This window comes from Mobula hypostoma, chromosome 22 (assembly GCF_963921235.1).
Source record: "Mobula hypostoma chromosome 22, sMobHyp1.1, whole genome shotgun sequence".
Lineage (NCBI taxonomy): Eukaryota > Metazoa > Chordata > Chondrichthyes > Myliobatiformes > Myliobatidae > Mobula > Mobula hypostoma.
The window spans coordinates 39781171-40017245 of record NC_086118.1 but is presented as its reverse complement, the minus strand read 5'-3'; the positions used below and the strand labels follow the sequence as shown (position 1 = coordinate 40017245).

The following is a 236075-nucleotide window of genomic DNA, read 5'->3' as shown; positions in this document are numbered from 1 at the left end:
TACTGATCAGTGACATGATAGCAGAACAAAAAGCTGGAAGACCAAGATTGTGGGTGGAAAAATAGTGATGGTGATTAAGAGGGAGGGGTGGAAATAGGATGAATCAGTTTAATATCAGTTAAAGTTGTTTGCAATCTTAAGGAAGGAAGTTAAAATTTTGTCCAAGAAATAATTCAAGTAGAGCTTGACCCAATCTGTAAATGGTATTATTATTGATTTTGATTGATATATACTCTTTAGGTATCTAAAGTTGGTGCATTTCAAGTTGAATTCCAATAACCGGAAGTACCCTCTTTTGCGAAGAACAAATTCAAAGTATTTTGGAACAAAGCCAAGAATGCCAAAAGACCTGCAGTATGTATGTTTATGATTTAGATCAGTAGATAAAATATTAATATGTACTATACTCGGATGTTAAACACAAGAGATTTTGCAAATGCTGGAAATCCAGAGTAACACACCCAAAATTCTGTTGAGATGAAGGGCCTTGGCTTAAAAATGTTGGCTCTTTATTCATCTCCATAGATGCTGCCTGAACTGCTAAGATCCTCCCGCATTTTGTGTGTGTTATTCCTCCAGAATTGTGTGCCGCAGGTCTGATTGGAGATGAGAGGGAAATTCTCTGTGTTCCGCCCATCATATTTCCCTCAACTATCACCTAATACAGATGACAGTGAGTTCTAAAAATCTAAAATAAAAAAAGTAAAGGTTGGAAATATTTAACAGGTCAGGGAGAGAATCAGGATGAACATTTCAGATCACCGACTCAGAATCTCTACACATAATCTGTTTATTAATTTGGTTACTATTTGTGCGATTGTGCCATTGACTGCATATTTTTATATTACAATAGTGACTATAAGGCTCCTGAGTGATTGTAGAATTCTTTGAAATGTTCCAAATTTGTGAAGAGTATTTTCTCAAATAGTTGAACATTGGGTCATGGCTTTGCAAAACGTCTTTGCTCAGTGTACACTTGCCAATCAGGGACTAGTGGTCACAGCCTTAGAATAGAAGAGTGTCCCTTAATAGAGACAAAGAGGCATTTTTTTAGCCAGAGAGTGGTGAATCTGTGGAATTCATAGCTACAGAGGGCTGTGAGGGCCAGATTATTGGGTAAATTTAAAGTGGAGGTTGATATGTTCTTGATTAGTAAGGGCATCAAATGTTATGGGGCGAAGGCAGGAGAATGGGATTGAGAGGGAAAATAAATCCACCATGATGGAATGGTGGAGCAGATTCAATGGGCTGAATGGCCTTACTTCTATTTATAATGGTCTTATGATCCAGAGCCTCAGCTGCCTGTCACTCAAATTCTTTTTCTCACTCTCAATCCTTGTAGTGTTCCAATGAAATTCGTTGTCCCTCATCTTTCTCTCAGGCACATTACAAATGCCTTTAATTAACAATGATTGAGATTTATTTTCATACTTGAGTTTTCCCCTTTACTCACTCTTTTACAATCTTCCTTTAGCCTCATTCTTTTTGACATTTAATCACTCCTGCCTTACAATCTGCCTTTTCATTCTCTCCTCATCACCTCCCTTTTTCCTGTATGTTATTATTGGTTTTATCTCTGCTTAGAGAATGTAAGGGAATGCGATCAAAAGCACAGACAGTTTATGAGAGAGAAGTGCGGAAATCTGATGAAAGAATTCAAAACCTAATTGTCTGGGCAATTGAAAATATGCAGGAGCAATGAAAATGAAGATTGTGAGATTTTCAAGTTTCAGGGAGACCAGCAGGGTAAAAATGAATGTAATGTAAGAAAGTGCTACAATATCCTTTTTGATAAAAAGAATGGAGAAGCCAGCTAGTGAGATGTTTTCTCAATGGAGTTCTTTGACTTCAGATTGACTTGTTTTAATGCTGCCATGATGTCAAAGACAGCATGATATCAAAGACACTCTGTTTTCTTGTGGAAATCTGCACTTTGTAGCCAGATTGGATTTATCCTGATTTTTATGAACAGAATACCTGGTTATTCCATTATTGCCATTTCAGGATTTCACTTTGCACCCGTTTCAGACTGCCAGTGCAACCTTTGCATCATCCTATCGTTTTGAACTCATTATTTTATTTGTTGTTGTATTTATTATTACATTGCTACTGTTTACTCTGTGAGCTTTATGCAAAGGATTTCATTTCGCCTTGGTGTATGCGACAATAGACTAAGCTAAACAAAACTAAATATCTGAGCAATTTTCCATTAGATATTCAGTCTCTTCCTTTTGTTGAACAACTTTTCATATTTTATGTGAATAATTTGAACCTCCATTTGTAAAGGACATAGTTATAAAAAAAGTTACTTTGAGATTGTTTCTCATTGTAGCTGTGTTCACAAGGATTCAACCAAATTAATGCATTTGAAGTATCAGATGTTATGTAGCAGCAGTGTTGAGTTTGTGACCCATTTCTGATTTAGTTACGTCGATCAGTATTTTCTCACTGAAAAATGCAACCAGGTATCAGGGGATAATAAATTATAACGTTTCTGGAAAGAACAGCTTGTCGAGAATTCAAAGGTAAATATATTCCCTGGATTGCTTTCAATTAAGTCAGAAGTGATTTAGATCATGCAATTCACTTTAGTTACTACAATCTGTAGATAACAATTGCTCCACAGATACTAAGGCAGAAAACTGCCTGGAGAACTGTGAACAGAGAGGATCAATGGCCAACATAACAGGCATGCTGAGGTAAACAATAAACCCAAAGCTCTAAGAAAAATAATATCCTTTTCCAGCTAGAAAATCAATGATTTTGCAAACAGGCTGCACAGCAAAATTGATGGACCTGAAAGCACCTCAGTGAGAAAAAGTAAGACTGATTCTTAGATAAATGGTTCAGCAATTTCCCCCCTCTCATTAAGTTTCCTTTTAGCACAAAGCAACTGGGAATGAAAGAATTTATGTGTAGTAGACAAGAAAAAAAAACAATTTTCTAATCAATTTCATCCTAATTACAATGATGTTCATCTTTTTGTTGCATTTCAAATTGAGCTTTGAACAGTTTTATCTTGAACCAGTTTCTTAAAGAGGTGATTGTTATTAAGATGTACTTTTCAGTGTAACAAGGAGTGACTTTTCATGCAAGAAAATCAATAACAAACAAATCAATAACAGAGGAAAACTGAAGCACTGGAAAGGAGACACAAGAAAGGACACTGAGGAAAGCAAGAGTGATATTTCTGGCAAACTGGTGAAAGATATATTTCATTCTTTTCACTCAGGACACAAGGGATTGAAAGAGTAACCATCTAGATTTAAAGTTAATCAATTGGTTTTAAGGTATATTGGAATATCTTGGTGACACAAAATGCATTACATGAATAAAATTGGTGTGCTCACCCCTTGTGAACAGCTGCTCTTGAATAAAAACAGGCATCCACCTCAGGTTCTTCTGGTCATAACTTCTCAGTGTTTTTCTACAAAACTTCCATCTGTCATTAATTTGGAATATCATATTTGGGGAAACTTGTCATTAGCGTGGAAAAATGGGTCTCACAGATGTGTTCTTTATAAACAGGTGAACATTGACGAAGGCTGTAAATGTTGTCTATGTGGACTTGAGCAAAGCCTTTGACAACTTCCCGGAGTGTAGACAGGTCAAAAGGTGAGATTCCATGGGGTTCAGGCTGAGCTGGCCAATTACAAATAAAATTGACTTGGTGGAAAGAGTCAGCAGATGGTAGTGGAGGGTGTTCTCAGACTGGAAACCTGCAACCAGTGTTGTGCCACAGGGATTCATGCTGGATCCCCTGTTGTTACTGACAAATTTTAATGATTTGGGTAAGAATATAGGCGCGATTAGTAAGCTTGCAATCAACATCAGAATTAATGGTATGGTGGACAATTCACCAGGATATAGATCACCTGGGAAAGTGGAAAAAGTAGCAGATGGAATTTAGCTCAGAGTGATGTGTATTGGGAAGTTAGGCAGGGTGAAGCATGCATTGTGGCCCTTGGGAGTGTTGTGGATCAGGGAGCCCCTGTAGTACAAGTACATTGTTCCCTGGAAGTGGCGACACAGGTAGACAAGGTGCACGGCATGCTTGCTTTCAGTGAGCAGGGCACTGAGTACAAGAGCTGGGATGCTATATTACAAGAGTGGGAATAAAGGGGGCCTCTTGGGCTGCCAGTTACGAGTGGTGTTCCTCAGAATGGTGTATGGGGACCACTACTTTTCACATTGCTTGTCAACGATTTAGACAGTGGAATTGATGGCTTTGGGGCAAAGTTTGTGGACAATACAAAGATAGGTGGAGGGGTAGGTACTGTTGAGGAAGCAATTCGATTGCAGCCGGACTTAGACAAATTGGAAGAATAGGAAAAAAAAGTGGTAGATGGAATACAGTGTTGGGAAATGCTTTTAGGTGAAAGGAACAGTAATGCAGACTATTATCTAAATGGGGAGAAAATTCAAACATCAGAGGTGCAAAGGGACTTAGGACAAAACTCCCAGAAGGGTAACTTATAGATTGAGTCTGTGTGGTAAAGAAGGCATATGCAACGTTGGCATTGATTTCAAGGGGAACAGACTATAAAAGCGAGGAGATAATGCTGAGCCTTTATAGGACACTAGTCAGGCCACACTTGGAGTATTACCAACAGTTTTGGGCCCCATATCTCCGAAAGGAGAGAGTCCAGAGGAGGTTCATGAGAACGTTTTGGGAATGAAGGGGTTAACATATGAGGAGCATTGGCAGCTCTGGGTCTGTACTCACTGGAATTTAGAAGAATGTGGGTGGTCTCATTGAAACGACTAGATAAGATGGATGTGGAGAGGATGTTTCCTCTGATGAGGGTATCCACAACTAGAGGGCACAGCCTCGAAACTGAGGGGTGACCAGTTATATCAGAGGTAAGGAGGATTTTTTTTAAGGCAGAGAATGGTGAATCTGTGGAATGCTCTGCCACAGACTGTGTTGGAGGCCAAGTCCATGGGTATATTTAAAGCAGAAGTTTATAGTTTCCTGATTAGTCAGGGTATCAAAGAATGAAAAGACAGGTGTATAGGGTTGAGTGGGATCTGCGATCAGCCATGATGGCAGATCAGACTCGATGGGCTGAATGGCCTAATTCTGCTTCTATGCCTTATGGTCTTAAGATGTTGGTGAGACCACATCTGGAATATTGTGCCACGTTCTGTATATTGCCATACTATTTGAAGGATGTGATTAAGCTAACGGGGGAGCAGATAAGAGCTCCTTCTCCTTCACTATTAGATTTCTAAATGATCCATGATCACTATTTCATTATTCTTTTCTTGTGCTCTATAATTATTTTATACTTTATAGTAATTTTATGTCTTTACACTTACTGTTTCTACAAACCAACTTTCACGGCATATACTGTAAGACAGTGATAATAACATGACTCCAATTCTGAAATGTGTTTTGGTATCAGCTTTAACTCTATGCCTTAAAGTTGATGGGGGGAAATTTTACACAAATAAAGGAACAGCGTGTTCTTTCACCAGACCCAAAATGCATTTTTTGCTGAAGCTGTTAAATAACTGAACAAAGTTCATTGTGTAGCTGACAATGTTATTATCAAACCTAACCCTTGGAAAAGTTCTTCCAAGCTCACCAACATCTTCAGTGATTAAAATGACCACACTCTCTCAGACTCATCTCCCTTTTCTCAACATCTCCCTCTCACTCTCTCTGGAAATAGTATCCAATCAAAGCACACACAACTCAGTAGGTCAGGCTAATCAATCTGTTATTGCAACCAGAGCAGTACAGTTAATGAAAGTCACGTCTACATTGTCAATAATTAGTACTTCACTTCCAATGCTTTAGGGCAACATGAAGACAGGACTTGTGTGATGCAAGTGAAACTTGTATTTGGGTCAGTATTAGTGAGATTCTTTCTCACATTGCAATATATTTCACTGGAAGACACTCATTGGTAGAGGAAGGCACAGTGTACAATAATGAAAGAACAGAAAAAATGGAATTAAAACAATTCCAGGCAAGATAATCAAATCAAATTAATATTGGCTAAATCAGAACCTGAAAAGTAACTTACAAAATCACCACTCTGGCACATTTCATTTAAAACATATGGCAATTTTGCTCAGTAGTTAACAATCTCATTGCTTTTTTTTTTCTGTTCATGATAATATTTGCCTTTATTGATATAAGGATAATTCGTCTCCGAATTGCTTTCACTGAAATGCTTTGCAGTAATGTTGTCATTGGCGTCGTTAATGCTCAGATTCGAAAAACCTTCCACTGCCAGTCCAAATTTGCCATTTCCCGCACCTGGGTCCTTATGGCTTCTCTCAATGAGATAGATAATAGAAATTGAAATATCTTAGCAGTAATGTTGATAACATTCAATCATTTTACACAGAAGCTTTACTGCTACAGCTGCTAGTATTTCTTTACATATATTAATGAAAAAGAGATTTGAACCTAGTCAAAGTGGTTGAGCCCAATTTATTAAGCTGGAACATCTCAGATTTATCAATAATCATATTTATGTATGCTACTTATGAACTGGAATTGTGTACAGAAATGAAGGTATTACATTGAAGTTTTTCCTAAGACAATGTGAAATGGAGACAGTAGATAATCATAGACTTACTATCCATATGATAACAATAGTTAAACATTCTTAAAATTTGTTGTTGTTGCTTTCCACACCTTGTGGTATACAGTATTGTGTGGCAACCTTCCCATTTCTTTAGCAGTTTTGTCTGTTTTTTTTTACGAGGTCAAGTTGCTAGCTCGATACTCAACCCAGCATGGATGGAAAGAGTGCAAGGAGCCGGCCGGATTCGAACCGGGGACCACTCGCCTGGAAGTCTGGTGCAGATGCCACTACGTCTTATTCTTAAAAATACTTGGGCCAAAAGATTGCAAGCTAATTGAAGAATTCACAAGTATTAATAGTATGAGCTTAAGGTGGAGCAAGTCACATGGTCTTTCATTGTTTTTGAGGGTGTAACTTTACGAATACTCGTGTATCATTATTTTCGCAGATGTCGTCACTTCAAATTCTGCCGTTGCGTTCAGTCATTTATTTCTGAACATTACTACCCATTAGAGATATTTTACAAAAGCGAGGCACATTCCTTGTACCTCTGTGAAGCTGAAAGCCAAAATAAAAACCTACAAGAGGCTGCAATAAGAAAAGAAAATGTGAAAAAGCTTTGCAGGGTCAAGAAACATTTGTAGGAAGAGACTTGTCAGGTTGATGACCATGCACCAGAAGTATACATAAGAAATGACAGATAAACAGGCTAAAAAGCAGAAAAGTTGGAGAGAAGTGGGGGGGGGGGGGACTCAAGGAGATACCGCTGATAGGATGGAAGGCAGAAGAATTACACTCAAGGGTCACTTTATCAGGTACATCTTCTCATTAATGCAAATATCTAATCTGCTAATCATTTGGCAGCAAGTCAAAGCTTAAAATCATGCAGACACGATTTGGTTCCGTTGTTGTTCAGACCAAACATCAGAAAGAGGAAGAAATGTGAGCTAAGCGATTTTGACTGTGGGAAGATTGTTGGTGCCAGATGGGGTGGTTTGAGTAAACTGCTGGTCCCCTGGGATTTTCACACACAACAGTCTCTCAAGTATCCAGAGAATGGCCCGAAATACAAAAAAAACCATCCGGCAAGCTGTGGGCTATAATGCCTTGTTAATGAGAGAGGTCCGAGGAGAATGGCCAGACTGGTTCAAGCTGACAGGAAGGTGACAGCAACTCAAATAACCATGTGTTACATGTGCAAAAGAGCATCTCTGAATGCACAACATGTTGAATCTTGAAGTGGATGGGCTACAGTAACAGAAGACCAGAAATATACACTCAGTGGCCATTTTATTAGATACAAGAGGAACCTCATAAAATGGCCTCTTAGTGAAATGGCAAAATGGATGTGAATAAAAGTCAAAGAGGGTGACAAAGGGATTACTAAAATCTTGACTTGGAGAAAATACAAATGAGGGAGGCAGACTAATTATCTGTTCCATTTCCACTATGAAAAACATACTACATATCTGTTGGCCTTTAATGTATGCAAGTATTTCTGTAACATTTTGAAGATTCTATTGACTGGAACATTGACTTGTTAGCACTGCCTAAATTTTTAACCATGGCTCTGTGATAGCAACAGTAGCATCTCATTTTAAGTTAATTACCCACCCTTGGTTTGGCAGCCTTATTTTTCTTACACATTCAAACAGATGCAATCTGCCCCTTCACCCCTCACATGCTGCCTGAGTTCATAGTCATAGTCATACCTTATTGATCCCGAGGGAAATTGATTTTCGTTACAGTTGCACCAATCAAGAATAGAGTATAAATATAGCAATATAAAACCATAAATAATTAAATAGTAATATGTAAATTATGCCAGGAAATAAGTCCAGGACCAGCCTATTGGCTCAGGGTGTCTGACCCTCCAAGGGAGGAGTTGTAAAGTTTGATGGCCACAGGCAGGAATGACTTCCTATGATGCTCAGTTTTGCAGCTCGGTGGAATGAGTCTCTGGCTGAATGTACTCCTGTGCCCAACCAATACATTATGTAGTGGATGGGAGACATTGTCCAAGATGGCATGCAACTTGGACAGCATCCTCTTTTCAGACACCACCGTCAGAGAGTCCAGTTCCATCCCCACAACATCACTGGCCTTACGAATGAGCTTGTTGATTCTGTTGGTGTCTGCTACCCTCAGCCTGCTGCCCCAGCACACAACAACAAACATGATAGCACTGGCCACCACGGACTCGTAGAACATCCTCAGCCTCGTCCGACAGATGTTAAAGGTCTCCTCAGGAAATAGAGATGGCTTTGACCCTTCTTGTAGACAGCCTCAGTGTTCTTTGACCAGTCCAGTTTATTGTCAATTCGTATCCCCAGGTATTTGTAATCCTCCACCATGTCCACATTGACCCCCTGAATGGAAACAGGGGTCACCGGTTGATAACCATTTTCAGATTTTACTGGTTTTATTCCATGAGCAAGCTAACTTGGATATTTCTGAGGATTTTGTTGGAAACTAGCATCACAAAGACAAGAAAATGACCACCATCTCTTTTAACACGCTGACAAATTCAAATCAACTGGTGTTTGCACATTAGTATTCAAATATGCAAATCCAGACATTGTTAGTTTCACTTTGGTCCTCTGTGGCGAGTGCTAGCTTTTTATCGCCAATTGCAAAGTCTGTTTTATTACTAATTAGTCCCTTTAAAAGTGATTTGAATAAAAAAACTCAGTAGTTTTTAAGATGCTCAAGGGTGACATGGTAGTGTAGTGGTTAGTGTATCCCTTTACAATGCCAGCGACCCAGGTTCAATTCCTGCAACTGTCTATAAGGAGTTTGTACGTGCTCCTGAGACCATGTGGGTTTCCGCCAGCTTCTCCAATTTCCTCTCACATTCCAAAGATATACGGGTTGGTAGGCTAATTGTACTGTGCAGGCTCATTGAGCCTGAAGGGCCATTTACCATCCTGTATCTCTAAGTAATAAAAATAAATAATGTTTAATCTGATTCATACATTTGGTGAATAAGGAATTTTGGCTGCAAAAGTCAAGAACTTCCTTCAAATAAGTAAACGTAATGCACTCCTTACTTCCTTTGACAGACTTGTGAACACTGTAGCTGTGAAGGGCTTCTCAAGAACATGCCATTTGTAATGAGGCATTCTCCCACATTTTCTGAGCGTTCAAAAAGTATCATTCTAAGAATGACTGCACTGTAATCAATATCTAAAATAAATACAACGGGTTGATGTATTTTTAAACTCAAGATAAAACAAAACTGTATCTTTAAGGATTTAAAGAGGAAATGTTTGAATAAAACTAATCAAGTCTGGAGAAACCTTACTTACAGCAGAGAATGGCATAGAAAAAGATGGCTGTATACCGTGCTGAAATGTTCTATTGCTATGGTTACGGGTTGATTAGGTTGCTAGGAAACATGGTTGATACTCTCCCATTTTAAACATCCCAAGGCAGGACTGCGGGATATTCAGACAAATAAAAGATTTAATTTTCAACAATAATTACTATACGGGTGTCAAAATATTACACAATATGATTTGGGGAAATATAGAAATTATGCAGAATGAAAAGGAACAGTTGAATTCAAGTACAGATTAAGAATACTTGGGCTGCAACAGTTAAGGTTTAAGTTAATTACGTAGAAAAATATATCCAGCTCTAATGTATTTTTAAATCTCTGTGCTTAGGCATAAAACATACACAATTATTTTCGACTATTACAATGTCAGTCATAAAATACTCATTGTATCTTCAAAACCCTCAGAAATGGAGGAGCAGCCTTCTGTAGGTTACAATGGCAAACTGGATGCCCTTTGTCAGGCTGCTAAAGACCAAAAAAAAGTATTTTATGTCTCAGTGAAACAATACATCAAATCTTTTTAAATATATTCACAAAAATTATGCACAATGAATATATTCAAGCAAATGACTGATGCAAATTATTCACTGTAGAAAGTCTGAATACTATTCCACACAAGAGTACCTTGGAGCCCAGCGCAGCTCAAATTCTTACAAAGTGTGGGTACTAATTGCAACAGAATTCATTCTATCAATATTAATTTATTGCTGATTTGGTTGCAAATACGATGGAATATCCAGGCTTATGAATATACAGCAGAGTATTATTTTTCCATAGGAGATGTAATTGATAATAAAGTTGAAGTCAGAAGTTTACATACACCTTAGCCAAATACATTTGAACTCAGTTTTTCACAATTCCTGACAGTTAATCTTAGAAAACATTCCCTGTTTTAGGTCAGTTAGGATCACTACCTTTATTTTAAGAATGTGAAATGTCAGAATAATAGTAGAAAGAATGATTTATTTCAGCTTTTATTTCTTTCATCACTTTCCCAGTGGGTCAGAAGTTTACATCCACTTTGTTATTATTTGATAGCATTGTCTTTAAATTGTTTAACTTGGGACAAACGTTTTGGGTTGCCTTCCACAAGCTTCTCACAGTAAGTTGCTGGAACTTTGTTCCATTTCTCCAGACAGAACTGATGTAATTGTGTCAGGTTTGTAGGCCTCCTTGCTTGCATACACTTTTTCAGTTCTGCCCACAAATTTCCTATCAGATTGAGGTCAGGGCTTTGTGATGGCCACTCCAATACCTTGACTTTGTTATTCTTAAGCGATTTTGCCACAACTTTGGAGGTATGCTTGGGGTTATTGCCCATTTGGAAGACCTATTTGCGACCGAGCTTTAACTTCCTGGCTGATGTCTTGAGATATTGCTTCAATATATCCACATAATTTTCCTTCCTCATGATGCCATCTAATTTGTGAAGTGCATCAGTCCCACCTGCAGCAAAGTACCCCCACAACATGATGTTTCACGGTCGGGATGGTGTTCTTCAGCTTGCAAGCCTCACCCTTTTTCCTCCAAACATATCGATGGTCATTATGGCCAAACAGTTCAATTTTTGTTTCATCAGACCAGAGGACATTTCTCCAAAAAGTAAGGTCTTTGTCCCCATGTGCACTTGCAAACTGTAGTCCGGCTTTTTTATGGCGGTTTTGGAGCAGTGGCTTCTTCCTTGCTGAGCAGCCTTTCAGGTTATGTCGATATAGTTCTCGTTTTACTGTGGATATAGATACTTGTCTACCGGTTCCCTCCAGCATCTTCACAAGGTCCTTTGCTGTTGTTCTGGGATTGATTTGCACTTTTTGCACCGAAGTACATTCATCTCTGGGAGACAGAACGCGTCTCCTTCCTGAGCGGTATGACGACTGCGTGGTTCCATGGTATTGCATGCTATTGTTCGTACAGATGAACGTGGTACCTTCAGGCGTTTGGAAATTGGTCCCAAGGATGAGCCAGACTTGACATCATTTTCTGACCTCAATCTGATAGAAAATTTGTGGGCAGAACTGAAAAAGTGTGTGCGAGCAAGGAGGCCTGCAAACCTGACTCAGTTACACCAGTTCTGTCTGGAGGAATGGAACAAAATTCCAGCAACTTACTGTGAGAAGCTTGTGGAAGGCAACCCAAAACATTTGACCCAAGTTAAACAAATTAAAGGCAATGCTACCAAATAATAACAAAGTGGATGTGAACTTCTGACCAACTGGGAAAGTGATGAAAGAAATAAAAGCTGAAATAAATCATTCTCTCTACTATTATTCTGACATTTCACATTCTTAAAATAAAGGTAGTGATCCTAACTGACCTAAGACAGGGAATGTTTTCTAGGAATAAATGTCAGGAATTGTGAAAAACTGAGTTTAAATTTATTTTGCTGAGGTGTATGTAAACTTCTGACTTCAACTGTATATATCTTCCGTACTCTGTTATGCTTTTGTTCTACAGTCATCTCACCTTGCTCTTGAAAATGTGCTAGTGAACATTTCTCACCACTGCTGTCCTTCTGGAGCAAACACTTCCCCAGCTGTGTTGGATGGGGGTTTCCTGCATTTAGAACCCAATGAGAGTGAAGGAATGGTAATAAGAGAAAGAAGTGATGGATGGCTGTTTGTCTTTCCTCCTAACCAACCTGCCAGCCTCCATCTCTCTCTCTTTGCCCTCCCTCATGCTTGCCATCTGGCCTATCCCTCACACTCCTCCCACTGGTTCCCCTCCCTACTTTCACCCCCTTATTCTATGCTCCATCTTCTTCTCCTATCAAATTCGATCTTCAGCCCTTTGTCACTTTCACCTAGATTCTGACATCATCCCCACTCTTCTTCTCCCTCATTTGCCTATGATTCTGTATCACCCGCCTGTCCTTGCTCCACCTCTTCCCTCCACCTTTTTATTTACACTGGTTCCTTCCCCTCTTTCTTTCAGTCAAGATGAATAGCCTCAACCCGAAACATTCACTGTCCATTCTCCTCCACAGATGATGCCTGACTCAGTGTGTCCTTCAGCAGGGCCTATAGGACACCCTGTACCTAATCCTCTTGTGCTCAAATGTCCTTTTTTTTTGCACAAACCTTGCTACAAAGGACAAGGTAGTTCATCAAGCTTCAAATGAATGGAACATTACTGGCACAAAGGCCAAGGACAGGTAGAATTTCAGAACAAAGTAACACTTGGTGGTTGTGTAAATTAGTTCTACACATACCGTCGTGCAGTCACTCACAAGAATGAGTATTGAATATGCTTCTTCCAATTCTCTGACAATTTGTGCATCCAGTCAGATGCGCTCCGTGTAGATGAACTGGAAGATGACTGGAACGACTGCCACAATACAGAGGGGTAAGGGCCACACTCTGCCATATGCAGCAACACCGAGATTACCAGCCTCTTGACTGCCCACTGAGAGCGAGTGCTGATCTCACTGTTTTCAGTTTTAGTTGGACCACACCTACCTACTCCAGCCTGCACTTGCTGTATGCCTGCCTTCTCCAAATCAGATCATCGGGTAGTAAAACTTGGTGAAAGGTAAGGAGGATGGTTGGGTCAAAGACTGTGTCCACATTCTTCCACTGGTAGTCTGTGGACCCCAATGGCAATGCACAATGGTTGCTGATGATAAATGATCTGAGAGACAACTATGGATCAAGCATTGACATCATCTATATACAGGGAAGCCTTGATCCAAGGCTCCCGATGACTGGTATGGGCAATACATACAAACAAGACGGGAGTGGGCAACTTTGCCTAACTCTAAACTTCATGGGGAAGCATTCTGTTTGTCACCACTTAATGTGTGCTACACAGCCGACATTGGTGTAGAGCAGTTGGATTCAGTTCCTAATTCTCTCCACAATACAGACATCCCACCCTGCAAAAACTCATTTCAGTGCTTCTGGGAGAGGTGGGATGTCTGCAATAGAGTAGCTCCCTAGCAGCTAGCCAGCTAGTTTAAATAACGTTAGCTATGCTAATGAACGAATGACACCTGTTAAACTCACCTCAACATGTCTTTTACAGTCTTAACCTACCATGGGCAATAGAAAAGTCACTGTTGCAAACAGTGCAGTGAGCAACACTGTCATTACTTTTGACCCCTATTAGTCAGGGATACACTTTAGTGTAGTCTGGGGTGACGTATGTTTTATATTTTCTTTTTTTGGAACACTCTGCCATGGCTCTCTTGCGCGCTCTCTCTCTCTCGCACGCTCTCAAGAAAATCAATTCCCGGGATATTGTGTATAATTTCTGGGCATCAGGGAGCCGCTACCAATATGCGAGAGACTCCCGGAACTTCCGGGAGAGGTGGGATGTCTGACAATATCCATTTTGGAGAGAATGAGAATCATATATAGAATCAGAAGCACGTTTTTATTACTGACATATGCCATGAAATTTGTTATGAGGCAGCAATACAATGTAAGACATAAAAATTACTATGAGTTACAAAAATAAATAAATCGAGCAAAAGAGTTTCATGGATTGTTCAGAAATCTGAATATTGATTAAGGTAGAGCAGAGGATGTGGTATACATGGATTTTAGTAATGTGTTTGAGAAGGTTCCCATTGGTAGGCTCACTCAGAAAGTCAGGTGGGATTCAGACAAACTTGGTTGTGTAGATACAGAATTGGCTTGCCCAGATGGAGCATTTTCTGCCTGGAGGTCAAGTACCGTCGGTGTTCTGGGATCCCTGTACTTTGCAAATTTTATAAATGATTTGGATGAGAAAGTATAAGGGTGGGTTAGTAAGTTTGCAGATGACATGAAGATTGTTGGAGTTGTGGAGAATGTGGAGGATTGATGTAGGTTCCAATGGGTCATTGACAGGATCTAGAGCTGGGCTGAGAAGTGGTACCTGGAAAATGTGAAGTGATTCATTCTGGAAGGTCAAATTTGAAGACAGAATACAGAGTCAATAGCAGGTCCCTTTGCAGAGTGTAAGAACAGAGAGATTTTGGTGTTCGCATCCATAGATCACTCAAAGTTGCTGCACAAGTTGATAGGGCTTTTAAGAAGGCTTATAGTGTGTTGGCCTTTATTAGTTAGGGGATTGAGTTCTAGAGCCACGAGGTAACGTTGCAGCTCTATAAAACCTTGGTTAGACCACATTTGAAATATTGTGTTCAGTTCTGGTCACTTCATTATAGGAAAGATGTGGAAGGAGCAGAGGAGATTTACCAGGATGCTGTCTGGATTAGAGGGCATGGCTTATGAAGATAGGTTGAGCAGACTAGGGCTTTTCTCTTTGAAGGATGAGATGTGACTTGATAGAGGTATACAGGATGCTAAGAGGCATAGATTAAGTGGATAGTCATAGAGTGTTTTTCTCCCAGGGAGAAAATGGCTTATACAAGGGAGTATAGTTTTATGGTAATTGAGGAAAGTACTGGGGGGATGCTAGAGGTAAATTCTTTACACAGAGAGTGTTGGATGCGTAGAACACCTGCTTGGGGTAGTGGTAGAGACAGATACATTGGGGCACTTAAAACTCTTAGATAGGAATGGATGATAGAAAAGAAGATGGTTATGTAGGAGGAAAGGGTTAGATTAGTCTTAGAATAGGTTAAAAGGTCACCACAACATAGTGGACTGAAATGTCTGTATTGTGCTGTAACGTTCTATGTTCTAAAACTGGGATATTGACCTGAGAAATTCCTGCAGCAACATACTGATAGATGATTGACATCCAACCACCTTCTTCTGCGCAAAGTGCTAATCTAACTATTGGAAAGATTTCCCCCTTTATTTGTTCTTAATGTGAAGCAATTGCAATTAAATAAATTTATCTTTATCTCTTTTTATATTTTGTACTAAATCTAAACCTAAATTGATTTAATGGTCAATGCCTCACTGATCCGACAGAAAAAAACTACCATTACTTATTCAGTACATTTACACTGTTTGTTAATTGAAGACTTAGGAAATCCTATTGAAGCCCTTGTAGAAATGGAAATAATGATGATATTTAAAACAACTGCTTGTTCCTTACTTCTCACCAATCAGCCAATATATCTGTTGCTTTAGATTTGTCCCATAATGCCACTAAAACAAAATCACTTCCATCTTCTGCTGCAAAGTGTGAGAATTTCAGATAACTTACACAAAGAATAGTCTGCAAATACTTGGTGTTTTCATCAACTCATGGATATCCGGAGACCTTGCTGGAGAAGGCAACAAGACAGCAGACCTTCAGGGGATGCGCAGTATCATCAATGCCAACTTCCGAATTCCACATGCAATTGCTGATGTTGTTGTAAGCAAGTATAATGATGATAAATGGCTTAAGAACAAAATCTAGGCAACATATTAAAAACACCGTTCATCAGCTTGAATATACCAAATTCTGCATCAGAAATTCTAATGACGAAAAATTTGCAAACAAGAGAATTAAAAAATCTTCCCACAATATCACAAGAGGGTGCATACGAAATTTACCAGAATGCTGCCTGGACGAGAGAACATGTCTTATGACAGTAGGTTGAGCAAGCTAGGGTAGGCACATGGCCAAGTGGTTAAGGCATTCGACTAGCGATCTGAAGGTCCTGAGTTCAAGCCCCAGCCGAGGCAGTGTGTTGTGTCTTTGAGCAAGGCATTTAATCACACATTGCTCTGCGATGACACGGGTGCCAAGCTGTATGGGTCCTAATGCCCTTCCCTTGGACAACATCGGTGGCGTGGAGAGGGGAGACTTGCAGCATGGGCAACTGCTGGTCTTCCATACAACCTTGCCCAGGCCTGCGCCCTGGAGAGTGAAGACTTTCCAGGTGCAGATTCATGGTCTTGCAAGACTAACGGATGAACGAGCTAGGACTTTTCACTTGGACCGAAGGAGGATGAGAGGTGACTTGATGGAGATGATAAGAGGCATAGATAGAGTGGATAGCCAGAGATTTTCTTCCCAGCGTGGAAATAGTTAAACCGAAAGCATAATTTTAAGGACATTGGAGGAAAGTATGGGGGGAGGATGGCAGAATATGTTTTTTTACACAGAGATTAGTGGGTGCCAGGGGTGATGGTAGAGACAGACACATTAGGAACTCCTAGATAGGCACTTGGATGATAGAAAAATGGAGGGAAGGGTTAGATTGGTCAAGGGTAAAAGGTTGGCACAACATTGTGGGCTGAAGGACTACAATGTGCTGTAATGTTCTAATAATCGACAATAGGTTATTAACAATAGGTTATTAAGAAAGAAGGTCAGGTAAATTTAAGATTAGACAATCCAGTCACACCGGAAGCCATACAATATCAGACATTAATTGACTATCGAGCATTGCTCAATGTAAGAACAGAGCTGGTATCATGTTTTTATTTTATTTAAAAATTACAAAGGTTTTTGTTCAAACCGGTTTATGCAGTCACACAGTACTAAATTACATATTTTTCATACTACCATAGTCAGGTTTCACCAAGGCAATCTCCCAAAGATCACATTATTTATGGAAAGCTTTTTATTGTTTAATTAATTACTTTTTTTTGCCTTCCCAACTGTCTTTTCTTCCAGTTCGGACTCACAATGGGATCGCTTTCTATGAATATGAACTCAGGGGGACCTCTGCAGGGTAAATTAAGATCACTATCTATTTTACTTCTACTAGTTGATGAAAATTTAATAGAACTGCTATACCGCTGTCTCCTTTTCCAGTAATATAAGGGGAGATGTTTTTTTCTGTTCCTCAAGGGCCTTCATTAAAGCAGCTAATGGTAATGAGATGCACATATCATCTTGACTTTACCAAAACACTGAAACGAGCTTAACTCTCCAACAACCCTAAATGACGAGCAGTTTCCAAGTATTCAGAAACCTAACAATCCCAAAAATGTCAGTGTAGTGTTTTGTACTGCGTTAATAATTAACTGCATTCTGCTTTCACATAACATTTAATTATAAACACGAGAAATCCTGCGATGCTGGAAATCCAAAGCCACAGATATAATTGCAGAAGGAACGCAACAGGTCAGGCAGCGCCAATGCAAATGAATAAACAGTCGACATTTTGAGCCGAAACCCTTCTTCAGGACTGAAAAGGAAGGGGGAAGATGCCAATATAAAAAGTTGGGGGAAGGGGAGGAGGACAACTTAGAAGGTGAATAGAAAAGGTAAAGGGCTGGAGAGCAAATAATCTGGTAGGAGAGGAGAGAGGACCAAAGGAGAAAGGGAAGAACGAGGGGACCCAGGGGGAGACAATAGACAGGTATGAAGAGGTGAGAAGTCAGAGTGGGAAGCAGAAGAAGAGGGGAGGGGAGGAAATATATTTTTACTGGAAAAAGAAATTGATATTCATGCCACACACATCAAAGTTGCTGGTGAACGCAGCAGGCCAAGCAGCATCTATAGGAAGAGGCGCAGTCGACGTTTCAGGCCGAGACCCTTCGTCAGGACTTTTTTTGATATTCATGCCATCAGGTTGGAGGCTACCAGATGGAATATAAGGTGTTGCTCCTCCACCTTGAGGGTGGTCTCATTGTGACACAGAAGGCCATGGGCCAACATGTTGGAACGGGAATGGGAATGGGGATTAAAATATTTGTCCACCATTTTTGGCAGATGGAGTGTTTGTGCTTGATGAAGCAAGTCCCCCCATTTATGCCTGGTTTCACCAACATAGAGGAGGCCACATTGGGAGCACTGGACACAATAGACAACCCGGGCAGATTCACGTGCAAAGGGTTGCCTCACCTGGAAGGGAGGAGGTGAATGGGCAGATGTAGCACTTTGGCTGCTTGCAGAGAGAAGTGCCAGGAGGGAGATTAGTGGGGAGGTACGAATGAACAAGGGAATCACGGGCGGAGCAATCCCTGTGGAAAGCCGGGCGGGGTGGGGAAGGGTGGAGAGGTAAAGATATGTTTAGCGGTAGGATCCCTTTGGAGATGGTGGAAGTTGTGGAGAATGGTGTGTTACATGTGGAGGCTCATGGGTGGTCGTTAAGGACAAGAGCAACTCCATACTTGGGAAGATGGGGGGGACCGTGGATGTTCAGGAAATGCAGGAGATGCGGGTGAGGGCAGCATCAATGATGGAGGGAGGGAAACCCCGTTCTGTGAAGGAAGAGGAACACGTCTGATGTTCTGGAAAGGCAACCCGCGTCCTGGGAACAGATGCAGCAGAGACAAAGGAACTGAGAATAGGGAATAGCATTTTATACAGGAGACAGAGTGGGAAAAGTTTCAATCAAGATAATTTTGTGAATCAGTAGGTTTATAAAAGATGTCGGTCAACAGTTTGTAACATTAATTAACTGGACTCATAATGCTATTGCATAATAGTTGCAAACTTTTTCTTCATTCCACACCGAAATGAATTGCGGCACACACATCAAAATATTCAGTTGATTTTACAGATCTCCCCAAGTATCAGCAGGGTTCTTCCAATCCTGTTAGCAGTTTGCTCTGTGGAAGTGCAGCTTCCAAATTCCCACACAGTAGAAGTTTCCTGCAGCCTTGCACTAGCTGGCAAATCTATCCCACCAGTCTCCCAAAAACCGTGTCGTATGTACCAGCTATACACGAGTTGGGCATTCTTGGGGAGAACCAATACTGCTGGGAGGACAAATAAGCATTGGAGAAGACCAAATCTGCAAATATTGAGACGATCTTGCAGCAGAATCTGCACATGTATTGTCAAATCTGGACCCTCCTGACAGAAACAACAGGAATTCTGCAGATGCTGGAAATTCAAGCAACACACATCAAAGTTGCTGGTGAACGCAGCAGGCCAGGCAGCATCTGTAGGAAGAGGTGCAGTCAACGTTTCAGGCCGTCGACTGCACCTCTTCCTACAGATGCTGCCTGGCCTGCTGCGTTCACCAGCAACTTTGATGTGTGTCCCTCCTGACAGTTTCAGGTTGAATTTTGGATTACACAGGGAAAATGACACCTCAACTCTGTTTCGGATCTGAGCTGGCACAGGACTTAAGATCCCATTTATTTCACTGGGGATTGGAGGCTAAGGGATATGGAAGCAAAGAGGAAGTTACTTAATATTATTTTTTTTTAAAGATAAGCATGACAGTATTGAAGAGGGTGGGGAGAAAAATGTAGAGGATAAATTGAGCAAATCCAGCGGGCAGCGCAGAGGCTGATGAGGGAGCATGGGAGGGCTGGCGGGCTCTGACCAACTCAACTGTGCTGGAATTATATTATTGCCATCATGGAAACATGATTGAGGGAAGGGCAGGACTGGCAGCTTAAAGTTCTGGGATGTATGTTTCAGATAAAACAAAGAGGAATGCAAAAGAGGGGAGGTTTCACCACTGACGGAGTACATAGAGAGTAACTCCTAGAGGGACCAGATGAGGCCATATCAATAGAACTTGGTAATAAGAGGGGTGATCACTTTGCTGGGGCTATACTACAGGTCTCCCAGTAGTCAGTGGGAAATAGAGGAACAGGTAAGCATACAAGCAATAGCGTTATAGAAATGAAAGATTTCAACTACTCAAATATTGAAGGGATCGCCTGAATGATAGTTTAGAGGGGGCAGAATTTGTTGTACATTGAAGTATTTTTTTTGAAACAACATATAGATAGTCGTACTAGAGACAAGGCAATAATTGTAGACATAGTAAACAAAACTTGGCAACTGGCAGAAGTGTGGATGGGGGAAGCACTTTGGGATACTGATCATTATTCTGTAAATTTCAAGGCAGTTATCAACAACTGAGAAGTGGGAGTCTTTTAAATTAGAGTGAGTAAGAGTTCAGGGCCAGCATGATTCAGTAAGGGTGAAAGGTCAAGATGACAAGATTATAGAACCTTGGATGACAAAAGGATATTAAAAATCTGCTCGAGAGAAAAGGAGGCAGCAAATGGCAAGTACTGAGGAATTATAGCATATATAGGAGAGAACATAGTAAAAAAAAAACTAGGAGGACATAAAGATGCCTTGGCAAGTAAGATTAAAGCCAATCACAAGGCATTCTGAAGAGTGAGTTCCATTTGGATCAAAGAGGTAATATTGCATGGAGCTAGGTAATGTGGGCAAGATCCCAAATGTATCTGGATGCATCAAGGAGAAGGATGTGGAAGATTAAGTGATCAGGGAGGAGTATGTGGATACTCTGGAACCAGTCAGTATTAAAGAGGATGGGGTGATGAGACGTCAAGGGATGCATAATGGCTGATAATTTACCAGGTTGCTCTGGAAATAAGGGAGAAGATAGCTGGGGTTCTGATGGAGACTTTTGCATTATAAAACTGGGGGATAGCTATGTTGTTCTGTTCTAGAGGATGTTGCTGCTAATCAACTTACAGCTCCATTGTCCTTATGTATAAATGCAAGTAAACTAAAATTGTGTTTTCACCTTTATTTTGCACAACATTTGAAATAAAATTCACTGTTTGAGTTTAGTCTTTAAGCTCTCACTGGACACTCAGATGTTAGGCCTCCAATCTCGAGACCTTGGCCTGGACACACCGATATTAGACTCTATCCTCCAGACAAACCAACCGAGGCACCTCAATCTTCGTGCCTCGACCTGTCACCTCCCTGACTTCAGTCTTTGTGCTTGGGACCTCTATCCCCGGACTCATGCAGCTCTGGACTTTAACCTTCAGCTGTGCCCTCCAGATTTCACCAACGCCTAGATATTGACCCCATGTTTCTCCGATTCCAGGTTTGACTTTGGGGTCAATTAGAAGAACAGAGGTCTGGGCTGATGGTATTTAATCCAGAATATTGTGAAATAGTAAACATTGGGAAGTCAAGTTCTGGTAGGACATATACAGTAACTGGTAGTGACCTTTGGAGCATTGATATACAGATAGACTTGAGAGTGCAAGTTCATAGCTTGTTGAAAGTGGTGACATTGGTTGATAGGCTGCTGATTGTGGCATTTGGCATGGCTGCTTTCATAGGCCAGTGTATGGATATAAGTAGTGTGGTGGTAATAGAAACACTACAGAAGAGACTCACTAGAAAGCTGCCTTTAATGGAGGTCTATAGTTATCAGGAAACATTGGATAGGCTGGGTTTATTCTCACTTGAATGCAAGTAGCCAAGAGATGAACTCTCAAAGGTCTATAAAATTACAAGGGGCATAAATAGGAAAGATGAAGTCTTCTTCCCAGAGCAGGGAAGTCTAAAACTAGATGGCGTAGGTTTAATTTGAGAAAGGAGAAATTGAAAAGACATCCGAGGGCTAGCTTCCCCCTCTCCCCCACACAAGGAGGGTGGTGGTTATCTTGAGTGAGTAGCCCGTGGAGGTGACACAGCTGGACGTAATCACCATGTTTAGAAGGCATTTGGACAGGTACTTTGATAAGAAAGGGGTTTAATGCACACAAATTGGATTAGCGCAGGCAGGCGTCACAGTTGGCATGGAGAAGATGGGTTGGGAAGGCTGGTTTCTGTATTGCATAATTGTATGAATTTAATGCAACTCTTAGGGAGAAAATTCCAGGATTTAGGGCTTTGAACTGAAGACATGAGAACCAAAAACAAAATTCCTTTGACATTTCCTCAGTGACAAAATTACTTAACTGGATAAGGTCAAGCATAATTAATATGTATCACTCTCATCAATTGTTTAAAATGGCAGAGACTTATAATTGTTGAACTAATAATCAGAATCCAATAGTAAATATGAGTGTTGTAAGTTTTCTGGATACTCAAATCAGTATTTACTAACACTCTCTCCGGGTTCTTTCTGTAACTTAGTTCAACCATGGTGTACCTCTTCCCTTTACAACTTCGCACATGACATTTGCTATCTAACCCAGTAATGAACTGGGATCCCACTGTATTCTTACCATTTTAAATTATTGCCTTGTGCTTCCACACCCTGATGTTAAGTGCCCGGGTAAACAATATTTCTTTCAATCTCTGTCTGCAGTACAGCTGACAGGTTCATACAGTTACCTTTGTTTCAGCAGCCGTGTGTTATAAATATGATAGCTGGTTTTAGTGAAAGGGAAAGGCTCCTTACTTATGACAAGATAGTATTACAGAATACATTTACAGGCTGGTACAGTATAACATCGCTGGTTTCTGGACTATACTGATTTCTCTGTTCCTTATGACAATGGCATAATGGCATAAAGTTATTCTTAGATTCAACTTCATTGTCATTCTGCCAAGCACAGATACAAAGCCAATGAAATGCACTTAGCATCTGACCAGAAATGCAAAGAATAGTGCTATTTACAAAATAACTGCGAATAAAAAAAGTGCTACAGCACACAAATATAAAAGTACTGAGACAGTACAATACGGATGCAATACTGCTTAGCACTGTGATGAGAGGTTCAGCAGTGTTACAACCTCAGGGAAGAAGCTCTTCCTGTGCCTGCTGGTGTGGGAGCGGAGGCTCCTGTAGCGCCTACCGGATGGGAGGAGAGTAAAAAGTCCATGGTTAGGGTGAGATGCATCCTTGATAATGCTTTTCCCCAGGCAGCGTTTATGGTAGATGTTCTCAATGGTGGGCAACTGAGTGCCGATAATCCGCTGGGCAGTTTTCACCACCCGCTGGAGTGCTTTGCGGTCTGATATGGGACAATTGCCATGCCACACTGAGATGCAGTTGGTGAGTATGTTCTCAATGGTACAGTGGTAAAAGTATGCCCAACAATACTGCCTTAAAGCTACATGTATGAAGAGATGGCATTTCAAACAGATCTAATTGCAAATGTAAGGAAAGTTGGAGGCTGCGTGTGTATTTATTATCTGGTATTGAGGAAGGAATACCCATGCACAGCAAAACTAATTAAAATCAATTGTAAAAATAATATATAGTCATGTTGCTTTTATTTTGTTCTAGTTCAAGTTTGCAGTTAAGTAACTTTGGCAGTTTCAATCAAAAATACTTTGCTTTATGTATATGCATTGTAAAAATTGAACTATTAAATTAATCATGCAAAATTTAAAACATTAGTTTTCATTTGGAGGGCATGGACTACACTCCCTCTATTGATTGCAAGTCAGTGGAAAATATCGCTTCTTTTAACAAAAAACATAAAATGCAGCAAGTGCTTTGCAGGTCAGGCAGCATCTTTGGAACAAGAAACTAATAAAACATTTCATTAAGAGGCACCTCCTCTGACATTTCTACCTGAAACACTAACTCAGGTTCTTTTCCCAGTGATCCCGTCTGACATGCTGCATGTTTACTGTATTCTCTGATTTTCTTTCAGATTTCCAGCATCAGCAGTATTTTGTTTTCTAATTATCATTTTCTTTTAGCCCTTTCGGATTTTGTTGCAGTAGCCTCCTTCTTTTCACAAGCAACTCCACTTGTTTACAGCCAAGAAATTGTGAACTCCTCTTCCATGAAGACAGAGAGATTTTGCAAAGTCAGCACCTATAAAGAAAATCCGAGTGCATGATGTGAACATAACGGACACAAATACTGTATTGATTTTATTCAAAATGTAAAAGGCAAAATTATTTAACAAAAAGCTGAGATTATGAATTATAAAATGTAATTAAACTCCATGCAGGAGCTCATTAGCCTGACCAGGTGAATCTTGGAGGTAATGCAGATCTACTTGCCTATCTCCCAAACTAGTACACTCGTATGCACTGAACAGCTGCGTTTACCAAGTTCAGAGAAAATGCTCTCTGGAATTTTCCCTGTGAGATCAAGGTCGAATTTAGTATCACCCTTAAGATTAAAGTCACGAGCCTTGTGGCCCATCAGGCCGGTGCTTATGCCGGTTTCCATGGCGTGAAGTGACTGAGCGTACGAGACTCCCCCCCCCCACCCCCCAGATAGGACGCCAGTCTATCGCAAGGTTAACCCCCAGCATTTTTTTTTTGCCAGTACCCAATCTCAGCTGGGTAGACTGGAGCATTGTGTGGTTAAGTGTCTTGCTCAAGGATACACACGCTGCCCCGGCCGAGGCTCGAACCCACGACCTTCAGATCGCTAGTCCAATGCCCTAACCACCTGGCCACACGCCACAGTATCACCCTTACTAAAGACAAACAACCTGGCAAATTCTGCTGAAAGCAGTCAATTTGTGCGGTAATGCAAGTAGTACCCGGATTCTTTGGAACTGCATGTAGGAAGATGTCAATAGTATCAACTGAAAGCAAATTAATAGAATGTGAAAAAGAAATACTTCCCAAATTTAACTCCATTTCCTTTCTGTTCTACAAACTGATAAAAGGCTATCCAGACCGAGTTTCCTCCAAAAGGAACACAACCTTGTCATGGTTTGGAGGCTTGCGTGCCTGAATGACTCGGAGAACGATGTTGGCTGGAGTCAGGGCTTTATGCTTTGGCTCTTGGTAGGGTCACCCATGCCAAACAGGTCAAAGGGTAGAGTCCAGACTATGAGTGGCCCACTGGTCCTCCAGGTTCGAGGGTTCAGCTCAGGGCTAACAACCCTGACTGGTAAAACAGAACTGTTACGGAAACAGCAATAAAGAATCCCTCTATATCTGAGTGCGAGAGTATTCCTGAGTCTCTACCCGGGACTTGCCTGACTGACAGTAATGAAAACTGAGAAGAAACTACTGACATGATGAAGGCAGCTCTGAGCATCGCCAGAGCTGCCCTAGATGCCAGTGACATAACAAGTAAGTAAAGCAAGTAAGACCAAGTTTAGGTCCTCACCTTTGTGTCCAACCTGTAGGAGAAGTCTGAGATTGAGACCCCATTAATAACAACAAACTGTGGGGGATTAGAAACTCCAAAAATAGTAACTCCATGTAAACGTAGGTCATCGACCTGGCTGTTCAAATGGACTATCTCACTGAGCAGCATATTCTGGAGGTGAAAATAAAAAAAAACTTAAAATAAGTTAGTATACCAATCAAGTGTCCACACAACATACGTCAGTTTCTCAAAGATGTTGGTTTATAAAATGGTAAGCAGTTCAATTCAATAAAACTAAGAAAAAAAATCATAATTTGTCAACAAATAACAAAATGCAGCTTTAAAGATTATACGAAGTTGCAATGCTGTACTGAAATGCAAATTAAACAAAATTTTAAAAGTACATATAAAGAAAATAAATCTTTCATTTACAGCTTAAGATCTGCAAAGCCTATAACTTGGGTTGTTTAGAGCTCAAATTGCTATTTATGATTCCCAAAGAATTTTCCAATTTCCAGTAATCAACGTTTGTCCTTTGTTCACTCGCCTTGCAATGTCCTGCGGGTTTTTCTATCTGCAGCTGACGGTGCTCAATTGATCACACATCATGAGGTGCAGATTGAGTTTGGCCCATTTTTATAATAGTTGCCACATTATGGGAGACTTACACACGCAATTTAATCACACTCCTTTGTGCGCTTAACAGCATAGAAATTTGATTGCGTGGCACCATTTATTTCAGCACTATATGAATGAAATTGGTCTTCACTCAGTGATCCCATATTGTGCTATAACAACCATTGCTAGGTTGTTTCCTGTCACTCCAGAATTCAACCTAACGTGTCTCGACATGAGCCATGCTTGTGCTTCTAATGCCATTTCTGCTTTTGACACACACTAAATGACTTCATTCGCAAAGCATTGCTGGAGAAATTAGTTGTTATTGATCACTCCAGGAACAATTGTGCTCTCATTGTGCTACATGGGACTGCAATCCTGCTTAGCTAAATTGGATTACTTACCTAAGGCTCCTCTCTGACAAGAGTTACTACTACAACCATCTCTCCTTCTACTAACTTTGCCCTGGCTCTCCAGCTGGCACAACCCCTAAATGTCTAGAGCACCATATCCATTCCCAAGCTCTTCCATTTTCTCAAACTCTTGATTGCTCACTCCCCGAACCCTCTGATCCACATGTTTGTTGACACCTTAATGGAGATTTTTATTGTTGATTAGCCCCCTGTGCACTCAAAGTGCCGACCTCAAACCAGCCAAGTTTCATCTTCTATCACAGGCCCTGAGATTATCCCACTGCCTAGTTCCCAGCTAGTCCAGGATCCTGCATTTCTTTCATGCAGGAAAAACTTGCAATATATATGCACTAGTACCTAGAGTTGAGTCTTCAGTGCGACTGAAGCTTGCAATGGCCGGTCCACAGGTGTAACAGATGCAGAGGTAGTGCATAAAAACCATACTAGTACACCATTCTTGGTGCTCCCAAGATGAATGTTCTTTGTGTAAGTAAAGCAGTAGAAGTGTCTCGTTCAGAGAAATGTCGGCACTTAAACAGTCATTGTAATTTATCCGGGGGAGGATATGGATATGATTCAACTCTAAAGGCATGATTAATGGGTATCTGAAATCAGCTATACATACGTTTTTAGCGAGGAAGATAATTTTAGTATAGTCTCCTCTCTCATAGGTCAGTAGACTGTCACCATCATCCCAGAAGAGTTCTCCTCTTGCATCTACTTGATCAGACAGTGCCACGATCAGATGAAATGGGTTTGTACGAGAGACAGCAGTTGTTCTACTGGGCTCCTTAACAAAAGACACAATAATATCAACTGTTATTCTTATGTTCTGGAGTCAAATCAGCACTACTAAAAGTATTTATAATGCACAATTGATACATGAAAGGGCTATTCATTCAGCTGTTCTCAGGGAAAAAAAAAGTCAGTCCTGTACAACAAATTATGAGGTTGGCAGAGCAGATGGCAAGAGATCCTCTATTGGCTATACTTCTCGCTGCCTCACTAAAGCAGTCAGCATAATTAAAGACTCCACCCACTCCATATATTCTCTCTTCTCCTCTTTCCCATCGAGCAGAAAAAACAACAGCCTGAAAGCACATATTATGAGGCACAAGGACAGCTTCTATCCCACTGTTATCATACTCTTGAACAGACCTCTTGCGTGATAAGATGGACTTTTGGCCTCAATCTTCCTCATGATGATCTTGCACTTTATCATTTACCTGCACTGCACTTATTTTTAGTAACTTTTACACTTTATTCTACATTATTATTGTTCTACCTCATTCTGGCTCAATGCACTGCGTGATGATTTCCGATGTATAAACGCTATGCAAGTCAAGCTTTTCACATGTGACAATAATAAACCAATTTTCATCTCATACTGAAGATGTATGAATTGAGATGAAGAGGGCTTAAAAATAAGATTGAGGAAGGGAAATTTTCCACACAGACAGTGGTTGGAATTTGGAGCATGTTGCTTGAGGAGATGCTGCAGGCAGATACTTTCACGACATTTAAGCAGCACCTGGACAAGCACTTGAATAGCTGAAGCATAGAAGGCTACGGATGAAATGTAAATTATTGGGATTAGTACGGGTGCAGAAAGTTGTGGATTCTGCCCGCTCCTTCATGGGCACTAGCCTTAGCAGCATCCAGGACACCTTCAAAAGACGATGCCTCAAAAAGGCAACATCCATTATTAAGAACCCCCATCACACAGTTTACATGCCCTCTTCTCATTTCCACCAACAAGGAGGTGGTACAGGAAGACACATACTCAAAGTTCCAGGACAGCTTCTTACCACCCGCCATCAGATTTCTGAATGGACAATGAATCCATAAGGACCATCTTTCCCTCTCTTTTTGCACTATTTATATAATTTAATTTTCTTTTTATGTGTACTTATTGTAATTTATAGCTTTTATTGTGCATTGCTCCTGCAAAACAACTAACTTCATGAGATATGCCAGTGATATTAAACATGATTCTGATTCCAGATGAGTATAATGGCGGATGCAGACATGGTAGACTGAAAAACCTGCTTCTGTGTTGATAGATTCCACGACTCCATCGCAGGAATCCACAATACAAACAGAAATATAGGTTTCTAATTCTGTAAATTAGGTTACAAAACGTCAAAATGTGTTAAAAACCCAAGTTGCCTGTGCCTTGTAGCAGAAATAATCTGAAAGAATTCAAGTGCAGATACGTTAAAGATAAAATTCACCCTTGACAGAGGTGCAATAAAGTTAATCTGGTGAGATGCCCAAAATGGCACTGACATACTTTCACCTGTTTTGCATCCCTGCTGTACTTAAACCTTGCTTCAGTTGAAGTTACGTGCATACACTTACCTGTAGTGGCAAAATGCAGCCTTCGCGCACATGGACATTGATAGTATCCAAGGGTGCCTCTAGTAGAATGTACTGGCCTTTGCTATGAATAGCAGAACCCTAAACATTGAAATATACAAGATGAGAGATGGAGAAAGATATCAAAATGAGACAAATTTCTAGCAGTTCACACAGAAATAAGAATACTAGGGGTACACTGAGGCAAACCTATTTAACCACATATCATCCACTACATAACTTCTGGATTGTAGAGATCGGTTTCGAATGGAGTTGAACACTCCCACATCTGGATATTGCAGTGCAAATATTTTACACTTCCTTGGAATGAAACTTTTTAAAAACTGAACACCGCTCCTCCCATCCCGTTAACTATAACAAAAAAAATCTGTGTAATAGTTAGCTTGGCAAGTCGCATCGATGAGCACACAAACTTGAGGAAAGGCAAGAAATGGACGACTGCACAAATCAACAAACTTATTCAAATGACATCCCAGATCAAGGTGTGACACAAACATAAGCACAGTAAACAGGGGACATCTGATGTAGTTCGCTAACCATGATCATATATTAATAACAGCCTTATTTATACAGCACCTTTCATACATTAAGATGCAGGCTCAAAGTGTTTTACATAGATTGCAAAGATAAATCAATATCATAAAAATATGAGACAAAAATTAAAATTCATAAGCATTATATAGAATGAACTGTAAACAAATATACCAAATTATATAAATGCAATCAACATCAAAAGGCATCAAGTAATCCTAAAAGTAAGCCAAATTTTAAAAATAGGTATTTATAAGTATTTTTAGAAGTACTGAAGAATGAGAAATATACGACTCACATTGTACAGATTATACCATGTAGTAGAGGGAAAATAAGCAGACACTTCCACTGTTTCAGGCTCTAATACTGGACTGATGAGAAGGGCCTCCCCCAACATAAACTGACGATCAATGCTCCAGGTATTTGGATCTTCAGAGAATCTAAATTCAAGAAAGAGAATGCTAATTTATCCATACAAGACCAACACAATTGAAGTATATTCCTTTTCAAATAAAGACATAAAATGTACACTAAATTGATATCTTAATATTTTCCATAAAAATAATTGATGGTATAGACACACATGTACTTAGAAAGAGTGGGGCTTCAAATATTTCTTGATCACATAGTTGTATTTCTAAACTCAGGTATGCTGCTTAACTAGGAAGTGGAGCAGGAGTCCACTATTCAAAAATTTGAACGTAATGTACTATTCAATAAGACAATAGCTGGTCCTTTGCTCCAAATCCACTTTAATATCTGGTCTCCAAAATATTCTGCTTCCCAAAAATCGATTCATCTCCAGTTTAAATCAATTTAATGATTGAACATCAGGAGGCTTCTTCTGCAGTGAATTCCAAATATTCACAAAACAAAAAAAAAAATCTTTATTTCACTCCTTATTCCTAATTCTAGCTCAATAGAAAAAGAACCTTTTACTATTTACCTTGTCAATTCTTCTCAGATTTTTGTTTGGTTTAAAAAGTTAATCTAATATTCTTTTAAATTTATGATATTGCAGGTCCAAACCTTATCAATTTTTCACCACAGGACAGTCTTCTCATCCCATCTTCTTTTAACCACTCCCAATTGCATCACCTTGAATGCAACTATATCTTTGTTAGCAAAGAAACTCAAAGCTCCACTCTAGCTGCCTCTCACCAAAACCCTGAATAGTTGCTACAGGATTTCCTTATACTTGTTCACCAATCTCAATAGTTTTGTTTTTGTAACTGCCTAACGATACACTCCCAGAGAGATACAACATGAAAACGGACCTTTCAACTCACCAACTCTATACTGACCATCACCCATTTCAAGCAATCCATCGTCAATCCCTTTCGAGTCCTCACCAATCCTCATTAGTCCTCTCCAGTTCTACCACTCAGGTACACACTAGGTGTTATGTACAGTGGCCAATTAACCCACCAACCTGCATGATTTGAGATGTGGATCACCTGAAGAAAACCCACATGGTAACAGGGAGAATGTGCAAACTCCACACAGACAGCATGAAAAGTTAGGATTATGTCTGGGTATCCGGCACAGTGAGGCAGTAATTCTGCCCCACTCTATTTGTTTCTACCCTAGTTAAGTCTTCCTTCAGCCTTCTTTGTTCCAAAAGAAACAAACAGCCTAGCTAATCTTTCCACACCCCAGAGGCATTCAAATCTCTCCGCATTTCATAAACTGCTCAGCATTCAACAAGTATTCTAGTCTAATCTTCCAAACTTTTTCTCATAATAATCAACCTTTAACTGCCATACATGCTTGCAACTCAACATGCTCGAAATAGCTTCCATTTCCAACAAGGTTCTTTTCATTAACAAATTTACAAATGGTCAAAATTGGCCCCAAGGCCAATGGAGCTCTCTACACAAGAAGAAAATTACTTCTTCCAATTGGGCAATATTACCAGTCGGGGACAAGGAAGTCATTTTTAAGAAGATCCAAAAAATCTGCAGATGCTGTAAATCTAAAAATCATAAAATGCTGGAAGCAGGAAATTTCAAATACATATCTTCCTGCATTTTCAGTTTTATTTTGTTTTTAAGAGGGACTGTACTTCATGTGCAAGCGAAAATATGGGGAAAAGGCAGGTTGGTGGAGCTGAGTCCCTGACCAGATAAGACACCATCTTATTGAATAGGGGTGCAGGCACGACAGGCCAGATAGCCTACTCCTGCTCCTATTTCCTATACTTTATGTAAAATATAAATACATCGGGGTTTCTAGTGACCCACATTTTAATTTTGAATGAACTCATAGAGAAACTTTTATTTAAAATTTAAACATGTTTGGATAATCTAGAATATCTGCGGCATGGCATATTGTACTGCAGGTACTGAAAATGCCTCACAGTTCCAGGAATGCAGCTTTAATTTTGACATCCTGCGTTGTATGTGGAGTTTACACATTTTTCCTGTAACTGTGGGTTTCCCCAGAGCCCTCTGTATTCTCCTATATTCTCAAGGCACGCTGGTTGTTAGGTTAATTTACTAAAATAAATTAACCTTACCAGAAGGTGATTGGTAGGAGAATAAGTGTGGTGTGAGTGAGTGAGCATGTGAGACAGAAGCTATCAAGACAATAATTGGGGGATTTGGTTTGAAATCTACAAGAAACTCTATGGGCCAAATCGCCATTTCCTAACTTTACAAACAAGAGAAAATCTGCAGATGCTGGAAATCCGAGCAACACACACAAAATGCTGGAAGAACTCTGCAGGCCAGGCAGCATCTACGGAAAAAAAAAGTACAGTTGACGTTTCGAGCCGAAATCCTTCGGCAGGACTTTATTAGGGTACAAATACATTACTAAAAAGGCAACATACTCAAATGACAGTGGCCGAACAACCATCTCTCCAGCAGTGTGTGCCTTGTGGAAAAGTGTGTAAAGGAAAGGGAGCAGCATGTATCTGGTGAAGAGAGCTTTCCGCATTGCTGATTGAGCTGATTCACTGAAGACGTATGGTTCCTGGGACTGAAAAACAAAAACAGTGCATTATTACTTTTTAAATCTGCTGTTCCTGTCAAGGGGCAAATATTAAGTCACACTTTAGTCCTCAATATCATCAAGTTGATCAGTTGATAAAGTTGGACTTCACCTGAACGCTAAAAAGACAGAGTACATGGCGTTTCACTGCGACGACGGTACTCTCAAGACCGTAAAGAATGATACCATTAAGAAAGTCTTTGACTACAAGTACCTCCGGTCAAGGATGACGAGTTCGGAGAAGGACATAAAGATACGGAAGGAGCTGGCGTGGAGGGCTATGAACAACATGAGGGAAGTCTGGAAGTCGAACCTGATCAGAGGGCTTAAAAAGAGGGTTTTCACGGTAGTCATAGAGTCCATTCTCACATACGGATGTGAGACATGGACACTCACCAAGACTATGCGAAAGTCTCTAGATGGTTGCTATACACGAATGCTCCGGATGGCTCTTGATGCGAGTTGGCAACAGCACATGACGAATGTCGAGCTCTATAACGACCTACCAATGCTCACCACTAAAATCGAGGCGAGAAGACTGCAACTCGCGGGGCACTGTCTACGCCACCCTGAACTATCCGCCAGCCTAGTCATCATATGGGAGCCCAGGCATGGTAGGATGAACCCTGGGCGCCCTCCCAAGACTATGGTCAACACGTTTCTAGAAGACAGCAGCACGGCTGATGTAGATGAACTGAACACACTGATGAGGGAGAGGGAGAAGTGGAGAGTCCGTCATCATGCCCGACGCCGGCCTCCTAGGCCTGAGTCGACGTAGTAGTGGAAGATCAGCTGATAAACCCAATAGCTATTCACAGGGAGCTTGTCAGAGAAGGAGCCTCAAATGCTCAGGCAGATTTTTAAAGGTATTTCCTAATAAGGAGACAAGGAGAGGGGATGGTAAAGAGGGAGGAAGTAAGGGTGATTGGGGGAGGTTAAGGGTGCTGATTAAAATTAATTCAGTCTGTGAGATTCATATCAAAAGATCCATTGCATTTAAGTGCTATGTATTAAGTGGGAGCTCTTCTATATCCATTTATGAAGATGCAAACTGGTGAACACGATCAGTTTTAGTCAGCTATGCATAGCAGAAACGTGTTACACTAAGTGTGCTTCTGTGAATGAAGGCTTTAATGCAACTTTTGACCAGACTCCAGCATATTCTTCTTCACCACATGCTGAAGAGCTTGCGAGGGGTCCTTTTGAGATGCCAGGAACATATGCTCCCTATAGTAGCTTGGCAGGAAGCATAAGTACGATGTTTTTCTCCCAACATTCCTCTGCAAATAGTAGAGCATGACAAGGAGACCACCAAATCTTGAAATGATTCCACTCACATTTGTCATTCTCCTTTAACAAAATTAAATCCTTCAGTTGAAAATAGAGAAAACTTTATAAGCAGAACACATATCCAAAAGCTCACTCTAAACATTAAGTCTTGTGCATGCCAAATATTGCTACTGAACATCTTTATTTCAAATATTCAAATACCAGTGTTCATAGAAGGATCAGAAGTGGAAAGAGTGAGCAATTTCACATTTCTGGGTGTCAACGTCTCTGAGAATCTATCCTGGGCCAAACGTATCGATGCAGCTACAAAGAAGGCATGATAGTAGCTATATTTCATCAGGAGTTTGAGGAGATTTAGTACGTCACCAAAGACACTCGCGAATTTCTACAGATACACTGCAGAGAGCATTCTAACTGGCTGCACCACCAAGGGGCACAGGGGCCCACTTCACAGATTCGATATAAGCTGCAGGAAGTTGTAAACTCACTCAGCTCCATCACGGGCACTAGCCTCCGTAGTACCCAGGACATCTTCAAGGCGATGCCTCAAAAAGGCGGCATCCATCATTAAGAACCCCCAGCGCCCAGTCCATGCCCCGTTCTCTTTGCTACAATTAGGAAGGAGGTACAGGAGCCTGAAGGCACACATTCAATGATTCAGGAACAGCTGCTTCCCCCTCTGCCATCATATTTCTGAATGGACACTGAACCCATGAACACTACCTCAATATATTTTCAAAATTTTTATATTTGCACTATTTAATTTAACTATTGAATATACATACACTCATTTACTGTAATTCATAGTTTTTTCTCTATTATTATGTATTGCATTGTACTAAAACCGAAAAGACAACAAATTTCACGACAGACTTGTGTGATATTAAACCTGATTCTGATTGTTTCCCGCAACACACATCAAAGTTGCTGGTGAACGCAGCAGGCCAGGCAGCATCTCTAGGAAGAGGTACAGTCGACGTTTCGGGCCGAGACCCTTCGTCAGGACTCTTCCTCTTCCTAGAGATGCTGCCTGGCCTGCTGCGTTCACCAGCAACTTTGATGTGTGTTGCTTGAATTTCCAGCATCTGCAGAATTCCTGTTGTTTCTGATTGTTTCCCCTTGCTTTTTGAAAGCATTGCCTCCAGTCATGAAACTGTTATTGACAAATGAGGAAATGTTTGTAATCTGGAAAACGAGGGATCACAGTGGAGAAAGCTGCATATAGAGCGATAATGGGATTTGTGAGTGAACCTCTCACACTCAAATTGCACAGCTGAATCATACCCATCAAAAATAAAAGAAGTTAATTCTTTGGTTTATTACAATGTCATTTCATGGAAATGATAAGTGCCAAGGCAAATACATTACAAGTTAAAACAGACAGCAAGCATCTACTTTACGGGTCGCCCTACTCCATAAACACAGGTGCGGATCACATCCTTTAGTAATAATAAACAACGAACCAATTCCTGCATCTCACAGTGTTAAATATTCAGTACTTTAAAACAATACGTACCGGCTCTTTCCAGGCATTGTGATTCCGCATAAATGGGTAGAATGATCCAAGTTGTGTCCAGCGCACACAGAGTTCTTCAGTGGTGGCTCCACCGAAACCACAGACATCCGCTCCCACAAGAGGAATTCCATACATATTAAACAGCATTACAGCTGTAATGACAGCACAAAAAAAAATCATCTTGCACATTCCACATATGATAATTAAACTGTACACTATTTAAAAAGCACTGTATGACTATGCTACTTTAAATAAAACAAAAGTCAGAGCCTATAAATAAAAAGGATTTATTCTTCGGTGGAATAATATGTGCTGCATCTTCAGTTTTGACAGAATACAGAAACACTAAGGCAGCAGAAATTTAAAACAAGGAGAATTGTCATTTACAGACAGTGGTTAGTACATAATAGTAAGGGCAAAGGCTGAGAGCAGTTGTTTGCTCCATTATCTGCTAGTGAAGTTGCTTGATTCATCTATTCAACATTAAACAAATTAGAAAGTCTAAATTGTTTAAGAGATTAAATACACAGATGCTATACTTTATGAACAACCTTTCACCTTGTACATGTCTAGCAAGATATGTAGTATAAACAATTCTTGTACCTCTCCATTATTTATATCTATGTAGTTTGCAACACCATTCTACCCTCAATAGCTGGAACCAACACTAGAAAGTCATAATTACATCTTAATATTAAATGCTACACAAAATCAACTTCTCAACTTCTAATATAAACCAATTATAATTTAAATGCTTTCTTTCCAAACACTTCATAGTTTTACATTTCTGATAGAAAATATTAAAAGTTAGATGATTAAAACCATAATAATGTAAATCTAAAACTATATTCTATAGCTCATAGCTTTTGAAAAGGAGACATAACTCTATAAATAAAATTGAAAAGTGCTTAAATCAGGGGTTTCCAACCTGGGGTCCACACACCCCTTGGTTAATGGTAGGGGTCCATGCATTAAAACAAAGGTTGGGAGCCCCTTCCTTAAATGCTTAGTAGATAGACAATGTCCTTATAGAAAGGAAATTAACTTATCAGGTGATTTCCAAAACTCTAAGCCAAAACACCTGGGATGGTGTAATACATGTCACTCCAGTTGCTTCTGATATCCCCAGTCCAGTGTCCAGCATAATGACCATGACTGGGAAAAGTGGACCTTGAAATCACAAAAGGACGCTTTCCAATCACCTTGATCAACGCACTAAATGAAAGAAAGAAGATAATGTGTAACATATACAGACCTGATGAAGGGTCTTAGCCAGAAACATTTATTCCTCTTCATAGATGCTGCCTGACCTGCTGAGTTCTAGCATCTGCAGAATCGCTTGTGTAACACATGGTGGTTTAAATTTTGCATCAGCTGACTCTTGACAAATTATCTCACTTTAATTCAGAACTATAGAAGTTACTTTCAGTGATGAACCAACAGAAGCTACAGTTAGTAATGGATTTTTAAGATTAATACTAATTCCCAGGGCCATTTATTGCTGTCGCACTACCATACTTACTTAATTGAAAAGATTAGAATTTAGTCACTGGGTTCTATAGGTAGCTGCACTTTTACACCTCATGCCTCCTTATATATCCTATTAACTGCCTCATATTGCTTATACTTTCTAACCTCATTTATAGAGGTTAGAATGCACAGATTACAATGCAATGCACAGTAATCATTACAATGCACAGATGAAATCAGATTTAGCACCCTCCACTACCACGTTATTTAGCATTGGTACTGATGTTGCTAAAACTTGGAGAAAGCAGAAGCATACAGAAATACTGCATACTCCCAAGTTACAGTCCACACCTCAGTCTGATCAGATCATTCACTGGACAGTAAGCAATGAGAATAGTGATACAAGCTGTGATTCATAACGGGCTTTGGGGGAATGCAATAACACTGACTCTTACGCAGTTGACAGTAGAATCTAGTCAAAGTCAAAGCAGAAAGCATTGACATATACACAAACTATACTTATGCACACTTACAATGAGAAACATTTGCAGCAACATCACATGCACAAAACATAGGATATCCAACATTCACATGAAAACTGAAACATAAATTATACATAAATTTTTACACAACCAGAACCCAAAAAAAAACATGTTGATTAAAGACCAAGAATCCTCAAATAATTCAGAGAATGTATCTGATCACTAGCTGAAACATTCAGACTAAGAACATAGTGAATTTGATAATGCGTCAATGTCAAAAGTGGATTTTGTTTATTAGGTTGTCTGATCTTAACTAACTGATAAACAAGATCCTCTTTTGACAACGACACATTATGTTTAGAAGAACTATAGATGCTAATCATATTGCAGGTACTTACTTGTGTGCACTTAGTGAGCCCTTTGCATCACATTAAATTGAACACCCTATCTGCCCATTTGTCAAAGATTGCACTTGAAGAATACAAATATGCTCAAAAAAAACAGCAACTCAGAACAAAATTTGTGCTGCAACACCTTTAAAACATTCTCTATAATAAACGTCTGTCTCATTACACTCATTACTGCACCCATGCCCATTAAAATTAATGCACAATTATAATAATTGTCACCCACTTATGAGTAGCAATGGCTTCAGTTAATCCATACAAGTTGTGCAGGTTATAATGTGATGACAGATACTGTTTCCCAGTCATACACACTGTGCGGGACCTCAGATATCTGCCAGTTACACCTGCAACAGACAAACAGACAGCAGTTATTTTTGTAACAATCTGATTAAATGCTTACATGTATAAAATGTTGCAAAACACCAAACAGATAAGTTAACAGGTTAAAAAAAATGCAGAAAATTCCTCAACAATTTCTGCAAAGAAATGGTACAGGCATTTCCGACAGGAAAGTGTTTAAAGACATATCCTGTCTCTCATAATGAATTCACTTCTACCTGGTACATAAGGAGGGTTTTCTAAATTGTTGTCTGGACAGCCATTCATTGCTCCAGTAACAAAATTGGACGGCTCATTCATATCCTGTGAGACAAAGAATTCATTTCAGTTTTGCAAGAAATGTAGCCCTAAAGAAAAGTGCAGCACACTGTCAGCCTGGATGTTATCTTCTTTAAGATCTTTTAACCGACATGTAGTACACTCTCTTTTAGCATCCTTTTCGTGCTTCATTCTCCACCAATAAGGTGAACTTCAAATCTACTGGATCCTGAAAACCAAGTTCGTGTTACCTGGGTATATACAATTTTCAGGAATAAAGGCAAACTTCTCAATGGAAAACAATTATCTTCCAACTTATAATCTTAATTGCATTGCATGCACCTCACAAAATCATGGTGCTGGGATGTATTAAAGTTTTGATTCACGTTTATGAGCATTCGTAATTTTTTTTCATCTTGAATGAATGAAATAATTGTACGTGTACAATTCTCTGTCTTAGTCTAGAACATAGAACAGTACAAGACACGTGGAGACCCTTAGGACTCTAGAACATATTCTAGATACAGAATAGTACAATACAGCCCATAATATGGCGCCAACCAATTAAATGGCTAACTAATCTCTTCTGCCTACACAATGTCCATATCCTTCCATTTTTCTCACATTCATGTGCCTGTCCAAACGTCTCTTAAAAGTCCCTAATGTTTCTGCCTCTACTACTGCCCTAGGCAGAGCATCCCTGGCACTCGCCAGTCTATGCAAAAACTTGCTTCTCACATCTCCTTTGGAGTTACCCCTTCTCACCTTAAAAATAATTTTCACACTGCAGCAAAGACTGTGCATTAATGAAGTAACAGAAAATGATGCCAGCTTAAATGCACAAGCTTTACCAATGTCCTCACATAAAAATTTATTCAACATTTTAGTATTGAAGTACGAGTATTGTAGACAGTCATACAGACCTGGAGACAGAAACTGGCTGACTGAAAATTAACAAAATTAGTTCTATTCATGCCCATGCACTACTCAGTTTATAATCAGCCTTACTTAATAAATGCACATTATTTTGTATGTTAATTTTATGTTCAAAAATGTTTGAATAAAGAAATGTAAATAATGTTTTTATTATAAAACTTAAATTATAGGTATATTGAATATGTTATAAAGTAACAACGGCTTTAGCAATTGTCTCATAGAACAAAAAAAAATGTAAACTTAGTTTACATACTTACAATCCATAATCCATCAAAAGCCACCCGATCATGAAACTCCTTTATGTTCTCATACCACCAGGCCCAAGTCTCTGGATTTGTAAAGTCTGGGAAGGCACAGGGACCAGGCCAAACCTGAGCAAAATAATCACAGCACAATTCTAAAAGACTTACAGAGGTTGGATGCAGAGTCAAATTCAAATCCATACTACATTGATATGATGAGAAGCTGTGATCTGGTTGCAATACAGAATGAGTGGGGACAGAATCAAGTTCAGTTTTATGTGGAAATGGGTTCCAAAGCAGCACATTTAGAGTTCAAAGGATGGCATGAAAAATGATTCTTGAAAATCATACCACATTAAGAAGGCTCATTTGAAATTGCAACCATGATAGACTAACTTAATCAAACCTTCATATAATAAGAAATGCACAATGATAATCTGAGGCCCCCAAAAATAAGTTGTTCTGTAGTCATTTTATTACAAATGAAATTAAACTCAGACTTCCTGTTGTGTCCCAAATCCTCAATAAAGGGGCACAGAACTTTTATTAAGTAAGGCTCTCTGTGGTTTTCATGCAACCCAACTGAGCTTTATTAAACAAAAATATAAAATTTTTCAGATGTGTATATTCAAGTTAAGAGAAGCTTCATGCAAAGCTGTTTATTGAACATCATAAGCCTTAGTGATTACTTTAATGGGACACATACATGAAGTAAGTAGAATTGCACAGTAATAAATAACAAAAATAAAAGTCAATGGAATGACAGATGTATTTGGACACTGGGACTGAATTCATAATGATACCAATTAGTAGACTTTTAAAAGGGATGGCATAATTTTGGATCAAGATGTTATTCAGAGAGGCATTTAACACCTTATTTGTAAGCCTACAACTGATATTTTGAGAACAGTTTGTGATATTTCTCAGATTTTTCATTTCTTTGTGTGAAAGACAGTTGGGTTCAGTAATGCTGTCAATGTTACTGAACACTCCGTGAAATACAAATGGAAAAGCGTAATTAAAAAGACCAGGCAAACTTCTTAATGCGGCACTGACCTCGCCTATTAATAGTTCATCAGTTTCATTTTTTATAAAGACACCTCTCTTTATGCCATCATCAAATGGCTTGTATTCCCCAGCTCCCTGTGAACTGCTGATTCCTGGATCCTATAGCAGAAAGAAAATAAACACAGTTTAAAGAACTTCAGGAAAAAGGAATATGAGAATTACTGCAAATACATAGGTAATCACGATAAGGTAGAAAAACAAGGTACATTTTTGGCATATGAAGAAGTCAAATGAGATTATGAGACAAAGGCAACACAGTCTGTAATTTGGCTAAAAATAGTTCTATCTTGGACTGTCTTGGTTCACTGTAATGTATGGAGAAACATCTGGTATCCCCATATCATACTCTACCAAGAGATATCATCTTCAGGTGGACTTTCCAAGAGGAAAAAAGTATTTCATCACAACCACATAATGTATTGGGTTCTGAAAAGTCAGACATTTCTGCAATTTTAAAGAGATCTGCAACTGGCACTTTTTTTAAAATCACGAGTTTGATTTTTAACATTTACCTGAAACAGCTCAAAAATTACCCGAGAAATGAGAAGCTTAAAATTGTCCTCCTCTCTTTTAAATTGCAGGAAGAATGAACCACATATTTCATTGTGACGTTTATGAATGGTGTTATCAACAGAAAAACATTTCAATATTGCAAAAACATTAGAGTCACGCTAAGGGAATTTTCTGAACAGTCTATGTTGCAACCAACTGTGGCAGACTGGCCACAGCCATGATGCAGTTAAAGTTTTTTTTTAGATGATACAAATCGAAACTGCAGGTGCTGGAATCTGGAGCAACATTCTGCTGGAGGAACTCAGTATATGTGGGAGGGAAAGGAATTGTCTCTATTTCGGATTGAAACTCAACATCCCGATGACTCAAGATGTCGACAACTCCTTCCTCGTCAAGTTGCTGCTCGACCTGCTGACTTCCTCCAGAAGATTGCTTTCTGTGCTAGGTGACTTGAATGCTGTAGTGGCACTTACCAGTCACTTGATGGCATGAATGAGCTACATCCTCTTGAAAGCATTAATGAAGTTTTGGACACGTAATAATGAATCACATACTGTATTAACAAAAATCCATTTTCTCCTCATTAATTTTATTCACCAAGGATGATAAATTGTCTTTTCCCCCACCCTCCAAACTCAAAAGAAAGCTGAGATTTCGTATTGGGAGGTTTCATTTCAGAACCACCTACAATGGAAAAACTGCTCTGAATGAATATCTCACTGAACATCAACCAACACCTCATCCCAACATCTGCTTTCTCCCAGCATCCACCATCTTGCAAAATGGAGACAGTCAGAATACAAGGCCTGTTAGCACAGGAAATGACAAGAAATAAACATACATACTATAGCCCAGGGAGATAATGTATATGGCTGCTTTACCTTTTAAACATTTGAGAATCAAATCAATGGTATTTTTAATTAGTGGATAATTTGTGCATTTTTCTTCTTACCAAAATCATGACATATTTTAAGCCTTTTTTGTGAAATTCATCCACCATCTCCGGATAGTCACCATAGTATTCTAAGTTATAAGTGAAGTCTTTCCTCCAATCCATGTAGTCTATATCATTCCACTGTACATCCTGAATGAAAAAATCAAGAAGAAAGGAATAGTTTTGTCTCCTGTTAATAATCAATAATATAGAGGTGAGAGATATTCTTATCCTTTGAGCTCATTTCCCTGCTTGTAGGGTTACACCACGCATTCTCGCAATCCAGAATAAAGACACATAATTGAATACAATTTCAAAAGCGTACCTCTAAGAAGAACAATCTTTGCAAACTGTTGCCCACAATTTATATGCATGGCAAACTGAAAGCAATTTTGTACTGTTAATTCTGCCGATTTAACTTTTTTGCTGCTACTCAAAAAAAAAACTAATGAATACTGTATATCAACCCACCATCTGTTCAAAAACACCTTTAAGCATCTTCCCTTTGTCTGCCGCAAAAAAGCAAAATCTCCCGGTGGCTGCACATTTCAATTTGACTTCCCATTCCCATTCTGACACATCTGTCCACAGCCTCCTCCACTGCCATGATATGGTCAAATCAAGTTGGAGGAGCAATGCCTCATCTGGGTAGCCTCCAACTTGATGGTATGAACATTGATTTCTCTAACTTCTGGTAATATCTCCGCGCCCCCCCCCCTTTCTTTTTCCATTCTCCATTCTGGTTACCCTTTCTCTTCTATTTACCTGCCCATCATCTGCCTCTGGTTTCCCTTCTTGTATCCCATTCTTCCACAGTCCATTGCCCTTTCCTATTAGATTCCTTCTTCTTCAACCCTTTATCTCTTCCACCCCTCCCTTCCCAGCTTCTTGCGCACCTTCCCCCTTACCTGGCCTTACTTATCACCCGTCAGCTTGTCCTCACCCCCCCCCCCACTTTTGCATTCTGGTTTCTACCCCCTTCCTTTCCAGTCCTGATGAAGAGTCCTGGCCTAAAACTTCGACTGTTCATCCTCTCCATAGATGTTGTCTGACCTGCGAATTCCTCCAGCAGTTGGTATATGCTGCTTAAAAGTTACCAACTTGAGTTACTAAGAAGTCCAAACAGGCTGAAAATATCCCACATAAAAAGAGCATTTATTCTGATACGTTCTTTGATTAACCGATTCTATAGCAATGCAACCCTGTTGACAAGAATGAAAGCACAGGGAACCAACAAGGTTTGACCAACCAGGAATTTCCTTAGTTTGCAAATATAAACATTTGGGGCAGGGTGAGAAAACTTGAAGTGACTGCTCATCCACCAGGGTGAACGTAGGAGGGAATCAAATTGTGTAGCACTGTGGCGTTCCTTTGACCCAGTGTTTCTAATGCTGACCATTTCTCTCATCCATTCTGATCCTACTTGCCTTCATGAGTCTGTAATCTTCTATCCCTGGCCATTGTACCTAATTCTCCCACTTCTTCCGGTTCCAGGTATCAAAGTCTAGGTCTAAAATAACTTCCCATACAAAACCCCTTTAAAGTTCCTTGCTCTCACTTTATGCCTTTGTGTTTTTGTTACCCATACCATGGGAAAAATAAAATTCTGACTTCCGACCCTATCAATGGGTCTTATAATGTTATAGATCATTATTAGGCTTTTCCTCAGCCTTTGTAACTCCAGGATGAACAAGTCCAGCTATCACATCTCTCCCCATAACTCAAGTCCCCCAATCCAGTGCACATCCAATTAGCCATAGTCAGGTGTATTATCTTGAAGCATGCATAACCTCAAAGACCTCCAACTATTCTCCTACAAGGAAAATAGTTGCTCTTTCATCATTGAAAACTCTTACTTAATGAGCTGCAAATAGCGAGAAGATCTCACACAGTAAATATAATACTCTACAAAAGTGGATTACCACCAAGTTCTTAATGCAGCGTATCCCAATAAATGGTGTTGGTACTTACGGGGAGTAATGCCTCATCTGCTCCAACTTTTTAAATTGTCCCACGTAGATGTAAGCTCAGTTGTTGGAATAGTTCTACATATTCAAACAGGTGGCTGCACACTACATTTTTATGACTGTGTTTTCGGATTTTGAAAACTAGGTACAATTTATCAAATGCATTCTTTTTAAAAGTGCAAGTTACTATTCTTCACCTCGGCAATAAATCAAACAGAAATGCAAGCTACATTTAAAAATTGTTCCAACTTTTAAAACAATCTTCCAGTTACCTGAAAGCAATACTGACTTTATTCTGCTGCAGATTCCCATTTTCAATGTCCTGTGAATCACCAAATTTATAAGGCATGTCAGGATAATGAAGACACGCAAGCTATTTGCCTGAATGACTGCAGCTCCAATTACTTCCAGGACAAAGCCGCTCAGTTAATTGGTAACCTGTCCACCACCCTGAGCATTCACTCCCTCCACATCCTTGGTTTCACATCGTGATACAAGGATGAAATATTCATTTATTCAAATCTTTTACAATAAAATAAAGAACAAACTTGTTTGGATTGCGCAGCAGTTATATGGTTTAAGAGAATGCTTTACTTTGAAAAGTTACACAAAAATCACCTGAGGCATGTTGGCTCTGGTCATATTCTCCACAACCTGTCGAGTGACATTCGTGCTCTCATAACCAAACCGACACAGATGGAATCCCAGACTCCAGTATGGAGGCATTATTGGGTAACCTATGCAGTTACATATATAAAATTATAGGAAAACATAAGATAATATTTTGATAAAAAGAAAATGATTTTAATTTGTATAGCACCTCTCATAATGTCTTCATAGCTAATGAGTGTTTTCCTTGAAGTGTAGTCACTGATGTAATGTTGGAAAAGTTCCACATAAGATATGGGCAAAATGATGTTTCATTGAATCATAAACATGGAAGTAGATCCCTTAGGCATTCGTCTCCATGGGGGCTTTATTCAGTATTCAGATTTATAGTCTGAAGTACATCAAGTTCTCATCCAGGTATACGACAAAGGGGATGAGAATCTCCAGCTTAGCCAGTCTCAGCAATTGAAACGAATCTGCTGGCTGATAAACACCTTTTTATACTTTCATTATTCCCTTAATTCTATTCAATCAGATGAAGAATCACCTTATCGAGATCTCTCATAATAACGCAGATGTTCAGTAAAGTTTGAAAAGTGTCAAAGTGACAATTCGTAGTGCACTGGCACGTGTAATGGGCAAAGAGGAAGTTGTTCCATTGGGGCTGGGCTTCACTTTAAATGGGCCGAGACCAGAATCCTTGCGAACTGAGTAACTAGAATTATTATTGAGGCTTTAAACTAAGTAGTGCAAAAGAGGGTAGTGGCAAAGTAAAACTTATAAAGTTTAAGAGAAAAGGCACAATCATCATTTAGGGAGGCAAAATGGGGAATGATTATCAGAGTATGTCAGGAGAGAATAACTTATATAAAAATAAGAGAATCATTGAAATAGAATCAAGACAGGGAAATGGTGCAAAGACAAAATAGAATTCATATATCAGCAGCAACAAAAGTGAATTTAATGTCATGAATATAAATGAATGGATATGTTTTAATGATTGTGGGCTTCAGGAAAGGGATGTCGAGGGAACACACACCAGTCCTCATCAAGGCATCAGAAGTAAAAAGGGTGAGCAGTTTCAAATTTCTGGTTATCAATATCTCTGAGGATCTATCCTGGGTCCAACATATTGATGCAATTACAAAGAAGGTACAGCAGTGGCTATACTTTATTTAGAGTCTGAGGAGATTCGGTATGTCACCAAATACACTCACATATTTCTATAGATAGACAATGAAGAGCATTCCAACTGGTTGCATCACCATCTAGTGTGGAGGGGCCAATGCACATGATTGGAAAGAGCTGCAGAAAGTTTTACAGCTTCATCATGGGCACCGGGCACCAGCCACCAGCATCCAAGATACCTCCAAAAGGCGAAACCTCAAAAAGGTGGCATTCATCATTAAGGACCCCCATCACCCATGACATGCCCTCGTCTTGTGGCTGCCAACAAGAGGAGGTACAAAGGCCTGAAAACACACACTGAAAGTTTCAGGAACAGCTTCTTCCCTTAGCCGTCAGATTTCTGAATGGAAAATGAACTCATAACACTACCTCAGTATTTTATTTCCTTCTCTTTTTGCACTACTTAATTAATTTAAAAAAAATATACTTATTGTAATTTATGGTTTTTATTATTACGTATTGCAATAGACCGCTGTCACAAAACAAATTTCCCAACATATGCCAGTAATCATAAAGACCATAAGATACAGGAGCAGAATTAGACCATTTGGTCCATCGAGTCTGCTCCGCCCTTTCATCATGGGTGATCCAGTTCCCTCTCAATCCCATTATCCTGCCTTCTCCCAATAATCTTTCACACCCTGACTAATCAAGAACCTATCAACCTCCAAGTTAAATACACCCAATGACCTGGTCTCCATAGCTGCCTGTGGCAACAAATTCCGCAGATTCACCACCTTCTTGCTACAGAAATTGCTCCTCATCCCTGTTCTAAATGGACGTCCCTCTGTTCTGAGGCTGTTCTCTCCGGTCCTAGACTCCTCCACCGCAGGAAACATCTTCTCCACATCCACTCTATCTCGGCTTTTCAATGTTTGATAGGCTTCACTGAGATTCCCTTGAGCGTATTTGGTAAGTAGGAGGCCTTCAAAAGTGACATTTTGAGTGTACAAAGCTTCTATGTGTCTGTAACAGGTGTAGGGAACCTTGGTTTTCAAGAGATATTAAGGTCCTCATTAAGAAAAAAGTGGAGGTGTATAGCAGGTATAGACAGGTAGGAACAAATGAGGTGCTTATGGAGTATACAAGATGCAAAAGAACACTTAAGTAATCAGGAAGGTTCAAGGAAGGCAGGAGATTGCCCTAGCAGACAAGGTGAAGGAGAATCCTAAGGGATTCTACAGATGTGTTAAGAGCAAAAGGATTGCAAGGGACAAAATTGGTCCTCTGGAAGATCAGAATGATAATCCATGTGTGGAGCCAAAAGAGATGGGGCCGATCTTAAATAAATGTTTTGCATCTGTATTTACTCAGGAGACAGACAGAGTCAATAGAATTGAGGCAAAGTAGCATCAACTTCATGGCTCCTATACAGATTACTGAGGAGGTGGTATTTACAATGAACGGTGGGGCACTGAGGAGTATGGTAGAACAAAGGGATCTGGGAATGCAGGTCCATAATTCATTGAAAGTGGCAGCAAAGGTAGATAGGGTTGTAAAGAAAGCTTTTGGCACACTGGCCTTTAAAAATCAAAGTACTGAATAGAGCAGTTGAGATGTTATGTTGGAGTTGTATATGACATTGGTGAGGCCTAATTTGGAATATTGTGTGCAGTTTTGGTCACCTACCTACAAGAAAGATGCAAATAAGATTGAAAGAGTACAGACAAAATTTACAAGGATGTTGCCAGGTCTGGATGACCCGAGTTGTAAGGAAAGATTGAATAGGATAGGAATTTATTCCTTGGAACGTAGAAAACTGAAAGGAGATTTGATGGAGCTATACAAAATTATGAGGGGTATAGATAGGGTAAGTGCAAGCAGGCTTATTTTACTGAGGACGGGTGGGACTACAACCAGAGGTCACAGGTCAAGGGAGAAAGGTGAGAAGTTAAGGGGAACCATGAGGGGAAACTTCTTCGGTCAGAAGGTCATGAGAATGAGCTGCCAGCACAAATGGTGCATGGGGGCTCAATTTCAACGTTTTAAGAGAAGTTTGGAAGGGTACATGGATGGTAAGGGTATGGAGGGCTATGGTCTCAGTGTAGCTTGATGGGAGTTGGCATATCAAATGGTTCAACATAGACTGGATGTGTCAAAGGGCCTGTTTCTGTGCTGTACATTTCTATAACTCTATTCTTTCTTATATAAGAGGCCCAGAACTGCTCACAAAACTCTGTGAGGCCTCAGCATTACATCTTTGCTTTTATATTCTAGTCCTCTCCAAATGAATGCTAACATTGCATTTGCGTTCCTCCCCTCCGACTCATCCTGCAAATTTACCTTTAGGGAATCCTGCACAAGGACTTCCAAGTCCCTTTGTTGCACCTTGGATTTTTAATTTCTGTCTCCATTTAGAAAATAGTCTATGCTTTTATTCCTTTGACCTAAGTGCATGACCATACACCTCCCGACAGGCATTCCACTTGCCACTTACTTGTCCATTCTCCTGATCTGTCCAAATCCTTCTGCAGCCTCCCTGCTTCATCAACACCACCTGGCCTTCCACCTATCTTCATATCGTCCGCAATCTTGGCCACAAAGTGATGAACTCCATCAATGACATACAATGTAAAAAGCAGTCCCAACATTGACCCCTGCGGAACGCCACTAGAAACTGGCAGCCACTCTTTCCCACCTGCCAGTGCTCTATCCATGCTAGTATCTTTCCTGTAATACTCTTTTCTTGTTCAGCAGCCTTATGTATGGCACAGTGCCAAAGGCTTTCTGAAAATCCAAATACATAACACGCTCTGATTCTCCTTTGTCTATCCTGCTTAATATTTCTTCAAGGAATTCCAACAGATTTGTTTGGCAAGATGTTCCTTTAAGGAAACCATGCTGACTACAGCCTATTTTATCATGTGCCTCCATGTACCCAGAAATAACATCCTTAACAATTGACTCCAACAGCTTCCCAACCACTGAGTTCAGGTTAACTGGCCTATAGTTTTCTTTCTTCTGCCTCCCTCCCTTCCTGAAGAATGGAGAGACATTTACGATTTTCTGGTCCATAAGACCGTAAGACAAAGGAGCAGAAGTCCACCATTCAGCCCATCGAGTCTGCTCCGCCATTTTATCATGAGCTTATCCATTCTCCCATTTAGTCCCACTCCCCCGCCTTCTCACCATAACCTTTGATACCCTGGCTACTCAGATACCCATCAATCTCTGCCTTAAATACACCCAATGACTTGACCTCCACTGCAGCCCGTGGCAACAAATTCCATAGATTCACCACCCTCTGGCTAAAAAAATTTCTTCACATCTCTGTTCTGAATGGACGCCCTTCAATCCTTAAGTCATGCCCTCTCGTACTAGACTCCCCCATCATGGGAAACAACTTTGCCACATCCACTCTGTCCATGCCTTTCAATATTCGAAATGTTTCTATGAGGTCTCCCCTCATTCTTCTAAACTCCAAGGAATACAGTCCAAGAGCGGACAAACGTTCCTCGTATGTTAGCTCTTTCATTCCCGGAATCATTCTAGTGAATCTTCTCTGTACCCTCTCCAACATCAGCACATCCTTTCTTAAGTAAGGAGACCAAAACAGCCCACAGTACTCCAAGCTGAGGTCTCACCAGCGCCTTATAGAGCCTCAACATCACGTCCCTGCTCCTATACTCTATTCCTCTAGAAAAGAATGCCAACATTGCATTTGCCTTCTTCACCACCGACTCAACCTGGAGGTTAACCTTAAGGGTATCTTGTATGAGGACTCCCAAGTCCCATTGCATCTCAGAACTTTGAATTCTCTCCCTATTTAAATAATAGTCTGCCCATTTATTTCTTCTGCCAAAGTGCATAACCATACACTTTCCAACATTGTATTTCATTTGCCACTTCTTTGCCCATTCTTCCAATCTATCCAAGTCTCTCTGCAGACTCTCCGTTTCCTCAGCACTACCGGCCCCTCCACCTATCTTCTTATCATCAGCAAACTTAGCCACAAAGCCATCTATTCCATAATCCAAATCGTTGATGTACAATGTAAAAAGAAGCAGCCCCAACACGGACCCCTGTGGAACACCACTGGTAACTGGCAGCCAACCAGAATAGGATCCCTTTATTCCCACTCTGTTTCCTACCAATCAGCCAACGCTCTATCCACGTATGTAACTTTCCCTTAATTCCATGGGCTCTTATCTTGTTAAGTAGCCTCATGTGTGGCACCCTGTCAAAGGCCTTCTGAAAATCCAAATATACAACATCCACTGCATCTCCCTTGTCTAGCCTACTTGTAATTTCCTCAAAAAATTGTAATAGGTTTGTCAGGCAGGATTTTCCTTTAAGAAATCTATGCTCAGTTCTGCCTATCTTGTCATATGCCTCCAGGTACTCTGTAACCTCATCCTTGACAATCAACTCCAACAACTTCCCAACCACCGATTTCAAGCTACCAGGTCTATAATTTCCTTTTTGCTTCCTTGCCCCCTTCTTAAATAGCGGAGTGACATTTGCAATCTTCCAGTCCTCCGGAACCATGCCAGAACCCATCGACTTTTGAAAGATCATCGCTAATGCCTCCACAATCTCCACAGCTACTTCCTTCAGAACACGAGGGTGCACTCCATCTGGTCCAGTAGGTTTATCTACCTTTAGACTATTCAGCTTCCTGAGTACTTTCTCTGTCGTAATTGTGACTGTGCACACTTCTCTTCCCTGCCACCCTTCAGTGTCCGGTATACTGCTGATGTCTTCTTCAGTGAAGACTGATGCAAAATACTCGTTCAGTTCCTCCGCTATCTCCTTATCTCCCATTACACTTTCTCCAGCATCATTTTCTATCGGTCCTATATCTACTCTCACCTGTCTTTTATTCTTTATATACTTGAAAAAGCTTTTAGTATCCTCTTTGACATTATTTGCTAGCTTCCTTTCATAGTTAATCTTTTCCCTCTTAATGACCTTCTTAGCTTCCTTTTGTAAGCTTTTAAAAACTTCCCAATCCTCTGTCTTCCCACTAATTTTTGCTTCCTTGTATGCCCTCTCCTTTGCTTTAACTTTGGCTTTGACTTCTCTTGTCAACCATGGTTGCATCCTTTTTCCATTTGAAAATTTCTTCTTTTTTGGAATATACCTGTCTTGCACCTTCCTCACTTCTCGCATAAACTCCAGCCACTGCTGCTCTGCCGTCTTTCCCGCCAGTGTCCCTTTCCAGTCAACTTTGGCCAGTTCCTCTCTCATGCCACTGTAATTTCTTTTACTCCACTGAAATACCGACACATCAGATTTTGGCTTCTCTTTTTCAAATTTCACAGTGAACTCAATCGTGTTATGATCACTGCCTCCTAAGGGTTCCTTCACCTCAATCTCTCTAATCACCTCCGGTTCATTACACAATACCCAATCCAGTACAGCCGATCCCCTAGTGGGCTCAACAACAAGCTGTTCTAAAAAGCCATCTCGCAGACATTCTACAAATTCTCTCTCTTGAGATCCAGTGCCGACCTGATTTTCCCAATCCACTCGCATGTTAAAATCCCCCACAATTATCATAACACTGCCCTTCTGACAAGCCTTTTCTATTTCCTGTTGTAATTTGTAGACAACATCACTGCAGCTGTTTGGAGGCCTATAAATAACTGCCATCAGGGTCCTTTTACCCCTGCGATTTCTTAGCTCAACCCATAAAGATTCTGCACCTTCCGATCCTATATCACCTCTTTCTAATGATTTAATATCATTTCTTACCAATAAAGCCACGCCTCCCCCTCTGCCTACCTTCCTATCCTTCCGACACACCGTGTATCCTTGGATGTTCAGTTCCCAGAGACATGCATCCTTTAGCCACGTCTCAGTGATGGCCACAATATCATACTTGCCAATCTGTAGCTGTACGACAAGATCATCCACCTTATTCCTTATGCTGCGTGCATTTAAGTATAACACCTTAAGACCAGTATTTGGTACTTTTCGCTTTGGTTTCGCTGCAACTTTATTGCACTGCAACTCATCCCAATGGTTACAAATTTGCCCCATCACCTGCCTGTCTTTCCTGACATCTTTACTGCTCATAATTTTAGATTTATTTCTCTTTTCCCCTTCCTCCGCTCTATCATTCCGGTTCCCATCCCCCTGCCAAATTAGTTTAAACCCTCCTTAACAGCTCTATTAAACTTCCCCTCCAGGATATTGGTCCCCTTCGGGTCCTCTGAAACCATTCTAGAATCTAGTGATTCTTGAAAGATCATTACTAACGCCTCCACAATCTCTTCAGCTACCTCTTTCAGAACCCTGGGGTGTAGTCCACTTGGTCCACGTGACTTACCTACCTCCAGACCTTTCAGCTTCCCAAGCAGCTTTTCCCCTAGTAATAGGAACTACACTCACTTCTTCCCCCCGACACTCTCAAACTTCCAGCATACTGCCAGTGTCTTCTACAGTGAAGACTGATGCAAAATTATTATTCCATTTGTCTGCAAGTTCCTTGTCCTTCATTACTACCTCTCCAGCGTCATTTTCCAGCAGCCTAATAACTACTGTTGCCTCTCTTTTATTCTTTATATATCTCAAAAAAAAACTTCTGGTATCTTCTTTGATATTGTTGTCTAGCTTACCTTCATATTTCATCTTTTTTTCCCCTCTTGCTTTTTATTGCCTTCTGTTGGTTTTTAAAAGTTTCCCCAATACTCTAAATGCTCACTTATTTTTGCTCTATTATAAGCCCTCTCTTTTGCATTTATGTTGGCTTTGACTTCTCTTGTCAGCTATGCTTGCATCATGCTGCCTTTAGAATACTATTTCTTCCTTGGAATGTATCTATCCTGTACCTTTGAAATTGCTCCCAGAAACTCCAGCCATTGCTGTTCTGCTGTCATCCCTGCTAGTGTCCCCTTCCAATCAACTTTGACCAGCTCCTCTTTCATGCCTCTGTAATTCCCTTTACTCCACTGAAATACTGATACATCTGACTTTAGCTTCTACCTCACAAACTGCAGGGTGAATTGATCACTGCTTCCTAAGGGTTCCTTTACCTTAAGCTCCCTAATTAAATTTGGTACATAACACAAGCCCAATCCAGAATTGCTGATCCCCTTGTGGGCTCAACCACAAGCTGCTCTAAAAAGCCACCTTGAAAGCACTCGACAAATTCTCTCTTGGGATCCAGTACTAACCTGATTTTCCTAATTTACCCATATATTGAAATCCCCCATGTCTATCATAACATTGTCCTTTTGACATGCTTTTTCTATAACCCATTGTAATTTGTAGCCCACATCCTGGCTACAGCTTGGAGGCTTGTCCCATAATGGGTCTTTTTATCCTTGCATTTTCTTAGCTGTACCCACAAGGATTCTACATCTTCCTATCCTATATCACCTCTTTCGAAGGATTTGATGTAATTTTTTTAGCAACAGAGCCACACTACCCCACTGCTGTCTTTTTGATACAGTGGGTATCCTTGGATGTTAAGCTCCCAACTGTAATCTTTCAGCCATGACTAGAGTGATGCCAACAATGTCATACCTACCAATCTCTAACTGTGCTAAAAGATCAGCTACTTTATTCCATATACCATGTGCCTTCAAATATAACACCTTCTGTCCTGTTTCTGTCACCCTTTTCAATTTTGTCCCTTTTACACTGCATCTCATCCCACTGACTGCAATTTTGCCCTACCATCTGCCTGTCCTTCCTGATAGTCCCCTGCCTGCCTCTGATTGTAACCCAATAGCCCTATCACTTCGGTTCCACTCCCCTGCTAAACCCACCCCAATAGCTCTGCCCACTAAGACATCGGTGCCCCTTTGGGTTCAGGTACAACCTGTCCCTTTTGTGCAGGTCATACCTTCCCAAGAAGAGATTGCAATGATCTAGAAATCTGAAACCCTGCCCCAGTTTCCCAGCCATGTATTTATCTCGCAAATAATCCTATTCTTACCCTTACTGCCACATAGCACGGGCATCAATCCAGAGATTGCTCACCTGGAGTTCCTGCTTTTCAGCCTTTTACCTAGCTCCCCAAGTTCTCTCTTCAGGACCTCCTCACTTTTTCTCCCATGTTTGGTACCAATATGTACCAAGACTTCTGGCTGCTCACCCTCCCCACTTTAGAATATCGTGGACCTAATCCAAGACATCCCTGACCCTGACACCCGGGAGGCAACATTCCATGTAGGTGTCTCTATCACATCCACAGAATCTCGTGTCTACTCCTCAGACTATGGAATCCCATATCACTACTGCAGTCCCCTTCTCCCTCCTTTCCTGGTCGCTGCGACTCCCCCCAATATTAAACCTGATTCTGATTTTGATTCGCAAACACAAGGAAATCTGCAGAAGCTGGAATTTCAAGCAACACACATAAAAGTTGCTGGTGAACGCAGCAGGCCAGGCAGCATCTCTAGGAAGAGGTAAAGTAAAATATTGCTACTGCCCAGGTTGGGACCCGGCTGGGTTTGAACTCAGGATCATCTGCCTTGAAGTCCAGTGCTGATCCTAGAGATGCTGCCTGGCCTGCTGCGTTCACCAGCAACTTTTATGTGTGTTCTGTGGTTTTGATTAGTGGCTATTACAGAAAAGCTGTTGCAAAATAACTAAGGTTGAGAATTAAATATTCCAGGTTATTTAATTTTTGCACTTGATAGGGGTGGCATCATAGTGTAGTGGTTAGAGTAACACTTTTAAAGGCCCAGCTGTAAGATTGGAGTTCAATTCCTGCTGCTCTTTGTAAGGAGTTCGTACACTTTACCCTTGACTGCGTGGGTCTCCACTGAGTGCTCCAGTTTCCTGCCACATTCCAAAGATATACCGGTTAAGGTTAGGAAGTCATGATCATGATAGGCTGGTATTGAAAACATGGCAACACTTGCAGGTTGCCCCCTAGCAATTCTTTGTCAATGCAAGCAACACCTTTCACTGTGTACTTTGATGCTTCATTGTAAACGTGACAAATAAAGCCAATCTTATCTTAATATTAAGAAAATGGAAAATGAATTGTGAGGGGAGTTTAAAGAGGCGCAACCAGAAGCATTCTGTTCGGGGTGAAACACCAGCCTGATTCCCCACAGGAGGTACAGTGGCCTTAAGATTAAGCAAGACTAGATATCTGCAACACAGTGCACAGTCTTTGCTCTTCCACCTCGAGAAGAAAATACTTGTGATACAGTGTATATAGTGAATGCCTGCCATACTGATAGCTGGGTTAGCAGGATTATTGTACGTGGAGGCATTAAGCAGGCTAAGCCTGTGTTCTCATGAACTTGGAAAATGACAATTGATCTCACGGAAATGAACAGCATTCTGAAAGGATTCAAGAGAGTTAATCGTTCCTATGGCCAGCTGTTAACCGGAGGTCACATTTGCTAAACAAGGGATTGGCTGCACAGGACTAAGATGGGAAGGTTTCTTCACCCAAACAGGTGATTAATTTTTCAAATTCAGTTCCCAAGAGAGCTGCAGAGGTTCAGTCACTGAGTACATTAAAAACAGATTGATAGATTTTATTTTAAGATGCAGTGAGAATCAAGGGATATCAAGTTAGTCTAGGAAAGTGGTGCTGAGGTAAAAGATCATATTCCGATTGGCAGAGCAGACATGAGAAGCCAAATGGCCGACTCCTGCTTCTATTTCTATGTTCACACTACTAAGACTGAGATACCTTATTGAAAGTGCAGGTAGGACGTATATTGAGCTGTTCTTGCCTGTCTGAATCTAGCTCCATATAGACATAATGCATCTAGAAGTCAGAGAAGAAATTTCACATATAGTACTAAATGGGGGGGGGGTGCGGAATCCACTGCAACATGGATTTTATTAATTTGAATTGTTCAGCTGGAGGCCCGCATGATAAAGAGGAAGATGTTGGTTGGGGAAAAAAAAATTCTGGTCTTTGTGAATTGCTAAGTAAACCATTTGGAATCATCAATATTTCTTTTGTAACTTAATAAATTCTTTCCTTCAAAAATCCTAATTTTGTCTTCTTGAATTGAATCAAATAAAATAGAAGGGAGCAATATACACAATCACAGGTCATTGTCCATCTTTCTATTTTAATTTTAAATAATATTAATATTAATGCATAACAATCAGAAGATTAAAGATTACTCATCTGTGAATTTATTTTAAATATTCTGCATACATTATGGCATTCACTTAATAACTCTTACCTATAACATCCATATATTGCCTGATCACTGTTTTTGGATTTGGACCCAAGAACACATAAAAATCAAAGATTCCTCCAATGGTTCTCCAGGTTAGAGCAGGAGATGGCTGAAGTAAAACATCTGAATAAAATAAAATTGTGCAATTCTCAGGTATAGCATTCACTTAATAATTATGACAAGGGGAAACTTCAATAGAATTATTTGTAATTAGTGATGCATGGAAAAATAAACTTCACAAGGACTTGTAAAGGATAACAAGAGATTTATGAAAGTATTCCCATAAATGAAAGTTTTCAGCTATATTGAGAAAGCCACCAAGACTGTGGTTGGTTTCCTTGGAGAGAAAAGATCAGCTAAGATTTGAATCAGATATTCAAAGTCCTCAAATACATGGTAGAATACGGAACAAATTTTCCAGGTAAGATGGGATAATAAGTTATACAGTAGAAACAGAATCAGTAGGAACTTTCTAAAAGGAATTAGACAAATAAATTAGAATAAATAACATATAAACAGCTGTGGTAGCATTCATTAGGATGTTCTTTCAGAGCATTAGCAGAATGATAATGGGCCGAATAGTCTTATATTGTACCGTTGGATTCTATGAACATAAACCTTCAAGAATGCTGATATCAGCTGTCCAAAGAAGAGGCAATGCAAAACTTTACTATGCCAAAGAAGAAAAAAAAATCAGGAAGAGAGTCAGCTTTGAATATGTTGTAATAGTTCACATTTCTACTTTACAAAATTCATATTCAGTTTGCATATACAGCATTATTGCAAAATAAATTGTCCACAAGGAAGAGTGAAAGATAAAAAACAAAATACTAGCAAGACAAAAGTGTTACTGCATTGCTGTTCAGCTATAACGATGGTTTCATATTAAATAAGGCTATCTGATTATAAAAGGAACAAACTGCTGAAGGAACTCAGCAGGTCAAGTAGCATCTACAAAGAAATGGTTGATATTTCACATCAGGTCCAGATATTTGCTCCAGATTCCAACATTTGCAGTCTTTTGTGTCTCTATCAGACCTAAAAATGAACTTCAATTTATATATTCAAGCAAGTAAATTTCTTACCTTGGGCATTACTGTTTAAAAGGAAAACTCCATGAGCTGACCCATCCTCTTCCATTACCAAATAAAAAGGGTGCGAGCCATACAAGTTGGCATTAGGCTGCAAAAACATGACAGTGTTGGTGACAGCTCACAGAAAAAGTTCTCATCTAAATTCATAATACATCTTCTGAGAATGCGCAGATTTATCATGAAATGAACTTTGAAAGTTCCTGTTTGCAAATTTTTCTCCTCATGCCTTCTAACTGCATGAAAATAGGCTGTTCCGTGGGCACCAGGATCTGTTTGCAAGCTTGCAAGTTAGTCTAGAAGACACATTTTATTTGTTAGATGCTCCTTTCATCACCTGACATTCACACATGTACTGTACATTCCGGCAGGATGACTAGCAATCCGAAGTGAGAACATTTATACGACTTCACTTTGATTAGTTCCTTTGGGAATAAAATCAGCAAGAATCCCGCTCAATGCAGACCAAGGCAATAATTCCTTGGCTGGATCTTAGATAAAATATTGTACTGAGGCATTTTTAAAAGCCTCTTTCCGGGCATCAATTATTTGGGGAAAATGGAAGCTAACGGAGGCCAGAAAGAACAGGATGAAGAGTGTGAGTTCTAGAAAATAGCAAAAAAGCAATGAAAATGATTCATACCATCAGCAAACAGTACAGTACTGTAACAGGTTCTTTTGGCCTACTTGTCCATGACAACTGTGATGCCTGTCTATGCTCATCTATTTGCCTGCATTAAGCCTGTATCCCTTTTTTTCACATGTACCTGTTCAAATGCCCGTTAACAGCGCTGATTGTATCTATCTCTGCCACCTCAAAACTCTATCTACTCTCTGCCCCTCATACTTTTATAAATCAGGTGGAGTTTTATTATTGTGCAGCTATAAAGTTTAAGTATCTATCCGGAAGAGGTAAAATCAAGGTGAACTTCATCACATGAGATATTAACACCCTTTATTACGATAGGGGACTGAAACTCAATTCAAGGCCAAACATGATCAGTTTTCACAGCAATTCAGCTTTAGGGAGCAGAAAAAAAACACTTTAAATCTAGGTTTACACAGCAAGAACACAATTGAGAGCCTTGCACCAAACATGTGCATGCACAATCCATAGAACCATAGAACCATACAAACTACAGCACAGAAACAGGCCTTTTGGCCCTTCTTGGCTGTGCCGAACCATTTTCTGCCTAGTCCCACTGACCTGCACACGGACCATATCCCTCCATACACCTCCCATCCATGTATCTGCCCAATTTATTCTTAAATGTTGAAAAAGAACCCGCATTTACCACCTCGACTGGCAGCTCATTCCATACTCCCACCACTCTCTATGTGAAGAAGCCCCCCCTAATGTTCCCTTTAAACTTTTCCCCCCTCACCCTTAACCCATGTCCTCTGGTTTTTTTCTCCCCTTGCCTCAGTGGAAAAAGCCTGCTTGCATTCACTCTATCAATACCCATCATAATTTTATATGCCTCTATCAAATCTCCCCTCATTCTTCTACGCTCCAGGGAATAAAGTCCTAACCTATTCAACCTTACTCTGTAACTGAGTTTCTCAAGTCCTGGCAACATCCTTGTAAACCTTCTCTGCACTCTTTCAACCTTATTAATATCCTTCCTGTAATTTGGTGACCAAAATTGAACACAATACTCCAGATTCGGCCTCACCAATGCCTTATACAACCTCATCATAACATTCCAGCTCTTATACTCAATACTTTGATTAATAAAGGTCAATGTACCAAAAGCTCTCTTTACGACCCTATCTACTTGTGACACCACTTTTAGGGAATTTTGTATCTGTATTCCCAGATCCCCCTGTTCCACTGCACTCCTCAGTGCCTTACCATTAACCCTGTATGTTCTACCTTGGTTTGTCCTTCCAACATGCAATACCTCACACTTGTCTGTATTAAACTCCATCTGCCATTTTTCAGCCCATTTTTCCAGCTGGTCCAAGTCCCTCTGCAGGCTCTGAAAACCTTCCTCACTGTCTACTACACCTCCAATCTTTGTATCATCAGCAAATTTGCTGATCCAATTTACCACATTATCATCCAGATCATTGATATAGATGACAAATAACAATGGACCCAGCACTGATCCCTGTGGCACACCACTCGTCACAGGCCTCCACTCGGAGAAGCAATGCTCTACTACTACTCTTTGGCTTCTTCCATTGAGCCAATGTCTAATCCAATTTACCACCTCTCCACGTATACCTAGCGACTGAATTTTCCTAACTAACCTCCCATGCGGGACCTTGTCAAAGGCCTTACTGAAGTCCATGTAGACAATATCCACTGCCTTCCCTTCATCCACTTTCCTGGTAACCTCCTCGAAAAACTCCAATAGATTGGTCAAACATGACCTACCACGCACAAAGCCATGTTGACTCTCCCTAATAAGTCCCTGTCTATCCAAATGCTTGTAGATTCTGTCTCTTAGTACTCCCTCCAATAACTTACCTACTACCGACATTAAACTTACTGGCCTATAATTTCCCGGATTACTTTTCGATCCTTTTTTAAACAATGGAACAGCATGAGCCACTCTCCAATCCTCCAGCACCTCACCTGTAGACAGCGACATTTTAAATATTTCTGCCAGAGCCCCTGCAATTTCAACACTAGTCTCCTTCAAGGTCCGAGGGAACACCCTGTCAGGTCCCGGGGATTTATCCACTTTAATTTTCCTCAAGACAGCAAGCACCTCCTCCTTTTCGATCTGTACAGTTTCCATGATCTCGCTACTTGTTTCCCTTAATTCCATATCTTCATGCCAGTTTCCTTAGTAAATACAGACGCAAAAAACCTATTTAAGATCTCCCCCATTTCCTTTTCCCAATAGCTTCTGGATCTTCAGCATTTACTCTTCAATTTCTTTACTGAAAAAACTGGAACTTACCTTCTGATGCTTTGTCACAGTGAGAACTGGCTATCTCTGGCTATTATTCTCCTTAACCAGAAGCAAAAAGTACTTACATGAGGTATTTGATCCCAATTCCAGAGAGTTAATTGATTCCAATCGACATTCAGGATTAGATTTGTCACGTGCTCACCCAGCCCTGAAATATGTCGTGAGGCCAGGGAGGTAGAGATCTGCAGAAATTGGTCAGCAAAAATTAATGGCCCCACTGTCGTATTCAGCCTAGAGAGAGAAAAAAAAAAATAGGATATAGTACATTATACCACTAAAAATTATTGGAAGAGCCATTAAAAGTACAAGATCCTGTGTTTAAGTAAAGGAGGAAATAGTTCAAATGCAGGCAAATGAGATTGGTGTAGATGGGATTAAGGGTCCATTTCTGTGGTTGTTTAATAGATTTGTTATTGCTTCAGGCCTTTTTGTTCATTGTTCCATGCAATTATGAAGCTCTATATCAGGAGCAGACTTATCTTCCTTCCTAGTCTTTTTAAAATTCATTTGATGTGATGAAGGCATCACTGGCAAACCCATCATGTATTGCCCATTCTAAATGTAAAGCTAGCAATGAGCTGCCTTCTAAAACAGCTGCAGTTCTACATGACCGTACACTTTCTGACACTGTTTTCCAGCTGCCATTTCTTTGGCCATTCTGGAAAATTGGAAATATCACTCCACTCTTCAAGAAAGGAGAGAGGTAGAAGAAAGGAAACTATAGGCCAGCTAGTCTGACAGTGGTTAGGAAGATGTTGAAATTGATTATTAAGAGTAATTGGAGGTACATGATAAATAGGCCATAGCCAACATGGTTTCCTCAAAGGAAAATCTTGCCTGACAAATCTGTTGGAATTCTATGAAGAAGTAACAAGCAGAATAGATAAAGGAGAATTGGTTGATGTTGTGTAATAGGATTTTCAGAAGGATGAGCCCATGGTATTACAGGATAGATTCGAGCATGGATAAAGCAGGGGCTGATTGGCAGGAGGCAAAGAGTGGAAATAAAGGGAGCCTTTTCTGATTGGCTGCTGGTGACTAGTGGTGTTCCACAGGTGTCTGTATTGGGACAGATTCTTTTTACGTTCTATGTCAATGATTTGGATGATTGAATAGATGGCTTTGTTGCAAAGTTTGCAGGTGATATGAAGATAGGTGGAAGAGCAGTTAGTTTTGAGGAAGTAGAGAGGCTACAGAAGGACTAAGACAAATTAGATTGGGTAAAGAAATGGAAGATGAATTACAGTGTCAGGAAGTGTATGGTCATGCACCTTGGTAGAAGAAATGAAAGTGTTGACCATTTTCTAATGAGAGAAAATACAAAAAACTGCGACACAAAACAACTTTGGAGCCCTTGTGCAGGATTCCCTAAAGGTTAATTTGCAGGTTGAGTCTGCGGTGAGGAAAGCAAATGTTAGCATTCATTTCAAGAGGACTAGAATATAAAAGCACGGATACAATGTTGAAACTTTATAAAGCACTGGTGAGGCCTCATTTGGAGTATTGTGAGCAGGTTTGGGCCCCTTATCTTAGAAAGGATGTGCTGAAACTGGAAAGGGTTCAAAGGAGGTTCACAAAAATGACTCCAGGATTGAATGGCTTGTCATATGAAGAGCGTTGGATGACTCTGGACCTGTATTCACTAGAATTCAGAAGAATGAATGGTGAACGGCTTGATAGAGTGGATGTATCTTATGGTCTTATCAAACAGTTGAATACACAAGGCAGATCAATGCAGTCATCAGCATAACAAAACAAAGAGTGAGAAGTAGGCCCCGAGAGGACTGAAACGAAGATTGTTCCACAAAAAAGGGACAGGCATGCCTTGGACCACAGTCCATAGCTACAGCTTTGCTCTGGAAAAACTGAGTGGAGCTGAAGGAGAAGTTGTTCAATCTGAGAACAAACTTAGGCAGGTGAATGGGTGTGTCCTGGAGAAGAACTGGTTAGGCCTCTGCTCAAGGAGAAGAGGACAGCCCTCAGATCATCTTGATGCAGGATGGAAGTGTAAAGGGATTACATATTCACAATGAAGATGAGTCTGTTGGGACCAAAGAATTGGAAATAGTCAGAATTGCAGATGACCTCAGAGGTAATACAGATATAAGTGGGAAGAGACTGAACGAGAAGTGAAAGAATAGTCAAGTAGGGAGAAAGAAGTTCAGATAGACAAGATCAGACCTGCTTGGGGCTTTTTGTCAGGAGATCCAGGCTGCCCAGGCAGTCTGTGTGGGAATGAACAGTATAGTACAGAGGCCCTGTCCTCAGAAATCCCAACAAAGTTGACACTAATTTTGTTTTAACTGACTCTGGCAAAAACATTAAAACTGAAGCTAATAATTAAAAATAAACTGGCTTGTTTAGCTTGTAGTCCAACTCTACATTTTACAACTTCCACATTCTTTTGTCAAGGTTCTCCCTCTCTGCTCCCATTCAATTACCAAATAACCTTGTTTACAACTTATTGTCCCAGTCACCCTGATGTTACTCTATCACACACGTTCCCCTCATTCACCCACTCTGCAGGTTAACAAGCTTCCATTTCCACCACCACTTCAGTTCTGACCTTTTCTGAGTCCCCAGCCTGAAACATTATGTTTCTCATTCCACAGATGTGACCTGACCTACTGAGTACTTCCAGAATTTCTGTTCTTGTTTTACTTTATTTAACTTTCCCTAGCAAAGTTACTTCCTTCAATGAGATTGTTTCTCATTTTCTGACCCCTCAGAAATACCCAGAGGACAACCTCTTGGTTTCGATTTGTCCGCTGAATCTCCTGTCACCTCTCTGAGCCAAGTGTACCAGTCCTTCTAGAAGGACCAAGACAGATCAGAGGGCCAGTGCCTCCATATAAAATTGTTAATTGTGAACCTTTGTTGCTTTCTTAGGCACGTGTACCCTTCTTTCAGAGAGGAGAAAAATAAAACACTTTATTTCAGGAGAAGCATCACCAAGATGCTCTGTAAATTTGTGAGGTCTCGTTATAGGAGGTTGCACTTGCCTTTGAAAAAGCCCGTCTTTAAAAAGTATTCCATTTTAAAACCTTATTTTTAATGCAATGTTTTCATTTTAATATTGTTAATGTTGTCTAATTATTGCAGAATAGGGAAGTTAACTTGCAATGCACAGCATAAACCAAGCTTCTTTACAATTAATATGAATCCTAGCCAATGTGCCAGACTCCCCGTTAAATTTAGTTTTATACTTTTGAGGACCAAATATATTATTATAAGAGGACCACAATGTCCTACAGGATATCTATCTGGATGCTCATACCTACATTATTTTTGAATGAGCACACTCTTAATTCTCATAGCTGTTGACATGACTCTGCTCTCAGACTGTTATTGCTATTATTCCACTTCAGATGCAGCTGCACGCAGTGCCTTTGCTATCAGGAGTCAGGCAGCAAAGAGGTACTGTTTATAGAGATGCTGCCTCTCTCAGGTTCGAATCTGAACTCGGGTTTAATCAGTGGGAGTCTGTGCACTCTCCTTATTTCCTCCAGGTACTCCAGTTTCCTCCACATTCCAAAGATGTGTGGATTGGTAAGTTAATCAGCCTCTGTGAATTTACTCTAGAATGTACAGCAGGCATGTAGGTGAGTGGCAGAATCTAGTAGTTGGAAGCTGGGAGTGCTGTGAATAAAAATGGAATTAGCGTAGGATTAGTATAAATAGGTCTTAAAGGTCAGTATGGACGGTGAGTCAAAGAGCTGTTTCCAAGCTGTATGAATCTATGAGATTCCTTTCTTTGATACTGTAGATTTCAAAGTTCCAAGTAAATTTATTATCAAAGTATGTATATGTCACCATATTCTATCCCGGGATTCATTTTCTTGCAGGTATTCATCATAGAACAAAGAAATACAAGAGAATCAATGAAAGATTACACACAAAGACTGACAAGCAAACAATGTGCGAAGGAAGACAAACTGTGCAAATACAAAAATTACCAAGTTAAATAAACACTGAGAACATTTGTAGCGTCCTTGAAAGATCTGCCTATAAAACCAAACACTTGTCACATCCCACCAAAGCAACTTTTGAAATTTCAACTCAGCTCCTCCCAATTTTGTTTTTTAAAAGTTAAAAGACATGGAACTTTGGAATTGTCATAAAAACGAATATAGAAAGATAGTTCACCTCTTACTTCTGCCCTCTGAAGATGCTGAGCAACAGTCTCGTGACATGAATTATTGCCAGTGATATGAAGAAACAGCTAGATACGGAGCACACATCAACACTCCACAACTACATCCCGCTGGCAATGCCAAAGTTCACTCACAGTGCTAGCCAAACTATTCATGAGCTGACAGTAGGGAAAACTCTCACATATTAGCTCACTTACAATCATTAATGTGACGGAAGGACTCAAAGCTACAATGCAGGACTTAATTATTGTGAACAGTTTTACCAATGCTTTTAGCTACAAACTTTAACGTAGGGTAACAGCACTTGCCCAGGAGAGTGATTACTGTATAGGCCTTTGTTTTCACATGTGCTAACATACAGTACTTCTGAAGTATAAATTCTGCAAGTTAAGAAGATCGTAGAAGGATATATTGTCTAATTACTTACAGCACACGGCCATTTGATTTCCGCTGTACAATAATGCCAAAAGGTCTGGAGGAAAACTTAACAGTATAGAGCTGAGTTGAAGCTTTTTCAGTAACAACAGGTACATCAATGGGAACTTCATACCTCTTTTTCTCAAGGTCCTTAAGCTAAAAAAAATCAAAAAGCAAGAAAAAAAATCACTTCTACATATAATTTATAAACAATAAAGTTAAATATTCAGTTTTGTTGGTAATTTTATTGACAGCCATATCTTTACCTGATTTGTTGAACTTCAAATATATAAATTAATATACAAATATTAATTCAGATTTAGAAACAGCAATGTATATGATCACAGAAATTCAATTTTGTTGTTACGGTTAATCTGGCATGCTCTGGATTTTTTGTGCTGCTACTGGATGTTTCCAAATTAATATACCAAAACTCTTAATTCACTTTTTTATTTTGATGTTATACAGTACACAAGTAAAATAAATTTTCCAGTGAACTCAGTGGGTTTAGAGGAAGGGCGGAAATCCGAGCCTGGTGTATTAGAGAAAATAAGTGAATCAGCACCTGAACCAGATGCTGAACCATCAGCGTTTATCAACATACCAAATAGCTTTAGCTAATATCAGAATTTAAAGAAATGCTTTCTAAACTAAGGCGGGGGACCAAGAAATGTGCAGATATTTAAAGGAAGAGGAGATTAACACTCAAGAGTAATCCCAGGCATTCCCATACACCCAAAGTTGTAGGAACCTGTCCACTCATCACCATCAACTGAGGCTAGATGGGACTTCCTTATATATCACAGCTTGGTGATCCACAATTATGAGAAACTTGCACCAATCAGCCATTGGCTTGCATAATTGTGTCTCAGTGTTAACCCTCGCATGCTCAGCTTTGGAATATGCTGCTTATTTTCAAACATTTCTCCTTGAATGGCATCGCAGTGCCGGAGAAAAGATGGGTAAGAATTGCGCACTGATGTCCTGCTGATTGTTCTGAAAGAAATCAAACTAGTCAAAATGACCTACATAAAACAAGTCTCACCATGCTTTTAATCACAAATATGGTCATAAATTTCTAATCAGAACACAAGTACTTAAAAGATAATAATAACCAACATTATTTTCCTTCTAATCATTTATATTCCTGTAAAAGGATGGAAAATGCCTGCAGAAAGCACCAGGATCAATATATTTTGTTACAAAGAAGAAAAACAATACAGCATGGTGACATTATTTTGGAATGAGATTTTTAAAAATTGTAAATGGTCTTTAGTGGTTTTCGTTAACCCTTTATGAAAAAAAAGCTGCCGATTATTCAAACCATTTTACTCTCTGATTTCATGCAAGGTTTATGTGCATCGTAGATATAAAATGCCTGTAAAAGTATTCACCCCCCCCCCCTTTGGAAGTTTTCATGTTTTATTGCTTCACAACATTGAATCACAGTGGATTTAATCTGGATTTTTTTGAAACTGACTAACAAAAAAAAACTCACATGAAATCTTGGCTGGAATTTGCCAGAGGCATATGGGAGACACTGAAGTCAGCTGGAAGAAGGTTCTATGGTTTGATAAAACCAAAACTGAGCTTTTTGGCCATCAGACTAAACACTATGTTTGGCATAAGCCAACCAGCCAAACACCGCACATCAAAAACACCATCATCCCTAGTATGGTGGTGGCTGCATTATGCTGTGGGGATGTTTCACTGCAGCAGACCCTGGAAGGCTTGTGAATGTAGAGGGTAAAATGAATGCAGCAAAATACAAGGAAATCTGGAGGAAAACCTGATGCAATCCACAAGAAAACTGCAACTTTGCAGAAGATTTGTTTTCCAGAGAGACATGGCCCCAAGTATAAAGCCAAAGCTACACAGGAATGGCTTAAAAACAACGAAGTTAATGTCTTGGAGTGGCAAGTTGGAGTGCAGACCTCAATCCAATTGAGAATTTGTGGCTGGACTTGAAAAGGCCTGTTCACTTACAATCCCCATGCAATCTGACAAAGCCTGAGTAGTTCTAGAAAGAAAAATGGGGAAAAATTGCTGTGTCCAAATGTGCAAAGCTGATGGAGCCCTATACACAAAGATTCAAGGCTGTAAATGCTGCCAAAGGTACATCTGTTAAATACTGACTTGAAGGGGATGAACACTTATGCAATCACTTATATTGGGTTTTATATTTGTAATTAATTTAGATCAGTTTGTAGAGATTGTTTTCACTTTGACAGAGACTTTTTCTGTTGATCAGTGTCATAAAAAGCCAAATTAAATCAACTGTGATTCAACGTTGTAAAACAATTACACATAAAAAACTTCTGGGGGGGGGGTGAATACTTGAATACTTTTTGTAGCACTGTATACATGCTATAATTCCTAATTATGGTCTAACTGAAGTAACTGCACTCAAGGTTAATTACAGACTGGGTTCAATTTAAAATAAACCCAATCAACATTAGAATTGAAAAGTATCCCAGTGTGCATCACATACAAGACGTGAACAAAACTAATACAGTTTTAATGGAAAGGAGCATAACAAGAGGAAGATTATAAAATTATAGCAATTTCCAAATGAGAAATCAGCCATTACAGCTCCAGCAAAACCATTCTGTACTTTTGTTCTGAACTTTAGTCAGTTGAACCTGTAGCGAGTTAGACTTTGTCAGGGATCAATAATTCATTACATTGCCATGCAGAGAAATAGCTGTGATAGTAACATAAAAAAATTTATCTTACTTCAGGTGTATTTAATTGCTAGACATTCACAAATATACAAGCTACCCGACAGCTAATTGAGAAAGAAGAAATTAAAGAAGAAAGAATAATAAAATGGCAGGGAATTTTAGCCCACTCCTGCTACCGACTGTGAACTAGTTTCAGACTTTCCAAAAAAGGTAACATCATTTCCCATCAAATGCAAAAGAAGGCTATGAGGGAGAATCAATAAATGTGTGGAGCTCCCGCTGCCAGTCAATGAACCAGAGCCCTACGTCTTACAGCTAGGCAGCATCCTTCTGACCCCAACCTCTTCATACTCCATCAGGGACAATTCATTGTTGTGGGAGCACCAGTGGAGGGCAGTGATCTATAGTAGTTCCTGGCAGGGCAGGGCACTGCACATAAACAGTGGGGGCAGGGATTCATACCAGTTTCCTGGCATGGCTGCACACAGCAGCAAGAAGGACCGATTTGAAACATGGTTTGAATCCTCTTTTGTGGGAGCCGTCGTACACGCTAAAGAACAAAATAAAAAAGTAACTATCAAAATTAAATTACTGACATCATTGCAGCCACCTATTGACGTCATTTTAAAATCTAATAACAGAATTTTATGATAAAGGCAGAAAATTCAGTATCGAGGGACATGCATATGACACCATAATGAATGAAAACTACAACAAATCAAAGGGTTAATACAATAATAAAATTAAATAATTTCAGATATGTTGAAGAACTTATTCAAGTTTATTTCTTTACCATTGTGCTTAAATACCAGTTTCTGAGTTTTAATGGAATGTAACTGAGATAACTGAAATAACACAGAAGCACAAAATGAGGAAAGATAACAAAAAATCTCTAGTAAAACCTTAAACACAACATCGCTTGTGGGAGCTTCTGATAAACCAAGAGGTTCAGACTCTGTATCCTTCAGTCACAATGTTTCTGAGATACATAATTAACATCATTCCGTGGTAAAATAAATAACACTGTTGATGATTGAACAAAGTAAGGAGCCAAAAGTTCGTTACATACTACTAGTCTGGTTTAATATTGTGGAAACAGAAATAACTGTATTGTAATGATAAAATTTAAACAAAAATATCTGCTTACTCCATTTTTCATCTATCCTATTGAATAACAAACTGCCTATCATTTGTCTCACAAATCTGTGAACATAAATGGGCAAGACATTTCAGAAGTAACACATAGGGTACTATTGGGTACATAATATTGGGAATTTTTCCACTCCAAGGTTGCGTTTAAGTACATCTAGTAAAAGAAAGCAATATACTGGAAACATGGATGAAACACTAGTTCCAAAAAACCGTGGAAACAAAGTGCTAAATTTTGAGAAGACATTTGATCGACATTAAAAAAAATTACTCTGGCTTTAAAATCCAAATCAAATCAGAACACATTTTATTTATAATAATTAGTGTATCAAAACTATCTCTAACAATGGGCAATATACAGAGATATATTTTATTTATAATAATTAGTGTAACAAAACTATCTCCAACAATGGGCAATATACAGAGATATATTTTATTTATAATAATTAGTGTAACAAAGCTATCTCCAACAATGGACAATGTAAGGAGATATATTTTATTTATAATAATTAGTGTAACAAAACTATCTCCAACAATGGGCTATATACGGAGATACATAATGCATCATTGAGGCACAGAGTAATGGAGCATGGAAACAGGCCTATTGGCCCAACTCAATCATACTGACGAAGATGCTCATCCAACCTTGGTCCCACATGTTTAGGTTGAGCCCATATCCTTTGAACCCTTTCCCATCTATTTAACCATTCAAGTGCCTTTTAAATTTATTGTACCTGTCTTTACCACTTTATCTGGAAGCTATGCCCATTATATATGCCCTTCCTGATTTCACACACATGTATAAGACCATCCCTCAATCTCCCACATGCCATGAAATCCTAGCCTTCTCTACTTCTCCCTATAATTCAGGGCCTGGAGTCCTGGTAGCATTCTCATAAATCTTTTTTGAATTCTTTCCAGCCCATGACATCTTTCCTATGACAGGGTAATCAAAGGCATGCACAATACTCCACTGTGCAGTCTCACCATTATTTAGTACAATCACAACATTCTCTGAAAGTTGTCCAACTGTGTACATCATTTCTGTTAATATATTGACAGGTTATATCCACCTTCCTTAAGTTAATAAAATTATCTTTACTAATTGAGATTACTTACTGTAAAATGAAGTCTGCCTGATGTCTCATACATAACATTCAACTGAAGCGTCCTTATGTCATTTGGGAACAATGATCTCTCAGTGCGGCTGAGAATACCTGAATAGCCAGTCTTGGTTGGAGAAAGAAAGTCCATATTGTATGAAGGATAATTTAACGGCAAGAAACAGTAAGGGGCAGACACATTGACCACTGAATTCCAGCAGCAGCCACGGGCCTGACATGTTGTCATGTCCATCAGTTCATTAAAGGCACAATCCAACCTACTATTAGGATGAATATCACACTGTGAGGCACTGTGATTCCCTTCACTGAATGAGGTTTTGGTGTCATTTTTAGAATTTGGAGATTGCCACAAAAGGTCTCGCTTAATTTTGCCCACATTGATTGCTCCAGAGGCTTTCAGAGACTCCAAATGGAAATGATTGTGGCAAGTTAAGATACCAATCAGAATGACAATAAGGAAAACGCCTCCAAATTTAAGAACAGTATCAGTTGGCATTCTTTATTTATCCTGAGATGAAAGTCAAGTTTAACTCCAGAATCAAGACCCACACTTGTGACTCAAAGACTGGTAGAAACCTGGAGGAGGCAGACGTTTCTGAATTTAGTGCCACCGCCTAAACGAAACAGAGAAGAAAAAAAACATTGAAAAAAATTTCCACAATGATCAACTTTTGCTGATAAATCAGTTTGCTAACAAAAAAATGCCGAAGTTACAAAATGCCATTTAAGAATCACTGATGTAGCAGTTACTTGACAACAAAACATCAAACTAAAACCACTCAGAGATTAATCACAGGGGTGGGGGAGGGGGTTGTGGGTTTATGCTGCATCATATGCTATTCCTTCAATAACAAAGTTGAAGAATACATTTGGTCCTTTATTAAGACACTGGCAAAATGAACAATCTTAAAATGATAAAACTGACGAAACTAAAACTACAGCAAAAAAGTCTCAGCACATTAAAAGTACCTAGGACAAGCACTCTTAAATGTACAAGATTATTCCAGCATATTTTTAAAAATTCAAGCCTATTTCAGCAAATTTAAGCAGTTAACAAAAAAAATATCTCCCTTCCCCAGCCCACTCTCCAGCTCTGCCCAAACTGGACTGACCCAAAATCAAAACATGAATATGCAACTACTCTTCACTTCTACCACACCCCAACCCACATGACTAATTACCCATAATAAACGCACAGCACAAAGTACAATACAGACAGAAAACAGATGCATGACTCCGAAATCCCAGCCCCTGAAATATTATATAGGTGTCCCCCGCTTTTCAAACGTTCGCCTTACGAAACCTCACTGTTACAAAAGTACCACATTAGTACCGTTTTCGCTTTCAGAAGGTGTTTTCACTGTTACGAAAAAAAACAGCGCGCGATAAAAAATCAGCGCATGATAAAAGACAGCGCGCGCCCCAAGCAGCCGCTCTGCCCCAGATTTGGAACTGCATTCTCACCGGCATTGCTTTAACACGTGCCTGTGAGCAGCCGTTTGCAAGATGAGTTCTAAGGTATCGGAAAAGCTTGAAAGAGTTCGTAAGGGTGTTACACGTAGCGTAAAACTAGACATAATTAAGCGTTTTGATCGTGGTGAACGAAGTAAGGACAAGCAACATACATCAAAGTTGCTGGTGAACGCAGCAGGCCAAGCAGCATCTATAGGAAGAGGCGCAGTCGACGTTTCAGGCCGAGACCCTTCGTCAGGACTAACTGAAGGAAGAGTGAGTAAGGGATTTGAAAGCTGGAGGGGGAGGGGGAGATGCAAAATGATAGGAGAAGACAGGAGGGGGAGGGATAGAGCCGAGAGTAAGGACAACGTGAGTTTGGCTTGTGGAAGCTGACGAACATGATGTTGAAGAGGTTTTGGCATCCCATGACCAAGAACTGACAGATGAAGAGCTGATGCAATTGGAAGAAAAAAGGATAACAATCGAAACCGAATGAGTAATGATAAAGTACGACTTTAATTTTGAAAGGTTACGTTGGTTTAGGGGATATTTGCAGGATGGTTTGAGTTCTTACAAAGAACTGTGTGAGAGAAAAATGCGCGAGGCTCAGCAGTCAAGCAAGCCTTCCACATCAGCCACAGCAGACAACGAACCTCAACCTTCGACATCGAGGTGGGCAGTCATAGGAGAAGATGAGCTGCCTGCTCTAATAGAAACAGACGATGACGAGATGACACCCCAGTGTCCCACCACCCCAACCCCCGGGCCCCGGACAGATACTGTACCGATTTGCGGAGAATGCAACGGTAGCTGGGAGGCACACAGCACATCTTTAAGAGAAAAGCCGAAATAAACATTCTAATTAATTAGGTGCCGCCGACATGTAATTGTCGGCCCAGATTAGAGACGACGTAATCGGAAATCGGCACTGATCTGGGTCGACCTTTACGTGTGGGGCGGCACCTAATTAATTAACATGTTTATTTCAGCTTTTTGCTTAAAGATGTGCTGTGTGCCTCCCGGCTACCGCTGGACCCCTGCGTGCTTCGCGGCAATGTATCGCTTGGCAGCCTGGAGGGTGGGGGCCACTACACCACCCCAACTCCGACTCAGCCTAACACACCATCATCAGTGTGCTCGGTGCTGTCTCAATTCCGGTAAGTGATACTACACTGTACATACATTATTTCTACTTTATATAGGCTGTGTATTTTTACGTGTTATTTGGTATGATTTGGCAGCTTCATAGCTTAAAGGTTACTGGAGAGCGCTTGCGCCGTGTTTTTGCCAACAGCGCTTGCGTGAGATTTTTTGCCGAAGGCGCTTGTGTGAGATTTTCGCTACGGAGAACAGTTCAGTAATGATTGTGGAAAAGTATTTCTACTTTATATAGGCTGTGTATTTATCATATCATTCCTGCTTTTACTATATGTTACTGTTATTTTAGGTTTTATGTGTTAGTTGGCATGATTTGGTAGGTTATTTTTGGGTCTGCGAACACTCACAAAATTTTCCCATATAAATAAATGGTAATTGCTTTTTCGCTTTACGACATTTCAGCTTACGAACCGTTTCATAGGAACGCTCTACCTTTGGATGGTGGGGGAAACCTGTATTATAATTATAACTACACACTACTAAGAGACAGGAGACATGAAATCTTAACATTCATACAAATGTCCTCTTTCATCTTTCTTCTTCCAGACAAGTCGTGCAACAGTCATCTAGACCAGAGGTTGCCAGCACTTAGCCCAGTACAGAGTGATCTTAACCATCACTCTCTGTTAAGTCAAAATCATGAAGCTTCTAGAGATGTAGCTCCTCAAATGTCTGACTCCTCTAGAAGACAGATTTTGGTTACAGGCCGATCCAGATAGCTAGTCTTAGTCTTGATGTGCACCTGCTGCACAAATACTCTTCTATCTGGAAAAACTTGTTCAAGGAAATAGAGGTGGTCACCATAATTGTCTGTCTTGCCTTGAACACTCATCTTAAAAGTCCTCGTGAATGCATGATACTGCAGTGGGCCACCATCAAAGACTTGAATCTCTCGTTTTGGCAAAGATGCAACGTATTATTGTTGTACCAATAAGGTTGTGACTTCATTTTGTGTCCTGATGGCCTCCACAGTACTATTCAGACCTCTATCATCGAAAACACGAGGGTTTCCATATTGCAAGTTGATGTCCCCAAAAACACCTTGAGCAGTTTGATATGACATGGGTTAGGATTGCCTCCTTAGTGCAGGCTGAGAGTGAACACCCTGAACTACCTCTTGGGGTCCTAACTCTTGTTTCATAGATACTTGAGGAACAAGTGTATCCACATTAAGACTGTTGGGTTTTTTCTGTGCCTTATTAACAGAGGAAGTCACACCACAAAACTGTCCTGTTGTTCACTTTTGAGAAATAATGATGTTAACCTGCCTAGTGAACTAATGTTGGGGTAGTGGAGGTATAATTTGTCCATCAGTGCTAATCACCCCATCCTTGACCATGCTGTTCCACCGTGAACACGGTCTGTTATGAGTCAACATGATGCTTTCAGATCAGGTCATGCATAGCACATACCTCCGCTGCACTGCTCTGGGGTACAGGGGCTAGCGACCCTTGTGCCTGTTCTATGTACTTGCTACGAGTGGGTTCTATCGCTGAGCAGCAGTGAACCATCTGATTGGCCTATCAGAGATCTCTTTGAGAACTAGTTGACTTGATCAGCATTTCTGATCTGGCTATTGTTCACGATTGCACTCAATAATTAAAAAAAATCTGGTAGTGACCATCCATCAGTTTTGCAGAATTTGTCACCAGCTTCACAAACTTGTAATCTTCTCTCGAGAAACCAGGCTGTTCATCCTGACTGCATTCAGGGAAGTCTGCCTTGAACTACTGCTGCCAAAGCTCATCCACGTTGAAAACTGAAATCCTGTTAAGTGTCAGCAACAGCTGGGCACAGTCTCTTCCATCATCATGGTCTCCTTTTGGTGGTCCATTGACAGTCCAACGCAACACATTTCTGACTGCAAAGGGTCCATTATTGATATTGCAAATCACTTGTGACAGCTAACACATCTGTCCCTAGCAGCATCATGACATCTGAATCAACCTCTGGCAAATGGACATGTCTCAGGTGAGACCAGGAATATTCCCTTTGTGGAGAGGCATACCTTCCCATGTACAGATCTGGACAGTTTACAATAGTTGTTACTATCTAAGCAAGGCACTTAAAATCCTGAAACATGTGGCTACTCAGAACCTTCTCTTGACCCATGGTGCGTAAGAGATGACATGTTCTTTTCCCTGTTAGTTTGAGCTTCTTCGTGAGGCTCACTGTGCAGATCACTGCTGTACTTCCTTGATCTAGGAAAGCATACAGTGGTGCTAGGAAGTTGTGAACCCTACAGGATTCTCTTGATTTCTGCATAAATATGACCTAAAATGTGATCAGATCTTCACATTTAAGTCCTAGAACTAGATTAAAAAGAACCCAATTAAATAAATAACGCAAAAAATGTTTGTTCATTTATTTATTGAGGAATAATGAACCAATATTACATGTATTTGTACGTGAACCTTTGCTGTCAGTAACTGGTGTGACCCCCTTGCATGGCAATAACTTCAACCAAATGTTTCCGGTAACTGTTGATCAGTCCTGCACATCGGCTTAGAGGAACTTTAGGCCATTCCTCCTTACAAAACTGCTTCAGCTCTGGGATGTTGGTGGGTTCCCCTGCTTGAACTGCTTGTTTCAGGTCCTTCCACAACATTTCTATAGGATTAAGGTCAGGACTTTGACTAGGCCTTTCCAAATCACAAATTTTCTTCTTTTTCCATGATGCTCCTTCCGCCATGCTTCACAGGTGGGATGAGGTTTTGGTGTTGGTGTGCAATTAATTTTTCCTCCAAACAGAGCAATGTGCACTTCTGCCAAAAAGTTCAACTTTTGTCTCATCTGGCCACAGAGCATTGTAGAACATCCAGGTGGTCTTTTGCAAACTTGAGTGCAGCAATGATTTTTTGGACAGCAGTGGTTTCCTTCCATGAAGACCATTCTTGTTCAGTGTTTCTCTTATACACATGAACAGAGACTTTAGCAAGTTCTAGAGATTTCTGCAGGTCTTTTGCTGTTGCCCTTGGGTTCTTTTTCCACTTCCTTCAGCATTGCACGTTGTGCTCTTGATGTGATCTTTGCAAGATGTCCACTCCTAGAGACACTAGCAACAGCCCTGGGCTTCCTCTATTCGCAGACAATATCTCATACTGTGGATTGATAAACACTCAGGTCTTTAGAAATGCTTTTGTAGCCTTTTCCAGCTACATGCATCTTTACAATTCTTCTTCAAAGATCCTCTGAAAGTTGCTTTGATTGAGGCATGGTACATGTAAACAGATCTTTCTTGAGAAGAGCAGGTTCTGGCAGTAACCTAAATTTATGTGTCTTTTAATAGGACAGGGCACCTCTACAATTCACACCTCTAATTTCATCTCATTGATTGGAACATCTGACTCCAAATAGCTTTTTTAGAAGGCATTACCCCAGAGGTTCACACACTTTTCCCAACAAATACATGTAATATTGGATCATTTTTTTCCAACAAGTAAATGAACAAGAATAATATTTTTGTGTTACTTACTTAATTGGGTTCTCTTTATCTAGTCTTAAGACTTGTGTGGAAAGCTGATCACATTTTTGGTCATATTTATGCAGAAATACAGAAAATTCTACAGGGTTCACAAACTTTCTAGCACCACTGTAAGTAACTAAGTCTTGTTACTCTTCGTAGACTTCATCTATACCAGAATTATAGGAAGTTTACCACATGATCACCAGGTCTCATACTCACTGCTTTACTCACTACTGTGATTCTTTCACAGTCTGTTTCGAATCTGCACCCTTTTCATTACAATTGCTCGGATGTCTGCCATTGCATACCCTGCGTGAAAGATGCTTCCTGCCATCTTTGCTGATGTGTCCCATACACAGATAACCAAAGCAGACACCATTTTCTTTTAGGAAGGCAATCTGCTGACTCTGAGCCTTTCCTCCAGTTGAGGGTATGTTCACCCTCACAGAACAGGCAAACCCTTTTGGCTGACGAGACATTTCCCTTTCATTAGCTCCACCTTTACTTCTCATAGTGGCCATGGTAGTGGCAAAGCTGCTTCCTTTAGCCTTAGAACAAATTTTTGACATAGTTTTGTTCACACCTTTGATTATTGCAGGTGATGTAGTATCCTGTAGATTCCCATACACAGGGTGTGTAAAAATCCTTACTTGTTTTTCTATAAGTTCTACAAGGTCGGCAAAAGTAGCCTCAGAGTTACACTCATCTGGTAGTTCACAGGCTACCCTTCTCCATAGATCCTAAGCAAATGAGGCAACTTCTTCACTACAGTCAACATATTGGCAGGCATGCCCAGCTCTCCCATGTACCGAATTTCTCTCATTGCATTACAACAGCCTCCAAGAAAAATGACCCTAATCTTGAAGATGTTATAGGTGGCCATGAAAGAGCCTTTCACATGTAGGCCGATGCAATTTTCTGTACATTACCAAAATGATCTTGAAGTAAAGCCTTGGCCGTTAGTTATCCTTCCTCTGGGTTGACATGCTGGCAAATTCTATCAGGCTCCCAAGGGCAACCTCCAGTGTACTGTTCAAGGAAATAGAGGTGGTCACCATAATTGTCCGTCTTGCTTTGAACACTAATCTTAAAAGCCCTCGTGAATGCATGATACTGCAGTGGGCCACCATCAAAGATTTGAATCTCTCGTTTTGGCAAAGATGCAATGTATTATTGTTGTACCAATAAGGCTGGGATTTCATTTTGTGTCCTGATGGCCTCCACAGTACTATTCAGACCTCTATCATCAAAAACACAAGGCTTTCCATATTGCAAGTTAATGTCCCCAAAAACACCTTGAGCAGTTCGATATGACATGGGTTAGGATTGCCTCCTTAGTGCAGGCTGAGAGTGAACACCCTGAACTACCTCTTGGGGTCCTGACTCTTGTTTCATAGATACTTGCGGAACAAGTGCATCCACATTAAGACTGTCGGGTTTTTTCCTGTGCCTTATTAACATAGGAAGTCACACCACAGAACTGACCTGTTGTTCCCCTAAATATGCAGGTTCCTATTTATGGATGTTTACCATTTAAATTGATTACTGACTCTTTTACATATTTAGGGGTTAAAATCACGAAAAAGCATAAAGATTTATTCAAGGCTAATTTTTTACCTTTAATTGATTAGATTAAACTTTTGTTTACTAAATGTTCACCGATGTCTCTGTCATTGATCGTTCAGATCAATGCTATCAAGATGATTATTTTGCCTAAATTTTTATATGTATTTCAAGTGGTGCCAATTTTCATTCCAAAATCCTTTTCTGATAATGTTGATTCCAAAATTTCCTCATATATATGGCAGAACAAAAATCCTAGGTTAGGTAAAAGATATTTACAGAAATCTAAAAAGGAGGGGGGTTTAGCTTTGCCAAATTTTAGATTTTATTACTGGGCAATTAACATTCAATATTTAAAATTTTGGTTATGGGACTTGGACGTAACTTCAAGTCCACATTGGGTAAATCTTGAGCGTAATTCTTTCGAAGGGTTTTCATTGGGTTCTATTTTAGGGACATTGCTTCCCTTTACTCTTTCTAAGTTGTATAAACAAATGGATAACCCAATAGTTAAACTTACTTTACGTATATGGTTTCAATTTTGAAATTTTTTTGGGTTGAATCAATTTATTTTAGCAAGTCCTATCATATCTAATTTCTTTTTTTAACCCTCTACTATGGATCAAGCACATCTGGCTTGGAAAATTAAAGGTATAGTACGATTTTGTGATCTATTTTTGGATAATTGTTTCATGTCCTTTGAACAATTATCTAATAAATATAATTTGCCTAGATCTCACTTTTTTAGATATTTACAGGTTAGAAATTTTTAAAATACTGTTTTTCCTACCTTCCGGAATTTATATTCAATGGATATTTTGGAAAAAGATTTTGATTTAAATCCTTTTCAGAAACAATTATTTATAATACAATTATGAAAATATGTCCAAATGTATCTAATAAAGACTGATTGGGAAAGGGAACTTAAGATTATTGTACCGATTGAAAAATGGGGAAAATTCTTCAGTTAGTTAATTCATCCTCTATATGTGCTAAACATGCATTGATACAGTTTAAAGCAGTGCATAGGGCTCATATGTCCAAGGATAAACTATCTCATTATTATTCTCATTTAAATCCTATATGCCTTAGATGTCACTCCGAGATAGCTTCTCTAACTCATATGTTTTGGTCATGTCCTTTGCTGAAAAAATATTGGACAGATATTTTTGATACTATCTCAACTGTTTTGAATATTGATTTACAACCTCACCGTATTACTGCCATTTTTAGGTTACCAATGATAGAATCAAGTCATTTAACATCTTCAGCTCATCGGATGATTGCATTTCTTACATTAATGGCTAGAAGATCCATTTTGCTGAATTGGAAGGAGATTAATCCTCCCACCACATTTCATTGGTTCTCTCAAACTATGTTGTCTCTAAACTTGGAAAAAATTAGAAGTGTTGTTTATGATCCCTCTATTAAATTCGAAAACACTTTGAGGCCATTTATTCAACATTTTCATATGATGTAATTTGACCTTTTCCAAACTTATTCTATTTCTTTGTAACATATGTTGAGAGGAACGGAGTTGACAACACTAATGGTTCCTTTTTTTTATGATGTTACATAACAGTCCATGTCTTTTTTTTCTTAGTTTAGTTGATTAACACTGTTTAGGTTAGTTTTTTGGGGGGATATACTATTTTTATTTTTTTTTCCTTTTTCATGATTTAAAAAATTTTTTTTTTGTCTGATATTGTTCATCTGTATCCTGTATGATTGGGAGATTTAACACTCATGTGTCAACTGGGTTTATATTTAACTATGTTAATTACAACAATGTACTCCCAATAACTTTGTATCAATATTATGGTATGTTTATTATTATGAAACTAATAAAAAGATTGAAAAAGAAGAAGAACTGTCCTGTTGGAGTACTTTTAGCACCCACCATACTTGAAGCCTTTAGCCCCTCAGCTTTGTCAATCTGTGCTGCAATTTCCTCCTGCAACTTAAGCTGCTCCATCCTTCGCCATATCCACTCTCTCCAAAGCTGTTCTTCCATCTGCTCCTTTTACTCTTCCAACTCATGTTCGTTCTTCAGCATTTGTTGGAAAAGTAGTGAGATAGTGTAGATGGGTTCAATGCTCATTCAGAAATCTGATGGCAGAGGGGAAGAAGCTGTTCTTGAATCATTGACTGTGTGCCTTCAAGCTTCTATACCTCCTCTCTGATGGTAGCAGTGAGAAGAGGGCATGTCCTAGGTGATGAGGGTCCTTAATGATGGATGCCACCTTTTTGAGGCATCACTCCTTGCAGATGTCTTGGACGCTGGGGAGCCTCATGCCAATGATGGTGCTGAATGAGTTTACAACTTTCTGCAGTTTATATTGATCCGATGCAGTACCTGCCCCCCCATTACAGACTGTCATGCAGACAGCCAGAATGCTCTCCACAGTACATCAGCAGTGTCTTTAGTGACATAACAAGCCTGATGAAGCTCCTAATGAAATATAGCCGCTGTTGTGAAATTGTAAGATCTGATGCAAGGAAACGCAGTCTGGTGCCTTAACAGTTCAGCAACAAGAGTTCCCTTCAAAAGCAGCCATGCTGTCTTTAAACAGAGTGAACCCTCGCAAGGCCGAAGGTCCCGATGGAGTACCTGCTAAGGCTCTGAAAACCTGTGCCAACCAACTAGCGGGAGCATTCAAGGACATTTTCAAACCCTCACTGCCTCGGGCAGAAGTTCCCATTTGCTTCAAAAAGGCAACAATTATACCAGTGCCTAAGAAGAAGTGTGGCCAAATGGTTAAGGCGTTCGTCTAGTGATTTGAAGGTCGCTAGTTCGAGCCTTGGCTGAGGCAGCATGCGTGTCCTTGAGCAAGGCACTTAACCACACATTGCTCTGCGACGACACCAGTGTCAAGCTGTATGGGTCCTAATGCCCTTCCCTTGAATAACACCGGTGGCGTGGAGAGGAGAGACTTGCAGCATGGGCAACAGCTGGTCTTCCATACAACCTTGCCCAGGCCTGTGCCCTGGAAACCTTCTAAGGCGCAAATCCATAGTCTCCTGAGAATAACGGATGCCTATATTGTTAAGAAAAATAATGTGGACTGCCGTAATGACTATTGCCCAGTAGCACGCACATCAATAGTGATGAAATGCTTTGAGAGGTTGGTCATGACTAGACTGAACTCCTGCCTCAGCAAGGACCTGGACCCATTACAATTTGCCTATCGCCACAATAGGTCAACTAAAGACGCAATCTCAATGGCTCTCCACGTGGCTTTAGACCATCTGGACAACACAAACACCTATGTCAGGATGCTGTTCGTCGACTACAGCTCAGCACTTAATACCACCATTTCCACAATCCTGATTGAGAAATTGCAGAACCTGGGCCTCTGTACCTCCCTCTGCAATTAGATCCTCAACTTCCTAACCAGAAGCCCACAGTCTTTGTGGATTGGTGATAACATATCCTCCTCGCTGACAATCATCATTGGTGTACCTCAGGGGTGTGTGCTTAGCCCACTGCTCTACTCTCTATATACCCATGACTGTGTGGCTAGGCATAGCTCAAACACCATCGATAAATTTGCTGATGATACAATCATTGTTGGTACAACCTCAGGTGGTGACAAGGAGTGAGATTTGCCAACTATTGGAGTGGTGTCACAGCAACAACCTGGCACTCAACGTCAGTAAGACGAAAGAGCTGACTGTGAACTTTAGGAAGGGTAATACAAAGGAACACATATCAATCCTTATAGAGGAATCAGAAGTGGAGAGAGTGAGCAGCTTCAAGTTCCTGGGTGTCAAGATCTCTGAGGATCTAACCTGGTCCCAACATATCGATGTAGTTATAAAGAAGGCAAGATGGCGATGATACTTTATTAGGAGTTTGAAGAGATTTGGCACGTCAACAAATACACTCAAAAACTTCTATAGTTGTACCGTGGAGAGCATTCTGACAGGCTGCATCACTTTTCTGGTATGGCGGGGCTACTGCACAGGACCGAAAGAAGCTGCAGAAGGTTGTAAATCCAGTCAGCTCCATCTTGAGCATTAGCCTACAAAGTACCCAGGACATCTTTAGGGAGCAGTGTCTCAGAAAAGCAATATCCATTATTAAGGACCTCCAGCACCCAGGACATGCCCTTTTCTCACTGTTACCATCAAGTAGGAGGTACAGAGCCTGAAGGCACACACTCAGCAATTCAGGAACAGCTATATAGGACGCTGGTCAGGCCCCACTTGGAGTACTGTGCTCAGTTCTGGTCACCTCACTATAGGAAGGACGTAGAAGCCATAGAAAGGGTACAGAGGAGATTTGCGAGGATGTTGCCTGGATTGGGGAGCATGCCTTATGATAACAGGTTGACTGAACTCGGCCTTTTCTTCTTGAAGTGACGGAGGATAAGAGGTGACCTGATACAGGTGTATAAGATAATGAGAAGCATTGATCATGTGGATAGTCAGAGGCTTTTTCCCAGGGCTGAAATGGCTAGCATGAGAGGGCATAGTTTTAAGTGCTTGGAAGTAGGTACAGAGGAGATATCAGGGGTAAGATTTTTTTATGCAGAGAGTGGTGAGTGCGTGGAATGGGCTGCCAGCGGCAATGGAGGCGGAAATGATGGGGTCTTTTAAGGGACTCCTGGAAGGACACATGGAGCTTAGACAAATAGAGGGTTTTGGGTAACCCTAGGTAATTTCTCAGGTGAAGACATGTTCAGCACAGTTTTGTGGGCTGAAGGGCCTGTACTGTGCTGCAGGTTTTCTATGTTTCTTCTCCTCTGCCATCCAATTCCTAAATGGACATTGAAACTTTGAACACCACCTCACTTTTTTTAAACATACAGCATTTCTGTTTTTGCACGTTTTAAAAATCTATTCAATATACGTAATTGATTTACTTGCTTATTATTATGTTTTATTTTATTTACTATTTTTTCTCTCTGTGCTATATTATGTATTGCATTGAACTGCTGCTGCTAAGTTAACAAATTTCACGTCACATTGCCGGTGATAAGAAGTCTGATTCTGATGCACAGAAAACAGTAGCACTTACCCTTTCAATAATTGAAGAATGAGACAAATTGATGATTAAGGCCAACAAAGGTAAGTTTGCAACGCTGGGTACAGACCCGACTTAATGAACCGAATAGCCGTCTGTTGTCCCCACAGGAAGCCTCTGTAAAGCTGCCCCGGCCATCGGAGTCTAAACACTATGTGAAGGAAACCTTGGCCTATCAAGTGCTGCCTGACTTCTGATAGAGAGTATTGAAACTTGCAGAGGTTACAGGACTCCGGTCACAAGACGCCAGAAGGTTCACAACTCCGAAGCCACCAATTCTTTGCGTCGCCAGACCCGGGGGCAAGGGGCGGGGGGTGTCGGGTGACGTACAACCTCCCGGAACTCGAACCCCAAAGCAAACGAGGACGATTAACCCCCCTCCTTGGTCGCGAATCGTGGTACAGTCCCTCACGTGATTTCCGCAGTGGCCGCGGGTTGTTGTCGCTGTCTCTTAGCGACGGAGACCATGGCGGAAGAGGAGAGGGGCTGTGCTCGGATTTAGGGACCTGACTCCCTGACAACATCACTCCCTGTCCGGTTTCTGATGGGTACAGCTGCACCAACACCCCGGACCCTTTCCTGAAGTTGTTCGATTGATAATGGAAGGAAATCATGGCCCTTGAGAGGAAAGTAATCGACTGCCTTCCTGAAATGCTGCTGTCCTAGTGATGGATTTTAAGGAAGGAAACACGTCACCTTTGCTCCATCTGGCCTTTATGTGACTCCGGTCCCATAGCAACTTCTTTGACGTTTCACACCTGTCCAAACTCTCCAGTAACACAATTAGTTCAGAGGCATTCCACTCCTGGTCCTGCTTGTGCCACTTTTTTGAACCTCGAGTTAATTAAAAAATTGCATGAAGGACAAACAGCCCACTTGACTGGCACTTTAACCACCACCTTCAAGCTTCTGTCCTTTCACCATCCAATGCAATACAAATTGCACCATGGTAACTAACAAAGGTTTCTTAAAAACATTTCCCAAACTTGGACCATCAGAGCAGCAGGCGCCTGGGAAATCTACCTGCAACGATAATCATCAGATATGTTTGCATTTTCAGATAATAACATTGTCAGTTAATGAAAGGATTACTTCAGCTGTATAACAGAACATAGATAGCCTACAGCACAATACAGGCCCTTCGGCCCACAAAACTGTGCCGAACATGACCTTACTTTAGAAATTACTGCTGGTTACCCATAGCCCTCAGCCCTCTATTTTTCTAAGCTCCATGTACCTATCCAGGAGCCTCTTAAAAGACCCTATCGCATCCGCCTCCACCACCATTGCCGGGAGCCCATTCCACACACACACCACTCTCGGCGTAAAAAATGTATCTCTGACATCTCAGCACCTACCTGTTTCAAAGGGACAGATATCATACCAGTGCCCAAGAAGAGCAGAATGAGCTACTTAATGACATTTGTCTAGTAGCACTCACATCTACGGTGATGAAGTGCTTTGAGAGGTTGGTTACGGCTAGAATAACTCATATTAGCAAGGACCTGGACTCTCTGCAATTTACCTATCGCCAGAATAGGTCTACAGCAGATGCTATCTCACTAGCTCTTTATGGGGCCTTAGATCATCCAGACAGTATTAATGCTTACGTCAGACTGCTGTTTATTCACTACGGTTCAGTGTTTAATACAATCATTCCTACTGGTCTGTTTAAAAAGCTCCAAAACCTTGGCCTCTTTATCTCCCTCTGCAACTAGATCCTCAACTTCCTCTCCGAAAGACCACAGACTGTGCAGATGGAAAATAACATCTCCGCCTCGCTAATAATCAACACCGTCATACCTCAAGGATGTGTGTTTTGCTCACTGCTCTACTCCCTCTACACTCATGACAGTGTGACTTCGGCACAGCTCAGATGCTATATATAAATTTGCTGACGACAAAACTATTGTTGGCAGCATTTCAGATGATGACAAGAAGGCATACAGGAGCAAGATAGAGTGGTGTTACAGCAACAACCTTGCACTCAGTGTCAGTAAGTCCAAAGTATTGATTGTGAACTTCAGAAAAGGTAAGCTGAGGGAACATACACCAATCATCTTTAAGGGATCAGAAGTGGAAAAAGTAGCAATTTCAGGTTTCTGGGTGTCAACACCTCGAAGATCAACATATTGATGTAGTTACAAAAAAGGCATGATAATGGCTATATTTCATTAGGTGTTTGAGGAGAATTGGTATGTCACCAAGGACACTCCCAAATTTCTACAGATGTGTTATGGAGAGCATTCTATCTGGCTGCATCATTGGCGGGGGGGCGGGGGGGGGCACTGCACAGGATCGAAATAAACTGCAGAAAGTTGTAAACTCTGTCAGATCCATCATGGGCACAAGCCTCCCCAGCATCCAGGACATCTTCAAGGAGCGATGCCTCAGAAAGGCAGCGTCCATCATTAAGGGCCCCCATCACACAGGACATGCCCTCTTCTCATCGCTACCATCGGGGAGGAGGAACAGGGGTCTAAGCACTTCTTACGGTAATTCACAGTTTTAATTAATATGTTTTGCAAAATATTGCTGCTGCATAACAACAAATTTCATGACATTTGCCATTCATATTAAACCAGATTCTGAAGATTCAGGCTATTTGGCCCATTGAGTCTGCTCTGCTATTCAAACATGTCTGATTTATTTTCCCATTTTCCTGCCTTCTTCCCATAGCCTTTGACATCCTTAATAATCAAGAACCTATCAAGCTCCACTTTAAATATGCACAATCTCTTGGCCTCTAAAGCTGTCTGTGGCAATGAATTCCACAGATTCACCAACTTCTGGCTAAAGAAAGTGAATTGAATTGAATTAACATTATTTCTTCCATCCTTCACATATATGAGGAGTAAAAACCTTTACGTTATGTCTCCATCTAAATGTGCAATGTAATTTATGATAAATAGAACAATCAATGTAATATCGAGTACACTCGTATCAGCGTGAGTTCATCGGTCTGATGGCCTGGTGGAAGAAGCTGTCCTGGAGCCTGTTGGTCCTGGCTTTTATGCTGTGGTACCGCTTCCCGGATGGTAGCAGCTGGAATAGACTGTGGTTGAGGTGACTCGGGTCCCCAGTGATCCTACGGGCCATTTTTACACACCTGTCCTTGTAAATGTCCTGAATCATGGGAAATTCACATCTACAGATGCGCTGGGCTGTCCGCACCACTCTTTGCAGAGTCCTGTGATTAAGGGAGGTACAGTTTCCACACCAGGCAGTGATGCAGCCAGTCAGGATGCTCTCAACTGTGCCCCTGTCGAAAGTTCTTCTGATTTGGGGGCCCATACCAAACTTCCTCAACCATCTGAGGTGAAAGAGGTGCTGTTGTGTCTTTTTCACCACACAGCTGGTGTGCACAGATCACGTGAGGTCCTCAGTGATGTGGGTGCTGAGGAACTTGAAGCTGTTGACCTTCTCAACCCCAGATCCATTGAGGTCAATGGGGGTTAGCCCGTCTCCATTCCTCCTGTAATCCACAACCAGCTCCTTTGTTTTTGCGACAGTGAGGGAGAGGTTGTTTTCTTGACACCACTGTGTCAAAGAGATGACTTCTTCCCTGTAGGCCACCTTGTTATTGTTTGAGATAAGGCCAATCAATGTAGTGTCATCGGCAAATTTAATTAGCAGATTGGAGCTGGGGGAGGCGATACAGTCATGGGTGTACAGGGAGAACAGGGGGACACAGTATGCAGCCCTGAGGGGCTCCTGTATTGAGAGTCAGAGGGTTGGAGGTGAGGGAGCCTATTCTTACAACCTGCTGGCGATCTGACAGTAAGTCCAGGATCCAGCTGCGCCAGGCAGGGTCAAGGCCAAGGTCTCTGAGCTTCTTATCGAGCCTGGATGGAACTATAGTGTCGAATGCTGAACTGTAGTCCAAGAACAGCATTCTCACAAAAGCACCCTTCTTCTCCAGATGTGCAAGGACGGTATGTAGAGCAGTGGCTATTGTGTCAACTGTCGATCAGTTGTGTCTGTAGGCAAAGTGTAGTGGGTCCAGTTTGGGTGGCAGCAAGCTGCAGATGTAATCCTTGACCAGCCTCTCAAAGTATTTGTTTATTATTGAGGTGAGTGCGACAGGACGCCAGTCGTTCAGGCATGTTACCCTGGTCTTTTTGGTGCAGGGACAATGGTGGATAATTTGAAGCAGGAGGGCACTCTACACTGGGAGAGGGAGAGAACAGAAATGTCTGTAAACACACCTGCCAGTTGTGCTGTGCACATCCTGAGTACTCGCCCTGGGATGACATCTCGTCCCGCAGCCTTGCGACTGTCCACTCGTTGGAAACATCTGCATACCTCAGCCTCAGAGATGACCAGGTTGCAGGTTGTAGCAGTGGCTTTCCTCGGAGGCTCAGAGTTAGCGACATCGAACGTAGCATAAAAGCAATTGAGCTCATTTGGGAGAGAGGTCGCGATGTGGGCGGCACCACAATGTTTGGCTTTGAAGTCTGTGTTGGTATGCAGCCCTCACCACAAGTCACGTGTGCTATTCATTGTGAATCTTGACTCAATCCTTTCCCTACGTTGTTGTTTCGCAGCCTTGATAGCTTCCTTCCTCATCTCTGTTCTAAAGGGATGTCCTTCTGTTCTGAGGCTGTGCCCTCTGGTCCTAGACTCTCTCACTGTTGGAAATATTCTCTCCACATCCACTCTATCTAGGCCTTTCAATATTTGGTAAATAAAATTTGGTATATCAAAGCAATATTTTCATAGAACTATGGAAAGCTAGTGAAGATCTAGATGTGGTAGGTCACCAGTGAAAGAAACTATAATTGTGTGGAATAATCATGCCTACTTGGAATTAAATAGAAAATTATACTGGGCCAACAACAAATGAATAGATATGACTGGACGATGAAAGGAGGATCTGATTAGTATAAAGGTGAATGAGAAGTTGTGCATGCATTTTGAGTAATTCGAGAGGAATCTTGATAGCTATAGGTTTGATAGTTGGCAATATTGTTACTCTATAATATTCCTGTAAGATGGCAGCAGCCTCAGCGGGTATATCCAATGGTGTAATTAGAACATATTTCAGTACAGCACAGGAGCCATAATGTTATGCTAAACCAAATAAATTAGTAATCAAATGGTCAACTATGCTTACCCAATGTCCATATCCTTCCATTTTCTTCACATTCAAGTGCGTACCTAAATGTCTCTTAAAAGTCCCTGATGTATCTGCCTCCACCACCACCCCAGGATGCACATTCCTGGCACCCAGCACTGTGTAAATATAAAACTTGCCCTCATATCTCCTTTGAAAATACCTATTCTCAACTTAAATGCATGCCCTCTGGTATGAAACATTGCAACCTGTTGAAATAAGATAAGATACTGCCCGTTTACTGTATCTATGTCTCTCATAATCTGATAAACCTCTGTCAGATGTCCCTCAGCCTTTGCAACTCCAGAGAAAACAACCCAAGTTTGTCCACCTCTTGTTATAGCACGTGCTCTCTAATCCAGGCAGCATCCTGGTAAACCTCTTCTGCACCCTCTCCAAAGCCTTGACATCCTTCCTATAATGGGGTGACCAGAACTGTGTAGAATATTCCAGATGTTGTCTAACTACAGTTTTAAGAAGCTGTATCATAAATCTCCTGACTTTTAAACTCAGTGCCTCAACTAATAAAGGCAAACATATCATATCCTTTCTTAACTACCCCTTCAACCTGTGTAGCCACTTTCACTGACCCCAAGACCCCTCTGATCATCAACAGTGTTAAGGGTCTTGCCTTTAATAGTGCACTACCTCTAAAGGTGCAACATTTCACATTTGGTCAGATTAAACTCCATCTGCCATTTGTCCACCCATATCTGCAACTGATCTATATCTGCTGTATTCTTTGCCAGTCATTTACACTTTTTACGGCACCATCACTCTTCATATCACTTGCAAACTTACTAACCAACCCATCTACATTTCCATCTGGGTCATTTATATCTATCACAAACAGCAGAGGTCCCAGTCCAGATTCCTTTGGAACACCACCAATGACAGACCCCCAGCTAGAATAAGTCCCTTAGACCACCATGCTCTGTTTTCTATGGGCAAGCCTGTTCTGAATCCAAATACCCAATTCACTATGGATCCCATGCATCTTAATCTTCTGGATGAACTTCCCATGAGGTATCTTGTCAAACGCCTTACGAGAATCTGTGTATACAACATCCACAGCTCTACCTTCGTCAATCACCCTCATCACCTCATCAAAAAACTCAGTTAAGTTCCAAAGACATGACTTGCCCCACACAAAGCCCTGTTGGCTCTAGCTAATTAGGGCAGGATTTCAAATGTTCATAAAATCTATCCCCAAGAATTCTCTCCAGTAACTCCCCTACCACTGAAGTGAGATTCACCAGTCTATAATTTCCAGGATTGTCTCTTGTTCCCTTCTTGAATAATGGAGCAAAATTAGCTGTCGGCCAGCCCTCTAGGACCTTGCTTGTGGCTAGAGAGGCAAAAAAATATTGGTCAAGGCCCCGGAATCTCTTCACTTGTCTCTCTCAATAATGTGGAGTATCTTCCATCAGGCCCTGGGATGTATCCACCTTGATGCTCTTTAAGAGATCCAACACTATCTCCTCCTTTATTTTGCAATGCCCCAGCATTTCTAGAAAGTATTAATATTCTCAGCACTAATCTCCCTATCCACCACCTCCTTCTCTTTGGTAAATATTGATGTAAAGTACTCATTAAAGACCTCACCCATATCCTTTGCATCATTATCTTTCTTTCTTTTTAAATCTTTTTATTGAATAAGTATACAAAAAGGTAAGCCATATAGACACTAATACACTGTTAGAATATAATAAAATTACAGAAGATATTAATACAAAAAAAAATACTACAATGTAATTTAAACATAACATACCAAGGTAACATGATAGTATACTAATTTTTATATATATATCAATAGAGAAAAGGAAAAAAAAACCCCCCAAAAAAACCCACCGTGCAACTAACTAAAAGCAAAGCAAAGCAATGGGCTAACTTGAAACCAAACAGAGTTAAAAAACTTAAAATCACGTCCTCAATCCCGACCTCCATTAAAAACAGTAAAAAAAACAAGAAGGGTATATATTACATTAAATGAAAATATTGAATAAAAGATCTCCAAGTCTGTTCAAATTTAAATGAGGAGTCATAAAGATTGCTTCTAATTTTCTCCAAATTCAAGCATAATATCGTCTGAGAAAACCAAAAAAAGGTAGTTGGAGCATTAAGCTCTTTCCAATGTTGTAAGATACATCTTTTCGCCATTAAAGTAAGAAATGCAATCATTCTACGGGCTGAAGGGGAAAGGTTACTGGAAATTTTAGGTAGTCCAAAGATAGCAGTAATAGGGTGAGGAGAGATATCTATATTCAATACCTTGGAGATAATATTAAAAATGTCTCTCCAAAAAGTTTCCAGAGTAGGGCAAGACCAAAACATATGAGTTAAAGAGGCTATCTGCCCTGGACATCTATCACAAAAAGGATTAATATGAGAATAAAAGCGCGCTAACTTATCTTTGGACATATGTGCTCTATGAACAACTTTAAATTGAATTAGGGAATGTTTAGCACAGGTAGAGGAAGTATTGACTAATTGTAAAATCTGCCCCCAGTCATCCACAGAAATGATAAACCCCAATTCCTGTTCCCAATCTACCCTAATCTTATCAAATGGAGCTTTCCTGAGTTTCATAATAATATTATAAATCATAGCCGATGCACCTTTCTGACATGGATTAAGGTTAATTATAGTATCTAAAATGTATGTAGGAGGAAGCATTGGAAAGGAAGAAAGTATAGTACTTAGGAAATTTCTAACTTGTAGATATCTAAAAAAATGTATTCTTGATAAGTTAGATTTATTAGATAATTGTTCAAAAGACATAAGGGAACCATCTAAAAATAAATCCAAAAACCGTGAAATACCCTTAGTCTTCCAAATTTGAAAAGCACGATCCGTAAAAGAGGGAGGAAAAAATATGTTACCTAAAATAGGAATCGCTAACCCAAATTGATTAAGATCAAAAAATTTTCTGAATTGAAACCAAATACGTAAGGTATATTTAACTATCGGGTTAGACACCTGTTTAAGGCGTTTCAAATCAAAAGGAAGAGAGGAACCTAAAATAGAGCCAAGTGTAAAACCCTGAACAGATTGTAATTCCAATGCTACCCATTTAGGAATGGATAGTATATCCTGGTCAAGTAACCAGAATTTCATATGTCGAATATTAATTGCCCAATAATAAAATCTAAAATTAGGTAATGCTAAGCCTCCATCTCTCTTAGCTTTCTGCAAATGTATTTTACCCAGTCTCGGGTTTTTATTCTGCCAAATAAATGAAGAAATTTTAGAGTCGACTTTGTCAAAAAAAGATTTTGGAACAAAGATTGGTAATGCCTGAAATATATATAAAAATTTTGGCAAAAAAAACATTTTAACTGCATTAATACGACCAATCAAAGTTAAATATAAAGGAAACCATTTAGATGAAAGTTGAATAATATGGTCTATTAATGGTAAAAAGTTAGTCTTAAATAAATCTTTGTATTTACAAGTAATTTTAATCCCAAGATATGAAAAATAATTATTAATCAATTTAAATGGAAATTTATAATATAAGGGAAGTTGTTTATTAATCGGAAAGAGTTCACTCTTACTAAGATTTAATTTATAACCTGAAGAAAGACCAAATTGTGCTAATAGCTCTAAAACAGCCGGGATGGATTTTTGGGGATTAGAAATATATAAAAGTAAATCATCAGCATAGAGTGATATTTTATGGGACTTTAAGCCCCGAGTTATCCCAGTAATATTTGGAGATTCTCGAATGGCAATTGCAAGAGGTTCTAATGCAATATCAAATAATAAGGGACTAAGAGGACAACCTTGTCGAGTACCTCGAAAAAGAGGGAAAAAAGGTGAACTTAAAGAGTTAGTATGGACCGAGGCCACAGGAGAATGATATAACAGTTTAATCCTGTGAGGCTAAGCACAACTCCAATGCCATATTTAAGTTTGCAGTGATACCACCGTCTTTGGCCAAATCAAAGGTCGTGAGTTCATGATGTTTCCTCCATGTTCTGACAGTCGAAGCGAACATAGAAGGCATTGACCTCATCTGGAAGCTAAGCCCTATTGACACCTGTGTCATTCGATTTCTATTGTGCTTTGTTATATTTATTGAGAATGTCTGCAAGAAAATGAATCTTAGGATTGTATATAGTGATGTATCATGATATATAGTGAAATATTTACTTTGAACTGTTTAGAGCAAGCATATTCCAATTACAATTACGATTCGAAGAGAGAAGTAACGTTACCACATGTTTAGGATATTGAAAATAGTCAAATTGTAGGCTTATGAGTTAATTTCATAACTAATACATTAACTGTAAAGTAATATGCATATGTAAGATCCACAAAATAAACTTCTAAACTATATTAGTACTAATGACCTTAATATATTTTGATAACACAATACTTTGAAAAACCAGAATTAAGGTATATAAGATTTTAACACTTTCACTAGCAGATATTACAACAAAAACTACATGCAAAATGGTGAGAAAAGTATTGAAATCATATAATTTGATTTCATAACACAAATAAGGTTGTGATATTCACTACAGATGAAGTTGGAGTTTGGCAACTTGCCCAGAGGCAAATTTGGTAGAAACGTGTCAGAACACCATGTGTATTAGTTGGACAAATCAATTACGATTTGTTAGGAAATAATTTTTCAGGAACCATCTTTATCTTTAATGCAATAGATCAATAATCTGCACACAACACTTATTTTTTTTTTAGGAATTGTTCCTCCACCTGGTTTCAGTCTTATGAATCTTGACCATCTGTAATGATATTTCACCCATATTGATAGTCTTTATGGTCTCCTCAAAATGAATCAGAGCACATCATTGTGAAAAACACTGCATTGTGATCAATATATTAATTAAATAGAATGCATTTGTAATGTTATACACAAATCTTACTTTGCCTAAATGTTTTAAGAACTTAAGGGCATATGTTTGAACACAATTAACAGATTAGAGTTGTATACATGTAAAACTAATGGAAGCAAACTGAGAAACCTGTATAGAGGTAGATTTGGCTGTATTTTCCACTGAAATGTTCTATTGCTATGGTTACAGATTGATTTGGTTGCTAGGAAACAATGTTGAAGCTCACCCATTTTAAACTTTCTAAGGGAGCTGTGCAGAATATTCGTGCAAGTGAAAGGTTTAATTTTGAATCGTAGCTAGTTTAAAGCTTTGAAAATATAACATAATAATAATATGCAGAAATATAAAATGATGCACTGAATTCCAAAAGACACAGAATATACTTGTTTCACAAATATTGTAGAAATGATACAACATGAGTTTATATGTGGAGTACTTTCAGGATTCAAAAAATTGCACTTGGTAGACAGTTGGTTAGTTATCAAAAAAAAATTGAACACCACTTTGCCTAAATGTACAAAAAATTAGAGCATGTTCTAACTAAGCTCTATTACCTAAGGTCATCATGTTTGTTTCCATCTCTTTCAGCCTCCTGTTACAAATCTCAAGATGCCTACAGGATTGCTCTCAGTAGTGGAATCAATACTATTGTATTTCTTAGCCAAGCTCATTTGTGAAAGTGAAATACAGTATGTGTATGGCTCTGTCCTAACTTGCTTCAGGATGAATCACATCCAATTACTTCTACCCTTTTACTCTGTTGCAGATAAATCCATCAAGGCATTTTCAAGGTTTGCCCAAAAGGGCACAGTAACTGGTGAGACCTTCAGAGGACAACAGTGGCACATCTGTGTGTCCAACTACAAAAGAAAAATACTTCAGATGCTGGAAATAGGAAATAGAGCAGAAATTGCTGTAAATACTCAGGAGCTCAGCCAGCATTTGTGAACAAAATAAATTAAGGTACAAGTGGGAGGGCACTGATACTGTGACCAGTTGAATCTTTCCAGCACCTTCTGTTTATATTTTGCAGTAGTAATCTTTATAATTATTATTCAATCATTATAATTATTATTATTCAACACACATTGTACATAAACACTTAAATCAAGCCACTATTATTTTTATCATCATATAAGAATAGATGGTTCTTATCTACTGGTGGAAAGGCTTTTTAATATTTTAGATATAGCTTCACATGGTCAATGACCATCAGATATGCAAAATATCTGTGGAAAAATTACAATATTTGAATGTCTTGAGATAGAACATATGACAGTTCCATTCACAATTCCTCAGACAATGAAGCAAAACCTCAAAGCTTTGGGTACCAAGTAGCAAATTACATTTGTAGTCCCCCATTGCAAAATATTATTTCCTGGGCTTGACCTGTGGTGCATTTCAATGTGAAATATTAAAACGTATTTAATGAAGGAGTTCTTCATGGCACTGTCCTCAGCATTAAAACAATTGATCACATTATAAACCTGAACGTTAATTACCACTTTACAAGAAATTTAGTGACTTCCATGAGCTGAGATTCAATACCATTCATAGATTTCTAATTTGATTAGCTATTTTAATTTGATTTTCTTACACTCAAAGTTCTTTAATGATGATTGAGTATAACCTTACTCTCCTTCAAAGCATTTTCTGCCACAGGACCTTCAGCCGCTCAACATTGAAATGAAGAGTATTGAAAATATTAAGTCTGTCATTACATACATATGTTCATCTACATTTTCGTCAACACCACAACTTTAATTTAATGAAAAACTGGAACTCTCTAAGTGCTGTTTTTAATTTTCACAGTGAGATGTGCCTCAAGCTCATGAAATAATTGTTCAGGTTTTATTAATTTACTTAAGTTAGATAGCTCTTGAGCAATGATAGTCTGTTACAAATCAATATAATTTATTGGAAAATGTGTGGAGTTGAGTTCAATGAATACAGGATGCATAATATGCAAAATGTAGCTCTTTCTGAAGCAATTTCCAGAAAACTAAGAAACACAGTCATTCTATTGAACGAAGTAAAACTTCTCAGCATCAGAGCAATTTCCTTTTTCACTTTAACATAGAATATCTTAAAGTTTTAATTTGAATTCAGATTATTAATGAGTAAATAACAAAGACTGCTCTGAGAACTCTAAGTGTTATGAATACATTAAGTTCCAGATACCTATATATTTGTATCCAAGGTACATCCAGTTGAGAGTAATCAAACTGTAGTGATAGTAAGAGACTTTCCAAAATTTGAGAATCAGTGAATGACAAGCATGGCTCTTGGGGTAAGCATGACTGAGGAGAAGGCAGAAAAAGGGTCCTGTTAACAATGCTTTGAAAAAACAAATGCATTGTACTTACTATCTGTGATAGCAAGGGGGAAAAGCTGTAATGAAGACAATGCAACTGAGACATTAACACTCAGTTGTGATAGTGATTGGCAAGTCTATAATTAGAAGGATAGATGACACCCTCCATATCCTTGAACAAGGTCATAAGAGTGCTTTGCCAATGTTAGGGTAATGGATTTCTCAAGGCTGCTGCTGGGGAGGAAGAGACAATACAGTTAAAATGAGGCTAAAGGACTTGTGTGCAAATGAGTTCCTTTCAAGGGACACTGCACTGGCTGGTATTGGGACAGAAAGTTATTACACTGATGGAGTGGACTCTATCTGGATCAACGTGACACCATGTGTAGGGAGTTGAGAAAGGAGTAAAAATAAGTAAAATGTTCACTTGATGCTCAGAAGTGCTGCTTTGTTGCTACTTTTATGTTCACGAAGCAGGAAAGACCGTAAGACCAGAATTAGGCCTTTTGGCCTATCACTTCTATTCCATCATATTGATTTATTATCCCCCTCAACTCCATTCTCCTGCCTTCTCCCCATCACCTTTGACACCCTTACTAATCAAGAACCTATCAACCTCCTCTTTAAATATATCCAGTGGCTTGGACTCCACAGCAGTCTGCAGCAATGAATTCCACAGATTCTGGCTAAATAAGTTCTAAAGGGATGTTCTGAAGCTTTGCGTTCTGGTCCTAGACACTGAAAAGGAGACAATGGAAAGTATAAAACAGAAAGAGGACAATTTTATTGCATTAATTCATAGAATATAGATATGCCAGTATTTATCTGGGAATCTAATTTGAAATCGTATTTCTGACTAATGCAGAGACTGAAGGTTTAAGCTTTCAAAAGCAACAGGATTATTCTGTATGTGTTTCTTTGCCAGCTCCAGTCAGGTTATCCACTTAAAAACAGAGAGTATGTAATTCTTTTATAATATCTCAATTCAAATGATTCAAAGGATTCAAAGGTTCATTTATTATCAAAGTATATAACTCTGAGATTCTTCTTCTCCAGATAGCCACAAAAACAATTTTAAAAAGAACAGCAACATGATCATCAACTCCCAAAACCCCTTCCCTTGCACAAAAAGCAATAAGAACATAATACCCCTCTCCCCACACAAAATAACGAATAACACAACAGGAACATTGACACTCCCCCCAAATCCCCTCCTCTGGCATGAAACACAAAAAGAACATCGGCTTCCAAATACCCCTCTTCCTGCACAAAGAAACTAACAAAAAAAAAGCAACACTGATGCCAGACACCCTGCCTCCCCACACAGAACACCACAAGAATATCGACCCCCAAATCCTCCTCCTCCACCCAAAACCAAATGAGAAAGAATGGGTGGAAAAAAACAGAATTTAAAAAAAACTTTAAGACTGAAAATAGTCCATGGTTCATTGTCCAACACCATATCAATGTTCAAAGTGCAGAAAACCTCAGTAAAATAGACATATCATAAATGACATTGTATACTGTAGAGACATTATTATTCATATGAAAAATGAGACTGAATGCTCATATCATAGTCTTTTGCAGACAACTTACATGTGATTGATTCAAAAAATAATTATTTCTCAGCACTATTAATTATTACTACATAATAGTTTAAATCTAATTAAGTTGGTGTTAATACCATTTATTTCTCTTTTGTTAGAATAAGGAAAAACAACATTAATTTCTCGTCTCATTGTGTTAGATGGTACAATGAATTGTGAGGGGGATGCAGAGGCACTTCAGGGAGCCTAAACAAACCAAACCAAAATGGGGAGATAGCAAATTGAAAATAATATGGAAAATGTTTGGTGGAATAAATAGAATGCAGGTTGAAATGAAATGGTTAAAGATGAAAATAAGTTGGCATTTAGAAAGTTATGGTTGTCTTGCAAACAAGCTACTAAAATTTAATGTTGAAGAGAAACAAACAATTAGGAAAGTAAATAATATACTGGCCTGTACGCAGTGGATCTCTAAATCGTCCAGATGAGGGGTTTTGAACCAAAATGTCAACAAACCCTTACCTCACAACAGATGCTGCTCGACCAGCTGAGTTTCTTCAGGTTATTTGTTATGTAAGTAAAGATGTCTTGCTGAAATTACATAGGGGCTGGTGAGGTTGCCCATCAATATTGCATACAACTCTGGTGTCCCTACCCAAGCAAGGATATTCTTATGATAGAGGGAGCTCTAATAGAGTAGATACAGGGACAATATTTTCCTTGGCTGGGATAGCTGTAATCAGGGGCCATGGTCTCAAAGTTAGGGAATTAACTATTCTGAACAGAGTGGGAAAACACTGCATTACCCAGAAGTGCCTTTCCATAATAAAACCCTCTTTTTCAATAAGGGTTTAATATGAGCATTTCTCCAGTTTTCTGGATTCACCCACATATTTAATGCAATTTGGAAGATTAGACCAACACAATTTTCATCTTCCCCCACAAACCTAAAACACATCTTCACTGGAATTGGTGAGTTACCTGGTTTAAATTCTGACGGTTTTCCCTAATAGTTCCATGTTCTCAAGGATATGCAGTTTTAGTGTGACTGCAGACTTACCTTCTTTGTTCACAACCCTGAAGATCCAAATGAGTAACAGAGTCTCACTTGTTCAATGCTCCAAAAGCTAGCACATGCATCAAAGAAAGGGTGAATAACTTCACTCTCCACCCGCATGGCTGGGGTTACTAATGCATGACTGATTATTAACATCAAGCATTTCATAAATTACTAGTAGTATCATCTGTTGAAAGCAAACTCTGATTACCACAAGTGTTTGGCTGATATAGGAGTGTTAAGTTACAAATGATGTGCTGACCTGGCAGCTGGAATTCTGAATGTGCATTTTTTATAAAGCTGCGTACTTAATACTTATTAATTTAACCATGAGTATATATTTGTTCAAGTCTGTTATGTAACCATCTACACAGTTTTGTAATATGATTTGTAATTAATAAAGTGTTTTCCTTGATGATATGGCATGACAAGAGTATTTCATTCATGATCTTAAAAACAACCTAATTAAAGTGTTGCAAGTTCAAAGTTTAAATGAAATCTATTATCAAAGTATGTATATGTCACTACATAGATTCTTTTTTTGCAGGTATTCATGATAGCACATAGAAATATAATAGTCAATGAAAAACCACACACAAGACTGACAACCAACCAATATTCAGGGAAGACAAACTGCGTAAATAAAAAAAAATCCCACACAAATAATAATAAACAAATAAACGTAAATCAATCATTCTGAGAACACGAGTTGTGGAGTTCTTGAAAGTGAGTCCATAGATTGTGTAGTCAGTTCAATGTTGAGGTGAGTGAAGTTATCCACACTGGCTCAGGAGCCTGATGGTTGGAGTTCCTGAACCTGGTGGTGTGGAACCTACGGCTCCTGTACCTCCTTCCTGATGGCAGCAGCAAGAAGAGAATATGGCCTTGATGATGGATGAATCTATTTTGAATAAAAGTTGTTGATAGGGCATTCTATTAATATAAATAGTTGCAAAATTCCTGAGGCCATTGAGCAATTTGACCATGACCAAAATAAAGAGCCAAATCAAAAGATTAAAGATAACACATTCAAGTTTACCACTAAGAAAACAACTTAGCCCTCATTCTAATTAAATTTATCCTATGAGAGAAACAGGTTTCATTTGAATTGAAATATCAAGCACAATCTCATTAAATGGAGATAGCCATCATTCACATATGTTCTGGGTTGGATCAAATAAATCAGTTTATTGTAACATGTACCAAGGCGTAGTAAAAAAAAACTTGTTTTGCGTGGCATTCATGCAGATCATATCATGACAACGGTGCACTGAGGTGGCAGAACATGAAGCAGTTCAGAGTGCAGAATAATGTGTTACACAATAACATGCAAGGCCACAACAAGGTAGCTAGGTTAAGAGTCCAATTTATTGTACTAAGAATCAAATATTCTTACAATAGTCAGACAGCAACTGTCCTTGAGCCTGGTAGTAGGTTCATTCAGACTTCTGTATTTTCAGTGTGACCTAAAACACTCGAAAATTTCTAGATGTACTGTGGAGAGCATTCTGTTTGGCTGCATCAGCACCTGGTATGGGGGGTGGTGGTGAAGGGGTGGCTACCGCACAGGATTGAAGCTGCAGAGAGTTGTAAAATTAGCTCCATCATGAGTACCAGCCTCCGCAGTATCCAAGACATCTTTAAGGAGTGGTGCCTCAAAGAAGTGTTTTCTTTTCATTGTTACCATCAGGAAGGAGTACAGAAGTCTGAAGGCACACACGCAGCAATTCAGGAACAGCTTCTTCCCCTCTGCCATCTGATTTCTGAATGAACATTGAATCCGTGAACATTACCTCACTACTTTTTTTATTTCTGTTTTTGCACTACTTATTTAACAATTTAATATACATATATTATGTATATTACATAATTCAGTTTTTTCTCTATATTTTTCATGTATTGCATAGTACTGCTGCTGCAAAGTTAAACTTCACAAGGTATGCCCGCGATAACAACCTGATTCTGATGGGAAGGGACAGAAGAGACAATGTGCAGGGTGGATAGGTCTTTGATCATACTGACTGCTTTACCAAGGTGTTGAGAGGTGTAGGCCATGGAAGGCAGGCAGGTTTCCATGATATGCATTAAGCGAAGATGTCACATATAAATTAAACTTAAGATAACCACTGCTTGGTGGTTGAGGAGAACAGGGCCCTGCACTTTTGCATAGAATCTGGTATGTATTCAGGGAGTTCTGAAATACAAGAAACTAATCTTCAATTAAAGACTTACAACTTTATACAGAAATAAAATATTATCTTTTTTATTGGATTCTAACAAATAAAAAGATGAAAAGAAAGCACAACTGCAAATTGCAGAATAAAAGGCTTCTCACATTTCAAAATCACTTAAAATCCAAGAGCTGAGTTCTCTGTATACTGTGTCAAAGAATAAAAATAGATCAATTAAACGCTAAATGAGATAATTCACCTAAACAGCTACTATAACAGCAACTGCCTCTGTTTCATTTACAAATGTTGAAAAGAACACAGATAGCATTGTATTTCAGATTTATTTAGAAAGCAACTCTTAACTTCATACTACATTTCTATTTTCAGTCATATTTCACCATTAAATGTCTCTCAAAAATCATTGCACTTACATAGTTCTTGCTATAAATCAATTATTTTAGTAAAGAAAGCACATTCTGCTCTTTTTTTTGTCTATTAAATTTCAGGCTGATACTACATCAGGTTCCATTAAAAAACATAGTGAAATTCGCCAAATTATGAACATTCTGAACTGCCCACTATGTGGTTCTTGAAAAGGTTACACTTAATTTAGAATACTTATTGGTACTGTTCACTGATGACAGGTATAGCCTTTTAAGGCATGTTCCCCTTGGAAGCCAGACTGCGGTGGAGGAAATGGGAGCAGCAGGGGAGATGTTCTACATTTTACAGACCAGAATGACTAAGTCCCAGAGCAGGAGAAAAGCAACAAGCAAGGAGAGGTGTCTTCTGAGCCAAGATAGCAGGTAGAAGATCAGCTAAGCTACCATTAACAGGGGACAGTTTTAGTCAGGAATGAGGATCCGTAAATCATAGAGTAATGCTGGGAGAAAATTCATGGACTGACCAGATATTTCAAGATGAGTTCTTTTCTTGGCTCCCTCTCACAAACAGAAACATGATTTACCTCACCCTCTCCATACTACTGATATTCTATCTCTTCTGCTCCTCAAATTAAAGGTCAAGCCTCCAAGGGAATAAGGTACTTCGATGATATTCTTCATTTCTATTTAGGAAAATCTGGCAAGGAAACAGGCCATTAACACATGAAATAACTGTTAACCATCTTCTCAATCAGAGGTTCTCAACCTGAGGCCCATGGACCCCTTGCTTAAAGGCATTGGTCCACAGCATAAAAAAAAGTGGGGTTCCCTGCTCTAGATAGAGGGGTCACCAAATTCCAAATCACTTAAAGCATTTACACAATATAAGCTGACCCCTATAAATCTTCCACTGTGATTACTTTATACCATTTGATTTGTTTCAGTATGACCATAAAGGTGTTCCTGCCAGACTGTAGCAACTACTGAGCATACAATATGTTGGAGAAACTCAGCAGGCCAGGAGGCATCTATGGAGAGGAATAAACAGTTGACGTTTTGGGCAGAGACCCTAATGCATCAGTTTTTATGAAGGGTCTCAGCGTGTAACATCAAATGTTTATTCCTCTCCATAGATGCTGCCTGACCTACTGAGTTTCTCCAGCATTTTCTGTGTATTATTCTGGATCTCCAGCACCAGCAGAATCTCTTGTAATTACAACTGCACTCCATTTTGTTTTTGCTGTTTATCTCCTCCTCAGAAAAATCAGGGAGAACAGGAGAAAACACTGGAGGGAAAAGAGGTCAAAGAGGCTGAGAATGTCCTTGAAGAGCTCAGTGGCCCTGAGACACCAAGATATACCTCGGACTGGAAGAAGGTGCACTATGGGGTGCCAAGTGCAATGGATAAGAGACTAAGTTATGGGATGTGTCACTAGGCGATGCAACAATCATGCATGGGTTGCAATGTGGCACCAAGTGAGGAAACATCCAGCATGAGAGTTTAGTCATAAGATTTCAGCAAAGCAATCTTGATTCTGCAACCACACTGTCACAGAGAACTCAGGTAAGGACCACAAATGGGAAGTTTTTATGACAAGGATGCCAAGAAAATTATTAATGAACTGCTAGGTCTTCCTCACTGAATGCACATAATGGCATGGAGTGTAGAGGAGTTCTGGCTCTTGCAGCAGAAAAAATGACTTCCACTTACTTCTGTTGAGATTTGATTACCAATCAGAGAGTCATAGAGGACTACAGCAAATAAAAAGGACATTTGGCCCATCTAGTCCATGCCAACCTGTTTTTCTGCCTAGTCCCATCTACCCACACCAGGATGATACCACTGTATACCCACCTCATCCACATACTTATAAAAAACTTATCTTAAAAGTTACAACTGAACTTGCATCTACCACTTCCACTGGCGGCTCACACTACCCTCTGAGTGAATGAGTTCCCCCTCAGGTTCCCCTCAAGTTTTCCATTTGTCAGTCTTCACCCATGTCCTCTAGTTCTAGTTTCACTCAACCTCAGAGGAAAAAGCCTAAATGTTATCTTATCTATATCCCTCATAATTTTGTATACCTCTCTAAGATCTCCACTCATTTTCCCATACTTCGGGGGGGGGGTGGGGGGGATAAAGTTCTAATCCATTCAAGCTTTCCTGGTAAATAAGGTCCTAAAGTCCCAGCAACATCCTTGTAACACAGTCCACCACACCGTGTTCCTGATTCCACGACAATTGTGAAACAGCAGACAAAGCCTCACTGCTCCTACACAAGTGTAATCTACAGATCTCTTTGCACATGGAACCTGGGTGAAGCTGGAAAAGAACAGGAATACATCACCAGTGAACTGCTCTCTGCCCTTCATGAGCAGTGAGATGTTACCTGCAAGCAAATTGCTCTTCCAAAGGAGCAGAAATACAGCATATGGGAACACTTCCCTCTTCTGCAGAAGAGACTTACCCCTTGGCTTACACAGAGACCTGATCAGATTTCTGGAGAGCTGAATCCAAGGAAAAGAATTAAGAGAACAAGCAGAAAACATCTGTAATTCATTTACCAGTAGTTTTCAGTTGGTTCAGCACCAAGTCTGGAACTTAAAACAATAGTGTCATTCACCACGGTCTACCCGGTCCTGAGAAATTGCTTGGTGTGCAGGTTCAGAATGGCATATCCTCCTCCATGTTGCCCTTAATCATTGTTTCTCAGAACTGACCCTAGGTAGTTGACTGAGAACAAAGACATCTGTAAAGACTTAGTGCAAAATGGCGTGGGCTTCCAGCAGCCAGACTACAGCTCGAGGGAAATCAACCATGTAGAAAAGCTGAAGTGAGACCTTGAATTTCATTGAATGGCATGACAAGCATGAGGGGCTGAATAGCCTACTTCTCTTATGTCTTGGTTTTACTGAACCATTAGTTTAAATATTTACGACCTATGTTTTATTTTTCGAACAAGATTTATATGGCACTTCATTTGGACGACCTTGGATGGTCCCAAGGCCGGCTGCGAAAGAAGAGGGTTTGGACATGGGGCTAGCAAAACCCATCATAAAAACCTTGTGCTACAGAAATACCAACAGCAGCTCCAAAGTCCTCATCCCTCGGACAGAATGCTACTGGTGGTGGCCTATGACCCAGTAGGAGTGATGGAATTAAGTAAATAAGGGAGTCATTCTGACTCCCAAAAATATCTTAAGTTTATCACACAGACTAGACAATGAGGCGACCTTTGAGAGGAGGGTAGTGCAGTCTGATATGACCAGAATTACATAAATTACTTTGAAGAGCACTTCATTGGTACACAATCAAAAACAATTCCCCAGATTTAATAAAATTCTAAAAAACTCAATTGTTGAAAAGGAACTAATTTTTAAAAAATTGCCAAAAACACTTATTCTGTGCTGTTATAAAATGAAGTAACATGATTTGCTACATAGTAACAGTCTCTGCCCTCAACAAAATAGGGCCAATTAAATGGAGCAATAGTGTAGAATATGGATGATGTATCCAGTAACATTTTGAGGTATAGAAATACAGATCAATATTTGGTAGTAATTGGTTAGATCATAATCTTGCTAAGTACAAAATAAATCACAGGACAACTCTATTGATAATTTCATCTTTAATTTAAAAACTCTTCACTGAGTGGGTTAAATCACATTATGTAATAGGCAAAAGTGAAAATATTTGCAGCAGTAATTCAGATGAAACAGTGAGATTCTTGAATTTCGACCATGGATCTCACACAGTCAATACCCTCTCAACTCCTTCCCAAAAAATGCTTACATAATAGATTCAATCAAAACTTGTTCAAGTATAAAATATAAATTTCTCATTAATTCTTTTAAAATTGATGTGCAACAATTCATATCAGACTATTAATCAGAATCCAATCATAAACATCTCTAACTTTCCTCTGTACTTTTCAGCCAACAATTTACAACCATCTATTTCGTTGCAGAAATTTTTTTTGGTCTGTTTGCTTTTCTTTTTCAGAACCATTTAATTGTAAACTGCTTTCCTAATGGAATAGTAAGACTCTGCAGAATCAGCACCTGTAAGAAAATTAAAGCAGATGGATGAAATAAATGAGAAACAAAGCAATCTTGGAAGAAAAATCTATGAAAATTCTTGATACCATTCATTCTAAAACTGACTTCAAATCCCAATGGTAGTTCAATTAAATGAATTACACGTGCAATGCCTTTCTCAGCTTGCTTCCCCATTTTACCTTCCTCTGCCTTTGAATAAAGATTTCAAGTCCAATGGAACCTCCTCCGAATTTTGGGATTTTTGAAAAAAAACTAACTTATCAATTATCTCATTAGCTATTTCTTTTATGACCTCAAGATGAACTCCATCTGGACTAAGAAACTTGACAGCCCATAACTCTAACAATTTGCACATTTCCCTGGTGATCCTAATATTTCTTTTCAATTCTTAATTTATAGTCATTCCTGGGAATGTTGCTTATATACTGTAGAAGGACAAAGTGCACAAAAGAAATGTTGAATTCATCTGCCATCTTCTTATTTTCCATTACTGATTCCTCTGACTAAATTTCCACAAGACCAATGCTGCTTATTATCATGTTCCTTTTTGAAATACTTGTAGAAATTTTATCACCTGCTTGTACATTTCTAGAGAGCTTTAGTCTCATTCTCTATTAATCTTCCAGTCACTCTTTGCTGCTTTACATATCTTGTTCAGTCTTCTGACCTGCCACCCACTATTGTTGCAGTTACATGATTTGTACTTTGGTTTGAAACCAACTTTTGTTAACCACTGATGGTAGAGAGTCATTTTGTAAGTTTTCTTTTGCATCTATTCTGGTAACTTGAAAAGATCCCCTTAAGTGATTCTTCAAACAGTAGCATGGTACAGTACAGGGCATGGTAGCGCAGTAGTTAGTAGGTTCTCTTTATAGTGGCAGCAACCATTGATCAGGGTTTAGTTCCTGCTGCTGCCTTTATGGAGTTTGTACATGCTCCCAGGATTGTGTAGGTTTCCTCCCACATTACAAAGTTGAAAGCTTAGGATTAGTACATTGTGGATATGTAATGGAACAACACTTGCAGGCTACCCCAGCACAGTACTCGCTGATTTGACACAAGTGACACATTTCACTGTATGTTTCGATGAACATGTGTCAAATAAAGCTAATCTTATCTTTGCTTTAATCTAATTTTACAGTTTACTTCAGCTGACCCAGCTTTCATGGTCTCATAACCGGCCTTATTAAAATTGAAACCACTAAATTTGGACCATTGCTTCTCTCTGCTAAACTTCAATTATATGATCACTGCTACTGAGGGTTGTCTTCATTTTGAGGTCATTAATTAATCCTATTTCAATGCATAATACCAGCTTACTCTCTGGTTAGCTCTAGAATGTGCTGCTCTATGAAGCTACCCCAGAAGCACAGTAAATTCCTCATCAGTTGGGTTAAATTAGCCTTGATTTCCCCTGTCTATGTAGATTAAAATCCCTCAGTAGTGATGCCCCATTAGCAAGATGCCCATCAATAATTCACCATTTTTTGACAAGTGTGAACAGGGGCATTACACCACAAGATCGACAGTATCATGCCTCAGCAAGAAGAAAGCAGTTTTAGTAGAATCAAAAATACCCAGTTTTCAAGTATCAAAGTTAATTGCATTTCTGTTCAAGATGATTATTTAAATGCTATCTAGACAAATTCCTTGGTCTCACCTTTGGGTCTTTTCTGTAGTAGAAGTCTGAGATCCAGAGTCCATTCACTGAAACTTTCTTTGGGGCAAATGGAACTCCAAGCACAATGATATTGCTTATTATCAGATCATTAATCTGATTGCTCAAATGGATTATCTCACTGAACAGCACATTCTGGGGGGGTAGAAACAGAGATAATGAAAACATCATGAACAATTAAATGTGTTCCTGGCATGTGTCCAACTCACAACCTAATTGGGAATCATGTAATCTAGAAGAAATAGGTAAATCACATAATATGTTATCTACGAAACAACACTAAATACAAAATTCTGTCACTATAGTAAGTCCCAACATGATCTCTCAAAGCTCTCCATTAAAATATCCAGAAGGAATTGATTTTCTAAAATGATATAGTCAGAAGACACTCAGAGTAAAACAAGACTGCAGATGCTGGAAACCTGAAATAAAAACAGAAAATGCTGGGAGATACTCAAAGGCCCCTATGAAGAGGGGAAAAAAGTTAACGTCTTAAGGTATGTTGACTTTGAAATTTTCTTCTGTGAAGCTCTTTCTCGCTGCTCTTCCTCCTTTATAACAACTATCTTCTTTCTCCTCTCTCAGCCCTAATGGAGGATCACAACACAAAACGTCAACAATTTCTTTCTCCTCAGGAATGCCATTGAGTCCCTCCAACAGTTTGTTGTTTTTGCTCCGTTTTCCTGCAAATTAATTTCCTTGCATTTCCAGCTTAAAGTATTTATTTGATTCCAAATTAGGATCATCCCACCTTGTAAAATTTAATGTCAAATTTGAAAAAACTGATCTACATCCATCTCCTATTTATTTTGTTTGGCCTTTAGAAATTAAAAATCAACAGCTCGTTGGAACAAGTCAAGGACAGTGGATGAATAGGCACAATAAATGTGAAGTCATTATGTAGACACAACAAATGTGAACTGAAGGCTCTCATTTTGCAAGACTATTCTTGTGACTAAAACTTTGTGACCTGGTTTTCAGAATTAAAAACTTTTTTGATTGAAGTAATTGAAAGAGGACAGAACAAACTATCTACCAATAATCAGCTAAATCAGAGATAATTTCCAACTAAGAAACTATAAATGTGATGCTCTTTGATAAAGTCGAAGAATCAAAGCAAATTTATAAGCAGGTCTGTATGCGTGAACTGAAAAAAGGCCAGTGTCTTACCTGGACTGGACATAATTGGTTTGAGATAGCCTGATTAAGAGAGGAAAAAAGAAACAAAGGAACGAAATCAGAGGCATTTCCTTATTTGGGAAAAGAGCAGTGAGGTAATGCAACCTGTTGTTTTGGGCAAGAGTCAATGAAAAGTGGGCACAGGTTAGCCCAATAAATTAGAACCAATAGAGTCAAAGGATAACAGTGCAGAAATGATAAGGAATAATAATAATGAATAGTTTTAGTGGTAGAGCCTTGAGAACTCTGGAAACCAACTGCTGCAAGGAAGTCTCCCATGCCTGGGTAAGGGAGTTGAAAGATAAACTATCTGACCAACTGGAGATCCCATATTTTGTTGTTGTAAGTGGAAGTAGTTTGGGTGAATATGGTATAAATGGGAATACCAAAAAGGCTTTATAAGAATGTACCAGACATCCTGTGGTTTCACTGGAGGTCGATGAGGGTAATGTGGCAGAAGCAAATAATACCCAAAGCGTGCTGAAGGGCTGGTGGTGTCCTGGTTCCAATAGGATGCAGAAAATGACAGTCAGTTTCGACCAATCTGCCTTCTGAACGTCGAGGGGAAAATCTTCTTCACTATAATAGCACGGAGGCTGGCCAGCTACCCGGAAAGAAACAAGTACATTGATACATCTGTACAGAAAGCAGGAATTGCAGGGTTCTCCAGGTGTTTGGAACGTACAAGCATGATGTGGCATCAGATCCGGGCAGCTAGGAAGGACAAAATAAATATCTCCTTGATCTTCCTGGACCTCGCCAATGCATCCAGCTCAATTCTCCATACACTCCGCTGGGAAGCATTTGACTTCTTCCCGATACCAGAGCCCATCACAGTGTAGGGGAAGTTGTACTTTCAAGACCTGCAATTGTGCTTTACAACAGCAGATTTTAATCACAACATGGCAGAGACTGGAAGCAGGCATTATGGCAGGTGGCATTATATCATCCCTGGCCTTCACAATGGCTATGGAGGTCATTATCACGGCTTCAAGATGGGTGGCAGGTGGTGAAAGAACAGGTGCTGGACTTTGTCTTCCCCCTATTCGGGCATACATGGACGATATAACAACACTGACCACTACTGCAATGTGCACCAAGTGACTACTTGGAAAATGCAGGAAAACATCTAAGCAGATCAGAATGAAAATCAAACCCAGCAAGTCAGAAATTATCTCCATAGTCAAGGGAATGCTGAAAAACATAAAGTTCTTCATTGGTGATGACCCAATTCCAACAGTGTCTGAACAATCTGTCAAAAGCCTGGGTAGATGGTACAACACCAGCCTCATGGACAAAGAGAAGATGCAACACATTGCCAGCGGCCTGGATAACACTGAGAAGACCACGTGCCTGGAAAACTGAAGTTTTGGTGCTTATAGTTTGGACTCCTACCCCGGGTGACATGGCCAGTCACTGTCTATGAGATCCTACTAACAACCGTGAAGAAGTGCAAGGTGTCATCGGTAACATCAGTCTCTATGGTAAAGGAGTCCTTGAACTACCATTTACAGAAGACACTTAGAGACTCTCATAACAAGACCATCAGTAATGCTACATGGACCTTATCAACTGGGTGGAAATGGAACCCCGCTCATGCCTTTAGGCACGGAGACATTGTGGGGCAAGTCCAACAGGGGAGGGCGGCTTTGGTCTGGCAGCAAGTGGATCCAACTGGCACAAGGCCACAATTCCAGGTTGAAGGAAGATGGCTGTTGAGGAGATGGCGGTGAAAAGAAGAGTCAGACAGAACTGCAAAGGCCGTCTCCCTGGCTAAGCAGGAGCAATGGATGCGGTGGGAATGCATTGAGATGAGGAAAGTCAGTTGGAAGGACATATGGGAGATGGAAGCTAACAGACTTGGTTTTCTCATTAGAGCTACATATGACGTGGTTCCCACAAAAAAAATTTCCACCAGTTGTTCAGTGAGGGCTCAGCTTGTGCCCTGTGCCTGATTCTGGCAACCCTCAAGCATACCCTGGCAAGCTGCAAAACCAGCCTCACACAAGGCAGGTACATGCTTCACAACCAGGTCTTGGAGAGTCTGGCAGTGGCAATCAAGACCAAGAGGATAGCAACCAACTCCTTTCCCCCTAGAATGACTAATGGTCTGACACCAGCAGTTTTCATTCATTTGGGAGGGAAAGGACCAACTAATCTGCCTCCTAAGCCAGAAACAGGACAGATGAACATAGTCGGTGACTGGAAAATGCTGGTGGATGTCAATAAACCACTCGCCTTTCCATCGGAAATTGCTATCACCAACCACAGGCCAGGCTTGGTTCTCTGGTGCAACGCATTACAGACCACCTACATCATGGAACTCACAGTGCCGTGGGAGGATTCAGTGGCTGAGCATAAGAGGCTACGCTATGTAGATCTGGCTGCTGAAACTCAGCGACAGGGCTGGAAAACCAAAGTTCGTCCTGTGGAAGTGGGCTGTGGGGGATTTATAGCCACATCCACCATCAAATTGCTGAAGGAGCTGGGGATCCGTAGTCAGACTCTATGGCAAACCATCAGCGCTACATCAGAGGCTGCGGAAGAAAGCCGTCGCTGGCTTTGGATCAAGTGAAAAGATCTCTCCTGGGCTCCGAGATAGCATCAAGTGGGAAGACACAATGAGGGTGGGATGACTCTGGGATGCCAGAAGTCATTGTCGAGCCCTCCGGAGATATAGTGGGCTAATCGGTGAAATATTGAGGAAGGAGGGTGCCCACTTGAAAACCCCTGTGTGTCAACCCGTTGTCACTCCCAACATCAAGGCAGTCTTAAGCAAGTGCTCATGACTCATCGGCAAGAGGAATATTAACATCTTATCCTGTGTTTTTTGTTTATTTTCCTAAAGGAACAATAGTATTCAGGAACTGTTGGCCCAGGGTCAACACAATTTATGCGAATATTTACATTGATACAACAAAGTTGTAAGTGATCTGAATTAATTAGAAATTAGCTATTAACCTAACTTAGTTGACGAAGACAAGGATCAACAGTTTAGCAAAATAACAGCTACTCAGCCAAATTCCCCTTCAAGCACTTCATCTTTAACTCTGGGTATTGTAGCTCTTCTAGTGCTCATCCAAGTACTCTTTAAATGTCAACTACCTTTTAAGAATCTAACACAGTACAGGCCCTTTGGCCTACGATGTTGTGCTGACCTTTTAACCTACTCCAAGATAATCTAATCCCTCCCTTCCACGTGGCCCTCCAATTTTTCTTTCATTCATGTGCCTATTTAAGACTCCCTTAAGAGTCCCATTGAGATATGTAGAACCTTCTCGAATGCCTTACTCAATCCACATTCACCACTCGAGATTCACTATTTGTTTTGTCAAATTCATGAAGGTACTGCAGTGGATGTGGCGTTATAGATTTCTCGTAGGAAGTTACAGACTTCCAGCGTTGTTTGGATAAATTATTTTTCATGTTACCCATGTAGTTGCTCTTCCACCCATGACTTAATTTATGCCTGATGTCCATTCTTTCATCATTGCTAAAGTTTTTCCATTTGTGGCATCATCTCTTCACACCTCTCTCCCTATAATTCCTGACGAGCTGGTTGTGGGTTTCCCTGACCGTTGCTGACGTTGCTTTATGATGAAACACTGGTGGCTACGGGCTATTGGGTAGGTTCAATCAATGTCTTTATGGGTTAATAGTTACAACTCAGTTTTGCTTTTCTTCTGAGGTGTATCTGAATGAAACAAGCGGCAACTTTTTGATACCTGAAGATTACAGTTAAAAATCAGGAAAGAATGTCCTTTACAATCTACATGAATATTGGGAAATTTATCATTCTTACCTTTGTTGCTAGGAAAATAATTTCGGAGTAGTCACCATTTTCATAGGTCAGTAGACTGTCACCATCATCCCAGAAGAGTTCTCCTCTTGCAATTCCTTGATCAGACAGTGCTACAATCAGACCAAATGGGTTCTCACGAGAGGCAGCAGTTGTGGTGTTAGGTTCCTGAATAAAGTTATTTAAATGCAGTTATTACTTGGAAAGAACTACAACTAAGTTCATTAATTTCTGAAGTTCTTTTACCAACATTATTATTTTGATGACAAGAATACAGAATCCATATACATAAAACCAGGATCATGAAACTTTCTGTTAAATGTGGAAAATACAGATTATTTTGCTTTAATATTTTCAAGTGAGAAACTGTAGTGTGGAAAGCAATTATCTTTCTGCTGATTTTTCTAAATTGGCCAATTGTAATGTGCAAGTTACCAAGAAGAAAAAAAATTCAAAAAGAATGGTCTAATTGCTCAAGGTGCTTTCCTAACAACTAATGCACAATGCAGAATTACACAGTACACTGACATTAATGCACTTCAGGCATGTGGCTGCTGAATCCTTGCCAGAAGAACTGAATTCAACAAATAACGTTCTCATATCTGATTTGACTTGGGGTCCTGATCTGCACAGAATATTTTAAAAATCAGGAAAGTTCTTTACAATCTACATGAATATTGGGAAATCTATCATTCTTACCTTTGCTGCTAGGAAAATAATTTCAGTGAACAAGTTGGGGAGATAGAATCCAGAGAATTGCGAGGTAAAGTACTTTGGAAAGTCACAATTTTTTAGGGCATATAGACCTTAGGAGCACTGGTGTGGAAAGGCTAGTGGCACATGTCCACTGATCCCTGAAGATGGTGACATGGGTGGATAGGGAAGCGAAACAAGCATTTGGCATGCTTGCCTTCATGGACCAGGTCACTGAGAATTAAGAGTTGGGACATCATGCTGCAGCTGTACAAAATATTGGTTAATCACACTTGGAGTACTGTGTACAGTTCTGGTTGCCACACCAAGAGGAGGATGTGGTAGCTACACAGAAAGTGCAGAAAGGATTCACCAGGATGTTGTGTGGAACACAGTGGCCATGGTTATGGGATGGATAAGCGAGGTTTACTCTCACTGAAATTTAGGAAGAGCTTGGGAATTTTTAATAGTGATGAGGGGTATGGTTGTAATGGAGGCAGGTCAAGGGAGTCTAGAACCTGAGAGAACAGGTATAAGGTGCGAGGAGAGATATATAAAGGAGATTGGAGGGGCAAGCTTTTCCATATAGAAGGTGGTGGTTATCTTGAACATGTTGCTATAGTGTTAGTAATTCCATTTAAAAGGCACTTGGACAGGTACTTGGATAGGCGTACAGCAGAGGATACCAACCTTTCCTTGTGTCATGGACCTTATTAACCAAGGGGTCCATGGACTTCAGGTTGGGAACATGGCGCAGAAGGATACAAACCAAATGAAGTTACCATTGATAGGCATCACTGCATGCATTAATGAGCTGGCCTAAAAATGCTTTAGAATGCCTCTACTTCACTTGAAATAAGTTTCTATTACCTATCATCAAGTGGAATAAATATATTAAAGCCATATGTAAGCCACTGTTGATCTTGTTCAAATCAACTCTGTCTTTTCTGCTCCTTATTAGAAAAGAATTAGAATGTAAAAAAAATTAAATTTTACTTGAGGTATATTTGAGTCTTGGTAACATCAGACCTCGCATATTGAGTTTAGCTTGTTTAACCAAATAAGGGTATATTAAGGGAGCACAAGGAAGGCTCAACAAACAAGTTTCTGAATTACTTGCATTGCCCTCCAAGAGATTTATGCTAGCCCTGTGCTGTCACAATAACATAGTAGCAGTGGTACAATTGAAGCATACACTTTTCAAGCTGTTTGACATCTAGTAGATGTTTCCTCTTGGCTGAGGAAGTCCAGAACATGGGGCTACTATCTCAGAATAATGGGTCTGACATTTAAAGACTGAGATGAGAAATCTCTTCATTCGGGTGAATGCAAATCTTGGGAATTTTCTCGCACAAAGGTCTGTGGAGGCGTAGTCATTGAGTACATTCAAAGTAAAGATAAATTGATTTTTGGATTGATACCAAGCCAATGAAGAGATTTGGGAATATTTAAGGTGTAATAAGCAAAACTACACAATAAGGAACAACTGGCCTACTCCTGCTTAGATTTCTCAAGCTCCTTAAATCTATGCTGACTTTTTTTTAACTAATCTATGTTTGCTCCCCATTAAAGCCTATATATCCACTTACCTGTACAGGCAGAATGCAGCCTCCTCGCAGATGAACATTTATTGTATCCAAAGGTGCCTGAAGTAAAACATACTGTCCCTTACTATGAATTGCAGCACCCTAAAAAGCAAGAGATACTGAAATGATGACAAATTCAGAGCTGCATGCACATACACTCAGTGGCCACATTATTAGGTACACCTGCACACCTGCTCGTTAATGCAAACATCTAATCAGCCAATAATGAGGTAGTAACTCAGTGCATAAAATCATGCAGACATGGTCAGGAGGTTCAGTTGCTGTTCAGACCAAACATCAGAATGGGGAAGAAATGGAAGAGGAGAAGATGGCGGAGCGACACAGCGCGCAGCGGCCACTCCGGTGAATGATATCTGTTATCTGTCAAGTAGGGTGCCGTGCACAATCCTGATTTGATGGAGACAGATGTGAGAGAACGGAGGAAAATCTGGAGAAACTTCTGAAATGCCTTTTTCGCTGCCGCTGCTACTGTGTGATCCTGAATCTCCGGAGGGGAAGGCCCCGAGTCCTCGGCTTTGCTTGTTGTTCGGTGGTCGGGGCGGGGTCGAAGCGCTTGGCAGAGATGGTGCTCGGTGTCAGAGACACGAAATTTTCGGACGGACTCAGAGTTGGCTGTGGTCGGGTGCTTCCAATGCATCGGCAGTTGTCGGCACCTAGAGGTTTATGGCAGGGAGAGTTTCTCCCTTTTGCCGCCTGCTATCGGGACTATCGGGAGTCGATCGGAACTTTGAGACTTTTTTTTTACCGTGCCCATGGTCTGCTGTTTATCAAATTATGGTATTGCTTTGCACTGCTGTAACTATATGTTATAATTATGTGGTCTTGTCAGTGTTAGTCTTTGGTTTGTCCTTTTTTTTTGTGATATCACTCTGGAGGAACATTGTATCATTTCTTAATGCATGCATTTCTAAATGACAATAAACGAGGACTGAGTGTCCTCATAATCTAATCTAATCTAATAATCTAAATATGATCTAACTGACTTTGACCATGGAATGATTGTTGGTACTAATGGAGAAGTTTGAATATTTTCTGAACTGCTGATTCTCTGGGATTTTCATGCACAAGCCTCTAGAGTTTACAGAGAATGGTGTGAAAACCAGTGAGCGGGCAGTTCTGTGGATAAAAACGCCTTGTTAATGAGAGAGAGGAGAATGGACAGACTGATTCAAACTGACAGGAAAATGACAGTTAATCAAATAAACACGCATTATAACAGTGGTATGCCGAAGGGCATCTCTGAACGCACAACACGTCAAACTTGAAGTGGATGGGCTGCAGAGGTTCCACTCCTGTATTTAATAAAGTGGCCACTGACTTTAAATATAGTGAAATAACAAAAATTAAATTACAAACCTCGATGTAAACCTGTAAGAAATTGTCAAAAAATTAACATTTTCTGCACATAACTGTCAATAATAATGGGGTTTGCTTGCATGCAAGTGCAAAATTTCTGAAGCTGAGATTAGCTGTTGATTGTTATTTCAATACTCTAATGTTGGAGAACAGAAAAGTGCAGTAATTCTCAATGACCTTTGGCGTAGAACATACATGAATGTGCACCAAGATGCAGATCGCTGAAGGGTCGTGTCTTCATTTGTTCTATTGGAGGGAAACAGCTGTGAGAATTCTTGAAAATACTAGATTTTTTTTTGAAACATTTCAGGATTTTGGGTCTTTTTATTTTTGGAAGTTTGAAACATTTAGAAACATTTCATGCTTTAAGTACATGACAGCTTTGATGTCTTGCTATGAGAGATGCTGCTAGATTTCCTCTGCAAGATGGACTTGTAAGATGTTGCAAGTGTATTTAGATCGAGAAAGAGGAGCAAGTATTGTCAGGGTAATCATACTTCAGGTGATCTGTCTCATGATTTCCAAATGGCAGTGCATACTTGTTTGTTGCTTGGGCAGAGTGAAAAACTCCCAGAACAAGATACTACACCTGCACTGTATTTTTTTGCCTCAAAGTCAAAAATAAAGCCTTTTTTTCCCCACAGACTTTCTGAGAATTCAACATATCAGTCTAAAGAAAAACTTGCTGAACACACAGCCTCAAATGAACAGTGTTACTAATATAGAAGCAGTGAATATGAGAAAATGCAATTTTCTTTCTAAGATCATATTAGAAAGGGACAACCATACAATACTTACGTCGTTTATATTGTACCATGTGGTTGGGGGAAAATAACCAGACACCTCAAATGTCATGGGTGTCAGTACTGGAGTGATAAGAAGTGCATCTCCCCACATGAACTGCTGATCAATACTTAACGTGTTCGGATCTTGAGGGAATCTAAAACCAAGACAAAGCAGAGTTTATGCATCTAAGATAAAGTAGTTTTTTTTCAAATTTACTCAGATGGATTTTTAAAAATCTTTCAGCTATGAATTTGAAGTCAAATGTGGCATGTTAATAAGCAAATGCCAAGTGCACTCTACTTAGTGGATAACCAATAAAGGTACAGTGGATTATGACCAAGTTAGAGAATTAAATATTTGAAGTTATTTGGAAGAAATTAGTGGAATGAAAAAGGGAGACGTGATAGCATTGATATTGAAAAATGATACAAAGCCAGTGGAAAGGAAGGAACTCACATCAGAAAAAAACAAAAAGCATGATTGGTTTGGGTGGAATTAAGATACGACAGGGGCAAAGAAAAAAAACATTCATGAAAATACCTATAGGCACCCAAGGGGTAATGATAAAGAGGGGCACATTGAAAAGAAGGATATTAAGAGGAACATGCAACGAAGGTGACATAATAATCACTGGAGGGTTTAATCTATATATAGACTAGGCAAACCAAATCAGCAGTGACTTCCACAAGTTTCCACAACCTTCCTGTAGTGAAGTGACCTGAACTGAGCACAGTACTCCAAGTGGGATCTGACCAGGGTCCTATATAGCTGTAACATTACCTCTCGGCTCTTGAACTCAATCCCACAGTTGATGAAAGCCAGTACACCGTATGCCTTCTTAACCACACAGTCAACCTGTGCAGCAGCTCTGAGTGTCCTATGGACTCAGACCCCAAGATCCCTCTGATCCTCCACACTGCCAAGAGTCTTACCATTAATACTATATTCTGCCATCATATTTGACCTACCAAAATGAACCACCTCACACTTATCTGGGTTGAACTCCATCTGCCACTTCTCAGCCCAGTTTTGCATCCTATTGATGTCCCGCTGTAATCTCCGACGGCCCGCCACACTATCCACAACACCCCCAACCTTTGTCATCAGCAAATTTAATAACCCACCCCTCCACTTCCTCATCCAGGTCATTTATAAAAATCACGAAGAGAAGGGATCCCAGAACAGAACCCTGAGGCACACCACTAGTCACCGACCTCCATGCAGAATATGATCCATCTACAACCACTCTTTACCTTCTGTGGGCAGGCCAGTTCTGGATCCACAAAACAAGGTCCCCTTGGATCCCACAACTCCTTACTTTCTCAATACGCCTTGCATGGGGTACCTTATCAAATGTTTTGCTGAAATCCATATATACGACATCTACTGCTCTACCTTCAGCAATGCATTTAGTCACATCCTCAAAAAAAAATCAATCAGGCTCGTAAGGCACGACCTGCCTTTGACAAAGCCATGCTGACTATTCCTAATCATATTATGCCTCTCCAAATGTTCATAAATCCTGCCTCTCAGGATCTTCTAGATCAACTTACCAATCATTGAAGTAAGACTCATTGGTCTATAATTTCCTGGGCTATCTCTACTCTCTTGCAAGAGGCTTAACAATCTCCTCCCTTGCCTCCCACAGTAGCCTGGGGTATATGTCGTCCGGTCTCGGTGACTTATCCAACTTGATGCTTTCCAAAAGCTCCAGCACATCCTCTTTCTTAATATCTACGTGCTCAAGCTTTTCAGTTCGCTGTAAGTCATCCCTACAATCGCCAAGGTAATTTTCCATAGTGAATACTAAAGCAACGTATTCGTTACGTACCTCTGCTATCTCCTCCGTACACACATTTCCACTGCCACACTTGATTGGACCTATTCTTTCACATCTTATCCTCTTGCTCTTCACATAATTGTAGAATGCTTTGGGGTTTTCCTTAATCCTGCTCGTCAAGGCCTTCTCATGGCCCCTTCTGGCTCTCCTAATTTCATTCTTAAGCTCCTTCCTGCTGGCCTTTTAATTTCCATCTTTATCCTTACCTAGTTTTTTGAACCTTTCGTAAGCTTTTCTTTCCTTCTTGACTAGATTTTCAACAGCCTTTGTACACCATGGTTCCTGTACCCTACCATCCTTTCCGTCTCATTAGAATGTACCTTTGCAGAACGCCACACAAATATTCCCTGAACACTTGCCATATTTCTGCCGTACATTTCCCGGAGAACATCTGCTCTCAATTTATCATCTGCTCTCCCAAGTTCCTGCTGACAGCTTCATATTTCCCCTTACTCCAATTAAATGTTTTCCTAACTTGTCTGCTCTTATCCCTCCCTAATGCTATGGTAAAAGAGATAGAATTGTGATCACTTTCTCCAAAATGCACTCCCACTGAGAGACCTGACACGTGACCAGGTTCATTTTCCAAAACCAGATCAAGTACAGCCTCTCCTTATGTAGGCTTATCTACATATCGTGTCAGGAAACCTTTCTGAACTCGCCTAACAAACTCCACCCCACCTAAACCCCTTGCTCTATGGAGATGCCAATCAATATTGGGGAGATTAAAATCTCCCTTCATGACAACCCTGTTATTATTATATAGGTTTTCGTGCAATCACGAAAAAAGCACGGCACTGCCCCTACTTCCTTCGGAGTTTGCGAAGATTTGGCATGACATCTAAAACTTCAACAAACTTCTATAGGTGTGTGGTGGAGAGTATATTGACTGGTTACATCACAGCTTGATATGGAAATACTAACACCCTTGAATGGGAAATCCTACAAAATGTAGTGGACATGGCTCGGCCCATTACTGGTCAAGCCCTCACCTCTACTGAGCAAATCTACATGGAACAATGTCGCAGGAAAGCAGCATCCACCATCAGGGATCCCCACCACTCAGGTCATGCTCTCTTCTTGGTCCTGCCATCAGGATGAGGATACAGGGACTTCAGGACTCACTCCAAACAGGTTCAGGAAGTTATTATCCCTCAACCATCAGGCTCATGAACCAAAAGGGCAAACTTAACTCAAATTTACTCGCCCTATCACTGAATTGTTCCCACAAGCTATGGACTCACTCTTCTCATGTTCTTGATATTTGTTTGTTTATTTATTATTATTATTTATTCTTTTTGTATTTGCACAGTTTGATGTCTTCTGCACCCTGGTTGAATGCCCCAGTTGGGCAGTCTTTCACTGAACCTGTTATAGTTATTATTCTGGAGGACCCAAAGGGCTTCGGCCCAAAACCTAGACTATACTTTTTGTAGATGCTGCCTGGCCTGCCAAGTTCCTCCAGCATTTTGTGTGTGTTGTTAAAATTACGACTGGTGGTAGCTAACTTATAAATACATAGCTTACAAGTAATATACAGTACATATATTCTTTAAAGGCAGAATCTCTCCATGGGATCTAGCCATGATTATCAAGAGGAGTGAAATTATTACAACAAATTAAAAGGTTTAAAGTATTTCCAAAGAAGCCTGAAAATTGTGAGGATTCAGCTCATTTACGGCCACAAGCCATTTGGGAAATATCAATGCCTCTTTACACATACATTCCCACTTAGCCTTTCTTGACGCCCCCACATTCAGCTGTAAGAATTTTGTCTTAGAGATGCAAATGAAACATTTTAGAGAAAAAAAGAGGTACTTGTTGGACTTGATAGCAGGTAATTAGAGCACTTTATAGCAAGGGCAATGACTATGTACTTCCGGTCCCAGCATTATCATAGGGATGCTGCTTCCCCTTTACTGAATTCAAAGCTTAAGACAACTAGAACCACAACTTCCTCTGTTACATTACACTGTAACTTCTGGTTTTCTGATTCAGACAGAAAGCTATGCAGTTTAATAACAGTGATTCAGGGTAGATAATAAAACCAAACAATTCTGAAATATACATCAAAAAAAACTTTTAACTAAGCTTTTTAAATACTTTACAGAAAACAAAATAAAGCTTGGAATGTGCAATAATATTAAAATGGCAGCTGAAATTTTAAAAGAAACTTGTATTTAACATTTGGTGTAGAACTATCGCACAGCTAGTTGAGTTGCAGTTTTGACTCGTGATCTGGGTTCAATTCTGACTCCTGTTCTGTCTGTGGGGTATGCACTTGCTCTCTGTGATTAAGAGCATTTTCTCTGGGTGCTCCTGTTTCCTCTGACAAACCAAAGACTTGCAAAAGTCCACTGCAAATTGCCCCTAATGAATGGTCGAATCTGGAGGGAGCTGATAGAAGCGTGGATTGAATAGAGTGGGGTTAATGTAGTTTTATGCAGGTGTGTGCTTGATAGTTGGCATAGATTCTGCACCAAACAATTTGCTTCCATCCTGCATGACAGTATAATATAATTTTCAATTAAATATTATTAATGAGTTTGAGTAAATGCACAATGTTCAACTTTTCATAGGTAATTATGACTTAGTATGACATTTAAAACTCAGCCAGTCATTCAACATAGTGCAGGAAAAGTGTGAAATTATTGTCAGTGATTTCCGCAAATTTTGCACAGTGCAACCCAACTTGGAACATGTATAAAGTTGTGTCAGATTTTCAGCAAATGCTGGTAGTTTCAATGTTATTAAAATCAATTATATTTTTTTTAAAACTTTGTATACTAAGAGGACCAAGCTTCAGATGATTATGATTAAATGAGAACATATTGGGTTCCTGATGGTCCAATTTTGGCTTTGGAGTTAACCCATGGAAAAGTTCACGTTTGGATTAAAACGTGATTGGATCATTTAAAACATACCCGTAGGCAAAATACCATTAGATTTAGTTTCAACCCATTTTCCAACTTCATTGTGTTAAAATATTATACACGCATTAAAAAAAAACGTACTCAAATGACAGTGGCCGAACAACCATCTCTCCAGCAGTGTGTGCCTTGTGGAATAGTGTGTAAAGAAAAGGGAGCAGCATGTATCTGGTGAAGAGAGCTTTCCGCATTGCTGATTGAGCTGATTCACTGAAGACGTATGGTTCCTGGGACTGAAAAACAATATACACAATCCTTTTTTTAAAAAAAAAATCAGCTGCTCCAAAAATATCAATTCATACCAAAAATGGGCACACAGATATTTTGAAAGAACATGTCTAATCATGAGTCTTGAGTCTCAAGCCTCACTATCAAACCAAATCATAAACATTTGATCCCAACAGACCCATTCATAGTCATAGAGTCCTGATGAAGGGTCTTGGCCCAAAGCATTGGCTGTTTATTCTGCTCCATAGATGCTACCTGTCCTACTGAGTGTCCCCAACATTTTGTGGGTGTTGCTCTGGATTTCCAGCATCTATAGAATCTCTTGTATTTATAACAGTCATAAAATTATACAGTACAGAAATGGGTCTTTTGGCTTAGTACATCCATACCAACCTTTTGCCTACTGACAAAAATCCCACTTTCCCACTCTTCTGTGGCATAAAGACACTATTAACAGCTTAGAAGATGACAGTGACCCGGATACTGTTGGCTGTCAATAATAAAAACTGCTTAAAGGTGCCAGTCATTAAAGAGAAATTTTTAAATTTCAATTAGCAAGTTAATTGACTTACATATCAAACAAAAATATTCTTTGTTACAATATTTTTATTTCATTGAAAAACAGCACAAAGAGATTCTGCAGATGCTGGAAATCCTGAGCAACACACATAAAATGCTGCAGGAACTGAGCAAGTTAGGCAGCACCTCTGGAGGTTTCAGGCTGAGACCCTTTATCCTGAATGGAAAGGAAGGAGCAAGAGCCAGAAATTATTGTACCAAATTTGCTACAAAATGAAAGAAAACATGTGATAATCATCGACTTCACATGTAATAGAAATGCGTTTTATCGGGTGAAAGTAACTCTCAGATTCTGCAACTGTCAGACAGGTTGACTGATGTCCATCAATTTAATCCTCAACATTTAAAAGTAAATAAAAACAAAATTGGATTCTTTATATCTACTTGAAATTTACTCTTCTCAAAGACTAACCGGCTGTTTCCAGTCATTATGATTCCGCATGAAAGGGTAGAAGGATCCAAGTTGTGTCCAGCGTATACAGAGTTCTTCAGTGGTGCCCCAGCGAAAACCACAGACATCTGCTCCCACCAGTGGCACTCCATACATGTTAAACAGCATTATTGCTAAAAAAAATACACAGGTTTTTAAAAAACTTTTCATGTTTCACGTTCCATTTTTCATTTTTAAACTGTGTTGTTGTAAAACAGGTAACAAAAATAGTTTGACTATCCCAAACAACTTATGAACAATTACTGGTTGTATCAAATGAATTGACTTCGCGGTGGTATGATATATACTGGTAGTGTACTTGTAATGTATTCAACGGGATTTGTATTACAGAAGTAGATGGGGAGAATTACCCACTCTCCTTTAATGCACATGTCAAGTTGCCAGCTTATAACAGCTGAGGCAGAGCCTGGGTACAAATGCCCACAGCCAGTAAAGGTGCTGGAATGATGGAATTTCAGTTCAAAGTGAATACAGTACTGTGCAAAAGTCTTAGGCGCATACATAGAGCTAGGGTGTCTAAGACTTTTGCTCAGTACTGAAGTAATTTTATGTATTGCACTGTACAGCTGCAGCAAAAAAAAATCTTAAATTTCATGATACATGTGAGTGATGATCAACCTGATTCTAATGGGAGTCTCTTTTGTGGACAGAGTGTGGAGGGGCCAGGGAGAGGGGAATCATGGCTGGGAAAAAGGGAAGGGAGAGGGGAGGGAACAGGGCAAGCATGACAGCAATATTCTGTAATGATCAATAAATCAATTGTTTGGAATCAAATGACTGTGCCTGGTGTCTCAAGGCTGGGTGTGTCTACACCCGTGACCCTGGCACTCCTTCTCTGCCACGTCCCACATTCCTCATGTGGTGGCTCCACCTATGCTGGGGTGAGGGAAGTTATCCTCTCTGGTTCAGAAGCCTGATGATTGAGGGATAACAACTGCTCCTGAACCAAGTGATACAGGACCTAAGGCTCCTGTAAGTCCTTCCTGATGGTAAGCAGCAAGAAGAGAGCATTGCCTGGATAAGTTGTCGTTAATGATCAATGCTGTTTTCCTGCGACAGTGCTCCTTATAGACGTGCTCAATGGAGAAAGCAAAGTGAGAAAAATCTAAGTTAACAAAAATGAATGTGAGCAGAATAAGGAAAGGTACATCGCATCCGAAGTTTCTCCGGTTAGCTGACGATTTCCCTCCATGCCTCTCTGACGTAGTGGGGAACCGCTTAGAAGGCAAGTTACAGCAGTGGTTTACCATTGGCTTCTGCCGGGTGAGTTTCCAAAGAGATCACCAGCTCGTAACCCAGCACGGATGGAAAGCGTGCAGGGGAGCTGGCTGGATTCGAACTCGGGACCTTTCGTCCCGAAGTCCGCCACTGATGCCACTACGTCACCAGCCAGGTCTGTTAGCAGAGTATCATGTTTAAAAATCAACTTTCAATCTCAGATACAAGCCAGCCAGATATTCCAATATTTATGTACATAAAATTCTATAAATGAAAGTGAAATGGATGAGGCAATCTCTTTGAAGGAAAAAAAAGGCTCACCTTCCAGGTCAATTAACAAACTCCACATTAATTTATGTACCTGGGATAGTGTAGTACATGTCATTCCAGTTACTTGAGATATCCCCAGTCCAGTGTCCAGCATAGTGACCATGACCGGGGAATGTGGACCGTGAAATAATGAAAGGCCGCTTTCCTCTCACTTTGATCAATGCACTAAATGCAAGAGAGAACACATTAATAGCTTAATGTTTGCAAAAATTGACTACTGCTAATGAAGAACATTATTTTTTCCTCACTTCAACACTATTCAAGTTACTTGGGGAATGTGCTATTAAGAGTCATTGGCAATATCTGATATTCCTTTTTGCTGTTGGCATCCTTCTGCCAAAGTTGCTGCAAAAGATCCATTCACTGAGATGGAATGCAGTTTGAGCTTTTATACTCCCTGGATGCAAACCCTATCCAGTAACTCAGTTTAGAGTATTATGAGCATTTAAGAACAATTAGGTATGACATCATACACTGCTAAATCTGTGTTGGTACTTATGGTATTCTCTAATCTGGAGAAAGCTGAAGGAACCAAAAAAGTGTTCCAGAATTACTACAGGCTCAAACAATTTTCTACTACAAGTCTGAAAAGGGTGACAGTTTATGTCCTGTCTAACTCCAAGGAGTGATAAGGACTGTGGTTCAAAATGAAATCTGTGGAAAAATATTGGCTCTGGCTTTTGGATGATGATCAGCTGACTGTTAATCCAAATGTCTATATAAATGATAAATTCATTCAGATTAGGAAGGTCACATTGTGGCTACTGGTCTCTTCTGAGCTAAAACAGAAGTATATGTGGTACAATTGAGGTACCTTGGACTGGGAAATACAAAAATAGCAGTTAAGATTTCTGCTTTTGGTTGCCATTTTCAGGTTACGCTTGAACTCTGCCTTTGCACACTCAGGGATCAGGATCAGGATCAGGCCCTAGGCTTTAATGCAACATTTATTTGTAAGTTAATACATGAAGAATAGCACTCAAAGTATGCTGAAGCAATTAAAAAGGGCAGAACAAGTTCAAAGTATTTTCTTTTGCCTTCTGCGGTGTTCAAAAACCCTTGACTACTTTATATTACTGAAACTATATTCAGTACAATTAATTAATTTATGATTCAATTGTTACTCACTCATGGGAAGCAATAGCCTCAGTTAACCCATATAGGTTGTGCAGGTTATAATGCGATGAGAGATACTGTTTACCCGACATACACAGTGTACGATATGCTAGATATCCTCCACTCACACCTGCAGCAGACAAATCCAAACCCAATAAATTATTTTACACATAAGTCATACATACAATGAAAAGTAAAAATCAAAGCATTAAACCATAAAGCGCGCAACACCTCAAACAAATTTCATTGCAAAGAAGGATGCAGAATGGCTTTAAAAGTGAAAGTTTAAAATATTGACTTTTACCTGGTACATATGGAGGGTTTTCCAAATTGTTATCTGGGCAACCATTTACTGCTCCACTAATGAAGTTGGAAGGCTCATTCATGTCCTGCAAAACAGTTTATTTAACTTTTTTCCCCCAAAAATGTTAAAACAGTCGATCTCATAGACATAACTCCTCCACATCCTTAAAACCACCTTCACTGGGGCAGCAAGTTTCTGCCTCTGCATCCAGATCAAATAATTACAGACATAGATGGACTTCAGGCGAAGAGAAATGGGCCCATGGCATAGCACCAACATTATAACAGCACCATGTAACAGCAAAAAATGACATTTCTGCATATGGAATTTAGCAGACTTAGAAACAATGTGACTGTACATTATCAGTTACATAGCACTGTTTCTGTGCTTGTATTATACAGTTTTAGGCAATGTAAATATTTTGAATAATGGAATTTTGAACAACACAAAGAATGAAAGCATTTAAAATGCCTATTTTACATCACTTTATTCACTTTGCAAATTGTTTAAACTTTATATTTTGAGCTTTCTTCATATACTTACAATCCACATCCCATCAAATGGCACTTGATCATGAAACTCTTTAATGTTTTCATACCACCAGGCCAGGGTTTCTGGGTTTGTAAAATCTGGGAAGGCTGTTGGACCAGGCCAAACCTAAATAAAACAGATCAGAAGAACTTGAATGTTTCTGGAGACCAAGTGAGTGTTGTGAATTCAAATCGAGTCTAGATAGCAGAGACGGCAAGAGAAGCCAGGAAGGTAACAGGCATGTATTTCTAGATTTCAATTTTAGCAACAAGTAGTCCCCATTACATCTGCCTCTTCCAGTCCATCGCCTACACTTCATTACTATTTATATTGATGAATAAAAACACACAGTTGCACATTACAGTAACAGCAAATAAGGCCAAACAGTTTTGTTGGATCCAATGAGCAATACACAGTGTCTGCAGAATCTCCTGTGTTTATGGTCATCTGATTCACAAGCAGATGAACTCAATGCCTTCTCTGAAACAAAGAACATAACTGCAGCTGTGAAGATCCCTGTTGCACCCAGTGACCTTGTGATCTCTGTCTTGGAGGTCGATGTTAAGCTGTCTTTAAAGAGGATAAACCTTCGCAACATACATCAAAGTTGCTTGAATTTCCAGCATCTGCAGAATTCCTGTTGTAAACCTTCGCAAGGTGGAGTACCTGGTAAGGCTTAAAAACTTGTGCCAACCAACCGGTGGGAGTATTCAAGGACATTTTCAACATCTCACTGCTACAGGCGGAAGTTCCCACTTGCTTCAAAAAAGCAACAATTATACCAGTGCCTAAGTATTACGTGAGCTGCCTTAATGACTATTGCCTGGTAGCAATCCCACCTATAGTGATGAAATGCTTTGAGATGTTGGTCATGACTAGACTGACTCCTGCCTCAGCAAGGACCTGGACCCATTGCAATTTGCCTATTGCCACAATAGGTCAACAGCAGATGCAATCTCAATAGGTCTTCACACGGCCTTAGACCACCTGGACAACACAAACACCCATATCAGGGTGCTGTTCATCGACTATGGCTCAGCATTTAACACCATAATTCCCACAATCCTGATTGATAAGTTACAGAACCTAGCCCTCTGTACCGCCCTTTGCAATTGGATCCCCGACTTCCTAACTGGAAGACCACAATCTGTGCAGATTGGCGATAACATCTCGTCCTCGCTGACCATCAACACTGGTGCACCTCAGGGGTGTGTGCTTAGCCCACTGCTCTACTCTCTCTATACCCATGACTGTGTGACTAGGCATAGCTCAAATACCACATATAAATTTGTTGATGATACAATCATTGTTGGCAGAATCTCAGATGGAGATGAGAGGGCGTACAGGAGTGAGATATACTAGCTACTGGAGCGGTGTTGCAGCAAAAACCTGGCACTCAACGTCAGTAAGATGTAAGACCTGATTGTGGACTTCAGGAAGGGTAAGATGAAGGAGAACACACCAATCTTCATAGAGAGTTCAGAAGTGGAGAGAGTGAGCAGCTTCAAGTTCCTGGGTGTCAAGATCTGTGAGGACCTAATCTGGTCCCAACATATCACGCAGCTATAAAGATGGCAAGGCAGTGACTACACTTCATTAGGAGTTTGAAGAGATTTGGTTTGTCAACAAAAACACTCAACAACTTCTAAACATGTACTGTGGAGAGCATTCTGACAGGATGTATCACTGTCTGGTATGGGGTGGGGGGATCTACTGCACAAGACCGAAAGAAACTGCAAAGGATCGTAAATTTAGTTGGCTCCATCTTGGGTACTAGCCTACAAAGTAACCAGGACGTCTTCAAGGAACGGTGTCTCAGAAATGCAGCGTCCATTATTAAGGACCCCCAGCACTTAGAGCATGCCCTTTTCTCACTGTTTCAATCAGGTAGGAGGTACAGAAGCCTGAAGGCACACACTCAGTGATTCAGGAACAGCTTCTTCCCCTTTGCCATTTGATTCCCAAATGGACAATGAACCCACGAACATGACCTCACTTTTTTAAAATATGTAATATTTCTGCTTTTGCATGATTTTTAATCTATTCAATATACATATACTGTAACTGATTTATTTATTTATTTATTTATTTATTTTTTCTCTCTCTCTTCTATATTATGTATTGCATTGAACTGCTGATGATAGGTTAACAAATTTCATGACAGATGCTGGTGATAATAAACCTGATTCTGATTGGATTTAATGTTCTTTTTAAGTAAAAATAAACTAGAGTTTTAACCTGATCCCCAACTAAATCATGTACTATATACTTTAGAACATAGTTGGGAACTCCTGAGATTTGAATTAGAAAATTACCAGAGCTTCGGTGGAAGTTCAGATCCTTTCAGACTGTCCTACACAACAGAGATAAGCTTTATTTGTAACATGTATACTGAAACAAGCAGTGAAATCCTTTGTTTGCATCAACTTAAATCAAGAATTGTTCTAGGCAGTCCGCAAGTGTTATCATGGTTTCGGCACCAACGTTGCATGCCCACAGCTCACTAACCCTAACAGTAAATTTTTAGTAAGTGGAAGGAAAGCAGAGCACTCCTAAGGGACCTCAAGCAGCCAAGGGAAGAATGTACCAACCCCTTACAGGTAGTGGTGTGAATTGAACCCAATCAGTCATCGCTGGCGCTGTAAAGCCATGTGCTAACTGCTACATTACTATGCTGCCCCAACAATGTGAAATTAATAATATTTTCTAACAGATGTATCAAATTTTGAAATGAACTGTATTCTAAGAGGCATCATTCAAGACATTTAATAGTACTTTAAGTTAACCAACGTCTTTCCAAAACACTATTTCATTTCTCCATATAAAGAAAATTTGGCAGAATAGTTTTGCTTGCTATTAATAATAAACAAATGCAAAATCCAGATTTAAGCTTCTCTTTGCTGTACTGACCTGCCCTATTGATGGTAGACCTGTTTCATTCTTGATAAAGACACCTCTCTTGACACCATCATCAAATGGTTTGTATTTCCCTGGTGCCTCTGAACTGCTGATGCCAGGATCCTATAACAAAAAGAAAAAAACTGTAAGGACATGGAACAAAATTGTCGGATATCAGACGTTAAAATTAAGCTTCAAAAAGGTTGCTTGCTATTGGCTTTGTTAGCAGAGAGAAATTTCAGGGCTGGGGAGAGTCAAGAAGCATCTAGGAAGAGGTAACAAGAGGGCCTCTAGGGTCTGAAAAATTTGCTGAAAGAGGGAACAGCCACAGACAGTCCTGAGGCCTATCCCTTCCTTCCAAACAGGTTGTAGTCGAGAACCCCACATCTCAGCACTGCAAGCCAGCTTTCCTAAATCTGTCTCAAAGAAGCTACACACATTCACATAAAGACAAGCCATGCTGCTAAAAGATCACCTTAAATATTTCATTGCTGTAGGACGGCCAGTCCATGGCTTAGCCCACAGACAAATTCTTGGTGCAGCTAAGGGCAGCATTGGGGAAGACTGTAGATCAAATCAGAATCCTTGAGTAGAAATGCTGTCAGTAATCACTCTCTCTCACTATCTCTATACACACACACATACAGTGCCTATAAAAAGTATTCGCGTTCTCCCCCCACCCCCGAAGTTTTCATGTTTATTGGTTTACAACAATGAATCACAGTGGATTTAACTTGGCTTTTTTTGACAGCAATCAACAGAAAATGATTCTTCCATGTCAAAGTGAAAACAGATCTCAACAAAATGATCTAAATTAATTACAGATAAAAAACACAAAATAATTGATTGCATAAGTATTCACCCCCGCCACCTTACCTTGACACACCAAATCATCACTGGTGCAGCCAACTGGTTTTAGAAGTACATCATTAGTTAAATGGAGATCTGTTTTTGGAGACTTGTGTGCAATCAAGATGTTTTAATTAATTATAGTAAAATATACCTGATCTGGAAGTTCCAACTGCTAGTGAGTCAGTACACTGGCAAAAACTACACAATGAAGACAAAAGAACACTCCAAGCAACTCCGTAAAAAGGTTATTGAAAAGCTCAAGCCAGGAAATGGATACAATAAAATTTCTAAGCCACTGTATATTCTCTGGAGTACAGTTTTGTCAATTATCAAGAATATGGCACAGCTGTGAATCTACCTAGAGCATGCTGTCTTCAAAAACTTAGTGACCATGCAAGAAGGGGACTAGTGAGGGAAGCCACCAAAAGACCTATGACAACTCTGGAGGAGTTACAAGCTTCAGTGGCTGAGATCGGACAGACGGCGCATACAACAACTGTTGCTGTGGTGCTTCACCAGTTGCAGCTTCATGGGATAGCAGCAAAGAGAAAGCCACTGTTGAAAAAAAACTTGCATGAAATTTCAGCTACAGTTTGCCAGAAGGCCTGTGGGAGACTCTGAATTCAGCTGGAAGAAGGTTCTAGTCTGATGAAACAAAAATTGTTATTTTTGGCCATCAGTCAAACACTGCACATCATCAAAAACACACCTTCCCTAATGCGAAACATGGTGCTGGCTGCATTATGCCGTGGGGCTGCTTCATTGCAGCAGGCCCTGGAAGACTTGTGAATGTGGAGGGTAAAATGAATGCAGCAAAATACAAGGAAATCCTGGAGGAAAACCTGATGCACTCTGCCAGAGAACGACAACTTGGGAAAAGATTTGTTTTCCAGCAAGACAATGACCCCAAGCATAAAGGCAAAGCTACACAGGAATGGCTTAAAAACAACAGTTAATGTCTTAGAGTGGCCAAGTCAGAGTCCAGACCTCAATCCAATTGAGAATGTGTGGCTGGACTCGAAAGGGGCTGTTCACTCACAATCCCTATGCAATCTGACAGAGCTTGAGCAGTTTTGCAAAGAAGAATGGTGAAAAATTGCAGTCTCTAGATGTGCAAAGCTGATAGAGACCTATCCACACAGACTCAAGACTGTAATTGCTGCATTTACTGAATACTGACTTGAAGAAGGTGAGTAACTATGCAATTATCTTGTGTTCAATAATTGCAATAAATTTAGACTAATTTGCAGAAATTTGTTTTCACTTTGACACAGAAGTCTTTTCTGTTAAACAGTCAAAAAAGCCAAACTAAATACACTGTGATTCAACGTTGTAAAACATAAGAACGTCCGAGGGGGTGAATACTTTTTGTAGGTACTGTAAAAAGTGTGTGTGTGTGTGTAGCCAAAATGATTCAAATTAACACCAATTCCATGTGTGCTCTATTCCTAGCATTCCTAGGAAAGCATCCTGAGCTTTAAGCAAAGTATCAGTACATATTTTTTTGCTCCTGAATCTAACAGTTTCGCGTCTCCAAGTATCAGTGTATGACCTTGAAACAGAAATACAGGAAATACTCAGCAGGCCAAGCAGCATCCATAGAAAGACAAACTGATTTAATGTTTCAGGTAAAAGACCCCTTGTCAGAAATTAATCTGAATCATTAACTATTTCTATTTCTATGTATGCTGCCTGTTATGCTGATTGTTTCCAATATACAATGTGTTTTTTAAATTTCAGATATACCAGTGTATATTCTGCTCAACTTTGTTAAACAAAAAAAACTTTTTTTAACTTTCACAATCAAATCACTTTGATCAACTCCTTCTTACTTCTGTATTTTTCTTACCACAATCATGACATATTTTAAGCCCTTTTGATGAAACTCTTCAACCATCTCTGCATAGTCTGAAAAGTTCTGTCTGTTGTAAGTGAAGTCTTTTTTCTCGTCCATGTAATCCAAATCATTCCATTGTACATCCTGCAGAAAGAACGATCTTTAACAAGAGCAATTCTACATCCAACTGATAAAGAGTAAAGTATTTATTTATTGACACTCGGTGCAGAGTTTGAGTTGCTCCGCCCAGCAATCCCCCAATTTAATCCTAACCTAATCGTGGGACATATTACTATGACCGACTAACCTACCAACCAGTATGTCTTTGGACTGTGAGAGGAAACTGGAGCACCCAGAGGAAACACACGCGGTCACGGAGAGAATATATAGGCAGCGGCGGGAATTGAACCCAAGTTGCTAGTACTGGAAAGTAATATGCTACTAAGTCACCCAGTGTACATATTCCTTTTCCTACATATTGGGCCACACTACTCCTGTGTTTCCAAAGTAAATGCACACCATTTAAATAGTTAAATGTATGGATTAGCTCTTGCAGAGGGAAAATGCCATTCTTTACCATATAATAGATTAATTACTCAATCCATTCATCTAAGTACATGATTAAAGTCCAGTGCTCACTTTCTGCAGCAATTCTTTGGAAGGATCTTTTATTTTACAGGACCAGGCTTTCTTTTGACAGAAAATCCTCTTTTATGTTTGTATTCTCACCTGGGGCATGTGAGCTGTAGTCATGTTCTCCACAACCTCCCGGGTGATGTTGGTACTCCAGTAACCCCAACGACATAAATGGAATCCTAGGCTCCAATATGGTGGCATTATTGGATAACCTACCCAAATCACAGAATGTATAATGAGATGTTATGGAAGGTAGAGCTACAATCAAATTGCTTTTTATAACATTGTTGCAGCCAATTGATTACAATTTATTTTGTATAATCTCTACTGCAGGTTGAAAATGTAGCAAACAATTTGCCTACAGTACAGTCGCACAATCATGCAATAATTAGAATAAATGTACTGTAACAGTGACTGTGGAATGAATACTGGCCAGGATATTGAGGAACATTCCATTTGTCTCCTCCATGACAAGAATATTTTATATTAGAGTAAAGACAGACAAGTTCAGAGTTTAATGTTGAAGAACAGGTGGACATTTGGTGTAGATAAAGAATAAGATAGATAAAATAGCTGGTTAAATATTGACATGATTGCTTTGGAAAATAGTGCAAATCCAGTCGCAACCACTGGCATTAAAGTTTATTTGCTGTGAATTTACTATTGAAGATTTTTTTTTGGCTGTTTCAATTCAGTTCTGTGTGGATGTTTACAGATAACACTAACATATCTCCAAAGTATGAAGTTTACTTGGAGGTGGGGGATACAAAATTCCAAGCACCTGCAGTTTGAGCTCTGAGAAATGAATCTCACAACAGAATTGTAACATCAGTTTTATTTGCTTTTATCAAATATTAGTAGCTAATATCCACTGTACTGTTCTGAATTACTTTTTGCCAGCATCCAACTATGCAAATGTATAAATTACCTGTGAAAAAACATTGCTTTAAGATGAATTGTACACAACCAAATGTAGTTTCCACATTATATTATAAAAATCAAACATTGCTGCACCATGATAGTAATCAGAAGGAAATCTAGAATTATCAACGTGTCAGAATTTTAAATGTTAGCTCAGCATAAATAACATAATAGTTGCAATCTTACCAATAACATCCATATACTGTCTGATCACTGTTTTAGGGTCTGGACCCAAGAACACATAAAAATCAAGAATCCCCCCCGTGGTCCTCCAGGTTAGAGCAGGGAATGGTTGGAGTAAAACATCTGGATAAAACAAAATTTGTTAATTTAACAGCATCATTACTGCAATCATCACATGGATTATACAAAGAGGACTGTCAACTCTGTGTAATGAAACAATGTCCAAAATCACCCTGTTTACTTTTCAAAGAAGATAAGAATAGGTAATAACAAACAGATCTTTCAAGTCTCCAAATTCAGACAGAGATATATCTATATATTCAATGAGGACAAGTTAACTTCTTACCCTTGGCATTACTGTTTAACAGAAAAACACCATGAGCAGACCCATCCTCTTCCATCACCATGTAGAAAGGGTGTGAACCATATAAATTGGAATTCAGCTGCAGAAAACAGGACAGTGTGAGTGATTGTACAACATGCTTACTTGGTTTCACATTTCCAAATTTTGTCTCTAATTTATATCATGCCATGTTTTGCTCAGGAGACATCAGTAGTCCTCCACTAATTTAATCAAACAGCTTTAGAACATGTGGACTACTTTTGGTCCCACCTGAAACGATTTGTGGGATCTTACTTCAGCCTCATCAGTACCTTAGAACCCAATTGGAAGCATGAAAAAAGGAACTGTCTAGAAAAACAGAAGAATGATTGTGAGCTGCCTTCCTGAGTTGCTGCAGTCATTGAGATGTGGATTACAATCTGTTCAATCTCTTCAGCACCAGAAAGTCTCACTGGATAATGTATCACACACACACAGTCTGTAATTTTCACTAGACATCGACAAATGCTACAAAGAAAAAGAGATGGGGATTAGAATGAGGTGCCTTATGAAGATTGCTTTAGGTTGGCTCTCAGTACCATCAGCCTGAAACATAACACTGACGAGGTTTTCATATTGTGATAAGCTGTTTCATGAAGCATTTCAGGGTGAAAATTTCAAAATGCTATTGCAAATGCAATGCATAAAACAACATTGAAGTTGCATTTGTTTCCACTGGACTTGAAGAGAGCGGGGGAGAAATAATCAGTTGTGGTAAGCTGGCATACTTTCTTGCATATAGTTATTGGTAACTTAGATTTCATCAAGATTCATCTCTACGAAGTAAAGTTATCCTGCTTACTTCCATTTCTGGAATTGGTATATTGAAAAGTCCAAGAAAGGAGAAAAATAGCAAACAACTTACACCAGGGCTTTGATCACGATTCCAAAAAGTTAATTGAGTCCAGTTGACATCGAGGATCAAATTTGTCATGTGCTCTCCCAATCCAGTAATGTGCCTTGTGGCAAGAGACGTAGAAATCTGCAGAAACTGGTCAGCATAAAATAATGGAGCCACTGTGGTGTCCAAGCTAAGAAAACAAAACAAAAACATAAAACTCCTTTAGCAGTACTAAATTGAGGTATTTTATACATGACATTGGACACAACTTGAGCTTTCTGTAAGATTCAATCAGGTAAAGCTACTGAAGGTATTATACAAATTCAGTTACAAGCCAGAGCAAAATATTGCAAATGCTGGAAGCCTGAAATGAAAAATAAAAGATGGAAAAAAGGGCTGGAAATGAATGTCATGTCAGGTAGCATCGAGAGAAAGTGAAAGAGTTTATATTCCCGGCCAACGACTTTGAATCTGTTATAGGAAAGCAGATTGGAAGGTATTAAATAACAAAATATGTCATGTTGCAAGGCAAAAGAGCGTTAACCTGTCAAATGAAGGGACAAATGCTGACCCATTACCTTGCAACATGACATATTTTATTATTTAATTCCTCCCCATCTTCTTTCCCACAATATAAAAAAGATAGAGGTGGGAGCAACATAATCATTACCAACAACAGTTGTCAGAAAAAATAGGAAGTGGTTATGACCTGAAGTTGAACTCAGTGTTTGTTTTGCAGCCACAAGAGCTTGTCCAGATGCTGGAAATGTTGAGCTACACACGCAAAATGCTGGAGGAACTCAGCAAGTCAGGCAGCACCTATTGAAGATAGTGAGCAGGTCTGATGAAGGGTCTTGGTCCAAAATGTTGACAGTTCATTTCCCTCCCTAAATTGACTTGATGACTTCCTCCAGCATTTTGCATGTGTTGTTCACTTTGAATGCGATGAGACATCAAATCAATAACCAAAATGCAGTTCCTCAAACTTAGATTGCACTTTATAGAAACTGTACACAAAGACAATGATGATAAGATCAAGAACATTGTGGAATGGAAAGTAAAAATAAAAAATACAGAGATGTACAGTTCAAAATTGTTGGCCACGTACAGGTCTCATTACTTCAGAGAACACAGGTTCAAGTTGTGAACTTGAATTAATTTAAATTAAATAAATCTGAAATGAAGACACAAGAGCGTTCTGCAGATGCTGGAAATCCAGAGTAACACACACAAAATGCTGGACTCAGCAGGTCAAGTAGCAACTATGGAAATGAATAAACAGTTGATGTTTCGGGCAGAGACCCTTCTTCAGGACTAGAAAGGAAGGGGAAGATGCCAGAATAAAAAGGCGGGGGGAGGGGAAGGAGGGTTAGCTAGGTGATAGGTGAAGCCAGGTGTGTGGGAAAGGAAAATCTGGTATGCATAAAGCTACTGGAAAAAAATCAAATTGGTTCAAATGCCATTTTTTTGAAATGTAAACCCGCCATCCCTGCCTCTGACCCTTAACTGCCCTCTAGTGGTTCAGCAACTAAGCCTCCAGCCATTTCAACAACAGTACAAAAGCAAGACACTGAAAAGAGAAACAGAAAACGCTAAGACTCAGCAGTTCGAGCATCATCTCTGAAGAAGAGCAGAACTGCCAACAATTTGAAAAAGTAACACTTTATTCCTATCGGTACTTTTTTAAAAATCCTGTATACGTATTAATTTAATGTAAGTGGGTTTCATAGACGAAGCCACCATTTAATTGTGTTTATTGTCCTTGAGAAGACAGCGATAAGCCGTCTTCTTGAACTGCTGCCGTCCTTGATATAAGGATATACCTACAATGTGGTTAGGGAGAGAGTGCCAGCATTTTGACCCAGCAACAGTGAAGGAATGGAGTCAGAGCGGTGTGTGGCTTGAAAGGCAACTTTGCTGTCTTTGTCCTTCTGGCAAGTAGATATCAGGCCTTTGAAAGGATATGTCCAAGGAACCTTGGTGGGTTGCTGCAATATATCCTGTAGATGGTACAAACTGTTGCCACTGTGCATAGGTGGTGAAGTCAGTGAATCGCTGTGGATGAAGTGTCTACCAAGTGGTTTGCTATGCGCTGCTTGTTGTCAAGCTTCTTGAGTGCTGGTGGACCTCCTGATCTCCATCTATGTTGGATTTGTTTTGATGATGTTACTTATCATTCCAATGCTTCTGATTCTTTTTCATTTACACATAACCCAGGATTGTGTAGTGGTTGGCAGGACCTATGACCAAGGATACTGTCTCCCCACATTCCTTCTCTACTCCTTTGCTTTCCCTTCCAGAACCACAAAAGAATCTCCTTATCCTCAATTTTTAGCCAAGCAATTTCTCCAATCAAATGATTATTTGTCATTGCAGATACTACCATCTCATTTTCCCAGCCTTGGCCTCCTACATTGATCTAATGAAATTTGATGGAACTACAAGGAATGGCACCTCGTCTTTCAATTAGACACTCCACTATGTTCCAGATATAGCAACAATTTCAGGTCACAATCACTTTCTAATTTCTTCATACAGCAGTTGTTGGTAACGTGGAGTTTCACAACTCCTCTAAACTTCCATTTTGCTCCGTTAGGTTCCGTTACCATCCTTTTTGCCTTGCACAGCCACTCTACGTCATTCAGTCTTTGTAACCTTCTGCTCTAAAACTGACCACCTTTTTTCACTTTTCCTTCTATCACCAGTTTCCCTGGCTCTCAATTTGGTTAAAACTAATCACATCTCAATCTTTTTGCACATTTTATGAAAAATTACTGACCTGAAACTCCACTTCTCTTTCAAATTTATGAATCTTACACAGTGCTATACACTACCGGACTGAGCTACAGGCATTGGGGGCAGTTAAGAACATCCAAGAGTAAAAGGCTGAACATACTTACAGCACAAGCCCATTTGATTTCCTCTGTATAATGATGCCAAAAGGTCTGGATGAAAATGTTACATTGTAGAGCTGTGTTGAAGCTTTTTCAGTTACTTTTGGGACGTTAAAAGGAACCTCGTACCGTTTGCGCATTGGATCCTTAAGCTGAAAGACAGAAACAAGATCTTACTTACTGCCCGTTACACCTACTGGCATTTAGGGCAGCAATGAAGGTCCTCCATCTCTGTCAGCCCTTGGCCATCTTCTCTATTGTGTCCCAGGTATGGTTCAGGGTTCACGTTTCTGCCTCATACCGTCACACGCAGATGTAGGACTCTTCATTGCCATTTCTCTAACAGTTTTGTTTGACCAGTCAGGGTTGTTGGCCCTGAGCTGAACCCCTGAACCTGGAGGACCGGTGAACCACCCTTCGTCTGGCCTCTACCAAAACAAGATCTACTTAAGGGAAACTGTAGCTTCCACATCTACCTTCAATCAGTAAAGCTGAGCATGTTCATTTGCTGTGAATAATACGAAGTAATTAGTTCATTAATGTACCAATAGATTAGACTTGTTTAATGCTTAGTAACAGAACACTACATAATTCAATCAATTTAGCAAAAAATATATAAATTTTGTTGTTAATGACAGTAATTAATTCAGCAGCAAGGAGGGGGAAAGTTACTTTTGAGAGCCCCATTTTTAAATGGATGTGCTCTTTGGGAATACACTTCACTTGAAAAAAACAAGACAAAACTCACAGATGAATTGAAAAGCAATTATACAAGCCACATAAAAGGCAATTATACAAGCCACATAAAAGGCAGAAGAACTGGGTGCAGTTCTCTTAAAGTTTTGAATTAAAATAACAGACCTCTGTTTTCAGAATTATTGAAATGTATAACACAGAAATGGGTCCGTTTTGGCCAATCTTGTCCATGCCAATGGTAATGCCCATCTTTTTGACTAACCTTGCTAGAGCCAATAATAATGCCTAACTGCACTAACCCTTTTTGCCCTCATGAAGCCCACATCCTTCAATACCTTTCCTATCAAAGTACCTGTCCAAATGCCTTTTAAATGCTTCTGGTCACTTGTTCCAAATATTCACTGTCCTGTGTGGGCCACTTACCTCTCAGATCGCCTTTAGATTTTCCCCATCTCATCTGAAAACTAAATCCTCTTGTTTACACTCCTAGGAAAACCTTCTAGACTTCTGGGAAAATGATTCAGACTATTTATCCTATCAATAGCATCCTGTCAGTTCATCATTTGCTTTTCTTTTCTATAAAAAAAACTGTTGACAGAGGAAAAATCCATTTTTTAAAAGAAGTCTTTACGTACCTGTAATCTTTTTGTCAGAATATTGATAAAAATGAATCTGAAATTAGCTAATAGTTATCTCACTCTGTAAATCAAAAGTATGCTTGTTTATTCAATTGATTTAAATATAAAAAATACTAAAATAATTCATCGACACATAATCATTCAAATTTATACACCAATACAAAGGTAATAACAAAAAGAGGTGAATTATAAAGATAGTGTTAATTAATGAGACATTACTGAGGAAATATCAAATAGTGACATTTAGGTAGATCAAGATCTAACTCATTCCAAGCAAACCAACAAAAACTTCCTCTTAAATCAAATTAAACAATACACATGTAAATTAGGATAAAATGGTCAGTCTTTGAATAAGAAAATAAATTTTAAAAAGACATAATGATCAAAGAATTTTTTTCCATGTTGCCATTCTAAACAAAATAACTTCTTAGCTATAGATAATAACACACACTCATTTAATAAATATTTATAAATTTAAGAAGTTTGATCTGTAACATCCTAGTACTCTTATAAAGAAAGAGATTCCTGGGTACAATAATTGTGTTTTTTTTTGGGAGTTTATCCTTTAAGCATGACAGTGGAAAGATGAAACATTTTCAGAAGTGTCAATGAACCATCAAGTTTATGTCAAGCAGAAGCAGGATGATGCAGAAGACATCTGTTAGAGGAAATTTCTGAAATTTTCTTTTAACTTTAACTTGTTTTTACTAGCTTAATCTCACAACTTGACTTTATTTCAAAATATCAGCTATAACTACTTACAACACTAACTGGTAAAATATTGAGATAGATAATAGCTTTATCTGTTCCATTAACATATTTGCAGCAACACATCTTTATGGCCTCGCTAAAATTAGCTTTTCTAATCAGGATTACTTACTGTGAAATGAAGTCTGCCTGCTGTCTCGTACATTACGCTCAACTGAAGTGTTGTTATGTCATTTGGGAAAAATGTCTTTTCAGTTCGGCTTAGTGTGGCTGTAAAGCCCGTCTTGGTTGGAGAAAGGTTATCCATGTTGTATGTAGGATAATTTGATGGTAAGAAACAAAGAGGTCCAGTCATATTGATAATATTAACCTCTGGAATCCAGCAGCAGCCACGAATCTGACATTCCTTCATGTCAATCTGATCATTAAAAACACAGTCAAACCTTCTATTAGAATCAATATCACAATGTGAGTGACTATGATGACCCCTTCTGAATGGCAGCTTGCTCAGTCCTTTAGGGGCTCCTGATCCATTCTTGTGATTTGTGAATTGCCACAATAACTCCCATTTAATTTTGCCAACATTACTGTATCCAGAAGAGATTACAAAATTGGGAATGGAATAATTGTGGTAAATAACCACAACAACTAGAATGACAGTAAGGAGGATAGCCCCGAACTTAAGAGTCGAAATTAATGGAATTCTGTCTTTAATCATAGATCCAGGTCTGTAAGGTGCCATTCTTCAAATTCCTTAAACCAGGACCCCTACTTTGTCCTGGAAATATGATGAAACGACTGTTAAGACTTGAATCTGCGATTTAGGATCTGTGCCTAAAATGATAGGAGAAACAACATTATTTAAAACAAACAACTTGGCAGTCATAATGCATAAGAACACTGAGCATTTTATTATAATTTTGAAATGTTTGCTGAAGTATCTGATAATGATGTGTTGCTTCACATTAATTTTTGTGCAGTTCATCCAAGAAATACTCAAAGACAGAATCAAGCTGACAGCAGATGATTTTTAGAGAAACCACAATAAATAGAAACTTAAATGAAAATCTAGTCATTATTTGGTAACCCTTGGCTAACACAACTATTATTTTTGATGGAAACATTCCTAATTAACTGATGTAACTAGTAAGAGAAAATCTGCAGAGACTGGAAATCCGAGCAAAACACACAAGATACTGATGTAACTAGAATGTTTTAACACCTGCATAAACATTATGGTTAATCAAGAAATCTATTACAATCAGACTCAAATAATTAAATTTGAATTAACTTGCTTCAGATTTACACAGCCCTCTACATCTTTCATTGTCCTATTCACACCAGACAGCTAGAAGTAAAACTTCTTTCAGGAAACTAAACCCAGAAATAATGCAGTAAAATTATCATTAAACTAGTTTGAGAATGGCATGCTTTTGACCAAACAATGAAATAAGCAAAAAAAATCATTTTCACTGAAAAACACCAAGTGGAATACCAATTAGATAAAGGAAGCAGACAGTACATGTGCATAGTTTACAAGAAAACTATTTTTTTTTTGCTGTAACTCACCCTGATATTTCACCCCTGGACTGGTGTTTCAAGCTGCTCAACTTCTGAAGGCAATAGTTAAATTGCCTCAAATAAGTTAAGATTTCCTAACTTCAGTATTTTTGCCTAATTTGCATCCATATCACTGAAAACTCCTGAGCACTAACAATTTATTTTCAGTCAGATGTTTGAGGAAAATCATTAAAATCAGGGGAGGCTGCCAAGAGAGACAGAGTAAAGCAAAGTTCAAGATAGTTCATAAACAAATTTAGTGTTACCTGCAGATAACCTATCAAATGATTACAAAAGCTGGAAAATAACAAGGGTCAGGGAGGGTAGGTTTTTCCAATTACTCAGTTATCAGACTGAGTTGTCACTACTGAAGAAATCTAAGTTCACATGAGCTCACATGACTTACTTTAGTCCTTGCTACATTGTCGTTCTCATTTGTCTTCATAAATCTTTTCAGAAATCTAAACCAACAAAAGACCAACTTAAGCAGAAACTTTATAATTTTTTAAAAATCAAAAATCATCTGTACCTACATGTTTTGGATCAATTGGGGCAGCACTTATAGCTGTCAAGAAATTCTAAACATAAAAATCTAGGCCAGTGCAGTGGCAACTCTTCACAGCAAACTATTTTACCATCATCATGTCTTGCATTAAGTGCAGTATAAAGCCAAAGTTATAGTCAGTGTCATACAGCACAGAAACAGGCACTTCAAGACGACAAGTCAATACTGATATTTTTGCCCATTCACACTAACCACATCTACTTCTTAAATGCAGCAATTATATCTAAATTCCTCCTCTGATAGCACATTCTAGTTATCAAGCACTCTCTGTAAGAACTTACTCCTTATATTCCCTTTAAGAGTCTTTCCTCTCATCTTAAACCAATGCCCTCTTCTGCTTGTTACCCCTACCACAGGAAAAAGATTTTGACGACCTTCTCCACTTATCTACCTCTACTTTATCATTTCCTGTCAGTCACCTTGTGTACAGACATTCCTGTGCCTACGGTTACTCTACAGACATAAAATCAATCTATGTACATAAACTATCCTATGTATTTATATTTGTTGTGTTTTTTTATCACATCTTATTGTGTTTTTTTTTGCTGCATCAGATCCAGAGAAACAATTATTTCATTCTCCTTTACACTTGTACACTGGAAATGACTTTAAACAATCTCGAATCTTAGAAGGCTAAGTAAGTAAATGAAATGGGTGAGCAAAGAGGAACATGATATCAAACATTTCTAAATGACTAAAATATACAAAAAAGGAAATGATTAGCCCATGTTAATGAGGGTGTCTAACAGATCGAGGCAAGTGGAATTTAGTTGGGAAAAAGAAAATGGAAGAGAAATTAAACAAATATTTTGCAGAAACTTCTGAAGACAGTGGAGAACAATTGGTCTAATGTGAAAGAAGAGTTCAAAGCAACTCGAATGAGCATTTTTAGATTAATTCTCCCAGACTAGATGATCACAAATATATCCCACCAATTAAGAAGAGAAACAACACAGAAATGGAGATCAGTAACCCAACATCAGAGGCAGGAAAAAACTGGAACATATTAAGGAAGTGGGAATAAGCCAGAGTCAACGTAAACTTATGAGAACACAAATTATGTTTAACAAATCTGTTTTGGGGCGTGTAACCAGCAGAATAAATGAGGACGAACCCAATGAAGTGATTTATTTGGACTTACAGAAGGCCTTTAATAGAGTGTCACAGAAGAAATTATTAAAACAAAATTTAGTACTTATGGAATTGGGTTTGAAACAACAGGCAAGGATAAAGGATTAGCTAATAGAGAGAAACAGTGAATAGGAATAAACTGGTCACTTATAAGTTGTGAGGTTGTGATATGTGGGGGCTGCAGTGATCAATTGCACACATTTAATATCAATGACTTGGACAAGGAAATCAAAGGCAAGATATACAAGCTTGCTGATGGGTCCTGCTGTGAGCGGGGTACAGAGAGGCCTCAGGGAAATATGGATACATTAAGTGAATGGACAAGGCCAATATAGAAAATAGTAAGGTCATCCACTTTCGTGGAAAGAATAGACAGGTAATTTTTTTTTAAATGGTGAGAGACCTCCAGATCCTCATGTGAGATTAATCCAAGTGTCCTCATATATACTAAATTTTTGAAATAATGCAGACATAGCAACCAGTTATAAAGGCTAATCAAACATACTGATTGCAGAATTGGTCTCCTCAACCAAGGAACAAAATACTTGTAATACAAGGAAGGCAGCAAAGGTATGCCAAATTGATTGCTGGTTTGCTACTGGGGTGGGGTGGGGTGAAGTGCATCACTGGAAAATTGATGATCTGTCAAACAAAGAGGGATTAAGCAGATTGGACCTGCACTTGAGTTTGGATGTCATCTGAATGAAATATTCGTATGGGACTTTACAGGATAGATGTGGACATGATCTTTGCCTGGCTGGCACATCTTCGGCCAGGAGTTACAGTCAAAAGATAATGGCTGGTAAAAAGTTAAAAAGAAATTCCTTTACCAAGATGGAAGTGAAGGCTCATTTGTTGAATTTGACCAAGACAGAAATCAATAGATTTTTAAGATACCAGTGGGTATCAACTTTGTCAAGCAAACTGGCACTGAGGTTGATGATCAGCCCGTCTCACTCAGTGGAGAAGCTGTTACTTATATTATACTACTTAAAGTACCAATCTAACATTTCATGCAGATGTGTTCAAAGGTGGGGAGAGTTTTACCCATGATGGACTGTGCCGAAACCACTACTTTTTGTAGGAATTTCCATTCAAGGGCATTGATGTTTCCATACTAGGTTGTGATGAAGCCAGTAAATATATTCTCCATACACATCTATAGAAGTTTGTCAAATGTTTAGATGCCATGCTGAATATTCTCAAACTCCTAAGGAAGTAGAGGTGCTGCTCTGCTTTCTTCGTAATTGCACATGTGCTGGGCCCAGGGCAGGTCCTCAGAGGTAATAACACCGAGGAATTTAAAGTTGCTGACCCTCTCCACTTCTGATCCTCCGATAAAGACTGGCTCATGGATTTCTGATTTTCTCCTCCTGAAATCAACAGTCAGCTCCATGGTCTTGCTGACATTGAGCAAGAGGTTGTTGTTATGGCACCACTTAGCCAGATTTTCAATCTCCCTCCTATATTCTAACCAATGGCCTCTGAAACACACTGATTCGCCTACCTGCATTCATCTTTTCTACATACAGGGAATCAATTGAGCTCACTCTGCACAGATAAAAGATATGCAGCAGGATAGACTAGGTGGAAAGCAGATCCTGAGAACCCATGCCTACCACAAATCAAATGCTGAATATCAGTTCATGAACATGGGTAACCTAAAAACACTGAAAATATACTACCAAAGCAGTAAGTATTTGTAATCCCAATGCTTGGAAGCATCAGGTGCTCACCAGATTATATCTGTAAGCATTTTCAGAAAGAAATATAAGTCATTAACACAGATGGCTGTGGAAGACAAATCACTGGGTATACCAAACATGAAGGCTGACAGGTTGTTGATTAGCAAGGGCATCAAACATTATGGGGAGAAGGCAGGAAAATCAGAGGGATAATAAATCAGCCATCATGGAAAGGTGGAGCAGACTCAATGGGCCGAATGGCCATATTCTCAACTTATGGTTCATTTGCTGATTATTTGCGGAGTTTGTCACTTCATACACCAACCTTTTCAGAGAAAGTTGCAGTAGGCACAGTCATCGCTTTTCTCAGTTTAAATTTGTCAATGCCATATAAGACAAGTTCCTCTGCGCTAATGACGGGTCTTTATATTGGTGGTAGTTCTGATGCTACAGAGCATCTTATTGTCATAGAATCAAAGAGCATGGAAACAAGCTACTCGACCCAATTCATCCACACCAACCAGTACGGCACCCACAGCCTTCTGTGCCAGTGATTCAAGAGCTTACCGAGACACTTAATATCAACAACCTATTTTCAACTACTCTCTCAAACAGTGCTCAAACTACAAGACACATTTAAGGTAAAGGGGAGGAGATTCAGAAATGATATGAGAGGGACCTTTTTTCACCCAGAGAGTGACAAGTGTAAAAGTGTCTCCCTTGAAATCTCAAACACGAGGAAATCTGCAGATGCTGGAAATTCAGGCAACACACATCAAAGTTGCTGGTGAACGCAGCAGGCCAGGCAGCAGCTTTGATGTGTGTTCCTTTAAATCTCTTCTCCTTTTCCACAATCTGTGTTCTGCAGTTTTATGCACCTCCGACAGAAGAAATGTTTCTAACAGTCTACCTAAACTATACTCCTCTTAATTTTATAAACTTCAGTTTTGCTCTGTTTAAATCTTCTCTACTCCAGGGAAAACAGACTTGGCTTCTGCATTCTCTCCTCATAAGTGAACTGCTCTGTCTCCAATGCTTCATTCTTCATTCATATCGCATGGTGACCAGAATTGCATGCAGTAGTCCAGCTCAGGTCTGAACAAGGTTTTAAAGTTTATGAAGCATAAACCTCCTACTTATGTATTTAATGCCTGACTAATGAAGATTAGTACCCCATATCCTTTCTAACATTTACCTATCTGTGTTGCCACCTTTAATAATTTATTGACTTGTAATCCAAGGTGCCTCTGATGCTTGATATACCCCAAGACCCAACCGTTCATGGTGATGTCCTAGCCTCATTATTTCTCCCAAATGCATCATCTCGCATTTGCCTGAACTAAATACAATTGCCACGTTTCAGCCCATTTCACCGACGCATCCAAACTACTCTGCAGCCTAAACCTAACCCCCATATTATCAACAGCTCTGGCAATCACCACTGTTGTTAGCTGAATCAAAGGCATATAGGAGTAAGTGTGAAAATCTGGTTGAATGGTGCCACAACAACCTCTCACTCAATGCTAGCAAAACCAATTGACTACAGATGGAAAAGTGTTCTCAGTATTATTTATTATTTTTTATTTGCAGTTTGTCTTCTGCACATCAACTGGCTGTTAATCTTTGTGTGTAGTTTTTCATTGATTCTATTGTTTTTATTTGTTCTGCTGTGAATGCCTGCAAAAAATTAATCTCAAGGTAATATATGCTGATGTATACGTACTTTGATAATACAGTCACCTTGAACCCATTTCTACCTCCTACCCAAGATCCACAAACCTGCCTGTCCTGGCCGACCTATTGTCTCAGCTTGCTCCTGCCCCACCGAACTCATTTCTGCATACCTCGACACTGTTTTATCACCCCTTGTTCAATCCCTTCCGACCTATGTTCGTGACACTTCTCACGCTCTTAAACTTTTCAATGATTTTAAGTTCCCTGGCCCCCACCGCTTTATTTTCACCATGGATGTCCAGTCCTTATATACTTCCATCCCCCATCAGGAAGGTCTCAAAGCTCTACGCTTCTTTTTGGATTCCAGACCTAATCAGTTCCCCTCTACCACCACTCTGCTCCGTCTAGCAGAATTAGTCCTTACTCTTAATAATTTCTCCTTTGGCTCCTCCCATTTCCTCCAAACTAAAGGTGTAGCTATGGGCACCCATATGGGTCCTAGCAATGCCTGCCTTTTTGTTGGGTTTGTGGAACAATCTATGTTCCGTGCCTATTCTGGTATCTGTCCCCCACTTTTCCTTCGCTACATCGACGACTGCATTGGCGCTGCTTCCTGCACGCATGCAAAGCTCGTTGACTCTATTAACTTTGCCTCCACTTTCACCCTGCCCTCAAGTTTACCTGGTCCATTTCCGACACCTCCCTCCCCTTTCTAGATCTTTCTATCTCTGTCTCTGGAGACAGCTTATCCACTGCTGTCTACTATAAGCCTACTGACTCTCACAGCTATCTGGACTATTCCTCTTCTCACCCTGTCTCTTGCAAAAACACCATCCCCTTCTTGCAATTCCTCCGTCTCCGCCGCATCTGCTCTCAGGATGAGGCTTTTCATTCTAGGATGAGGGAGATGTCTTCTTTTTTTAAAGAAAGGGGCTTCCCTTCCTCCACTATCAACTCTGCTCTTAAACGTATCTCCCCCATTTCACGTACATCTGCTCTCACTCCATCCTCCCACCACCCCACTAGGAATAGGGTTCCCCTGGTCCTCACCTACCACCCCACCAGCCTCCGGGTCCAACATATTATTCTCCGTAACTTCCGCCACCTCCAACGGGATCCCACCACTAAGCACATCTTCCCCCCCCGCCGCATTCCGCAGGGATCGCTCCCTACACAACTCCCTTGTCCATTCGTCCCCTCCATCCCTCCCCACTGATCTCCCTCCTGGCACTTATTCGTGTAAGCGGAACAAGTGCTACACATGCCCTTACACTTCCTCCCTTACCACCATTCAGGGCCCCAAACAGTCCTTCCAGGTGAGGCATCACTTCACCTGTGAGTCGACTGGGGTGATATACTGCGTCCGGTGCTCCCGATGTGGCCTTTTATATATTGGTGAGACCCGACGCAGACTGGGAGACCGCTTTGCTGAACATCTACGCTCTGTCCGCCAGAGAAAGCAGGATCTCCCAGTGGCCACACATTTTAATTCCACATCCCATTCCCATTCTGACATGTCTATCCACGGCCTCCTTTACTGTAAAGATGAAGCCACACTCAGGTTGGAGGAACAACACCTTATATTCAGTCTGGGTAGCCTCCAACCTGATGGCATGAACATCGACTTCTCTAACTTCCGCTAAGGCCCCACCTCCCCCTCGTACCCCATCTGTTACTCATTTTTATGCACACATTCTTTCTCTCACTCTCCTTTTTCTCCCTCTGTCCCTCTGAATATACCTCTTGCCCATCGTCTGGGTCACCCCCCCTCCTTTTCTTTCTTCCCGGACCTCCTGTCCCATGATCCTCTCGTATCCCCTTTTACCTATCACCTGTCCAGCTCTTGGCTCCATCCCTCCCCCTCTTGTCTTCTCCTATCATTTTGCATCTCCCCCTCCCCCTCCAACTTTCAAATCCCTTACTCACTCTTCCTTCAGTTAGTCCTGACGAAGGGTCTCGGCCTGAAACGTCGACTGCACCTCTTCCTATAGATGCTGCTTGGCCTGCTGCGTTCACCAGCAACTTTGATGTATGTTGCTTGAATTTCCAGCATCTGCAGAATTCCTGTTGTTTGAACTTTGAATCTTTGTGTTACGCATAACCTAACTATTCATGCCACCTATATCCAGGGCAGAAGCAATCTGTCTCCTATTGCCAAGCCAATATTGAATCCTGGTCCCCACCGTGGCCTGGATACTACTTTGAAAATTTCCCAAAGCCTTACTGAAGTCCATGTAAATCACATCTACTTCCCTGCTTTTGCGGATATACTTTGTTACATTCAATAATCTACCTTGCACAAGCTCATGTTGGCTGTACCTTCTAGTAAATGACAGCGAAACCCCTTTAAAAACACACACACAAATGGCAACCAAACATCGTAAATAAAAACGCTTACCCTTTCATAATTCAAGAGTGAGAATAATTAATTACAGGTCAAAGGCCGAGAAACAGAAGTTGTGGCAATGGTTTGCAGAACCGAATTGAGGGGCTGAATGGCCTCCGTCTACCCCCCACAGGAGGCCCTCGAGTTTGGACCTCAGCGGGACAAAGTGCTGGAAACACCCGGCCGAGCCGCTGCTGACCTAGGCGTAGTGAAACGTGGAAATACATTGACAGAGGGGAGCAGGTCTCGAGTAAAAAGGCGCCGGAGGCCGACCCCTCATCAGAAACCAGCCAACCCCCCGCCCGGCCGCCTCTACACTTGCCGGATCCCGGCACCACCCGACTGCGGAGTAGGAACACCAACCTCGCTCGTACCAAGACAAATACCCCCCTCCCTCTCCGCGAAACATGGCACAGTCCGACACGTGATTCCCGAGCCGGCCCCGGGTTGTTGTCTCTGTCTCTTAGCAACGGAGAACATGGCGGAGGAGGAGAGGTACTCTGGTTCGGGACTGGGTGGTGTCCGAATTGCTTACTTTAGATGAGAAATGTTGACTAACAGATGGCTTTTATTATTTCTTTAGAGTGCATGAAAGATCTTCGGTGTGATTATTTAGTTCTTTAATTGCCGACGACGTCCCTTGTATTTGGGTTTGCTTTGAATTAGTTTGAGTATAACTTTTGAAGTTCTCTGGATGTTCAGAGTTCTTAAAAGTTTTCTTTATGTCAACGTTTAATTGTGAAAAATAAATTTTCTCTTAATCTTTTTACTGCGTGATGGTTTGGTAATGGAACTGTACCTCCAACTACTTTTAGAAATATTATCTTAGATAGTTGGTGATGGGCTGAAGGGTTGGCTTGATTAAAACAAAAGCAAAATTTTGTAGATGAAGCAACTCTTTTCCATACTCATGAGAAAGAGACCAGTCATCCCTTCAGATTTGTATGAGCTCATAGAGCAAACCCATTTCCACAACAATTATCCCACTGATCTATTACACACATAATCCAATCAATATGAGAATGGAAACCATTGATAGTAGCCAAATAGACTATCATCCTGCATGACATTTGGGATGTAATTGGAAACCTGAACAATCAGAAGAACCCCATGCAGTTACAGAGAGAAAATGCAAATAGTATACAGAACTGGAAGTCAGGATAGAATTTCATGAAGCTGTCAAGCCACATCTTGTTTTATTTTAAAGCAGATACAGAGATCAACATTTTACTACCTTTAATTGAAGTAAGTGGAGGAAATAGATATTGTGATTCTGGTGTAGTTATTGATCAAATGACATTCATATGGATACAGATTGGAAGGAGCCATCAACGAATGAGTAGAAAGGGATAGAATGGTGATTGGAGAAAGTGATTAATATGTAAATAAGCATTGCAATTCGAAAAATACTATGACAGTCCTTAGCGTGAGATTATGCTATACAAATTGATCAACTGATTCTTTCAGACTACCCTAAGGCAAGCAATTTTTAAAGGGTCCCAAGGCAGGGCAAAGTTAAGGTTAGAAGAGAAGCTGGCATAATAAATTATATGACTAAAAAGAACTGTTTTGTGATATAACTATTTTTCTTCAAGCAGCTTTGAATAGTAGTCATCTTAACATCTCAAATCTATACAGATTTACTTCCCGCCGTTTGATCAGTTGATGCCAGGTGATTTATACTATTTTGATACTGCGGTTATCCTTGGCATTAGTTTCAAAGAATCTCAAAACAGGTATTGAGATTGGAATTTAATAAATGCATGGAACTGTTACATTTCTATTTCTATTTATTTAAAGATACAGCACAGAAATAGGCCCTTCACGGCCCAGAAAGCCTGTACAGCCTAATTACACTCATGCGACCAATTAACCCTAAACACCTGTACATCTTTGGAACTTGGGAGGAAACTGGAGCACCCAGAGGAAGCCCACTTAGTTATGGGGAATGCACATACTCCTTAGAGAGAGTGGCAAGAATTGAACCTTGTCACGGGCACTGTAACAGTGTTAGGCTAACTGCTTTGTTTCTAATATTATAAATGATGCAATAGAATTATAATATTTTGAAAGTGGTTTGACTATCTAGGATTGGTTTCAATTACTCTTACATAGACATTATGTAGATGTAGAACCTAGCCTTTCTTTTTCCAGAAATTTACTTTTAAAATATTAGTTTTAGCATTGGTCACTGTTATCGCTTCCAGTAAATCACTTCCATATCTCAGAATTTAGCATTTATTTTCTGTTTAACTGGTGTTTCTCTCTTACTATAGTCTCACTTCTGAGATCGCTGAAAGCTTGAAGCAAGATCAAGATGTATCAGAGAAGGTAAATGCATATTTAGCTGTTTCATTTTTATTGTACCATTTAGTTCACCAATTTAAGTTGTAGATCTTCAGGTGCCAGCGTAGCATAGCGGTTCACATGGCGTTATTAGAATTGGGGATGTTCTGGAGTTCAGAGTTCAATTCCAGGATTGTCTGTAAGGAGTTTGTATGGTCTCCCTGCGAGTGCATGCGTTTCCTCCGGGTCCTCCAGTTCCTCCCACAGTACAAAGATGTTCCGGTTAGTAGGTTAATTGGGCATTGTAAATTGTCCTGTGGTTAGGCTGGTGTTAAATAGGTAGTTTGCTGGATGCTATGGCTCACTGTACTGGAAGGGCCCGTTCCATGCTGTATCTCTAAATAAATAAATAAATAGACCTGTCAGAATCTTTGTGCCAGTTCATATCAGGATTCCGGCATGGTACATTCAGCCCTCCTTATCCGCGAGTTCCGGATGCGCGAATTAAACCAACCGCGAATCAAGAAAACCCAGAAGTGCTCTTCCAGCACTTGTTGTTCGAGAATGTTCAGACTTCTTTTTTCATGTCATTGTTCCCTAAACAATGCAGTATAACAACTATTTTACATAGCATTTACATTGTATTAGGTATTATAAGTAATCTAGAAATGATTTAAAGTATACGGGAGGATGTGCGTAGGTTATCGTGGATCGGGATCGGAAAAAAAAATGGAAATTCTCTTACTAAGTAAGTCAGAACAGGTACATCCGGTACTATTTAGCGTCAGTTAGTCAAACGTTTGTCTTAGTATCTATTTTACCTTTCTATGCATATAAAACACTTAAGAAACGTATGTTTCAGAGCCGGGCTCGTTCGATCCAGTGACAGACCGCTCCTGAGTGTGCTCTCTATCCGTGCCGGATTGACGTGAAGGATCAAAAACCCAAAACCCCAAAACCCAATAATTAAACCACTGTGTGGCTTAGTAATAATTGTAGCTTTCATCAGGACAAGCCCTTTCTCACTTTATCCTTTAAAGTTGTTCCGATCGTTGACCAACTGTAGCCTAATGCTTTTCCCATGATCGATGGCTTTTCACCTCTTTCTGATCGCTTTATTATTTCCACTTTATTTTCAATCGTGATCATTTTTGTGAACAGAAACACTACGGATTCAGAGCTCCACCACCGGGTCCTAATGTCCACCGCTCTGTGACAGGTTAAATAAGGTCCAGGGTTCCGCTGGGTCCTAAGATCCACCTCATTGAGCCAGGTCGAATGAGGGACTTGAGCATCCGCGTTTTTTGGTATCCGCGAGGGGTCCCGGAACCAATCCCTCGCGGATAAGGAGGGCCGACTGTACTATAACAACTGGGCATGCCTCTGTGTTTAAAATGATCATACTTCCTGTTTCGGCAGTACCATACTGAAGAATCTGAGTGAGTTGAAGGTGCAAAAAGTGGAAGTGCCATTCATTGTTTCTTATTTCCTTCTACTGGTAGTTACCCTCCATTTCACTTAATCATCATATGACAAAAGATGGAGGTTTAAAAAAAAGGGAATAATGAAATAACAGTCAGTTTTCCAAACATGAAAGACAGAATCTCAATATGGGTGTCCTATTTCCTTTAATTCCTCTGCCATCATTTGAAGCATCAAATACTGTTGGTCAAAGCCATATTAGATTAATTATTAGCAAGGCTAAAGCTGTCATAAAAAAACAAAATATGTTGAAAACACTTAGCAGTCAGGCATCGTCTGTGGAAAGAAACAAGAGTTGACATTTCTTTGTCAGAAACAGAGAAGAGAGAAAACAAGTAAACTTGAAGCTGCAGGAAGGGTGGGGAAGGGATGGATAGGACACAAGATGAGGCCAGGATTGTCATAAATATAGTCTGTTGATAAAATCATCTGGTTGACAAATTAACAAGCATAGATCAAATGATCTAAGGAGCAAGTAACAGCTGCAAAATGTGGGTCAGAATGGCAGGAAATGCCCAGAAGATAAGGAACTATCAATGGAGAGAAAAAAAAGCTGAGTTAATGTTACAGATGATAACTTAGACCCTAAAAGATGTAGGAGCAGAATTAGGTCATTTGGCCCATTGAGTCTGCTCCGCCATTCAATCATGGCTGATCCTTTTCTCCCCTCCTCAGCCCCACTCCATTGGCCTTCTCCCCATAACCTTTGATGCCATGTCCAATCAAGAAACTATTAAGCTCGAGGAAACACGTGACGCAGTGACAGAGACAGCTGCTTAGAACGGCGCTCCGCGCTGGTGGTATATAATTATCTTTTAAAAATTCGCTTTCACAGTTTATTTTATCACTGTTGTAGCTCTGAAGTGTTACTGTCCATGTAAGATGTCAAAACAACTTAAAACGAAGGCTTCCAGAGATATTAAGAGGCATTTGAGGTTGTAGTGCTCCGGGCAGACGGCTTCTAATCAAAATGGCGGTGGACCATTGTCTGAGGGAGACCAACATGAGGCAAGTCATGACTTGGCTGACATGTGGATTTGAAAAAAATCTCGGACGACCTGGTAGGCCTTGAAAATATACATCGATCTATATCGTTAGTGGAGTCAAAGCTGTCATCGCTGGTAACCAGGCTTGCAGATGTCGAGAAGCAGGTTGACTATCTAGAAGCGGCGGGTAGGGAACGAGAAGTCAACCCATTGGCTACCAAAGCGGATATTGACCGGCTCACAGATAAACCGGAGGACATCGGGAACCGTAATCGGCACAACAATCTCCAATTCGTCGGCATTCCAGAGGGAAAAGAGGGGCAGGATATCATCGCGTTCATGGATAAACTAGTCTCGGAGCTTGTCAGCGATCGGGAGGAAAAGCTTGAAATAGAACACGCACACAGAGCGCTGGGCCCTAGACCCAGTACTGGAGATAGGCCTCGGCCTATCCTCGCGAGGTTTCTCAGGTCAAAGGATTGAGATTTTGTGCTGCGAGCGGCGAGAGTCAAGGGCAAGTTTTCCTGGGACAACAATCATGTTATGATCTTCCTGGACTTCTCCATACCCACACAAGTAAAATGAGGAAAGTTTGAAGAATGTAAGAAGATGCTTCGGGGGCAGAATGTGAGCTTTGCGCTGCTTTACCCAGCCAAGCTAAGAATAGAGACTAAGGACGGTTTCAAGTTTTTTGAGTGCCCACGTAAAGCAAGAAAATTTATCGAGGAGATGGGGGAGTTTAACTACACTCGTTAAATTGAGCAAGATGTGAGTCGGGTTGTGTTTGTTATTTTTTTAAATATTGCCAGATTGTATTGTACTGAAGCTACCTTAATCTCACTAGGGCTGACATACTGTTAAGTGTGCTATGTTGATTGTGAAATTGCACCGGCATTGTTTCTGAGCAGTTAAAACTGGTCTGGGCATTTCATAGACCATAATCCTTTGTGGAAGGGACGTTTGGCTGTGTTCTGTGGCCACTGTTATGCGCGGGAGAGTTCTACGTGCCATTTTGTTACTTTTCAGTTTAAACGGGGGTCTATGAGTCAGTGTCAAAATATTGTAATGTATTTGTTTGTTTGTCCTACTATGACTTCTCTTAATTCAGATAAAATATGTTTCACCACGTGGAATGTTAACAGTCTGGGGAATCCTATAAAAAGGAGAAAAATGATGAATAAGCTCGAGACAAAAATGGGATGTGGTATTTCTACAGGAAACACATTTATCAGCAGAGGAATCAGTAAAGCTACTGGGGAGTTTTACAGATCATGTTTTTTACAGTGCAGGGTCAACTAAGAGCAGGGGTGTTATAACACTTATCAATAGGTGGCTGCAGTTTAGATGTGAGAAACAGATTAAAGATGAAGCAGGGAGAATTCTTACTATTTTGGCAGAAGCAACATATTATTTTTAGCAAACATATATGCACCTGATATAGAAGATGCAGGATTCTTTGTTGATCTTGAAGGAAAGTTACATTCTATTGGAGCTTATGATATCATACTTGGGGAGATTTTAATTTGGTAATGGATCCAATCATCGACCTTAGTAAGATGTTGTCATATAGAACCTCAAAACTCACTGTGATGGTGCAAAAAATGTGTAAAGCCCTTGGGCTTGTGGATGTTTGGCGCCTTATGAATCCCAATGGGAGGGATTACACATTTTTTTCTGCAGTTCATAAAATATACACAAGGATTGATTTCTTCCTTATATCCAAGTCACTTATTCAGTCTGTGTCTCCATGTGCAATTGGTAATATTATAATATCAGATCATGCTTGGGTTTGCCTAGAGACAATACCTCAGTACGAGAGAATGCAGTCACATAGATGGAGATCTAATTCATCCTTGTTACAAGATTCAATGTCTAGGCAAGCTATGAGACAACAGATCAAGGAGTATTTAGAGATAAATACACCTACAGCCTCCTCGCCATGGACTGGGAAGCCCTGAAGGCAGTTTTGAGGGGATATACTATTCAACATACTTCTTGTATGAAAAAACAGAATAATCAGAAAATTACAAACTTAGAAAATAAAATCAGAGAGATTGAGACAAAATTGAAGCAGCGGATGTCATCCAAAGGTTTGAGAGAACTAACATGGCTGAAATATCAATACAATCTAATCCCAGAAAGTAGAATTTTGGCTTTTCAGGGCAAGACAAAGGCAATTTGAATCCGGGGAAAAAGCTGGCAAGCTTATGGCAAGATGTATAAAACAGAGAGAATCAATATCTATCATCCCAGCTATTAGATTAGCAACAGATGATATTTTGACGACACCTAAAGATATTAATGATGCATTCCAAGAGTTTTATAAGGACCTATATACGTCAACCTCCAACTCTAGAGGAAGAAATTGATAGCTTTCTGAGGCCATTAGGGTTACCTAAGTTGACGAAAGAACAACAACAATTCTTTGATTCCATTATAACATTGGAAGAAATTATATCATTGATTAAGACCTTACCTACTGGGAAAGCTCCTGGCCCAGATGGATTTACAGCGGAAGTTTTTAAATGCTATGCGGAGGAGCTAGCTCCTCTACTGCTGAATATGTACAATGAATCTATAGAGCGGGGTAATTTACCCCCTACTTTATCACAAGTGCTAATTACATTGATTCTGAAAGAGGATAAAGATCCGTGTGAATGTAAGAATTATAGACCAATTTCCCTAATCCCAATAGGTGTGAAAATTTTATCAAAGATTCTTGCAAACCATTTAGGCACAGTAATAACATGGTTGATACGTAGTGATCAGGTGGGATTTATCAGGGGCTGCAGCTGATCTGATAACATAAGGCGTCTTGTTAATATTATGTGGTCGGTGGCCGATAATTGGTCACCTATAGCAGCTATCTCACTCAATGCTGAAAAAGCATTTGATCGAGTGGAATGGGGCTATCTGTTTAAGATTCTTCAATTTTTTGGATTTAGACTCAGCTTTTTAAAATCAATTAGGCTGTTATATAATAACCCTGAAGCAGTGGTTCAAACTAGTGGTTACATTTCACCTTACTTCTCTCTTAAAAGGGGTACCCGACAGGGTTCCGCATTTTCTCCAATGTTGTTCTGTCTAGCTCTGGAGCCCCTGGCAGCAGCTATCAGAGAGAATGAGAACTATATAGGGGTATCAGTGGGAGGACAGGCTCATAAACTGATGCTTTATGCCGATGATATTTTATTATTTGTGTTGGACCCTAGTCGATTGGCGCCATGTCTTTTTAACATTATAAAGTCTTACTCTAGATTCACAGGTTATAAGGTTAATTGGACAAAATCGGAAACTCTACTGTTGTCTGCATATTGCCCTGCATCTGCTTTTTACCCAGGCCAATTTCACTGGCCAAAGAAGGGTATACGATATTTAGGTATGAATTTTCCCCCTCAACTGAAGGATTTAGTAAAGGTAAATTCTGATCCATTGTTGCAGAGAATTTCATGTGATGTAGACAGATGGTCATCATTGTATTTATCAATGTCGGGTAAAGTAAATGCCTTGAAAATGAATAGCATTCCAAAGGTTAATTATCTGTTCCAATTGTTACCAGTTCAAATTCCATTAACATATTTTAAGCAATTTGATAAAATAATTAAAGCTTTTATTTGGAATGGTAAACGCCCACGCTTAAACTTTAACAAATTACAATTGCCAGTTGAAAGGGGGGGGCTTAGGTTTGCCAAAGTTAATATACTATTACTATACCTTTAGCACATTGGTCGCTCCCTTCGCAGAGAGCGCCTCCTTGGTATCGTATTGAGTGTTCTGCTCTTCCTCCTATCCCTCCATTACAATGTTTGTCTATCGAGTTACCTCCTGAGGCAAGGACTCACCCAATTATATCGCATATGCATTTGTTCTGGAATAAGCTAGCCAGATTATTTAAATTTAATTCATATTTGAATGAAGCCTCGTTTATCTGGATGAATCCAAAATTGTGTATTGATAAACCCCCTTTCTTCTGGAGGGAATGGCAAGGGAAAGGTATAATTAAATTGGGAGACCTTTATAATGGTGGCAGTTTAAAATCTTACAATATAGTACGATATCTCTAGGTCCCAATTTTGGAGATATCTTCAACTGCGTCATTTGCTACATACAACTTTTGGTTCTACACAGCAACCCCCACCAGTTGCTACAATACTGTCTACTGTACTGGCTGCATATGGTAAAAGTCACGCAGCCTCAACTTGTTATTCAGCTTTAACACAAATCTCTGGGGACAAATTTCTGTTGGGTCTCAAAAGAGCATGGGAAAAAGACTTGAGTGTGACCTTTGAGACAAAGGAGTGGGACAAAATTTGCAAAAATGTCAAAACAATGTCAAGAGACGTGAGGGTGCACCTTATTCAGTTTAAGATTCTACACTGTTTTTATTGGACTCCAGCAAGGTTACAGAGATTAGGGTTGAAAAACACCCCTGAATGTTGGCGCTGAGAGGCGGATAAAGGGGACTTAGTGCATGCTCTCTGGTCCTGTCCCAGAATTCAAGAATTTTGGATTAAGTATTTTGGTGAAGTCTCAGGTATTCAACTCCCTTTCTGCCCCAGACTTTTTGTCTTGGGAGACGTACTCGGGTTAATTGGGGATAAACAGTCTCAAAATTGGATCCAGACAAGTGTAATGGTAGGAAGACAAATTATACTTCGAGGTTTGAGGAACTTGGTGGGGGGGGGACCATCATTTCAGGAGTTGGCCACAGAAACAGCCGTGGCGGCGGCTTTTGAATGCATGTCTTACAAACAGTTTGATAGATTGGATATCTATACACAAAAATGGGGCAATCTCTTATGTTATTAGAGGTCTAAATAGACACACATGGTTATTATATTGATATTTATTTCTGCCATATTTGTTTTTTTATTTTATGGATAATTTTATGTTTTGTAAGCTATGGTTTACATAATTTCAAGACTGACTCAAGAGTTTGGGGAAAAATTTGTAAAAGAATTCAATAAAATTTAAATCATAAAAAAAAAGAAACTATCAAGCTCTGCCTTAAGTACACCGAACGACCTGGCCTCCACAGTTTCCTGTAGTAACAAATTCTAAAAATTTCACCACCCTCTGGCTAAAGAAATTTATCTGCATCTCTGTTTTAAATGGACGCCCCTCTATCCTGAGGCTGTGACTATTGTCCAAGACTCCCCCACCATGGGAAACATTCTTTCCACATCCACTATGTCTAGGCCTTTCAACATTTGAAAGGTTTCATTGAGATCTCCCTTCATCCTTCTAAATTCCAGCAAGTACAGACACAGAACTATCCAATGTTCCTCGTATGATAACCCTTTCATTCTCTGAATCATCCTTGTGAACTTCCTCTGAATCCTCTCCAATCCCAGCACATCTTTTCTTAGATGAGAAGCCAAATAACTGTTCACAGTACTCAAGGTGAGGCTTTGCCAGTGCTTTATAAGGCTTCAGCATCACATCCCTGCTCTTGTATTCTAGACATCTTGAAATAAAAGCTAACATTGTATTTGCCTTCCTCACCACTAACTCTGTCTCCAAGTTAACCTTTAGGGTGTTCTGCACAAGGACTCTCAAGTTCCTTTGCATCTCAGATTTTTGGATTTTCTCCCCATAAATAGTCTCCACATTTATTTCTACTACTAAGGTGCATGGCCATGCATTTTCCAACATTGTATTTCATTTGCCACTTGCCCATTCTCCTAATCTGTCTAAATCCTTCTACAGCTTACCTGTTTCCTCAACATTACCTGCCCCTCCATCAATCTTTATATCATCTACAAACTTAGCAACAAAGCTATTTATTTCATCATCTAAATCATTGTTATACAGCATAAAAAGAAGTGTGCCAACACTGACCCCTGCAGAATATGACTAGTCACTGGCAGCCAACCAGAAAAGGATCCTTTTATTTCCACTCCCTGCTTCCTACCAATCAGCCAATGCTCTAACCATACCAGTAACTTTCTTGTTATACCATGGGCTCCTAATTTGGTAAGCAGCCTCATGTGTGGCACCTTGTCAAAGGCCTTCTGAAAGTTCAGATATACAACATCCACTGCATCCCCTTTATCTATCCTACCTGTAATCTCCTCAAAGAATTTTAATAGATTTGTCAGGCAAGGTTTTCAGTTAACGAAACTATGCTGACCTTGTCGTACCTTGTCCTGTGTCATCAAATACTCCATAACCTTTTCCTTAACGACTGACTCCAACATCTTCCCAGCCACTAAGGTCAGGCTAACTGGTCTATTATTTCCTTTCTGCTGCCTTCCTCTTTTCTTAAAGAGTGGAGTGACATTTGCAACTTTCCAGTCCTCTGGCATCATGCCAGAGTCCAATGATTTTTGAAAGATCATTACTAGTGCCTCCATAATCTCTACCTTTGCCTCTTTCAGAACCCTGGGGTGCAGTTCATGTGGACTGGGTGATTTATATACTCTTAGGTCTTTCAGCTTTTTGAGTACCCTCTCCCTTGTAATGGTAACTGCACTCACTTCTCATCCCTCACACCTTTCGACATCTGGCACACTGTGAGTGTCTTCCACAGTGAAGACTGATGCAAAATACTCACTCAGTTCATCTGCCATCTCCGTGTCTCCTGTTATTATTTCTCCGGTCTCATTTTCTAATGTTCCTATATCCACTCTCATTTCTCTTTTATTTTTTACATATTTGAAAAAGCTTTTACTATCCACTTTGATATTTGCTAGCTTGCTTTCATATTTCATCTTTTTCCTCCTTATGATTCTTTTGGTTACTCTATGTTGGTTTTTAAAAGCTTTCCAATCCTTCCTGCTAAATTTTGCTTTGTTGTATGCCCTCTCTCTTGCTTTTACATTAACTTTGAGTTCCCTTGTTAGCCACAGTTGTATTATTTTGCCATTTAAGTATTTCTTTGTTTTTGGAATACATCTATCCTGCACTTTCCTCATTTTTCCCAGAAACTCGTGCCATTACTGCTCTGCTATCATCCCTGCCAGCATCTCCTTCCAGTTTACTTTGGCCATATCCTCTCTCATACCACTGTGGTTTCCCTGAAATACTGCTACGTCAGGTGTTACTTTCTCCCTATCAAATTTTAAGTTGAACTCAATCATATTTTGATAATGGTCTCCAAAGGGTTTTTTTAACTTGCGCACCCTAATAATCTCTGGTTCACTACATAACACCCAATCCAGTACAGCTGATCCCCTCGTAAGCTCAATGACAAACTGCTCCAAAAAGCCATCTCGTAGGCATTCAACAAACTCATTCTCTTGAGGTCCATTGCCAACCTGATTTTTCCCAATCGACCTGCGTGTTGAAATCTCCTATGACTATCATAACATTGCCCCTTTGACATGCCTTTACTATTCCTCATTGTAATCTGTGGTCCACATCCTAGCTACTGTTGGAAGACCTGAATATAACTGCCACCAGGGTCCTTTTACCCCCGCAGTTTCTTAACTTATGAGGACATATCATATAGTCATATTTGTCACTAATCTCCACATAATATTGATCTGAGGTATACACTTATAGAAAGGAGAGGAAAGAAGGAACAACCAAAAGAAGAAAACTATGTGCAAAGTAGGGAGTGATCTTTTTTTTACAACATATTCATTGACTTGTGAGAATAAAATCAGGCCATGAGGTGTTACGTAGTTAAACTATTTTTCCCAGTATGAATCAAATTGTTCCAATTTATGATTAACAGTATCTTCTCCATTTTGTAAATGTCCATTGTAATTTCCATCCATACATTTAAAGTTGGGCTCTCCTGTGATAACCATTTCCTGGTAAGGGTCTTTTTACCAGCCACCAGCAGTATATTAATTAAATATTTATCTCTTTTCAACCATTCTTGAGGTATATACCCAAAATATGTGGTCTTACTCTCTAAGGGTATTTCACATTTAAAGATGTCTCATAGGGCATTATGCGTCCCACTCCAATAGTCTTTGATAACGGGCATTCCCAGAAAAATAATGGTTTGCATTTTGATCTCCACAATTTCTCCAGCAAACAGGGAGGTTACTATCATAATGGGATTTCTGAGAGGGTGTAATAAAATATCTTAACAAGTTTTTCCACCTGAACTCCCTCCATTTCTGTGAACTGGTACACTTCCATTGATGAAAGCAACATACATCAAAGTTGCTGGTGAACGCAGCAGGCCAAGCATCTCCTATCATTTTGGATCTCCCCCTCCCCCTCCAACTTTCAAATCCCTTACTCACTCTTCCTTCAGTTAGTCCTGACGAAGGGTCTCGGCCTGAAACGTCAACTGCACCTCTTCCTACAGATGCTGCTTGGCCTGCTGCGTTCACCAGCAACTTTGATGTATGTTGCTTGAATTTCCAGCATCTGCAGAATTCCTGTTGTTTGCACTTCCATTGATACCTCTATATTATTGTCCATTCTTCCTCAGATATTATTATACCTCTTTCCTTCCCCCATTTTGTTTTAATGTACAAAGTCGAATGTGTTTTAAGATTTGACAAACCCTTATACACGCTTGAAATTGTATCATTTCTTAATGCATGCATTATTAAATGACAATAAAAGAGGACTGTGTGTCCTAATAATCTAATCTAAATGATTCTACTACCGTTATCTGAATTATATGCTTTTCTAAATAGCTCTATCAAACATGTACTTGCCTTGGTTACATTTTTAACCGTCCTATTAACATATTGTTGCATCTGTAAATACCAGTAAAAGTCTTGTTTTCTAATAAGTGTTTCTCTTTGAGCATTTCAAAACTGAACAGTGTTCCTTCTTACATTATATTGCAAATAGCTGTTATTCCTTTAGCTGTCCAGTCCTTAAATCTAGCATCCAGTTTGTTTGGCGTAAAATCTGAGTCATATGCACACCATTTAAGAATTGCAATGTCTCTCTCTAGTTTATATTCTTTATAATAGTTTTCCATATTTTAAGAGTCCATTTCACCCACGGGTTGTCAATATGATTTATGTAACTTTGTAGGTTTTTATCAGCCAAAATTGCCTGTATAGGGATGGAAAGTATCCTCTCCTCAATGTTTTTCCATTGAGTGTCATATGATGGATTGCACCAGCATATCACAGCTCCCAATTGTGCTGCAAAATAGTAATCTCGAAGAGAAGGTAGGCCCCATCCCCCACTTTTCCTTGGCTAATTGCAAAGTTTTGAGACGAACTTTAGGCCTTTTACCTTGCCATATATACCTTGATAGCATCTTGTTCCATTCATTGAATTGATTTTGGTTAATCTCTATTGGTAAGGTCTGAAAGAGATATAGTAGTCTGGGCAGTATATTCATTTTAATAGATTCAATCCTTGAACTGAGATCAAGAAAAGGAATTAGGTTCTATCTTGGTATATCTTCCTTAATTTTTTTATATATAGGCTGATAATTGCATTCTGATAATTTTGCCAAATCTTTTGGCATAATGGTGCCCAAATATTTGACAGACTCTGTTTGCCATGCTCAAGGATATCTACTTTCAATTTCTCTTGGTGTGCTATATTTATATGAAAGTAGTTGGGTTTTATCTATGTTGATCTTGTATCCTGATAATTGGCCATGTTGTTCAAAGGATTGCATCAATTTAGGGAAAGAGTATGTTGGTTGCCCTAGAGGGATCAAAATGTCATCTGCAGAACAGGCCAATTTATGCTCTGTCCCTTTAATAGTAACTCCCTTGATATCTTCATTTTGTCTGATGTATTGAGCTAATGGTTCCAGATATAATGCAAAGAATCGCGGTGACTATGCACAACTATTTGAACCCATTCTTTATCAGCAGAGCCAAGCCAACCCCTCTGCCTACCTTCTTATCCCTCCAAAACAATATGTAAGCTTGGACATTCAGCTCCCAACAACAACCATCCTTCAACCATGATTCAGTGATGGCTGCAACATCTTACCTGACGATCTGTAATAGTGCAACAAGATCATCCATCTTATTGATCTCATTGAAACCTACCAAATGTTGAAAGGGCTAAATAGGGTGGATATGGAGAGGATGTTTCCTATCGTGGGGGTATCAAGAACTAGAGGGAACAGCCTCAAAATGGAGGGGTGACCTTTTAGAACAGAGATAAGGAGGAATTTTTTCTTTAGCCAGAGAGTAGTGAATCTCTGGATTGCTCTGCCACAGACTGTGGTGGAAGCCAAGCCCATGGGTATACTTAAGGCAGAAGTTGATCTTTTTCTGATTGATCGGGGCATCAAAGGATATGGCAAGAAGGCAGGTGTATGGGGTTGAGTGGGATCCAGGATCAGTCAAAATGGAATGGTGGAGCAGACTTGATGGGCTGAATGGCCTTATTCTGCTCCTGTGTCTCATGATCTTATGGTCTTATCTCTTATACTCCATGCATTGAGATATAACACTTTGCACTGAGGCTCACCCTGCTGGCTGCAATTTTGTCCTATCATCTGCCTGCTTTTCCTGGCAATCTGACTGCATGCTATCTTTGTTTTTTTTACTATCCGTCCTATCCTGAGTCCCTTCACTCCGGTTCTCTCCCCCACCCCCCACCACCAAATTAGTTTAAACCCTCCACAACTGTTCTGCAAACCTGCCCATGAGAATATTGATCCCCCTTGGAATCACTTTTGGACAGGTCATACCTCCCCCAGAAGAAATCCCAATTATCCAAGAACCTGAAGCTCTGCCCCTGCACCAGCTTCTCATCCATGCATTAATCTGCCAAATCATCCCATTTCCACCCTCACTGGAATCCAGAAATTACTGCCCTGGAGGTCCTGCTTCTCAGCTTTCCGCCTCGCTTTCTACAACAGAACTTACAGCAGAACTGGCCAGATCTGATACAGAGGAAGTGAATTTTCCAAAGTGATGAATTCAGCATTATGCTCAGATAGAAGATTAAGCTTACCAGGTTGGTGTAGTGTGAGAGGTCACAGCTGGTAAGTTGGAGTGAAAGTGGAATGAAGGGTTATAGTAATGGACAGATGGTTGCTCAGGATCATTCTTCCGCAATGAATAAAGGTCTTTTTCAAAATGGTCACCTAATCCATGTTTTAATTCAAGAGAAGTGACACAATGACTATTGAGTATAATTCACTAGATATGAAGAAGAAGGTCACTGAAAGAATTGTTTGGATCCCTGGATAGTGGGTAGAGATGATATAAAAGACATTGTATCTGCAATTGTATAGGAAAATGCTCTAAGATGGGGATTCATTGGTCAAGATGCAAGAACGGTTTAAAAGAGTTCCACAAGGAGCAATCACTTCAGAATGGTGGGGGTGGACCGTGTGACTGCTGATGGAATCTCACTGAAGTAGTGAAAATTGCAAGGGAACGTCCATTAAATGTGGAGGCTGGTTAGGTGAGCCCAAGTGGATCTCTATCCTTTATCTGACATAGAAAAGAAGGGTGAAGGCAGAGTGACACAAAATAGATGAGATATAGTAAAGGGCAAAGGATGTGGTAATAGGCTAAAAATAAAGGAAGACACCTCAGGCACACATGTGGAAAGAATCATTATCTGAGCAGATGCACCCTGTTATTGATGCCAATTCACCTTCCCATTCCCATCTTTCTTAAACTTATAGATCAGCAAAGAATGCCTGATATCATAAAATCCCAGAGCTAGTAAAAAGAGCTGCCACCTGATTTTTCACTTATGGCACACCAAAGTTATTGAAAATATTTGCAGGGAAACACTTTGCCACTCAACACCTTTAGAATCTCCTTGCAGTTCGCTCTTCTTTCATCACTTTTTAAAAAGTGTGCCTTTTGGATGTTTCCTTCAGTTTTGATACCAATTTCACCAACATCAATATTTTTCATTCCTGTGACATCCAATGCACATGAGGATGCTAAATAAGGTAAGAGCCCATGGTATTACTGGAGATATACTAGCATGGATAGAAGGCAAAGAGGGGAATAAATGGGCCTTTTCTGATTGGCTGCCGCTGTCTAGTGATGTTCTGCAGGAGCCAGTGTTGGGACAGCTTCCTGGATGGTGAAATTGATGGCTTTGTGGCCACGTTTGCGGGCAATACAAAGATAGGTGGAGAGGAAGGTAGTGTTGAGGAAGCAGGGAGTCTGCAGAAGCATTTAAACACATATTAAGAGAATAGGCAAAGAAGTGGCAGATGGTCATGCACTTTGGTAGAAGGAATAACGGCATTGACTTGGGAGTCCTCATGCAGGATTCCTTGAAGTTTAACTTGTAGGTTGACTCAGTGATAAGGAAGGTAATGCTAGCAAATACAATGTTAGCATACGTTTTGAGAGGACCAGAATATAAAAGCAAGGCTATTATGTTGAGGCTTTTTAAAACATTTGTCAAACCACATGGAGTATTGTGAATGATTTTGGGCTCCTTATCTAAGAAAGGGTGTGCTGGCATTGGAGGGGGTCCAGCAGAAGTTCATGAGAATAATCCTGAGAGTGAAAGGGTTCAGGTATGAGGAGTGTTTGATGGCTCTGGGCCTGAACTCGCTGGAGTTTAGAAAATTTGGGGTGGTGGGGGTGGAGGGATTTCATTGAAACCTATTAAATAATGAAAGACCTAGATAGACTGGATGTGGAGAGTGAGGAGTCTTGGACCAGAGGGCACAGCCTCAGAATAGAAGGATGTTCCTTTAGAACAGATGAAAAGGAGTTTCTTTAGCCAAAGTGTGGTGAATCTGTGGAATTTATTGCCACAGACGGCTATGGAGGCCAAGACATTGTATATATATCTGTAACTCTCGCTTTGGCTCACGCTTAATATAGGGGGTGATAGCCCCGGCCCGGCCAAACTTAAGAAATCTCGTTTGGGTGGATGCTGTGCGATGTGTCTCCTGTTAGAAATCAATACCGCGAAATAACAAACAGTACACAATATGCGATTAAACGATTAAGCTTTATAATTCTTACTTTGTATGGTTAGTAAAGAAACAAAAAAAAAGGGGCCCCAATCTTATTAAATAGTCTGTTGCGCAATGTTGGAGCTCACAAATACGGCCATTCATCCACCATCGACCTCCTCCGATTGTTGCTGCCCTTCGGACCCTCGCTCCAAGTCCACCCCGTCTGGTAGTCTACCAACTCCCTCCATTCGCGTCTTCTCTCCTCATCTCTCCCCGGCAAAAGACCGTGAAAATCTCTCTTCCAGCTCACAAGAAAGATCAACAGCATTCTTAACCCTGTTATCTCTGGTCGTAACGCAAACATTGCTGCTACGGAGGAACCATTACATTATCAGTGAAATCTTCCAGCATGTTATACAGCAGGGAAACCCTACAGCATGTTACATATCAAGCAGATATTGAATAGTTTTTGATTAATGGGGATGTCGATGGTTATGGGGAGAAGGCAGGAGAATGGGATTGAGATGTCTAATAAATCAGATGTGATGTTATGGTGGAGCAGACTTGATGGGCCAAATGGCCAAATTCTGCTCCTATATCCTTATGCAAAATTTATGTAACAGCAAAGTTTTGTTGGAAAAGTTCCTGTCCTGTTTAAAAAAAGAGCTCTACTAGTATGCAGTCTATGAATGTCTGCACTATAAATGACTTGAAATTGTATAATTTCTGGTCACCCTGCAATGAGCTGAAGGGGAAATAGGGGAAGGATGGCGAAAATGGTGGTGAATGAAGTGGAGGTGCCTGTAAAGAAAGCATTAGAGTAGGAGAAAGGAAGAGTGTATATCTATGTTCATAAACAGGTGCTAAATGCTGTCTGATTTCAGAGCCTAATCTAAAATTGTCTTGCAAATCCTTGCCATTAAATCAATTCCTCACTCTGACGTAACTGTCATGTAAAAAATGGCCATCACATGGAAGAAGAAATCACACTCAGTGCATTGGCATTTTCCACTCCTCAGAATTGGAACTGAAGAAAATTATTAACCCCCAGTACATGGCTGTGGATAAAGGGTTGTTGGGCATCTTTTCTGCATGCATTTGCTAATTGATAGCATTTTCATGAAATTCAGGATGAAGCTGCTAAGGATGTGGCTGAAGAAGGAAATGACATGCTCAATTCAGAGCCCACAGGAACAGATACTCAATATGATCCAGGGGATACAAAAACAGATATGGTAAAAAAAACTATAGAATTTCATAAGCTTTTTTCTTTGTTTTATTTCCTTTTTCCCCACATGATGATTATGCTACATTTGATCTATTTCCCTTGTCTAAATATCAGTGTAACCTTGTACAGTATTTGTTAATATAGTTACCTCTCCAGCCTAAGAATACTTATTTCATTCACTCCTTGTGATAGCAGCTTCTACATTTTCACCATTGAAAGATAAAGACATTTCTTCTGAATTTCTTATTTTTTTATTAGTTACTATCATGTTGATGAACTGTAGTTTTTCTTTTCCACACAATTAATACAATATTCCTTATTTTAAAGACTTGTATCATGTCATCTCAGCCTTATAGATTGAAGTAGATACAGTAAATGCAAAGTTATATTTATTCAGGATGGTTCAACCTTTCAAAACTTCTTTGTAGTTTCTTTGGTGCCAGTATACTCTTTGTAGAATGGTATTAGAACTGCACATTTTTCTTTAATAGTGGTATGAAGTCATTTTTTTTTCTGTGAATTGTCACTTACCTATTCTCTTTGGTCCATGATAAATGGAGTGCCACTGTGAAAGTAAACCAGGGAAAATACCGGCTTGTCTCATTGACCACTGTGGGGTTTTACAGTTTATCTCTGTACCACTGGTATTATGGAATAATTTAGCAGGGTAATTAATTTTGATTGATGGGGTATACTATTACTGTATCTATAGAGCTTTATTCAAGTATAGATCATCACCTTCAAGTCAAGAGCAGAGGTTTTCTTTCTTATAACTATAAAATGGAGCACAGCAAAATTAATTTCCTTTACTTACATTTTCCCTTCTGTAAAGACATTGCTTTGATTACTGTTTACTAAAGACTTTGCCATTTTGAAGCTTGCAATCTTGTTTATTTCTAATTTTCAGTCTCCAGAAGATTATTTATTACATCCCAGTCTTCCTTTCATTCCCTTTCTCTTAGTACATCATCACAAGAAAGACATGTAGTCTTGTTAACATCAAACACAAAGTGCTTTCCATTAATCTCTCCATCAACTGGTTCCCCAAAACAACCTCTTCTAATTTGTCATATAGTAACTCTTCCTTTGCTGCAACAAGCTATTATTTACTTATTTGTTCTCAAGATGTGACCATTGCAAATAATGTGAGACATCCCTAATTTCCCCAACTAGGAATCAACACAACCAAATAACATAAGTACATAAGGGTGTTTTATATTGTTATGATATAATATATTCTTCGGGAAAGCTTCATTTACCTGATGGGGGTTGTATATAGGCCCCCAAACAGTAGCTAGAATTTGGTCTACAAATTGCAACGGGAGATAGAAAATGCATGCCAAAAGGGCAATGTTACAATAGTCATGGGGATTTCAATATGCAGATAGATTGGGAAAATCAGATTGGTGCTGGATTTTAGGAGGGGAAATTTCTAGAGTGCCTATGGGATAGATTTTTAGAGCAGCTCATGGTTGAGCTGACTAGGGGATCAGCTATTCTGGAATGGATGTGGTACAATGAACTCGGATAGATTAGAGAATTTAAGGTAAAAGAACCCTGATCATCAAATGGTGAAAGGCCTTGATAGAGTGGATGGGGAGAGGATGTTTCCTATGGTGGGATGGTCTAAGACCAGAGGTCACAGCTTCAGAACAGAGGGGTGTGCTATTAGAGCAGAAATGAGGAAGAATTTTTGTAGCCAGAGAGTGATGAATCTGTGGAAGTCTTTGCCACAGGCAGCTGTGGAGGCCAAGTCTTCATATATATTTAAGGCAGAGGTTGATGCATTCTTGATTGGTCAGGGCATGAAAGGATATGGGGAAAAGGCAGGAGATTTGAGTTGAGAGGAAAATTGGATCAGCCCTGATGATATGGCAGAGCAGACAGACTCAATAGGCCAGATGGCCTAAATCTGCTCCTATATCTTGTAATCTTACAAAAAGAAACTTAATTCTGGTTTTTAACTGTAAGGACTCATCTTGTGTGGAAGATTTGTATATTGGCAGAATGTTCATGCAACAAGAAATCATAAAACTGTGGCTGAGGAAAGTCAGATATCCACCATTCCCAGTATCAGTCCATTCCATCCATTCACAACGACGTGCAGAACTTTAGCCTTTTGATTGTAAATTAGAAATACATTGCCTAAGCTTCTATATCATGCTGCTGCTTTGAATTGTTTGCTTATAAAACCAACCACTTGGATACCGTCTTCAGTCACTATTTGCAGTTCTTATTTTTTGTCTTGTAGCTCTTTTGGGATGACTTATTTTGTTCAACGTCTATGAAAGTCCAACTTATGTGAAGAAAAGTTTAATTTATAAATTTACACTTACTTTAACCTTTTAACTGCTATGCAATTGTCTGTTAATTGCTTTGTTTTCATGAAAATCAGGAGGAAGTTACAGCTGAAACGCCCGAAGATGGCGATCAGATGCCCTTTACTGAATCTTCAGTGTCACCACAATTAGCTGAAGATGGCCTTGGGGAAGCACAAGTCAATATGGTAATGCACTACAATTCTATTGCTATTTTCATAATATTTAGTGAATTGGTTTAATATTTTGTAAATTTTAAGATTAAAAAAATCATCTTCCACAATCTCTTGTTCAATGAATATCATGTATGATTTAAAACAAAGTAATTCTCACTTAAAATGAAAGTATTATAGTCTTAACTAGAGGGCACCTATCGTACATGCATATGCTAATTGCATTTTATTCAAATCAGTATGGAGTTACTGAAGATGAGATAAAACAAGGAGATTAGACACATACGTCAGAACTTGCCATATCTGATATTGTTCTGGCTGTTATAGGAGATGTACAAACAAATATGGTTAGGAGTCGCTTGTACTTCTTAGGTGTATTTTGTGGATTGTAATTTGTAAAATATTAGATTAATATAACTTATCCTGTTCCTATCCTTGATAAAGAGAGTACCAAGTATGAGAGTGAACCATGCAGACAAGAAGATATTTGTCATAGTCAATTTAAAAAATCTGATGACATCTGACCAGCTGTATTGGAAGCTACAGTATTTCTCAATGCTATTGATAGATTAAGGATGAAACTTGGCCAGGTTACCATTTCTCATCATTACATAATGGAATGCAACTAAAAATACACGTTCCTTTAATTTGAGTGAACATGGAATCAAATTTTTACTTTGATTAACCTGTTCCTATCCTCCTCTTGGTTTATAATTCCACTAAGTAGGATGATTCTTCATATACAAAATAAAAATAATATCAAATAAACATTTTTTTAAAAAAAACTGCAGAGTTGTGGACACAGCTCAGTTCATCACGGAAACTTGCTTCTCCTCCATGGAATCCATGGTAAACACTTCTCGCTGCCTCAATAAAGCAGCCAGCATCATCAAAGACATTCTCTCTTCTCCCCCCTCCCATGAGGCAGAAGATATAAAAACCTGAAGGTACATACCATGAGGGTCAAGGACGTTTCTATCCTGTTGAATGTATCCCTTGAATACTAAGATGGACTCTTGACTTCACAGTTATGCCCCTGCACCTTAGTGTTTACCTGCATTGCATTGAATTATTTTATTCTGCACTCTGCTATTTTTCTACCTTTCTGTACCTCAGAGCAATGTAGTAATGAATTGATCTGTATGGACAGAATGCAAGATTAGATTAACAGTATATTTCATTATCATAAGATACAGGAACAGAATTAGACCATTTGACCCATGGAGTCTTGCTCTGCCATTTCATCACGGCTGATCCATTTTCCTCTCAGCCCCAGTCTCCTACCTTCTCCCTGTGTCCCTTCATGCCCTGACTAATCAAGCGTCTATCAACCTCTGCCTTCAGATCCGCATGTGGCAAAGAATTCCACATATTCTGTGGCTAAAGAAATTCCTCCTCATCTCCATTCTAAATAGACATCCCTCTATTTTGAGGCTGTGTCCTCTGGTCTTAGACTCTGCCACCAAAGGTAACATCCTCTCTACATTCACTCTATCAATGCTTTTCAACATTCGATACATTTTAATGAGATCCTACCCTTATTCTTCTGAATTCCAGCGAGTACAGGTCCAGAGTCATCAAACGCTCCTCATATAATAAGATTTTCAATCTCAGAATCATTTTCTTGAACCTCCTTTATACCCTGTCCAATGTCAGCACATTGTTTCTTAGATAGGGCCCAAAACTGCCCACAGTACTCTTAGTAAGACCTTACCTGGGCTGCATACAACCTCAACATTACATTCTTGTTTTTTATATTCTAGTCTTCCGAAATGAATACTAACATTGCATTTTCCTGCACGAGGATTCCCCAAGTCCCTTTATACCTCAGATTTTTGCATTTTCTCTCCATTTAGAACATATCCTACATTTTTTCTTCTTCTACCAAAGTGCATGACCATACATTTCTTGACATTATATTCCATCTGCCACTTATTTGCACATTCTCCTAATCCATCCAAGTTCTTCTGTAGCCTTTCTGCTTCCTCAACAGTACCTGCTCCTCCACCTATCTTTGTATTGTCCACAAACTTGGCCACAAAGCCATCAATTCTGTCATTCAAATCAAATAAAAGGAAGCAGTCCCAACACAGACCCTTGTGGAATACCACATGTCACCGACAGGCATCCAGAAAGGGCTCCCTTTATTCCAAATCTTTGCCTCAAGCCAATCAGCTGGTGCCTATTCCATGCTAATATCTTTCCTGTAATACCGTGGGCTCTTAACTTGTTAAGCAACCTCATGTGTGGCACCTTGTGAAGGGCCCTCTGAAAATCCAAGTACACAACATCCACAATTCTCCTTTGCCTATCCTGCTTGTTATTTCTTCAAAGAATGCCAATAGATTTGTCAGGAAAGATTTTCTCTTAAGGAGACAGTGTTGACTTCAGCCTATTTTGTCATGTTCCTCCAAGTACCCCAAAACCACGTCCTTAACAATCAACTCGAACGTCTTCCCAACCACTGAGGTCAGACTAACTGGCCTATAATTTCCTTTCTTCTGCTTCTCTTCCTTCTTGAAGAGTGAAGTGGCATTTGCAATTTTCCAGTCCTCCAGAGCCATGCCAGAATCTATTGATCATTGAAAAATCATTAATAGTACTTCCACAATTTCAGAATCCTGGGATGTAGACCATCTATCTTAAGACCTTTCAACTTCCCAAGTAACTTCACTCACTTGCCCCCTGATACTTGCAAACTTCCGGCATACTGCTAATGTCTTCTACAGTGAAGACTGATGCAAGATATTTTTTTAGTTCATCCACCATTTCCTTGTCCCCTCAGTACTACCTCTCCAGCAGTCTGATATCTACTCTCACCTCTGTTTTACACTTTATATATCTGAAAAAACTTTTGGTATCCTCTTTAATGACTAGCTTGCCTTCATATTCCATTTTTTCTTCTTTATCTTTAGTTTCCTTCTGTTGGTTTGTAAAAGTTTCCCAATCCTCAAACATCCCACCTATTTTTGTTCTATTATATGCCCTCTCTTTGGCTTTGACTTCTTTTGTCAGCCATGGTTGCAACATCCTGCCTTTCAAATACTGCTTCTTTGGGATGTATGTATCCTGTGCCTTCTGAATTGCTCCCAGAAACCCCAGCCATTGCTGCTCTGCCATCATCCCTGCTAGTGTTCTCTTCCAATCAATTTTGACTAGCTCCTCTGCTCATGCCTCTGTAATTCCCTATACTCCAAATGAGAATAATGAACCAATTTACCAACTTAAAGTCAATTGAGCCAAGTAGCCATTACCTTTGGAACTTTGGTTTATATCATTATATTTTCCTGACGCTCTTTATTGTTGTTAATGGATTATAGGCAACATTATGTTGTCCATCCGTTATTGGTACGATGTAGCTACTTGCAAATCTATGTTGAATCCTCAGTTGTGGCAATGAGTTGATGAACTGAAAAGAAACATGGTCTGAATGCATGTGCTTGAGAAGAAGAAAGAAACAAAGCACAAGTTTCAATTGGGAGTTTACTCTGTATGATTCTGCATAGACAGTATCATTGTGCATTATTGTCTAACAGTATACAATGGAAAACACTTAATAATCCTATATTTGTAAATTGATAGTGTATTGCAGTCCTGCTGAAGAAGAGAGATCTTCGACTAAAAAAAGTAGTTAAGTATATTCCAGGGGCATAAAAGAAGTACTATTTCCTTTAACGTTTGATTTTATGAACAGTTGGTGTAATTTGTGGTGCTTACTGTGGCACATTGTGAAAAACAAGTTAGTATCAGCTTTTAATTATTACAAATGGCTGTGCTTAAATTGGGATGGCATCACACTTAGTTCATAAAACACCATTCTGACCAGAATGCATCGCTTACAAATTAGACAAAGCTGCTTTCTGACATACAGGCTGTCCCCAGGTTATTACAGGGTTTCATTAAATGCAAGCAGTGTGTGGGAGATGATCACTGGAGAGGATCTGACACAAGAAGATTGGCTGCTGGCTTTATTGACCCATTGAGGGAGTGAGTAAGTCTGCTAGGTGCTCCCAGCTCTGCTTGGCTTGATTGTTGCAGCTTATTTGGGGAGGAGTGGGTATTGTGGGGATAGAAAGCATGCAGAAATGTCCCAGTTCTGCCCAGCAGATAATGCCTGCAACCCTGCAGTAGCCACTAAATCCATCCCACTGGTCTCCCAAATATTCACTCGTACATATGAGGAACCCATAAGTTGGGTGCTCGAAAGAGGATCTTTTGGTGCCATCTCCAAATAAATAATTGAAAACCCATTCAGTTTTAAAATACCAGACAACAAATAGATTTCAATTCCACAGAGCCCATTGAAGTGCCAAATCCATGTTACAGTGTAGGAGTTGATAGCTCAATATTTGATTGTCCCATTTGAGTGTTCAAATATCACCCCTGATTCCATGTTTCAGTATTATCTTTCATTCATTCTCTAAGGCATTGGAGGATAGCTGATAGTTTTAATGAACAGCAGGTTTTTATTTACAGAATAACACTCCTGCCGAAGGGTCTTGGCCTGAAACATCGACTGTACTTTTTTCCTGGCCTGCTGAGTTCCTCCAGTATTTTGTGTGTGTGGCTTTTCTGACGAATGGTCTCAGTCCGAAATGCCAGCTGTCTATTTATTTCCATAGATGCTGTCTGACCTGCTGAGTTCCTCCGGCATTTTCTGTGTGTTGCTCTGGATTTCCAGCATCTGCAGACTTTCTCATGTTTAAGTTTTCTTAAAGTTGCTTTCTGTACAGATGCAGCGAGGCTTCAGTATGGAAACATTGCGGCCACATAATGGATCCCATGGTACAATGTTTAGAGTGGTACCAATCAAAATTAACAAACATGTATTACAAGAGTTACTATATCATCTATTGTGTCTCTAGTTCTTGCATATCTATTCTTAATCTCTTAAATTTTTGTGATCACTTAAATTTAAAATGTTAGATAATGGTTCTTAGAAAATCATGAGGGTTAATGGACCATAAGACCATAAGATATAGGAGCAAAAGTAGGCCATTCGGCCCATTGAATCTGCCCCACCATTCAATCATGAACTAATCCAATTCTTTTGTCAATTCAATTGTCAAATCTTCCAGTCATCTCCATTCCCCTGCTTTCTCCCCATACCCTTCAATGCCCTGGCTAATCAAGAACCTCTCTCTCTTTGCTTTAAATACAGACAATGACTTGGCTTCCACACCCGCTCGTGGCTACAAATTCCACAGATTTATCACCCTCTGACTAAAGAAATTTCTCTGCATCTCTGTTCTAGATGGACATCCTTCAATCTTGAAGTTGTGCCCTCTTGTCCTAGACTCCCCAACCATGGGAAATAACTTTGCCATATCTAATCTATTCATGCCTTTTAACATTTAGAATGTTTCTATGAGATCCTCCTTCATTTCCTGACCTCCAGGGAATACAGCCCAAGAGCTGCCAGATGTGCCTCATACAGTAACCCTTTCATTCCTGGAATCATTCTCGTGAATCTTCTCTGAACCCTCTCTAATGTCAGTATATCCTTTCTAAAATAAGGAGCCCAAAACTGCACACAATACTCCAAGTGTGGTCTCAGGAGTGCCTTATAGAGCCTCAACATCACACCCCTGCTCTTATCTTCTATACCTCTAGAAATGAATACTAACATTGCATTCGCCGCCTTCACCACCAGCTCAACCTAGAGGTTAACCTTTATGGTATCCTGCCCAAGGATTTCCAAGTCCCTTTGCATCTCTGCATTTTGAATTCTCTCCCTATCTAAATAATAGTCTGCCTGTTTATTTCTTCCACCAAAGTGCATGACCATACACTTTCCAACATTGTATTTCATTTATCACTTCTTTGCCCATTCCCCTAAATTATCAAGTCTCTCTGCAGACTCTCTGTTTCCTCAACACTGTTCGCTCTTCCATCTGTCTTTGTATCATTGGCAAATTTAGCCACAAATCCATTAATTCCATAGTCCAAATCATTGACGTGTATTGTAGAAAGCAGCGGTCCTAACACCAACCCCTGTGGAACTCCACTGGTAACCAGCAACCAGCTGGAATAGGATCCCTTTATTCCCACTCACTGTTTTCTGCTGATCAGCCAATGCTCCACCCATGCTAGTAACTTCCCTGTAATTCCATGGGCTCTTATCTTGCTAAACAGCCTCATGTGCGGCACCATGTCAAAGGCCTTCTGAAAATCCAAGTACACCACATTTACTGCATCTCCTTTGTCTACCCTGCTTGTAATTTCCTCAAAAAATTGTAGTAGGTTTGTCAGGCAGGATTTTCCTTTCAGGAAACCATGCTGGCTTTGGCCTATCGTGTCATATTCCTCCAGGTACTCCATAATCTCAACCCTAACAATTGATTCCAACAACTTCCCAACCACTGATGTCAGGCTAACAGGTCTATAGTTTCCTTTCTGCTTCCTCCCACCCTTCTTAAATAGTGGAGTAACATTTGCAATTTTCCAGTCATCCGGTACAATGCCAGAATCTATCGATTCTTGAAAGATCACTGTTAATGCCTACGCAATCTCATTAGCTACTTCCTTCAGAACCCGAAGGTGCACTCCATCAGGTCTGGAGACTTATTCACCCTCAGACGATTATGCTTCCTGAGCACCTTCTCAGTCGTAATTTTCACTGCACACACTTCACTTCCCTGACATTCTTAAATGTCTGGTATACTGCAGGTGTTTTCTACACATTCAGTTCCTCTGCCATCTCTGTGTCTCTCATTACAATATCTCCAGCGTAATTGTCTATTGGTCCTATATCTACCCTCGACTCCCTTTTACCCTTTATATACTTAAAAAAGCTTTTAGTACCTTCTTTGATATTTGTTGCCAGCTTCCTTTCATAATTCATCTTTTCCTTCCTAATGACCTTCTTAGTTTCCTTCTGTAAGTTTTTAAAAGCTTCCCAATCCTCTATTTTCCCACTAGGTTTGGCTAGAGCCAGTAAAATGTTGACCGAGCTTGCAGCATTTGTTGGGAAGCTAGACAACCATTTCTAAACTTAATTTTGATCTTTTAGTATTATAATGCTGCAGGCAGAAGTGTAGTCAGTTAGCACATAATATTTAATCAATAATTACTATGAACGAAGCTGATATTGTACTTCTGAAATTTGTTACCCTATTTGCAGATGGTGCAAGATGAAGTTGCTTTAGGAGTTATCGAAACTTCATCAAAGAAAGAAACATCTACAGATCAGCTGACTGATACTCAACTGCTGAATATTAGCTGGCAGCAATCTTTGATACTAAGCAGCACAACTGAACCTATTTGTCAAGACCTACCAAATTTGGGTAAATCCCTCAAAATTAGCATTGTTGTTTGGAATGCAAAATGACCGGATTTTGGATTACACCTATTCCTACTGCTTTTTTTTAATACACTGCTATTAATCTCCCAAGACATTAAATGGTGTTAGCAAAAAAAATTTGGCTTTGAGCCATATGAAGATACATGAAAGCAGATGAACAAAAGCTTGATCAAATGTTGGCTTAAGTGGCTTCTCAGAGGGAAAAGAAGCAGAAAGGTTACAGAGGTAATTCCAAGCCTGACGGCTTTGGCAGTTAAAAGCATGATTATCAACTGCAGAGTAATTAAGTACAGAGATGAATAAAAAAACAATCTGTGGAGCACAGAAATTTTTGAGTGTGGTAGTTGGCTGCAGGAGATTACAGAGATAGGAAGGACTATAGGAAAGAAATATGAAAGTAAGTATGAAGATTTTAAAATCAACTAATTGCTAAACTGGCAGCCATGACAGTTTGATGTAAATAGTTGTTATTAACTTCTACAGCCAAGAACTCTTTCTCCCCGCGCCCCCCCCCCACCACCCCTGAAAATTAATGCACTCCTCCAAAACAGGCCTTTTGGACACCTACAATATGAAGTAAACTACTCTGTTCCTCTTCATCACTTATCACTTTCCTTCTTTAGGGCATAACTTAAAACTTATATAATTGACAAAGGTCATCTGTCCTGATATCTTCTCATATGGATTGTGGCTTTCTCCCAATTCTCCTTGTATCTTTTTTTGGTAGATTGGCCTGATCATTGGTTATCTTCTTACTACTGCACCAGAGGTCCAAAGGAATAGCCACTAGAATCCAAACTTTTGTCAGGCAGAACACTCTGCATTCAAGAAGTACAGATAATCGCATGTCAATAATTTTACCAGGTTTGCTGGGGCTGACTTCTAAACATTTTGTCAGCCCTGAGGATAGAGCATTAACAGAATCAACACCTATTCTTTGGCATACTTTTGGGAGACGTTTAAGATATACTTGCCACCACTTTGTGAAATCTGTCAAGTAACTCCAGACATGCTCAAAATGCATGCTTGCAATTAATGGTCAAAATTTTAAGTAAATCATTGTGTTGGCAAAAGATATCTGTGAACCAATTTAGCCTCTTTGATTGTTCATATACTTCCTGATGATAGCATTTAAAATAGCCCCATGTTACAAATGTTATGGACTGCTTTCAGGTCAAGAAGTTACTGGGAGAATTTTCAGTACTGTGCAGTGATATCAGAGGATGGAGTTTCCTGCGTGAGCAGTTGTTAACTTGCAATTAACCTATGCAGTGAAATGAATGGAGCAAACAGAATACTGTCAAGCACATATGCAAAAAAAAAACAGCCAGAATGTCTGTATGTTTTTCATGATTTGTCTGTAAACCTGTCTGTCATTTACTTAACAAACATTCGGTTTCATGGCTTTAAAGAAATTGACAGAAGGAAAATATGTCTGTTTACATATTTCTAACCCTTACAGTGCCTATAAAAAGTATTTACGTTTCCTGTTTTATTGTTTTACAATATTGAATCACAATGGATTTAATTTGACTTATTTGACATTGATCAACAGAAAAAGACTCATTTGTGTCAAAGTGAAAACAGATCTCTGCAAAGTGATCTAAATCAATTACAAATATAAAACACAAAATAATTGATTGCGTAAGTATTCACCACATTCAAGTCAGTATTTGGTAGATGCACCTTTGGCAGCAATTACAGCCTTGAGTTTGTGTGATTAGGTCTCTATCAGCTTTGCACATCAGGGCACTGCAATTTTCCCCAATCTTCTTTACAAAACTGCTCAAACTCTCTCAGATTGTATGGGGATCGTGTGTGAACAGCCCTTTTCATGTCCAGCCACAAATTCTCAGTTGGGTTGAGGTCTAGATTCTGACTTAGCCACTCCAGGACATTAACTTTATTGTTTTAAGCCATTCCTGTGTAGCTTCGGCTTTATGCTTGGGGTCACTGTCTTTCTGGAAAACAAATCTTCTCTAAAGTCGTAGTTCCCTTACAGACAGCATCAGGTTTTCCTCCAGGGTTTCCCTGTATCTTACTGCATTCATTTTACCCTCTACTTTCACAAGCCTTCCAGGGTCTGCTGCAGTGAAGCATCTCCACAGCATGATGCAGCCACCATCATGCTTCACGGTAGGGATGGTGCGTACTTTTGATGATGTGTGATGTTTGATTTATGTCAAACATAACATTTGGTCTGATGACCAAAAAGCACAATTTTTGGTTTCATCAGACCATAGAACCTTCTTCTAGCTAACTTCAGAGTCTCCCACATGCTTCCTGGCAAACTCTAGCCGAGATTTCATATGAACCTTTTTTTAACAATGACTTTTTCTTTGCTAATCTCCCATAAAGCTGTGACCAGTGAAGCACCCGGGCAACAGTTATTGTATGCACAGTCCCACTGGTGCTTGTAATTCCTCCAGAGTTGTCATAGGTCTCTTAGTGACCTCCCACACTAGTCTTTTTGCACAGTCAGGCAGTTTTTGAGGATGGCCTGCTCTAGGCAGATTTACAGCTGTGCCATATTCTTTCCATTTACTGATGATCGACTTAACTCTACTCCAAGGGATATTCAATGGCTTGGAAATTTTCTTGTATCCATCACCTGACTTGTGCTTTTCAATAACCTTTTCACTGAGTTGCTTGCACTGTTCTTTTGTCTTCGTGGTGTAACTTTTGCCAGAATACTGACTCACCGGCAGTTGGACCTTCCAGATACAGGTGTATTTTTATTGCAATCAATTGAAGCACCTTGACTGCACACAGGTCTCCAAAAGCAGATCTCCATTTAACTAATTACGTGACTTCTAAAACCAATTGGCTGCTCCAGTGATGATTAGGTGTGTCATATTAAAGGTGGGGGGGGGGGAGGGTGAACACTTATACAATCAATTAATTTGTGCTGTATATTTTTAATTAATTTAGATCACTTTGTAGAGATGTGTTTTCAGTTTGACATGAAAGAGACTTTTTCTATTGATCGGCGTCAAAAAAGCCAAATTAAGTCCACTGTGATTCAATGTTGTAAAACAATAAAGCATGAAAACTTCTGGAGCGGTGTGTGAAAACTTGTTATTGGCATTGTATCTGAAGCACATTTGTAATATTTTACTCGGAGTGCTGTTATGAGAGAGCCACATGCTTATTTATTTTTTAAGACCAAAAATTCCACTTTCATTTTTGTGTTTGTATTTGTTTCTTCTGTTATATTCTTTCTTTCATGGATACTGAATATAATTTTTCCTCTTTGCGCAGGCCTTGAATTAGAATGTCCTAAAAGTCCCCCTGTGATGGGTGAATTAAATGTTGAAGAAGAATCAGATACGGATGAAGAACAGACAGAACTGATTGTGCTTGACCCAGATCACGTAAGAAAATGTTTGCCATTAGACAATCTATCTTTGTTAGAGTTTAAAAGTCATTGTATTCAAAATCATTGCATGTTTTGTGCTTACAGAAAGTAATAAGAATATAAAACTAAAAAGATAATAAAAATATTATTTTATAAACTATATGGTGTTGCAGATAGTAATATGAGGGGCTGACAATTCACACTTGAAAATTTAGATATTTAAGCCCACAGCAAATACAATGCAGTAGTTATAATGTAGTATACCACCAAAAGCTTTTACAAATGCACCAAGGTGCAATCTACACAATAATTTATACCAATGAGATTTACAGGAAGATTTTTCCTACTTGGTATGGCTGCCAGCTGCACCTCCAACAGTGCAACAGTGCCCTAAGGTCAGCTGTAGAGTTATCAGCCAGGGACCACCATTCATTGATGTTTCACTCGCCTTGTGGTGGAGCAGGGGCAGGGACATCTCCCTGCCACCCCCTGCCGCTTTCAGTGGGTTTAGCTGCTCCCCCAATTTCTGTCCTTCCTCCTCATCAACAACCAAAAGCTGCCTCTTCAACCAACTCTCTTGTGGCCCTCCTGAGCCTCGCTCCAGTCAATGCCATATCACGGAGTAATCTTGTCGTCGATGCGCCGATGAAGTCCCAGCATCCTATCTCCACAGGGTAGGTGATGGTCCTCCAGCCAGCTTCCTTACACTCATCAATGATATGTAAATACCTGAACTTTTCCTCATTGTCTTGAATTTGGAAGGTTCTCCTGGAAAATGTTGGAAATTGAATACTATTTGGAGGAATGGATTTGCAGTTTCTGGATTTATTTGAAAGCTGCTGTCTGTTTAATTGTGCCCTGATGCGGACTGTCCTGGGATCATCATAGTTTGAAAATCCAGACCTTTTTTTTTTGGTGCCAGTAGTAACTGGTATCAGAACAGTCACTATTCCTGAAACACAGGATAATGACAGTTAATGATTGGGACATCAGTATTGATGACTGTACTAACATCTAAAAGATTATTTACATATAATTGACCCATGCATTAAAATGTAGTGCATGGTTTGGTTTTAGTAGGTACTGCAGGCAGTGAATCCTGCAAATGGAGGAAAAGATTTCAGCCGTTGAATTGTTCTGTTTGCATTAATCAATTACATGCAATTGAGTAAAATCAACTCATATTTTGATTCTGTTAAGAAAGCACCTTTGCTTTCCTGCATCAATGGAGCACTTCAAAGCAAATGTAAAAGTTGTTCTATTCTCAGCATTTGGCATTAGTTTTACAAATATAATTTCAATGAAAAGAATATGTAACCAATATTAAATAAATCTCTTCTTTAATTACATAGCCACTAATGAAGCGCTTTCAGGAAGCTCTGAAGAGCCATCTTTCAAAGCAGTTGGATAAGATAACTCTGGAGCTGAAGGAATTGGTAAGTATGGTAGCATAGTCCTTGATGCTAAGTAATGCAGAACTATTGCCATTTCCAAGGGGCAGTTCCTCAGCAATTGTAGCTATCTATTGAGCAGACTTCTAAACTGATATTGTACTCTGCAAATATCTCTGTTCAATATAATCCACAGCCGTAATGCTGTAGTCTGAGCTTACGTATTTCTGGTTTGAACTTCCATTCCGAAATTCAGGCTTTGGATTGATTGTTTTGCTGCAATGGAAGTTGCAATATTGGTTTTCACAAGCTGCATTAAACTGGGGTCCATAGGCCTGAACAGAGTTGGCTACCACTTCACGACAGGGAAAAAATGGCCAGGTCTATGAAACGTTTGGTGACATTTTACCACTTAACTCCACTATCCTCTTTGACAGTAATTTTGGTTTTGTTGCAGGCTTCCAATTGCATTTAGTATTATTATGTATATCCACTGGGCAACTTCAGAAACCTACCCTTTCAAAATGCTTATTTGAGAGTCTTTTTGCAGAATTTGTATGTGACCTTACTCTACTCTCTTGTGAGTTGGATTTGTACTATCCATGTTTCCTAAATTAGCTGAGGTCCTAATACACTGTGGCTTAATTGTGAATCATGTTCTGTGGGTGCACCTTTGTAGGTTAGATGTTTATTATTGTTATTATTTGGGTGCAGAAGTGGTGGAGAACAATGCATTGTCATCTGTGCTCCAGATAGATTATTTGTTTAATGATTTTATACAACATATTGTGCCTGATCACGCTGACAGCTTGTTGGCAGATCCATAGAGCAGTGTTGGTTCGCTGCAGTGTACTTATCAGTATATTTCAAACCTGTGAAACATTGATTTCAAGGACCTTATTACTTAATTATTTACATAACTAACTTCATATCTAGCCCCTCAACCTTGTGCTAGCCATTCAGCATGACACCATTGCTCTGTAAAGAGACACTAATTTTATATAAAATTTATCTGAATGCTTTTGTTTATTGGGTTCATATTTAATATGTGTGAACAAAAGTATTCATTTTTTAATCATTTCTGTAAATCAATTTGAATTCTTTTCAAATCACTAATGATTAGAGAAATGAAATGCAATGGAGCTACTACATGCCAGTGAAATATCCAGAAGTACTCAGGACAATATTGGGCACATCAAGGATAAATAGAAAGCAAAAAAAAGAACTGGAGGTGCTGCTTGCCAGGCAGCAAATGAGGAGAGAGAAACAAAATTAACATTTTAGGTCAGATAAGTCATTGACCTGAAGCATTACCTGTATTTCTCACTCCACACAAAATGTTTGGACTGCCTGTATTTCTGGTATTTTTTGTTAATTTTGCATTTTCTGGAGGCTTGATCTTCTCAGTGAATAACACAAAACCAAACTCTCGGTAGCTATGCAATCACAAAGGTTAGTTCAACCATGGCCCAGTGGGGATGAAGGTTGTGATGTGTCACATTGAGAATGATGTGCTCATCAACTGTGAGTTAATGACATTACTGTCTTGTCTTCAAGTCATGGCGAATGAAAAAGCTAACAACTGAACGTGAAGACACAGGTGTGATCCTTTATGGAGTACAACAATCTCTTGCACAATTGCAAATGGAGCTGGAAAAATACCACAGCCATTGCTCAGAAGCTTCAGCAAAAAGAAGAAAGGCAGAGGAAGATTTGACATGTGTGAGGAATCTTTACCAAATGACACAAGCCAAAGCAAATAGTGAGCGCTCAAAAGGTGACTATAATAATTTACTTAATTATTTGTTAAAGCTAGTGATTTGAAATGATGGATATATGGAAAGAAATAATGATGAAATTTCTCTTCATTTGTTGTATTGGATCCTAATCAGGTGAATAATTTGATCATTTTGGCAACTCCTTGGCAACTGAACCAAATATGCACTTTTAAGTGAAACAATGCATTCAATAGCTGGCAAGTAAACATGGAGAAACAAATCAAGGTGTTTTGCAGTGGTGTAAGAGCCACAAATGAATGTCACAACAAAATACTTTTTGAGTCGGCATCTAAAATGAAGTTCTTTAACTATGTTTTAAGGAGGAGCTTAAACAAGAAGGGCAGAAAAGGTTGAGATACAAGTTTCAAATCATACAGACAGTCATGACATGAGCAGCAACGAATGAGTATCCAATAATTTGTAAGGCTGGGTGATTAGACGTAAAGGCATTTAAACAAGCTGACTGAAATTTAAGTTGGAGGTTTATGAGTTTCAGAAGCTAATGGAGCTCATAATGACAAAGATCATTCGTGGTAATGCAAAGGTGCAGTGTAGGATAAAAGCAGTAGAATTTGTTCAGGCAGAAGGTCATGAAGATGACAAAGGCATAGATAACAGTTTCAGATGGATTAGATGAAGGCAGATAGCACTATGAAGAGAGGATAGAAATTTTTATTGATGGAGAGAGTGAGGACAGAAGCTCAATTCGGATGTTACATTTGAAAGCAGTTTAACTCCGCCTGGGTAAAGAAGAAGCAGAATATGGAGCTTTTTGTGGCTTTCGTTGCCTCAAAGGGAATTGTAAGTGAAAATAAAAACAAAAACTCCAAATCCACAAAATCTAAAGTAAAAGCAAAAAATCATGAAAATACTTATCATCTGTGTGAAGAGAAGCAGAGTCAGAGTGTCGGGTTGATGGGCTTTCATTAGAACTGGGAAGGAAACAAAAGGAGGTTGTTAAGCTGCAGGAAAGTTGTGGAGAGGAGCTGATTTTGATAGTGTAAAGTCAAGATGACCATAAAGATAAGCTATAAACAAGATTATCAAAGACTGAATGGGGAGCAGTAATGAATTGAATGATGGAATTGTAAATTACAGAGCAGGAGGACAGACCAGCAGAAATCAAGTTACCTGAAGTTGTCGAATTCAGTATTAAGGAGAAGGCTGCAATGTTCCCAGGCAGAAGATGAGCTTACAGTACAGGAGACCACAGACTTGTAAGTTGGGGTGGGATGGAGAATTAAGATGACAGGCAACAGAAAGCACAACATTGTCTCTGCAGGCTGAAGGCAGACAAAGAGGTCACCTAATTTGTATTTGGATTCTTCAGTGCAGTGGAGACCACATTGTGATGTACTATGCTATGTTGGAAGAAATAATAGTGAAATGCTGCATCATTTGGAAAGGCTGTTTGATCGTTGGATGGTGGGAAGGGACTAAGTGAAAGGACGAGTATTGCATTACCAGTGGTTTGTTGGAAAATGTCGATCATCCAGGTGCATTTATAGACAAGATACAAAAATAAAGGAGGGGTAATCAGCAAATGTGGACTTGACCCACGACTGGGGGTTGTCACCATGGATAATAGAGGAGGACATGAATGAAAATGAATGGATCTAATCAGTAAGTAGCAATTAGATTAGTATTTAGACTGATAGAGGAAAGGAAAATTTAAAGAAGATTTTAAAAATCCTCTGTTAATACATACAGTTGAAAAGAGGTCAGAGGTGGGGGTTTTCATGAAACAATGATTCGGAGCAGGAAGGCTGTGAGTGAACGGCTGATTTTCAGAGCCAAGGCAGTTTTTACCACTTGGGGTAAAAGAGAGGCAAGACTGTGCAGGCGCGTGACATCAGCCAGTAGAGCGCGAAGGGTTTAAAAAGAAGACTGCCATATCGAGCGGGCGGCGTTCAGAATGGGCAGCAGAGTGATAGGGCTTTGGCTCAATGGGCTTAGGCAGTAACGGGACGAGGCGAGGTAGGTTTACCTGTGTTATTTGCGGAAAGGAGGAAGTATGTGTGTGAGGCCAGTTTTCTGTGCTCGGTGTCAGATGTGGGAGGTCCTGGAGTCTCTCAGCCTCCTGGACGGCCATATCTGCACCAGGTGTGCCGAGCTGCAGCTCCTAAGGGACCGAGTTAGGGAACTGGAGATGCAGCTTGATGACCTTCGCCTGGTCAGGGAGAGCAAGGAGGTAACAGAAAGGAGTTAGAGGCAGGTGGTCACACGGGGGCCATGGGAGACAGACAAGTGGGACACAGTCAGGAGGGGGAAGGGGAAGAATCAGGTACTAGAGAGTACCCCTGTGGCTGTACCCCTTAACAATAACTCCTGTTTGAGTACTGTTGGGGGGGACAACCTACCTGGAGAAGCAACAGTGGCCGTGCCTCTGGCATAGAGTCTGGCCCTGTGGCTCAGAAGGATAGAGAAAGGAAGAGGAAGACAGTAGTGATAGGGGATTCTATACCAGGGGGTCAGACAGGCGATTCTGTGGACGCAGGAAAAAACTCAGATGGTGGTTTGCCTCCCAGGTGCCAGGGTCCGGGATGTTTCAGATCACGTCCAAGATATCCTGCAGTGGGAGGGAAAACAGCCAGAGGTCGTGGTACATATTGGTACCAATGACATAGGTAGGAAAAGGGAAGAGGTCCTGAAAAAAGAGTACAGGGAGTTAGGTAGGAAGTTGAGAAGCAGGACCGCAAAGGTAGTAATCTCGGGATTACTGCCTGTGCCACGCGACAGTGAGAATAGGAATAGAATGAGATGGAGGATAAATGCGTGGCTGAGGGATTGGAGCAGGGGGCAGGGATTCAGATTTCTGGATCATTGGGACCTCTTTTGGGGCAGGTGTGACCTGTACAAAAAGGACGGGTTGCACTTGAATCCCAGGGGGACCAATATCCTGGCGGGAGGTTTGCTAAGGCTACTGGAGAGAGTTTAAACTAGAATTGTTGGGGGGTGGGAACAGAACTGAAGAGACTGGGAAGAGGAGGTTGGCTCACATATAGAGAAAGCTTGTAGACAGTGTGAGAGGGAGGATAGGCAGGTGATAGCGAAGGGACGTGCTCAGACCGAAGGTCTGAGATGCACCTATTTTAACGCAAGGAGTGTTGTGAACAAAGCGGATGAGATTAGAGCATGGATCAGTACTTGGAGAATTGACGTGGTGGCCATTACAGAGACTTGGATGGCTCAGGGACAGGAATGATTACTTAAAGTGCCAAGTTTTAGATGTTTCAGAAAGGACAGGGAGGGTGGCAAAAGAGGTGGGGGCGTGGGACTGTTGATCAGAGATAGCAAAAAAGGTGGACGCCATAGAGGGATTGTCTACGAAGTCTCTGTGGGTGGAGGTTAGGAACAGGAAGGGGTCAATACTGGTTTTTTTTTATAGGTCGCCCAATAGTAACACGGATATCGAGGAGCAGCTAGGGAAACAGATCCTGGAAAGGTGTAATAATAACAGAGTTGTCGTGATGGGAGATTTTAATTTCCCAAATATCGATTGGCATCTTCTTAGAGCAAGGGATTTAGAAAGGGTGGAATTTCTTAGGTGTATTCAGGAAGGTTTCTTGACACAATATGTAGATAAGCCTACAAGAGGAGAGGCTGTACTTGATTTGGTATTGGGAAATGAACCTGGTCAGGTGTCAGATCTCTCAGTGGGAGAGCATTTTGGAGATAACAATCATAATTCTATCTCCTTTACAATAGCATTGGAGAGAGATAGGAACAGACAAGTTAGAAAAGTGTTTAATTGGAGTAAGGGGAATTATGAGTCTCTCAGGCAGGAAATTGGAAGCTTAAATTGGAAACAGATGTTCTCAGGGACAAGTACGGAAGAAATGTGGCAAATGTTCAGGGGATATTTGTGTGGAGTTCTGCATAGGTACGTTCCAATGAGACAGGAAAGTTATGGTAGGGAAACGTGGTGTACAAAGGCTGTAATAAATCTAGTCAAGAAGAAAAGAAAAACTTACAAAAGGTTCAGAGAGCTGGGTAAAGTTAGATAGATAGATAAGCATCTGTTAGTCTCGTGAGACCATGGATTTGCGCCTTGGAAGGTTTCTAGGGCGCAGGCCTGGGCAAGGTTGTATGGAAGACCGACAGTTGCCCATGCTGCAAGTCTCCCCTGTCCACACCACCGATGTTGTCCAAGGGAAGGGCACTAGGGCCGATACAGCTTGGCACCGGTGTCGTCACAGAGCAGTGTGTGGTTAAGTGCCTTGCTCAAAGACACAACACATTCCCTCAGCTGAGGCTCAAACTAGTGACCTTCAGATCACTAGACAAACACCTTAACCACTGTTAGAGGTCCAGAAGATTATAAGGCTAATAGGAAGGAGCTTAAAAAGGAAATTAGGAGAGACAGAAAGGACCATGAGAAGGCCTTGGCAGACAGGGTTTAGGAAAACCCCAAGGCATTCTACAAGTATGTGAAGAGCAAGAGGATAAGACGTGAAAGAATAGGACCTATCAAGTGTGACAGTGGGAAAGTATGTATGGAACTGGAGGAAATAGCAGAGGTACTTAATGAATACCTTACTTCAGTATTTACTACGGAAAAGGATCTTGGTGATTGTAGTGATGACTTGCAGCAGACTGAAAAGCTTGGGCATGTAGATGTTAAGAAAGAGAATGTGCTGGAGCTTTTGGAAAGCATCAAGTTGGATAAATTGCTGGGACCGGATGAGATGTACCCCAGGCTACTGTGGGAGGCGAGGGAGGAGATTGCTGAGCCTTTGGCGATGATCCTTGCATCATCAATGGGGACAGGAGAGGTTCCAGAGGATTGGAGGGTTGTGGATGTTGTTCCTTTATTCAAGAAAGGGAGTAGGGATAGCCCAGGAAATTATAGACCTCAGTGGTTGGTAAGTTGATGGAGAAGATCCTGAGAGGCAGGATTTATGAATATTTGGAGAGGTATAATATGATTAGGAATAGTCAGCATGGCTTTGTCAAGGGCAGGTTGTGCCTTATGAGCCTGATTGAATTTTTTGAGGATGTGACTAAACACATTGATGAAGGAAGAACAGTAGATGTAGTGTATATGGATTTCAGCAAGGCATTTGATAAGGTACCCCTTGCCAGGCTTATTGAGAAAGTAAGGAGTCATGGGATCCAAGAGGACATTGTTTTGTGGATCCAGAACTGGCTTGCCCACAGAAGGCAAAGAGTGGTTGTAGATGGGTCATATTCTGCAGAGAGGTCAGTCACCAGTGGAGTGCCTCAGGGATCTGTTCTGGGACCCTTACTCTTCGTGATTTTTATAAATGACCTGGATGAGGAAGTGGAGGGATGGGCTAGTAAGTTTGCTGATGACACAGAGGTTGGAGGTGTTGTAGATAGTGTGGAGGGCTGTCGGAGGTTACTGCTGGACATTGATAGGATGCAAAATTAGGCTGAGAAGTGGCAGATAGAGTTCAACCCAGATAAGTGTGAGGTCGTTCATTTTGGTTGGTCAAATATGATGACAGCATATAGTATTAATGGTAATATTCTTGGCAGTGTGAAGGATCAGAGGGATCTTGGGGTCTGAGTCCATCGGATGCTCGAAGCAGCTGCGCAGTTTGACTCCGTGGTTAAGAAGACAAATAGTGTATTGGCCTTCATCAATCGTGGAATTGAATTTAGGAGCCGAGAAGTAATGTTGCAGCTATATAGGACCCTGGTCAGACCCCACTTGGAGTACTGTGCTCAGTTCTGGTCGCCTCACTACAGGAAGGATGTGGAAGCCATAGAAAGGGTGCAGAGGAGATTTACAAAGATGTTGCCTGGAATGGGGAGCCTGCCTTATCGGAATAGGTTGAGTGAATTCAGTCTTTTCTCCTTGGAGCGATGGAGGATGAGAGGTGACTTGATAGAGGTGTATAAGATGATGAGAGGCATTGATCGCGTGGATAGTCAGAGGCTTTTTCCTAGGGCTGAAATCTTTGCCACAAGAGGGCACAGGTTTAAGGTGCTGTGGAGTAGGTACAGAGGAGATGTCAGGGGTAAGTTTTTTACTCAGAGAGTGGTGAATGCGAGAAATGGGCTGCCCGCAATGGTGGTGGAGGTAGATATGACAGGGTCTTTTAAGAGACTTTTGGATAGGTACATGGAGCTTAGAAAACTAGAGGGCTATATGTAAGCCTAATAATTTCTAAACTAGGGACATGTTCAGCACAACATTGTGGGCTGAAGGGCCTGTATTGTGCTGTAGGTTTTCTATGTTTCTAATAAAATATGATCTTGTTTTCCAACTTCAGTGAGTACATGAACAGAAGTGTATGTAGGATGAAGCAGTCACTGCATCCGAGAATCAAGCTATAAAAGCTCAAAGAAAACTAATCTCAGTTGTATTTATTAATTTGGAAAAGTTTGGAACCAAAGGCAGAAAAAGAGATGGTGGCAGGATTTTGAATACGTCTGTCTTCTTATGGTTTTTCCATTGGTGTGGCAGTTATGTTGGAAGAACCTATAAGATAAGAGCTATTTATCTCTTTGACGGTTCTGGGTTTGTGCAAAATTGAGAATAAGGAATTTGGCTCAAAAATGGAAGCTAAATTTTCATACTAGAATTTTAATAATGAAGGAAATATGGATACTTCCAAAGAGAAAATGAAATACTCAGCAAATCAACTGATAAAGTCAATGTAGAAAGGAAAGTGCCATAGTTTATTCTTATTTTAATGTATTTCCAAATTTGCTGACAATACAGAGCTATGTATCTATGTGCAAAGGAAGCAGAGAGGCTTTAGGGAGATATAGGCAAGTTATGTGAAATTCATTCAACCATTCAGTTCAATTCACTTTATTTTCCTTAAGGAACTTTGTTTGTGCAATGGTAAGGACAACATCACAGAACTTTAGATGCACAACACCATACTACGAGTCTTTCAAAGGACTTCGTTACTAGCAACATTAGAGCTACAGGAAGGTAGTCATTATTGCAGGTGGGATTGCTCTTCTTGGGAGTTGAGCATATGATGGCAGTTTTCCAAATGGTTGATATGGAATGTTCAAACAGAGAGCGCTTGAGCGTAGAAGGGTAAGGACATAGCAAGTGAAATATAATGTAGAAAATTGTGAGGTCATCCACTTTGATAGAAAAAGAATAGAAACATGAATCCATTATAAGTGTTGAGAATTTGAAAAATGAAGTTGTTCAGAAGAACCTCGGTGCCCTTGTACATGAACTATTGGGAAGTTCATGTACAGGAAGGCATATGCTGTGCTGGCAGCAATTGCAGGAAGATTTCAGTGTAAATGAGATGCCTTGTTCCAGTTACTTCGAGGATTGTTTTACAGATTTGGTCTCCTTACCTGTGGAAGAATATATGCATGATAAAGAGAATGCAGTGACGATTAACCAGATTCTTCCAGTGGACGATTTGTCATGTGATGACAAGAATGTGATATGATCTCATGAAGTGCAGGAGCTTATCACAGGATTTGACAGTAAATGGCAGGAATGAACTTTTTCTTGGCTGGGATAATGAGAACCAGGATTGACAGGACAAAGATGAGAAAAATCTTATTAAACTAGGGACTTGGGATTCTTTAATATTCTGTACCAGAGCGGGGAGATGGAAACAAAAGTGATAGAGGATGGAACAGTTGATGTAAAAGTAGATGTAGCATGTAGAGAGACTGTGAGGGAGGATAAGTGGTGGACAGGGCATAATAACAGTTAGTTGGATGGGTTGAAAAGTGTTTTACAATGAAAACTATCACGAGCAACGATGAAGAATTTAAAGTGAGGATCAGTACATAGAACCATGATGTGGTGGTCATTACAGAGACTTGGCTGTCACAAAAGTAGCAAAGGCTGATAGATGTGCAGGGATTTAGATATTTTAAAAAAGACAGGGAGGTAAGTGGGGAAGTGGCATAGCGAATTGGGTAGTACCACCGGGAGGTTATTATGAAAGAATTGTCTGCTGAGTCAATGTGAGTGGAAGTCAGAAACAAGAAGGAGTAATCATTATATTTGGAGTATTCTAGGCTTCACCGCCCCCCACCCCAGTAGCCAACAGAGGCACTGAGGAACCGATCAGGAGGCAACTTACGGAGAGGTGCAAAAAATAACATGATTATTGTCATGAGTGACCTCAACTTCCCCAATATTGATTGGCACTTCCTTCGTGCAAAAGGTTTAGATGGGACAGAATTTGTCCAGTAAGAGTTCCTGACACAACATGCAAATAGTCCGACTGGAGGAGAGGCCATACTTGATCTGGTAGAAGGCAATGAACCTGGTAAGGTGACAGACCTCTCAATGGGTGAGCATTTCGAGACAGTGACAACAACTTCCTGACCATTACTGTATCTTTGGACAGGGATAAAAGCAGGCTGTATGCGATAGTATTTAATTTGAGGAGGGTGAATTATGATGCTATTAAGCAGAAAATTGTGAGCATGAATTGGGAACAGGTGCATTTATGGAAATGCACAACGGAAATGAGGAGGTTGTTTTGGGAGCACTTGCATGAGGTCATGGATACATTTGTCACTTTGAGATGAGGAAAGGGTGGCTGGGAGAAGGAAGCATGCTTGAGATTTAAGAAGCAAGGATCAGGCAGAACTCTTGAGAGTAATAAGGTTGCCAGTAAAGAGCTTAAGAATAGATTTGGGAGAGCTAGAATGTGGCATGAGAAGGCCTTGGTGAGAAAGATTAAGGAGAACACTAAGGCTTTCTACATGTACGTGAAGACAGAAGAACGACTAGAATGATGGTAGGACTGATCAGGGATAAAAAAAGAAACATGCCTGGAGTTGGAGGAGGTTGGGGAGGTCCTTAATGAATGCTTTGCCTTAGATTTCACCAGTGAGGAGAACTTTGGCAAATGTGAGCTCAGCGTAGAACAGGCTGATATGCTGGAAGATACTGAAGTTAAGAAAGAGAATGTGCTGGAATATTTGACAAACATTAGGATAGGTCAGTCCCCAGGGCCGGATTGGATATACCCCAGGTTACTACGGGAAGCAAGGGAAGAGATTGTTGTGCTTTTGGTGATGATCTTTGTGCCCTCACTGGCTGTAGGAGTAACAGCAGAATACTGGAGAGTGACAGATACTACACCTTTTTTCACAAAAGGTAATAGAGATAACCCTGAGAATTACAGACCAATGGGTCTTATGTCAGTGGTGGTGAGACCATTAGGGAAGATTCTTAGAGACAGGATTTATAAGCTTTTGGAGAAATATAGTCTGAATAGAGATAATCAGCATGGCTTTCTAAGAGGCAGGCCATGCCTCATGAGCCTGATTAAACTCATTAAGAAAATGACAAAGCAAGTGGATGAAGTGAGAACACAGGATGTGGTGTGTATGAATTTCAGTAAGATGTTTGATAAGGTTTCCATGGTAAACTCAATTTGAAAGTCAGGAGACTTGGGATCCAGGGAAATTTGGCTGTGTGCATGCATTATTAGCTTGCGTACAGAAGGCAGAGGGGTGTAGTAGATGGAATGTATTCAGCCTGTTGGTCGGTTTTCCAATGGTGTTTTTTTTTCTGGGATCCCTGCTCTTTGTAATTTTTATAAATCACTTGGACGAGGAAGTGGAAGGGTGGGTTAATAAGTTTGCAGCTAACATGAAGATTGGTGGTGTTGTGGATAGTGTAGAAAGTTGTCATAGGTCATAATAGGACATTGATAGGATGAAGAGCTGGGTTGTGAAGTGGCAGATGGAGTTCAATATAGAAAAATGAAGTGATTCACTTTGGACGATTGAACAGGGTTATTGGCAGGGTTCTTAACAGTATGGAGTAATGGAGGAATCTTGGAGTCTACATCCATAGATTAGATTCATTAAAGTTGCTGCACAAATTGCTAAGGTGGTTAAGAAGGTATGTGGAATGTTGGCCTTCATTAGTCAGGGGAATGAGTTCAAGAGCTGTCATGTAATGTTGAAGCTCTATAAAATTCTGGTTAGACCACACTTGGAGTATTGTATTCAGTTCTGGTTGCCTCTGGAAATGATGATGAAGCTTTAGAGAGGAGATTTCCCAGGATGCTGCCTAGATTAAGGAACGTATGTTATAAGGATAGGTTGAGTAAGCTAGGGCTTTTCTCTTTGGAGTGAAGGAGGATGAAATGTGACTTGATAGAAAGCATAGATTGAGTGGACAGTCATAGACTTTTCCAGGGTGAAAATGGCTAATAGGAGAGAGCATAAGATATAGGAGTATGATTAGGCCATTCTGACCACTGAGTCTGCTCCACCATTCCATTATGGCAGATTTATTACCACCCTCAACCTCATTTTCCTGCCCTGACTAATCAAGAACCTATCAACCTCCACTTAATATATCCCATGACTTAGCTTCCACAGCCATCAGTGGTGATCTTCTATTCTGAGGCTGTGCCCTCTTGTCCTAGACTCCCCCAACATAGGAAGCATCCTCTCCCCATCCACTCTATCTAGGCTTTCAACATTCGATAGGTTTCAATGAGATTTCCCCCACCCCCCCATTCTTCTAATCTCCAGAGAGTATAAACCCAGAGCCATCAAATGCTCCTCATGCATTATCTTTTAACCTTTTTGTTCCCAGAATCATTCTCATGAACATCCTCCAGACCCTCTCCACTGCCAGCACTTCTTTTTATAGATAAGGGGCCCAAAACTGCTCACAATACTTCAGGTGCAGTCTAATCAATGACTTATAAAGCCTCAGCATTGCATCATTGCTTCTATACTCTAGTCCTCTCACAATGAATGCCAACATTGCATTTGCCTTCCTTACCACTGAATCAACTTGCAAGTTAACCTTTAGGGAATCCTGGACAAGGACTCCAAGACCCTATGCACCTTTGATTTGTGAATGTTATGTCTGTTTAGAAAATAATCTATGCCTTTATTTCTTCTACCAAAATGCATGATGAAATATTTTCCTACAGTATATTCCATCTGCCACTTCTTTGCCCATTCTCCCAAATTGTCTATCCTTTTACTGTCTCGCTACTTCCTCAACACTACCTGCCTTCCACCTTTTTCGCATAATCTGCAAACTTGACCACAAAACCATCAATTCTGTCATCCAAATCACTGACATCATTGAAAAGAAATGGTCCCAACACAGACCTCTGCAGAACACCACTAGTCACCAGCAGCCAACCAGAAAAGGCCATTTTTATTCCCACTCTTTGTCTCCTGCCAATGCTAGTATCTTTCCTGTTAAACCATGGACTCTTAATCTTGTTAAGCAGCCTCTTGTGTGGCTCCTTGTCAAAGGCCTCCTGAAAATCTAAGTATACAACTTTCACTGAGTTTGCTTTGTCTAGCCTGCTTGTTATTTCCTCAAAGAATTCCAATAGATTTGTCAGGGAGGATTTCCACTTAAGAAAACCAGTGGAAATCCTCCCTGACAAATCTATTGGAATTCTTTTGGACCAGTGGAAATGGTCCAGAAGAGTTGTATGAAAACTATTATTACCATTTTTCTTAACAACTAATTTCATTACTTAGCCTAATAGGTTAGATTTACCACAGTACATAATTATCTATTTAAATGTTTATTTTCCTTTTATATCATCTCAATGTGTACTTAAGAATGTATAAATAATTGTAGTTTTATACATATAAAAAATGGAAAAGGTTATGTGTGTGAAAAAAGTACATGATAATTGTGAATTCCTTATCCAAATAAAAATAAAATTAAAAAAAAAAGAAAACCATGCTGACTTTTGCGGACTTTATCTTGTGCTCTGAGTATCCCAAAACCTCAGCCTTAAAAATTGACTTCAACATCTTCCTAAACACTGAATTCAGACTAACTGCCCTATAATTTCCTTTCTTCTGACTCTTCTTTTCTTGAAGGGTGGAGTGACATTTACAATTTTCCAATCCTCTGGAACCATTCCAGAATCTAGTGATTCTTGAAAAATCATTACTAATGCCTCCACAATCTTTTCAGCCACCTCTTTCAGAACCCTGCAGTGCAGTCCATCTGGTCCAGGTGACTTATCTACCTTAAGACTTTTCATCTTCCCAAGTACCTTCTCCTTCTCCTTAGTAATAGCAACTGCACTCACTTCTGCCCGACACTCTCGAATTTCCGACATACACCTCGTGTTTTCCACAGTGAAGACTGACACAAAATACCAAAACTTGTCCACCATTTCTTTGACCCCATTACCACCTCTTCAGCATCATATTCCAGTGATCCAATATTCACTCCCTCATATCTTTTACTCTTCTTTTTAATCTGAAAATTCTTTTGGTATTCTCTTTTATATTATTGGCTAGCTTGCCAACAATATATTTCGTATTTTCTCTCCTTATGGCTTTTTTAGTTGTCTTCAGCCGTTTTCCAGATATTTCTCAATCCTCTAACTTCCCACTAATTTTTGCTTAATTATATGCCCTCTCTTTTGCTTTAATGCTGTCTTTGATTTCCTTGACTGCTGTGGTTGCATCATCCTCCCTTTAGAGTACTTCTTCGTCTTTGGGATATATCTATCTTGCGCCTTCTGAATTGCTCCCAGAAATGCCAGCCATTGCTGTACTGCAGTCATCCCTGCTAGTGTCCCCTTCCAATCAACTTTGGACAGCTCCTTTCTCATGCATCTGTAGTTCCCTTTGCTCCTCTGTAATACTGATAATACTAATACACCTGACTTTAACCTCTCCCTCTCAAACTGCAGATTAAGCGCTATTGTATTATGATCACTGTCTCCTAAGAGTTCCTTTACCTTCAACTCTCTAATCAAATCTGATTCATTACACAACACCCAATTCAGAACTGCCTTTCCCCTCATGGGCTCAACTAATAGCTATCTCGCAGGTACTCTACAAATTCCATCTCTTGGGATCCAGCACCAACCTGATTTTTCCCAAGCTACCTGCATGTTAAAATCCCTCATGACTATCGTAACATTACCCTTTTTACATGCCTTTTATATTTCCCATTCTAATTTGTACCCCACATCCTGGCTATTGTTCTGTATGTAACTCCCAACAGGGTGTTTTTAGCCTTGCAATTTCTTAACTCTATCCACAGGGATTCTACATCTTCTGATCTTATGTCACCTCTTTCCAATGATTTTATTTTTATTTTTTTATCAACAGAGCTACCCAATCTCTCTGTCTACCTGCTAGTCTATTTGATATAGTGTGTATCCTTGGATATTAAGCTCCCAACTATGATCTTCTTTCAGCCATGACTCAGTGATGCCCACTTTTCACCTGCCAATCTCTAACTGTGTTACAAGATCATCTGCCTTATTGTGTGTACTCTATGCATTCAGATACAACACCTTCAGTCCTTTGTTCATCACCCTTTTTGATTTTACTCCAATGTTCTATTTTGACTCATCCCACTGACTGCAGTTTTGCTCTATCATCTGCCTGCCCTTCCTCAGGGTCTCACTACACACTGCATCCACTTGTATACCAACTGCCCTATCTTTAGCTATATCACTCTGGTTCCCATTTTCCTGCCAAGTTAGCTTAAACCCTTCCCCACAGCTCTAGCAAACCTACTTACAAAGGATATTGGTCCACGTTGGGTTCGGGTGTAACCCATCCTTTTTGTACACTCCCCAGATGAGATCCCAATGGTCCCTAAATCTGAAACCATTTATCAGCCTCGCATTCATTTGCCAAATCATCCTATTCTTGCCCCCACTGGTGCATGGCACAGGCAGCAATCCAGAGATTGCTACCCTGGATGTCCTGGTTTTCAGCTTTCTACCTAACTCCCTTTGTTCTCTTTACTTGACCTCCTCTCTTTTCCTATCTGTGTTGTTCCTTGCTCCTTTTCACACTTTGTGGTGCATTGGGTGGCATTTTGCTGTTTCCATAGCATTTGACTTTTTTTTCACAAGGTTGACTTGCTAGCTCGATGCCCAACCCAGCATGGATGGCAAGGAGCCAGCTGGATTTGAACTTGGGACCATTCGCCTCGAAGTCTGGTGCTGATGCCACTACACCTTCAGCCAACTTAACTACATTGCTGGTACAACATATACCACAACTTCCAGCTGCTCACTCTCCCTCTTTAGAATGCTGTGGACCCAGTCCGAGACATCCCTGGCCCTGGCGCTAGGGAGGCAACATACCATTGGAGGGTCTCTGTCACATCCACAGAATCTCCTATCTGCTCCTCTAACTATGGAATCCCCTATCACTACTGCTCTCCTCTTCTCTTCTCCTGCCTATCCGTTTGAGCCATATATCCAAAATTAGTGCCAGAGACCTGACCTCTGTCCTCTGCTAGATCATCTTCCCCAACGGTATCCAAAGCAGTATACCTGTTATTGAAGGGAATGGCCACAGGGGTATTCTGCACTGGCTGCCTATCCCCTTTGCTCTCTTCTGACAGTCACACAGTTACCTGTGTCCTGCATCTTGGGTGTAACTATCTCCCTATATCTCCTGTCGATCAACCCCCTCAGCCTTCAGCCAGTTCAATCTCCAATTCATTCGCGGAGTCTGAAAAAAAGGTGATTGGAGTAAAGTATAGGTGGGATGTTGGAGGTAGTTTTTTTTTCCGCACAGATTCGTTAATGCATGGAATGCACTGCCGGGGTGGTGGTGGAAGCAGATACATTAAGGACATTTAAGAGACTCTTGGAGAGGCATGTGGATCAAAGAAAAGTGGAGGGCTTTGGAGGAGGGAAGGGTTAGATTGATCTTAGAGCAGATTAAAAGTACAACATCACAGGATGAAGGACCTGTACTTTGCCATACTGTTACAGTACATGACACGAATACTCAGTTTCTGTATATCTAAGAAATAATTTGGTAGAGTTTTAGATGGTAAGTCAATCTACAGACATGTATTGTTCACTTGTCATCTGATTGGAGGAGCAAACAAGATAGTCTGAATGACTAACTCCTACTTCTCTTTCTTGTGTATAATGAAGCTAACCTATTTATAATTTTTTTAATGGATACAGCATTGATCCATGTAGGATGTAGAATTGAATGCAGCATGTAGAATTGAATGCATTTTTGTAAAAGGTGTATTACAGTTTACTGCAAACAAATATAGATACTTCTATGAAATTCTTGAAATTCTGTGTCAACATTTAAAAGTAAACCTTTCGTAAATATTAAACATTTAACACTACTGAAGTTTGATTTGTTTGACAGATTAGATAGCTGCAGTTAGGTCATATTCTGTACAAAGCAAGGAAAAATCTTTCAATATTCTCAGCTGTGTGGCACACTCAATTTAGTCATTGTATTGTGCAGTAACTCCTTTTATTTAAAAAATATGCATGAATATATTTCGTCAAATGATATTTCTCTCTTTAATAGATAATTCACTAGCTGGAAAAAAGGTGTCAACCCTGTCGACTCATTAATTTTAATTTGTAATAAATAGGTTACTGGAAATATTAGAAGACAGCAAGTTAGAAATCTGTTGTATATGTGAAATGTATAATGCTTTAAATTGGAAAAACAGTGTTCCAATCCCATATATTAAAACAATTCTTGTTTGTATGCATACAACAGAGGATACCTTTTAATGCTAACGTTTTGCAAGTTGTTACTGTGTTAAACATTCTTAATTCCAAGGTTAGAATATAATACTTAAATCAAAATTTGCTTATTTCTACATATTCTTCCTGTCTTTAATAGCTTATTTCCCAAATTCCTATCCAACCATGAGTTTGAATAATCATTTAATTTGCTTAGAATTTAGGTTTGAAATACTTTGTTGCAACTTTGAACTATTCAGATTTTTTTTCCTGAATGTTAACAATTGTTTCAACCCATTAAATCAATCCATTGTGAAGACAGAGTACATAGCCATGGTTAATGGAAAATAGTAAATATACGGTGGAGCTTGCTCCTCTAAGGGTAGACTTGAAAGCAAATGTTGATATGTAATTATGCAATCTTATTGTAGTATCCCAACTGCAAACGGATGTTGAAAATATTGCACTGCGACATTTCTATATGACCAGCTTACAACAGGATATGTGTTCAGACGTCATGGTGATGAAGCGTGCTACAGAAAAGTTGGAGGCTGAAAAATTACAGGCAACAAAGTTGAAACAGAAGCAGGTACAGCAGATCACAAATCTTTCATGGTAGTTATCTCTAATGTTGGATCCCTTCAACCCTTAATTGCGAGTGTGTGCACGCCCAGAAAATGTGAAGGAATGCACCCATATTACTTGGCTCATGAAGCATCTCCTGCGTTTCAGAGCTTACACATTTCATTTGGCCTGAGCAATTCCTAATGGGGTAAGCAGGTGGGTAGTTTGTGAGATGATGCACCCTTTCCACAGGACTTCTCCGTGTCCTCGCAGAGGATTCCAGGTTCTCAACACCATTAATATTTCTCCCCTATTTTGCGCAGTAATGGTCCAGAGATTTCCAAGAGCCAGTTGGGATGTTACTTTTCTTTGAGGGGTTGAATGTCTCCTTGAATCACTTTAGACCATGGAATAGAGTGTTTGACAGTTGATGTGTAATCGTGGCCTATCCAATGTAGCTGACCAAGTGTAATAGGGGCCCAATCCTGGGGGTGATGACCTGGGAGAGGTCATTGATATTGATTTTCTAATCTTTCTCATAAATTTGGAGGATTTTTCAGATACAGCATTTGTGATATCTTTCTAGTGCTTTGAGTATCTGCTGTAAATAGTCTAGGTCTTAAAAGCATATAGGAGGGCAGGAGTTACTTCTGCCCATTGGGTCATACATTTCTGCAGGTTTATAGTTTTTATCTTCAGATACCCTTTTCCTTAATTGAAAAAAATTGCTGGTGAATTAAAAGCCATCATATTTTCAACTGGCCAACAAGAAGAAAATGTCACTTTATTTTTACGGGAATGGCAGGCATAGGAGTTTTAACCTTGGCTGCATGAAATTAGTGGTGCCACACTTGCTCCTGATTCACCACCCAACACCCTTCTTCCCACTACACCATATGGAAAGAGTATCCTGATTTATTCCTTATCCAGATGTTGAAATAAACATTATCTGGTCGATTCTATTTATGGCATCTTATACTGTTGGGCTCCAAATGGGTCTCTCAAAAAGTAAAAGTTATAATACAAATGTAGTGTGTTATAAAACTGCCTTGTGAAAATACTAACAATACTCGTGCTTTAGGACATGTTTGTAGACCGTTTGGTATCTCAAATGGATGCATTGCGAGAACAAATTGCAATGTATGAAGCCCAGTATAAAGCACAAGCAGAAGAAACAAAAGCAGCAAGGAATACAGTAGCAGAGGTGAGAGAATAATTCTTAGTGCACCTGCAACCATCTTCAATTTGCATCAGATTTACTTTGTTTGAAGTCACTGTTGTATTTTTTAAAAAAACTTGGCACTTTTGACATTGGTGTAGTCAAAAAGAGTAATCTTAATATCCTGTATTTTTTAATTTTTTTTGTTGAATTTCACTTATAAATTTCCCAGTTTCTTTTCTAAATATCATTCATTTCACTAAATTTTTTCATTTTTAAATTAGATTAAATTATGAGAAAACTCAGTCCTCTTTTATTGTCATTTAGAAATGCATACATGCATTAGGAAATGATACAATCTTTCTCCGGAGTGATATCACAGAAAACAGGACAGACCAAAGACTAACACTGACTAAAGCACATAATTATAACATATAGTTACAGCAGTGCAAAGCGGTACCATAATTTGATAAAGAACAGACCATAGGCACAGTAAAAAAAAAAGTTCTCGAAGTCCCGAGTCGATCTGAGTCCCTAATAGCAGGCGGCAAAAGGGAGAAATTCCCTGCCATAAACCTTCAGGCACCGTCAACTTGCCGATACCTTGGAAGCAGCCGACCCTGAGTCCATCCATCCGAAAACTCCGAGCTTCTGAGTAGCCTCTCCAATACAGCCTCCCGAGCACCATCCTCTGCCGAGCGCCTTCGAACTCTCCCCGGCCGCTGAAACACACAAAGCTGAGGATTTCGAGGCCTTCAGCTCCAGAGATTCTGGTTACCACACAGTAGCAGCGGTAGCAAAGCAGTCATTTCAGAAGTTTTCCAGATGTTCCGCTGTGCTCTCACGTCTGTCTCCATCAAATCAGGATTGTGCACGGTCCCCTACTTGACAAATAACAGATATTCATCGCCGAAGTGTCCGCGTGCACTGTCGTCGCGCCGCCATCTTCTCCCCCCTCCCGGGGAAATTAGATTAACAAAAATCCAATGATAGATGTGATCGTGTGAGGCTCCGGCTAGGAGCAGTCTCCTGGTTGAATGAGAGAGTGAGAAGGACAGTACACCAGTCTCTTTTGCCTTGGCAATAAGGTTATACTGTTGGTTAAAGAGGAGGTTGAGAAAGTGTTCACACCATTAAAATATATTTTACAATCTACTGAAAGGGGTTAGTCCATAGCCCTTTTATAATATGTAATTAGGATAATACAGGATGTGATGAAGGAGGCGTACGGCATACTTCCCTTCATAGGTCAGGATGTGGGATAGAGGAGTTGGGATGCTTTGTATTTTTTTTATTTTAACGATACAGCACAGACCAGGTCATTCCGGCCCAATGAGCTTGTGCTGCCTTGCAACCCACCCTAGCCTAATGACAGAAAAATTTACAATGGCCAACTAACCTGATAACAGTATGTCTTTGTGTTGTGGGAGGAAACTGGAGCACCCAAAGGAAGTGCACGCGCACGCGGGAAGAATGCTCAAACTTTCTTACAGAAGATGCTGGAATTGAACACAAAACTCTGACACCCCGAGCTGTAATAGCGTCACACTGACTGCTACGCTACCATATGTTACGCTGCCGCTTTGCAGAACACTGTTTGGGCTGAACCTTGGATATTGTGTGCACTCTGGTCACCACGCTGGAGGAAGGATATGAATGTGTTGGGGGGAAATATGCAGAGGAGGTTCATCAGAGTGTTGCTTGGATTAGAGGATTTTAGTTATGGGTGGAGTTTGGATAGACTGGGCTTCTTTTCCCTGGAGCAAAGGAGGCTGAAGATGTATGTAAGAGGCAGAGATAAGGTAGACAGTCAGAATCTTTTCTCCATGGTAGAGCTATCAAAAATAAGCATGCAAAGTAGGAGGAATGAAGTTTAAAGGGAACCTGAGGGTTAAGTTCTTTTACACAGTGAGATTGATATCTGGAATGTGCTGCCAGAGGAGGTGTTGGAATGAGATATAATCATGTTTATGAGACATTAAGATGACACTAAAGTCAGCGTCACATTGGAGAATAAATTCTTAATATGGACAAATGGTATTAGTGCACATGGGCAAAAATGTTGGCATGGATTATGCTATATATTCATCTTAGTCATTTAACTTTTTCTTTGTTTCGTTCACTTAAATATCAAACAGCTTTTTGTTTGAAATATTTTTAAAATAACAAAAGTACTGTGAATCCATCTTTTTTTCAAGTTTTAAGTTACCTGTGTTCAGTCTCTGTTATGAAGAATAGAGTAGGAAGAAATGAACCATTTTTTTCCTCAGAAGGCTGAGACTATTGGCATGCTGTAGGAATTGATACTGGGAACCTAGCTATTCACAAAATGTAGGTATTATTTCAATGAAGTGATTTCAGAGGGACATCAGGAACTTTTGTGTACCGAAGGCAATATATCCAAGTTTGTTGAAGGTGCACAGCTAAGTGGCTGTGAGCTGGTTGCTGAGGCCCCAGGGAGATATAGCCAGGTCTTATGAGTTGACAAGGACATGGTAAAAGCAATATAATATAGAACTATGTGAGGTCATCCAGTCTGATAGCAAAAAAATAGAATGATCAAATACTTTCTAAAAAGGTGATAGTTTGAAAGTTTTGATGTGTTGGGAACCCATGTGTCCTTGAATGTGAATCACTGAAATCTAACAGAATTTAAAAATAGCAATGAAGAAATTAAGTGTTATGCTGGCCATACTTGCAGCTGATATCTTGTTCCAATTGCAAAGGACCCTAGTGAAACCATAAATGAATATGTATGATTTTCCTACCTTTGGGAGGTCTGGCCTTCCTAGCTTTAGAACAGGGGTTCCCAACCTTTTTTATGCCATGGACCAATACCAGTAAGTGAAAGGTTCATGGACCCTAGGTTGGGAATCCCTGCTTTAGAAGGATATACATGTAAATGAGGGGGTGCAGCAATGGTTCCTAAGATGATTCCTGTGATTGGGTTCAAATGATCTTTTGAGGAGAGGTTAAGCAGCTAACAAGTTTGAAAGAATGAGGGGTAATAATGTTGAAATATACACAATTCTTATTGGATATTGGAGGATAGATACAGGCATTATGTTTCCCTTGACCTATTGTGTGTTCAACCAGAGGCAATAATCTCAAAACAGAGTAAACCATTCAAGACAAGAATGAGAAGAAATTTCATAACCCAGAGGCTTGTGAATCTCTGGAATTATTCACCTAAGAGGGCTGTGGAGCCGTGATCATAGAGTGTGTTCAGGAAATTAATTGATTAAATTCTTAGATATTAAGAGAATCGTGGGATTATGGGGTTTGCAGGAAATGGTGCCGTGCTAGCCACGGTCTTATTGAATGACAAAACAGACACTCAAGACCAAATCATCTCCTGTTGCATCCATTTCTTATATTTTAACTGCCCTGTAAATTTTAATGTTGGGAATTCTTACATAATTTCATCAAAGATCGAGTCTTGTTTTACTTTTCCTGATATTTAATTACAGCAATTTCTTCTTCTTGAATTTGTCAAATAAATTCCTAGGCCAGCATGGAAATTGTGGCAATTAACCTTGAGAAGAAGCAATTATTAGAGCAATGGAAGAGTAGTCTAATTGGAATGCAGAAACGTGATGAGGTCTATGCTGCAATGCAGGAAGCTGTCAGGTAGGGGTTGAAATCCAGTTGATTTGTGATAACAGTTCAGAAAATTTCATTAGTTTGAATGACATATTTATGTATTTTGTTTTGAGATATTGCGCTTAGCCCGTATAAGACTTCAAATATTTTTCAGCTCCTGACTTGGGTACAGTGAATTCCGGTTAATTGGTCTATCGGTTAATCAGGGCAGCTGTTTATTTGGGACAATTCTTCAAGAGCAAAAACAAATTGAGAAAATAGCTGGGCTTCCCTTCGTTTACTTGAGATTCTATACAACTTATTTGGAACAGGGGACTGTTGCTGAATAGTTTCAAACTAGTGTCAGTCGTATATACTTATGTGACTGTTAATTACTACACCATGCTTGGAGCGATCAGCTTTTAAATAGCATCAGTTCCGTATGTTTGTGTTCAAAAAGCAGTTATTTTTGTCAATGAAAGTTAATGAAAAATTTAGAGTTGTCTTACCACAATTAAGACAATTAAAACAGTTTGATTGCTGCACTTTTAAGCGTTCAGGCTTGGAGATACCACAAACGGTCTGGAGTGAAAATGAAATGATTTCACCACTTCAGCAAGTTAAGAACTACAAAGAATTTGAAGGTATTGACATTCATCTTGGATGTTACAATGAGAATAAAATCTTGGAGGATGCAATTGTCGAAAACATTTATGAAGACAGTCCATTATATGCACTATGTTTCCACACTAATTTTATTTAGTTAGAGTCCATCAAAAGAACACAGCAGTTTGTTGGTTGTCTGACGTATCTGTTGATGACAGTAAAACCTGTGTGGAAGAATTTTTAAAGTGGAAAAGCTGTTACACTGGGACAGTTCCACTCTCTCGATCTCAGAAGTTTGGGTCCAGTGGTACGAGTAATCATTCCAAACTGGGGTCTTCTGCTGATTCCACATGCTATGACAGGCATGCCCCTGTTTCACCGGGCTGTGAGGCCTGCCGACTACCCTCACCTGGTTTAGCTCACCTGTTGAAGCAGTGTACCGGGGTGTGGCCACTGTCGCATGCAAACAGCTACTTGAAGCCACAGCTAAAAGCTGAGTGTCAGGTGGGGACCAAAGGTGAGTTAACTACCTGAGAATGGACATGACAAGCCCCTTCACCAGAGGTGCTACCCCTCCCTGGATACCCCATACGTGGCAGCATACACTGGATGAATTCCTCTATAGATAACTATTAGGAACTAAAACACATTTTGATAGTACTGTAGTAATATTGATAGTGTTCTAGTTTGTTCTGTACTTCATTCAAATACATGATTTATTACTCAGGTCAATGGTAGTTCGTCTTTTTTATACCTTTTTAACTATTTCTATGAAACTTCAGCTAATCGGGCCAAAATGTAAAGGTCCCAATGTGAACCAGTTAACCAGAATCCAGTGCATCTGATTGAAGAAAATGTTATTTATTATTGTTATCATAGTTGTTTGCAGACATAATACATCAAGTGCATGGCTTTTTACTAAATTTCAGACACAAAACTGCAATTACTTCTGTCTCTAGCCACAAGTATACTTGAGCTAGAAAAACAGATCAAAGATCTATACTAACTAGTAGACACAGAATACCATGCAATTGCTAGAAGCTTAGCAAAAAGATATTAATAGACCCATATATGTTAAATGTGCTCACTTCCTATCTATTCCTATTTCTGTTGTGGAACTTGTAGATTTTTTAAAAAACACTCACAATACTATACTATACATGCATATTGCATCATTGATAGTCAAGCTTTTTTAGTGCATTTGCAGTCATTAACCTGTTAGCTCTCTAAATCTTTAAAGATAATTTTATAGCTTGGTTTTCTTTGTGCTATATTTTATGATTTTTTTTTCTAATGGTTTTAGTATCTTTATTCAGACAGGCAAAGCAACAGGTAGAAACCTTGAAGACAGAAATACAGGCCTACAAAAAATTTATCATGAAGGAAGAAGAGCGGAATGAGTCTCTCACCATGACTCTGAACAGGTTGATGAATGACATTAACATGACCCAGAAACAGATTACACAGAATCTGGCAAAACAGGAAGGATTAAAGCAAGAATATAGCACCTACACTCGGACACTGCAGGAGACAGAACGCTTGCTCAACAAAGCTGCATTGGTAAGAGCATTGTCATCATGAATACTACTAATTGTTTAACATTAACAAGTTACCTCTGTATATTTTCTGGATTCTAATTATCAAATCTTAACTGGTATTTGGTTCCAGGAAAGTCAGTTGAAAGTACAAAGCTAGTACAACCTTTGGTTACAAGTTAATTTCTCACCTGTTAATGGCTAATATTTTTAGTTATATTTTTTGCTATTTATATGTCCTTTTGAATCTGAGGCATTCAGCCAAAGTAACATTAAAATTATTGATCCATTTCTCATGAACGGATCGCTATTCCTTGTCCCCAAACCACGCTTTCACTGAGATTGGAATCAGTGAGACCAGAGTGATATCTGAGACAGTCAAATGAGGTATAAAATGTTTATCAGCTTGAAGTGGAATAATGAATCTAATTTTTCACAAGTGCTTTGAATATCAAAAGTTCAAAGGTTCATTTATTATCAAAGTATACAACTCTGAAATTCTTCTTGTCCAGATAGCCACAAAACCAAGAAACAAAAGAAAAGAATGGCAGCATGATCATCTACCCCCAAATACCTCACTTCCCACACAAAAAAACAAACAAAAATAAAATAGCCACATCGACCCCTAAATTCCCTTACCCAGCACATAAAAAATACACGAAAGATCAGATGAAAAACACAGAATATAAAAAACTATAAGAGTGAGAAAAGTCTGTAATCCAAGTCCATATCCAAAAAACAAAAAACCTGGATATCATTCTCAGGCAGGCCTTTCCCTCTCCATAGCAGAGCAATCTCCCCCAGCAATCAAAAGGCAGTCTCCCCTCTCCATAGCAGAGCAATCCCACCAGTGATTAAAAAAAAGGCAGGCAGCTAGTTCTCAGCTTCTGCATTTGCCTCAATGTTTCAATCTCCCTCATCGCTTTAATCGGTGAACAATGGAAGCTTTGATGGGTGAAATGGAGTCGAACATCGGCTCGTGCCCTGTCCCTCAGACTTCTCACCGTGAGGTTCCTGCATGCTGCCTTTGCCTCCTGGAATCCTCTTGTAAACACGCAGATGATCTCCTAATGGCAAATCATAGGCTTCAACAGTTCCAGAATCACATTCAAGATGCAAAACAAATATAGAAGACATAAAAGTGAAATATATGGTTTAATGATCTATTCAGAAGATGTCGACCGAAGGAGAGTTGTATGCAGGTGCCATCTTGACGAGACTATAGATTTAAAACTAAAAATGGTAAAAATTAATTGAATGAATTATGCTTCAAATGAAAATGAAGAAAGGACCTTTAAACCTTCGCTTTATCTTGGCACAACTATTCTTTTGAATTTTCAAAATACCAGATTTAAAGATTATCTCATATTTCATACTTAGGACAAGAACATACACCAAAATGAGGTCAAAGCGTTGCTACAACAAACAGAAAAGGAATATGCAACAAAGGTGGAACTGGAAGACAAGATTATGGCAAAATTACAGAGTAAATTAACCATGAATCAGGCACACAATTACCTGAAAAGCCTGGCGAACAAACTTCAAATCCGAAAACGGCAACTGGTAGGTATATTGATTGTTTATAAGTATTTACAATGTTACCCTGTAAAACATTTCCAATTGGTAAAACAAAGAAAAGAGGAAAACTAATTATTTCCTCATAAGGCTTCATATACAAGAAAATAGCTCATGCCATTAGAGGTAATGTATTAGTCTGACTAAGAGGATTGGCCAACCAATAAAAAAAAGTGTCAGGAATAATGGGACACTTCCACTTTGGCAATCTGAAATGTGGGGTGCCACAGAGATCTGTATTAGGACCTTAACTTTTACAATCTATACTTATGATTTTTCAGCTGCTATAAACACATTTGCTGAGAAAAAAAGGTTGGAAAGCAAATTCTGATATGTAGCTGTGTATAGGTTAGGGAAGTGAGCAAACCTTTGGCAAAGATGTGGATCTATGAAGTTATCCACTTTTGAAGGAAAATACAATGTCAGGATATTGTTTGAGGGAGAGCACAGTGATCTACCTATTCTGCATAGTTTTGATGTCATATAGTGATGGATTAGTTAATGTCTCGATTACTTCACTTTTGACATGACTTCAGCTACAAATAAGTAGACATATATCTCAGACCACATTGGAACCCATTTATCAGATGTACAGTTCAGGAGCAGGAATTTTGTAATCCATGTTTTATTTAACTTCACAAGAATGTGAAAAATTTGATATTATTCTTGGATGTTGCATCTATATCTTGATCTTTAACTCAGTGAAATTGTTATGAAGTGCAGCCAGTTATATCATAAAAATCCTTTTAAATTTGTATATTTGTATATTTCACTTGTTATTTTAGGTATCCATGTGGTCACTGTGTCATTCCTATGTTGCTCTTGGATAAAAGCTTGAAAGTTTATAGAACATGGAACATAGAATAGTACAGCACAGTACAGGCCCTTCGGCCCACAATGTTGTGCCGACCCTCAAACCCTGCCTCCCATATAAGCCCCCACCTTAGATTCCTCCATATACCTGTCTAGTAGTCTCTTAAACTTCACTAGTGTATCTGCCTCCACCACTGACTCAGGCAGTGCATTCCACGCACCAACCACTCACTGAGTGAAAAACCTTCCTCTCATATCCCCCGTGAACTTCCCACCCCTTACCTTAAAGCCATGTCCTCTTGTATTGAGCAGTGGTGCCCTGGGGAAGAGGCGCTGGCTATCCACTCTATCTATTCCTCTTATTATCTTGTACACCTCTGTCATGTCTCCTCTCATCCTCCTTCTCTCCAAAGAGTAAAGCCCTAGCTCCCTTAATCTCTGATCATAATGCATACTTTCTAAACCAGGCAGCATCCTGGTAAATCTCCTCTGTACCCTTTCCAATGCTTCCACATCCTTCCTATAGTGAGATGACCAGAACTGGACACAATACTCCAAGTGTGGCCTAACCAGAGTTTTATAGAGCTGCATCATTACATCGCGACTCTTAAACTCTATCCCACGACTTATGAAAGCTAACACCCCATAAGCTTTCTTAACTACCCTATCCACCTGTGAGGCAACTTTCAGGGATCTGTGGACATGTACCCCTAGATCCCTCTGCTCCTCCACACTACCAAGTATCCTGCCATTTACTTTGTACTCTGCCTTGGAGTTTGTCCTTCCAAAGTGTACCACCTCACACTTCTCCAGGTTGAACTCCATCTGCCACTTCTCAGCCCACTTCTGCATCCTATCAATGTCTCTCTGCAATATTTCACAATCCTCTACACTATCTACAACACCACCAACCTTTGTGTCGTCTGCAAACTTGCCAACCCACCCTTCTACCCCCACATCCAGGTCGTTAATAAAAATCACAAAAAGCAGAGGTCCCAGAACAGATCCTTGTGGGACACCACTAGTCACAATCCTCCAATCTGAATGTACTCCCTTCACCACCACCCTCTGCCTTCTGCAGGCAAGCCAATTCTGAATCCACTTGGCCAAACTTCCCTGGATCCCATGCCTTCTGACTTTCTGAATAAGCCTACCGTGTGGAAGCTTGTCAAATGCCTTGCTAAAATCCATATAGGTCACATCCACTGCACTACCCTCATCTATATGCCTGGTCACCTCCTCAAAGAACTCTATCAGGCTCTTTAGACACGATCTTACCTTCACAAAGCCATGCTGACTGTCCCTGATCAGACCATGATTCTCTAAATGCCTATAGATCCTATCTCTAAGAATCTTTTCCAACAGCTTTTCCACCACAGACGTAAGGCTCACTGGTCTATAATTACCCGGACTATCCCTACTACTTTTTTTGAACAAGAGAACAACACTCGCCTCCCTCCAATCCTCCGGTACCATTCCCGTGGACAACGAGGACATAAAGATCCTAGCCAGAGGCTCAGCAATCTCTTCTCTGGGTACAATTTTCCTTTTTCCCAATGTTGCACATAATTTACTGAGAAATTAAATATAATTATGGACCACCTACGTTATTAGGATCCTATCTCACTCATGAGTACTTCATTCAATGTCAACTGTCATCAAATCTACAACAACTATGAAACAATTCAATGTTTTTATTTAATGAACCTGTTATAAGGTTCTGCATTTGAGCTGTACATAGTATTCAGCAGTGGAGCACAAACTTTGCTGAAATTTTCTAGCACTCTGCACTGGGGAATCTGTCACATATCCTGTGCTTGGTATATCTGGTACTGAATTTCTGAGTTCCTTTGTTTTGATGGATACCTTAAAGCTGTGAGGTTGAATGGTTGGATTAAAGCAAGTTATTTGAAAACCTTTAAATTAAATGAGATCATTTTAAATGACAATGTGTGTGTAATTTATCTACATTAGATCTGATTGTTGATTTTTGTTTCAAAGATATCATTCTTTTAATTGGTTTTATTTGATATTAATAATTTTAAATACTTCTGTATGCCAGGGACATACAGAACATTGGAGGTTTGTTGTGGGGTTCTTATTATGGTCTCTCACCTGAGTAGTTAACTTCCCTGATCCTTGTGTGGCCTTACTGACTGGATCTATGATGTTCTGGGCCTGCATTTTGGACATTATAGTCTAAAGCAGCGCACAATAATAGGGAATCAGTGTGTCAAGTACAGATATAATCCCTTTTAGCAAAACCTGGGCCAACATCTTCTGGTCTTTGAAGCTGGCACTGCATCAACATTCCTTCTAAGGAGGGCACGTGTGTGCATGCACACATCTTTTGCTACTAGAGGACAAAGGAATTTAAACTGCGAACAAAAGGTAGTCACCCTCTACCTCATTGGCATGTTAAGTATATTTTACGATGGTACACCGTCACGTTTCCTTTTCTGGTTTCTGATGCAGATGGTGCTGACAATGTGGAGTTTGTGAAGATTTGAAAGCAGATTTTAGACCTGGCTTATTTATACTGTTTTTATCGATGAAATTATTGCTTCACTATGTCGAATTCCAAAAAAGCAAAGGGCGTGAAGCGCAAAAGAACTGCTAATTCATTTATAGATGATTGCCTTAATAAAGCAGTAGAAACTGCTACACCGAAAGCTCATGAGGTCAGGAACGTGCAGTTATGAGAAATATTTATGTACAATACAGAAACTGGTGTTACCTGCATGTATTATTGCAATGCAGAAGTTGCTGGAGAATTTGCAAGTGGGAAGATGTGGAGTGATATTTGGAAACTTGACTTTTTAAAACATCATTTAGGAGGCAAATCATATATGGACAGTACGCAAAAGCTCCGGCAAGAAAATCCTTTATAGGCCACCTATGTCTGTTTTGTGAGAGTGCAGATGAACAAAAGTTAAAACAATCAAACCCACAGGAGATCGAAGTTTTTACTGAAAGTGTTTTGATAGCTGTTAAGATGAATGCCTCTCTATATAACATTCAGTGCGCATGTTGTTGTCACTAGGCAAAAGATTGCACAGCACAAGATTTTTCTGCACAGTGGTCATTAGGAATTTGAGGGAATATTGGACTGCATGACATTTGGCCGATATGAACAGATTTGTACAGATACAGGGAGTGGCACAGTGACAAAGCTAGTAGAGCTGCCTCAAAGCTCCAGCAACTTCGTTCAATCCTGATCTCCAGTGCTGTACTTTCTCCGACTTCATAGGTTACTCTCCTGTCTATTCTCATTACCTCCCAGGGTCCAAAAATGTGCATGTTGTATGGTTAATTGGCCAATGTAAATTGCTCTCTGTGTAGATACATGGTAGAATATTGTAGGGGCCTGAAAGATCGATAGGAGTGTAGGAGAATGAAATAGAAAATGATTGCTTGATGATTGATGTAACATGATGGGACGAAGACCCTTTTTCCGTGTTGTATTTCTCTATGACTCTGAGAAAATAGGATGATGGAACAATGTTAACTTGTAGTTATCGGTGCAGTATTCATATTATTCTGATTGTAAATATGCAAAAAAAATTGGATACTGAACTTTTGGCACAGCATTGCTGTTCACTGTGCAGCTCATAGCACGAGCTTCACTCGATGAGAGCATCTTAATTAATCAACATCATCAGCTGCAGGCTCACATTAGAAAGGAGAAAACATAAAAATCTCAGAGTGCTATATATGCAAAACACACAACAGTTGATTTTATAGTATAAGCCAATCATCCTGCATATTTTGGCTTCTCTCAAGCATCAAATATCAAAGAACTTACAAAGATATCCAAAGTTTAATGCCTTTTGCACCATTATTCAGAGCATTGGTAATACTGTAAGAACTATTAGTACACTGATCTGAGATGCCAACTTCTACAGTTTTCAGTCTTTTCGTTAAGATATTGGAAAGTGAATTTCATTTCAAAGAATATTTGTGGTTTACTTTTAATAGGTACAATTCAGGATATTTTTGTAACCATGTCATCACTTGAGACAAGAAAAGGATGTTTCTTTGTTGAAAACTGTCATCCTCCTCCTGACACTTCTACATAAGTTTGCATAATAACTATAATAAAAGAAAATATTTCATTTCTGAATAACAATGCAAATGTAAGTATTTTTATTTGTTCTATTAATTATTATCAACTTTACTATTTCTTGTCTGCTTTACAGGAAATTGAATATGCAAACACAGAAAAGGATTATGCTCAAATAATTTTGGATATAAATGATAGAAAAGTGGAACTGAGAATACTGCAGAAAACTCTGAAGGATCAGTTAAATGAATTGAATGATAAAAACAAAGTTGTTTCTTTGAGTGAAAAGGAGATTGCAAAAAGGATACTCGTCATTCAAAACAAACAGTCAGTTTTAAACATACAAAACAAGAAGATTGCACAGCTGATAACAGAAATGGGAGTAAGTTCAGAAATTAATTGTTAATTTATGTAAATTGTAAGGTATAGAATTGTAATTAATTAATATACCAGTAACTATATCTATATAATTTTAGTATAAATATAAAAAATGCTGGAAATACTTGAGAGGTGAGGCAACATCAATGGAGAGAGCAACAGAATTTGTTTCAGTTTAATTACTTTTTAATCAGATCTATAGGAAGTCAGAGCTAAAACAAATTTTATGATACAAGGGATGGGAGGAAAAGAGCATAAGAGATGGTTTGTAGTGGATGAAAAATAGTGACTAATTGACAAATGAGGTGACAATGCAAGGCACAAGGAGCAGCAAAGAGATAGCTGAGCAATAAAACTAGGGGAAAAGAATTTATACAAAGCCGAAAGTTTCGCTCTAAGTAAGAACTGGAATTTGATTGTAAACAGGGTGGGAGAATGGATACCTGATTGGATGAGAACTAACTAATCAGGAGAGACAGACTACGGGGTTATAAATACCACCAGACTGGCACGCCTAGGCATCACCCCTGGTGAAGATGGCAGAGTTTGTCATCGAACCGCTGGTTATAAACAATACCTGTCTCTGTCTGGAAGCATGAGAAGAGTTTATTCATTTAAAGGAGGCTTGAGAGGCTAATTTCTCAAGTATGAATATTGAACAAGTTGTCAGAGCAAATGATAGAGGCAGGTATAATTAGAAGACATTCAGACAGGTAAATGATTAGGAAAGGTCTATAGGGAAATGGGCCAAATGCCAGCAACTGGAACTAACCCAGGTATGCAACTTGGTCATAATGGATAATTTGGACCAAAAGGCCTGTTTTGGTGCTGTATTACTCTGTGACGCTTGATTCTAAACTGGGAGTGATAAGTTTAAATTGCTGAACTCAGTGCTGAGTCCAGTAGGTTGTACTATGCCCAATCAAATTGTGTTCTGGTTTTTCCTTGAGTTTATGTTGAACTTTGAGGGAACAGTGATGAGGACTGAAATGCTAAAGTGGATATGGAATGGATAATTTAAATTGCAGCTCAAATTTTGAATGATGGTGCTTGACAAAGCTCCCTCGTTAGTCTTGATTGTGCCATGCAGATGCTGTCTTGCCTTCTGAGTATTTTATATTTCTTTCATGTTTCCAGCATCTGCAATATTTTGCTTTCAGCTTTTATAAATAATTTTTAGTCTTTGAAAATAAATCATTGTAATATCTAAAATACACTTGTTTTGCCATATAATTGTTCGTGAAAAGGAAAAAATATTGAAAATGAAGGATGCTGATGAGTTCATACCCAAATCTGTGCAGTAACTAGTGGGGGCAAAGATAATCTTCAACCCTTCCAGTCTTTGTAACCTGGCTATTATTAACCTTATCTTAGTCATATTTCTATTTATCTTAAAATAATTCAGGAAAATCTTTGAACTGAAGCTATATGTATTTCATAAAATTTGAACTTTGACAAAGCTAATTCAACTAAATTGCTGATCCTTGGGTATCATACCTAGAAGTGCCATTAGTCCAATATCTTCAAACAGAAAATAATTAGAGAATGTTATTGAGGATTTTGAATTTTTTAAAGGTTAATTTGATGTAAGTTTAATTCTGATTTTCTGCTTTAAAAAAAAAACAAGGTGAAGCCTGTCTTGGTTGTTAGAAAATAGTTTGGAAATAGTGTGGCCATGTTGCATAAGCATGATTATGTTTTGCATTCAAGGTCAATTTTTTCTGTCAAGTTGGCCCATATATAATTTCAAATTAGCACAAGGAGGAGAGAACTGAACACTTCAATTCACTGTATGTTTACCTTTACACTTCAGGGACATGAACTGAGCCCTCAGGAGCTTAAAATCAGAACCTTGACGAAAAATATTGAGGAACATAACAAAGAAATATCATCACTGCAACAATTTTGGCTCCGACAACAGCATGAACTGGTCATGCTGACCCAAGAAAGGGAGCAGCAAACAGCCAATGTGGAACTGCAGAAGAAACAAGTCACAGTACTTGAACAAAAGAAGATCCGCACTGAAAGTAAGCTGAGGACAATCTGAGTAATCAGTCTATACATGAACTTGGATGTTCTGCATTCAAATTTTCTTTGTATATTCCTTCTTTAGAGTGGATGTAATTTACTATGTAAATGTACAGTTTGGAAAAATTAATTTTATTCATCATATCTTTTGCTTTCCCCGTGCTTACCAGAGAATTCAGCAGACTGCCCTCCTGTAAAAGTGATGAAAACAAATACTTTAATATTTATTGTCAATTACTTGCAGTCCACTTCAGCAGCTTGGCTATTAATCATGACCTGGCAGCAGATAACACCTGTAATGGCATGATGCGGCCTACAGTTTACCCCCCATTCATATTCAAAAGTGTAAGGTGTAATTCCAAGCTGTAAAGGAAAGACACTGTTAGTTACCAGCTCAGGTTTTAATCTGTTGCTGTATTCTTACTTATGCACATCTCTCTAAAATGGCACACAGCGGTCTTCTCCTTGTCAACTAATGCATGAATAATTGCTTTCAGAAGATGAAAGACAAATTGGAGAGGAATATTATGTTGTGCATATGAGTAATTCTACAAGCTAAGTCTGTATGCTGTAACGGAAGCTTCCCAAAAAATGCTTATTAATATTCCAGATTTATTGGGAAACTGTTGGTAATTGTTAGTTGTGAATAAAATTTGTCACACTCCATCTGATATATATAGATCAAGTGCACCGTCTTTATTGATCCTTTTCAACCACACTTAACAACACACTGTCCTGTTTCACAACAAATTTGTATCTAAACACAAAATACTGTGCAGATGCTGGGGTCAAAGCAACACTCACAACACGCTGGAGGAACTTAGCAGGTTGGGCAGCATCCGTGGAAACGATCAGTCAACGTTTCAGGCCGGAACCCTTCGTCACAGATGCTGCCCAACCTGCTGAGTTCCTCCAGCGTGTTGTGAGTGTAAATTTGTATCTACTTTGTCAATATTACCTGACCTAATAAAATCTTGCATCCATCTTTTTGCCACCTAGATATGATACAACAGGGACTAAATGTAAAGAAGGACATTGAACGTCACATGAAGATCCTGTCTAATGACATGCTGAAGCTTAACACACTTTTAATAAAGAACAACTCTGCTAAGGATTCACTTGAGCACAATAATGTACTCATGGAAAATGAATTTATAAAATCACTCAAGGTTAGTCAAAGGAAAATACGTAACTGAAGATTTAAAAAAAAAGTTAACAGATCCAGATCTGTCTATCATTATAGAAGACCTCAGCAGGTGGTAAAGAAGGACTTAAAGAGTGATTTACTGTTTTCAGAAAGTCTGTGAAAGCTAATCCATTTATTTTAAATCAGAGTAAAGTTGAAATGATAGAAATCCATAAAATAATCAATGAGCTGAACTGCATGCACATTGATAAATTAGTACAGTTTTACAGACTGAGGTAAAAGTTAAGCAGTCCAAAAGCAGGAATAGACTAGATGATACATAGTTGTTTTTATTTTGAGAGCAGTAAATGTGAGATAGTGCATTATGTGTAGTCTCTCTCTGCCACTTTAAAGAAGCCTTAGATTGATATTGGTTGCAAGAAAAGATTGCAGAATCTATTTCAACTTGTTTCCTAGTATTAGGCAATTTTTTTCTGTTTTTTATTGTCTCACATTACATAATGAATGTGTGAAGTGCCTAGTTACAATGCATGATGATTTGAGGAATCATTTGGTATTTGCTTTGCTCATTTCCAAAAATTTTTATGATAATGCCAAATGTTCCTTTGAATCATTTCATCTGTCACCTTTATTCTGATGAAGCTTCTGTAAAATTTCAGTTTGTTAACTTCGTGAAAGAGGTTCAACTTGTTAACACTGTTGTAAGTTAACAAGATGACCCCAATAACCGGCTGTAATCGATCTTTCTAAAATATTGAACACGTATATTTCGTCTGACAGATTTCATTTGTCAAATGGACTTAATGATTGTTAATTTGATTATTCTTTTTATAATGAGGCTTTTAAATGTTCTCCACTTGATTAAAGTAGTTTTGATTTCCCATTAGTGATGTATTAAGAAAGCATAAGAAGCAAGTTTAGAGTTATTTTTATACACACTTGCGAAGCAAACAGTAATTATTATTTTCTATTTAAGTTGATTAAGATTATTTACTCTGAAGTTGCCTTTATCATTATGCTTTCATAGAAGGTTCATCAACATGCTATTTGTTTAAAAATTATGTGTGTCTATTTTGTTGTAGTACTAATTAAATACTGTATGTGATGGTTGAAACCGAATAGTTTCATTCAAACGTGTATTCTGCCTTTTTCGAAACATAGAAAACCTACAGCACAGTACAGGCCCTTAAGTGGTTAGCTTTTTAAATCTCAATGCACACAATGGTACACAATATAGGATAAACGTTAACTTTAAACCTCAAGCTAAATATAATTTATTATATCTTAGGATGCAGAGCGACAATCTATTGCAAAACAACAGTATCTGGACCAACTGAAAGAGGAGAAAGAGAGACATCTTAACAGTCTTGTGGAAGCAGAGTGAGTAATTATAAGTGTGTGTGACTGAGATTCTGGATTTGCAATAGGTGCTTCAATAATACTAATCTTAAGTGGCTTAAATGTGACTTCCCATGATGCTTTATGAGAACGTAGATGAAAATTGACAGCAAGGTAAAGGAAAAAGATTGGGATTTTCTAATCAGTTAAGGAGAATCTTAAAGGAGTTAGAAAGATTGAATATTTCTGGGAGAGAGTTCCAATTCTTGAACCATCTAGTTGGCTATTAGTAGGTAGGTATATGCGAAGAGAGTGGTTCAAAGTCTGTAGTTGCAGGCAAGCAAGTTTTTATTTTTTGATAGGCTGCAGAAAGTTACAGAGGCAAACTCTGGAGATGTAAGAATATAAAATTGAAATGCTGGTAGCTCTTGAGTAAATATAGGTTAGCAACACCAGTATTGCCAGTCAAAGCAAGAGTTAAGTTATAAGCAATGGAGTTTCTTTAACAAAACATATTTGTGGATGCTGCACAGTTGAAGCAACAACTAGAATAGTTAAGTCTGTTCAAAAAAAAAATTTCAGCAACAGTTGGGCAAAGGCATGATGGAGATGGCTGAGATAACACAGATAGAAGTAGGTAGCCTTTGTGTGGAGTTAGAAGATTAGCTCAGAGTTCACGTATGATTCCAGCTTTCTGAATAATTTGGAATAGCCCAAGGAGGTAACCAAGCAAGGTATCAGTAGCATGGGAAGGGAATTTGTGATGGAGTCTGAAGAGAATGCCTTCAATTTTTCTAATGCAGAATTGTGTGGTTCACTTAGGAGTGGATATTAAAGAAGTAGTCTAAGGGGAAAAGAAAGATGGTTTTGAGACAGCAAAGTCAGCAAGGAAAATCATAACAAAAAAGCAGTCACAGGAAATCTGAAACTAAGAAAACAGCTTGAAACTGCAGATCATGCTGAGTCACTTGTACATCTTCCAGTCTAGTGTACTGCATTGTGCTTCACAATATGATTTCTACATTGGGGAAACAAAATGCAGGTTAGTCAATACTTTGCAGAGGACCTGCATTCAGTTCACAAGGGTGACTCTGAACTTCTTGTTGCTTGCTACCTAAGTCTCCATCACACTCCTATTCTGACTTTTCTTTCATGAGGTCTTCTGCATTGTTAAGACCCAATAAGTCTGAGTAACAGTATGCAATCTCCTGTCTTGTCACATTGAACCTTCTGAACTCAATACATAATTCAATAACCTAAAGAAACTCACTTTCTCTGTAGGTGTAAGTATGTGCCAGATCATTCATCTGTGATATTCTCTCAGTTATTCTCTCTCCTTTGGCATGGCCTGACCTGCTGCACATTCCTTTGTCTACGTTCTCACTCTCTACAGCTTTCGTTTCATAACTTTTATGAACAAAGGATCATGTTCTTTCTCCCCTAACTGACCTATTAAACCATTGGACAGATTACTTTATTTACAGCTCATCACAACTGTGTCTTCACCCTCTTTGTCCTAACTTTTCCTCCTCCCCAATTCTCCCTGGTGCTAAGTACTAAGTTATTTTCCTTCTTTCCAATTCTGACAAAGGGTCTTCAACATACAATGTTAACTGCTGCTCTTTCTTCAGGTGCTTGCTGTATGTTTCCAGCCTTATATAAGAACTGATACCATTATTGCAGATGATGTTGCTGACAGTCAACAGCTGGATGAGAAATAGGAACAGATTTAGACTGGAGATTTAAGAGAAAAACAGAATGGGAATGAGAGGAAAAGTCCCTGGACGTGATCCTGTCTGCACAAATGTAATGGTCATTGTCAAGAGCAGTTCCATTGTGCTGAAGATTAGTATTGAAGTAAATGGTGTGGTAAACCAAACAAAAAGCTACTGAGGACTCAGGGAGGAAACATTACAATGTAGTGTGCTTTATTTGTTAGATATCTATAAATTCAATTGTGCTATGTCAATGTTGCAGGAATTGAAAAAGCATATTACTCATGCATGCCAATTAAAGTCATTGGGATGGAGATCCATTTCCCCTACCCCAAACCCTGTGCATGTGAAAATCAAAAAAAAAAATGTAGATGCTGTAATTTGAAATGATAAAAAAAAGCTGCTGCAAACACCAGGAAGTCAGACAGCATCTGTGGAAAGAGAAACAGCGTTGATGTTTCAGGCTGAAGACCCTTCATCACAACTGGGACATTGAGAAAAGCTAGTTTGAAATTATAAAGGGAAGGTATGGAGGGATCAAACAAAATATTACTGAAAAAGTGAAGCAAGAATTATCAAAGTGATCCCATTAGAGACAGGAAAAACATAGGGACATTTTAAATCTATGAAATGTGGGTCAGAAATTGAACCAAAAGGAGAATTCTCTGCAGATCAGGCAGTACTTGTGAAGAGTAAGGAACTGAGCTAATATTACAGTTGGATAACTGAATTAAGAATGGCTGTGGCTGATGCAAATCAGAAAAATGAATTGTTTGAAATTGTTGGATTCAACTTGAGTTCTCAAGGTGCAGTATATCAAAGATGAAGTACTGCACTTCAAACCTACAATGGGCTTTATTGCAGGAGACCACTGACAGAAAGTCAGAGTAGAAGTTGAGAGGAAAATTAAAGTGACAGGAAATTGCAAGCTCAAGGTCCATCGGTATTTCTAGTTTCTTGTTGATCCTACCAATGGGAAAAGAAAAACTTTTGCAGTGTAAACACAAGGGTTGGTATAGCAGTAGTGGAATTGAGGTAAAATATCAGTGTGATCTTATTAAACAATAGAGTAGCCACAAAGAATTAAATGTTCTATTTCTTGTTTGTATTTCTTCTGTACTTATTTTCGACTGTGTACCCTCTGAGTATTTCATCCATGGTGTCCTTTGATTTTTGCTGCTAATTGCATTTTTTTTTATTTGAGAAGTCAGATTAATATTGCAACAGTTAAGTCTGAAAGCCCTAAATTAAAAGTTTACTTAGAATTGATATTAATACAGTTGTATTATTTTGTTAGAATTAACTTTGAATTAATTGTACTGCAAATCCCGTCAGAATTATATATATCAACTGAAGTAAATGAAGATGAAAGGACAGCATAAACTAAAATTATTCTTGCAAATTCCATATACATTGTTGAATCAAGTGTCCAATTAATACCTTGTTTTCAAAAATATGTTGAAGGTGGCAATGAATAAATAATTAACCACTTCAGGATTTGTTTGATCTTACTGAATCTGATCTGAAGTATATAAAGATCTGGTTCTGATCTTTCAGTTTTCTGAAGCAGACTTTAAGGGAATAACAGCGTACTATTTATGAAACTAGGCTAATATACCAGAGACTCATACTCATGATCTGGAGACATGAGCTTAGGTGCCTCTGGGAGAATGTAATCAAATAATCTGGATTTCTCTTTTTTAGAAAAAAAGTGCTGACTTTGAACAGTGAGGTTGTCAAACCTACTTAACTCTTAACTCTGAGCTTTCTCCATGACCAGTTGGAACCAACCTAAGATGAGAAATCTGACCCTTAGATTAGTTGAGCAACATCTGACATTGTCATACTTTACAGGTGGTTTCCCTAATTTCCGCGGTGCAAACTCAGCTGATCCTGAATGCTATCAGCATTGATTCTGAATTTCATGTACAGTTGTCCCCTGCTTTTCGAACGTTCGCTTTATGAGACCTCGCTGTTATGAAAGACCTACATTAGTTACCTGTTTTCGCTAACAGAAGGTGTTTTCACTGTTACGAAAAAAGGCAGCTCACGCCCCAAGCAGCTAAGCTCCTCCCACGAAACTGTATTCTAGCCGGCATTGTTTAAACACGTGCCTGTGAGCAGCCGTTAGCAAGATGAGTTCTAAGGTATCGGAAAGCCTAAAAGAGCCTGTAAAGGTGTTACACTTAGCGTAAAACTAGACATAATTAATCGTTTCGATCGTGGTGAACGAAGTAAGGACAAAGTGAGTTTGGCTTGTGGAAGTTGACGAAGATGATGTTGAAGAAGTTTTGGCATCCCTTGACCAAGAACTGATAGATGAAGAGCTGATGCAATTGGAAGAGGAAAGGATAACAATCGAAACCGAATACAGTAGCGAACGGACTGAAAATTAAGTCATCCAGGAACTGAACGTGAAGCAACTGCATGAGATTTTCGCTGCAATGATTGCAGAAAAGTATGACTTTAATTTTGAAAGGGTACGTAGGTTTAGGGCATATTTGCAAGATGGCTTGAGTGCTTACAAAGAACTGTATGATAGAAAAATGGGCAAGGCTGAGCAGTCAAGCATACTGTCGTTTTTCAAGCCTTCCACATCAGCCATAGCAGACGACGAACCTTGACCTTCAATATCGAGGCAGGCAGACATTAGAAGAAGGTGACCTGCCTGCCCTGATGGAAACAGACGATGATGAGATGACACCCCAGTGTCTCACCACCCCAACCCCAGGGCTGTGGACCGATACATTGCCGTGAAGAATGCAGCAGTAGCCAGGACGCACCCAGCACATCCTTAAGAAAAAAAAGCCGAAATAAACAAGCTAATTAATTAGGTGCCGCCTGGCACGTAAATATCAGCCCAGATCAGAGGCGATTGCCGATTGGGTCGCCTCTGATCTGGGCCGGGCAGGGAACACCTAATTAATTAGCTTGTTTACTTTGGCTTTTTTCTTAAAGATGTGCTGGGTGCGTCCCAGCTACCGCTTCACCCCTGCATTCCTTGCTGATTGGTATCGGTTGGTGGCCTGGAGGTTGGGGTCCACTGCACCACCCCAACCTCCGATGACTCAGCCTAACACACCATCATCAGTGTGCTCAGCGCTGTCTTCCCAATTCCGGTAAGTGATACTACACTGTACATACATTATTTCTACTTTATACAGGCTGTGTATTTTTATGTGTTATTTGGTATGACTTGGCGGCTTCATAGCTTAAAGATTACCGGAGAGTGTTTCTGCCGAGAGCCTTTGCGTGAGATTTTCGCTACGGAGAACCGTGCGGCAATGATTGTAGAAAAGTATTTCTACTTTATATAGGCTGTGTATTTATCATATCATTCCTGTTTTTACTATATGTTACTGTTATTTTAGGTTTTATGTGTTATTTAGCATGATTTGGTAGGTTTTTTTTGGGTCTGCGAACGCTCACAAATTTTTCCCATATAAGTAAATGGTAATTGCTTCTTCACTTTATGACATTCCGGCTTACGAGCCGTTTCATAGGAATGCTCTACCTTCGGATGGCGGGGGAAACCTGTAATTACATGGCTTCCAGTCAAACACGGTTAAGCAAATCCTCTGCTGAATTCCACCTACCACCTTTCATCTCCATTGAATACCATTTGTAACAACAACTGGTGGTAGTGACGGCATAGACTGTACTCTGGGTAGGGGCTTCTGTGAGAGTGGCTTATACCACTCCCAAAGTGGCCAGACAAGTCATGAGGGATATAGCTGAAAGTCCGGAAAGATGAGGGGAAGAAAAAAGGGAAAATTGACTGAGCCTTAATCTCACCATCTACCTATAACCAATAGGTCTGTCCATGTAGAGTTTTAGTAAGAGTAACTTTTGCATAGTAGTTCTGGAAGTGAAAAACCATCTTCAAACTGATATGTTGAACAGGATAAATAAACAAGACAAAATTCGTACTTTTATTTTTAAACGAAGATCCTGATAATGAACCTTTTTGCATAATGCATAGCAATCATTCTGGTTTCTATATTTTTGTAACCATTTATTTCCTCAATTGATATGAAACTCTTTATATTTTCTAAAATATTTTCATACATTTGCTTTCACAGACGTCAGATTATGCTGTGGGAGAAGAAAATACAACTGGTAAAAGAAGCAAAATCAGCTGTTGACTCAGAGGTTGGACAGGGTGAGATACGAGCCATGAAAACAGAAATACATAGAATGGAAGTGAGTTCCTCTGCAAGTATGACACACAACACTGACTTAACAATTAACTTTTGGCAATCCAAAAGCAAAGTGCAAAAGCAAATTTGCTCTTTATTGCGATAACATGTCGGATAACGTAGTAATGTCTGGTAATATACCTGTATCGAGGATTAATACAACTGGTCCCTGTAGAAATCTAAAAGTCAGAAAAGAAAGTTTTTCAGCCCCTGTTACTTCATTCACTTTTGCAGCGTAAAACAATTATAAAAAGCAACAAACACTTGTAGAGTTGTACCAACAGACAAACTATAAAAACAGCAGGAATCAGTTATTCAAATTGTAGATAATACCTTTAAATTTGCTAGTGAAAGATCCCTACTCTGTGTTCAGCTTCATGAGGTTCAAAAACGTAAAAGATTGCGCTTTGGGCTTCAATGTAACAATGATCAGTCTTCTTTACATGCATTTCTGCTTTCAAGCATACATTTTCATATGACACCCGACAGTACTCACACCACAAGTGGGTGTATATGCTGGGGATATTATTTTGGACCTTTGAAAATATATGTGCCAAAATATGGGCACTAATGACCCCAATTTCTTACCACTTGTATCCATGAATTAGCAATGCCAAGGAAGATCATACACATATCATAACTAAAATATTCCATTATCTATGTGATATTCACAGTATCCTTTCTTACAAGTTGCATTGTTATGTCCATTGATTACATACATAAATACTGAAACTTTTATTTCAGAAAGTATAGAAGTAATTGTGAAATAATCCCTGATGGCAATTATTTTTAAAATAGTACTGTTACAATTTTATTTCTTAATTTATTGAATAGTAAATTCATGTATAACTTACTTATATACCCCAAACAAGAGAAAATCTGCAGATGCTGGAAATCCAAGCAACACACACAAAATGCTGGAGGAAATCAGCAGGCTAGGCAGCATCTATGGAAAAGAGTAAACAGTTGACATTTCGAGCTGTCCTGATGTCTTGACCCGAAACATCAACTATTTACTCTTTTCCATAGATACTGTCTGGCCTGCTGAGTTCCTCCAGCATTTGGTGTGTGTTAGTAACTTATATACCCCATTCTTTGATCATGGAAATTAGCAGACTTTTCATTTACTACTCATTAGCCGTCTTGAAATTGATATTCTTTTGGTGAACAGTTCTGGTATTGAAGTATGGCTCAAAATAATTGTATTCTTGATTCAAAGATACGTTACAGTCAGCTTATGAAACAGCAAGAGCAAATGATTCGTGACATGGAGGCTGCTGTTTTACGCAGGGATACCATTTTGACACGTGGTGAAGCACAGGCAAAATTGGACAAGAAGTACACAACTAGGAATGATTATCGTAACAAAATACAGGATCTATGCAAGAACATTGCAGATGTGCAAAAGGTAACATAAACAAGATTGAATACTTCTATGAATCCATGTAGTTAAATATTAAGTATTACTTATTTTCTTCCAGCTCAGCTCAAATTATTTCATCCATTGTAATCCTGATGCTTTGGATGTTTCTAAGTCTCACTGATGCCTTCATCAGTGAAATATTGAAAATACAGAATTTTGTTAGAGTTTTTTGTTAGAAATAAAGGCAAGACTAACAAGTTTAGAGAACCTTGTTTTATGAAGAAGGAGTAGGCAAATATCGGGCAGTTAGGATCAAATGAGGCGCTTGCGGAGGATAAAGTGTACACTAACGGCAGAAATTAGGAGGGTGGAAAGAGGGCATGAGGTTGTTGTGGCAGCTAAGATCAAAAGAATCAAAAGGGCTTCTATATTATATTAAGAGCAAAAGGATAGTAAGGGACAAAATTGGTTCTCTTGTAGGTCAGCATGGTCATCCGTTCATGGAACCGAAAGAGAGAAGAGAGATCATAATTTTTTTTTTGCATCTGTATTTACTTGGGAGACAGACATAGAGTCTGTAGAACTGAGGCAAAGGAGTAGTGAGATCATGGACTGGATCTGGGATCATGGACTGGATCTGGATTACAGAAAAGGAGGTGCTTGCTATCTTGAGGCAAATCCCCAGGAAATGACAAGGTGTCCCCTTGGACCTTGCAGAAGGCTAGTGTAAATATTGCAGGTGTCTTGGCAGAGGTATTTAAACATTCTTAGCCATGGTTGGAGTGTTAGAAGACTTGAGGAGAGCAAATGTTGTTCGATTGTGAAAGGCTCTAAGAGTAAGTCAAGAAATTACAGGCTGGTGAATCTGATCTTAGTCATGGTTAAGTTATCAGAAGATATTCTTCGAGACAGGATATATATGTATTTTGAAGGGCAGGGCCTAATAAGGATGGTTAATATGGTTTTGTGCATGGTGGAGAGTTTGAGGAGGCAATGAGGAAGGTTATTGAAGGAAAGGCAGTGGACATTGTCTCCATGGACTTTAGCAAGGCCTTTGATGAAGTCCCATGTGGTTGGCTGGTGCAAAAGGTTAAATCACTTGGCATTCAAGATAATGTAGCCAATTTGATTCAGCATTGGCTTAGTAGTGGATGGTTGTATCTCTGAGTGGAGGCTTGTGACTAGTGTGGTGCGGTAAGGGTTCAGTGCTGGGTGGTTTGTTGTTTGTCATCTATATTAACGGATCAGCAAACTTGCAGCCTACACCAAGATTGGGGGTGAAGTAGACAGTGAGGAAGGCAGTCAAAGCTTGCAGCGTAATCTGGACCAGCTGGAAAAATGGGCAAAAATGGCAGATGGAATTTAATGTAGACAGATGTGAGGTGTGTACTTTTGGAGGACAAACCAGGGTAGGACTTGTACAGTGAATGGTAAGACACGGAGGCGTGTGGTAGAATAAAGGGATCTGGGAATACAAACTCATAGTTCCTTGGAAGTGGCATTACAGGTATATAGAGTCATAAATAGAGCTTTTGACAAATTGGTCTTCATAAATCAGAGCACTGAGTAAAGGAATTGAGATATTATGTTGAAGTTGTGTAAAACATTGGTGAGGCCAAATTTGGAACGTTACATACAGTTCTGGTCACCAACCTACAGGAAAAGATATCAGTAAGCTTGAAAAAGTGCAGAGAAAATTTACAAGGATGTTGCTGGGACTTGAGGCCCTGAGTTTCTGGGAAAGTTTAAAACTTTATGCCTAGCAACGTAGGAGAATGAGGGGAGATCTTATAGAGGCGTGCAAAATTGAGGGGTGTATTTATAGAATAAATGCATGCAGGAATTTTCCTGAGTTTGGGTGAGAGTAGAACTAGACGTCATAGGTGTAGGTGAAATATTTAATGGAAACCTGAGGGAAACTTCACTTTGAAGGTGGTGAGAATGCAGAATAAGCTGTCAGAGGAAGTGGTGGATCTAGATCTAATTGCAACATTTAAGAGAATTTGGGTACATAAGGTACATGGATAGAGGGTATGGAAGGCTGTGATCTGGGTGCAGGCAGATGGGACTAGGCAGAAAAACAGGTTGGCATAGACCAGGTGGGCCAAAGGCCTGTTTTTTTGTGAAGTGTTCTATGACTCTAAATGACCTCACCAGTTCACACACACGTTTCTTGCTAATGTAGCCTGGCATTTGGATTCATAGTGATTAGCTCGCAGTAATTTCTTCCCTTCCTTTCAAGATCTGGTCAAAACTATCAAATTTTCTTTTACAAACTTTTGTGAAAGCTTGAAACACTGCATTTTAAATACAGACTTTTAGCAGAAGGGTCTAAAAGGTAATAGTTAGGGCTGTCAGATAATTTATAGAGAAAAGATTAACAGATCACACAGCCAGCCCCTGCCCCAAAGACTGGTGCCAAACTCGACAGCTGGATTGTCCACTCCTGTTGAGTGGTAGAGGAACAGGGAATGGGCAAGAGACAGGCAGGCAGATAAGAGGGAAGGAAAAAGCGAGTAACTGTAAGGGGATGTGTGTATGAGTGGGGAGGGGTGTTAGGGATGAGGGAAAACAGAGAGAACAACGGAGGGTGATAAGTTATGGAGGAAGGTAGAAAGATTTGTGCTGGGGAAGAGAGCGATAAAGTGAAGTGTGAAGCTCACAGAAGCACAAAAACTGAATTTAGCAACTTGACTGAGAGCCAGAGGCTCAGTTCTTTCACTGTCTGCTCAACATTGATTAGCAGGAGTACTACCCGTTCTACCTTTTCTGTTCCTCACTCTTCTACCTTAATTTTCTTCTTTCCCACCGCTAACCTAGTCCAAAATGCTTTTCCAGACAAATTAAAAGTACTATCATTCTGTTGCTATTGTGTTTAACATTGTGATTTTTTAAAATTATTGCTCAATGCCCCGTATTCATTATGGATTGTAATATTATAAATTTGAAAGGATCATCATGACATCTAAAAATATGCAATTACAAAATCATAATTCTTTGAAATTATAACATTAGAGCAATTCACTCGGACTGTGCCTACTCTGGTACCTATTCTTAAGGTGAAACAATCAAATCTGGTCCTAGTTTTTTTTTCTGCTTACATACTTCCGTATTAAAGTACAGTAGATTCCAATTAATTGGGCACATCAGCACCAATACATTTTGGTCCAATTAAGCATCTGCCCTAATTAGCCGAAGTTTCATGGAGATAGTTTTTAAAAAGTATTGAAAAAATACAAACTACTTTTTAGCTGATGTTTAATATTTCTACTTAATTCCTCTTTAAGTTATGTTACAGTGTTATCCACAGAAGGTACCTGCAATTAATATTCGTCTGCAAGTAAGCAATCGTTCTGGAACATGTTTGGGATTAAGTGCTAACGTTTTAGATTGATTGCTGAAACTGGAAGATTTTACAAAATTGGATAATTATTTTTTTAAAACCCTTACACCACAATCTACCACACCTGTGAAGGTAATAATAGAAACAGGATCTCATTGCCTTAGTTGAGAGTTACATATCAATTTGGCTGAATCCTTAAATCTCATTATACCAATCCCACATTGTGTAAATTAATTTCTGAAGAGGTGTCATCAGCCAGAACTACAGCAAATATTTCTGATCTTTAATAAATCAATTCATATTTCTCTGTAGTGCATTTATAGTTGATGGTTAAAATAAAATATATTATAGCATATGGCTGGCATTTCCTACCAGATACACATTAATACTGTCTATCATTTCTCTTGATGAAATAATATGTTAGTTTGCATATAAAATAATATGAGTTCTTTTGTTTGCACCCCATAGCAGCTGAGTTGCAGTACACAGTGAAGGCTTTTTTGCTTATTCGACTGGTTGAGTCCATAGCCCATAAAGAATATTTAAACTGAGGGGCCCATTTTAATTAATTTAATAATTCATTCAATTGCACACTGTGGGTTAAATCTATGATACTGACATTGTCATGAGACTGCCTAAGATGATGAGGAGAAACAATTCGGTGGAGTAAACATTTTAGCATATCCTCATTGAACTGATCTGCGCTTCTGTAATGGCTAGAACTGATAGGCTGTGGATCTTTAGCGCGGAAATTCATGGTTTTTGGTTGGAAAGCAAATTGCTCGTTCTATCTTGATATTTTAAATATATTAAATAAGCAATGCATAAGTTAGACTTTCCTTAATTTAACAGTAGATCTGCAGATTATTAATTAATGTTATTGATATCTTTCTGACCACATACTTTCATAGCATATAGAAGAACTTGATAGAACTATTGAAGAGTTGAAGAAATCACAGCGAACTGTTTATGAGAAGTTGGGAGAAAAACAGTGTCAGATTCAAGAAGTGAGATCTAGAGTAGATCAACTTGATGCAAGTATAGAATCTCTACAGGAAGAGAAAGGAATGGTAAGAAATAAGACTAAGCATATTTGATTTGAAGAAAATGGGCACGTTCAAATGAAATATAATTAATTTGGAAATTTCTAAGATTTTATGTGATAATTATATGCAATTAAATTAAGCTAATCATACAGCATTAGTTTAATGCCATTTCATGGCAGAGAATAATTGCTATTCAATTGAAACTTTAATTGCATTTCTCTATCCTATTTCCCTTAACGTAAGATATCCATTTACTGCAATAAAATCTCGGTGATTTACATTGAAAACAAACTGGAGCAATGACAGTAAGATTAAAAGTCTATAAGGAACAAAGCAGAGGAATACCCATTTGCAATAAAAGAAAGATCATCAGACAAAATCAATAAAGAAAGGGATTCTTTTCTATTTTGTATTATTGCTATTTACCCAATAAGGTGTAAAGTTTTGTCTTTGTGTAACTCATAACTCATCTTTGAAAAAAAGATGCTCAATTTTTCTATCCTCCTTACATTTGAAGTCCCTGATTTAAATCACAGATCATCTCTGTAGAATTCTTTGGGATATTGTCTATTGTCAAAACATCTCCAGTTGTTCATTGATGATATCACTTGCATCATAATGTCAGAAATGGGGTTGCTGCTGATAACTCAATAATATTCAGAAAGTATGGCAGTGAATGCTTCTGTGCAGCAAGACCTAAACATCATGTAGAATGAGCTAAGATAGTATGTAACAGCAAAGGCCAACTCCAGCAGGCCAAAATCAAAACAATGGAGTTTGACGGGATCATGCACTTGGAATAGTGTCACTCCAACAACATTCAAGAAGCTCAACACCATGGGACTAAAATGTCCATTCACCATTCTAATATTCATTTGCAGTACTCTAAATACACTGGCTGCAGTGCTTATCATCTAAAAACTACCTTCAGTTGTTTGCCAAGGCTACTCCAGCAGTACCTGCAAAACCACTTAGAATCTATTGCTAAGAATCAGATATAATTTCTGCTCCAAGTCGTGTGCTAACTTAACTTGGAAATATATCACTGGTCCTTCATTATCATGGATGTTAAATCCAGGAGTTTACCACTTAACTGGATCCATAATATTATGAATATTAAGGATATGATAGGTACCTTCATGGGAGGAACTGCAGCAGTTTAAGAGAACACAGCTCGGCAACACTCTGAGCAACTAAGGATAAAGAACTGCTAGTCATCCAGCAATTCACATACCACATGAAAGTTAACAAAATTATGTATGATCCATGGATGCTGGTAGTTCAAAGTTCAAAATAAACTTTTTATTAAAGTATGTAAACCATGTACAACCCCGAGATTCATCTTCTTGCAGGCACCCACAAAACAAAGAAACGCAATAGTATTCATAAAAAGCCACACGCAGCAAAGACCGACAAACATCCAATGTGTGAAAAAGGAACAAATCGTGCAAATAATAAAAAAGTAAACGAATAGTACATAGAACATCAACTGCAGAGTCCCCAAAAGTGACTGTGGGCTGCAGAGTCAACTCAGGGCTGGGGCGAGTGAAGCTGGTCCAGGAGCCCAGTGGTTGCCCCTGAATCTGGCAACACAGGACCAAAACTCCTGTACCTTCCACCCGTTGGGAGTAGCAACAAGGCAGGAAGATGGGTCAAACGCAGGTAGATGGGATGGGCATAGTTGGGGGATCTTAGCTGCCACCAAGAACACCAGTTCATTTCCACTCTAGGTCCTCGACATTATAATCTGGCTGAATACTTTAATCGGTGTAGAGTAATGAAGGTGAACATCAGTTCATTTTCTACTCTCAGGCCTCATTGCTTTAATCTAGCTTGGCTCTTTAATTGGTGCTAAGAAGTGGAGCTAAATACCCATTCATTTTCAACTCTCGGGCCTTGACACTTTAACCTGGCCTGAAGTTTGATGTGCCCCAGACAGTAACCCCAGCGATGACCATATCTGCATTCTCGAGAGTCAAGTTCGCTGAATTCTTCAGGAAATAGTAAAATTGCTAGTATGTATGGTAACTTGGACAGCTGACAATGTCCATATTTAACTTTGGCAATCTCATTTATTGTTGGAGATATCACAGGTTATACTGTTGTCCATCTATATATCCAGAGCGCACTAGATTGTGAATTAACAATTAGAACTAATAACAGTATTCTTTGGAGCAACATTATTGTTACTGTTTTTGGTTCCAGTTATTGGTCTAATTTACTGAGAAATTTGAGTGGTTCGTTTTCATTGATCAGTTTTGCACATCTTAATGTGTTCATTTCCAGTTGAAGACTATTATACTGGGAAGTTGAACTAGGTACAAACATATTCTTCCAACCAACTATATTGGTTGGTCCTATATTCTCTATTAATGCAACTTACAAGTGGAGGTTGCTTTCCCCCTTTTTCTGGCACCATTCTACAAATACTAGCACTATTCAATTAATATGATAATATTTAACAAGCTTCTATTTTGATAAATCAAGAGACTGTAATTGTAGGTGAGTCTTATCTAGTCCTGACCCAACTTTTACTGCTATGCAGTTCTACATGGATCATTTAAATAACAGCTATTTTTGCTTTCATGCTAAGATTCCTTTTGCATAAGAAATTGACTCAGCACATTCAAAAAGTAAAACTTGAGTCTGCATGACTCAGCACTGCACTGTTTCATGAAATTAGACAATGAATTATGTGTGTATTATGCTTTTGTAATTTATGGAAAATAAATGACCTCACTTAATTTTTATTGTTTGCTTTCCTCGTGGGCATGTGCTATAATGAGAGGTTGGACAAACTTGGGTTATTTTCTTTGGAGCGGCAGAGGGTCAGGGGCGATCTGATAAGTTTAGGGAGGCATAAATAGAGTAGGCAGACAGTATCTTTTTACCAAATTTGAAATGTCTAGTGCCAGAGAGCGTGCATTTAAGGTGGAGGGAGGTCTAGTTTTGAAGGAGATGTGAGAAGCTTGCTTTTTTTGCACAGGGAGTGGTTCCTGGAATTTGCTGCCTGGAGTGGTGGTAGAGGCAGATACATTAAGGACTTTTAAGAAAAGTTCAGATGGGAAATCAAATGTGAGAAAAATGGAGGGATATGGATATTTTGTAGGCATGAGGGTTAGTTTAGTTGGCCATTTGATTACTAATTTATTTGGTTCTGCACAACATTGTGCGTTGAAGGGCTTGTTCCTGCAGTGTACTCTCTATGTTTATCTTACATTTTGGTTACTTACCTGATGCTGCAAAAGGTACAGTTGATGGCATTACTGTGCACTTGGCAGAAAATGGTACAAACTGCATAAAGAGAGGTGATAGTGAATGAGAGTTCAAACAAGTAACTTCACTGCAAAAGCTTTGTCGGGAGGGAGCAGGATCTAAGATCCTGTTGCCACTGGACACTGAGGATGGAAGCCCTGTGTAATAGTTTCTCAAAACACTTGTGTTGTTTAAGGAGGAAATAAGAATGTAATTGATACATTCTGAGACAATGTATTGAACATGATCATACAATGAATGTAGAAAAGGACATATCAAATTATAGTTATGATATATAAATATTTGAATGAAATGTGTTTTCAATTATATTAAAAATCAACTTGGGTGTACATGAGAATGGAAATATTTTAACATGTTTTGACTTCTTATTTTCTCCTCTGTGAGAGAAACACCCTTTTGTATCTGCTTTCAAAAGTCTTCTGAAGTTGAAATCTGGAACTCACTATGTGGGGGAGGTTCACAAAGAAATGGCACTCTGTCACTTTAAGATCTAGGTAGTTCTTTAGCATTTTGTTAAAAATAATTAATGAGTAGAAATAATAAAAAAATTAAATAAAATCATGTACATAAACTCTCTCTCTCTCTTGTGATATAGAATCTCAACAAGATAGTGACTTTACAGACCCGTCTCAAGCACCTTCAGGCAGTGAAAGAGGGAAAGTATATAAAACAGTGCAGATCTGAAGAAGCACTGAAAAATGAACTACAGAAGCAAGAGAGTCGAATCCATACCATCAATACCATCATTGACTGTGTCAAGGAGGAGTGGCCTCAGTACCAGGGAGTGCTTCATAAAGTGACTCTTGCACTAGCTACACGAGGAACAGCACAGGAAGGCCATTCATAAAAAAGATAGTTAATTGCACCAAACTAGATGGTGTAAAGAACTAATGTTCTAAGGAAACAGAAAAAAAGGGTAGTTGTGACTGTAACTTTAATTCAATGTAACATATCATTAGTTAGATCAGAAGGGTGTTTGTTTATATACTAATTCCAAAGAAATATTTGAAATAGTTTTCTTGTAGAAGTATAAGTCAATGCTGATTTCACATGATCAAATAGGATTTAATGTTGATTAAATCACTTCACATGATTCATTTTAAATAACTTAATCATTCATATTAAGAAGCAACTAACGTGAGAGCAAAATGATGAAGTAGTAGACGCACAGGAGAGAATGTAATCTGGGATTTATAGGCATCCGTTGGTCTCGTGAGACCAGGGATTTGTGCCTTGGAAGGTTTCCAGGGCGCAGGCCTGGGCAAGGTTGTATGAAACACCGGCAGTTGCCCATGCTGCAAGTCTCCCCTCTCCACGCCACCGACGTTGTCCAAGGGGAGGGCACTTGGGCTGATACAGCTTGGCACAGGTGTCGTCACAGGTTAAGTGCCTTGCTCAAGGACACAACACTTTGCCTCAGCTGAGGCTCGAACTAACGACTTTCAGATCACTAGACCGACACCTTAAACACTTGGCCACGCGCCAATACATCTGGGAGTTAATCAGTTGTAAAAGGCTTACAAGATGCACACAAACAAAGGAGGCTAAATGGGGAAATAGCATAATATGTAATTCAAAAATTGTCAGAAGGATAATTGAGGGAAATCCACAAATCCTGCTGAAGTTTAGAACTGTGACAGGATTGATTCTTGGCTCTTTTAAGGGTTCAAAGAATTGCCTTCATTGACTGAAATTTGTACTATTAAATAAAATTCAAAGTTCAAAGTAAATTTATTACCGAAGTACATATATGTCACCATATACAACCCAACGGTTCATTTTCTTGCAAGCAATGACAGTAACTATAGGAAACACAATAAACTCAATGCACCCAACAGGATGGACAACAATCAATATAAAAAAATAACAAACTGTGCAAATGCAAAAAAAAAAGATATAATAATAATAAGAAGAAATAAATAAGCAATAACTATTGAGAACATGAGATGAAGAGTCCTTGAAAGTGAGTCCATAGGTTATGGGAACAGTTCAGTGATGGGGCGAGTGACGTTATCCTCTCTAGTTCAAGAGCCTGATGGTTGAAGTGTAATAACTGTTCCAAAAAGGAGGTAGTGTAGATCCTGAAGCTGCTGTACCACCTTCCTGATGGCAGCAGCACGGTCTGTATGGTGGGTGTCCTAGATGAATACTGCTCTCCTGCGACAGCGCTACGTGTAGATGTACTCAATGGTGAGGAGGGCTTTACTCATGATGGACTGAGCCATATCAACTACTTTTCATAGGCTTTTATGTACAAGGGCACTGGTATTTCTATACCAGACTGTGATGCAACCAGTCAATATACCCTCCATTTCACATCTATAGAAGTTTGGCAAAGTTTTAGATGTCATGCCGAATCTTTGCAAAGTTCTAAGAACTCAGAGGTGCTGCCATGCTTTCTTCAATCTTCTGAAATGATAACTTGGAGGAATTTAAAATTAATGATCCTTTCCACCTATGATCCCTGGATGAGCACTGGCTCATGGACCTCCGGTTTCCTCCTGCTGAAGTCAATAACCATCTCCTTGGTTTAGCTGACACTGAGTAAGGTTGTTGTGTGGCACCACTCACTCAGATTTTCAATCTCCCTCCTGTATGCTGATTCATCACTATCTTTGATTCAGCCAACAACAGTGGTGTCATCAGCAAACTTAATTATGGCATTGGAGCTATGCTTAGCCTCACAGTCATAAGTATAAAGCAAGTAGAGGAGGGGGCAAAGCACACAGCCTTGTGGTGCACCTGTGCTGAGGGAGATTGTGGGAGAGATGTTACTGCTATTCTAAACACTCAGGGGTCTACAAATGAGGAAATTGAGATCCAGTTGTACAAGGAAATATAGAGGCCCAGGACTTGAAGCATTGATTAGTTTTGATGGGATGATGGTACTGAATGCCAAGCTATAGTCAATAAAAAGAATCCTGACGTATGTATCTTCACTGTCCAGATGTTCCAGGAATGAGCCAATGAAATGGCATCTGCTGTTGACCTGTTGTAAGTAAACTGGAGTGGATCCAAATTGCTTCTCAGGCAGGGATTAATATAATTCATCACCAACCTCTCAAAGCACTTCATCACAGCATTTGAAGTGTTACTGGATGATAGGCATTGAGGCAGTTTACCATGTTCTTTGGCACCAGAATGATTGAAGCAGGTGGGTACCTCAGACTGCTGAAGTGAGAGGTTAAAGATTTTGGTGAACACTCCAGCCAGTTGAATAGCACAGGTCTTTAGTACTCAGCCAGGTACCTGGTCTGAGCTGGATGCTTTCCATGGATTCACCCTCCTGAGGGACGCTCTCGCGTTGGTCTCAGACCCTGAAATTGCAGGGTTATTGGAGGTTGTGGGAGTACATGAAGGTGCCTCCATATTTTGATGGTCAAAGTGAGCATAAAAGGCATTGAGCTCATCTGGTAGCGAAGCCTTGTTGTCATCTATGTTGCCTGGTTTCAATTTGTACGAGGTGATACCATTCAAGTCCTGCCATAGTTGTTGAGCACCCTTCGGTGATTCAAGTTTGGTCTGGAATTGCCACTTTTCTCATTGGTTGCTTTCCAAAGATTGTACCTAGATCTCTTGAATTTAACTTGGTTGCCAGACCTGAATGCCACCTAATCTGTCCCTCAGCAGACTGCAGATCTCTGAGTTCATCTAGGGCTTCTGGTTAGGGAAGACTGAATGATTTTGTGGGAACACATTTGTGACAATTGTGATATATTTGTCCTTTGAGTCTAAATTAACTCTTAATTTAATTTCTTACAAAGGGCAAATGGAATGAAATATTTGCCTTCAAGAGAATTTATCTTTAATTTTCTTGTCAATAGGTTCCTTTAAAACAAAATGACATTTGCAGGTAAGCAGGATTACTTAACAACAAATCAGCTGTTCTTTACCTCAAGCCTGATAAGAAATCCTATGACCAACTGTTTTTTTAATTTCAGAAAGAACAACATTCTTTGTGTCAAAGATTAAGCAAATTAAATATTAAGGATATATTAATGATTACCCAGAAAATTTAGATTACAATCTTTTTTTCTTGAATCTGCAAGAATCAGTGAGAACAATAGCTTTTCAAATGGAAAACATATTTAACTTGTTAGTTCAAGATAAAATGTTATCTTTTGCACTCTGTCCAGTTATGTCCACGTAAGTGATTGTTTTAGTTTTATTCTTTACAGGAAAAGTGAAAAAAAATCAGATTAATTTATCTGCTTAATTTCTTGCTAGTTGTGCATAACTAGAAAGGCAGAATTTGTTTTTGATGTGACTTCAACAACAAAATATTTCTTAGTTTGCATTTCATGTCTGCAAGGTATAACTGCTCTTGTCAGTTTTGATTTTTCCTGTGAATTCTGTCTTCTGTTACTAATTATTTTCTAATAGATGCCATGTGGTTCTGAATCTGAGCATGAAACTGCTGGATGGTCTGAATTGTTCTGATTAAAATGTTTCAGGCTCCATTGGGTTTTGAACTTTTTAGACAAGCAAGATAGTTTTCTGCCTAAAGAAATGCTTCTGAAGAAGAGTGGAATATTTTTCCATTTAATATTTACACTCAGTTGTGTCAAATTGTATATTACTACATTATTTTGAACACTTTTCAAATAATGAGAATGGAAATTATTTAACCATTTCCAATCCTCCAATATGAGATGAGATTGTCAACATGAAGGTTGGAATTCCAATTTAATAAGATTGTCACTGGGTGCAATCTGCTCTGGAGATGATGGTAGATGGTGGGGTGGGGTGGGGGGGGGAGTTTGACTGAGGAGGTACACTTGCCACATTCTAACACAGGTGTCCTAAGGAGAGTTTCAAAGACACAAACATCCCTTGGAGCAGAAGAGCGAAAGATGTTGATTTTCAGATCATTGTACAGAATATAAACAGAAAGTTTGACAAATGACCTCCATCTCTGTGGTTCTTATCTAGTTGTACACCAGATATTCATCTGTAGCCTTCCAGCTGCTGTCCCTATGAATTGTTGATCTCCACCAAGATTTTAATTTGTACAAGATTGCTTAAGTTCTGTGTTTTCCAGATTCTGGGTTTCTTTCCCTGAACCTAAGGTAATTTCTTGTTCATTATGACACTTCTTAGAGCCCACTGCTTTGTTCAACCTAGTTGTCATTTATTCTGATAAAATTGTGGCAGAGTCTCAGGTTTTTTTTCCAAATAATTTCTCCCAAGAAGTGCGAAGTGCCATAATGGGCAAAAAATGTTAGATTTAGTTCAAGCTGAAATGGAAGTAATATACAAACTTTGTAAATCTGCATTTTCTGTTTTGCAAATGTCTACTTTTTTTGATAATAGCGTGAACA

At 39.5% G+C, this 236075-nt stretch overlaps 3 protein-coding genes across 6 annotated transcripts; 1 reads left to right on the top strand and 2 right to left on the bottom strand.

Moving 5' to 3' along the window:
• Positions 1 to 19760: 19760 nt before the first annotated feature.
• On the bottom strand, positions 19761 to 82251 carry LOC134360294 (lysosomal alpha-glucosidase-like). Of its 2 annotated transcripts, XM_063074485.1 has the most exons (21): positions 81904 to 82251; positions 76247 to 76346; positions 69234 to 69852; positions 64292 to 64437; positions 59776 to 59941; positions 56778 to 56874; positions 55696 to 55815; positions 44402 to 44520; positions 41835 to 41966; positions 40358 to 40468; positions 39317 to 39430; positions 38084 to 38168; positions 37753 to 37870; positions 36249 to 36382; positions 35168 to 35319; positions 32201 to 32349; positions 29666 to 29807; positions 28819 to 28917; positions 27083 to 27247; positions 25445 to 25597; positions 19761 to 24184 (listed from the first exon to the last, which is right to left on the bottom strand). In XM_063074485.1, the coding sequence occupies exons 3-21, from the start codon at positions 69732 to 69734 to the stop codon at positions 24122 to 24124; spliced, it is 2766 nt and encodes a 921-aa protein (XP_062930555.1). In that variant the 5' UTR covers positions 69735 to 69852; positions 76247 to 76346; positions 81904 to 82251; the 3' UTR covers positions 19761 to 24121. The 2 variants fall into 2 exon arrangements, with proteins under 2 accessions (XP_062930555.1, XP_062930556.1); XM_063074486.1 differs by lacking the exon at positions 76247 to 76346.
• Positions 82252 to 102963: 20712 nt separating this feature from the next.
• LOC134360293 (lysosomal alpha-glucosidase-like) lies at positions 102964 to 146902 on the bottom strand. Of its 3 annotated transcripts, XM_063074483.1 has the most exons (21): positions 146543 to 146902; positions 139496 to 139550; positions 137702 to 138363; positions 135494 to 135639; positions 132618 to 132783; positions 131717 to 131813; positions 131374 to 131493; positions 130360 to 130478; positions 129643 to 129774; positions 126954 to 127064; positions 124056 to 124169; positions 123513 to 123597; positions 123221 to 123338; positions 122124 to 122257; positions 120506 to 120657; positions 119371 to 119519; positions 114529 to 114670; positions 112357 to 112455; positions 110078 to 110242; positions 105079 to 105231; positions 102964 to 103421 (listed from the first exon to the last, which is right to left on the bottom strand). In XM_063074483.1, the coding sequence occupies exons 3-21, from the start codon at positions 138269 to 138271 to the stop codon at positions 103359 to 103361; spliced, it is 2835 nt and encodes a 944-aa protein (XP_062930553.1). In that variant the 5' UTR covers positions 138272 to 138363; positions 139496 to 139550; positions 146543 to 146902; the 3' UTR covers positions 102964 to 103358. The 3 variants fall into 3 exon arrangements, with proteins under 3 accessions (XP_062930553.1, XP_062930552.1, XP_062930554.1); XM_063074482.1 differs by lacking the exon at positions 139496 to 139550; XM_063074484.1 differs by lacking the exons at positions 139496 to 139550; positions 146543 to 146902 and adding an exon at positions 139099 to 139189.
• A 1908-nt stretch (positions 146903 to 148810) lies between these two features.
• On the top strand, positions 148811 to 234453 carry ccdc40 (coiled-coil domain 40 molecular ruler complex subunit). Its single transcript, XM_063030801.1, has 20 exons — positions 148811 to 148861; positions 165199 to 165303; positions 167692 to 167802; positions 174911 to 175073; positions 178352 to 178464; positions 179801 to 179884; positions 181397 to 181616; positions 197456 to 197613; positions 198670 to 198792; positions 202256 to 202377; positions 204252 to 204495; positions 205851 to 206033; positions 211058 to 211303; positions 213113 to 213326; positions 214327 to 214496; positions 215763 to 215854; positions 221610 to 221730; positions 222946 to 223134; positions 227344 to 227502; positions 231350 to 234453. Exons 2-20 carry the CDS (start codon positions 165238 to 165240, stop codon positions 231599 to 231601), a joined length of 3030 nt encoding a protein of 1009 aa, XP_062886871.1. The 5' UTR covers positions 148811 to 148861; positions 165199 to 165237; the 3' UTR covers positions 231602 to 234453.
• The last annotated feature ends 1622 nt before the right edge of the window (positions 234454 to 236075 follow it).

Excerpts from the sequence above, each read along its gene's own strand:
- LOC134360294 (XM_063074485.1), bottom strand. The coding sequence starts at position 69,734 with ATGCCAACTGATACTGTTCTTAAATTTGGAGGCGTTTTCCTTATTGTC. Across the intron at positions 44,521-55,695 it reads GCAATATATGGATGTTATAG|GTTACCCAATAATGCCTCCA; the intron begins GTAAGAGTTATT and ends GTAACTGCATAG. Across the intron at positions 36,383-37,752 it reads GAAGCCATTGCTACTCATAA|TGCGTTGATCAAGGTGATTG; the intron begins GTGGGTGACAAT and ends TCTTTCATTTAG.
- LOC134360293 (XM_063074483.1), bottom strand. The coding sequence starts at position 138,271 with ATGGCACCTTACAGACCTGGATCTATGATTAAAGACAGAATTCCATTA. Across the intron at positions 131,814-132,617 it reads ATCGTGATCAAAGCCCTGGT|CTGAATTCCAATTTATATGG; the intron begins GTAAGTTGTTTG and ends TGTTTTCTGCAG. Across the intron at positions 131,494-131,716 it reads GTTAAACAGTAATGCCAAGG|ATGTTTTACTCCAACCATTC; the intron begins GTAAGAAGTTAA and ends TGTTTTATCCAG.
- ccdc40 (XM_063030801.1), top strand. The coding sequence starts at position 165,238 with ATGCTCAATTCAGAGCCCACAGGAACAGATACTCAATATGATCCAGGG. Across the intron at positions 213,327-214,326 it reads AAAGAAGATCCGCACTGAAA|ATATGATACAACAGGGACTA; the intron begins GTAAGCTGAGGA and ends TTTGCCACCTAG. Across the intron at positions 214,497-215,762 it reads AATTTATAAAATCACTCAAG|GATGCAGAGCGACAATCTAT; the intron begins GTTAGTCAAAGG and ends ATTATATCTTAG.